Here is a 265861-nt window from a genome sequence, read left to right as displayed (position 1 = left end):
TTAGTTAGCTTGTTCTTGTTGTAATTTTGTTTTGAGTTTTGTCTTGCCTGAGGACGAACAAGAGTTTAAGTGTGGGGGATTTGATGAGAGGAGAATTTATCATATTTTTATCCCCAATTACTCTGTCTTTTATACTGAATTAGCACCTAATTGGATTTATATTTCTGTTCAGGGCATGAAAGAAGGCATCGAGAGCAAAGAAAGACAAATCAGATGATTTTTCACAGTTTCGACATTGTTCAGTGATCTGGGCCTAACTCGCGTCTCCGAACTCCGAATGGGCTGATTCAAGACCCATTGGAAAGATAAGAGAAAACGCCACAACTTTCGTATTTTGGGCTTTCTTTGATTCGGCCTGCATCGAAGTCAAATCCGGGCTAGAAGTTGGGGCAATTTTATAGGAAGGCCCAATCCGCAGCTAAAGCCCAACTCGAAGAAAAGCCTGGCTGAAGCCCAATTCGCAGAGGAGGTCTATTACGAATCCAAGAACAAGAAACTAAGAAGAATCCTTCCAGATCTAAATTCTTGATGTAATCTTAGAGAGATAAAGGGAATGAGTTTATTAGATAAAGAGATAAGATTAGAATTAGGATAGGACTTTCCATTCTTGTAAGATTAACTTCAAGAGGAAGTAGGAGACCACCCCCTCCCCTTCAATCTATATAAAGGAGGGGGCGGACCAGCTAAGGGCATCACTCAATCACTCACTTCCTAATTTGAATCAAGAATCAATGAGCAATCAGTCAAGAAGGGTTCAAGAAAGATTCAAGAATTCAAGAAACTTCAAGAAGAAGGTGGCGGGAAGAAGAGGAGATCTCAGCACCATGGGCGAATTCAAGAGTTCTTTCTTACCCTTTGTTTGCTTTAATTCTTCCATCATGAACTGATTTGTTTTCTTGCTAGGGCTATGGAAAGCCTAACCATGCTACTGAATATATTTTTATCTTCTTGATTTATCCAATATTGTGATTTCCATATAGTCTATGAATTATTGTGCTTATTGCAATTAAGAGTTTGGCCGCCTCTTAATTGATTTGGGTTATGTGAATGAATTGAGAGAGGAATTCACATAATTGACAGAATAATTCATTGTGTGAATTGAATGGTATATAGAGATATATATACATGATTCATCTGAATTTAATGGTTTTCTTGGACTTAATGCACTTCCATCTTGAGAGCTCTACTCGAGAGATCAAAGGGTTACCTGATGGGCATAGGTTTAATATATCTCGAGAGAGAATATTAAATAAATTTGGAAAAATCTCAGCTTATGGGAATGACAATTAGTCTTGGATAATTGGACCCATCAATATTCATTACATTGGTTAGGTGGACCAAAAGTCCTAGCGATTTCATCATTTGCATATTCGATTAGTGATCACCCTTGTTTTTATTTTCTTATGCTAATTTTTATTTTCAATAGTTCTTGCTCAATTCTGATTTTCGGTTGTCCAAATAATTAGGGAAGATTGTGGTTCTAATACTTATTTTGTTAAATCCCCGTGGGAACGATATTTTATACTACTTGATAACTAGTGCACTTGCTAGAGTTATATTTATAGCTATCAAGTAGCGGCGCAAGGGCCTGCGATGCCTTTGGATGCATAGATCTAGAAAAGTTACCTAAAAAAACACCTCAATCGGATCCAAAAGTTTGCATGCATTGAATGTGCAACCCGCGACCTAGCCACTTGGTTGAATGGGTCAATAGTCGAACCGGTCGGATCGAATGATTCTTGACCAAATCTTGGTTTTTTAACCATCTGGCAGGTCTTGGCTGAACCAAACCTGGAATCCTAGCTGGGTGATGGTTTGAACGATTCGATGAATCAAGTCGATGGTCGGTTGAAAACAATGAATTTATTAACTACATTAATTCAATGCATTACATGGGTCCCTACTAAATAAATCCCATGCATCACATAGGTCCTTACTAATATCACAATATATATCAATTTCCTACCTTATCCACACAAATATTATCTAAAACATCAACAAATGGAATGCACTTGCGAAACAACAATGAAAGAAGACAAAAGAAATGAAAATATGCATGCATATCTTCTTGGGAAACCAATATAATACTCATTTATATTTATAAGTATATACAATTCAATAATCATAGTTTTAAAATTTTGACTAACAAGCACTAAGGTTAAGTTTGGTTTGAAGGAAAAGGTAGGGAAAAATATGGAAAGATAGGAAAATGTATACAATGTTTGTAAAGGTTCTCTTACCTTTCCCTTCCTTTTCTTACTTTTTCCTTCAAACCAAACACAACCTAAAATTAATAGAGAAAATGTTTAAAAAAAGCTAAAATTTATAAACATGTATCTATGACAACTAATGAAGCATGGCTTAGTAGTGGAATGCTGGAATTTTTGCCTTTCAACTTAGAAACCCAAGGTTAAATACACTTATAATTTTTATACTAACAAAAATTATGAGCCATAGAGTTTAGGGGGTAAGAAGATGAAAGAATGGTAGGATCCATCTAATGGACGCCATAAAGGTTGCGGAATGGGTGGGGCGAATTTCAAAAATTTCCTACCTTCTCCCAACTGGGAATCATATTCCCTGAATTTAGAATACAATATTCAAGGATCTACTTGAACCCTAATCAAACCAGATCTGTACCAAAAGATAAATGGGAGGATTATACCTGATCCGGAGAAGCAGTATCTCCCAAAGTTGGTGTTCACGCCCAAAGAATGCTCCAAGATCTGTCCCTGCTGAAGATGACACAGCTGTGGATGGAACAGAACCAGCAGGGTGCGTCCTACACACTGGATCCTTCACAAGAATCCCCTGGATGTACTAAACACTGAATTCTTTCAGTCTTTCTTGCAAGACTGATGTCAAGAACTGGTTTCTTGACTTTCTTTTCTGCAAAGATCAAATCTTGCAACAATGCAGATGGCGGCGGCAGGAGGAGATTTCCAGAAACGAAAAAGCTGAACTGTTTTCTTTTCTGGAGAGAATGAGATCTAATCTCAATTCGCAGGAGCCTTTCTTGCTTACCAGAACCTCTTTTTGATCGAAATCTGATTTCCCTCTCTTGGTTCATTCGAAATTCTCCTCTCTTTTCTTCTTGATTAAGAAATCTCCTAATTAGGAGTTATCCCAATCCAAATCAGTGTTTGGATAGGGGATAATCTTAATCCCTTTTCCAGATAGAGTTAGCTTACTCCTGATCTTATCAGGAGGTTACCAGATTCAAATCTGATTTGAATTTGGTCTCTAAGAGTGGATAAGGCTAAGAGCCCAATCCTTTTTGCTAACTTCAATCTCAAATTCGCCCCATTGATGGGTGATCATATCAGCCCACTTCGAAATGGGCTTTTGGCCCATTAAGTATTCAGTGTTTAATTAGTTTCCAATCTGCTGCCCAGTTGGGCTTCTTTGTATGGCGTGGGACCCAAGCATTGATCTACACACCAGCCACATGGGTTCGGCCCAGCCTTTAATGCAAGGCCCAGCCAAATTCACTGAAAATCTCAATGAACCCCTTGAGTCCATCGTATGAACCCTATGGGCCCAACACTTACATTAAGTGGTCCCTGGGCCAAGCCATCTTATAAAAACCCAGGGACTGTGGGCAGGTGCAAGATTAGCCCATCAGGTATTATCCTAAATGGTCTTACACTTAACCTCTCAGCCCTTAATGATCAAGCACTGCCCGACAAGAGAGGACCTCTCCCTCGGCTGCAAGGAACAGTGCCGCACTCTCCTCTCACATGGATCCCGGGAATTAAAACCATTTGCAAACATTTTGAAACCGTACATATATATGTAAATATATTAATTTTGCAAAAACAAAATTCCAACGATTGAAATCAACTGCCGGCAGTTTGGTTTCCATCAGAGAGAGTGCATTCCCGATCATTACCCTTTGTCCGACAAAGTGGCTGATTCTGTCACTATGACCACCCACTCAGATGAATTCTCAAACTGCCCCAACATACCCAGGTTTTGATCCCCACTAAGGATCTCACTGATTGGCATATCAAAGGCAGCCTGATCCAGCACCTAGTGAAGTGTCATAATCGAGTCTAGGGGTCAGGTGTAACTTTCCAGTTTTGCCCATCTATCTCCAAGGTCCAGGGCAAGACTGGAAATCTGGTCCGGTTCAAGGATTCAAGTAATCCCATGCTGTATGTGCCTCGGGTCTTACCCTGATGGCTGAGACAGGCCATCCCAACACTTGGTGGCACACCAGTATCAGCCTTGACAGGATAAATCTCCCCAGACTTATCCAACGGCTGTGAACATTTAAAACTAACATGAGTCTCTACAAATGTCCAGTTTTAGGGTTTTACACAGAATTAAACCAAACAACATGAATCAAACATGCACTTTATTTATTTCCACTAAATAACAAAAGTACATCAAAATGATTGAAGCTAAGGGCATACAAAACTGTCCAACAGCTCCCACTTGCACTTAGGTCCAATCTGGTACAAGCCGGAGTCCCATACTTTCCACGTGTTTCTCAAACACCTTCTGTGTCAGTGGCTTAGTCAATGGGTCTGCCACATTATCCGCTGATGCTACCTTTTGAATTAGGACGTCCCCTCTACCAACGATCTCCCGCAGTACATGGTACTTCCTCTCGATGTGCTTTGACTTCGAGTGGGCCCGAGGCTCTTTAGCCTGGGCGATCGCTCCATTGTTGTCACACAACAACGGGATGGGTGATGTGCTGGATGGAATCGCTCCCAATTCGTGTATGAATTTCTTCATCCACACGGCTTCCTTGGCAGCTTCACTTGCGGCAATGTACTCGGCCTCGGTTGTGGAGTCTGCAGTGGACCCCTGTTTGCTGCTTTTCCAGCAAACAGCACACGATCCTATCGTGAAAACATACCCAGATGTAGACTTTCTATCATCTGGATCCGACTGGAAATCGGCATCGGTATACCCTAGAACTTGCAGTGAACTACCATCGAATACCAGACAAAACTCTTTCGTCCTTCGAAGGTATTTGAGTATGTTCTTCACAGCAGTCCAATGCTCCTGTCCTGGGTTTGCCTGGAATCTGCTTACCACACTCACCGCCTGAGCTATGTCCGGGCGAGTGCACAACATGGCATACATGATGCTCCCCACAGCTGAGGCATAGGGAACGTCTCTCATGCTCTCAATCTCCTCAGAAGTCTTGGGAGACATCTTCTTGGAGAGAGTGACTCCGTGCCTGAAAGGAACGTTTCCTTTCTTGGAGTTTTCCATGCTGTATCTTTTGACAATTTTGTCAATGTAAGCAGCCTGGGATAATCCAATTATTCTCTTCGATCTATCTCTATAGAGTCGAAGACCCAGTATGTATGAAGCTTCTCCAAGATCTTTCATGGAGAACTACTGTGATAGCCATACCTTGACCGAAGTCAACATTCCTACATCATTCCCAATGAGTAGGATATCGTCCACATACAAGACTAAAAAGGTGATCTTATCCCCACTGGATTTCCTGTAAACACAGGGCTCATCCGGATTCTGCTCAAAGTCAAACGTTTTGACTGCAGAATCAAAACGGATGTTCCAACTCCTAGAAGCCTGCTTAAGTCCATATGTGGATCTATTAAGTTTACATACCATGTGTTCCTGACCAGCAGCAATGAAGCCTTGCGGCTGCTGCATGTAGATATCTTCACTAAGATCTCCATTCAGGAACGCTGTTTTGACATCCATTTGCCAAATCTCGTAATCATGGTACGCTGCTACAGCTAGCAGGATCCTAATGGATTTAAGCATGGCCACCGGTGAAAAGGTTTCCTCATAGTCGATGCCTTCTTTCTGAGTATACCCTTTCGCCACCAATCGAGCTTTAAAGGTCTCAATCCTGCCATCGGGGCCCTTCTTCCTCTTGTAGATCCATTTGCAACCAATTGCTTTTACCCCGGAGGGCGGATCCACTAGAGTCCAGACTCCATTGGTCTCCATTGAGTCCATCTCGGCTCTCATGGCCTCCACCCACTTCTGGGAGTCTATGTCTAACATAGCTTCCGCGTAAGACACGGGATCCTCTTCACTAGTCAAGGCTTCCACCAGGTAACTATCCTGGTCATAACCATATCGGACTGGTGGTCTGGATGCCCGGGTGGACCTGCTACGTTAGTCAATACCTGGAACTTGTGGGTCATCTCCCACTGCTCCTGAGCTCTCCTCATCAAGAACTATTTCCTGACGATGGGTGTCCAGGATGTAATCGGATTCTAAGAATCGGGCGTTTCGACTGCAGAACACTTTCTGCTCACTTGGGTCATAGAATAGATAACCCACCGAATCCTTTGGGTAGCCTATAAACAGGCAACGGCTGGTTTTAGATTCCAACTTGTCCGCACTTGTTCTTTTAACGTGTGCAGGACAACCCCAAATCTTCAAGTGTCTCACACTTGGCTTCCTTCCGATCCAAAGCTCATATGGAGTTTTCGGAACTGATTTGGTTGGAACCCTATTCAGCACGTAGATAGCAGTCTCTAATGCGTATCCCCAAAAGGATGTGGGTAATTCTGAGCGTACGAGAAGTGACCGGACCATGTCCAACAAGGTCCTATTTCTCCTCTCTGAAACACCGTTGAGTTGAGGTGTAGCAGGAGGAGCTAGTTGTGACACTATCCCATTGGCCTTTAAGTAGTCCCTGAATTCGTCAGAGAGATACTCGCCACCTCGATCTGATCGAAGGGCCTTAATTTCTCTCCCTAACTGTTTCTCGACTTCCTGTCTGAACTCTTTGAACTTTTCAAATGATTCAGACTTATGTCTCATTAGGTACACGTAACCATATCGTGAAAAATCATCTGTAAAGGTGATGAAGTACACGTGTTGATTCCGTGTCCTAACACTCAGGGGACCACATACATCAGTATGTATTAGGTCAAGTGGGCCTGCACATCTTTCAGGCTTACCGTCAAATGGCCGCTTAGTCATCTTACCTTGGAGGCAAGGTTCACAAGTGGGAAGATTTTCTACGGTTAGAAAATCCAAAGGACCATCCTTTACCAGTCTTGTGATTCGGTCGACACTGATGTGGCCAAGTCGGTAATGCCAGAGGCACGTGAGATTTACTGTATCACGAGTCCTTTTCTTGGGATTTTCGACCGACGTAGTTTCGGTTAAGTTAGTTTCCAAAGAAGGATGCAGAACATAGAGACCGTTCTCTAGCTCCCCGCATGCGATGAATTTATTATTCCGTTTAACAGTAATCATATTACTAAAGTAAACAGTATATCCATCAGCACACAATTTTGAAACAGAAATTAAATTCCTTCTCAAGTTCTGTACATAAAGACAATCTTTAAGTACAAGGACTCCTTCTTTAAAAACTAATTCTACGGTTCCTATTGCCGCAGCTGCAACACTTGCAGTTGTTCCCAAGAACAGTGTCACTTCACCTTCACTCAGCCTTCTGCTAACTTTGAACCCCTGCAGTGAGTTACACGCATGAGTTGAAGCCCCGGAGTCAACACACCAGGACACAGAAGTAACTAACATATTAGTTTCTATGACACAAGTTTCGATATTACCTTTCTTAGATTCCAGGTAGGTAGGACAGTTCCTCTTCCAGTGGCCGGTCTGCTTGCAGAAGTGACAGACATCAGATGCCTTGTTCTTCTTCTGCTTCTTGGGTTTGGTAGTCTTCTTCTGGGGCTTCTTTGCCTTTCTCTTTCTCTTGCCCGATTTGTTAGCTTCAGCAAGCATAACCACAGGCTCATCCTTCTTGAGTAAATCCTCGGCCCTCTGCAACATATTGCTGAGTTCCTGGACGCTGACATTCAGCTTATTCATATTGTAGTTCATAGTGAACGCATTGAAGGAAGAGGGCAAAGAATTTAGGATGGCATCCACTTGCGTGCCAAGATCTAGCCCGGATCCAAGAGCTTCAAGTTCATTGATGTATCCCATCATCCGAAGACAATGGTCATGAACTTTCTGCCCTTTGGTCATCTGCGCGGTCATGAACAATTTTAGGACCTTCTGTCGAGTAGAACGGTTCTGCTCCTCATACATTGTCCTTAGACTGTCCAATATGTCCTTGGCAAGTTCGATCTGATCGAACTGCCTCTGTATTGAGTTGTCTAATGAGGCAATGACAAAGTAGCGGGCTAGGGAGTTCTTATCCTCCCAATCTTGGTAGTCCCTCCTACGGGCCTCAGAAGCCCTATCACCCGGACGTTCCGGGGCAGGATTTTTCACTACCTTGTCTAACTTTTCAGAAGTTAGGACCAGCATAAGATTTCTGTACCAGTCGGCATAGTTTGGGCCCTTAAGCTTGTTATCGTCTAGAAGCTTTGCAAATTGACCGTTTGCCATTTTCTGATAAAACAGCAAAATCATTAGTCCACAACCTTAGTTTGATTCATGTTTACCTACATAGATATGGCTTTTAATCTATGTTCCATTCCCATTTGTTCATCTCTGAGATTTCCCTCCTATCTCAGTGACGGAGACGACGAAATGTCTCTGGAAATGTGGGAAATCACATGGGGTGCGTGAAGCCAACTGTTTCAGCTGCATAACCCCACCACCTTTCTGTGACGGATCATATCCACTCATCAAATGAGTTTCCCTTTGGCCTCTGTCAGACAAGGTTCAGAGCCGTTTTCAGGTAAACCCTTCTGTCAGTGAGTGCACACCCATCATATTCAGGTTACGCCAAGGTACCGTGAGAGAGTTCCCATTTTCTGGTGAAGCCCCTCCCACATCGGTCTATGACGCCCCTATCATCTTATGAAACACTCTAACAGATCCAACAGCAAATGGATAGCCCAATTTTATGGTGCGTTTCCTCATTACTGATGGACCCATCATTGTGCTAATGACGGAAGGCCTTTAGAGAGTCCATCATATGGATCTCCCTATCACTTGCATTCATATTTGCTGGAGGGAACAAAATCACGGCCTAGTTCTAATTTAGGTCAAACCAAAGTGGCTCCCACTGACTTTCATAAAGTCAGATTTCTGGTCGCAGCACATCAAACATCCAAACATCACATGTAAAGGAGGAATTGATCCAATCAATTAATTGCTGTAAAGCCCATTCAACGGCCCATTTAAAAACCAAGTCATTAACGATTAATGTCCACTAGGTGTATGGGCTGAATCGCAGATAGCAGTTCGGCCCATACAGCTTATCTCACAATAATGGGCTTTTGCAGTTTTAACCCTTTAAAACTGGGCTTTACAGGTGGGCCGAATTAATCCCTGTAATTGAACATCAGATTTGGAACGAAAGTGTGAGACAATTGGACTGAGAATAGCCCCTTTCGAAACCCAGATTCGGTCCAAATAGTTTTGGTCCAATCTAGTCCGAAATGGTCCAAAACTGATTTTCAATTCAAGAATTAATTATTGAATGATCTGAAATTAATAGTTTTGATTTCTAGCAAACACAAAACAATTATGGACTGTTCGCACCACCTGCAAAACAGAGGTTAATCACAAGGGTTGCAGTTTCATAAACTGCAAATCGCAGAAAACGATTTCTCCATCTGCAAATCTCCTGCGCCGCCATCTTCTTCCATCTTCTTTAATCAAGAAAAATAACAAAAATCCTATTTCTATTAATTACATTCTTGATCAAATCCTATACATTCAGTCTAAAAATAAAAAAAAATTATTTACAGACCGAATTGAATGAAATAAATAAATAGAAAAGAAAAAGGGTGCGCAGACCATCTGCGCTAAAACTGCACTGCGATCTCCAGGTTTGAACAGTCCATTAAATCAAAATAAATAAAGAACAATTCCAAATAAATTTTGGATTTAATAGAAATTAATTTCAGATCAATCGCCCTTAACAAGAAACAGTTTCTTGAAAAAAAAGAAGACAATCTGCGCAATCTTGAAAGAACACCTTCTATCCATCTGCGCAGGGTCAGATCTGATTTTCTTTTGGTTCAAGATTCGAACCTGTGGCTCTGATACCACTGAAAGAATGGTAGGATCCATCTAATGGACGCTATAAAGGTTGCGGAATGGGTGGGGCGAATTTCAAAAATTTCCTACCTTCTCCCAACTGAGAATCATATTCCCTGAATTTAGAATACAATATTCAAGGATCTACTTGAACCCTAATCAAACCAGATCTGTACCAAAAAGCTGAACTGTTTTCTTTTCTGGAGAGAATGAGATCTAATCTCAATTCGCAGGAACCTTTCTTGCTTACCAGAACCTCTTGGATCGAAATCTGATTTCCCTCTCTTGGTTCATTCGAAATCTCCTCTCTTTTCTTCTTGATTAAGAAATCTCCTAATTAGGAGTTATCCCAATCCAAATCAGTATTTGGATGGGGATAATCTTAATCCCTTTCCCAGATAGAGTTAGCTTACTCCTGATCTTATCAGGAGGTTACCAGATTCAAATCTGATTTGAATTTGGTCTCTAAGAGTGGATAAGGCTAAGAGCCCAATCCTTTTTGCTAACTGCAATCTCAAATTCGCCCCATAGATGGGTGATCATATAAGCCCAGCTCAAAATGGGCTTTTGGCCCATTCAGTGTTCAGTGTTTAACTAGTTTCCAATCTGCTGCCCAGTTGGGCTTCTTTGTATGGCGTGGGACCCAAGCATTGATCTACACACCAGCCACATGGGTTCGGCCCAGCCTTTAATACAAGGCCCAACCAAATTCACCGAAAATCTCAATGAACCCCTTGAGTCCATCGTATGAACCCTATGGGCCCAACACTTACATTAAGTGGTCCCTGGGCCAAGCCATCTTATAAAAAACCCAGGGACTGTGGGCAGGTGCAAGATTAGCCCATCAGGTATTATCCTAAATGGTCTTACACTTAACCTCTCAGCCCTTAATGATCAAGCACTGCCCGACAAGAGAGGACCTCTCCCTCGGCTGCAAGGAACAGTGCCGCACTCTCCTCTCACATGGATCCCGGGAATTAAAACCATTTGCAAACATTTTGAAACCGTACATATATATGTAAATATATTAATTTTGCAAAAACAAAATTCCAACGATTGAAATCAACTGCCAGCAGTTTGGTTTCCATCAGAGAGAGTGCATTCCCGATCATTACCCTTTGTCCGACAAAGTGGCTGATTCTGTCACTATGACCACCCACTCAGATGAATTCTCAAACTGACCCAACATACCCAGGTTTTGATCCCCACTAAGGATCTCACTGATTGGCATATCAAAGGCAGCCTGATCCAGCACCTAGTGAAGTGTCATAATCGAGTCTAGGGGTCAGGTGTAACTTTCCAGTTTTGCCCATCTATCTCCAAGGTCCAGGGCAAGACTGGAAATCTGGTCCGGTTCAAGGATTCAAGTAATCCCATGCTGTATGTGCCTCGGGTCTTACCCTGATGGCTGAGACAAGCCATCCCAACACTTGGTGGCACACCAGTATCAGCCTTGACAGGATAAATCTCCCCAGACTTATCCAACGGCTGTGAACATTTAAAACTAACATGAGTCTCTACAAATGTCCAGTTTTAGGGTTTTACACAGAATTAAACCAAACAACATGAATCAAACATGCACTTTATTTATTTCCACTAAATAACAAAAGTACATCAAAATGATTGAAGCTAAGGGCATACAAAACTGTCTAACAGGTTGTACTTCGGCAATAGCCCGGGCATCAGTTCGTGAAGCTGCCCGAGAAGAGCAGAACCCTCCGAAGAGGCCGAAGATGGAGGAACCAATTTTCTTCACGGAATACGATGCACGAGGGGTCCACTGCCCCCATGATGATGCGCTTGTCATAAAACTAAGGATCAACGACTTCGAAGTCAGGCGCGTGCTTGTTGATTCAGGCAGCTCGGCGGACATTCTCTTCAAGTCGGCATTTGACCAGCTTCTGTTGCGGAGAAGCGAGTTGAAGCCCGCAAACACTCCTCTGGTGGGCTTCAGCGGAGAGGAAGTCAGGCCCCTCAGGAAAGTGACAGTACCTATGGAAGTTAGCACATGGCTCTGTGCGGTCAGACTCAACCACGATTTCCTGGTGGTCGCGACCCCCTCCCCATACAATGCCATAATAGGGCGGCCAGTCACTCATGTCCTACGGGCAGTGGTCTCCACCTACTACTTGGCAATGAAGTTTCCTACAGACTTCAGTGTAGGAGTAGCGCGGGGCGACCAGCTTGAGTCCCGCAAGTGCAATGTTGCTGCCCTGAAGGGAAAAACCAAGGTAGCCGACGACCTCGAACTGGAGCGGCCTATGGAGCAAGGCGAAGAACGAGCTGCGCCCATAGAAGAAACGGTCGCGATCACAACTTCAGCTACAGACCCAGCTCGGACGCTACAGATCGGTGCTTCCATCCAGGAACCTCTACGATTCGAACTGGTAAGTTTCTTACTTCAAAATTTAGATATTTTTGCATGGTCCGCGACCGATATGCCCGGTATTGACCCCAACCTTATAACTCACAAACTTAATACTGATCCTGAAGTTAGGCCCGTTAGACAGAAGAAATGCAACCTAGCCCCGGAGCGATGGAAAGCAGTCGACGAGGAGGTCGCAAAGCTTCTCGCAGCCGACTTCGTAAGAGAAGTCCATTACCTGAGCTGGGTAGCCAACCCCGTTCTAGTAAAGAAGGCCAACGGAAAGTGGCGCATGTGCATCGACTACACTGACCAGAACCAGGCTTGCCCAAAAGACTGCTTCCCACTGCCCAAAATCGACTACTTGATAGACGCGACCTTGGGGCACGAGTTGCTGAGCCTCTTAGACGCCTATTCGGGCTACAACCAAATCAGAATGGATTTGGCCGACGAGGAAAAGACCTTGTTCATCATAGAGTTCGGCCTATACTGTTACAAGGTTATGCCCTTTAGATTAAAAAATGCTGGGGCAACCTTTCAAAGGCTTGTGAATAAGCTGTTTCAACCCTTAATTGGCACAAAGATAGAGTGCTATGTAGATGACATGGTCATCAAGACACAGTTCTCTCATGAATTAATACACGATTTGTGTTATGTATTTCAAATCCTGAGACAATTCAACATGAGACTAAATCCGAACAAATGTATCTTCGATGTCACCTCGGGCAAGTTCCTAGGGCACATCGTTAACTGGCGTGGCATTGAGGCCAACCCAGACAAGATTAAGGCAATCATAGACATGAGACCGCCCCGGAAATTGAATGAGGTCCAAAGGTTAAATGGCCGCATAGCCGCCCTGGGCCGCTTTATGTCCAAGTCAGCAGACTGCTGCTTGCCTTTCTTTAAGGCAATTAAAGGCAAAGGGTTCGAATGGACCCGAGACTGCCAGCTCGCGTTCGATGAGCTAAAGAAATACCTCGCTAGTGTACCAGTCTTAACCAGGCCCGAGGAGGGCGATGTCTTAGAACTGTACCTCTCGGCAAGCGACGAGGTGATCAGTTCAGTACTAATAAAAGAAGTAGATCGGGTCCAACGACTCATCTATTATGTTAGTAAAATTTTGCAGGGAGCAGAGATGAGATACCCGCAGATAGAAAAGTTGGCATACACACTGATAATTGTAGCTCGGAAACTCCGCCCATATTTCCAGGCTCACACCGTCATCGTCTTAACTGAAAAACCTCTGAGGCAAGTCTTAGTCAAGCCCGAGCTTTCCGGTCGGCTGACGAAGTGGGCCATCGAGCTCAGTGAGTACGACCTCCAGTATAAGCCACGAACTGCTATTAAGGCCCAAGCCTTAGCAGATTTCATCATCGAGGGCACGTTCAGCTCCGAAGTCCCCAGGCCAGTTGAGCCCAAGATCCCCAGTTCAGGTGAACCCGAAGCTTCCAGGCCAATAGAGTCTGAACCCCATGAGGTAGCAGCCAGGGTGGCATCTCTCCTAGTTAGGCCAAACGCGAACTGGGATGAGGAGCCCTGGATCCTTCACGTAGATGGCTCCTCGAACCAATAGGGCAGCTGGGCTGGAATAGTCCTGCGTGGCCCGGGTGGCACAAAATTGGAATACGCACTATGCTTTGAGTTCGCGGCATCCAACAACGAGGCGGAGTATGAGGCATTGATAATCGGGCTGGCCCTAGCGCAAGAGGAAAGAGCGAAACACATAGTTATCTGCAGCGATTCCCTGCTTGTGGTCAACCAGGTTACAGGCGAATACAAAGCACGTGAGCTAACTCTGATCGCCGACTTGGCAAAGGTAAAGGAGGCTCTGCTCAACTTCCAATCACACTTCATCAAGCAAATCCCGAAGTCAGAGAACACTGCTGACGCCCTGTCCCGGTTAGCCAGCACCAGTCACAACGCCATGAGAACCGTGTACATAGAGGACTTACCTCGGCCTAGCATTCTCGGGGGGGTAGAGGAGGTCGCTCCCGTCCTTGAAGCAGAGCCAAGCTAGATCGACCCACTCGTGAGCTTCTTGCTAGATGGGACCCTCCCTGCAGATCGCAACGTAGCTAGAAGGCTGCAGCGCCAAGCAACCAAATATGTCATAATAGACGAACGGTTGTATCGATGATTCTACACGCTCCCCTACCTGCGTTGCTTGCGACCTGCCGAAGCCGAGCTCGTACTCCGCGACACTCATGAAGGTCTGTGTGGCGGACACTTGGGGGGCAGGGCCCTCGCCCAAAAGGCACATCGACAAGGGTACTGTTAGACAGTTTTGTATGCCCTTAGCTTCAATCAGAATGATGTACTTTATGAGTTTATTGTAAATGAACAAAGATACATATTTGATTCATGTTCCCTTGGTATGTTTCTGTGTAATACCCTTAAACTGGACACTTAATGAGGCTCGTGTTAGTTTAGAATATTCACAGCCAGTGGGTCGGTCTGGGGAGACCTATCCTGACAAGGCTGACACAGTGGTGCCACCAAGTCGGTTGGGGTGGCTTGTCTCAGCTGCCAGGGTGAGACCCTAGGCACATACAGTGTAGGATTACTTGAATCTTTGAACTGGACTAGTTTTCCAGTATTGCCCTGGACCTTGGAGATTGATGGGCAAAACTGGAAAGTTACACCGACCCTTAGACTCGATTATGATACTGCACTAGGTGTCGGATTGGGCTGTCTTTGATGTACCAATCAGTGAGATCCTTAGCTGGGGTCAAAACCTGGGTATGTTGGGACAGTCCGAGAATTCATCTGAGTGGGTGATCATAGTGACAGGATCAGCCCCTTTGTCGGACAAGGGTAATGATCGGGGATGCACTCTCACTGATGGAAACCAAGACTGCCGGCAGCCGATTTCAACCGTTGAGATTTGTTTTGCAAAGTATATTTTATATGAGATATAAATGTATATATATTTTGGTTTCCAAAATGTTTGCAAAAGGTTTTAATTCCCGGGATCCATAAAAGTGGAGCGTGCAACACTGTTCCTTGCAGCCGAGGGAGAGGTCCTCTCTTGTCGGGCAGTGTATGATCATTATGGGCTGAGAGGTTAAGTGTAAGACCATTGAGGATAATGCCTGATGGGCTAATTTTGCATCTGCCCACAGTCCCTGGGTGTTACAAGGTGGCTTGGCCCAGGGACCACTTAGGGTAAGTGTTGTGCCCATAGAGCCCATTCGATGGGTATCAGGGGATGCACTGTCTTTAACAGTGTATTCGGCCAGGCCTTGTAACAAAGGCTGGGCCGAACCTATGTGGTTGATGTGTAGATCAATGCTTGGGTCCCACGCCATACAAGGAAGCCCAACTGGGCAGTAGTTAGGAAGGTTAAGTGAGCACATAAGCTTAATGGGCCTAAAGCCCATTTCGAATTGGGCTGTTTATTTATTTAATAAAGGGGCGAATTCTGAAGTGGATCAGCTAATAGGATTGGGCTTAGACCCTATCCACTTAGAGAGTCCAAGATCTAAATGAGATTTAGATATGAAAACCTCCTAATCAGATTAGGAGATGGTTGATCTGATCTGCAGATAAGATAAGGATTATCCCTTATCACTTAAAGGGACTTCTAACCCAAATATGATTTGGATTAGCAACTCCTAATCTGATTAGGAGCTGATCCCTTTAAGATTATGAAAGAAGAAGGGGGCGGCATCTTTTTACACAGACAACAGATTTTCTCTAGTACCAAAAATCAAAAAAGAATTATGCTCCCTGCGAATACCCTCTTGCCGCCTCCCTGTTCTTGCTGCCCTGATTGCCAGTTCGATCTCCAGTTGTGGACTTTTCCTCTTTTCCGCTGGATTTTCATTCTTCTGGTTCATCTCTTCTTCGGTCCCGATGAACTGATCGGCGAGCTTGAGGAATTCGGTGATGTCCTTTGGATTGTTGGCCACTACATGCCACTTGAATTCATTGTGGGTAATACCTTTCTTTGCTGTCGTGAGCCTCACAGTTGGGTCTTGATCGGGGATCTATAAGCAGGTGTTGTTGAAGCGTTTAATGTAGCTTCTAATAGACTCCCCTTCTCTTTGGACTACGTTGATGAGGCTTTCTTGGGACCTCGGGCACTTCTTGCTGGTGATGAAGTGCGAGGTGAACATCTCTACGAACTGCGTCCAGCTTTTGATTGTCCCTAGCGCGTGGTTCCTGTACCATGTGCGAGCTACTCCTTTGAATGTTGTGGAGAAGGCCACGCACATGCAGGACTCGTCAGCCCCAGCTAGGTGCATCTGGACTAGAAGGAGTCCACATGATCGTTTGGATCAAAAGATCCATCATATTTGTCCAACAGAGGCATTTTGAAGTCTTTCGGCATCGGGGTCGCTAGGAGCTCGGAGGACAGAGGGGATGACCCAGAGAGGAGAGGAGCGGTCTTTGTGGCTACTGAGCTCACCTCCTCTTTACCTTTTACCTGCTCTGGCTGGCTGGGCCCGGCAAGCTGGCTAAGAATTGTAGTTCGGCGTGCCTTGCGACGCCTTCATTGTTACTTCTTGATCGGCTCCGCATTGGTGCTGCTGACCTCTGTCTGTTCGGGTACCGTTCTGGCGCGGAGTGGCTCTACAAACTGCGTTCAGCTTTTGATTGTCCCTGGCGCGAGGTTCCTGATTCTGCTCCACCTACACTGTGCCATCTTCAGTGGGAGCAGTCTTTGGATCCTTCCTTGGGCGTGAACACCTTCGTTGGGAGATTCTACTTCTCCGTATTAGGTATAATTCTCACCTACTCCTTTTGGTTCAGATCTGATTCAGTTTAAGGTTCAAGAATGATCCTTGAAAATATGATTTTCTAAATAGGGAATGTGATTCCAAGTTGAAGGGAGAGAAAAATTTTTGAAATTCGCCCCTTATTCCACAATCTTTGGGCGTCCATGGGATGGATCTCTCATCCCTTCAGTGGTATCAGAGCCAGGTTCAAATCTTGAACCAGTTTGTTTCAGATCTGAACCTGCGCAAATGGGCAGAAGGTGTTCTACCCGATTTGCGCAGATATGGGTTTTGGGAAATTTGTTCCCAAACTTAATGGGCGAATAATCTGAAATTAATTTTACATAAATCTGATTATTATTTAGAATTGTTCTTTATGATTTTCTTGATTATGGGTTGTTCGTACAAAGGGAGATTGAATTCTTGGTTTGCGCAGGGAACCTGCGATTTTGCAGTTCTTGAATTATTTTTGGTCTGTAAATAATTTTTTTTATTTCCTAGACTCAATGTATAGGTATTCGATCTGATGTAATTATTAATAGAAATAGGATTTCTATTTATTTTATTTTTGATCGAAGATGGCGGTGCAGAAAAGGAGATTTCGCAGAGAAGGAGATTTCGCAGATGGGAGAATCGCTATCTGCGATTTGCAGTTTGTGAAACTGCATTCTGAGATCTAACCTTTGTTTTGTAGGATGGATTGTGCGAACACCCCTGATTGACTGATTCTTGTTTTTGTTTTATCAGTATTTAATTTCAGATTATTTTCTTGAATTAAAGATTTAATTAAAGATCAAACCCTAGACCCATTTGAACCAAGATTGGTTCAAACAGTTTGAACTGAATCTAGGGTTTAATCAAGGCTGAAAGTCAGCCCTAATTTTCCCACCAATGGGCCTAAGGATTGGTGTTTAATTAAAGGGTTAATTCAGCCCAACCTGTAAAGGCCCAGTTTTAAAAGGTTAAAACTGCTAAAAGCCCACTTAACTTTGAAAGCTATATGGGCTGAACCATTCGGCCCATATACCTAGATAATATTAATGGTTAATATTATGGATTTAAAATGGGCTTCAAATGGGCCTTACAGATGATTAATTGATTCGATCAATTTATCCCTGCATGTGATGTATGGATGTGTGATGTGCTACGTACATGGGCCATAAGTACTTGGCCCATGCTCAATCGACAGTGGCTCTTGCGCACACCATGGCTGAATGCACATCATTGCCATGGTGTCCCTTTTGGTCATTGGATGACCTCCCTCAGTGGTGGGCCCCACACCTCATCAAGAGGTCACGTGCGGAACCATAGCTGATTTAGGCCCACCAAAATCTGGCTTTATGAAAGTCTGTGGGAGCCACTTTGGTTTGACCTAAAATAAGAACTAGGGCGTAATTGCCTGTTCCCTCCGGCTAATATGAATGCATGTGATAGGGAGATTCATATGATGAACTCTCTAAAGGCCTTCCATCATTAGCATGTGGATGGGTCATTCAGTAATGAGGAAACGCACTAGAAAATGGGCTATCCATTTGCTGTAGGGCTTGTCTGAGTGTTTCATAAGATGATAGGGGCGTCATAAACCGATGTGGAAGGGACTTCACCAGAAAATGGGAACTCTCTCATGGTACCTTGGCGTTCACGAATATGATGGGTAAGCACTCACTGGACAGAAAGGTTTACCTGAAAACGGCTCTGAACCTTGTCTGACAGAGGCCAAAGGAAAAACTCATATGATGAGTGGATGTGATCCTTCACAGAAAGGTGGTGGGGTTATGCAGCTGAAACAGTTGGCTCCATGCACCCTCTATTCCCACATTTCCAGAGACAACCTGTAGTCTCCGTCACTGAGAAAGGAGGGAAGTCACAGAGACGAATAAATGGAAATGGATCGTAGATTAAAATCCATATCTATGAAATGAACATGAATCAAATTAGGTTGTGGACTGATGTTTGCTCTTTTATCAGAAAATGGCAAACAGATCATTTGCAAAACTGCTTGATGACAACAAGTTGAAGGGCCCAAACTATGCTGACTGGTACAGGAACCTTATGCTGGTCCTAGCTTCTGAAAAGCTGGACAAAGTGGCAAAGAATCCTGCCCCGTAGTGTCCGGGTGATAGGGCTTTTGAGGCCCGAAGGAGAGACTATCAAGAATGGGAGGAGAAAAACTCCCTTGCCCGGTGTTACATCATTGCCTCCCTGGACAACCCGATACAGAGGCAGTTCGATCAGATCGAACTTGCCAAAGACATATTGGACAGTCTCAGGACAATGTATGAAGAGCAGAATCGTTCTACTCGACAAAAGGTCTTGAAACAGTTCATGACCGCACAAATGTCCAAGGGTCAACAAGTTCACGACCATTGTCTTCGGATGATGGGATACATCAACGAACTGGAGGCTCTTGGATCCGGGCTGGACCTTGCCACCCAGATAGATGCTATCCTTAACTCTTTGCCTCCTTCCTTTAATCCGTTCATCATGAACTATAACATGAACAAGCTGAATGTCAGCTTGCAAGAGCTCAGCACTATGTTGCAAAGAGCTGAAGAACTGATTAGAAAGGATGAGCCTGTAGCCATGCTTGTTGAAGGTGGCAAGACAGGCAAGAGAAAGAGGAAGGCAAAGAAGCCTCAGAAGAAAGCCACTAAGAGCAAGAAGCAGAAGAAAGACAAAGCATCGAATGCCTGTCACTTCTGCAAGAAGACCGGCCACTAGAAAAGGAATTGTCCAGCCTACCTGGAATCCAAGAAAGGTAACTTCGAAACTTGTGTTATAGAAACCAATTTGTTGGAAGTTTCTGCGTCCTGGTGTATTGACTCCGGGGCTTCAAATCATGCGTGTAACTCACAGCAGGGGTTCAAGGTAAGCAGAAGGCTGAGTGAAGGAGAAGTCACACTCTACTTGGGGACTACTGCAACTGTTGTAGCCGCGGCCATAGGAACCGTGGAATTATTTTTTAGAGAATGAACTATTGTACTGAAAGATTGTCTTTATGTACAAAATTTAAGGAGAAATTTGATTTCTGTCTCAAAACTGTGTGCGGATGGTTATTCTGTCTTCTTTAGTAATACGATTACTATTAAAAGAAACAACAGATTCATCGCATACGGGGAACTGGAGAATGGTCTCTATGTTCTGCATCCTTCTCTAGAAACTAACATAACCGAAACTGCGTCGGCTGAAATCCCCAAGAAGAGAGCCCGTGATAAAGTTAATCTCACGTGTCTGTGGCATTACCGACTTGGCCACATCGGTGTTGACCGAATCACAAGATTGGTAAAGGATGGTCCTTTGGATTTTCTAACTGTAGAAGATCTTCCCACTTATGAGCCTTGCCTACAAGGCAAGATGACGAAACAGCCATTTAACGGCAAGCCTGAAAGATGTACAAGCACACTTGACCTAATACATACTGATGTATGTGGTCCCCTGAGTGTTAGGACACGAAATCAACACGTGTATTTCATCACCTTCATAGATGATTTTTCACGATATGGTTACGTGTACATAAAGCCCTTCGATCAGATCGAGGTGGCGAGCATCTCTCTGACGAATTTAGGGACTACTTAAAGGACAATGGGATAGTATCACAATTAGCTCCTCCTGCTACACCACAACTTTACGGTGTTTCAGAGAGGAGGAATAGGACCTTATTGGATATGGTCTGGTCGCTTCTCATACACTCAGAGTTACCCACATCCTTTTGGGGTTACGCATTAGAGACTGCGATTTATGTGCTGAATCGGGTTCCAACCAAATCGGTTCCGAATACTCCATATGAACTTTGGACCGGAAAAAAACCAAGTGTTAGACACTTGAAGATTTGGGGTTGTCCAGCACACGTTAAAAGAACGAGGGCAGACAAGTTTGAATCCAAGACCAGCCGGTGCCTATTTGTAGGCTAGCCAAAAGGCTCTGTAGGATATCTATTCTATGACCCAAGTGAGCAAAAAGTGTTCTGCAGTCGAAATGCACAATTATTGGAAACCGATTATATCTTGGATACCCATCGTCAGGAAGTTGTTCTTGATGAGGAGAGCTCAAGAGCAGTGGGAGATGTCAAGTTCCAGGTAATGACCAACCTAGAAGATCCACTCGGGTATCCAGGCCACCAGTCCGTTATGGTTATGACCAGGATAGTTACCTGGTGGAAACCTTGACTAGTGAAGAGGATCCCGTGACTTACACGGAAGCTATGTTGGACATAGATTCCCAGAAGTGCGTGGAGGCCATGAGAGCAGAGATGAACTCAATGGAGACCAATGGAGTCTGGACTCTAGTAGATCTGCCCTCCGGGGTAAAGGCAATCGGTTGCAAATGGATTTACAAGAGGAAGAAGGGCCCCGATGGTAAGGTTGAGACCTTCAAGGCTCGTCGAGTGGCGAAAGGGTACACTCAGAAAGAGGGAATCGATTATGAGAAAACCTTTTCACCTGTGGCCATGCTTAAATCCATTAGGATCCTGCTAGCTGTAGCAGCATACCATGATTATGAGATTTGGCAGATGGATGTCAAAACTGCATTCCTGTCAGGAGATCTTACTGAAGATTTCTATATGCAGCAGCCGCAAGGCTTCATTGCTGTGGGTCAGGAAAACATGGTATGTAAACTTAACAGATCCATTTATGGACTTAAGCAAGCTTCTAGAAGTTGGGACATCCATTTCAACTCTGTTGTCAAATTGTTTGACTTCGAGTAGAATCCGGATGAACCCTGTGTCTACAGGAAGTACAGTGGGGATAAGGTTAACTTCTTGGTTCTGTTTGTATATGACATTCTTCTAATTGGGAATGAGGTAGGAATGTTAACTACTGTGAAAGTATGGCTTTCACAGCAATTCTCCATGAAAGATCTTGGAGAAGCCTCCAATATACTGGGTCTTCGACTCTATAGAGATAGATCAAAGCAGATAGTAGGATTATCCCAATCTGCTTACATTGATAAAATAGTCAAGAGATACAACATGGAAAACTCCAAGAAAGGAAATGTTCCTTTCAGGCACGGAGTCACTCTCTCCAAGAAGATGTCTCCCAAGACTTCTGAGGAGATTGATGGCATGAAAGACGTTCCTTATGCCTCAGCCGTAGGGAGCATCATGTATGCCATGCTATGCACTCGTCCTGACATAGATCAGGCAGTGAGTGTGGTAAGCAGATTTCAGGCCAACCCAGGGCAGGAGCATTGGACTGTTGTGAAAAACATACTTAAGTACCTTCGAAGGACAAAAGACTTTTGTCTAGTATTCGACAGTAGCTCACTACAGATCCAAGGGTATACAGATGCCGATTTCCAGTCAGACCCAGATGATAGAAAGTCTACATCTGGATATGTTTTCATGATAGGATCGTGTGTTGTTTGCTGGAAAAGCAGCAAACAGGGGTCCACTACAGACTCCACGACTGAGGCCGAGTACATTGCCGCAAGTGAGGCTGCCAAAGAGGCCGTGTGGATGAAGAAGTTCGTTCACGAGTTGGGAGTAGTTCCGTCCAGCACATCACCCATCCCATTGTTGTGTGACAACAATGGAGCCATTGCTCAGGCTAAGGAGCCATGAGCCCACTCGAAGTCGAAGCACATCGAGAGGAAGTTCCACGTACTGCAGGACATTGTTGGTAGAGGGGACGTCCTGATTCAGAAGGTAGCGTCAGCGGAAAATGTAGCAGACCCGTTGACAAAGCCACTATCATAGAAAGGGTTTGAGAAACACGTGGAAAGCATGGGACTCCGGCTAGTACCTGATTGGACCTAAGTGCAAGTGGGAGCTGTTAGACAGTTTTGTATGCCCTTAGCTTCAATCAGAATGATGTACTTTATGAGTTTATTGTAAATGAATAAAGATACATATTTGATTCATGTTCCCTTGGAATGTTTCTGTGTAATACCCTGAAACTAGATACTTAATGAGGCTCGTGTTAGTTTAGAATGTTCACAGCCAGTGGGTCGGTCTGGGGAGACCTATCCTGACAAGGCTGACACTGTGGTGCCACCAAGTCGGTTGGGGTGGCTTGTCTCAGCTGCCAGGGTGAGACCCTAGGCACATACAGTGTAGGATTACTTGAATCTTTGAACTGGACCAATTTTCCAGTATTGCCCTGGACCTTGGAGATTGATGGGCAAAACTGGAAAGTTACACCCGACCCCTAGACTCGATTATGATACTGCACTAGGTGTCATCGGACTATCTTTGATGTACCAATCAGTGAGATCCTTGGCAAGGGTCAAAACCTGGGTATGTTGGGACAGTCCGAGAATTCATTTGAGTGGGTGATCATAGTGACAGGATCAGCCCCTTTGTCGGACAAGGGTAATGATTGGGGATGCACTCTCACTGATAGAAACCAAGACTACCGGCAACCGATTTCAACTGTTGAGATTTGTTTTGCAAAGTATATTATATATGAGATATAAATGTATATATATTATGGTTTCCAAAATGTTTGTAAAAGATTTTAATTCCCAGGATCCATAAAAGTGGAGAGTGCAACACTGTTCCTTGCAGCCGAGGGAGAGGTCCTCTCTTGTCGGGCAGTGTATGATCATTATGGGCTGAGAGGTTAAGTGTAAGACCAGAGTAAAAAAGCGGAACTTCCGCGTTGGCGACCTGGTTCTCCGTAAGATCATGGCACCCGAGCCCAGCGTGGGAAAACTTGGACCAAATTGGAGGGCCCTACCAAGTAAAGAGAGCACTAAGGGGTGAAGGGATGAGAGATCCATCCCATGGACGCCCAAAGATTGCGGAATAAGGGGCGAATTTCAAAAAAAATTCTCTCCCTTCAACCTCTCAGCCCATAATGATCATACACTGCCCAACAAGAGAGGACCTCTCCCTCGGCTGCAAGGAACAGTGTTGCACTCTCCACTTCTATGGATCCCGGGAATTAAAACCTTTTGCAAACATTTTAGAAACCATAATATATATACTTTTATATCTCATATAAAATATACTTTGCAAAACAAATCTCAACGTTTGAAATCGGCTGCCGGCAGTCTTGGTTTCCATCAGTGAGAGTGCATCCCCGATCATTACGTTTGTCTGACAAAGGGGTTGATCCTTTCACTATGATCACCCACTCAGATGAATTTTCGGATTGTCCCAACATACCCAGGTTTTGACCCTTGCCAAGGATCTCACTGATTGGTACATCAAAGACTGCCCGATCCGACACCTAGTGCAGTATCATAATCGAGTCTAGGGGTCGGGTGTAACTTTCCAGTTTTGCCCATCAATCTCCAAGGTCCAGGGCAATACTGGAAAACTGGTCCAGTTCAAAGATTCAAGTAATCCTACACTGTATGTGCCTAGGGTCTCACTCTGGCAGCTGAGACAGGCCACCCCAACCGACTTGGTGGCACCATAGTGTCAGCCTTGTCAGGATAGGTCTCCCCAGACCGACCCACTGGCTTTGCACATTCTAAATTAACATGAGTCTCATTAAGTGTCCAGTTTAAGGGTATTACACAAAAACATACCAAGGGAACATGAATCAAATATGTATTTTTATTCATTTACAATAAACTCATAACGTACATCATTTTGATTGAAGCTAAGGAAATACAAAACTGTCTAACAGCTCCCACTTGCACTTAGGTCCAATCAGGTACTAGCCGGAGTCTCATGCTTTCCACGTGTTTCTCAAACACTTTCTGTGATAGTGGCTTTGTCAATGGGTCTGCTACATTTTCAGCTGACGCTACCTTCTGAAACAGGACGTCCCCTCTACCAACAATCTCCCGCAGTACGTGGTACTTCCTCTCGATGTGCTTAGACTTCGAGTGGGCTTGTAGCTCCTTAGCCTAAGCAATGGCTCCATTGTTGTCACATAACAATGGGATGGGTGATGTGTTGGACGGAACTACTCCCAACTCGTAAACGAACTTCTTCATCCATACGGCTTCTTTGGCAGCCTCACTTGCGGCAATGTACTCGGCCTCGGTCGTGGAGTCTGTAGTGGACCCCTGTTTGCTGCTTTTCCAGCAAACAGCACACGATCCTATCCTGAAAACATATCCAGATGTAGACTTTCTATCATCTGGGTCTGACTGGAAATCGGCATCGGTATACCCTTGGATCTGTAGTGAGCTACCGTCGAATACTAGACAAAACTCTTTTGTCCTTCGAAGGTACTTAAGAATGTTTTTCACAGCAGTCCAATGCTCCTGCCCTCGGTTGGCCTGAAATCTGCTTACTACACTCACTGCTTGAGCTATATCAGGATGAGTGCACAACATGGCGTACATGATGCTCCCTACGGCTGAGGCATAAGGAACGTCTTTCATGCCATCAATCTCCTCAAAAGTCTTGGGAGGCATCTTCTTGGAGAGAGTGACTCCGTGCCTAAAAGGAACATTTCCTTTCTTGGAGTTTTCCATGCTGTATCTCTTGACTATTTTATCAATGTAAGCAGATTGGGATAATCCTATTATCCGCTTCGATCTATCTCTATAGAGTCGAAGACACAGAATATAGGAGGCTTCTCCAAGATCTTTCATGGAGAATTGCTATGAAAGCCATACTTTCACCATAGTTAACATTCCTACATCATTCCCAATTAGTAGAATGTCATTTACAAACAGAACCAAGAAGTTAACCTTATCCCCACTGTACTTCCTGTAGACACAAGGTTCATCCGGATTCTACTCGAAGTCAAACATTTTGACAACAGAGTTGAAATGGATGTCCCAACTTCTAGAAGCTTGCTTAAGTCCATAAATGGATCTGTTAAGTTTACATACCATGTTTTCCTGACCCGCAGCAATGAAGCCTTGCGGCTGCTGCATATAGATATCTTTAGTAAGATCTCCTGATAGGAACGCAGTTTTGACATCCATCTGCCAAATCTCATAATCATGGTATGCTGCTACAGCTAGCACGATCCTAATGGATTTAAGCATGGCCACAGGTGAAAAGGTTTTCTCATAATCGATGCCCTCTTTCTGAGTGTACCCTTTCGCCACCCGACGAGCCTTGAAGGTCTCAACTTTACCATCGGGACCCTTCTTCCTCTTGTAAATCCATTTGCAACCGATTGCTTTTACCCCGGAGGGCGGATCTACTAGAGTCCAGACTCCATTGGTCTCCATTGAGTCCATCTCTGCTCTCATGGCCTCCACCCACTTCTGGGAATCTGTGTCCAACATAGCTTCCGTGTAAGTCACGAGATCCTCTTCACTAGTCAAGGTTTCTACCAGGTAACAATCCTGGTCATAACCATAGCGGACCGGTGGCCTGGATACCCAAGTGGATCTTCTAGGTTGGTCATTACCTGGAACTTGTGGGACATCTCCCACTGCTCCTGAGCTCTCCTCATCAATAACAACTTCCTGACAATGGGTGTCCAGGATATAATCGATTTCCAAGAATTGTGCATTTCGACTGCAGAACACTTTCTGCTCACTTGGGTCGTAGAATAGATATCCTACAGAGCCTTTTGGGTAGCCTACAATTAGGCAACGGCTGGTCTTGGATTCCAACTTGTCTGCACTCGTTCTTTTAACGTGTGCTGGACAACCCCAAATCCTCAAGTGTCTGACACTTGGTTTCTTTCCGGTCCAAAGTTTGTATGGAGTATTCAGAACCGATTTGGTTGGAACACGATTCAGCACATAAATCGCAGTCTCTAATGCGTAACCGCAAAAGGATGTGGGTAACTCTGAGTGTATGAGAAGCGACCGGACCATATCCAATAAGGTCCTATTCCTCCTCTCTGAAACACCGTTAAGTTGTGGTGTAGCAGGAGGAACTAATTGTGATACTATCCCATTGTCCTTTAAGTAGTCCCTAAATTCGTCAGAGAGATACTCACCACCTCGATCTGATCAAAGGGCTTTAATTTCTCTCCCTAACTGTTTCTCGACCTCTTGTCTAAACTCTTTGAACTTTTCAAAAGATTCAGACTTGTGTCTCATTAGGTACACGTAACCATATCGTGAAAAATCATCTGTGAAGGTGATGAAATACACGTGTTGATTTCGTGTCCTAACACTCAGGGGACCACATACATCAGTATGTATTAGGTCAAGTGTGTCTGTACATCTTTCAGGCTTACCGTTAAATGGCCGTTTCGTCATCTTGCCTTGTAGGCAAGGCTCACAAGTGGGAAGATCTTCTATAGTTAGAAAATCCAAAGGACCATCCTTTACCAATCTTGAGATTCGGTCAACACCGATGTGGCCAAGTCGGTAATGCCACTGACACATGGGATTAACTGTATCACGGGCTCTCTTCTTGGGGATTTCAGCCGACGTAGTTTCGGTTATGTTAGTTTCTAGAGAAGGATGTAGAACATAGAGACCGTTCTCCAGTTTCCCGTATGCGATGAATCTATTGTTTCTTTTAATAGTAATTGTATTACTAAAGAAGACAGAATAACCATCTGCACACAGTTTTGAGACAGAAATCAAATTTCTCCTTAAATTTTGTACATAAAGACAATCTTTCAGTACAATTATTCCTTCTCTAAAAAATAGTTCCACGGTTCCTATGGCCGCGGCTGCAACAGTTGCAGTAGTCCCCAAGTAGAGTGTGACTTCTCCTTCACTCAGCCTTCTGCTTACCATGAACCCCTGTAGTGAGTTAAATGCATGAGTTGAAGCCCCGGAGTCAATACACCAGGACGCAGAAGCTACCAACAAATTGGTTTCTATAACACAAGTTTCGAAGTTACCTTTCTTGGATTCCAGGTAGGTAGGACAATTCATTTTCCAGTGGCCGGTCTTCTTGCAGAAGTGACAGGCATCCGATGCTTTGTCTTTCTTCTGCTTCTTGCTCTTAGTGGCTTTCTTCTGAGGCTTCTTTGCCTTCCTCTTTCTCTTGCCTGTCTTGCCAGTTTCAACAAGCTTGGCTACAGGCCCATCATTTCTAATCAGTTCTTCAGCTCTTTGCAACATATTGCTGAGCTCTTGCAAGCTGACATTCAGCTTGTTCATGTTATAGTTCATGATGAACGGATTAAAGGAAGGAGGCAAATAGTTAAGGATAGCATCTATCTGGATTGCAAAGTCCAGCCCGGATCCAAGAGCCTCCAGTTCGTTGATGTATCCCATCATCCGAAAACAATGGTCGTGAACTTGTTGACCATTGGACATTTGAGCGGTCATGAACTGTTTCAAGACCTTTTGTCGAGTAGAACGATTATGCTCTTCATACCTTGTCCTAAAACTGTCCAATATGTCCTTGGCAAGTTCGATCTGGTCGAATTGCCTCTGTATCGGGTTGTCCAGGGAGGCAATGATGTAACACCGGGCAAGGGAGTTTTTCTCCTCCCATTCTTGATAGTCTCTCCTTCGGGCCTCAGAAGCCCTATCACCCGGACGCTCCGGGGCAGGATTCTTTGCCACTTTGTCCAGCTTTTCAGAAGCTAGGACCAGCATAAGGTTCATGTACCAGTCAGCATAGTTTGGGCCCTTCAACTTGTTGTCATCAAGCAGTTTTGCAAATGATCTGTTTTCCATTTTCTGATAAAAGAGCAAACATCAGTCCACAACCTAATTTGATTCATGTTCATTTCATAGATATGGATTTTAATGTACGATCCATCTCCATTTATTCGTCTCTGAGATTTCCCTCTTTTCTCAGTGACGGAGACAACGGGTTGTCTCTGGAAATGTGGGAAATCACATAGGGTGCATGGAGCCAACTATTTTAGCTGCATAACCCCACCACCTTTCTGTGAAGGATCATATCCACTCATCATATTAGTTTTCCCTTTGGCCTTTGTCAGACAAGGTTTAGAGCCGTTTTTAGGTAAACCTTTATGTCCAGTGAGTGCTTACCCATCATATTCGTGAACGCCAAAGTACCGTGAGAGAGTTCCCATTTTCTGGTGAAGCCCCTCCCACATCGGTCTATGACGCCCCTATCATCTTATGAAACACTCAGACAAGCCCTACAGCAAATGGATAGCCCATTTTCTGGTGCGTTTCCTCATTACTGAAGGACCCATCCTCATGCTAATGATGGAAGGCCTTTAGAGAGTTCATCATATGAATCTCCCTATCACATGCATTCATATTAGCCGGAGGGAACAGACAATTACGCCCTAAATCTTATTTTAGGTCAAACCAAAGTGGCTCCCACTGACTTTCATAAAGCCAGATTTTGGTGGGCCTGAATCGGCTAGGGTTCCGCGCATAACCTCTTGATGAGGTGTGGGGCCCACCACTGAGGGAGGTCATCCAATGACCAAAAGGGACACCATGGCAATGATGTGCATTCAGCCATGGTGTGCACAAGAGCCACTGTCGATTGAGCATGGGCCAAGTACTTATGGCCCATGTACGCAGCACATCACACATCCATACATCACATGCTGGGATAAATTGATCCAATCAATTAATCATCTGTAAGGCCCATTTGAAGCCCATTTTGAATCCATAATATTAACCATTAATATTATCTAGGTATATGGGTCGAATGGTTCAGCCCATATAGCTTTAAATGTTAAGTGGGCTTTTAGTAGTTTTAACCTTTTAAAACTGGGCCGTTACAGGTTGGGCCAAATTAACCATTCAATTAAACACCAATCCTTAGGCCCATTAGTGGGAAAATTAGGGCTGACTTTCAGCCTTGATTAAACCCTAGATTCGGTTCAAACTGTTTGAACCAATCTTGGTTCGAATGGGTCTAGGGTTTGATCTTTAATCAAATCTTTAATTCAAGAAAATAATCTGAAATTAAATACTGATAAAAGAAAACAAGAATCAATCAATCAGGGCTGTTCGCACAATCCATCCTGCAAAACAGAGGTTAGATCTCAGAATGCAGTTTCATAAACTGCAAATCGCAGATAGCGATTCTCCCATCTGCGAAATCTCCTTCTCTGCGAAATCTCCTTTTCTGCGCCACCATCTTTGATCCAAAATAAAATAAATAGAAATCTTATTTCTATTAATAATTACATCAGATCGAATACCTATACATTGAGTCTAGAAAATAAAAAAAAAATATTTACAGACCAAAAATAATTCAATAACTGCAAAATCGCAGGTTCCCTGTGCAAACCAAGAATTCGATCTCCTCTTGTACGAATAGCCCATAAAACAAGAAAATCATAAGGAACAATTCTAAATAACAATTAGATTTATGTAATATTAATTTCAGATTATTCGCCCATTAAGTTTGGGAACAATTTCCCAAAACCCATATCTGCACAAATCGGGTGGAACACCTTCTGTCCATTTGCGCAGGTTCAAATCTGAAACAAACTGGTTCAAGATTTGAACGTGGCTCTGATACCACTGAAGGGATGAGAGATCCATCCCATGGGCGCCCAAAGATTGCGGAATAAGGGGCGAATTTCAAAAAATTTTCTCTCCCTTCAACTGGGAATGATATTCCCTATTTAGAAAATCATATTTTCAAGGATCATTCTTGAACCTTAAACTGAACCAGATCTGAACCAAAAGGAGCAGGTGAGAATTATATCTGATACGGAGAAGTAGAATCTCCTAATGAAGGTGTTCACGCCCAAGGAAGGATCCAAAGACTGCTCCCACTGAAGATGGCGCAGTGCAGGTGGAGCAGAATCAGTAGTGTTCTTCTCCAAGAACTCTGTCCTTCGCAAGAACCAGCAAGATGGTACGTGAGCACAGCTTCCTTTCAATCCTTTCTCAAAGAACTAATGTCAAGATCCAATCTTGACTTCTCCCACAACTGGAGATCGAACTGGCAAGTAGGGCAGCAAGAACAGGGAGGCGGCAAGAGAGTATTCGTAGGGGGCAGAATTCTCTCTTCTTGATTTCAGCACTAGAGAAAATCTGTTGTGTTGTGTGTATAAATGCTGCTGCCCCTTCTTCTTTTATAATCTTAAAGGGATCAGCTCCTAATCAGATTAGGAGTTCCTAATCCAAATCATATTTGGGTTAGAAGTCCCTTTAAGTGATAAGGGATAATCCTTATCTTATCTGCAGATCAGATCAGCCATCTCCTAATCTAATTAGGAGGTTTCCAGATATAAATCTCATTTAGATCTTGGACTCTCTAAGTGGATAGGGTCTAAGCCCAATCCTATTAGCTGATCCACTTCAGAATTCGCCCCTTTATTAACTAAATAAACAGCCCAGTTCGAAGTGGGCTTTAGGCCCATTAAGCTTATGTGCTCGCTTAACCTTCCTAACTGCTGCCCAGTTGGGCCTCCTTGTATGGCATGGGACCCAAGCATTGATCTACACATCAGCCACATAGGTTCGGCCTAGCCTTTGTTACAAGGCCTGGCCGAATACACTGATAAAGACAGTGCACCCCCTGAAACCCATCGAATGGGCTCTATGGGCCCAACACTTACCCTAAGTGGTCCCTGGGCCAAGCCACCTTGTAACACCCAGGGACTGTGGGCAGATGCAAGATTAGCCCATCAGGTATTATCCTCAATGGTCTTACACTTAACCTCTCAGCCCAAAATGATCATACACTGCCCGACAAGAGAGGACCTCTCCCTTGGCTGCAAGGAATAGTGTTGCACTCTTCACTTCTATGGATCCTGGGAATTAAAACATTTTGCAAACATTTTAGAAACCATAATATATATACTTTTTATATCTCATATAAAATATACTTTGCAAAACAAATCTCAACGGTTGAAATTGGCTACCGGCAGTCTTGGTTTCCATCACTGAGAGTGCATCCCCGATCATTACCTTTGTCCGACAAAGGGGCTGATCCTTTCACTATGATCACCCACTCAGATGAATTTTCGGATTGTCCCAACATACCCAGGTTTTGACCCTTGCCAAGAATCTCACTGATTGGTACATCATAGACAGCCCAATCCGACACCTAATGCAGTATCATAATCGAGTCTAGGGGTCGGGTGCAACTTTCCAGTTTTGCCCATCAATCTCCAAGGTCCAGGGCAATACTGGAAAACTGGTCCAGTTCAAAGATTCAAGTAATCCTACACTGTATGTGCCTAGGGTCTCACCCTGGTAGCTGAGACAGGCCACCCCAACCGACTTGGTGGCACTACAGTGTCAGCCTTGTCAGGATAGGTCTCCCCAGACCGACCCACTGGCTGTGAACATTCTAAACTAACACGAGTCTTATTAAGTGTCCAGTTTATGGGTATTACACAGAAACATACCAAGGGAACATGAATCAAATATGTATCTTTATTCATTTACAATAAACTCATAAAGTACATCATTCTGATTGAAGCTAAGGGCATACAAAACTGTCTAACAGGGGGAGCATACGAGCTCGAAACCTTAAAGGGCAAACAAGTACCCCGAGCGTGGAACGTCGTTAACTTGAGACGATACTAGCTATAAATCACTGAGCGAGGTGGACTAAGTCGCTACCAAGGACCTCGGCGTGGGCAAGCAAAGGCAAAATGCTAGCACCAAGCTGACGAGGCAAAGCGCTAACAGCGAGCTGATAAGGACCTCGGTATCTCATCATCGGGGGCCAAGTGTTGACGCCAAAAGCGGCTGCATGAGTATGGTTCTCGACAGAACAATATAGTCAGTTCGGGCATATAGCCTTATTATGTTAATCCGCCCTAGGCCCTAATTCCAGCAGTCCGACAATATAATCAGTTTGGCAAAGGAGAAGACGATGACACTTAACCAAAAGAACATTTCATTACAAAATACTCTGTTTACATTCCAAAAAAAAAAAACAACAGAAGCGAGCTCACAGGCCCGGAGGTACATCTTCCTCACCCTCGGAAGGCACTTCAATGATACCCGAGGGTCCTGCCTCATCTTCAAAATCCGGTTCACCATTAGCCGCGTTGGCCATCTCCTGAGTAATGCGCGAAGTGGTTATGGCGCCGATGTCGAGCTCGGGGTACGTGTTCCTAATCATCCACCAGCTCAGTTTAAAACCCCTCCTGTACGAGTTCACCATTAGGTCGTCAAAGCACGGCAAGGCGATATAGTCATCGACGACCTTCTTCTTGGCATCCTCGATGCCCTGAGAAAAGATCTCAGTCCTCTCCCTAATATCCTCCTGAAGGTATTCGACCTGATGCTGCAAGTCCAGCCTCAGGTCCGCCATGTGCTTCACCACTACTCTCATGGCCTCGGTGTCTCTCTGAGACCTCGACAGCCTGGCCTGTACAGTGCAAGAAGCCACTTCGGCAGCGCGGGAAGCCTCTTCGGTAGCTCGTGCCTGCCTCGAGCTCCTTTCCGCTTAGGCCGCTAAAGCATGGATGGAGGAGTTCACCTGCCAAAAACAAAAATAACGACAATGTTAAAAGAGTAATAGCGAGAAAGGTAATGACAAGAAGCCCAACAAGAAGTCGCTGACTTATCACCATGGCATAAGAGGCAGCACGCCCGGCTACGTGGTTCGAAGGAAGCTCGGCCCACGCCGTGACCTCCTCAGGGTAAACGGCCTCCTTACTTTTTTGAAGAGCGTGGTTCGGCGACAGCACGCTCCTGAACTCACCTTGGCCTCTCGAGCCTGAAGGCCCAACCCGGGTATAAGCAGCCTCAGCATAAGGAGCCCTCGTATAAGCAGCCTCGGCGTAAGGGGCCCCTACCGCTTCTTGTACTGGAGGGGCCATCTCGGGCTCCCTGGGCAGATCCATTGGCGGAGAGCTTGGTACCTTGGGCTCTGCATCTCGGGGCGGTTCGGCATGAGCCTGTTTGGCAACTCGCTTCCTCCTCTTCATGACATGAAACATGTTCCCACCGCGAGTCTTTTCTGCGTCTATCACACCTACAAAAAGAGCTCGGCATCAGAAAAACGAAAGAATGGAAAACAAAGGCAAGCCTCTGAGCAAGGAACCTACCCAAACTCAGGCCGGCCTGGATGAGCTTGGCCTCCATCAGATAATGGTGGCATTTTAGCCCAAGCCGGGCCCAGTCCCGGAGGCCCTTCGCCGTCTCCCTATCTAGCTTAACACCAGGGTCAGGGGCAGCCAACCCCACCTGGTTTGGAACGGCCACCCCGTTGCACTTCGTACCACGAAGTAGTCCCATTTCCACGCCGGGACCTTGTTGGGAAGATTGTGTGAAAGCTTGAACCCCGGGCGAGGAGACCCGCTTGCTTCTTAAGCATGAGAATAGAAGAGAAGATCTCTAGGTCTAAAGGCAGAATGTGTTCGCAAAAGAGGGAGATAGTCCCAACCAAATTGCGGATTGAGTTCGGGTGGAGCTGACCGACGGTGACACCGAAGTGGTTCATAACCTCGACGATAAAAGGGTGGAAAGGTAGGCGCAGCCCGGTGGCGATCTGCTCCCAGAATATCACGATCTCGTCCGGACCGTGTTCCCAAGGGAAGTCGCCCGAGGGTATAAAGTAAGTATACTCCCCAGGCAGGTTGAACTGGGTGATAAGGGAGTAAAGCCCCTCAGGCGTCATGGTTGAGGACCTGAACTTGTCTAACGTCTGACCTCGACGGGAGGAGGATGCCAAACTACTCGAAGCGACTCGGCCTACGAGTTCGAACTCTTCCTCAAGCTCTCCCTCGAGCTCTACCTCGGGCTCACTAAGGTTGTCGGGGGCTGCAGCTCGGTTCGTGGAACCTGCATCTAACCCCCTCAAGAAGCTGTCTAAGTTGTTCTAGACATCGGGAGGAAAGGAAAACCAAGAAGAAAGTAATGACTCACCCAGAAAAAGCTAACGGACTACGGAAGGTTGACGCGAGCTAAAACTTGGACGCAAGCTCAAGAAGAAAATGCAGGAGAATGGCGATGGAAAGCGACTGGGGATCACCTACTATTTATACCCACAGTGACCGAAAACTGACGACTCTGATCGAGACAAATCCAACGGCTCACGATCAAGCTGACCACATGCCTCCTAAGACCGAGACGTGACTGGCCGCACATCTTTGGAAACCGAAGCGGCGTCGGCGCACGTCTCCCAGCATTGAAGGCAACAGTGGCGTGTTTTTTGAATTTGAAATAACGCCCGCCGTCACGTCTCCCAGCATTTAAAGATGGATTGGCGCGTTTTCTGACTTTTTGGCGCTTGAGGAATCCATAAATCTCCTGACATACGCACACTTCACGCCATCAGTCAACCGGTTTGAAGTAGGAGGAGCTAACTGTGAAACAATCCCATTGTCCTTTAAGTAGTCCCTGAATTCATTGGAGAGATATTCGCCTCATCGATCTGAATGAAGGGCTTTAATCTGTCTCCCCAATTGTTTATTGACCTCTTGCCTGAAATCTTTGAACATTTCAAAGGATTCAAACTTATATCTCATTAGGTACACATAATCATACCGTGAATGATCATTAGTAAATGTTATAAAATAAACGTGCTAGTTATGTGTCCTAACATTCAGGGGACCACATACATTAGTATGTATTAGGTCAAGTGTGCTTGTAGATCTTTTAGGCTTACATGTAAACAACTGTTTCATCATCTTACCCTAAAGGCAAATTTCACAAGTTAAGGTTGGAAGATCTTCTATAGTTAGAAAATCTAAAGGACCATCATTTACCAACCTTGTTATACGATCTATGTTAATGTGGCCAAGTCGGTAATGTCACAGGCACACGTAGGATTAATTGTTTCACGTGTTCTCTTCTTGGGGTTTAGTTCTGACGTTTTGGTTATATTTGTTTCTAGAGAAGGATGGAGAACATAGAAATCATTCTCGAGTTTTCCGTAAGTGAGAAATTTGTTATTCCGTTTGATAATAATCATATTACTAAATAAAATAGAATAACTCTCCAAACACAACTTTGAGACAAAAACCAAATTTCTTCTTAAGTTCGGTACATAAAGACAATCTTTAAGTACAATGGTTCATTCTCTAAAAACTAATTCTATAGTTCCTATGGTTGTAGCAGCAACTATTGCAGAAGTCTCCAAGTAGAGCGTAACTTCTCTATCACTCAATCTTCTACTTGTCTTGAACCCCTGCAATGTTACATGTGATGAGACCAAAAAGAACCCTATTTTTATCCCCTAATATTCACACTTTTACATTTATTTAGCACTTAAATGGACTCATTACTCTTGTATTTCGATTCAAGGCAATAAAGAAGGCAATTGGAAGGAAACAGGCCAATTCGGGTGATTTTGCACAGTTTCGGCAACAGTCAGTGATCTGGGCCTAACTCACAATTCCGGATTCCGAATTGGGAAATTCAAGAAGCATTAGAAAGAAGAAAGAAATACCCACAACTTTTATGTTTTGGGTTTTGACTGATTCGGTCCGCATCGAGTACGAAACTGGGCCCGAAGTCAGAGCAAGTTCGTAGCCAGACCCATTTAACAGCTGAAGCCCAACTCGCAGAAGAACCTGGAAGCAGCCCAAATAGCAGAGAAGCCCAACTCGGATACAAGAGTCTAGAGTCCTAATTCGAATGTAATCTCCCAAGAGGGAAAGATTCTTATTAGATCTAAACTTTGAATGTAATCTTATAAGGATTAGAAGGTTGGGGATTAGATAAGAGATAGGATAGGAATAGTTCAAAGAAGATCAAGACTCCCTAAAGATAAGATGATCTCTTAGAAGGAGTTGGAAAATAGCCCTCTCCTTTGGCTATATAAAGAGGGGGGCGAACCAGCTCTAGCATCACTCACTCCAAGATCCAAGAGATCATCAAGAACACCAAGAAGCTCAAGAAAGCATTTCGGCCATGGAGAAGCAAAGCATGGAGATTGCGCAGATCATGAGTAACTAAGCTTCTTTTCCTGGTTCAAGGGAGGAGGTTCGATGTGTCATTGTGAGGTTCTGTAGTTAATTTATTTTCTTGCTTTTTAATTCAAGTATTCATTGATTCTTGAGCATATTTTTAGTGGATGTTAATGTTAATTAGTTTGACAAACTGAACTAATGTTGATTTTCCTACTGCTATCCTGATTTCGATGATCCGTAATTGTCACGAATAATAGTACAAGTAGCAATTAGGTTGAAATCTTTTTGGGTCAATTGTTCGTGACAGCCTTTGACCAATGTTTTAACATGGTTCAACCTAAAAGGAATCAATGGAACAAGATTCAGTAATTGTAGCTATCTCAATTATTGTTATTTTGGTTTAACTGTTTTCACAAATCTTAATGCTATCCCTGTTTAACATGGAATGCTATCGTACCCAGTTGAGTGGTGATAAGTGTTGATTGAATGTTAGGTTTGGTCAACTGAATTAGGAAAGCACAAGGTTTATTATGGCTATCCTAATAAATCTAAGGTTAAATGCTTAAATTGCGAGAATGCTGAAGTGTACCTAGGATCGATGGCCAATCGATTCAACCCGAACCCTAGAACCAGAATTCGGTAAGACTGATTTTCTCTTGTTTAAGTTGCTATTTATTTTCTTTTCTTTTAATTTCAGTATTTAAATTCTCTCACTCAATCACATTACCCATTCGGCTAAGAGATTATTGATTTGCTCCCTGTGGCATTCGACCTAGAACCACTTTTACTACAAATATTTTATTGTAGGACTAGTATTAATTTTGAGGGCTTCGACAAACCCATCAACATGCATGAGTAGAAGCCCCGGAGTCATTACACCAAGAAGCAGAAGTGACCAACAAATTGGTCTCTATGGCGAAAGATTTGAAATTATCTTGTTTCTTAGTCTCCAGGTACTGAGGACAATTCCTCTTCCAATGGCCGGTCTACTTGCAAAAGTGGCAGGCATCCGATATCTTGTCTTTCTTTTGCCTTTTAGGCTTGCTATCATTTTTCTAAGGCTTTTTCTTTGCCTTCCCCTTCATCTTACCGGACTTGCCACCTTTAACAAGCATGGCTATGGGCTTATCCTTCTTTATTAGTTCTTCGGCTCTCTATGACATATTGTTGAGTTCTTGAATGCTAACATTTAGCTTATTCATGTTATAATTCATGATAAACTGATTGAAGGAGGGAGGCAAGGAGTTTAGGATGGCATTAACTTTGGTGACATGATCAAGCCCTGACCCGAGAGTCTCCAGTTCATTGATGTAGCCCATCATCTTTAGACAATGGTCATGAACCATTTGGCTCTTATCATTTTAGTGGTCATAAACAACTTTAAGACATTTTACCGAGTAGAATGATTATGCTCTTCGTACATTGTCCTTAGACTATCTAGGATATCCTTGGACACTTCGATCTGTTCGAACTCTCTGTATCGGATTGTTAAGGGATGCTATGATGTAGCATCGGGCAAGAGAGTTATTCTCTTCCCATTCTTGATATTCCTTCCTACGGGCCTCAGAAGCCCTATCACCCGAACGATTCAGAGCAGGGTTTTTAGCAACCTTGTCCAATTTCTTAGACGTTATAACCAGCATAAGATTATGGAACCAGTCAACATAGTTTGGGCCCTTAAGCTTATTATCGTCTAACAATTTGGTGAATTGCCTGTTTGCCATTTCTGATAAAGGGCAAAGCAAATTATTAGTCCACAACCTGATTTGATTCATGTTATCTACATATAAATGGATTTTAATCTATGTTCCATTTCCATTTATTCATCTCCAAGATTTTCCTCCCATCTCAGTGACGGAGACTACGGTTATGTCTCAAAAAATGTGGGAAATCACATATAGTGCATGGAGACAATTGTTTCAGTTGCATAACCCACCAATTTCTGTGAATGATCATATCCACTCATCTTATGAGCTTTCCCTTTGGCCTCTATCAAACAAGATTCATTGCCATTTTAGGTTAAACCTTTCTGTCCAATAAGTGTTTACCCATCATATTCATGAACGCCAAGGTACCATGAGAAAGTCTTCAATTTTAGGATGGGCCCCTCCCACATCGGTCTATGACACCCTTATCATCTTATGAAACAATCCAATAGATTCACCAACAAATGAATAACCCAATTTTATGGTGTTTCTCCTCGTTACTGATAACCCATCTTCATGCTAATGATGAAAGGCCTTTAGAGAGTTCATCATATGAATCTCCATATCACATGCACTTATATTTTGTTGGAGAGAACAAGTAATTATGCCCTAGTTCTTATTTAGGTCAAACCAAAGTAGCTTCCACTGACTTTATCAAAGTTAGATTTAGATGGGCCCTAAACAGTTTAGGATTCTGCACGGTTCCTCTTGGGGAGGAAGCTGATGTGGGGCCCATCAAGAAGGGGGATTATCCAATGATCTTAAGGACACCATGGCAATAATGCCCATTCAGCCATTGTGTACGAAAGATCCACTATCGAATGAACATGGGCCAAGTGCTTATATCCCATGTACGAAACACATCACACATCATACATCACATGCATGAAATAATCACACAATTGATTCAATCAATTAAATCAACTGTAAAACCATTAATTAAGTTGAATCAATATCTATCCATTAAAGCCCATAACATTATCATATAACATTATCTAGGTATATAGGCTGAAATGCAAAATTAGGGCTAATGCAGTTTTAACTTAATAAAACTGGGTTTTACAGGGTGGACAGAATTGCATCTTGTAATGGGCCATCAAACCCCTGGCCCAAATCAGAATTTGGGGCTGAGAACCGATCCCTATTGAACAACAGGTTCAGTCCAACCAGTTTGGAGCAATCTTAGGTCAAACCGATCTAGGGTTTGGTGTCCATTACAAGATCCAATTCAATATTGTGATCTGAAATTAATTATAGCTGATTAAAGACAATTAAGAATTATCAAGAAAACATAATAGTGGGTTGTACGTGTGATTTCACACCTATAAAACAAAGGGTTAATTACAGATAGTGAAATCGTTATCTACAAATCGCAGAGCGTAGTTTCTCAAACTACAAAAGGTCTTCTCTTCCTCCATACGTTCTAGCAAGTCTTCAAATGTAATAAAAATAGAAAAACCTAATTTTCTCTTAATTACATCACATCAAATCCTATACATTTTGTCTAAAAATAATAAAAAAATTATTTATAGACCAAAATGAATAGAATGAAAAAATGCAAGGTGCGCAAATCTTGCCACCTTTAAAGAATTCGATTCCCATTACACAACAACCCAATAATCCAAGAAACAATTACAGAACCATTCCATAATCATTAAAGAATAATAAAGAATTAATTTCATATCTAAACACCCATTACTGAGAACTGATTTCTTAGAAAAACAACAAACTTGTGCAAATCGGGTAGAACAATTTGTGCTCATTTGCGCAGGTTCAGATCTGGTCTAGAATTGGTTCAAGACTTGAACCTGGCTCTGATACTATTGAAGGGATGGGAGATCCATCATATGGATGGTTGAACCATGTAGGGTGGCTAGGCAAATTTTCAAAAATTTATTTCTCCCATCCGGGAATCCTATTCCCTGATTTAGAAAAACTGTAGTTTTTAATGTTCGTTCTTAAAACAAAACCGAACCAAATTTGAAACCAAGATTAGAGAAAAGAATACATAATACGGAACCCAAGCAAAAAGCTCCTTCCAACGTAGGTGTTCACACCTAAAGAGGGTACCAAATCTTTCCTCCACTAAAGATGATACAGCTTAGGGTGGGGCAGGATCAACAAGTGGATTCTTCAGCAAGAACCCCAATTCTTCAGCAAGAATTGTGTAGGGGATGTGAGTACAACTTCAAGATTGTTTCTTCCACTAAGAAACAATATCAATATCCAATCTTGAACACTTCAAGAGGTAGAGATCGAACAGGGTAGGGCGGAAAGAACAGAGAGAGAACTGAATGCAGAAAAGTCAGTCAAACTGTGTATTATTCCAGTTCGCCCTCCTCCTTAGACCTTAAAGAGTTAATCTCTTAATCCAATTAGGAGTTTCTTGATCCAAATCTTTATTTGGATTTGGACTCTTTAAGTGATAATGCTTAACCTTTATCTTATCTGCAGATCAGGATCTGGATAAACTTCTACTGATTCATACTCAGATTCGCCCCCTATTTAATTAATCCAATTAACCTAGTTCAAAATGGGCTTTAGGCTTATTAAACTTTCAAGCTCATTTCCTTTTTATGCTACCTAGGTTGGATCTCTTTGTATGGCGTGGGACACTATCATTGATCTCCACATAAGCCACATGGGTTCAGGCTAGCTTCTATTACAAAGCCTAACTGAATTCACTACTGAATACAGTGAACCTCTGAGTCCATCAATATGGGCTTTTAACGGGTCTAACATTTACACTAAATGTTCATTAGGTCCAGCCATCTTATGAAGGCCTAAGGACTATGGATAGATGTGAGATTAGCCCATCAAGTTTATTATCCCTCAATGGTCTTACACTTAACCTCTCAACCCATAATGATCAAATACTGCCCGACAAGAGAGGACCTCTCCCTCGGCTACAAGGTATAGTATTGCACTCTCTACTCACATGGATCTCAAGAATTAAAACATTTTTGCAAACATTTTGTGAAACCATAATATATATGTATATTTCTATATAATTATATTTTGCAAAAACAAATCTTAACAATTTAAAATCAACTGTCGGCAGTTTAGGTTTCCATCAAAGAGAGTGCATTCCCCGATCATTAACTTTATCTGACAAAGGGGTTGATCTTGTCACTATGATCACCTATTCAAGTGAATTTTTGGACTACCTCAACATACCCAAGTTTCGACCCCCTCTAAGAATCACACTGATCGGCATATCAAAGACAGTCCAATCCGACACCTAGTGCAGTACCATAATCGAGTCTAGGAGTTAGGTGTAACATTCTCGTTCTGCCCATCTATTTCCAAGGTCTAGAGCAATATTGGAATTTGGTCAAGTTCAGTGTTTCAAGAAAATCCACACTACAAGTATCTCAGGTCTCACCTGGCAGCTAAAACAAGCCACCCCAACCCACTTGACGGCAAATTAGTGTCAATCTTAGCCTGAAAAACCTCCCCGTGTCTATCTAATGGCTGTGAAAATTCTAAACTAACATGAGTCCCATTAGTGTCCAGTTTAAGGGTAGTACACAGAAACACACCATATAACATGAATCAAATATATGCTTTTATTAATTTATAATAAATTTCATAATATACATCAAGCCAATTGGAACTAAGGACATACACTGTCTAACACATGGTTACAAAGAGCAATCTACTTGCCCATTTGAGTCACTTATGTGATTTTTTTTCTTTAATTTAATTTAATATTTGAATGTGTATAATAAGTAATTTAAAAGATAATATTTACAAAATTTAAATTATAATGATGATCTTTGAACAATTATTATTATTATTATTATTATATTATAAATCTATTTTTCCTTTTTTTTCTCTTTTTCTTTTGAAGGGTGTTAATGTGTGTGTGTGGGGGGGGGGGGGGGTGTTCAAACCTGAAACCATTCCAGGTTCTGCTTTGGTACTGAACTGTACCGACTCATGTTCACCCTGATAGAACTTAAAAGTTTAATGAGAAAATGTGGATTTATTAGATGAATTCATGCGAGAAACCATTTTAAATTTGAATGCCTTAAATCTAAGAGTTGGTGAAAGAAAAATGTCTACAATTAAGGATTGGATACTGTGGATATGGATGGATTGAAATTGAGCTTATGGAATCGAGTTTTAACCATCCCACGTTCCACCCATACCATATATCAATACCCCTAAAACCAATGCTTGAAACCTTAATTTTCTTAGCATCACTGGGTTTGTTAAAATTTATGCATTAAGTACGTGTGTGTAGCTAGAGTAGTTTAGACATTTGCCCTCTTCAAAGAACTTTTATAACTTAGGTAGGGGTAGACTTACAATTGTAGTGGATTTGGAAGATGTGGCATTTAGTACATTTCAATGGTTTTGAAACAGGTCAATGGTTTTGATCGCCTGGGTCAATAGTTTTTGAAACTGTGGCATCCATTTGAACTGGATGGTTGAACTGTTGACCCAAAAACCGATGCTCAACAAATCCGGGCCATCCAAAAAATGTACCAAATAAATACAAGAATTCTGAAGTATCAAAATGTTCTAATAGAAAAGAGAGAAAAAAAAAAAAAGCATTCTTATAATGTTAGCCATCCAAATTCCAAACAACCTTTCATGATTTCGATTTTCCAACTAATTTTAACCATTGGGGTAAAGCACCAAACTTTGTTAAAAAAATCTAAGCCAAATAAAGTTATGTACTGAAGAACACCGAAAATCTAAGCCACGTATCAAGATTTCATCTAACCCATCCATATGAGTACCTGATTAATCAAAAGATCTGGGCCATCACAATTGTCTTATGACAAGTGCACTAATCTACGGCATCTACAAATATACCAAATCAACACACAGAAAAAGGAGAGTTTTGTTATAAGTGTAGCAAATCAACACGATATCCAATTTCAATGCTACTCTCAACAAATCTAGGGCATCTAGAAATGTACCAAATCAACACACAGAAAAACAAAAAAACTTTAGCTATCAAAATGGTCTTCGAAGTGAAAAGAATCAATCTTGGCCATTTAAACAATGTACCGACAATTCAATTAATTTCAGCCATTCAAGTAAAGCAACAAAATTTTTAAAAAATTTAAGCCAAGAAAGTGATGTACCAAACAACTAAAATCTAGACCATCAAAATGACATCCTAAGATCAATTAACTAATTCCAACCAGTATGGCTTGTCCAAGTGATGTATCCTAAGATCTAGGCCATGAAAGTGCTCTTTAGATCATTAAACTAATCCCAATCATGCAAATGATGTACCGAAATTTAAAGTAATCTGGGTCGTCCAAACAATGTATCAAATCAACAAAAGAATCTAAACGACCAAAATGATCTCCTAAGAGTAAAGAATTAATCTTGGCCATCCATTACCAAGAATTCAACTAATCTTGGCCATTCAAGAAAAACATCAACTTTTTTAAAAAAGTCTATGCCCAATGAAAAAAAAAAAGTGTAGTATCCATGATCATCTAAAGTCTAGGCCATGGAAGTGGCATCCCAAGGACAATCAACCAATTCCAACCATGCGAATGGTGTATTAATATTTTGTTTAATCCACTGGTTATAAATTTCTTTAATGGCTTAGATGTTTTGATTTGGTATCTCATTTGGATGGGCTAAATCAGTTGAAATCTCAATCATAGTTTTCAAGGCGCCAAAGGCAAGGCTAGGCAACTAGGGGGCGCCTTGTTGCCTAGTCGCCTAGGCGATGGATTTTTTATGTTAAAAACATAGATACTAGGGTAATTCCCTAGGTACCATAACCATATTTCTTTAATAATTATTCATGATTTTCATAAAAAAAAAGTATAAATTTCATATTAAAGTATAGAAAATCAACATATTCATGAGAGGAAAAAGAAGAAAGAAAATAAAATTTAAAAAATATAGGGGCTGAACCCTTATTTTTGTAATAGGAAAAGAAGAAAATTAAAAGTATTGGTAATAGTAGTAGTAGTAGTAGTAGTAGTAGTAGAAGAAGAAGAAGAAGAAGAAGAAGAAGAAGAATATATGGAAGAGGAAAATGTGCTGATTAGATAAAATTTTAAGTTATTCCTTACTTATTGGTTCAGGTTTTCAAGTCTTTGAGGGTTCAATACAGCATTTAGCAATGTTTGTGTTGATTAAACCCTAATAAATAATAAAATAATAAAAAAATAGTATATAAACACACAAAATGATTATTTTAGTTTAATAATGTCTATTTTATAATTATAATCTCAAAAAAGAATGAATAAAATAGTATTTTATAGTAAGAAGTAGAAAACTGTTAGGCGATTAGGCAAGGCGAGCCTCAAAGGGCACCTTGTCACCTAGGCGTCGCTTCGAGAACTATGATCTCGATACAAATGACAGATTAGTTGACTGATCTTAGGAGGCCATTTTGATAGTTCATATCTTTGGCATGTTTGTACATTACTTTATTTGATATAGATATATTTAGAAAATCTAGGGCTATTACTTGGTGTAATGGTAAAATCTTGGGGCTGGCAAGCATGAGAATGCAGGTTTAGTCTTAGGATAACCACCCTGTGCCAATAAATAAATAAATAAAGCCAAAGTTAGGACTGTACCCAGTCTACCCCTCCCAAGACCTTAGATAGCTGGGGCCAACATTGAGTGATACATTGTTTAGATGGCTAAGATTAACAAATCTAGTCTCCTAAGATCAATGGATATAAATAAAGCCAAAAGGTTAGGACTGTACCCAGTCTACCCCTCCCAATACCTCACATAGCTGGGGAAAAAACATTGGGTAATACATTGTTTAGATGGCTAAGATTAATAAATATGGTCTCCTAAGATCAATGGATTAATCTCTCTCTCTCTCTCTCACTCTCTCTTGTATGTGTGTATGTGTAAGATCAATGGATTAATATCAATTATCTAATTTATACCAAGATTTCAACCAAATAATGTAACAACTCAGCCCAAAAGTCAAGGCCGTTGAAGTGTTCTTTTAGATCAATGGATAAATCTCATCTATCCAAGTGATCTACCCAATCAAACCAAATATGGTTTGTCAAATTAGTATCCGTAAATATATTAATGGATTCGAGCCAGAGTTTTCATATGGTAGAATATATGATCTTTGGCATCAACCAACATTAGATATCACTTATTCTTGATTTTTTTTTCTTTCAAAAGTTGAAAAACAATATATAGGCAACCAGGTAATTTCTCATTCACCACCAAGGCATCAACGCCATTGGGAGATTTTGCGATATATGGAAGTATAGGGGACCAAATGTTGCAAAAATGGTTTTGGAGCAAAGTGCCATACCCCTTAAAGTACAAGGGGTCACTGTAACTTACCCTTTTTTAGTAATCCCTATATATCACACGACCTGCCAGGTGGGAGTTGATTTGGAGTCTCCATTGAATGAGAGAAGAATAGGAGCTGCTGGGTTTTTTCCTGTGTGATCTCTTCCTCCTCGTTTCTTATTCTCTACTTTCTCTACCATATAATCTAAACAAGATTCATGGTAACCAAACAATAGGAGTAGGGCAATTTTTCTCAGTTCTCAGAGGAGGAAAGATTTGAAAAGGCCAACAATCTCAGCACATTGGATGATCACATTTGGTAATCACATGGTGTGGTAGTTTGAAGACCTTCTACTTGAGGTTTTAAAGAGGGCTAGGGTGATAGATATCATTGAAAAATGATGGTTCAGGTTCAAAGCCCCATAGAAAACTGTTTATGGGACCTTTTTTCTCACAGGTTAGGTAACATAACAAGAATTCCCTTGCAGGAAAATACAAAATAAGTTAGAAAAAATGTTACCTCACTTCTCAAATTAGAAAACAGGCACACAAGTGATACTAACAGAATTACAGAAGGTATTGGCCCCTCACATCCCTGATTAGTAGCCTTGACAATCAAAAGTCTGCAACCTGCAAATGCATCAACTAGCATAGATTTAGAAGAAATTAAGTGTTATCTACATCCAAAACCCCTATCCATCTCCATTTAAAAGAATGAAAAAGCAGAAAAAATAATGTGTTATCTACATCCAAAACCCTTCGGCCTCCTATCCAGAACTCCTTTTCAACCAGACGTTGTTGGATTGGGAGAAAAACCCTATTACCCACCATCCCCAAAATACAAGTATTAAACAATGAAAAACAATCAAAGGGTTATAGAATTACCTCCTCTTCTCTTGGTTGAACGAATAAGGATTGGTGCTGGTATGGACATCTCCCAATCGATGGAAAGGAATCTTTCCCTCTCCTAATCAGTTGATTCACGCATGCAAGGAGCCTTCTCAAGTGGTTCATGCAAGGAGCCTTCTCAAGTGATTCTGCATTCTCAGCGTTCTCAGTCAAAGAATGAAGGTTTGATGATGCTTCTAAGTGGAGTTCTGCAACAAAAATACTCTTCTTTATCAAAATGCAATGTTCTCTCCATCAAAGGGTTCCTGTGAGCAAACCCTTTTGCCTTTGTCAAACATGCGAATAGCAGAGAACGCGGGAACTTGGAGAACTTTTGTCTTTTGAGTTTTGTCTAACTTTTTCCCCCTCTCTCTCTCTCTCCCCAGTTCAGAATTAGAACTGCCTTGCTGGTTCCCAAAAACCACTGCTATTTTTATTTATTTTTTCATATTTAGGTTTTGAGGAGGCGGTCCTTTTAAGACCGCCACCCTATCCCTAACTAAGGCAGTGGTCTTTAAGACTGCCAGCTCTAAACTACCGGTTTAGAGTGTCTTTCTTGTACTGTTGTCATTTTCAGAAATGGCAACGTCCCTCCCTGGGTATGAACAGATCCGTCAGTAGCTAGTATATTGCAGTGGCTGGAAAGATCCTAGGTCATTCCCAGGATTGATCATCCTTGTAATCAATTGCTCAGCTTCATTACCTATAGAATGGATGCATTGGGAGAGAGTGGTAAGTGAAAATGATTGTTACTTAGAGAAGAAAATATTTTTATCTAAGGAGATAAGTTTTCAAAGAGAGAAATATAAAATTTTGAAAGAGAGAACTATATGTTCCACCAATTGCAATCAATTCCCTTTCTAGGCAATAGTAATTGCAAACACAAGTGATCACAATAAAAGAGTTGTGATTAGAACACATCCTGCTTTTGATAAAGGGGATACACCCTCAGTGAATAGACCAAAAGTGATGCTTTGAAAAGTCAGGCATCCCTACATATTGCCTTTTCTTCAATGGCTGTGCCCCATTTATCAAGTTAGAAATGTGCCCTAATCAGGGCTCTAATAAAATTCAACAAAGACAAGTTGTATCTGTTATTTTATCTGCTCATCTTTTTAACAAGTTGTCAAGGTGTCTAGGTGATTCTGGGTGATAGTTGGCCACCTAGTTGCTTAGGCGATAAGAATTTTATAAATAAAGAACCACATTTTGGCTAGTTTCCCAGTTTTATATACCATTCGTCATGCATATTAATTGAAAGAATAGCAATTCTCTTTATTAAGAATATTAAATTTCCTCCAAAAACATGGCAAATCATCATATCTAAAAGATAAAAGTATTTTAAATGCATTAATTATAATATTTTGAAAAGTAATAATAACATAATAAATATTTAATAGAGTAATTTCATATCAACTAGCCACTAAAAAGGCCATAATTTTATATGATAAAAATTTAAGATAGATAATAAAAGAGAAAAAGAACAAGGGTGGAACTACCGTTTTATTGAATGTAAGAAAGAGAGAGTGGAAAAAAACAAAAAGAAAAAAATAGAAATATCTTTTGTATGTCTATTCTTTCTTTCTTTTTCTCTTCTCAAAACCCTTCGATCTCTTAAATTTCAATTTTTTAAAACTTCAAAACAAAGTCTACATGGTATATATAGTATATAGAATGTATTATCAGCATATCAATGAGATATAATAATTTGAATGTTATTACAATAAGGTGTTCACCTTGCCACTTTGTTGCCTAGGAGAAGGTCTAGTTACCTATGATCTTTTAAATAATAAAGACCACTATTTATCAAAACAAAAAAATAACAGAGGACATCTCCACACAAAGTCATGATTCACTTTTTTTTCTGATTGGAAACAGTAACTTCATTAATGAGTTTTAAAATACGGAAGTTGAGCCAATAAATAGCATACATTACAGCACTGCCCAGTACAATCTCTCCCTTGTTTTTCTAAGGTATCAGCTAAGCCATTAGCTGATTTTCTTGCCCACTTAAAACAAGCACCTACCTCCCTCGTTATACTAAAAATTTCCCTTATCATGTTAAGGGCCCGCGATAGGATCTCGTCACAGGTCGGTTAACGGGGAAAGCTTCTTGCTTTCCCTTGTCTCTCCCTTTTCTCGAGGAACCTATCTTTAGCGCCTTTATGGTGATTTTGTTAAAGAGATCACCAACTCTCCTCTGCTCTTTCTTGACTGAAATTATTGATAATTTTATTGAATATCATCTGCTCCTTTAAATAGGAAATTACAAGAAGATAAGAGTCCTTCTTTAGGAACACTTCCTAACAACATTTATCTTTAAATAATAATGCTACTGCCTAATTAATAGGAACACTGAATTTAGCTAAGAGATAAGATAGGAACACTGAATCTAGCTAAGAGATAAGATAGGAACACTGAATCTAGCTAAGAGATAAGATAGGAACACTGAAATTAACGCCCATTACTGCTGCTGTCTGCGGCTGTATTCCTTTCCAACAAAAGCATCCACAATATTACTCCCCTCCTGGACTAAGAGCTTGTCCTCAAGCTCGAATTTAGGATAGGTGTCTTGAAACACAATCAAAGGAATCCAGGTAGCTTCAGCCAATGGTAAGTAGGCCTATTCCACCATAACCTCAACAACACCTCGATTAATTCTGGAACGAACAATAGACTGAGGTTGGGGAATGATTTTGCCCTCTTGGATCGGGTTCCAATGAAGAGGGTTCATCTTCATCTTCCTCTTGTTCCACCAGGAGGCAGAAAAGTCTCTTGCACTTGTGCCCTACTGAGTAAAGTTCATCACAATTAAAATACTGTCCCCTCGCCCTGTGTTCCGCCATCTCCGCCTTGGACAAGCACTTAATAGGGGGTGCAACAATGCTGCTTCCCACACTGGATGCCGATCTAGAATTGTTGCTCATCTGTGGTTTCTGTTCTTGGCTGGTTGCTGAAGATGGAGCCATTCCGAGTGGTTTCGGGGCTGCCCATGTTGTTTGAGGCCACCCTATACTGATACTTCCGCGTTTGAGTTGCAATTTGCGTTCAAAAGCGCGAGCCAAATTCATAGCAGTAACCAGATTGGGGGGATTTTGCATCTCCACATCCACCCTCAAAGTTTCCGCTAACCCCGCGATGAACATGTCAACCTGTTGGTCTGGTCGTACCGAAGATGCTCTTGCAAGGAGGGTCTGAAACTGACGCTGATACTCAGCCACAGTTCCAGTCTGTTTGAGGTTGATTAGTTCGCCTAATGGATTGCTTGTTAATGGGGGCCCAAATCTGAGAAGGCAGTAGGATTTGAATTGGGTCCAACTGAGCCCAAGCTCCTCCTGCTCCAATTTATAAAACCAGAGTTGCGCCTCCTCTGTCATGTGGAATGCGGCTAAGCCTACCTTGTCCCTGTCCTCTGTTCGTTGGTTGCGGAAGAATTGCTCACATCTGTACAGCCATCCCAAAGGATCTCCAGTTCCATTATAGGAAGGAAATTCCAGCCTGCTGTATTTGGGAACGATCGTGGTTCCCTGGGCAACGAGCTGCTGCTCGTCGGACGATTCTTCCATGTCTGGTCGGCGGCCGTCTATGGTTGCAGCCCCTTCTGAACTCTTTTCCTTGCTGGAAAAATATAACTCCATCAAGCGCCTCAATTCTCGGACGTTGTCCTTGATCTCGCGCACCTCCCTGCTGTTTTCCACGAGTTTGTGCTTCAGATCATGAACCCTAGTCTTCAATTGCTTTAAGTCACCCATGACGCCCTGCTCTAATACCAAACTGTTAAGGGCCTGCGAATAGGATCTTGTCACAGATCGGTTAACGGGGAAAACTTCTTGTTTTCCCTTGTTTCTCCCTTTTCTCGAGGAATCTATCTTTAGCGCCTTTATGGTGATTTTGTTAAAGAGATTCACCAACTCTCCTCTGCTCTTTCTTGACTGGAATTATCGATAATTTTATTGAATATCATCTGCTCCTTTAAATAGGAAATTACAAGAAGATAAGGGTCCTTCTTTAGGAACACTTCCTAACAACATTTATCTTTAAATAATAATGCTACTGCCTAATTAATAGGAACACTGAATTTAGCTAAGAGATAAGATAGGAACACTGAATCTAGCTAAGAGATAAGATAGGAACACTGAATCTAGCTAAGAGATAAGATAGGAACACTGAATTTAATGCCCATTACTGCTGCTGTCTGCGGCTGTATTCCTTTCCAACAAAAGCATCCACAATACGGAAGTACAGAAGTCAACCCTAGTAGATGAAGTTGAGCCAATAAATAGCATACATTACAGCACTGCCCAGTACAATCTCTCCCTTATTTTTCTAAGGTATTAGCTGATTTTCTTGCCCACTTAAAACAAGCACCTACCTCCCTCGTTATACTAAAAATTTCCCTTATCAACTGTCTATGTTGCCAAATTCCCAGATGGCCTGACTGCATCCACCCAATTACCAATTTGGAATCCCCCTCTATCTCAATCTGCTGAAGCCCCAACTGTTTGGCCAATCTTATTGGTGAGCCACTTTTTCTTTTTCTTACTTAAAGAGAGTCCTAATCCTATTTATGAGTCTTCCAATCACTTTCTATCTGATGAAAGATGTGAATCTATTCACCTACTTGGTGTTTTAAAAGGACAAGGCACAAAAAAAGCACAACGGCAATTTTGTGCCTAAGGTGCAAGGTGCAAGGTAAGGCGCAAAATTAAAAAAAAAAATGCAAATAATGTAAAAAAAATCAAAATAAATTAAGAAAATATTAAAAATAGTATTACTCAAAAAAATCAAACTTCAATTTTAAACAAATGTTTTAAAAAGCCTATTAACTCAAATTAAAATATTCAGGCAAGTCAAACTTTTAATTTCTTTATCTCTAACCAATTGCATTATTTCAAATAGCTAATGTGATGTTAAATGTCTTCTATTCCTAATTTTTCAAACTGCCATTGTACCAAGCCCCTTGAGGCAAGCCCAAACAAGTCCATGTTAGGGTCATAAATTCTTAATCCCTACAAAAAAAATGATTTTATAATTTTAATTTATCTTCTAAAAATACCTTTTCAGGATGAATGAATAAACAACATTAGCTAATGTTCAAGGGGCTTGGTCGAGGGTCCAGGAGATCTGCTCCCAGACCAACTGCTAGACTTAAAAAATAACAAAAAAGTGCACACCTAGGCTGAAGCACAAGGTGCACCAAGTGTGCACCTGTTGAAAGTGCTGCTCCTGGGGCCTAGGTGAGACGCATAACAAAAAAGTGCACACCTAGGCTGAAGCACAAGGTGCACCAAGTGTGCACCTGTTGAAAGTGCTGCTCCTGGGGCCTAGGTGAGACGCATACCTTAAAGTGCACATTGCCTGAGTGCCTAGGCACGCCTTTTAAATCACTGCACCTAGTAGACTTGTAGCTAGAAATCACAAATTCACAGATAAGACAAATAATTTGTGTACCAAAAGAGGTTCTCCTGTATAGAAACAAAATGTTTCTGCACTGAAGGAGGTGCACTCCCTGAAGGCAGCAAGAAATAAATGGATGTAAAGATAAAGATATGGGGCTCAACCTTGTCTGCACGTTTTTGTAAGACAGGAAAAATGTGCAAAAAACAAATAAAAACTAAGAAAATAAAAAAGGGATCAATTAAGATTCATCTTAAGTTCATTTCTGTCAATCTTAAGAAAACACCAATGCAAAGCTCAAACACAATCACATGGAGAAAACAAAATGTCTACTCATACTAGGTCCAAATCAAGCCTTTTCTTTCTTTTTTTTTTGTTTTTTTTTCCTTTTGCAATTTTTCTTCATGTGCTCTATTCAACTGATTATATTATCCACCAGAACCGAATACCCAAACTCCCAATGATGATTCTTGAAGACAGCAAAATCCAAGGATGTTGTTGATGACAAGCAAAACTACTACAGGGAAAGGATGCAAAACCGACTCACAAGCACATCATAGAATACTTGGATATCTCAAAATAGCTACTAAACCCATCCTTCCAAATCCCCAACATTCTTTAAGATTTTACCAGCCACCTTATATGTTAAAAATAGTACCCTGACACTAACACCCTAGGATGCTAGAATCATAGCCAGCAAAGAATAACATAGATTGACAAAGAACACATTAAAGTCCATCACATGACTGACAGGGGGAAAGATAGAAAAAAAAAGAACATCTAGTGGACAATAAGAGATAATAATATCTATCAAATGGGATAGTAACTCACTTTGCTTTACCAATTCAATGAGTTCAGGCAATCATGCCTTGCCCAAAGGAGCACCCCTTTCAAAGATGTTATAGAATCAACACTACAACATGGCACAATAGGTTATCCCGTCTTCAGTACTGACAAAAGGGCTATTATTGGTCCTGGCTATACAGGGATTCTGGAGGGGTAGACTGGATATGGACCTTACATCTAGAATTTTTGCACAAAGCAACTTTCCTAGACTCAAACCGACATTCTCATACTTTTAAGCTTAAGATTTTACTATTGCACTACACCTACTCTTCAGTGTTGACATAGAAATCAACAATTTTTCCAGCTCTGACAAGTAATGCAGGTTCACAAGAGGTATGAATACCTTGCCCTTACTACATTTCCTCTTTGATGATAGGAATACTCTTATACCTCACTAGCCACCTCTCCAGAGCTCTGCCTTCCACCACTATCATAACCTGATAGGCCACATTATTGTTGATAAAAAGCACTTGATAGGAATCTAATTTCAACTTCTTTTCTTGTGGCTAGAAACTTTCTACAAGAAAGTTTCCAATATGTACAAGATTACCTACTTCCTTGACTAGGACCCTGAATAACTCATCCCTATTCATGACTTCTCTAGCCAAAGGAGTCTACTAGAGAATTTGTTGATTTTCAGACCCACCTAAACAAGGTGTTCAACTTGAATGCCAAAGACCTAGTCTCTCTAAAGGCATTAAAGCATCCAAAGACTGGATAGATTGCTCCTCATCCATCCTATTACCATTTAAAAAATATCCTTTAACTTTCAGGTTTGAGAAGTCCTTAAGTGTCAACTGTCAAGCTTGAAGCAAGGACTACAACTCAGCCTGTATTGATGTTCTCTCCCCAACATTGGACAAAAAACCCCTCCTAAAAGATTGAGAAAATCTAAACCATCAAAATATCAAAAGAATCCTAGTCCCTTGGTTGTCTTCTAAAGCTAAGGTCCCAAGAAATATTCAAGGAAGAATTGATAACACAACCAAAGATGTCTTAATTTGAACTTTCTAAGAAAAAATAGATGTATTTGATCTCTTCATTGTTCTAACAAAGTTCTTCAGTGTCCAAGAGTGACTCAAACACAGACATGGAGGCTGGAATCTGATGCATGCCCACAAATCTGAATTAGCAAGATGAGACAATATGAACTCATGGACATGTCTTTGGAAAAGCATATGCTATTAAAGTTCATATTCTTTCTATACCTGCAAAATATGTTGTCTTTTCTACTAAGTAATGTTTGATGTGAAAATTGGCATTTATCTTGTAGCTTAGATGTTCATTTATGTCAAATAAGCTAAGAGATAAAAAATGAAATGTATATAGTAAGTGTCCCCAAGAATCTGTGGAGTGTTAGACTCTGATGCATGTCCATGTGGCATGGGCATGTAATCAATTTATGATACTCCATGAAACACTGGATACATAATTAACTTTTATGTTTGAAATGGTGGCTGGAATATGCAGAGTATTTCTATCATATTTGGACCATGTATTGCATTATGCAATGATGGTCCTAACTATCCAGGGTCTTAAGAACTTTCCTCAGATCCAACAGAAACAGGGAATAAGGACAGAAAAGCAATTTCCAAAACTAATTAAAAACAAAGATGCTCAAGAAGAGAAGCTAAATACAATATTCTTGATCAGGCAATGAACTGATGAGGGCTGAAACAAGAACCTTCTACCCCATTCACAGAGCTGATAAATCTTCATTTTTCTATTTCGGGAAATCTATTAAAAACAGTGAACAGCACAACAGAAAGATCCATAATTTTTTCTTATTTGATTGGTAACTGGATGATTTAAAGCAAATGATATATTATAATGCTATACCAGTGTCTAAATCCACAACGGAAGTATTATTTACAACTTACCACTTGTCAACTTGTGGATAAACTGAACAAGAAAAATAATTGACTTTACTGAACTTAGTTCTCTTTCACCTCTTCATCCTCCTGCCATCTGAAATGATTGATAAAGTAAGAAAAGAGAATAACAAATGAATTGTAAAGGAAAGTGGGGAAGGACAGATGAAGGTAGCCAGTTACCTGCACTTGGGAATGCAATGGTAGATGGTGTGTACAGTCCACATAGTCAACAATCAAACAGCGAAGGTTGGTGGGCAGCTCAGAAAAGTATCTAGCAGGAATATAAGCATGACGACCATCTAGAGATTCCAAGAGTTTGAGTTCCTCAACATTTGGAGAACTTGTGAGATCCAATTGTTTGTAAATTTTGAGTTTCTCAAGATATGATAGGTTTCTCAAAGCCCTGGGTAGGGACTCGGACACACCATAATTAATCTTAAGATGAGTAAGGTTTGGGGGAAGACTCTCATCAAGAAGATGTGTCAATGTATTAGAACAATGAGTAATATTTAAACTTTTGAGAGAAGTGAGGTTGAGTAGTCCCTCTGGTAAGGACATGAGACTAGGACAGAGATAGATCATCAAGAATTTTAGTTTGGAAATCAATCCAAGTGCTGGACTCAGTTCTTTCAGTTTCTTACAATCAAAAATTTTTAGCATTTCAAGGCAAAGGAATTCACCACTCTCTGCTCCCGGCCATTCCTCCAGAAGAGGCATGTGATCCAGAACCATGGATTTTAGTGAAGGCAGCTCACCAAGAGCCGGAAGAGAATGACATTGCAAACAATCAAAGAGACATACAGAAACTAGCTTATTATAACACCCAAATCCATTCAACATCCAATTTGGAAAATTTTCACCATAATATCCATACATGTGGAGAAGCTGGAGATCCATGTGAGGCTGAAGGGCTTCAAGCACCTCAGCATCTATACTACTGTCACTTTGACCATCAAATTCTAATACCAACCAATCAAGTTTTGACATATTCCTCAAAGTATCTTCTGTTGCCTCTATAGCATCAGATACATTATGTAATCCTGAAATGCAAAGAGAACCCTCAAGAAGTTTCAAGTTCTTTAACTCTCTTAGCCCAGCACCATTGCTTGCAGCCACAGGAAAACAAGGCAACAATGTCTTGAGGCAACATAATCTTCCAACTCCTCGTGGCAAGGAGTTTAGACCATAGGGGAGGTTGATGTACTGTAAATATTTCAAATTGCCAATGGAATCGGGAAGTGTTTCAATGAAAGTTTTTCTCAGGTCTAACACGCGCAAGCATCTGAAATTTTCCAATAGATCATTAAGGATGTGATTCATGACACCATATTTCAGGACCATCAAGGTGGATACACTCTTAGAGTCATAGTACTTTACATTTAGTGAGTCTCTTCTGTAGGAGTCAAGTAATGCCACATGACGAGTATTTTTGGAGATAGAATATGATTTGGCACTACTCTCAATTCTACAACAAATCTCCCCTGATATTGACTCTGCTAGATCATGCATAAGCTCATGCATCACAAACTTCTCAGAATGCTGGGGATCTTCTTTGCTTGCACATTGAAAGAAAGACCTTTGCAATAAATCATTAAAATATTGATCACCTGTGTCTTCAAGTGCCTCATTTTCTTTACTGCAGACAAAGCCTTCTGCAATCCACAATTCAACTAAACATTCTTTATCATATACATAGTCTTTAGGAAACAGAGAGGAATAAACAAAACACTGCTTCAAATGCAATGGGAGATAATGATAGCTCAAGCTTAGAGAGTCTGGCAATCCGTTTCCTTTGTCTAAGCCCCAAATGTCGCTTGCCAATATATTTTCCCATTCCTGTAGTTCTAGTTTAGAGCGCAGAAGGCCTCCAAGTGTATTTGCTGCCAGGGGTAAACCTTTACACTTCCTCGCAATTTCTCTGCCAATAGCCATTAGGTCTGATGCAACAGAGTTCTCATCAACAAATGTGCATTTTTTTATCAATGTCCAACAATCATCATCTGACAGAAATTCCAAATTATGAGTATAAATAGTGTCCCTGATGGATGAAACAGTTTTCTTGCTCCGAGTGGTTACAATAATTCTACTCCCTTTTTTTGCATCTCTGAACGGAACTCTTAGTTTCTCCCAATGTTGGTGGTTTTCACTCCAAACATCATCTAATACAAGCAAAAATTTCTTCCCTTTTAGCTTCTTTCTAAGTTCACGTTGAAGAGGATCTAGCTCCTTTAGTTCACATGGTTCCATAAATGCCGATTCTAGGATAGCTTTGGTTATTCTTTCAGCATCAAAGTTGTCAGACACACAAACCCACGCTCGTATCTGAAAATGATTCTGCACATCTCGATGGTTGTAGACAAGCTGAGAAAGCGTTGTCTTCCCAAGTCCCCCCATTCCAACAATGGCAACAACAGAAACCCTCCTTTCATTATTATGTTGGCTAGACAACAACTTGCTTCTTATAGCATCTACATCTTTCTTTCTATCCAAAATATGATCTCGATCAACTAAGGAACTAGTCTTCCATCTAAGGTCTGTTTTCTTAATTGTTTCAACCTGCTTTACTTCTAGACTTCTAAGATAATGAATTTCAAGCTTCTTTTCCATTTCAACTAGTTTCTCATTGATTTGATTTATCAGTGGTGCAATCTCATGTTGACGTAACTTTTGTTCAGAGTTTAAACTAAAGGAGAGAGAGTCACTTACTCTTTTCCTCCTCCTACTCTGACTTGTTTGATTTCTCTCCCTGATAACTTCATAAGCTAACTCATCCAGTATGTTGTCCATGTGGTAAGCTTCACCTCTGAGCTTCATGAGGTAACGCTTTATCACCTTATTCTCCCTTTGAGCGTTCTCCAGTAAATCAAGCATATCATGTATACTCTCAAGCACATCAGAGAGCTCACCCAGCTCATCTTCAACACCCCACGTGATTCCAAATTCTCTCAGCGCAGGAGAGGTTAATTTGTCAAGCAACGCTGCTACTAGAAGGGAAACAAGTACATCTTCCCCATTTCTTCCGGCCATACCTAGTAAGAAAGGCAAGGAAGTTGAACTTTGCTAACAGAAAGATAACGATATATTGGGGATTGGAGAGATTCTCTTTCCATCTCATTTCTATTTTTAGATTCCTTATCTTGACGACCTATGAAGAGTTCACCTTCGTCGAAGGAGCGTAGGAGGTAAGACCATTGGCCGGTGGAAAACACGGAAAAGCGACCCATTTTAGCAGCAATAAATTTGAAATTCTCTCTGGGTGTTCGATGAAATTACCCATACAAAAGTTTTTCCGCCAACCTTCGCATACACCCAGTTCTATCCCCAACGTCAACGTCAGTAACATATCATTAAACCATGGGAGGAAGCACCAAAACACTATTGGAGGAAAGCATGACCATGGTGTATCATTATCATAACATCATGCCTTATCCCAACTATATGGAATCGGCTACGTGAATCCAATCCATCTCGCCAATTCGTTCGACTTAAATAAAATACAATTTTTTCTTTTTTACCATCCATTGCTAAAAGTCGAGCAAGAAATAGAATCCATAAGGTTAATTTATGAGGACGATTGGGTGGAAGATCAGAATTCGAGTGGATAGACGAGCAAAGATCGATTACCAGAGTTTCGCCGATGATCCAGTAGTTGTAATTTGGTTTGGTCAATCGGCATCCGTCCCATGGTGAGGAGCGGGCAAAAGGAAGACGGGATCTATTCCTCAAACATGGGCGCGAGATGTTCTCAATGCATGATAAGATGTGCATGTGATGTCGCTGTGAAGAGCATATCCGAAATCTTCAGATAAGGCGCCTCACACGCACATCCTACCATGCATCGGAAATATCTCCGTACTTGCAAGTTATTTTTTACTATAGATGTTCCCTGTTATGGTCACACCATCCGGCAAGGCAGCACTGCAGCATGCACCGCCGATAGCGCGCAGCACGCATCGCCAGGCAGCAGCGCACACCGCACGCACCGCACGGCAGCACGCACCATGCACACGCCCGGCACCGCACGGCAGCAGCACCATGGCGCGCAGCACGCACCGCCAGGCAGCAGCGCGCACCGCACGCACGCACCGCGCACACACACGGCACCGCACGGCAGCGGCACCATGGCGCAGCATGCACCACCAGGCAGCAGCACGGTAGCAGCACCATGAGGCGCGTGCACGGCAGCGGCACCCTGAGGCGTGCGCACGCACTGCGCGGCAGCAGCACTGCGCGCACGCACCCGGCAGCAGCAGTAGAGCGGGGCCCACACGACAGCTCATGGGGGTGGGCCCACCCTTATCTGGACACATCAAGCCAACTCGCCGCCAACTTACCTTATCCTTATCTTATCCCTTATCCCTTAGCTTTATCTTAATCTCATCTTTATCTTACCTTAAGTAAGAGTGAGTTACCAATAGGAGTAGGTAATTAGGAGTTTGATTTCAAGTTGGAGTTTGAGTTTAATTAGGAATTTCCTTCTGTAAGCTCCTATTTAAGGAGCCACGAATTGAAATAAAGCATTCAGTTTTCCAGCCAAAAAAAGAGTGAGGAGAGTTTGGGTGGTCTCTTGGACAAATCACCCCAAGGGAGAGTTCGGGTGGTCTCTTGGACAAATCACCCACTAGATAGGCAAAATAGGGTCTGTGCGTAAGACCAAAGGCTAGGGAAGATCAGGGGTTCCTATCGTGGAACGACCCGTGACGCGATCCTACGTGGGGGACCATAACATCTTGGTATCAGAGCCAAACGTCATGGGTGATATGGAGAAGTTGTCTTCCAAGGTCCACGAACTGGAACACCAACTTGCAGAAACCAGCATGGAGGTTCGTGAAGTCAGGAAAGACGTCCCGGAGATGCGACGCCTGCTGGAAGCATTCCTCTCCAATAAAGAAATGAGTCCGAAGGGAATCGCCAACACAAACAGACGCCGTCCGGACTGGGCAAAGGCATGCAGCGAACAACAGATCGCTGCCCCTACAGCCGTAGTTAATTCCAAGGATCAGCGCACGGAGGATGAAACTGTAAAGTCTTCTCTTTTGGCCAGGGACGATGACACGAACATTATAGTAGAACCTGCTGAATGCGCTCCTTTGACGAAGGCAGGTGGGCTTGGCAATGTTGCTGGGGCTTTACCGAAGGCCTTGGCTCAGCGTGGACATAAAGTTATGGTTGCGGCACCACCGTATGGTAACTATACAGAAATCCAAGAAACAGGAGTGCGCAAGAGATGTAAGGTGGAGGGGCAGGATATAGAGGTAATTTTCTTCCAAGCTTATATTGATGACATAGATTTTGTGTTCATGGATAGTCCTATGTTTTGTAATATTGAGGAAAGAATATATGGGGAAGGCCGAGAGGATATTTTAAAACGCATGGTCCTCTTCGGTAAGGCCGCTCTAGAGGTCCTCTACTGTAAGCACACCCGGTACAGCATTCTTATGATCCACAATAGAGCACAACGGGGTCATGGTCCAGTACGTGATTTCTGTTATGTGGACCTTCCACAAAACTACTTCAAACTATATGACCCAGGAGGTAGGGAACACTTCAATGTCCTTGCGGCTGGCCTGAGTGCAGCAGAGCGTGTAGTCACTATAAGCCATGGCTATGCCTGGGAGCGGGAAACAAAAGAAGGTGGCTGGGATCGGCACCAAATAATCCAGCGTGACGCACGGAGAGACGGGGCAGTCCCCGTTGTTCAAACTGTTGCTGGACTGAGAAATTGTGTGCAGTCGTTGGATCCATTCGCAAAATCCCAAGCCATGTATCCAGAACACGAGCTTGAGGACAAGCTCGTAGTCCGGGAGGGGTGTAATGTTATGGTCACACCATCCGGCAAGGCACCGCGGCGCAGTCATAGGCAGCAGCCCGCACAACAGGCCGCACAACAGTGGGCACCGCCTGGCAGCACTGCAGCATAAACCGCCGATAGCGCGCAGCATGCATCGCCAGGCAGCAGCGCACACCGCACGCACCACACGGCAGCACGCACCATGCACACGCCCGGCACCGCATGGCAGCAGCACCATGGCGCGCAGCACGCACCGCCAGGCAGCAGTGCACACCGCACGCACTGCACGCCAGCATGCACCGCGCACACACACGGCACTGCACGGCAGCGGCACCATGGCGCAGCACGCACCGCCAGGCAGTAGCACGGTAGCAGCACCATGAGGCGCGTGCACGGCAGCGGCACCCTGAGGCGTGCGCACGCACTGCGCGGCAGCAGCACTGCGCGCACGCACCACGCGACAGTGGCACCATGAGCCGCGCGCACGCACCCGACAGCAGCAGTAGAGCGGGGCCTACACGACAGCTCATGGGGGTGGGCCCACCCTTATCTGGACACATCAAGCCAACTCGCCACCAGCTTACCTTATCCTTATCTTATCCCTTATCCCTTAGCTTTATCTTAATCTCATCTTTATCTTATCTTAAGTAAGAGTGAGTTACCAATAGGAGTAGGTAATTAGGAGTTTGAGTTCAAGTTGGAGTTTGAGTTTAATTAGGAATTTCCTTCTGTAAGCTCCTATTTAAGGAGCCACGAATTGAAATAAAGCATTCAGTTTTCCAGCCAAGAAAAGAGTGAGGAGAGTTTGGGTGGTCTCTTGGACAAATCACCCCAAGGGAGAGTTCGGGTGGTCTCTTGGACAAATCACCCACTAGATAGGCAAAATAAGGTCTGTGCGTAAAACCAAAGGCATGGGAAGATCAGGGGTTCCTGTCGTGGAACGACCCGTGACGCGATCCTACGTGGAGGACCATAACATTCCCAATGGATGGAGACCGAATCTACCACTCACATAGAATGCCTCGTATGCATATCTTACCATGCATTGAGAACATCTCCCGTACTTATAAGCTATTTTTCAAGGGGAGATGTTCTTAATGCACGGTGAATGTCAATGTGAGACGCCAAGTGTAAGAAGCATATCCCGTTCCGTGCATATGAGGCGCCCAAGTGTGACAAGCATATTCCGTTCCGTACATATGAAACGCCCCAAGTGTATGGAACAGATCTCGTTCCTTGTGAAGAGGGTTGGTAAGTACTAAGTGGTAGGTTATATGTCACGAGAATGGCCTTCACTGTATAAACATCAGTGCCCCATGGTACATCCCAACCGTGTACCGGTGCCGATGGAAGTACGAGAGATATTCTCAGTGCACGCTGAAATGTGCATATGAAACGCCTGTGGGGCTGATGTCAAAACCTGCCTATTGGAAACTTCCAATTCCTCCTCTCGGGTTATTTCTTTGGAGAGTTCGGCTTCATTTCAGGCATTGTTCGCGCAGCGGAAAAGCGTGCCACGCATCCTACAAACGTGTGTATGCTTGAGACGTGCGACCTCGACAAGCATATGAGCAGCAACCTCGACCTCCGATCTTGACGAGTCCCTTGCCTTAACTGCTTCATCGAGCTGTCCTGCAACATCCTACCTCTGCTTCAGAAGCTCATTTTAAGTCCCAGAGCCTTTGCTTCAGAAGCTCATCCTCCCTCTGCGAGCTGTCGTGCAATAACCTGGACTGAAGGTGAACTCTTCTGCTGTCTGAAAAAAGAAAAGAGAAACACAACAAAAATCCAAGAGAAATAAAAGGGAAGAAAGAAGACGAAAACAAAAAAGAGAAACCCTAGTTTTGAAAAAAAAGGGAGAAAAAATGGCAACTTTGCAGAGTGGTTGAAGGAAGAGATGAGAAACCATGGCGAATAATGGGTTACAGAGATGGAAACATGGGGTACTTGGGAGGAGCTATTGCTAGAATGCGCTGTTAACCGGCACGGGACCCATAAATGGGACTCCGTTCGCCATGGAAAAACAAAATTGAAGCTCTACCCTTCATCTACTAACCGCTCAGAACTGTAAACAGAAGGTCGATTCACGTTGAAAGATGACAAAAGCAACGAAAAAGAAGACGAATCCGAAACGAATGATAAGAAATTCTGTGGCTCGAAGAGTTGAGAAAACTTAGAGTCGTTGAGATTAGACGTGAGGTTGAACGATAGGATGTTTCGATCGTGAAAACCAGTCGTTCAACGAATCCGACTGTGATGAGCTGGAAAACCAGTCGAAGAAATTCAGAGATAAAAAGAGACAAACGGAGAGAGATGATGAGTCAGAAAACGTCGATGGCGAACCTGTTACCGGCGAAGAATCCGACTGTGAAAACCAATCGTTCAACGAATCAAATTCGACGGATTCGAAGGGTGGCACTCGCGATAACGGAGTTGAAGAGTCAGAGAAGAAACGGGAACCGGTGGAAACTGATGTCTGGCTGCTCCGTGCTGGAGGTGATCTCCAAGTGAAAGATCAGAGAATTCATGGTTGTTAGTCCGGCGAGGTTGCTCCCAGAACCTTAAACCACCGGTGTGGAGCCTTTATATAGTTGAGTCTTCGCGGGTTTTGTGGATTGGTTTCGGGATTTTCATTACGATAGGATCTGTTTCCGCGTTAATTGGAAGATAACGTTACCAATCGATAAGGCTTATCATTTCCGCTAGAATCGGGCGGGGAGATAATGCTAGCTATTACGTGGCATGATCCCGTGAGGTTCAGAATCCGTTGGAGGGATTTTCGGGATCACCACGTAGTGGTATGTCGGTATCCCCGAGCTAATGCCTTTAAGTTCTAAACTGGGTTGAATGCTGAAGTGCCTTGGGATCGAGGTGATCCTGTTAGGATCTGGTACTAAGGTGATCTTGTCTCGAGGTCACTTTATCTCGAGGTGGTTGGGTATTCGAGCTTGATCTGTTGCAGACTGATCACGTCAGGCTGAGTTGTCATCTCTTGGTCAGGTCGTGTCCACGTGTCCCCTCTCAGGCCAAATCACCCTTCATCAATTTCCCCTACTCCCCGAGTTAGGGGTCTTGACCCGGTGCGGGGAGTTCATGACGAGCCAAGTGGATTTGGCCTGAGGTCCAGGCGGCTTGTCGGACAAATCGCTGGTCAGACCTATTCGGCCACCGGCTCAACCAAGAGCAACCCAGGTCGTGTCTAGTCTATGCGCAAATGTCACGCGATCTATAAACTCCGCGGATGTCAAAAAACGCGCTAAACCGATTTCAACCTCGGGGGTCGTGCATCCGGTTTTCCTAGGAGCCGTTGGATTGCTTCAATCTCGACTGTTGATTCTCGGATACAGTGGCTATAGATAGGGGGCCCGAGACTCATTTGCTTTGCCACAAATTCGCTAGTGTTTGATCTGAGGTCGCGTCCAAGTTCCTTAACTCGGTTTCTCTAGTTCGGTGTCTTCTTTCAGTTTGGTTTCTCTTTAGTGAGTCATCCCTAGCTCTCCTTTTTTATTCGGTGTCTTGTCTTTTCCATGTCTAGTTTTAGCTTTGATAGTCGCTTAGATGGGAGCGGTGAATCCTCTGGGCCAAGGTGGGGACCTCGACTCAGGTCGTAGATCGCCACACCGAAGAAGCTACTTCGGGTCGAGAAGCAGTCCGCATTCCTCCTGAGGTGGAATCACCCCGGGAGGCGCGAGAGGCCTCAGGTAGTCTGGCATTCACCTCGCACCGAGGTCGGCAGCCAAATAACTTTGGCCTGTCGACGATGATAGCAAACAGGCTCCAGACCTTAGTAGCTCGGTATAGGCTTCCGAGCAACCTTGTATATAGTCTTTCCTTAGGTAACTTTCCCTGTGAGCACGGTCACGACGAGATCGTGACCTTCGAGGAGCAACTCACAGTTGGCCTTCGTCTCCCACTTCACCCCGTGATTGTAGAAGTCATAAAACTTTTCAACATCACCATAGATCAGTTGCATCTAAATTCCATTCGCAATGTAGTAGGAACCATCTCGCTCTTCCACGACTATAACCCACCCCTTGACCTTGACATTTTCTCTTCCATCCTTTCAAAAAAGAAGAACGCCTCCTGTGTTCTACCCGAGCACAAGCGAACTTATTACCTATCTCCTTGTCCGAGCTATAAGCTTTTACACGAGTTCCTAAACAAGGTCCCAGCCTGGAAAATGGGCTACTTCGTGGTCCGTAACACCGAAGGGTGGCCCTTCCCGACCCATTGGAGGGTGGCCATTCAGGATCTCGGTGTCAGGCTGGACCTGAAGACAAGGGAAGCGCTCCAATCTTGGGCGGAGCTCGGTCTCAAGTTCGCGGACTACGTGACCAAAGACAAGCTTGTGCAAGCCGGTCTAAGTCCTAGTAGTTGTCACTTTTTGTGTTGCCTTTGTTTTATTTCGATGCTGCTTGTAACGATTTTCTTTTGTTATAGCAACCATGAAAATCCCAATGAACGAACTCCTTGGAAGAATGAAGGGGAAGAAGAAGCGAGCTGCCAAAAGACCTCGCGTCCAGTCTCTGCAGGCTACCATTCCTAAGCTCGAGTAGCCCTCCACCGCACAACCTCTAGTGATCGATCTGGTCGAGGAGGAACCAGGTAAGGTCTCCCCGTCCCGCGCGCCCAAGGAGGCAATGTCTTCGGAGCCCACCCCCGTAGCTGCTGCTTCTTCAGGCAGCGATGAAGCAGCTCGGAGCATACTGACTCCGAAGTATAGCCTCCTCAAGAGTCAAAGCGCAGTATACGCCGAGGAGGTCACTAACTGCGCCGAGTTGCCGGTTGCCCAACTCGGAGCACGTGCGGCTACCCACTGTATGGTGGTAAGTTTTCTGTCTTGATGTCTTCGACTTTGTACTTAAACTTTTCTTGTACTAACTGGTTTCTTCTCTTGGCAGGTGAACTCCGCTATACATGCTCTGACATACCAGTCCGAGGTACACCTAAAGCGAGCTCTTGCGGTTGAGTCTTCATCTCGCGAAGCACACGCCGAGCTGAATTTAGCCTGTAGCGAAATCAACCAACTAAAGAAGGATGTGCGAGCTCAAAAGGAGTTGATCACATTGCTCATGCCTGAGAAGGAGGAGCTCGCGAGTCAAAAGGCGGCGTTGAAGAGGGAGGTAGAGAATCTCGAGACCCTCATAAAGGAGCGAACTGAAATACTCCTTCAGGTAGTGGAGGAGGCTAAGACCAAGGCCGTCGAGGAATACAAGACCTCGGAGGAGTTCCGTGGAGAACTGGTCGAGGCGGGGACGGAAGGCTATCGTAAGGGCTTCAATCTCAACAGGTGTCTGACCCGACGTGAGTTCCCTTAGCTCGACTTGAGCGCCATCACTACTTCGAGGGTCACAGATGAAATGGCTATCGAAACTGCCAAAATCCCGGACTCCGAGGCGAAAAGTGACAGTGAGCTGCTTGGCGACATCGAAGAGACCGATGCTGACGAGAGTGTGGACCCTCCTGCTGAGGCTTCGGATAGGGGCGAAGAGCACCAAGATGAATAGACCCTTTATCTTCTATATTGTATACCTCAGGCCTCCGAGCTTGGTCTATAGTTAACTCTTTTTTTTTGTACTGAACTCATACATCAATGAAATACACTTTTTGACTATCTTTTTGTTCAAAAATGTTCCAAGTGCAAATAACTCTCAAACTGGCGATCTAACCAAGTAGGAGTAGATGTGTAGGTTTCCCCGAACTGTTGAGCTACCGAGCTGGACAGCAAGTAAAGATAACCAAAATAAATTTTTCCTAGTATAGGTTACCCCGAACTGCCAAGCTAATGAGCTGGTACTAGGAGTAGGGGTAACCTTTGCATAATGTACGCCAAGGTGAGCGGACATTGTAGGGTATATACCCGACCTGTCTACGCATGGGCTACTCGGTAATGTCGATCGTCCCTTAGCTAGGGTTCAACCTTTTATTATATGCTGAAGTGGGCTAGACATTGTAGGGTTTATACCCGAACTATCTATGCCTTAGGCATGAGGACTGGTTTGCCTATGGCGAAGAGGCGACTAGGACTTGTTTGTCCATGCCGAAGAGGTGATTGGGACTTGTTTGCCCATGTCGAAGAGGCGACTAGGACTTGTTCGTGGTACCGAGGTCTTTTATCAGCTCGGCACTTTAGCCCTTGGGCTTCTGGGAGTGACTCGCAGTCCTCTCTCCTGTTCAGTGATCACAGGTAGTATCTTCGCAGGTTGCCGATGTTCCACGCTCGAGGTACTTGTTTTCCTTCCAAGGTCTCAAGCTCGTACATACCTTCCCCGAATACCCGTCTTACTCGGCATGGACCTTCCCAGTTCGGTCCGAGCTTACCGACACTAGGCTCAGGTACCATAACCTTCCAAAGGACCAAGTCGCCGACACGGAAGTGTCGCTTCTTGACCCGGGCGTTAGAGTACTGAGCCACTCTCTGCTGGTAGGCTGCAATCCGGATGTATGAGAGGTCACGTACTTCTTCCACCAGGTCGAGGTTGGTACGGAGCTCGTCGTCGTTTGTCTCCTCGTTGTAGGCCTCCAAGCGTAGCGTAGGCACCTCGATCTCAGCTAGGATCACCGCTTTCGTGCCGTAGGTGAGGTTGAAGGGGGTTTCACCCGTGGCGGTCTTGACGGTAGTCCGGTAGGCCCATAATACACTAGGTAGTTCGTCTACCCACAATCCTTTGGCTCAGGCTAAGCGAGCCTTCAGTCCACGGAGTATGGCTATGTTCGTGACTTTTGCTTGCCCGTTTGCCTGGGGGTGTGCCACCGAGGTGAAGTTTTGTTGTATTCCCATCTCGGCACACCAATTCTGGAACTTGATGTCCTCGAATTGCTTTCCATTGTCGGAGATTACCCGAGGTAGCTCGAAGCGACATACTATATTCCTCTAGAAGAAATTTTGTGTGTTGCGGGCTGTGATCGTTGTTAGGGGTTCCGCTTCCACCCACTTCGTGAAATAATCCACTACTACCACCAGGAATCTCCTCTGTCCTATTGCTGGTGGGAATGGGCCAAGAATTTTGATCCCCAATGTGCGAAGGGCCACGGGCTGGTGAGGTATTTGAGGTCGGTAGCAGGTTGGTGGTGGATGTTGGCATGCCTCTAACATTTATCGCACTTCTTGACGAGCTCGAGTGCATATGCCTTCATTGTGGGCCAGTAGTACCCCTATCGTAGTGCCTTCTGGGCGAGAGCCCTACCCCCCAAGTGTCCGCTGCACAAGCCTTCATGGGTGTTACGGAGAACGAGTTCAACCTCTGAGGGTCGCAAGCAATGCAAGTAGGGGAGCGTGAAAGATCTTCGGTACAGTTGTCTATGTATAATGATGTACTTAGCCGACTAGTGCTCTACCCTTCTAGTCACATTGCGATCTGCATTGAGGGTTCCATTAAGCAGAAAGCTCGCGAGTGGGTCAATCCAGCTCGGCTCTGCTTGTTCTACATGAGCAACCTCTCTTGCCCCTCCCCCCCCCCCCCCGATAATGCTAGGCTGAGCTAGGTCCTCTATGTACATGGTCCTCATTGTGTTGCTGCTTGTGCTGGCTAACCAGGACAAGGCGTCGGCCTCAGCGTTCTTGGATCTCGGGATCTGCCTGATTAAATAAGATAGGAAGTTGCGTAGAACCTCTCTGACCTTGGCCAAATAAGCAGCCATGGTGGGGTCGCGGACTTCATACTCACTGCTGATCTGGTTGACCATGAGATAGGAGTCGCTGTAGATGATGAGATGTTTAGCCTTTACTTCTTTCGCTAAGGTGAGCTCGGCTACTAACGCCTCATACTTTGCTTCGTTGTTGGACACTACGAACCCTAACCGAAGCGCGTTTTCCAGTTTCACCCCGCTTGGACCGTACAGAATTATGCCCACTCCGCTTCCTTGTTGATTGGATGAGCCATCGACGTGGAGGATCCAAGGCTCTTCGTCACAGGTCGGACTTGCTCGAACCGGGATTGGTGCCGCGCTGGTTGAGGCTTCCTCCGTGTGCTCGAGCTCGGCCAGTTCAGGGGTTGCGGTGCTGAACGTGCATTCTACCACAAAATCGGCTAAGGCTTGGGCTTTAATTGTCGTCTGTGGTTTGTACTGGATGTCGTACTCACTGAGTTCAATGGCCCATTTCGTTAGTCTGCTAGACACCTCGGGCTTGAGCAGGATTTGCCTCAGAGGCTTGTTGGTGAGGACGACGATGGTGTGGGCTTGGAAGTAGGGACGAAGCTTCCGAGCTGCTGTGACTAGCGTGTATGCTAGCTTCTCGATCTCCGGATACCTTGTCTCAGCATCCTGCAAAACCTTGCTAACATAGTAGATGGGTCGTTGGAACCACTTTTATTAGTACCGAGCTAACTACCTCATCACTCGTGAAGAGGTACAACTTTAAAACATCTCCCTCCTTGGTTCGGGTCAGAACCGGGATACTAGCTAGGTATTTTTTCAGTTCGTCAAAGGCGAGCTGACACTCCGCAGTCCATTCAAAGTCCTTGCTTTTCTTTATGGCCTTAAAGAAAGTTAGGCAGCGACCTGCCAACTTAGACATAAAGCGGCTCAGAGTGGCTATACGACCGTTCAGCCTCTGAACCTCTTTCAGTTTGCAAGGTGGTCTCATATCTAAGATGGCCTTTATTTTCTCGGGATTGGCTTCAATGCCACGTCAATTGACTATGTAGCCTAGGAATTTACCCGATGTGACACCGAAGACACACTTGTTGGGATTTAGTTTCATGTTATATTTACGCAAAATTTCAAAGACACTTTGCAAATCATTCAATAAAAATTTTGAAAATTGGGTCTTAACGACCATATCATCTACATAGCATTCAACTTTGTTGCCGATCAACAGCTCAAAAATCCTATTTACAAGTCTTTGAAAGGTCACTCCGACATTTTTTAGTCCGAAGGGTGTAACGTTATAACAATACAGTCCAAGTTCGGTTATGAAGGCCACTTTTTTGTTCATCGGCAGGATCCATCCTAATCTGGTTGTATCCCGAGTACGTGTGTAGAAAGCTCAGTAACTCATGCCCTGAGGTCGCGTCCACTACACTGTTAATCTTGGGCAGCAGGAAACAATCCTTTGGGCAGGCTCGATTCAGGTCGGTATAATCGATGCACATGTGCCATTTACTGTAGGCCTTTTTTACCAAAACTGGGTTAGCTACTCAGCTCGGGTAATGGACCTCCCTGATGAAATCGGCCGCTAAGAGCTTCCTGACCTCCTTGTTGACTATCCTCTAGTGCTTTGGGGCGAGGTTGCATTTTTCTGTTTGACGGGCCTGACTAAGGGATCAATATTTAGCTTGTGAGTTAGGACTTTAGAATCTATGCCAGGCATTTTTGCCGCAGACCATGCAAATACATCTAAGTTTTCAAGTAAAAAACTTACCAGCTGAGAGTGGAGCTGTTCCTCGATCGAAGCGCCAATCTGGAGAGTCTTGGCTAGATCTTACCGGGATGTGAACCATCTCTTCTGTTGGTGTATCTTGCTCCTCAGCATACTCCGTAGGTCGCTCAAGCTCGATGTTAGCTGCTAGCTTGGCTTTCCCCTTGAGGGCGACAACGTAGCATTTGCGAGACTTGAGTTGTTCACCTTGCACAACCCCTACTCCATAGTCTATAGGGAACTTCATCGCCAAGTAGTAGGTGGATACTACCGCACGTAGGGCATGCGTGATGGGCCGACCTACTATGGTGTTGTACGGGGATGGAGTTGCGACTACTAAGAAAGTGTGCTCGAACCTTACAATATTGGGCCACGTATCGACCTCTACGGGTACTGAGACTCGCCCTAGAGGTCTGACCTCCTCGCCACTGAAGCCTACCAAGGGAGTATCTGTCGGGTCGAGATCGCTTTCTTGGAGTTGGAGCTTGTCGAAGACGTCCTTGAACAAAACATCGGCCGAACTACTCGAATCCACTAGGACGCGCTTGACTTCGAAGTCGTTTAACCTCAGCTTTATTACAAGGGCATCATCGTGAGGATACTGGATCCCGTGCGCATCATCTTCTATGAAGTAGATGGGATCTTCGAGCCTGGGTCACTTCGGTGGGTTCTGCTCCTCATTTTCTAGTTCACGAACTGAAGCTCGACCCGCTGCCGAAGTGCAGCCCGCGATGATGGAACCGTCAGTAATCATGTTGATTATTCCGCGGATCAGCCTTTCTTTTGGTAATTGCCTTGGTGGCTGCTCACTCTGTCTATTGCTGGATTCAGGAGCATTTCTTCTTTGCTCCCCTTGCCGGTCTGTTTGGCGATCTGCTTGGTTCCTGTCTTCTTTTTGTATGAAGTTTTTCAGATATCCGCGATGGATGAGCTCCTCGATCTCGTCGCAGAGGTTCCTGCAATTCTCTATACTATGCCCATGGTCTTTGTGGAAGTGACAATAGACATTTCTGTTTCTGGTGGCGGGATCTCCCCTCAACCAAGGTGGCCGCTTCACGTAGGAGGAGTCTTTGATCGGCATCAGGATTTCTCCTCGCTTCGCGTTGAGGGGAGTGTAGTTCGTCCTTTCAACCGGCGGAGTTCTGGAACACCGACCCCTGACTTATGAGATCGCGAAGGAGATCGGCTCCCAGACTTGTTTCCTCCCCTGGTCGAGGACTTGCTCTTTCTTCGTTTATTGCCACCATTACTTGTGTTGTCACCTTCTCTTTTTCTCTTTTCTACTGGATTTTCAGTCTTTTGATTCATCTCTTCCTCGGTCCCGATGAACTGATCGGCGAGCTTGAGGAATTCGGTGATGTCTTTAGGCTTGTTGGCCACTACATGCCACTTGAATTCCCTGTGGGTTATACCTTTCTTCGCTACCATGAGCCTCACAACTAGATCTAGATCAGGGATCTGTAGGCAGGTGTCATTGAAGCGTTTGATAGACTTCCCTTTTCTTTGAACTACGTTGAGGAGGCTTTCTTGGGACCTCGGGCACTTCTTGCTGGTGATGAAGTGTGAGGTGAACAACTCTATGAACTGCGCCCAACTTCTGATTGTTCCTAGCGCGAGGTTCCGGTACCATGTGCGAGCAACTCCTTTGAATGTGGTAGAGAAAACCACACACATGCAGGACTCGTTAGTCCCAGCTAGGTGCATCTGGGACTGGAAGGAGTCTACATGGTCGTTTGGATCAAAAGATCCATTATACTTGTTGAGAGGAGGCATTTTAAAGTCCTTCGTCATCGAGGTCGCTAGGAAATTGGAGGACAGAGGGGATGACCCGGAGAGGAGAGGAGCGGTCTTTGTGGCTGCTGATCTCGCCTCCTCTTTACCCTTTACTTGCTCTGGTTGGCTGGGCCTGGCGAGCTGGCTATTCTAAGCTATGGTTCGACATGCCTTGCGACACCTTTGTTGCTGCTTCTTCATCGGCTCCGCATTAGTACTGCTAACCTCTGTGTGGTTGGGTACTGTTCTAGCGTTGAGTGGCTCTGGATGCTGAGGCTGACTGCCATGGACGGAAGGTCCTCGCCTTGAATTTGCGGCCAAAACCCCAAACTGGTTACCTGCGAGCGAACCTTCTTGATGCGAAGGCCGAGGTAAAATAGCCCGGGTGGGCTGAGTATCACCTAATTTTCTTCCAACGTTGCCCTGTGAAGCGGGCGGAGTGACCTGTCCATCCCTCCTACCGCGGGGTGAGACCTGGCTCACAAGAGGAAGTGGAACCTGGGAAGTCTCGCCTCGGCAGGGAGAGCGAGTGTTCTGCAGACAAGGTTGATTCTGCTGTACTGCTGGGTGCCGGGGTGGAACCGACTGTTGATTTTGCTGCAATGGAGGGATTTGTTGTTGATACTGTTGCTGGTAGAATTGGTGGAGGACTTGCTACTGATAGTGATGGAGCTGTTGGGCCTGTTGCATTTGGACCTGAATGGCCTGCACGCAGTGTACCAGGTTGTCGAACTGGGACTGCCCGACTGCAGGGGGAATCACAGACGGTTTAGCGAAGGTCGCGCCAACTACAGGAGGGAGTGGCGCATTTACCTGTGTAGTAGCTTGGGGCATGGTCACCGTTGGGACCCCAGCCGCAGTAAGCGGTATGGTGAACTGATCGATGCAGACGGACGGGAACTGAGGCTGCCCCCCGGAGACGTTCATTTCAGTGTTTTGTCCGGTGTTACTGGAAGATGCCATGGATTTGAGTTTGTTGTTGATGGTGGAAAAGGCTTTCTGTAACGTTTCCCACATACGGGGCCAAATGATGTAGCACGATCTGGCTACTCCCTGCTGGAGGTGATCTGGCTTCCAGGAGGACGGTGGACTTGAAGGGATGAGAGATCCATCCTATGGACGCCCAAAGATTGTGGAATAAGGGGCGAATTTCAAAAATTTTATCTCTCCCTTCAACTGGGAATCGTATTCCCTATTTAGAAAATCATATTTTCAAGGATCAATCTTGAACCATAAACTGAACCAGATCTGAACCAAAAGGAGTGGGAGAGGATAATACCTGATACAGAGAAATACTATCTCCCAACGGAGGTGTTCACGCCCAAGGAAGGATCCAAAAACTGCTCCCACTGAAGATGGCGCAGTGCAGGGTGGAGCAGAATCAGCAACGTTCTTCAAAAGAACTTGATCCTTCGTAAGGATCAACTGGACGACTTGAGTACAGCTCCAACCAATCTTTTCACAAAAGATTGAAATCAAGATCCAATCTTGATTGCTCCCAAGAACTGAAGATCGAACTGAAGGAATGGCAATGGCAGGAAGGTGGCGGCAGAAGAGAATTCGCAGTATGTAGGAAATCTCTTAATCTCTCTTTCTTGAAGAGAAGAATGCTATTGATGATGTAGTTGTGTAGTAGGCTGCCGCCCCCTTCCCCTTTTATAATCTCAAAAGGGATCAGCTCCTAATCAGATTAGGAGCTGCTAATCCAAATCATATTTGGGTTAGAAGTCCCTTAGTGATAAGGGATAACCCTTATCTTATCTGCAGATAAGATTAGCTGTCTCCTAATCTAATTAGGAGGTTTCCAGATCTAAATCCCATTTAGATCTTGGACTCTCTGAGTGGATAGGGTCTAAGCCCAATCCTTTCAGCTGACCCTCTTTAGAATTCGCCCCCTTTAAATGACTGATCAAATCAGCCCAGTTCAAAATGGGCTTAAGGCCCATTTAAGGTTATGTACTCAAAAGGCTTCCAAATTGCTGCCCAGTTGGGCTTCCTTGTATGGCGTGGGACCCAAGCATTGATCTACACATCAGCCACATGGGTTCGGCCCAACCTTTGCTACAAGGCCTGGCCGAATACACTGTTAATGACAGTGCACCCCTTGAAACCCATCAAATGGGCTCTATGGGCCCAACACTTACACTAAGTGGTCCCTGGGCCAAGCCACCTTGTAACACCCAGGGACTGTGGGCAGATGCAAGATTAGCCCATCAGGCATTATCCTCAATGGTCTTACACTTAACCACTCAGCCCATAATGATCATACACTGCCCGACAAGAGAGGACCTCTCCCTCGGCTGCAAGGAACAGTGTTGCACTCTCCACTTATATGGATCCCGGGAATTAAAACCTTCTTGCAAACAATTTAGAAACCATACATATATACTTTTATATCTTATATAAAATATATTTTGCAAAACAAATCTCAACGGTTGAAATCGGCTGCCGGCAGTCTTGGTTTCCATCAGTGAGAATGCATCCCCGATCATTACCTTTGTCCGACAAAGGGGCTGATCCTGTCACTATGATCACCCACTCAGATGAATTCTCGGACTGTCCCAACATACCCAGGTTTTGACCCCCGCTAAGGATCTCACTGATTGGTACATCAAAGACAGCCCAATCCGACACCTAGTGTAGTATCATAATCGAGTCTAGGGGTCGGGTGTAACTTTCCAGTTTTGCCCATCAATCTCCAAGATCCAGGGCAATACTGGAAATCTGGTCCAGTTCAAAGATTCAATTAATCCTACACTGTATGTGCCTAGGGTCTCACCCTGGCAGCTGAGACAAGCTACCCAACCGACTTGGTGGCACTACAGTGTCAGCCTTGTCAGGATAGGTCTCCCCAGACCGACTCACTGGCTGTGAACATTCTAAACTAACACGAGTCTCATTAAGTGTCCAATTTAAGGGTATTACACAGAAACATACCAAGGGAACATGAATCAAATATGTATCTTTATTCATTTACAATAAACTCATAAAGTACATCATTCTAATTGAAGCTAAGGGCATACAAAACTGTCTAACAGGACTAGGTTGATCTGCAAGAGGAGGACCAGAGAACCCGGGGTTGTTAGCCCGGCGAGGTCGCTCTGATGCTTAAGTTAGTAGACTGTTGCGAGCTGAAATAGCTTAAGAATGTAGAGAGCTAGAGAGCAGAGAAATCACGCGTACCTTGAACCACCGGGGGTGGAGCCTTTATATAGTTGAGTCTTCGTGGGTTTTGCGGATCGGTTCCGGGATCTTCTTCACGATAGGATGCGTTTCTGTGTTAATTGGAAGATAACGTTGCCAACCGATAAGGCTTATCAATTCCGCCCGAATCGGGCGGGGAGATAATGCTAGCTGTTACGCGGCGTGATCCCATGAGGTTTGGAATCTGTTGGAGGGATTTTCGGGACCAGCATGTAGTAGTATGTCGGTATCCCCGAGTTGATGCCTTTAAGTTCCGAATTGGATCGAATGCCGAAGTGCCTTAGGATCGAGGTGATCCTGTTACGATCTGGTACCGAGATGATCTCGTCCCGAGGTGACCTTGTCCCAATGTCACTTTATCCTGGGGTGGTTGGATATCCGAACTCGATCTGTTGTGGACTGGTTACGTCAGGCTGAGTTGTTATCTCTTGGTCAGGTCGTGTCCACGTGTCCCCTCTTTACTAGGTCAGGCCAAATCACCTTTCATTAGAAACCATTACCAGAAGACTGCATCCAATTTCTGGTGACTTAAAGCCTGCCGGTGAGGGGTCTTACCGGTCGGCCGGCTTGGGCGATCAGGATTGGGTGCTCACGCTGCTACACTCGCCGATAAATACACTTGAACAAGAGAATCAAGGGCGAGAAAGGAGCGAGATGGAATGAAACGAGTTAAATTCACCTCGCACGCGCACGTTTTGGAACACGTGGTGCATTATTATGCTACGCGAACGGTGCCCTGATTGAAGCTACCTGGACTGAAGTCGGACTCTTATTTGGAGGGTCATTAATAAGTATTTGAATGTAAAAGACATCATTTTAGACCCTCCCAATTCCCAGTCTTTGTGTGGTCAAAGTCAGGAAACAGTCAACCAGGTGTTCTACGAATGCCCGGTGATTCTTTTTACCGCGAATATCAATCTCACAACGATTTTTCAAGATTTGTGGCTTGATTGTATTCAATAATCTACAGGGTAGTGCTTTATTTTATTTGATTTGTGGCTAGTATCCATACCAATTCTGTTTTCCCCAAATTGTATTCCATCAAAATCCATCTAATCCAGTTGTTATCGAGAATGGGAAATTTTTGTTAAAAGTTAATTGGAATGTGGATTGTATATTATGAGAAGCACATAAACTAAGTGATAGTGGCTCAATTGATACCTTATCTAGTTAGTTGTAAACATAAACTTGGGTTGAGGCAATGGGTTATCTTCTATTGTGTAGTCTTATAAAGTAAAAAAGAAAAAATGTGTTTAGCATGAGATTATTAACTAAGTTAAAAAAAAAACAATTTCAAAATTAAAGATAACAAAAAAACTCAAATTTAGTTCTTCTTACTACATTTTATTATTGAACCAGAACAATCCATTAAACAAATCTACATTAAATTAAATTAATAAAAATAAAGGTGAAAACATGAACCCAAGGAAAGGAGCAAAATAGAGGAAATAACCTGGTAACTCATAGAAACGAGCAATGATTTGTTTAGATTGGTTCACCCTATGTACATTGGTGGGCAAATTTGGGTCCAAGCTAAAGTTAATATTTAGGTTGATCCTTAATCTAATCCAATCCATCTAATTTACACCCTACTTTATTAGAAAGAGCCAAATGTGTACATGTGTGAGAAAGAGAGAGGGAGAGATTTATTAGAGAGTAAATATGGATTTTATTAGATACAATAAACACCCATGAGGTTTTTAATGATTTAGTATAAAAATAAATGTGTACATGTGTGAGAAAGGAGAGGAAGAGATACGTGTAAGCTTTGTGGTGAGAGGACCCTCACCTCCCTTCTTTCTTCTTTATATATATATATATATATTAATTTCTCCTAGCTAATATAGTTCCTTTACTTTTCAAAAAAAATTAAGCTTATACGTACATACATACATATATATATATATAATAATTTTATTTTTATATGTATAGTAATAACTAGTTTTTATAATTTTTATTTTTATAGGATATTTAGCTCACAATCGGCCTTGAGCTAAGTTGAACCTGAACTTATGAGCTTTTAAGTCAAGCTGAGCTTAAACTCAAGCTCAAGCTCAAGAATTCATAATTTTTTAGTGACACATGCTCAAATAGTCAGGTGTTTGGCTCGGCTCAACTTAAATCCACTACTAATGGGATCATAGTCACACCCAAAATGCCTTTTGGCATTGGACCCCACTTTGACTTCAGCTACAACGAAATGAGAGGCAACAATCTTCTATAAATAGGGTTGGCAATGAGTTGAGCCTTTTTTGAGTTATTCAACCTCGGCTCGTGAAAATCTCGATTCAACTTGGTTTAAATCATGCTCAATCCAAATAAAGCTCAGCTCATGACGCTCATGAGCCTAATCGAGCTATTACATATAAAATAATATATATAAATAAAAAATAAAAATGTTATATATATAATATTTTTATTTTATATATATAATAATAACTAGTTTTTATATTCTTAATTTTTTATATATCAAATAAAAAACTAATTTTTAATGTACAATTTTTATTTTTATAAAACGTTTGGCTCATAGTCGTGCTCGAGCTCAAACTTATGAGCTTTTGACTCGAGCTGAATTTGGGCTCAAGCCTCTAGCTCGAATCAAGCTCAACCCTCATAGTGCATTGGCAAGTCAAGTTTGAATAGCTAGATATTCAGCTCAACTCAGCTTGAATCCACACCTATTTGTAATGTCAAGTCTCCATGTTAAAGTAGAGGTGTAATGCGCGTCGGCCTAATTTTGTAGGTTGTTTGTATTGTAGTGGCTTGTCCTGTGTTGACACAAAGAGGCCTTGGCGAGCCATACCTACTTGGGTGAATCCCCTAAGAGAGGTGCTTAGGTCATGTTTGGGAGTGCTTATGTTAACAATAAGTGCTTATTGAATTAGTACTTAAAAACAAGTGTTTATTCGAATAAGCACTTATTTGCATTTGGCACCCAACTTTTCAAGTGCTTGTTTTAAATAAATAAGCATTTATTTCATATTGGGTGTTTGGTAGTTTTTTCTTCAATAAGCACTTAAATAAGCATTTGCAATTATTGTCCTTCAATTTCTTTCAAATTTTATGAAAGCACTTTTATAAAAGTACATTTATGAAAGCACTTGAATAAAAACACATTTATGAAAGTACTTTTATAAAAGCACTTTAATAAAAGCAATTTTATGAAAGCACTTTTATAAAAGCACTTTTACAGAAGTACTTTTATAAAAGTATTTTTACGAAAGTACTTTTATGAAAGTACTTTAATAAAATCATTTTTATGAAGGTATTTTTATAAAAGCACTTTTACAAAATGACTTTTTATAATATTCAACTAGGGATAATTTTATAAGTGGTATTTTAAAATTCAACTAGGGATAATTTTGGAAGAAAAACTTTGAATAAGTGCTTATTGTATAAGTACATAAAAAAGCTGAAAGTTTGAGCTTAAAAAATAAGCACTTATTTTGTGCTTATTTCCCAAACACCAATAAGTGCTTAATGGTGTGGTCCTGGCTCAAATAAGCACTTATTTTTAAGCACTCCCAAACATGACCTTAGTTTGATTGATCTTGCCATTTAGAACTTAGAATAAGCTATGCAACGTGTAACTATTAGCACTCAACTTAAAAATTGTAACATAAATTTCATCCACCCCTTGCTTAAGCACCTTGACTATTAAATTTGATTATAAGAAATACCTTTGTTTAGATCAATTATAAATCAATTACACATACTCATCCATCTTTATGCCATGCTAAACCTTCAAAAGTGATTGGTGTATTTTGGTCTTAAAGATTTTACTTCTAGCAAATATCTTTGATAGTTGCATGATATATCTAACCACAATAAGATGTTCCCTGCAGAAATGTATGATCTACATTAAAAATCCACTAGTAAATGGACTTCATTTTTAGAACCCATAAGGATAAAGCTTGCTAAAGCTGAGTTGATAAGCCAAGAAATGGACCAAAAGTGAGCATTATGTGGAACAAATGGAACTATATTAAACCATACAATAGACAAACTGAAAGAAAACTTAATATTAACCTAAAAGAACCATGCATAGGAGAGCAATCAAAACAAATATTGAGTTGTACTCCTCAAATGAAGTGAAACTAATTCTCTTCACCAATTGGAAGAAAAATCTTTTATTTTATTCCTCAAAACGTCAAAATGGTCTTATCAGAAGATTGTGTGCCTCTTTAGAGTTTAGACAATAGGAATGAATGTTTGGAGGGGTTCAAGTTTCCAACATTTCATTTGACTCCACTAGTCCACTTACTTTGGGAATTCATCTGCATCAACCATATAAATGTTGTCAATTGGGTTGGCACTTAATGGGTATGGGTGCGAAAGTTCAAACAATTTGAATCATTGGGAGTTATTTTATCATATGACCATTTTATTCATTAAAAGACAATAGTCACAAATACAAGTCATTCAATTCAAGCACTTCAGCTCAGACAATCCTTTAGGGGCTTTAGTTCACTCCTATCATGTTTGTTTGTTAGTGCCAAAAACTGTAACCAAAAGTGTTTTAGTGTTGTGGTTCAAGCTTTTTATGTAGCTTTTGGGTTGATTTTGTGTTTATTTTTTTATTCATTGGGAGTGATGAGATGATATTTTTGTCAAGCCTTTTATGTAACTTTGGCTCTTAACCTAACCTAACATAAGCTTAGCACTCTGAACCCTAACCAAATTAGGTTATGCCAGATTGACACAAGTCTGAATTCCTTAACCACAAAGATAGCACAAGTTAAACTACTTTGCTCTTTCTAACAAGTAACCATAATATGTTTCTGTTTTTCAATTTGATTCCGTTCTAACAAATAACCTATTTGAAAACATAAAATAAACACCCTGAAAACCTTATGCATTTTTTACATATCACATTGTTTCCAAGGGAAAATTTTAATTTACAATCATTCCATACCTTTCTAAAGAAACACCAAGAATGGACGCGGATATGCTTAGCATAATGGTTGAACCTATAAATCATATCATATAAAGTTTAAAATTATATTCAAATATTTCAACTATAAAAGATAGACATGGTACATAAAACTTACATGGATTGAATTTTAAGCAATTAGAACACCAACAGCAGTTCCAACTATTCTATAGTGTTCATATGGGTGCACTAGTGGTGCATCACTTATAATTGGTACCATGTCTATCTTTCTTTGTAATGCTCTTAGCCCACATGAGCCTAAACTATAAATGGCCAAACAAAATAAGAAATTGAGTTTCATTATCACACAATCAATAGAAATCCATGGAAATATCTTGTCATTAACAATAAACTCAAAAGAAAAAACGGAGGAAACTCGGTCGCATTCTTTATCTAGATTGAGGAGTCAATTGATTGCTTCCTATCATTGGCTTGTTCCTTTAAACATTGAAGGGCCTCATTATCAACAACAAAACATGTTAGGATTGATCTAACATTTTCATCTATGCTTTTATTGATTCAAACTCATGCTTTACATATTTAATGGTAGCTTCCCTAGAAGGTAATGCTACCATCAAGTCAGATTCCTTTTCCCATAATTGGCGCAATTCTTCTTATAGAATAATGCATTTCTCTTTTGTTTTAGAAATAATGGCAAGGTTTTTCTCATGCTCTTCTTAAGCTAAGGTCAAAGAGGATGATCTAACTTCTAACCTCTTTGCTAATTTAGCATTCTATTGCACACATTCAATCATAAGCATTTTTCCCCTATGGAGTCTTAGGAATTGACTTGGTTGGAACCTTTTTGTTTCTTCTCGATCCAAAATTCATATAGAATGTTAAGAGCTAACTTAGTTGTAATCAATTCAACATGTAAATTGCAGTCTCTAATGAATGTCTCAAAATGGATATGGGTAATTCTAAGAGGACAAGGAGTGATCAAACCACATCTAATAAAGTCTGATTTTTTCTCTTTGATACACTATTTAATTATGGTATAATAGGAGGAGATAGTTGTGATATAATCTCATTATCCTTTAGGTAGTCCCTAAATTCGTCAAAAAAATATTCACCTTCTTGATTTGATCAAAGGGTTTTGATTTATCTTCTTAACTGTTTTTCAACTTTATGTCTAAATTTTCTAAACTTTTCAAATGATTTATACTTATGTCTCATTAGGTACACATAGTCATTAAGAATTTTCATCAATAAATATTATAAAATATGAATATTGTATGCATCCTAACATTCAGGAAACCACATACATTCATATGTATAAAGTGAAGTGTATTTGTACTTCTTTCAGACTTACTTGTAAATGACCTTTTAGTCATTTTGCCTTGAAAGCAAGGCTTATAAGTTAGTAGATCTTCTATTGTGACAAAATCTAATAGATCATCATTCACCAATCTTATGATTCATTATAGGTTTATGTGGCCAAGTCAGTAATGCCATAGGCATATGGGATTAACTATTTCTCGTGTTCTTTTCATGACGATGTGTTCTAAAATTATTTCGGTTATATTTGTTTTTAGAGAAGGGTGGAGTACATAGAGATCATTCTCAAGTTTTCCATAAACAATGAATTTGTTATTTAATTTAATTGTAATTTTATAACTAAATAGAATGGAATAACTATCCTTACATAACTTAGAAACAGAAATCAAATTTTCCCTAAGTTATGGAACATAAAGACATACTTTGAGGATAATAATTCATTCTGTAAAAACTAATTCTACTAATCCTACAACAACAACTACAACTATTGTAGATGTACCCATGTAGAGCATGACCTTGTCATCACTTAGCTTTCTGGTTTCCTTATACCCTTGCACATTGTTATATGTATAAGTAGAAACCCCAAAGTCAATACACCAAGATGCAGAAGTGATCAACATGTTAGTCTTTATAACTCAACTTTTGAAATGATCTTATTTCTTCTTCTTGAGGGATTTTAAATACTGAAGATAGTTTCTCCTCCAATGCCCAATCTACTTGCAGAAGTAACACTCATCTGATGATTTGTCATTTTTCTACTTCTTTAATTTACTAGTCTTTTTTTGAGGCCTCTTCTTGTCCTTATGTTTTTTCTTGCTAGATTTACCTCCTTCAACGAACATGACTATTGATTTGTTCTTTCTAATTAACTCCTTGGCCCTTTGCAACATATTGTCGAGCTCTTACAAGTTATCTTTTAGTTTGTTCATGTTGTAGTTGAAGATAAATTAATTAAAGGACATGAGAAGGGAATTCATGATGGTATCAATTTTTGTATCATCATTTAATTTGGAGCTAAGAGCCTCCTATTCATTTATGAATCCTATCATCTTCATAACATGGCATGAACCGGCTAGTTCTCAAACATCCTAGTGGTCATCAGTTCGAAGACCTTTTGTTATGTAGAATGATTTTACTTTTTATACAAGGCTTTTAAATTATCAAGAATTTTCTTATAAGTTGTTATTTTATCAAATTGTCTCTAGATAGAGTTGTCTAGTGAGGCGATGATGTAACAACAGACAAGGGAGTTCTTTTCTTCCTATTCCTGATATTCCTTCCTTGTAGCCTCAAAGGCTCTTTCACCAAGATGTTCTAGTGCTTTCTAGTTAGCAATCTTGTCTAATTTCTCAGATGAGCATCGAATTAAGGTTAGTTCAGTCTATGTAGTTGAGTCTTTTTGGTTTGTTATCATCTAACAACTTAGCAAATGGCTTGTGTGCCATTTTTGACAAATTGCATGAGTAATTAGTCTATGACCTAATTACTATTTCATGTTATATACATAGAATGAACTTTTATCTACATTCCACTTCCATTTGTTCATCTCTAAGATTTTTCCTCTATCTCAAGGATGGAAACATTATTTATGCCTCTGGAAATATGGGGAATAATATAAGTGCATGAGGCCAAATGTTTCAACTACATAACCACATCACTTTCTGTGAAGGATCATGCATCTAGCCATGCCCCATAATCTTCCCCTTTGGCCTCGATTAGACAAGGTTCATAACCATTTTAAGATAAACATTTCTAATCGGTAAGTATTGACCCATTATATCGGAAGCCCCAATGTACTATGAAAGAACCTTCAATTTTAAGATAGGCCCCTCCTACTGGTCTACAACGCTCCCATTATCCAATGAAACAATTCGACTAATTGACTCAATGAAACAAATAACCTAATTTTATGATGCATCTCTACCCACAAATTCATCTCATTTTCATGCTAATAATAAAATGACTTTAAAGATATTATCTTATGATATTCAATATCATCTAGCATTTATATCATTGATAAGGGAATAATTATATCAATCCCCAAGTCAGTTTAGGTCTTACCATAGTAGCTTCCATAAACTTTCATAAAGTTTGATTTTAATGGTCCCTAAATCGACTAAATTTCTTATCGGTTTCTCTCTTTAGAGAGGAAACAAGAGAATGGTCTATTAAGTGGTTGATCATTCAATAGCCCATAGACATCATGACATTGATGTGCATTTAGCCATGATGGGCATAGAGAGCCACATAAAGTCTTTACATGGGCAAAACACTTATAACCCATGTACGAATTATACTCACATAGTGAAATTATGGTTAATAGATGCAAAATTAATAAATTTAATGAAGTTTTATTTAATAGCTACTTATTGGCATATAGATATCTATGTTATTATGTATAACTTCATATAAACTATTAAAGTATGTATTTTTTATTTTGTATGATTTATTGATCCTATCTAAAATTCATTATGACTTTTTCACATTTCTCTTAGACTCATCATCACTTTTCAAAACCTCCAAAAACCCTCTCTCAATGAGTTTTATTGTCCAAAACTCACCTTCCATCAAATTTCTATCAAGTCACCATTAGTGAGCATTAATAAAAGTCGGCCATGAAAACATAAGTATTTTACATTATCCCTGAAATGGCTAGTCAACCTTATTAAATATTTTATAACAAAATTATCCTTGATTGCTCATATAAAATAATTATGCACATATTTTAAATATATCCAGGTTGGGTCAAGCCTAGTCTGGGCTTGAAATAGTATGGGCCTAGGCCCATGTCAAGGATAATTTTGTTATAAAATATTTAATAAGCTTGATAAGCCATTTAGGGGTAGTTTGGTCATGCAAATTAGAGGTGTAAATCAGGCCGTGCCGCCTATGGCACGATGGTCCACAGGTCGTGCCAGGCCCAACACGATCATGCAAGTCATGCTAGGTTTGGGGCTTTAGGTCCACGGGCCGACACAGCACAACCGGCTACCCGACTGGCACGGCCCAGCCTAGCACAACCCGCATATATTATTTATATAATATAATATAAATTATAATTATATAATAATACATAGTATATAATATATTAATAAAATAAATAATTTTTTAATTTTACTATACTAATTTATTTAATTATTATATATAAGCAATTGTATACACAAAATTCATATAAAATTATAATTTTAAATTTTTTGTTATTTTTTTTAAATAAATAGCTTTGGCCCGATGCACAAGCCCAACCTGGCCCAAGACTCAACCACAGGCCTGCACGACCCATGGCACGACACAACCGGGACAACCCCTAAATTTTTCACCAAAGAGGGCAGCACGACCCATAACGACCCGCGGACCAGCATGACACAGCCTACACTTTGCATGGGCCACCCGCGGACCATGCCGTACCGACCCAACACAACTCTACACCTCTGTGTAAAATACTTAAACGCTTACATGGACAATTTCTATTAATGGTCACTAACAATAGTTTGGTCATGCAAAATACTTAACCGCTTACATGGTCAATTTCTATTAATGATCACTAATGGAAGGTGAGTTTTGGACAATAAAGCTCAGCAACATTGGGCTCTCCCAAGGTTTTGAAAAGTCATGTTGAGTTTAAGAGGAATATGGAAAATGATGATAAGTTTTAGATAATATCCCTATAATTTATATCTTATTTAAAATAACTTTTGCATCAGATTATTTATAATATTTTCGACATTAAAATAAATTTTATCAATATTTGTATGAATTTCCCTGTCATTCCCATGTATTCAAATTACTTTGCATCTTGGCAATATCTAAGAAATTGGAGAAGATCATTGGGAAAGCTGACAGCTCAGTATCAAAAAGCCCAGAAAAATCATAGATAGGATACTGTTCAGTCAGGGTAAGTGAGGTAACAGATCAAATGCTCCTTTGATAGAAACCGTGCAACAAGTTCAGAACGTTTTGCCACCTCAGAGTCCTCAAATTGGAAAGCAGGTGCACAGGTAACCCCAAGTAGGGAGTAATGGCTCTCAGCATCCCTGGTGGGAGCCTTGACCAGTGAATTACCATCTTCGGAAATGACAATGTCCCTCGTGGGGTATGAACCAAACCATACATCAGGGGGTACAGTGTATTGTGGTCGCTGGCCAGATTCTAGGTCGTTTCCAAGGTTCGTCATCTTCACTGTCCCATCATCTTTCAGCTCCACTACCTGTAGAATGAATTTACTGGGGAAGAGCAGTTAGAACTTAGAACAGTTGTGTAATTTGGATATAAATATGTTTCTCTGAATAGAGTGGAGTCGTCTTCTGTTTTTCTTTTCTTTTGAAAGGAAAATGTAAGTTTTTCTAAGAAATAGTATTTCTCACCAAAGTCATAATCAATTTCCCTTGCTAGGAAATTAGCCAATCAAAGTAAAAAGTTCAAATGATCATATTAAAAATAGATAAAAACAGGTTAAGAAATAGTATTTCTTCAAGTGGATCCCAAGATCGGCCAACTTCCTTGCTAATAGTCTAGTTGGAACTGGTATCAACTGTCAAGGAAGTAACTGGGATTTGCCCAGGCCAGAGGTCCATTTGTAATGGATTATATTTATCTGTATCTGCTTTTCTTTGGTGTGTTCAGCTTTTAGCAAGATTGGTTTTCACAGACAGATGGTTTTAACTGGGGAATCAGCTTTCTTTGCATATAATGGGAATAAGGAACTTAATATTCAAAAAAGGAAGTCTTCATTCCACTTACAAGTCCTTCAACCACGGTATCATATGAAAAATGTAAATTAAATTATAAATGGTTCACCCATTTGACATGTAGGTAGAAATTGTAAATTAACTAATAAAACTCATCTACATACCGTTAGAGGTTCCCCCATGTAAAAATGAAAGGTTTCTGCACATGGGATACGGTGGAAACATGCTACACTCCCTGATGGCAGCAAGAAGTAAACGGACGTGCTGACAGGACGCTCAACCTTGTCTACATATAAGCTCTAGTAAGATGGAAGAGTGTAAACAATACAAATACAAGAAATAACACGGAATGGAATAGGCCAAATTTCAAATTGAAGGCTTAGGATCATACTACATCAAACCAAACTTTATAGATGACCATGCTTTGTGCTCACTTTTCAATGAGTATAGCATCTGGTGGAAACAGAATATCCAATTTACAAAAAACAAAATATCCTAGTAATTCTTGAACAGAAGAAAAAAATGGAATAACCAAAGATCTTAAGCATGATAAACCAAATTCATACAAAGAAAGGATGTGCTGAACCAACCCAAAGCACACCACGGAATGCCTACTTGAATAATTTATACAAAAGGGAGCAAAATCTAGAAATCTAAATGCAAACAAGATACATAAAAAAAAAAAAGACAATATATGACCATCTAATAGCCTTCAACAGCCTTGCTTCACCAGCAACCTTGTCTGTTAAAACAGTACCCTAACTGACACAAAGACCTTAAGAGGTTGAATTTATAGCCAGCAGAACATAGGAAAGCTGGAGAAAAAAAGCACACCAACATCCATCAAAGGTCAAGGAGATAATAAAGGAAGTAATAATAAAACCGTCTCTTCATTTTTTTTGAAGATAAATAAAAAATAAACTTTATAGAAGGGCAAAAGAGAATACAACAGGGTGATAAGGAATCACCCAGCAAAAACAGACCCAAATACGATAGACCCACCCTAACAAAATTAACCCTTTAAACATAAAACAAGCCCTACATTAATACAAAACACCTTGAAACAAAACCAGATACAAGTACCCAAAAAAAGAGACGAACAAATATCGCAGAGACCCTTTCCACCAATCACTAGAAGAGACAAAAGCAACCAAAAAACTGCAGATCCCGCACCAACCAACCCTTGCCATAAAACACATAAGAAAAAACACCCTGAGCCTACCCAACCTTCTGACGAAAAACTTAAAACTCAAGCTTTATCCATTTTCTCATCCTGTCCTCTATCTAAAACAGACATCTCACTTCTCGTCTGAGATATTTTCCTTATCTTCTTCCCCTTCTTTAATCCTGCTCCAAATACTCCCAACTTTAACCTGGCAAAAACTTTTGAGGCCTGCACAGTTTCGTTGGTTTTGTCTTCTAAATCTTCTTACTGCATTTGTACTTTTCTCCATCTTTATATCAGCCTCCTTTTTAGCATTGATTCTTTCTAATTCAAAAATTTCATTCTTTTCAAAAAATTGAGCTGCGGTCAGGCCATCCCTCCTAAACTTCCCCTCCTCTACACCTGCAATAATCTTCAAACTTCCACTCCTCAGTTCTCCCAGAACCAGAACCAGCCACCTTAGCATCTGAAATTGGCATCCCCTTGTTCTTCTCTTTTGACTGGAATTTAGCATCTTCTTCCACCTCCCTGAAGGTTTCCTTTGCAAAGTTCCGCCCCCGCCCCTATCTTTCTTCTCTTCTTCTCCTCCTCTGTTCTTTTTCTTTTCTTTTTCTTGAACAGATTTCACACTAAACCTACGACTGCTACAGCAACCTTTTAAGTCATGCCTTATAAAATCTATTAGTATGACAGAGAATTAAAAGACAAGCACAAGCACTCGGCCATAAGTACTTTTTTTTTTATCAATAACAGAAACTTTTATTAATTAAAAGGATATGGACTCAGCCATAAGCACTTACCCAAATTATCTGGTGAACTTAACTATCACATATCAAGTCCAACACTTCACAAAACAATGAAAGCCTAGAGTATACCTAAACAAGTGACAGAACGCAAATCAGACGTTCATTAGCAAGTTATGGATAAGGTCCAGGGGAAACTACAAAATATTACAATAATCCATGTACGAGTTCCAGAGTCTGGATTAATAGGGTCATAGATGACCTATTAGGCTTCAAAATGGAAAATCACGGTAGTTAGCCTGTATGAAATAGGCTTACTCGCTTATCTGTCTTAATCGGACAATCTAAAAATTTGCCCCCCATCAATGTGTTTCAGTTTATTTCTCCATTTCAAGAAAACTAAGAGTCGCAACTGAAATGCATTGACAAAGAACATGCAACAAAATATCAGGAAAACATCAAATCATTTCTCTTATGAGAAACCAGCAAGAAAGCCCAAAGAGCAATTGAAAAGGGAAAACAACAAAATGGCAAACAAGATGAACGCCCAAATACAGAGGAACCCACAATGGTAAACATCAATGCACAGATAACTTGTTAGGTAATTGCATCAAAAGAAGCTGTTTTATAAGATCAATAAAAAAATAAGCGACTTTTGGTACTTGCATCGGGGTGGAAGTTGAGATTTAGGGACAATGACCGAAGAATCTCTTAAGGTTTCCGAGTAGAATCCTCCGTCGGGATGCGGCTTCAGCTTCAATATTGCTGCAACCTCCGTAGCCTTCTTAGTGGTCGAAGCCATATTTGCTGTGCAACTGTCGGAACCGTGAGCCCATTTTGTTGAAATGAGATCTGCGCGAGTGGTAAAAAGTTTTAGTGTAAATTGCGAGAGTAGTAAAAAGTTTAGCCCTTTAGTCCAAAACCATTAATCAACCTTAAATGTCACGCAGGACACAAATACCTTCAAGTTTTAAACAGGGAAGAGAAACATAATTTTGAAATAGCCAAAATATCTAGGCCGGTTAATGATACTTGAAAATCCATGTTCCAATCCGAGATTTGATCTAATTATTTCAATTTTTGATAATTTATGTAATTGGATTTGATTTCGTCTCATTTGATTAAATTCTCAATTCAATTATATTATAATATTTATTGATTTTAATATATAATTTTTATATAAATATATTTAAAATTATGAAAAATATATTTTATATATTAAATTATATATGAATTTGTTTATAATAAATTCAGTATGTTATATTTATATTAATTTATTATATAAAAGTTAAAAAATAATTAACTTTTTATTTTTCAATTTGTATTTTAAAAAATTAAAATAGAGTTAGATTCCTTTTTAAAGTTTGGTAATTGTAATCACCTTTTCTGAACTTTATGACATATTGTAATTAGACTCCTTTTGTTAGATCCCAACTCCTTGTGATTTTTTATGATGTTAATCATTTTGTTTTTATTTTTTATTTTATTTAAAAAAAATTAAAAATAAAATAGTTAAAATTTATAATAATATTAGAAAATCCAAATATATTCAACATATTTTTAAATATATATATATATATATATATATATATATATATATATATATATACATACATACATACATACATATATGCATACATGTAGACATACAAGTAGGGATCCTCATGGGACATGAACTAGGTGGGGCAGGGGCGAAGGAGTACTTTCCCCATTTCCACCAATAGGGATGAAAATTTTTTATCCCCATTTTCACATGAAAAAATCATCCCTATCCCTGCCCCCCCCCCCAATTTGGGGTGGATCCTCACAGAGAAAATTTTGGTTAAAACTCTTCTCATATTTTTATCAAAATAAAAACGGACACTTCACTAACTCTACCATGTAGAAACAAATTTGAGTTGGGAATTGGGATGGTGGAAACAGAAATTAAGATTATCAAATTTTCAAGAAACTATAGAAAGTTTATGACCAAATTTTTTGATGGATAAGTTCATGGAAAATTTGTGATTACTGTTTCTGTCTTATGTATCAAACCAAACGCAGTCTGAAAGGGTGAAGATGAGTAGTATAGTGGGGTTGAAGATTGAAATGGGTCGATACCAAATCAAATGAAGACTTCTAGCCTCGTTTCTTTTCCCTTCTGTCTTCTCTGTTTCTCTGCGCTGCCAAATAAGAGTTTGCGTTGCTTCTGGGTTGGAAGAAAAAAAAAAACAAAGAATGGAAGTCAGCTGTTGAATAATTAATTACTACTTTGCAATGACAAATATAAAGTTGCCCAATTTTTTATCCTAATCCCTGATTAGGTGATAATTAGAATAAACTGCCTTACCATTTTCTGCCCTTTCACTATTGGGCCAAAATTTTCTTTTCAGTCGTCATCGATTAAGGTGAGCCACTCACCATTCTAAGGAGAATTAAAGGTTGTTGAATGCTGGTAGGAGGGCAGCCAATCGATCGACTTTGGTTTGGATTCAATTCTATTCAAATCTTATTAAATCAGATTTTGACGGTCTATTATAATTATTGGACTGGATTAATTCAAAATAAATTGGTTAATATTTTTATTGGTTTAAATTGGATCTAAACCAAATTTAAATTCTTGTTTAATTTTGAAAAATAAATTTACTTAAAATAAAAATAAATAAATAAGATTAAACAAATTTACTTTGATATATATATATATGTAAACTTCACTAGTTCGAAACAAATTTAAGGTGGGAATTGGGATGGTGGAAACAAAAATTAAGATTATCAAAATTTAAAAACACAAAAGTACGTTCATGACAAAATATTTTGATAGACAAGTTCATGGCATATTTTGTGAAATTCCTTAGGATTATTGCTTCTGTCTTATTTAATTTGTATCAAACCAAACGCAGTCTGAAGGGTTGAAGATGAGTAGTAGTGGGGTTGAAAATTGAAATGGGTCGATACCAAATCAAATGAAGGCTTCTGGTCTATCTTGGACCTCGATTCCTCATTACATTTTAGATCAGTGGAGATTTTTTTGGGTGAGGATCAGTGGAGATTGCTTCAAACAAAAGTGATACATAGGAATCTCATTTCATTCCATATCCTTGAGGTAGAAAACTTCGCTGTATAGCATGATTGAGCTTCAAGCTTGTTCATTGGTTTCGGGTTCTTTTCCCTTCTGTGTCTTATCTCACATTTATGACTCGGCGTAGGCAACGAAGAGTATGCGTTGCTTCTTGGATGGAGAAAAAAAACAAAGAGGAGGAATTCTTCGTCTTGGAGAGTGAAAGTCAATCGTTGAATAAGTAGTCACTAATTATGCTGGTAGGACCTTGGCGTCCTTCGTTGGGCTTTCTTCTTACCTACGTCGGAAGGGGGCTTTCTTGGATTTCCATTTTGAAATCAGATGTTTAATAATCCATCCTTCACTTGAGAGTTTCAACTAAAAACCTACATTAGAGGCAGAGATCAAGACGTCTGCAGCTGCTGAAAAACTCTAAAATTAAAGAGAGTCGAGACCCATTAAGGAAGGGGCCACGCATTAAACCAGAGGAGAGGAGGAACCTGAAATCTGAAAAGCCCTCCCTCAACGAGCATCCTTTCATCCTGTTAATTGCAGCTCTCCATCTCTACAAGGTTGTATAAAAATCCTTTCTTCCTGTGCAATTAGCCTTTGTTTTGGTTTCTGTCGCAACTGCTAGTTGCATACTCCAGTCTAACCCATTACTTTGTTTTTCAAACTTTTCCATTTCTTTATTCAAATTTCGTTAAGAATATGCCTCTATTCTCGGGAGAATAAAAGAAAAAGGAATTCTTCTTGGAGAATGGAAGTCAGTTGTTGGAGGAACTGATCACTACTTGTAATGGCAAAAATAATCCCTTCCGCATCTTCTCTGCCAAAGAGCTCGTGAGGGCTACCAATAACTACGATCAACAACATTATCTTCGGCGATCGCCGTGGTACGACTTGTACCAGGGAACTCGTGAAGATCGTCCGATTTTGATCAAGAAGTATCGCAGCGAACCATGGTCTATTAAGATGAACACACACGAAATGGCTGTACTAATCCAGTTGAATCACAGGAACGTGGTGAAGCTGGTGGGTTGTTGCTTGGAGACCGAGATCCCCATCCAGGTTTACGAATTTGTCCTTTCCAACGGACTTCTCTCGGAACGTATACGTATTCATAAATCCATATCTGGTCGTGAGATACTACCGTGGGAGAGTAGGCTAAGGATTGCTTCAGAGATTGCTGATGCAGTAACTTATATCCACACAGCAGCTGCTAGGCCTATCATCCACAGGGATATCGCATCTCATAATATTATATTGGATGAACGATTTGTTCCCAGGCTCTTCGCATTTGAATTATCACTATGGATTCCCTTGGGCGAGACAAGTGTACAAACTGACTGTGTGCGTGGGACAAAAGGAGCCATGGCTCCTGAAACTTGGAGAACTGCAATATATACAGAGAAGGCCGATGTGTATGACTTCGGTATTATCCTGCTAGAGATTCTGGCTGGAATGAGTTACTGTGAGATGTTGAGGACATTGGATGATATTGAGAGACGCCTGGATGAGATGAATTCATCATCTAATTCGGACAATTGTAATTTACAGAGCACTACTCTCTCTGTCGAATCGCGGTACGGAGAAAGGGTGATCCAGATAAACTTGCCAGAGGATTATGCCATTTCCGACGAAGAAGGCCGTCGATTAATTTTGATGGCCAATCTCTTCCTAGAGGGGAGAAGAGAGCAACAGACGGCATGTTTAGAGCTCTCATTTAGATGCACGAAAGATAACCCTGAAGAAAGGCCAATGATGGAGGAAGTAGCAAAAGAGCTTCGGCGGATCAGAAAATTCAAAATTGCCAATGAGGTATGGAGAATTTCTGCACCGAATTTCAAAAATCAATGTTAGAAATAGTGACTACTCTGAATTATGTGATTAAGATGAAGAAACCTATTTTTTAACCACTTGCAAGACTTGAGCAGTGAAACTTCTTCCTGCTCTAGAAAAAGAAACATGATGTAAGGATACTTGGCAGGCCTTAAATCGTGCCACATGGTATCAGGCAAATTAAATCCTAACTGCACATCACCAATTGATTCCAACCATTCTTAAGGCAGGGTTAGTTATAAAAGGGGATGCTCACTTCAAGGTAAAGACACATTCATTGTTGCTTACTATTCTGACCTCTTTTTGAGAACTCAACTAATTTGACCATCGGAGTCTCCGCCCTTGGGATAACACTCAAGGCCTCTAATGTGTATTCTTCTTTTATCTACAAATCAGACCTGTCAGCCTTGAATGCTAAGGAAATTACAATGTTGCCCTCGGCCTCATACCTGATAGCAACAATTGCTGCTATCTGTGGGAACATTTTCAAGACTTCCCTTTAAAAACAATATAATTTAATTCACCTAGTTTTCGACATAACTGACATGCAAGACAATGCCCATAACACTCAGAAGCTAGTTACAATGTACCATTCAAGATGGTCCTGGATAGGCTGGATAACTTAGCCCAGCGGTTGGATGAGGTAGGGCATTCAATAGGAATCTGCGAATAGGGTGGCCACCCCATCGGGAGCCAAGGATAGTATAGTGGACGATTTACCCGTACACCACCGGGCCAACACCTGATTGGCCAAAGGAAGGCCGACTCCTCAAAATCTAACAGTAGCAGCCGACAGGCTGGCAAGCCCCTATCAAAGACCTCTTGGTTCCCTAGCCGGAGAGGTGAGCTCGGGTAGTGGACTTCTCTTATGAAGTCAGCTACGATGAGCTTTTCGACCTCCTCGTCGACCACTTTCCACCGCTTCGGGGCTAGGTTGCATTTCTTCTGTCTAACGAGCCTAACTACAGGATCAGTGTTCAGCTTGTGAGTTATGAGTTCGGGGTCTATACCGGGCATCTCTGCCGCGGACCATGCAAAAATATCTAAATTTTGAAGTAAGAAGCTTACCGGTTCGGACCATAAAGGTTCCTGGACGGAAGCGCCAATTTGAAGCATCTGAGTTGGGTCTGCCGCTGAGGTCGGGACTGCGACAGTTTCTTCTGTGGGCACGGCTCGTTCTTCACCTTGCTCCGTAGGTCGCTCCAATTCGAGGTCGTCGACTACCTTGGTCTTTCCCTTCAAGGCGGCGACATAGCACTTGCGGGACTCGAGTTGGTCGCCCCGCACTACCCCCACACCGAAGTCTGTTGGAAACTTCATAGCCAAATGGTAAGTGGAGACCACCGCCCGTAGGACATGGGTGATCGGTCGACCTATTATGGCATTGTAGGGGGAGGGGGTCGCGACCACCAGAAAGTCGTGCTTGAACCTGACCACGCAAGGTCATGTGTCGACTTCCACAGGTACTGTTGTTTTCCCAAGGGGTCAGACTTCTTCTCCGCTGAAGCCTACCAAAGGAGTGTCTGTAGGTCTCAGGTTGCCTCTCTGCAACTGAAACTGGTCAAACGCGGCTTTGAAGAGGATGTCGGCTGAGCTGCTTGAGTCGACGAGTACGCACCTGATCTCGAAGTCGTTGATTCTTAGCTTTATTACGAGCGCGTCGTCGTGGGGGTAGTGGATTCCTCGCGCATCATCTTCTGTGAAGAAAATTGGCTCTTCTGTCCTCGGCCGCTTTGGGGGGTTCTGCTCCTCCCGGGTGGCCTCACGAACCGACGCCCGAACTGCTGCTGAAGTGCAACCCGCAACGATCGAACCTCCCACTATCATGTGGATGGTCCCCCGAACTAGCCTCTCCTCCGGAGGCTACCTCTGCGGTTGTTCGGCCGGCCTGCTGCTGGACTCGGGAGCATCCTTGTGCGAACTGCGCCCAACTTCTTATCGATCCAGGTGCCAAGTTCCGGTACCATGTACGGGCTGCTCCTCTAAAAGTGGTGGAGAAGGTCACGCACATGCACGACTCGCTAGCTCTCGCCAGGTGCATCTACAACTGAAAAGCATCCACGTGATCGTTTGGGTCGAACGACCCGTCGTACTTGTCAAGAGGGGGGAGCTTGAAGTCTTTAGGCATTGGGACTGTCAGGAGCTTGGGAGATAGGGGAGACTAGACTGAAAGGAGGGGTGCCTTGGCTTTGCCCGAGCTTACCTCTTCTTTGCCCCTGAGTTCGGGCAGGTCGTGGGTGGCAGATCGGCGAGCTCGGTGGCGGTGTCTCTGCTTCTTGGCGGGCTCGGTGTTGGTGCTGCTCACCTCTGTGCTGTTAGGAATGGTGTGTGCTGGAAGTAGCTCAGGCCATTGGTGCTGGCTGTGGACAGAGGGATCCTGCTTGGAGCCTGCGGCCAGGATCTCGAACCGGTTCTCTAGGAACGGGGTATCGGGCTTCGAGGGCCGAGGAGACGTGGACCTGGTGAGCTGGGGTCCTCCCGACCTGACTGCCCGCGGTGAAGCCAGAGTGGTTGTTCTTCCGCGTCTGCTGCGGGAGGAGGCCTGGCTTCTAGGAGGGTTCTGAGGGGCCTCTCTTTGGTGAGAAAGGTGCTCCTCCTGGCGGCAAGACCTGGCTTGCTGCGAGGCCGGGTGTCGAGGAGGGAGCTGCGGCTGCTGATGTTGAGGTTGGGGCAGCTGAGGGAATTGTTGTTGATACTGGTATTGGGAGACCTGGTGTAGCACGTGCTATTGATAGATCTGAAACTGTTGAAACTGCTGCATTTGAGCTTGCATGCACTACACCAAATCTTCCAGCTGGTTCGGGCTGGCCACTGGGGGCACATTCGAGGGTTCAGTGAAGGTTGTTCCGACTGTGGTAGGGAGTGGAGCAACGACGGGTGCCCCTGCAAGAGGCACGTTCAAACTAGGGATCCCGTCCGCTGAGAGGGGAACGGTGAACTGTCTGATGCAGATAGTAGGAAGCTAGGGCTGTTCCCTGGAGTTATTCATCTCCGTGCTTCGTTCGATATTGCTTGAGGACGCCATGAGCGTTGAGTTTTAGGAGAGTAAAAAGATGTGAAAGTTTAGAGAAAGGCTTTTTGAAGCGTTTCCCACAAATGGCGCCAAATGATGTAGCACGATTCGGTCACTCCTAGCTGGTGCTCACGTGGCTCCTGGAAGATACCTGAGGAGAAGAATATTCCCGGAGGGAGTTACCCGGCGGGAACACTCCGATGATTAAGTTAGTACTTGGTAGGAGAAGCAAGGAGGAAGATGAAGACTAGGAGTGGAGATAGCGTGCGTACCGTAGATCAATCCTCCTCCCGCCTTGATGCTAAACTCCTTATAGTAGAAATCTGTTATCTCTCCCCGTCGGCCTCTGACAGGGTGGGTATAACCGTCACTGCCAACCTGCCGCAGCCGTTATTAGCAGGGCTGAGGTGGCACGCGCGGGGCCGTCACCGCTGGGTACGTGTCTGTCAGGTGTAGGACACCTTCTAAAGGTGGTAGGCACGACGCTGCCTAACGAGGGACATGGCTGCTGTCACCAGATTTGTCTAGTACGGCGGTCGGGCAGGGGATCTTCCTGCCTTCCCTCATGCGGCTCGCCGAGCTGCCACAAACTGGGGTGCTTCAGGGCAGATGGGTCCCCGCCTCGAAGCACCGAGGTGCTCCTTCCCAGGTGGGTAAAAGCTTGGCATCCCTTAGAGGAGAGCCCGGGCTCTCCGAGCTAGGCGGGGGACTGACTCGCCGAGGTATTAGCCCTCGGCGAGTTGACTGTCTTTGACTTGGTGTTTCCTCCGTGCCGAGTTGGGATCGTACTGCTAGGCTGGACTGTTCACCAGGCCAGGTCATGCCCACGTGTCCTGGGTTCATGGGGTTGAGCCAAATCGTCCTCCATCAAGTTTAATTAAATCTAATTGTAGTGTGTAAAAGTAACATTCTTTAAATAGGAGAAACTATATTAAACAAAATACAACCCCGAACCCACCCTATTGCCAATGCCATTATGCTAACTTGTTCTAGTCCTGTCAAAGTAAAACAAAATATAACTACTTCCACATTTCAGGGAAATGAAGAGGTGTGTTATGTTTTGGATGATGCATCAGCAACCATGTATCTGCACCTGAAGCTTTAACTGTGGAATTTGAAATGCAACTTCAAGTTTTCCCTTAATCTCTACCCTCAACCAAGCCATTTCTCCTCATCATACGAACCAGAATACCTTTCCTTTCTCTCTTTCCTTTTTGATTCATAATGTGAAAGGGAAAAGAAAACTAAGCAGAGAGGGCACGTCTATGGTAAGAATACTATAGATTCAACATGGCAACAACGTATATAAACAACCAGTTTCCTTTCTATCATGTATATCTAAGGAGATTGTCTTCCATCAGGGTAAACCTGTGCCCATACCGTTCTAACAGCCTTTCTCAACCTTGCATTGGGAATATCTCCCATGAAATAAAACAGAGATATTCTCAATGCAAGGCAGTAAAGGCTGCACGAAAGCCCTGACTGAAGTTGAACTCATATCTATGAAGCATCACACAAAAACAACCAAAACAACAAATAATATATTTAGAAAATTCATTTTAAGTCAAAGAAAAAATTGCAAAGGAAGACAACTGACATTCTCATCAAGTCATCATTAGAAAAAGTGCCATCGCCAGAGGCCACATCTAGTTAAATAATTATCTGTGAATTAGAAATAGATTAACAGATCAATTCTGATGTTTGCTCATCAATTTCCAAGTTGCTAGAAGTCTGGCAATTCTTTTTTGGACTTGACTTTTGAAGGCAACTTTTGCTGGAACTTGGGTGGTTACTTCATTAACCAATGGCATTTCCTTAAGTTGGGCAGCAAGGAGCAAATGGTATTGGAGATCTATTATTCACACTGTCATGTGGGGAGGAGGGGTTTGTGGACTTGCAAAGGAACTGGCCAAAGCTGCTGCAGATTTCCCCTGTTGATCCTCAGCCTATTACCCTCTCTCGTAGACAGGGTAATGATTTCATCCTCCAGTTTGGTGGCAGTTTTAGAATTTTAGCAAAGGTCAGGATACTCCTTCAGTTGCGAGTATTGGGGGTCTGCTCTACAATTGCAGTGGGGATTTAATTTAGGCTTACAGTGGCCTTACTTCAGCAGAAGATGCTTCAGGAGAAAACTTGTGTCCTGTTAGAAGGCCTAAGAATTGGCAAGACCCTTCAGATTAGCTCTCTCTTGATGGAAGGCAACTCTAGAAATACTATTCTGTAGGCTACAGTTCAGGCTTAAGACTCTTGTTAACTATCTCACTTCTCACATGAAATCCATGATATTTCATCACTCTTGAGATGTAGCTTGAGGTGGATTCCTAGAAATCTGAATCAAGTGGCTAATGGTTTAGCAAAGTCTGGTTTGGGAATGGATGCCTTGTATAGTGCAAATATAATGCTACATTAACTGTTTTTTGTTTATAATACAAGTTATCTTTCTTCAAATAAAAAAAAAAAAAAAAAAGATGACAAAAAAGAGAAAGGTGAAAAAGAGTAATAGCAGTTTCTTGACACTAATAGATGGGAAGGTCTTCATGACAAATCTTAGTCAGAGGAATGGTTGAAAGTATTGATACACCTCTGTATATCAGCAGAGATGTATTGGTACTTTAACCAATACCTGCAAACAGGTGTATCGGGGCCCAAAGAATATGACACGATATGCCCCATATCAGGCATATCGTGTTGATACTTTGAACCTTGGTCAGAGGAAGAACAAAGTATAGGCATGAATCTATTATTTCGACTGAACAAAACCAAAAAAGTTAGGAATGGAACCTCACAAAGGTATACCTATAAGCATATGTTAATACTAGATAACTTTTACAAGTGATTTCAAAGCTGACTTTAGTGGTGTCTCCAGCTGTTAGTTGAACTGAAAATGAAAACAACAGTGACAGTCCACTAGTCCTCAAATCAACAAAGATTTTAATTGCTTGCCTTGCTTTAACTCTTATATCACTAACTCAAATTCTGTATCAACTTTTCAGATGTAAAATTGACACAGAAAGGGGTGGGGGGTGGGGGGGGGGGGGGGGAACGAGTATAAAAGTACAGTTCTGTGATGCTGTTTGGTGTAAAAATTAAACCCAAACAGCAGCATACTGGAACTGAATACAAACCAGATCGAGATTCAAACTGCAAACAAAGACGACTAAAATGTTAAGGAGAATCAATAACTACATTAATAGAAACTGAGGGAACTATATATAATATATATACAGACACATTATTTATATCCTATAATTAGTTCAAGAAGAAAGGCATCACGGTATAAAATTCATTGATAACGCTGGTAAAGAGAGTGACAAGAGAAACTGAGGAAAGAGAAGGGCACTATTACAATTTCACTTACAATATTCTGAGTCTCTGATTCTTCCAATGGAGCAATCATTACAAAATGAAGGAAAGTGGGAAATGATGGAGAGGACACGCTTAACAGATCTTTGCAGTGTGTGACCTTTGAACACGAGAAAACCCGAGAAATCTCTTTCTGTCCATGTGACAGCCTGGGCTGTCAACAGGGCTCCTTCTGCATGACACGTTAGTTTTCCCTATAACGCATCTAAAACTGATACCGTTACAAGGAGTCTGTGAACTAACATGGGGATGGTAGGGAGGAGAGCCTTATTGACAGCTCCGTCGACTCTAGATAGCCGAAATTCTTTGCCCAGCTCTCAATCTTTCAAGATCATTTTCTGATCTCCGACATTTGAAGATCTTCCAGGCATAAAATATCAGGCATAGGCCGGCAATCAATTATCCTCAACATCTTGAGAGATGTAAGGACTTGTAGCTTTTCCCTGGGAATAGCCTCCAGCATGCGACATTTTGTTATGGTCAAATGGCGGAGGGAATTTTTGTTGTTCATCAGTAGCCATTCCTGTAAAACTGTAAGGTTTTCACACTCACTTATTTGAAGGGAAGTAAGAGAGGTAAGATTGGCTGCAAATGATCCTTCATTTAATAACCTGGCATTGCAAGATTCAATCCGCAATATCTTGAGAGAAGGAAGCAGACAATTTGGTGTCACTGTAAACATTGGGCACTTCTTGATGATTAACTTCTCAAGGCAAGGGAAAGAGGAAGAGCAGGTAGAAGCTTCCATCCACTGTCTTAACATAGGCATGTCTGTCAGCCACAAGTTTTTCAACGATGGGAACAATGTGTTTGTTGTTGCTTCGTTGTCACCACCACCTACACTACCAGTATTACTGCTGCTGACTCCATGGAATTGGATACGTCTAAATTTCATCTGATGTAGGTCAAGAATCTTAAGCAATTTTAGATGACCAAGTGTGGGAACATTGTCCCATCTCAAGCATCCATGGAGAGATATTCCGACCAAATTGGGAAGAAATGAGTCAATCTCCCTAATCCACCGAGGATATCTACTGCCCCAAAAATTACTAATTTGCAACCCCTTCAAATTTGGGTGTGGTTGGAGCTCTTCCAGTACATCATCATCAGGCACATCATCATTAGTGTTGCTACCGAATGTCCTGCACCATTCCAAATCCAATCGCTGGATATTCTGCTTGTCCTCCAATTTTGCATCCTGGGCTCTCTTTGCACTACTGGTGTTCTCGAGATTTGTAATTGCTAATAGACCTCTAAGGTTTGTTAGGTGTTGCAACTCTTCAATACCTTGTCCAATGTCCCGACCCACTATAAACATGGGTAACGTCTGGAGGCAACGTAATCTCCCCATCTCGATTGGCATCTCCTGCAAGCTAATACATCCAAATAGATCAAGATGTCTCAGGTTAATAAGCTTTCTCATCTCTTTGGGAAGCACTTTAAGCTTCCTGCAATTCCAGAGCCTTAGTGTCTGTAGATTAAAGAGAGTGGTGATTGACTCGGGTAATGTGCGACATTGGTTCTCTGAAAGGTCTAGGTATCTTAATAATCTGAACTCTCCGATTGATGATGGCAACTGAGTGATGCCCACCAAATCTAATACATGCAGGCACTTAAACTTCAAAAGCATTTGAACAGAAAAATCTTCAAGTAAGTCGGAAACTTGCATAAGATCATCAAAACTAAGCCACAAAAGGCATGTTCGCAGCTTGTTCGCCTCATATGATTCTGAGACTTCTAATATTTTTGGTAAATTTGGAGCGTATACAGACAAGTGTCGAACATCAGAAGTAACAGTCAACTCCTCAACCTTTTCGTCCTTAACAGCAGAAGTAGCAGTAACATCCTCAACCTCTCTGTTCTCAACAGAGGTTAAGCATTCGGCCTTGGAAACATGTTGTGCAAGATCATGAACAAGATCATGCATCTTCACTGTTTCTATGTCTCCATACTCGTTTTTCTTTACATTTTGAAAGAACGAATTCCACAGCAAGTGATTGAAAGAGTCATTTTGTAACAATCTTTGAAACATATTTTTTTGGATTTTCTTGATTAACTCAGTATGCACTAATATATGATAGATTTTCTAGTTTAATGATTTCTTGAAAATACTCTTCGATAATACATTAATTCAAACTTTAGTTATAATATTTTTATTGATATCAAGAGAAATTTCTTGAAAAAAGGCAATATGAAGATTCTCGTGACTAAGGGGCAACCTTCTAATACTTGTTGTTTTACTTTTTTTTTCGAAGCCTAATACTTATTGTTTTACTTGCTTCACTCTTTAAGCTTTGCTTGTATAAAGAGTAGTAGTTTTTTTGAAGTACATTATTGTTGAAGATATGTATTCTTTTTTCTTCTATTAAGAGGATTACTAATGAAGCTGAGGGGCAATGACTAAAAGATTACTAATGTCGTTTGGTCACTCCTAGACTCTTAAGGAAATATTTCAAGGGTTGAAGTTATGCAAGGTGATTAGAGATCAGCTGGGCTTGTTGGGGCTATCGATGAAAAGGGTGAAAAGTTGGGTTCAATTTGGATTTTTGAGAAAAAAAGTTGGTTTTGAAATTGGAAAGGATTAATGAGAAGTCTATAGATCTCAAGGATTTTGGGAAGGTTGCTCTTACAGTAAGAAGATTCAAAAGTCAGACTCAAGTTATTAACTTCCACTGATTCCTTTAACTAATGCATTAGATTCAAGTAGATTTCCAAACAGTAATCTCTTTACTACATGGAAATAGCTCTTGAAATTTCATTACTTCTTAAAATTTATTAAAATGTCATTATTTCTTATTCCTTTTGTGAAGATTGAAATTATCACCGGTAGCCACAAGGAAATAATAACAATTATTTAATTTCAATATATTAAAAACTACAACATGAAGAAAGAGTGCTCTAGTTGAGTACCTCCTTGGGGAACAAAGTTTTCCTTAACATTGTCTCAAAACAAAACAATATACAACTATCAAATTATTCATAAAAACGTATCAAATCCTAAGCCTCGTTTCTGGTTTGATCTCAATCCTTGCACTTTTGATTTGTTTAACATTAGGCTTGGGATGAAGTAGGCAAGTTTGTATTGCACAGTTAATTATTAAATTTCCATACATGATTTTATATCTCTAAAAGTGTGATTTTTAACTTATTTTCTATTATTTTCTTATAGGTTGAACATGATAAAGGAGATACTTCACACGTGTAAATGAGACAAATTAAAATTTACATATCAAGTTTCTTTTTTATGCTTTTAGTTTCAAGTATTCAAGAACCTTAAATTTGTAATAGATTTTAAATACATAGATGTATTAAAAGTACCCTTGAGATGTAATTCATTTCTTCATTATATAATTTTTTATTAAAATTTTGTGTTCAAGTTTCATCTTATATTATGAATGAAATAAGTTGTGCTTGTATTCGATAGAGGGAAAATGGATTAAAAAAGTAATGAAAAGAAATTCAAGATCTAATTATCAATCATTATTAACAATTTTATCTACATGTAGTTAAAAGCAATAGCTAGATTCATGGTTTTTTGCTACAGACTGCTTAACCCGTAGCTATAGGCTTTCACTTTTAGCCATGGATAACCTGAATTCGTTGCAACAAATTTATACTTTTTAACTACAGTCAAATTAAACCGTAGCTATAGATTCATATTTGTTTTCAAAAACCATAGTTATAGATGCAAATTTTATAGTTAGACATCTTACAACTGTGGCTATAGAGTAACATTTAACTACGGTTTATTTCACAACCGTAGCTATAAAGTCAATTTTGTAGTTACGAATAACTTAAAAACCGTAGCTAAAAATTTGCATATAATAGGTTTGTTAAGGCTTTAGCCACAGTCGTAGCTATAGGTTAGTTTTAGCTACGGATTTTAGCGTCCGTAGCTATATCCTATAGCCACGGCGACTGTAGCTACTATTTTTTGACCATAGCTAGTCTGTAGCTATAGACCTATAGCTACAAATTTTTGAATTTATAGCTACGGTTTTGTTCGTACCTATAGGTCTATTTTCTTGTAGTGTAGATTCATCATCTGTCTTATCAATTGAACCTTCACGAGAAGTTCGTAATGGTAGAGTAAAGGGGTTTATTAAATCATCTGAATCTTTTAAGAGAATATCGTATGGTTTTAAGAAATGAAGAAACAATTGTGAAATCAGAACTGGACTACTACTTAGAGGATGCAATAGAAGAAGAGAACTCAAGTTTTGATATTTTGATTTGGTGGAAATTGAATAGCCACAAATATTGTCTACTTTCTCAAATAGGAAAAGATTCTTAGATATTCATGTATCAACCATTGATTCAGAGTTTGCCTTTAGTGCAGGAGGTAAAGTGCTTGACCAATTTTGTAGTTCATTAAGACCAAGGATTGTTAAGTCTTTGATCTGTACCCAAGATTGGTTAAAAGGTCCATCAAACCCAATTCAAATTGAGGAAAAATTAGAAGTTCTTGAAAAGATAGAAACATGTACTTCAATTCCTACTTATTTGTTGTATTCTCCTTTTGTTTTATTATTATAAACTTATAATATAAAGTTCATTTTCCTTTCTAATAGCCTTGACAGATGAAATTGGTGCTCCATCCGGCTTGTTCTATTAATGTGTCTAATCTTACTACATAATGAGTGCTTGAGGTGATTAGAATTTTAAACATGTATCGCCAATCCATCTAAATATTGTTACTTCTTTACTAAATTTATGAGTTTATTAATTTGCTTTCAAGAACAAGAAGTTGAATAGATTTTGGAAGATCTTAGGCTGCTAATGAAGTTATTTTTATAGATCTTAAACTCTTTTGTTGTTTTGTGGACTACTTAATTGATTTTAAATTTTAATGGTTAATAGATTTTGAATAAATTTTAATGGTTGCCTTAGGTGCCGCTTCGTACCTAGAGGGCATCAAGGACACCAAGGCGCAGGTGTTGACCTTGCTGCCTTAGTTTGACATTAGCTAGTTGGGGATTCAGCCTGATCCGTTGTTCAAGGGGTCCCTTCCAGCCAATGGAGTGCAGTCGTCCGAGGGTCTACCCGATGGAGAGCAACCTATGCCAATTGATGTGGCCAAGGGGAACGCTAAAGCCTGAAGGGTCGTCCTTTGCTGCCCCTTCCCCTTTTTTCATCTTCTCCAAAATTTTGTAAGGGGCTTGTTCTCCCCCACTCGATGCCACTTTTTGTAAAGTTTCAAAGATGACATCAATGAAATACTCTTTTTGCATAACTTGTGCCTTGTTTATGCTTGTGTTTTTTTTCTTTTCTTTGTGCTTTTGTTTTTTTGGTGTGCTAGGAGCCGATGTTCTCTTCCAAGAGGTCACAGGTAGAGAAAAATATAGTGACTTATTACTTAGACGTTCATTTAGGAAACAAGGTTAAAGAACTTTAGCTAAGGCCAAACTACGCCGCCGAGGGCTTTGAGCCTCTTTCCTTAATAGAAACGAAGGGGGGGGGGGGTGAATGCCTTAGCTTTCCTGGCTTATTCTCCATCCCCATCAAGATAGTTAGGCCAATAGCGAGAAGGAAAGGGAGGCGAATGCCTTAGCTCTCCGAGCCTGTTCTCCATCATCGTCAAGGTAGTTAAGCCAAGGTCGAGTTGTGCCACCGAGGATTCTAGGCAAGGTGCGCACCTTAGCTTACTTGGCCTAGCCTTTCTTCGGGATTTTGGGGTGTAAGCCTATGGGCAGTTGAGGTTGTGGGGACGTGCTTGGCCTAGGTCACGAAGTGCTTCCTGTCTTAGCAAAGTAATTTGCCAAATTTAGTGTGTTTGTTCATTAAATGATACTCTCTCTCTCTCTTTTGGAGAGTGATTGGAAGTCTCTCCTGCAAAATATGAAAATCTCTTTGTCTCTCCCCGAATCATTGTTTCATGAAAATCTCTATAGTGCCTTAGGCCATAAATAGATTATGTTGAATTATGTAAGATTAAAAATCAAAAACAATGATGGATTTGCTCCTCACACATGTTTGAAATGCATAAATAGATTATGTTTGAAATGCACAATCACAATGATGGATTTGCTCCTCACACATGGCGCTTCATACTGACCTTATAGGCACATTCCACCATGCATTAGGAACATCTCCCGCACTTATGTATTATTATTTACAGAAAATGTTCTCAATGCATGGTATGATGTGCCTGTGAGATCGTTGTGAGGTTGCTTGTGTGAGTAGATCCTAATTCCTCCATCACACTATTGAGTATTGACAAGAGTGCATTGGCCAAGTCCGATTTCAGTCACGGCAAAGCCTGTTTGGGCAGCCTTTACCGCTTTGCATTGAGAATATCTCCGTATTTATGTGCTTTATTTCATGGGGAGATATTCCCAATGCAAGGTTAGGAAAGGTTGTTAGAATGGTGTGGATATAGGATTGCCCTGATGGAAGCTGATCGCATATCAACTAGCAATAAACAATGAGTCACTCTTCTAAGCTTCCACCATTTTTATTGACTACTACTTGTATAGTTGTATTGAACATGATCAATAATAACAAAAGAGGAAACACCGCATTCTCGTTGAAGCAACATCCAACATGACACTAGGTGGTTACTCCATCTATGAATGTGGTGGTAAGGTTACATGCAGGGATTACCTTGAAGGACGAAGGAAGGTTGAGGGCAAAGGGTAGGTTAAAGGTTCTAAGTGATAATGATGTCTTCATTATGAGTTAAACCTCTATATATAGGGAGAGATCCCGAGGTCCCGAAAGGACGGAGCTAAAAGCATTTTACTCCTATTAAAAAAAGGAATCTTCGATTCAGTGTCATCTATTAAATAACACTGCTAGGATTTCGCCACATGTCTTATGAGATATTTCAAAAAAAAAAATTCTTATAACATACATATGCTACTTCGTTTTAGTAGCATATGTATGTTACTAAAATGTTTAATTAAAATGTTTTAGTAGAAAATATTTAATTAAAATGTTTAACCAGTGGGGCGTAACAGGTTTGGGATGGGAAAATTTTGAGAAATTGAAAGGAAAAATTAGATAAATTTAAAACGGATTTAAGGTCAGGGATGCATAAGGGGTTTCGCAAACGGGTATCTTGCCCATGATGCTCATTATTTTTGTGAGCCCCGGTTGTGAACTCATCTTTGTACTCGTACACTTCGCTTGAGTGACAAATGTAAGAGTAGAGACAAGTAGCATTGTAGGTGGTTGCTCCGTCTCTGTCAGTGGACCGAATTCACTCCATTATTTTGATATATTTCGTCTACGGCGAGGCTTACGTCACAATAGCACATGGCGGGGCATGACCACTCAGGTTAACAAAGTATTCTTCCTCGCCCACTCAACTACCCATGATTGCAATATTTATTTATTTATTCGTCTTTTATAGACTCGGTTTGGAAGAGTATAAATACATATAAAATGTAAGGTTTTGCATTCTATGGCCTAAGAACATACGATACGAGTACGCTTTATGGGCTTGGTGGGCTAACCCATCAGCCGATTGATTCATCTTGCGAAAAACTATTATTAATCATCCAGAAGTCTCACAGTATTTTTTTTTTTTTTTTATTTCTTTTGAAAGACTTACACAATGAGGTAGACGGATAGGCCATCTCCCAACCTGGGTGAAATTTGATATCAAGTCTTCGCTACGATCAATAGGAAACCTTTCCAACCAGCTGATTGGCATCTTATAAAGTCTCATAACAACGATGTTGTACAAGTAAAATCGATGTAATTAAACAGAGTTTTAAAAATTACAAATTGATAATCTAAAAGTGTGATTAGATGTTAGAGTTTATTGTCAGAAATGAAAATGTGCACCATTTAAAATTATGGAAAACATAAATTTGAATTTGCAATAAAGCTCTTTAGTTTTCTATACTTTTAAACTATTTTGATAAACAAACAATTAAAAATATGGAAAACTGAAAAGCATTATTAAGAATCTATACATATACTATGAGAAGATATTAAGTTCAAAAAACAACCTTAGTAGTGAAAATGTGTAGAGTTGTTGTTAAGTTCCATATAAAGCAATGAAGCCTGAGTGTTCCAACACACACACAAGAGAGAGAGCGAGAAAGAGAGAGAACCTAAGACAACTGCTTTGTCAAAAAAATAACTTAAGAGGTAAGACAACAAGAGTGAAAGGAAAAGATTGGGTGATTAGTTCTTTCCCAAGTTTTTATGAGCTCTCTATGGCCCAATGGTTCTTTTTTTTCTCTGGTAATGTTTGCTTACGTTATTCAGGGTCTTAGGGATTTGGTACAACTCTTGAGGGACAAAGATCATTGACTGGTTTCAGGACACCACATCAATGACTATATACTTTATTTACCATTCCAATTCTATGCCCATGATTAGTTGCGGCTTTTGCACATCACTAGCATTTTCAAGATCAGTTGACTACTTTTGAAGCTACATTTTAATGGCTTAGATCATTGATTTGAAGATCAGAAAAATTTTTAAAAATATATTAATTCATAAGGGCAGAATCGTACCATGAATCAAGAACACAACAATTTGGGTGTATTCCCTCTATTTCTTTGAAAGAATGTTAACCAAGTGATTTAATTTCTGTGATAGTTGGGTGAAATTATGTGGGGTGGGGAATCTCCCAAAACATTTAATTTTGTGAATTAAGTGACAAGACACCCAAAATGTGGAGGAGGGTTATATGGTGTTTAGGTGCAGGCTTTACCAGGCCCGGCCCTGGGCTATGCTCCATTCCCATCATTTAAGTTTGTAGGCCCGAAAGCACAGACTGGACTCGTATAGGACCGGGCCTGGGCTTACATTTCTGGGCTTGGCTATGCCCGAGTTCGGGTTTTGCCTCTTACATAGGTGTTATGCCCGGTTTATTATTATCATCTCTCTTATTATAAGCATTCGTCCTTGTTATGAAAGTCCTAATGATACTCTTTTTACGGTAAAGATAACAAGAACTACACAAGACGGGGTAAATGGAATCTGATGAGGGTAATTTGGCCCGACCTGTTAGTATGCGAACACGTAGAAGCGATATGCTGGTTGGATGACAATTCAATGTTCCTTGCCACCTCAGCAGGACAGGTTAGTTTGGGTACCTTGGACATTTTCGCCAAGAACAAGGTCCGAGCAGCTTGTGATGGCTTGACTGGCGGAGGTAATACGTAGCCAACTTTTGGAAGCTACCTAGCTGTCTCCGACTTTTTCGGGATCACGCCGCACGTCTGCCAGGGTGAGACCCGAGGTACATGTAGGGTTGGTTTTCTTAAAACCCTGAATCGGACCAGAATTCCAGTATTGCCCTGGACCTTGGTGATTAGTAGGCAAAACTAGAATGTTACACCTGACCCCTACACTCAATTATGATACTGCATTGAAGGGATGAGAAGTCCATCCCATGGACACCCAAAAATTGCGGAATAAGAGGTGAATTTCAAAAATTTTTCTCTCCCTTCAACTGGGAATCACATTCCCTATTTAGAAAATCATATTTTCAATGATCATTCTTGAACCTTAAACTGAATCAGATCTGAACCAAAAGGAGTAGGAGAGAATTATACCTGATACGGAGAAGTAGTATCTCCCAATGAAGGTGTTCACGCCCAAGGAGGGATCCAAAAACTGCTCCCACTGAAAATGGCACAGTGCAGGATGGAGCAGAATCAGCAGTGTTCTTCTCAAAAAACTGATGTCAATATCCAACCTTGACTACTCCCACAACTGGAGATCAAACTGGCAAACAGGGCGGCAAGAGCAGGGAGGCGGCAAGAGAGTATTCACAGGGTGCAGAATTCTCTCTTCTTGATTTCAGCACTTAAGAAAATCTAATGTGGTGTGTGTCTCCTCTAAAGGTTGCCGCCCCCTCCTTCTCTTGTTAACCTAAAAGATCAGCTCCTAATCCAATTAGGAGCAGCTTATCCAAATCATATTTGGATAAGACTTCTCTTTAGGTGATAGGGATAAACCCTTATCTTATCTGTAGATTAGATTAGCTTTCTCCTAATCTCATTAAGAGGTTTCTAAATCTGAATCACATTCAGATCTGGACTCTCTGAGTGGATAGGGTCAAGACCCTATCTTATCTGCTAATCCATCTCAGAATTCACCCATTTAATTAACTAAATGAATAGCCCAGTTCGAAATGGGCTTTAGGCCCATTAAGCTTATGTGCTCACTTATCCTTCCTAACTACTGCCTAGTTGGGCTTCCTTGTATGGCATGGGACCCAAGCATTGATCTACACATCAGCCACATGGGTTCGGCCCAGCCTTTGTGTTACAAGGCCTGGCTGAATACACTGTTAAAGACAGTGCACCCCCTGAAACCCATCGAATGGGCTCTATGGGCCCAACACTTACCCTAAGTGGTCCCTGGGCCAAGCCACCTTGTAACACCCAGGGACTGTGGGCAAATGCAAGATTAGCCCATCAGGCATTATCCTCAATGGTCTTACACTTAACCTCTCAGCCCATAATGATCATACACTGCCCGATAAGAGAGAACCTCTCCCTCGGCTGCAAGGAATAGTGTTGCACTCTCTGCTTATATGGATCCCGGGAATTAAAACCTTCTTGCAAACATTTTATAAACCATAATATATATACTTTTATATCTCAAATAAAATATACTTTGCAAAATAAATCTCAACGGTTGAAATCGGCTGCCGACAGTCTTGGTTTCCATCAGTGAGAGTGCAACCCCGATCATTACCTTTGTCCGACAAAGGGGCTGATCCTTTCACTATGATCACCCACTCAGATGAATTCTCGGACTGTCCCAACATACCCAGGTTTTGACCCCCGCTAAAGATCTCACTGATTGGTAATATCAAAGACAGCCCAATCCGACACCTAGTGCAGTATCATAATCGAGTCTAGGGGTCGGGTGTAACTTTCCAGTTTTGCCCATCAATCTCCAAGGTCTAGGGCAATAATGGAAATCTGGTCCAGTTCATAGATTCAATTAATCCTACACTGTATGTGCCTAGGGTCTCACCCTGGCAGCTGAGACAGGCCACTCCAACCGACTTGGTGGCACCACAGTGTCAGCCTTGTCAGGATAGGTCTCCCCAGACCGACCCACTGGCTGTGAACATTCTAAACTAACACAAGTCTCATTAAGTGTCCAATTTAAGGGTATTACACAGAAACATACCAAGGGAACATGAATCAAATATGCACTTTTATTCATTTACAATAAACTCATAAAGTACATCATTCTGATTGAAGCTAAGGGCATACAAAACTGTCTAACAGCTCCCACTTGCACTTAGGTCCGATCAGGTAATAGCCGAAGTCCCATGCTTTCCACGTGTTTCTCAAACACTTTCTGTGATAGTGGCTTTGTCAATGGGTCTGCTACATTTTCCGCTGACGCTACCTTCTGAATCAGAACGTCCCCTCTACCAACAATCTTCCGCAGTACGTGGTACTTTCTCTCGATGTGCTTCGACTTCGAGTGGGCTCGCGGCTCCTTATCCTGAGCAATGGCTCCATTGTTGTCACACAACAATGGGATGAGTGATGTGCTGGACGGAACTACTCCCAACTCATGAACGAACTTCTTCATCCACACAGCTTTTTTGGCAGCCTCACTTGCGGCAATGTACTCGGCCTCGGTCATGGAGTCTGCAGTGGACCCCTGTTTGCTGCTTTTCCAGCAAACAGCACACGATCCTATCGTGAAAACATATCCAGATGTAGACTTTCTATCATCTGGGTCTGACTGAAAATCGGCATCTGTATACCCTTGGATCTGTAGTGACCTACCATCGAATACTAGACAAAACTCTTTTGTCCTTCGAAGGTACTTAAGTATGTTTTTCACAGCAGTCCAATGCTCCTGCCCTGGGTTGGCCTGAAATCTGCTTACTACACTCATTGCTTGAACTATGTCAGGACGAGTGCACAACATGGTATACATGATGCTCCCTACGGCTGAGGCATAAGGAACGTCTTTCATGCCATCAATCTCCTCAGAAGTCTTGGGAGACATCTTCTTGGAGAGAGTGACTCCGTGCCTGAAATGAACATTTCCTTTCTTGGAGTTTTCCATACTGTATCTCTTGACTATTTTGTCAATGTAAGCAGATTGGGATAATCCTATTATCCACTTCGATCTATCTCTATAGAGTCGAAGACCCAGTATATAGGAGGCTTCTCCAAGATCTTTCATGGAGAATTACTGTGATAGCCATACTTTCACCGTAGTTAACATTTCTACATCATTCCCAATGAGTAGAATGTCATCTAGATACAGAACCAAGAAGGTAACCTTATCTCCACTCTACTTCCTATAGACACAGGGTTCATCCGGATTCTGCTCGAAGTCAAACGATTTGATAGCAGAATTAAAACGGATGTTCCAACTTCTAGAAGCTTGCTTAAGTCCATAAATGGATCTGTTAAGTTTACATACCATGTTTTCCTGTCCTGCAGCAATGAAGCCTTGCGGCTGCTGCATATAGATATCTTCAGTAAGATCTCCATTCAGGAATACAGTTTTGACATCCATCTACCAAATCTCATAATCATGGTATGCTGCTACAGCTAGTAGGATCCTAAGCATGGCCATAGGCGAAAAGGTTTCCTCATAATCGATGCCCTCTTTCTGAGTGTACCCTTTCGCCACCAGGCGAGCTTTGAAGGTCTCAACCTTACCATCGAGGCCCTTCTTCCTCTTGTAAATCCTTTTGCAACCGATTGCTTTCACCCCGGAGGGCGGATCTACTAGAGTCCAAACTCCATTGGTCTCCATTGAGTCCATCTCTACTTTCATGGCCTCCACCCACTTCTGGGAGTCTATGTCCAACATAGCTTCCGCGTAAGTCACGAGATTCTCCTCACTAGTCAAGGTTTCCACCAGGTAACTATCCTGGTCATAACCATAACGGACTGGTGGCCTGGATACCCGAGTGGATCTTCTAGGTTGGTCACTACCTGGAACTTGTGGGACATTTCCCACTACTCCTGAGCTCTCCTCATCAAGAACAATTTCCTGATGATGGGTGTCCAGGATATAATCGGTTTCCAAGAATTGCGCATTTCGACTGCAGAACACTTTCTGCTCACTTGGGTCATAGAATAGATAACCTACAGAGCCTTTTGGGTAGCCTACAAATAGGCAACGACTGGTCCTGGATTCCAACTTGTCTGCACTCGTTCTTTTAACGTGTGCTGGACAACCCCAAATCTTCAAGTGTCTGACACTTGGTTTCTTTCCGGTCCAAAGTTCATATGGAGTATTCGGAACCGATTTGGTTGGAACCCGATTCAACACATAAATCACAACCTCTAATGTGTAACCCCAAAAGGATGTGGGTAACTCTGAATGTATGAGAAGTGACCGGACCATATCCAATAAGGTCCTATTCCTCCTCTCTGAAACACCGTTAAGTTGTGGTGTAGCAGGAGGAGCTAATTGTGATATTATCCCATTGTCCTTTAAGTAGTCCCTGAATTCGTCAGAGAGATACTCGCCACCTCGATCTAATCGGAGGGCTTTAATTTCTCTCCCTAACTGTTTCTCGACCTCTTGTCTAAACTCTTTGAACTTTTCAAAGGATTCAGACTTGTGTCTCATTAGGTACACGTAACCATATCATGAAAAAACATCTGTGAAGGTGATGAAATACACGTGTTGATTTCGTGTCCTAACACTCAGGGGACCACATATATCAGAATGTATTAGGTCAAGTGTGCTTGTACATCTTTCAGGCTTCCTATTAAATGGCCGTTTTGTCATCTTGCCTTGTAGGCAAGGCTCACAAGTGGGAAGATCTTCTACAGTTAGAAAATCCAAAGGACCATCCTTTACCAACCTTGTGATTCGGTCAACACTGATGTGGCCAAGTCGGTAATGCCACAAACACGTGGGATTAACTGTATCACGAGCTCTCTTCTTGGGGATTTCAGCCGACGTAGTTTCGGTTATGTTAGTTTCTAGAGAAGGATGTAGAACATAGAGACCGTTCTCCAGTTCCCCGTATGCAATGAATCTGTTGTTTCTTTTAATAGTAATCATATTACTAAAGAAGACAGAATAACCATCTGCACACAGTTTAGAGACAGAAATCAAATTTCTCCTTAAATTTTGTACATAAATACAATCTTTCAGCATAATTATTCATTCTCTAAAAAATAACTCCACGGTTCCTATGGCCGCGGCTGCAATAGTTGCAGTAGTCCCCAAGTAGAGTGTGACTTCTCCTTCACTCAGCCTTCTGCTTACCTTGAACCCCTACAGTGAGTTACACGCATGAGTTGAAGCCCTGGAGTCAATACACCAGGACGCAGAAGCTACCAACAAATTGGTTTCTATAATACAAGTTTCGAAGTTACCTTTCTTGGATTCTAGGTAGGCTGGACAATTCCTTTTCCTGTGGCCGGTCTTCTTGCAGAAGTGACAGGCATTCGATGCTTTGTCTTTCTTCTACTTCTTGCTCTTAGTGGCTTTCTTCTGAGGCTTCTTTGCCTTCCTCTTTCTCTTGCCTGTCTTGCCAGCTTCAACAAGCATGGCTATAGGCTCATCCTTTCTAATCAGTTCTTCAACTCTTTGCAACATATTGCTGAGCTCTTGCAAGCTGACATTCAGCTTGTTCATGTTGTAGTTCATGATGAACGGATTAAAGGAAGGAGGCAAAGAGTTAAGGATAGCATCTATCTGGGTTACAAGGTCCAGCCCGGATCCAAAAGCCTCTAGTTCGTTAATGTATCCCATCATCCGAAGACAATGGTCATGAACTTGTTGACCCTTGAACATTTGTGCGGTCATGAACTGTTTCAAGACCTTTTGTCAAGTAGAACGATTCTGCTCTTCATACATTGTCCTGAGACTGTCCAATATGTCCTTGGCAAGTTCGATCTGATCGAACTGCCTCTGTATCAGGTTGTCCAAGGAGGCAATGATGTAACACCGGGCAAGGGAGTTTTTCTCCTCCCATTCTTGATAGTCTCTCCTTCGAGCCTCAGAAGCCCTATCACCCGGACGCTCCGGGGCAGGATTCTTTGCCACTTTGTCCAGCTTTTCAGAAACTAGGACCAGCATAAGGTTCCTGTACCAGTCAGCATAGTTTGGGCCCTTCAACTTGTTGTCATCAAGCAGTTTTGCAAAAGATCCGTTTGCCATTTTCTAATAAAAGAGCAAACATCAGTCAACAACCTAATTTGATTCATGTTCATTTCATAGATATGGATTTCAATCTACGATCCATTTCCATTTATTCATCTCTGAGATTTCCCTCCTTTCTTAGTGACGGAGACTACGGGTTGTCTCTGGAAATGTGGGAAATCACATAGGGTGCATGGAGCCAACTGTTTCAGCTGCATAACCCCACCACCTTTCTGTGAAGGATCATATCCACTCATCATATGAGTTTTCCTTTTGGCCTCTATCAGACAAGGTTCAGAGCCGTTTTCAGGTAAACCTTGTTGTCCAATGAGTGCTACCCATCATATTCGTGAACGCCAAGGTACCGTGAGAGAGTTCCCATTTTCTGGTGAAGCCCCTCCCATATCGGTCTATGACGCCCCTATCATCTTATGAAATACTCAGACAAGCCCAATAACAAATGGATAGCCCATTTTCTGGTGCGTTTCCTCATTACTGAAGGACCCATCCTCATGCTAATGATGGAAGGCCTTTAGAGAGTTCATCATATGAATCTCCCTATCACATGCACTCATATTAGCTGGAGGGAACAGCTAATTACGCCCTAGTTCTTATTTTAGGTCAAACCAAAGTGGTTCCCACTGACTTTCATAAAACCAGATTTCGGTGAGCCTGAATCAGCTAAGGTTCCGCACGTAACCTCTTGATGAGGTGTGGGGCCCACCACTGAGGGAGGTCATCCAATGACCAAAAGGGACACCATGGCAATGATGTGCATTCAGCCATGGTGTGCACAAGAGCCACTGTCGATTGAGCATGGGCTAAGTACTTATGGCACATGTACGTAGCACATCACACATCCATACATCACATGCAGGGATAAAATTGATCCAATCAATTAATCATCTGTAAGGCCCATTTGAAGCCCATTTTAAATCCATAATATTAACTATTAATATTATCTAGGTATATGGGCCGAATGGTTCACCCCATATAGCTTTAAATGTCAAGTGGGCTTTTAGCAGTTTTAACCTTTTAAAACTGGACCTTTACAGGTTGGGCCGAATTAACCATTTAATTAAACACCAATCCTTAGGCCCATTAGTGGGAAAATTAGGGCAGACTTTCAGCCTTGATTAAACCCTAGATTCGATTCAAACTACTTGAATCAATCTTGGTTCGAATGGGTCTAGGGTTTGATCTTTAATTCAAGAAAATAATCTGAAATTAAATACTGATAAAAGAAAAACAAGAATCAGTAATCAGGGTTGTTTGCACAATCCATCCTGCAAAACAGAGGTTAGATCACAGAATGCAGTTTCAAAAACTGCAAATCGCAGATAGCGATTCTCCCATCTGCGAAATCTCCTTTTCTGCGAAATCTCCTTTTCTACGCCGCCATCTTCGATCCAAAATAAAATAAAAGAAATCCTATTTATATTAATAATTACATCAGATCGAATACCTATACATTGAGTCTAGAAAATAAAAAAAAAAATTATTTACAGACCATAAATAATTCAAGAACTGCAAAATCGCAGGTTCCCTGCGCAAACCAAGAATTCGATCTCCTCTTGTACGAACAACCCATAAAAGCCATGCATTCTATAAAATATATAAGTTTCCTAAATAATTATATTAAAATACTCAAATACCTTATATTTCAACCCATAACCAATCTTTTGCACACATTAATACCTCCAATGTATCCGGATGAAGACTTCTATGATGTGGTGGGCTAACAAATCTTCCGCTAATACTAAAAGCAAATTTTGAAGTGACAGTGGATATAGGAATAAGCCAAGACATTTCTAGCAATCAACTGCAAAATAGGATACCTAATCCTTATTATCTTCCACCACTCCAATGTGTTAAAACCAATCCTTCTAGGTATAATTGATTCTCCAAATAATGATCTAACTCAAACTTGACATATGCAACATTACTCTTTGAAGCCACATACAAGTCATAATTACACGTGATCCAACTCATCAAGACTAGCAATCCCTGACTGAGAAGTTGAAGCCATTGAAGATTCAAACTTAAAGCTACCACCCCTAGACTTTGATTAATACTGAGTAACCAAGCCAAAAAAAAATCTTAGACCTTTTTAATTTCACCTAAATTTGCATCCTGTCCATAGATAAATTTATAATAATACTCCAACAATGTCAACTTGTATCTAAGATCTAAGACAATAGATACATTCAAAATACCATGAATCTCACACTAATACTTGTAAAATGTCCTATGTAGACTCAGTACAATAGCCAAAAGGGAGTAGTTGACTCTAATCCTAAGAGGGTTTGGATAGCACAACAGCCACCTTCCTCAAATGATTCAGTTGTAGAAGGTAGAAATCTCTCAAACTTTCAGAGGTTTCCTTCTTTGGATAAGGCCCACTCTCCAATGGAACCTCTCACTCTGGATGGTCAGTAGAAGGATGGAAGGGACCAGGCTACAAAAAGTGCTTTTCTGAAGCTTATGGATCTGCAGATAAATTAGATATTTCCTTATATCCAAACATTAATGGCTTAGGGTTGATAAATATTGAGAAGATCTCACCTCAGAATCTTGAGGACAGAAAGATAAAGTCTAACACCTCAGCTAAGAAGCAATAACAAGGCCAATTCAGACGGTAAGCCCCAAGAAGTTTCCTATCAAAAGAGTGTTGTTCGAAAATACTGAAATGCAAGCCAACTTGGGAAAAGCTAATAAAGAAAAGCAAAATTAAGATTTGCTCTTTGGAAGCCAACCCAATAGATATTTTCCCAATTGTTGGGAACACACCAAAAAATATCCTGACAACAGATAATGCTAAGATGACACCCAAAAATAAATAGGCAAGTGAACACACAATTTTTAATGTGGAAAACCTCCTCAATGTGAGGAGTAAAAATCACAGGACCTAGTCCAGTAAAATCTCCACTATAAAGATATAATAAGTACAACAAAGTGTCTCCAAACAAAATGATTCACCACAAGCCCCTACTCATAATCAACTAGTGGAAATCACCAAAAACAGTCCAAATAACCCACAATAGGGTACAAACAGCACAACCAAAAGAGACGAAGAAACGAAAATCTGACCGTATAGACTAAAGCTCATGATGTCAAGAACAATATACTGAAAAATCATCAAAAACGGAGCACAAATGATTACCCGTTTTGATGAAGACAGTGAGCAAAAATCTTTTCTCGTTGAAGGTTGAAGACGTGGCTGGCGTCGTTGGCTACTGCCTGTGGCGCCTAGCGGTGACTGTTACTGCTACGGTGACACTGGTGCGGCAATCGGTGAAGGCTGGAATTCAAAGTTCGAACAGACGGACCTGTTTCGTTTGCAGAATAGGAAAGGACGATGTTAGTCCCTTTCCAAAATTTTCTTCTCCCTTTTTGGTGAATTCGGCGGTTTTCGTCGATAGAGAAAAGATAAGAAGGATTTTTTTCTTTTTATATTAAAGGGTTGTGGGCCCCCACTTGAGGAGGACCCACAAAAAACTCCCCCTCCGACTCAAGTGGAGGCAAATGCCAAACCGGCAATCAAACGACAAGCTTCAAACTTTCCTCTCGACAAAGTCTTTGTCAACATGTCTGAACCATTATCATCTGTATGAATCTTTTCAAGTTCTATCAACTTAGAGTCCAGAACATCCTGTATCCAATGATACCGCACATCAATATGTCTAGATCTACCGTGAAAAGTAGGATTCCTGCCAAGATGGATAGCACTCTGACTATCACAATATAAGACATACCTCTGTTGAGTGAAACCAAGTTCATGCACAAACATTTTCATCCACAACTCCTTACGTGCTTCAGTAATAGCGATGAACTCAGCCTCAGTCGTAGACAATGCAACACACTTCTGCAACCTAGACTGCCAAGCCACAGCTCCCCCTGCAAAGGTAATCAAATAGCCAGAAGTAGACTTTCTAGAATCAACATCCCCAGCCATGTATGAATCTGTATAACTGCAAAGAATAGGTTTCCCAATTCCAAAACAGAGTTTTAAACTAGAAGTACCCCAGAGATATCTCAATATCCACTTCACAGCAGTCCAATGTTCTCTACCTGGATTGGATAGAAAACGACTAACAACACCAACTGCACGAGCTATATCAGGCCTTGTGCAAACCATTGCATACATTAAACTCCCTACTGTAGATGCATAAGGAATATGTTGCATGTCTCCTTTTTCTTTATCATTAGAAGGAGCTTGTCTAGTACTAAGCTTAAAGTGTAAAGCAAGAAGTGTACTTATCACTTTAGCTTTATCCATATGAAACCGCTGAAGTATATGTCTTGCTGGTCCCAAGTCTTTCATTGCAAAAGACTTACTAAGCTCCTTTTTCAACCTGTCAATTCTAGAACAATTATGACCAACAATCAACATGTCATCAACATAGAGCAATAAAATGATGAAATCATTATCAGAAAACTTCTGCACAAAAACACAATGGTCTGAGGTTGTCTTCTTGAATCTCTGTTGGATCATAACAGACTCAAACTTCTTGTACCATTGCCTTGGGACTTGTTTCAACCCATATAGACTTTTCTTCAATCTGCAGACATAATCTTCTTTACCCTTCACCACGAAACCTTCTGGTTGCTCCATGTAAATTTCCTCCTCCAAATCACCGTGAAGGAAAGCAGTTTTTACATCCATCTGCTCAACCTCTAAATCAAGACCGGCTGCCAAACCAAGAACAACTCGGATAAAAGACATTTTGACAACATGCGAGAAAATCTCCTCAAAGTCAATTCCCTTTTTCTGACGGTAGCCTTTGACAACTAATATAGCTTTGTATCGTGGATTAGAAGTATTTTCCTCAGTCTTTAACCTGTAAACTCATCGATTTTGCAAAGCTTTCCTATCCTTAGGCAACTTGACCAGCTCAAAAGTATGGTTGTCAACTAAAGATTTCATCTCATCATTCATAGTGGCAACCCATTCTTTCTTGTGCTCAGACTCCATAGCCTCTTTGTAGCATTCAAGTTCTCCCCCATCAGTAAGAAGCATATATTCATTAGACGAATAGCGAGTAAAGGGAATATGCTGTTTAGAAGACCTTTTAAGTGGGGCAACAATTTCACCAATATCACCACTGGCAGAAGCATCAATATCATCAGCAACATCATCATCATTATCTTCAACCAAATCATCATGAATATGATTCTAGCCATCATCATGATTACCAAACTCAGCTACACTGGGCATATGTGTCTCAGGAACTGGATTAAGATCAACCAACCCACCAACACTCGAAGACTTTGATTTCTCTGCCTTATCAATATCTTCAATGATTTGATCCTCCATAAAAATAACATAACGACTTCTGACAAGCTTCTTTTCAACTGGATCGTACAATCTATAGCCAAATTCATCATGACCATAGCCAATGAAGATACATTGTCTTGTCTTGACATCTAACTTTGACCTTTCATCTTTTGGCACATGCACAAATGCTTTACAGTCAAAGACACGTAAGTGGTCATAGGACACATCTTTTCTGTACTACACCCTGTCAGGAACATCATCTTGCAAAGCAACAACAGGAGATAAATTAATAACATGTGCAGCGATATATAAAGCATCACCCCAAAAAGATCCAAACAACTTTGCTTCTGAAAGCAAACATCTAACTCTCTCCATCAACGTCCTATTTATCCTCTCTACCAGGCCATTAAGCTGAGGAGTCTTAGGGGGCGTCTTCTGGTGTCTAATGCCCTGCTACCTACAATACTCATCTAATGGTCCACAATATTTACCACCATTATCAATGCGAATACATTTCAGTTTCTTCCCTGTTTTCCTCTCAACAGAAGTCTAAAACTGCTTAAAGACACCAAGTACCTAGTCTTAAATCTTCAAGACATAAACCCAAAGTTTCCTTGAATGATCATCAATAAAAGTAACAAAATAAAGTACACCACCAAACGTTTTTGTCTTCATCGGACCACAGAGATCTGAATGCACCAACTCAAGCAACTCTGATTTTCTAGAGGGAGGATGGCTCTTGAAAGAGACTCTATTTTGTTTCCCAGCCAAGCAGTGAGCACACTTTTCTAACCTTGCACCTTTGAAACCTGAAAGTAGATTCTTCCTGACCAAACAATCAAGTCCCTTCTCACTGATGTGGCTAAGTCTCTTGTGCCATAACACTGACGGGTTATCACACTCAACTGCATTCACACCATCAATGGAAACTGAAGTCTTGGTGTAATATAGACTAGAACACTTCTTTCCACATGCCACAACCAAAGAACCTTTAGAGAGTTTCCACTGTCCATTACCAAAGGTACTAACATAACTATCATCATCAAGAACACTAGTAGAAATCAGATGCAAACGAATGTCTGGTGCATGTCTAACATTTTTCAAAATCAATTCAGTCCCATTATTTGTTTCTAGACAAATAGTGCCAATGCCAATCACCTTTGACTAGCCATTATTACCCATCTTTAAAACCCCATAATCACTTAGAATATAAGATGTGAAAAAATCATTTCTCGATGTAACATGAAAATAGGCACCACTGTCAACAACCCAACTTGTCTCATCACAAGCAACATTAATCAAATTCTCATCACAGACAATCACAAGATCACCTGCAGTGGTGGTGGAAACATAATCATCATTGTCATTATCTTTATTTTGCTACTTACCTTTGTTACCTTTATTGTCCTTCTTCAGCTGAAAACAAAATCTTTTGATATGTCCCTTTTTACCACAATAGTTGCATTCAAGGTTTTTGTACTTAGACATTGATTTGCTTCTAGCCTTACTTTTACCTTTGCTACCTTGTCCTCGGTCTCTATCATTGCTTCTCCCCCTGTTTTCAATAATCAAAACCTCTGATTGAGAAAAGGATTCTTGTTGAGTTCATCGTCTGACTTCTTCATTCAAAACAGCAGTTTTTACATATTCCAAGGTCACTACACCACTAGGAGTAGAAATGGACAAAGTCACGCGCAAATTTTCCCAAGAGTCAAGTAGAGTATTAAGCAACCAAAGTCCCAAAATTTCACCTTCAAATTTAATACCCATGTCGGACAATTGATTAAAGCACCTTTGAAATTCACTTATGTGATCAGAAATATGAGTACCTTCCTTATACCTCAAATTCATAGCTTGTTTCAACAAAAATGATTTATTGTTCCTAGATTTAGAGGCATACAAAATCCCAAGCTTATCCCACAAGGTTCTGGCATGTGAATCATTAGCAATATGATTCAAAACATTATCATCTACCCATTGTCGAATAAAGCCACAAACCATCTCATGCTCAAAAACCCATTCTTCATCAGATTTATTTTCAGGTTTTTGAGTAGCAAAAACTGGTAAATGTAACTTTTTCACAAATAGTAGAACAATATACTAAAAAATTATCAAAAAGCAGAGCACAAATGATTACCTATTTTGATGAAGATAGTGAGGAGAAATCCTCTCTTGTTGAAGGTTGAAGACACGGCTGGCGTCATTGGCTACTGCCTGTGGTGACTGTTACTGCTACGGTGACACTGGAGCGGCAATCGGTGAATGCTGGAATTCAAAGTTCGAATAGAGAGACCTATTCCGTTCACAGAAAAGGAAAGGACGATGTCAGTCCCTTTCCAAAATTTTCTTCTCCCTTTTTGGTGAATTCGGCGGTTTTCGTCGATGGAGAAAAGATAACAAGGGTTTTTTTTTCTTTTTATATTAAAGGGTTGTGGCCCCCAATTGAGGAGGACCCACAACACCAATTCCATCCAATTAGTCTCTATAACAGCTCTTACAAGATTATAGCTAATTAAGGTGTTAACTAATCAACTAAAAAGGGTGTTGAACTTTATCATAGGACCTAATCATAATGCTTTCATGGCTGGTAGACAAATTTCAGATAATGTCCTCATTTTACATGAGCTTATGTGTCACATGAGATTCTCCAAAAGCAAAAATAAGTTCATGGAAATTAAATTAGACATGGCTAAGGTATACGATTGGGTTGAATGGCCCTTCTTGATGGAGACTATGAGCAAAATGGGATTTGGAGAAAAATGGAGAAACTGGATTCAGCAGTATATCTTCAGTTAGCTATCAAATTCTTGTGAATGGCTTACCTATTAGAGTGATTCACTCCACAAGAGAACTTAGGCAAGGAGACCCCATGTCTCCCTTCCTGTTTTTGTTAATCTTTGAAGTCCTATCTTCAAACCTGGAGTGGTATCAGCAATCCAAAAAAATTCCAGGGATCAATCTCCGACCTTCTTTTCGCTGATGACAGCTAAGTCTTTTCTAGAGCTTTAATTCAAGAAGGGGATGAGATTCTAAGAATCCTCAGATTATATGAATTGGTAGTGGGTCAAAAAGTGAACATGAGTAAGTTGGACGTTTATTTTAGTAAAACGGTTCACCCTCCAATTCAGAGAATTCTCTCCAAAGCCTTACGTTTTAAAAGAGTGGCTACCCCAGGGAAGTATCTTGGGCTTCCTGCTGAAATTGGCAAAATAAAGAAAGAAATTTTTTCTTTCATTAAAGAAAGAATTATGGGGAAAATCCAAGGCTAGAAGGAAGAATATCTCTCTAAGTCTGGTAAGGAAATCTTGATTAAAGCAGTCATCTCCACTATTCTGGTGTCTTGCTTCCTTTTGCCTCAATCTCTATGTGATGAGTTGACCAAATCCATGAGAAAATTCTAGTGGGGGAACAAGAATAATTAGAACAAAATTCATTGGATAAACTGGGAGCTACTATATGTAAACCCAAAAGAGAAGTGGATTTAGGATTCAGAGGCCTGAAATGCTTCAATACTGTTCTCTTTGCAAAGCAAGCTTGGAAAGTGGCAACTGTATTTTGAGCCAAGTTCTCAAAGGGAAATATTTCAGAACCAGCACCTTCCTCCAATCTAGACTTCCCAACAATTTCTCTTGGGGATAGAGGAGTCTTATGAATGGCAAGGAAATCCCCTTAAGGGTATCCTAATGCAAGTTGGTAATGGACAGGAGATAAATTTTTGGAATGACCCATAGTTACCTTACCCAACCATAAAATACCTTGTAATAAACCCCCAAACTGTCCTTTTCGCTGAGTCAGTGAAGTAATTGATCCATCTTCGAAGTCATGGAATGTTAGACTCCTAGCTGATTGGCTCCCCATCAATCTAGTCAATGTTGTTAAGGAAATTTATATTCCTAACTCAAATGTCAATGATGAGCTAATTTGGAAATGTGAGAGAAATGGCATTTTCTCAGTAAGATCTGTGTATCATATAGCCAAAGCAATGAATGATCACAAGGGGCGAGTAGCTGGATCGAGCGGAAACAATCCCAAAGGCCAAGGGTTATAGAAAGAAAAATGGAGCCTGCCAATATGCCTAGAGTTAAACACTTCTTTTGGAGGGCTATTCATGAAAAAATTCCTGTCAATCTGAATTTGTGGTAGCAGGGGGTAATTCCTTCTAACTTATGTTCCCTCTGTCAGTTACACATTGAAATAGTAGAGCATTCCTTGCTATCGTGTGATCTGTCGTCTCGAGCTTGTTGGTTTGGCACATAACTGAGGGTCAGGCTTCCAGAAACCAATGATGGAACCCTCATTAATTGGTTGTTGTCTTTATTCTCAGACCCAAGGATTTCAAAGAAAGAAAAGAGGGAAACTTTAAGATCCATGGCCCTGTTAGATTGGGCTATTTAGAAATCCAAAAATATGATGAAATTTGAATCCATGGTTCAAAGTCAAGTTCTGTATTATCTTATTATCATCGTTTGTGTAGGACATCACTCTCAAACTCCCAAGTCAATGGGAGGACCAAGCTCAGAGTAATCAGAGACAGGCTATTGCCCCAGTTCAACGTCCGACCACCCACGATTGTTTTGTTAGAATTTACGTGGACGGGGCTTTCTCTAAAGGCTGCTTCGCTGGGTTGGGTGTTTTAATTCTGGATATTGATAACAGTTTCATGGCTGTTGCTGCTGTGCCGTCTTTGCCTCGCTCCGTCATGGCTGTTGATAACAGTTTCACTAGGTTGCTCCAGTGTGGTGCTATTTTCGAACTGTAAACTCTTGATTGAAAGTCTTACAAGATCTGCTACTTGGGTTGCCTTACTAGCTGAAAGGTGTTCTATAGGACATACTCGCAATATCTAGTTTTTTGAGTCTTGTTTGTTTAAATTTGTGAACAGAAACTGCAATGCTATAGCTCATAAGCTTACGAGTCATTTGTGTCCTACTAGAGGTGTTTGGAGAGGTTCTCCAGTTCTCCTCCTCCTTTTTTGTCTCTTTGGTGGAATGGTTCCTATGATCATGTAAACAGTAAACTTATCTATTCCTAGTAGTAGTAATGAAGCTTAATATATATATATATATATATATATATATATATATATATATATAATCGGTTCAAATATATATCAAATCAAATAGATGCATATCTGAATTGGATTCCATGATGCGAAATCTTAAATTCGAATTCAGATTTTCGAATAGCATTGATAGGCCTAAATGAAGTTGGTTAAGCCCAAAATGAGAACTCATGTATCTTCAACTATTTGCAGTGTGTTATGGGCCCGGGCGTAGGATCGCATCACGGGTTGGTCCACGGGAGGAACCTCTGATCTTCCATTGCCCTTCCCCTTGTGCACAGACCCTATTTTGATTACCTAGTGGGTGATTTGTCCAAGAGACCACCCGAACTCTCCTTGCTCTCTTCCTTAACTTGGAAAACTGAACATTTGATATCCTCATTCAATAATGGTGTCTCCTTAAATAGGAGATTACAAGAGTCCTAATCTTAGGGAGTCTCCTTGCTGAATAGGGAGACTTCCAATTCTATCATGCCAAAGATAAGCTAATCCTAATCTGATAATAAGATAAACTAATCCTAATCTGATAACAAGATAAACTAATCCTAATCTGATAACAAGATAAACTAATCCTAATCTGATAACTTACTAACAAGATAAGATAAGTGGGATAGAATAAGATAAGAACAAGCAAGATGATTCTAATCTGGCGGTGGGTCAGGTTCCTGTTGCTGCCGGCGGCAATGGTACGTCTTTCCGAGGAATGCATCCATAACATTACTCCCCTCTTGGACTACGAGCTTGTCCTCAAGCTCGAACTCCGGATATGTGGCTTGGAACTCTGTCAATGGGATCCATGTGGCTTCGGCCAATGGTAAGCTACACCATTTCACCCAGACTTCAATAACTCCTTGATTGAAACGAGAGCGGATGACAACTTTAGGTTGGGAAATTAGTTTGCCATCTTGCAGGGGTGGCAGGGAGGGGACTTGGTCTGGAGGAACACCCGTAAATGGCTTTAGCAAGATGTGGAAGACATCATGAATCCGACTGGTCTCTAGCAGTTTCAGCTGGTAGGCCACATTGCCAATCCGCCGTAGAACCTTAAAGGGCCTATAAAACTTAGGGGCCAGTTTCGGGGCAACTATACTGGGACTAGTAATAGCTGCTCGGAGAAGCTGCTGTTGCTGTTGTTGATCATGTTGTTGCTTCTGTTGTTGCCGTTGTTGCTGTTGTTGGTTGTTTGGCTGTTGTGGTTGAGGGTGTTGCTGCTGCTATGGACCAAGAAGAGTCTGTTGCTGCTGTTGAGGCCATGACAGGGGTTGTGGCTGTAACTGATGAACTTGTGAGTTATATTGGTTTCCCTCATAACTCCTTTCGTTGTTGGAGAGGAATGCTTCCAGCAGGCGTTGCAGCTCTCGGACATCTTCCTTGACTTCACGAACCTCCATGCTGGTTTCTGCTAGCCTATGTTCCAGTTTGTGGACCTTGGATGATAGTTGCTCCATATCGCCCACGACGGTAGGCTCTTATACCAAATGTTATGGGCCCGGGCGTAGGATCGCGTCACGGGTCGGTCCACGGGAGGAACCTCTGATCTTCCATTGCCCTTTCCCTTGCACACAGACCCTATTTTGATTACCTAGTGGGTGATTTGTCCAAGAGACCACCCGAACTCTCCTTGCTCTCTTCCTTAACTTGGAAAACTGAACATTATCCTCATTCAATAATGGTGTCTCCTTAAATAGGAGATTACAAGAGTCCTAATCTTAAGGAATCTCCTTGCTGAATAGGGAGACTTCCAATTCTATCCTGCTAAAGATAAGCTAATCCTAATCTGATAATAAGATAAACTAATCTTAATCTGATAACAAGATAAACTAATCCTAATCTGATAATAAGATAAACTAATCCTAATCTGATAACTTACTAACAAGATAAGATAAGAGGCATAGAATAAGATAAGAACAAGCAAGATGATTCTAATATGGCGGTGGGTCAGGTTCCTGTTGCTGCCGGCGGCGATGGTACGTCTTTCCGAGGAATGTATCCATAACACAGTGATAGTGCACATGTTGATAGTGCCATTAAAAATCAATTATAATTTTATAAAGGAACTTGAATGTGATATGAGAAGGGATGGGAAGATGGTTCAGATAAATCAAACAAATTACTATAAGACAAATCTTAAAGAAAAGAAAATACATGGAAAGGCATTCATACATTGCAAACAAGAACCTTGTTTGAAAGGAATTCTTGCCACTATGTTTTGTTTGAGAGGAGACTCTTTAGAGACTATATACCATAGGTCTACGTGTTGGTTGACCGCATGTATGTGCCACCTCTTCACTATTTTATGAAATCTCAAAATTTTGAAAGATAATATAATATTTAATTGAAGCTTCTCATGTTTCATATATTTTCAGGCTTTAGCTTGCTTCGAGCTATGACTTTATAAGCAAATTTTAGCAAACCAAAAGGGATCCTTTTTGAGCTTTAACGCTTTTAGAAGCCTAGTCAAAGCCCCAAATAAACATGGTCTTGGAATTTTTATAGTCTAGAAAAGCCTAAGAACCTTTTCTCACTAACCATTAGTCTATAAGGCTTTGGTAGAACCGAGATAAATCTAAGCTAAGCCAATAGTAGTGCTTCTTGCAAACTAATTACATTAAGGGGGTGTTCTTTTTTTGGATTTTGAGAGGGAGAAAGTTGGTCAATGGGATTTTGGTTTCCATTGACAAAGAATCCCATGTTCTTTTTTCAGGTTTATGTGGGGATCAGGGAAATTTTATTTTACTGGGTACCCATAGACTAGGTGGCTAAATAACTTTCCCACTTAGGGGGAAAGTTGCCAACACTTGAATGGGACAAAAATGCCCCTTCTAATAATGGATTTTTGTGGCTAAAATGGTCATTGCCTTATTTACATGAGAAATAAAAGAATATGGGTAAATGCACTTACCCGGGTAAGTGTTTCCCAAGAAAAACTTATCCAGGTAACTGCATTTACCTGGATAAGTAACTTACCAAAAAACAAACAGGGCCCAAGTCCTAATAGATAAAAACAACTTGAAGACTCTAGAACTTGATATATTTATTTTCTTGTTCATTAGAATAAATTTGCATTGTTTGCATAGACTTCAATCCATCTGAGAGAATAGTTTGAAACAATTGCACAGTTGTATTTTAAATCATTAGTGCTCTCAATGAATTTGTTATCATCAAAACACATAGGGTCAACATAAATTACATAAATAAATTTTTTAAATTAATTATTAAGATCTTTGCAATAAAATTCGTTAGAAAATTTTATGTTAGTTAATAAACTTTAATAAAAAATAAATTTTAAATTAGGAGCCCTATGACATTTTCAAATTATCTGAACCAAACCAATCCAATTCAATTGACATTATTATTATTATTATTATTTTTATTACTACTACTACTACTACTATTATTATTATTATTATTATTATTAGTAGTAGTAGTAGTAGTATTATGGATTTTTGGTTCTAACAAACTTTAAACTTTGTGAAAAAACCATTTTTGACCCTAAATATTCAAAAAATGTCATTTTTGTCCTTAAACTATAGTGAAAATGCCATATTAAATTTAAAACCCAAAGCAACAATGTTAGAGATGACGTTAATGGTTCCATTTCATAAAGAATAAAATAATATGGTATGCTGACATGGCATAGTTCAAGTCAAAAAGTCTATGAAATCACAAGTAGGTCTCATGATCAACTAGCTATGATTGTAATGAAATAAAGGGCCACTTTCACCAAAAAAAAAAAAAAAAAACTTAGCACTATCAATTAGAAAAGGGTAAATTGCTATTTGGTAATTGTAATCACCTCCCCTAAACTTTATAACAAAAGTGCATGCAAACCCCCTCTATTAGGATCCTCCAACAAGAGGAATGGAAATGTCCAAAATACCCATATAGTTACTTTTGATCAAAATGTCTATTATTCAAAGTTTCTCTTCATATCAATTGCTATCCCAAATCCTTCCCGTCTCTTTCCAAAAATTGATTTATTTTCTAAATTTTCCCTTCATATCAATCACTCAAATTAAAGCTACAACTCTGTTTTTTTTTGTTCATAAAGTTTGTATTGTTTTTATGTAGAAACCATCCTCAACAGTAACTACATGGGTATTTTGAACATTTTTGTGTCTGTGGGGGTCTACTTACAACTGTCATTGAAAGTTTAGGGGAAGTGATTATAATTACCAAATTTCAGGGGAGGTTTTAGCAATTTACCTTAAATAAAAAACTCATTAATTATTCATTTAACGTGGCAACCAATTGAGAACACTTGGGTTTCAATGACAATTTAGGATCCTACATGAAATAGGAAGACATGTAAAACATCATTTACTAAAAATAATGAGGATGAAATATTAAATATATTTTGGTTTTTGGGCACTTTCAACTATCATTCATGTTGAGAAATTATAATCATTAGTTTCAGTCTTTAAATAGATTTTATCAAGCACATTATAAAATACTTGTTTTCTCCTTGTTTATATTTCAAATAATGTCAAATATAAAAGTGTACAAGAAATTTAGTTACCAACTTAATATTGAATACACATTAAGCAATTACATTTTTTTATTTTAGTCTTTAAATATGTTTTATTAAACACATGAACAACAATTAAATCCTTTAATTTCAGTCTTTAAATATATTTTATTAAACACATGAAATACTTGTTTTGCCCTTATTTATACTTTAGAAAATATTAAATAAAAGGGTAATTTTTTTCCAACCAAAATTCTAGAAATATTATGACAATGTTCGTACATTTTATAGTGGTATAGATTTTGGGATTTATTTTAAGGCAAGTTTGACTGCAAGGTTAGTTCCACCAAGCCAACCAAGGCCAATGCTTTGAGTTGGTTCAAGGTTAAACCTTAAACCTTGGAATTGGCCTAGGTGGGGGTCAGTTCCAAGAATTTGGTAGGGTTGGTTCAAGGCTAAACCCTACCCCCTATTATAGATCTGGTAGGGTTAGTTCATGGCCGATTCAAGGTTAGTTCCATTCAGTTTTGAGTAGAACCTACCCATTTGCTCACCCCTTGGGTTTCCAACCATAAATTTTCCACATTTAAGTCCATGAATGAGTTTGGGAACACCTAAGAACTAAACCTAATTTTAGCCATTGGATCCTAAGGTTAGTTCATATTTAAGCCCATAAAGTGCATCCAATACAAATTATTATCAAGTCCTAAGAGAAGACACATAATTCAAACTACTAGAACTTGATTCTTTTTTCCTTTGAACTCTTGGTAGAAATTATCTACTTTAAAGAGACACTTAATTGGAACAACTACACACTTAACAGTTAACACCTTAGATGTTACTTGGAACAACTACACACTTAACACCTTTCATTAGTGTTCTCAATGAGTTTCTTATTATTAAAATAATTAAGGTTGACAATATGTCATGGGGCTAATCAGCGAGGCCCCGTGCGGCACTCGAATGGGGCGAGTAAGCCTAAGCAACAAAGAAAACACACACAAAAGGCAACATAATATTACACGAATTAACAAAAGGCTACTTGTATTGCATTAATAGGCAGCAAGCACAAGCACACAGTTTAGTGTCGAGGGGATCTCGTGCTTAACCTTGACACACTTATGAACTCACTCGACTACCTACCTCCCCTCAAAGAGTACGTTAAGCTTTTGGGGGAGTGACATAAAGATTCATAAAAAATATGAAAAGTCATACTAAGATAATTACAAAAATGCCATTGGCAATCCCCCCATACAAGAGTACATGCATAGCCCACCCATGACACACACTTGGACACTGGAGTGGCGGCCTGTGGGCGTGGTGATGGCACTTGAAGGCGCAGCAAAATTGTCCCTTGTGACATTCTCCCCCACTCAACTCCGTCTTTGTCCTCGAAGACCAGCTTCTGCTTGTGGCTTGAACTTCTTGTTGGTGGGAAGGTTCTTTAACTGATCCACAGATAGGGTTTCTTCCAAGGCCCAGATAGGAGGCTGGGTAGATGGCTTGTGGATGTTTTTTTTTATGGTGGGAAAAACCTATGGCTAGTCCCTAAGTTAAGTCCCTGCCTGGCTGCTTCATGGTAGGATTTTGGGTGTTCCCTGATAGTGGTAGGAAAATTGGTGGCCAGGGCTAGGTCAAAATGATATTTTAGATTGTTAAGGTGTTGGTTCCCATGCATTTTTCCCCAAGGGTGACTCATAGGGTTACTATGGGTTTTAGCCTGAGGGATGATGTGAATGTGGTCCCTAAATGGCTTTGGTGGCACTCGCTCTCCCCGGTGGTTGTGGTAGTAGATGTGGACAAAGTTTGACACGGCCTTGGGTCTTCTGTTGGCCCCTTCAATTGTGGGCATGGGCGGCTTCTGCTGCAAAGGTGGCTTCCGCTGCTATTGCTGGAGTTGTGGTGGCATTGGCACTGATGCTAGCGCTGACTTCTTCTTGGGGTTGCTGCGATCACTTCTGGTTGCAATGGTGGTAGTTGTAGATCTCTTTGCCCTCACAGGTCGAGGTTGGTGTTGGAGTTGCAAGGCTGAGACTTGCTTCTTCTTGGTGCTGTCTGTGGCGATCATGTTGACCATGCAAGGTGACTGCTCATCCAAGATCATCAGGGTGTCAAGGTGAGGTGCTGGTGCCGCTTTCGCCTATATCATGAAGTCCATTCCAAGGACAACATCAAAATCATCTATATGGACGATGGAGAAGTCAATCTCTCCATCCTAGGTACCGAGTTGTAGTCTTACTCAGCGAGCCATGCCTTCAATAGGTTTGGCCCCTGTATTAACTACTTTGAGCCAGCCGGGCTCTTTGGAGATGGCCAAATTAAGTCTCTTGGCCTCTACAATGGATATGAAGTTGTGAGTGGCCCCCGTGTCAACTAGGGCCCTGGTTGGCCTCCCGCCAATGGTTACATCAACATACCTTAGTCCTCTCTTAACTGAGGCGGGCTGTTTGGAGGTAGCCCCTTTCTTCATCATGGCATTGAAAAGTTGGAGGGCACCCACTCTTGGCGCATGGGTACTCCGTTCCCCATCACTCTGCTCATCATCACTTAGCTTGGCAATGAGGGCATTCAACTTTGCTCGCTTTGGGCAATTCCTGGTCAAGTGCTCCTCCCCATAAATGTAGCAAGTAGGAGGACGGCTGGGTCTTCCTTGATATCTGTTGTTATAGTAACTTTGACTTCCTTGTGGTTGCTTCCCTTTGTGGTGCTCAACTGGTTTGTGGTTGAAGTGCTGCTTCTCCTTTTGGGGGACTCGGTTGTCTATCTCCCCCACTCGAATGTGTGGTACACGGGCTGGCTGGTTTGCTTCTTTCATCATCCGACAGTCTTCGTTCACTAAGTTGTTCGGTCACGGCCATGGCGAAGGCAAGGTCCTGAACATTGTGTCGTTGGAGCTCAAGCTCGGCCCAAGGCTTTAGGCCATCCATGAAGTTGAACAATAAGTCATTGTTTGACATATCAGTGACTTCTAATGTGAGGGCTGAAAACTCTTTGACATACTCATGGAGGGAGTCGCCGTGCTTGAGAGTCTTCATCTTGCGACGAGCGAGGTACTCCACGTTCTCTGGGTAGAGCTGTCTCTTCAGCTCTCGTTTAAAGTCAACCCAGGTACAGATAACACAAGTACCACGTTCTATGTTGACACACCTTTTGCACCACCACAACATAGCGACATCAGTCAAATGCATAGTAGCAGTACGCACCTGAGTCATTTCATCAGTCACATTGGCGGCGGCAAGGTACTGCTCCATTTGCCACACAAAGTTGTCAAGCTCTCGTGCATTGCGGGTGCCTGAATAGGGAGTTGGCTCCCTAATCTTGATGTGAGAGGGAGTATGTGCAAATGAAGTGCTGGCTAGATTGGCGACGACCCTCTTCAGAATTGCACATTCGGCTCTGAGTTCCTCTAGTTGAGCTTGGGTGTCGGAGGAGGCACATGCGGCTGCCTTCACTGAACGACCATTGATGTGGAGATGGTTCTTCTCCACGTTGCCCACTCTTTCTTCATCTCATCGAGCTGGGCTTGAAAACTATCGAGCCTGTCTTGGACCTACGAGTTGGAGGAGTTTGCTTCTTGTTGGCGTGCAGTGCTGAAAATTTCCTTGAGCGTGCCATTGATTATGTCATGAACCTCGTCCACGACTCCACTCAGGCGACCTCATATCTCGACCAGGGTACTGTCCATGGCTTCCATGTTTTGATGCAGCTCGTCTATCGAGTCTCGCATCTCACCTACGATGGCTTCGCAGCACAACATGCGCAAGTCAATGGCTGCATGCTTGTTGGAAGATTTCTCATGTTTGCTGGGCTTCGGTGCCTTGTCCTTGCCGATGTCGTCGGCGGGCACATCATCGACCTCATGGGCTGTGGAGAGTCCATGCTCGATCTCCTCCATGATGTCCCTGTTGTGCTTCATGCTGTCACTCGCGTCACGGGTTGAATGGCTTATAAGGAGCTCCTGCTTTGATACCAACTGTCACGGGGCTAATTAGCGAGGCCCCGTGCGACACTCGAATGGGGCGAGTAAGCCTAAGCAACAAAGAAAACACACACAAAAGGTAACATAATATTACACGAATTAGCAAAAGGCTACTTGTATTGCATTAATAGGCGGCAAGCACAAGCACACAGTTCAGTGTCGAGGGGATCTCATGCTTAACCTTTACACGCTTATGAACTCACTCACTACCTACCTCCCCTCAAAGTGTACGTTAAGCTTTTGGGGGAGTGACATAAAGATACATAAAAAATATGAAAAGTCATACTAAGATAATTACAGAAATGCCATTGGAAATCCTTCCATACAAGAGTACATGACACACACTTAGACATTGGAGTGGCGGCCTGTGGGCGTGGTGGTGATGGTACTTGAAGGCACAACAAAATTGTCCCTTGTGACAAATAGGCATTATCTTAACATTTGAGTAATTAAAACAAAAATTGAGAATATATATTTTCACTGTGAACATTTTAAGAGAAATAAAAAGAAAATAAAACATTGTTCCCAACACAAAAACGGTTAGGATGTTTTTGTATAAAAAACTAGGGGTTGTAATTTATAAAACACCATGAGAGATCTACTCAAGTGTGTTTCGTTTGTAAAAAATGTTAGAATAAACATAAATAGAAGGGAAGGATTTTATTTGGTTTTTCCCCTTCATATCCCCTTCCATGGTCCAACAACCTGCTCCTAGGCTCCAACCCTAACTTGAAAATAAAATAGATGGTTAGAATTAAAAAAGGGCAATGCTTGTTAGTTATCATATTGGAAAAAATATGATGGTATAAGAGTCACTTCACCTCTCCTTGTTTTAGTTTTAGATTTTAAATAGGTCTTGGGACATGAGTGTCGTTATTCTCATTAAAATAAATAAGTTGAACCCAGCAATTTTATTTGAGTGGGGATAAATAGTGAAAAATTAAAAAATCTCAAAGGTGACAATTGTCCACAATCACATATATAGATCTGCCAAGTTTTGTGACATATTATTATTATTATTATTAATTTAAGTTTCATTTACAATAGTAAAATTAAAAACAATATACAAAAATAAATTTAACTAAATTCAAAGTCCATATAAATTTTATTTTAAAAGCATTAATAAAATTTAGGTAAAAATACTAAAAACCAATGAAATTTAATAAAAAATTGATACAAATTTATACACAAAAACAATGTTTGGGTGAAGGGAAAATCTAAGATACGAAAAAGATATGGTATGAAAAGAGTTTTGACCAATCAAAACCCACCTATGAATTTTGATAAATTACACCTGATTCACTACCAAGTTGATTCTAATTGCAGATGTTTTTTAGATATCATATTTTTTTCATATTCTAATTGCAGATGTGTGAATTCACATCTGCGCCCCATAGAATACGCCCAAAAATGTCCCATAATACATCCGACCGTATATTGAGAATATTTTTCTATCATAAGTATGGAAGATGTTCCGAATGCACGCTGAGATGTAGATGTTGGCGTTTTTACCTTTGCGCTCTGTGGGGCGTAGATGTGAAGTCTGGTTTGGTTGGCCTAAATCCATCTCATCCCAATTCGAAATGACATTAGTCTCCTTCTGCGACTAGTTTCATGCTATTTCCGCGCGTTAACCCGTGAAGGCTCCTTGATCCCCCTAAACAAATACCCCACTAACCTCGATATGCAATTTTCTCTCTCCCCCGGCCTCGACCGTTGCAATAACCTTTGCCTTCGACACTCTCCCTTGTCTCTTATTTTTGCAGAAAATTTGCAAGCACGTTTACAACTGAGATAAGCAAGAAAGGTAGAGGAAGGACATCATTATTGCTCATTGAAATCTGATAGATAAGCTCGTTTTTTTCATTCAATGGGGAGAATTCCCAAGAGGGCAAACGACGTTTACAATGGTGCTATGCTGCTTGCCTCTTCAGAATTCCTAAATCGAGCCTAATCCACTGGCGGATTCTTGTATCTTCTGAGAAATTACAACAAATCTAAGATGCCCAAATGACGAGCAAGGTTGCTATTATATAGGCATTCAGAAAAAAAAAAAGGTTACTATGATATACTTTTCTCTTCCCACAGTTTCTGTATTTTTTAATCTGTGATATTCTATTGATGTGTGTTCTGATATTGTTTATGGTGTATGTGTTTAAATTCGAAGTTGGAATTCTAATTAAATTCTTAGAAATCGGTTTTGAACTAAAAAAAGTGGCGTGTCTCTGTAGTTAAATTCTTAGAATTCCAATTAAATTCTGTGACATACTTTTCCTTTTCCCTTTTTCACGGTGCGCGCTGCCGCCCACCCTTTTTCGTTATCAATGGTTGGTGTTTCTGGCCACTGTCTTAGTCGTCGATTCAGGCAGTACTCTCTCTCTCTCTCTCTCTCCCTCTCTCTCTGGTTCAATGTTTCTGCTAACTATTTATTTCCCCAAAACCCACTTGTGCAATCTTGATGTGAACAGATATCTTCTGACCATGAAATCTGGACGTGCTATGAATGGAATTTGATCAAATCTGACTCTCCTTGAATCGTCTTACCTGCCCACTCTAAGCTGTTGAAGTTTTTATTGTCTAGCATGGAGCGCACCTTGTAAACAAAGGTCTCTATACCCTCTACCTCTTTTCCAAGGACATGGACTTCTTCCACTTCAAGTTTCTTATTCTTTTCACCTTGACAGTAAGTTGCTTTCAAATTTATATATAATCCAAAAATTTGAAGGTCCCAACTTGGTAAGGTGTTTGGCTGGTTGCGGCAAAGGCTTATGTAGCCAAGCTGAAAAGAAAAAGTAAAAATTAAAAGGTGCAACTAATGAATTACCAAAGGGGCTTCGAGGGAGACATATTAGTAATGTTGAATGGCACAATTGACCGGCCAGGTCTTAGAAGCATTTTGCCAGTATTGGTTCTTGGAGCTGGAGTTAGTTTAGACATGGAAGAGAGAAGCAGCTTGACACCGACACAGTAGATCAATTTGAAAATATTGTTATGAATTCATGATTTCAGGAATTAGAATGATAAGGTGAAATCAAGGTCTTTTTCAACTTTCTTGCCATTCATTATCTAGACTATATTTTGCCATTCTAGGAATTTGATTTTTTTTTTCCATTTTCCTTCTAAAAAATTGATCCATGTATTCATAGTTTTCAAAGCACCAAGGTGAGGCTAGACTTTTGTCATCCTAATTTTGTTTTTTTTTTTGTTTTTTTATGGTGCTAATTTGCTAGATTTTTGTTGATGAGAATGCTATTATGTTCTTTGTTCTTCCAGAAGAATTTGTTATTATCAGAAACTGAACAACTGGCCTAATTGCTTCTCATTCTGATGATATGGTCTACCTTAGGCTTTGTGTGGCCAAGTGAACCTGTATAAAAAAAAGAACTGAACCAAGTCAAGGGGCTAGGGGCATTCACAAGAATCAGTAACATCATTGAAAAAAATAATTCCATGCCAACATTTTTAAAACCAATCGTGAGTTAAATGAAGCAATGCGACACATCTGACTCAACAATATACTTATTTTTCTATTTATTTCTTAAGAATCCAAATATTTGTTTAGGAGGGATGACTGGTATAGTTTTTATTAATAATATCCAATAGGACATTAAGAATTAGTAAGTTCTAAAATATGTAACGTATGGTGCACCATTTATGATGGTTATTCCCTGCAACCTGAAACAAAGAAGCTGGCTCAACAATTTCAGGCATATTAGTTACATGACATTACTTGCAGTTTGCTGACGACGTAATTCTTTTCTGTGATGATGTCAGCCCTTTTTCCTTAGGGTACCTCAAAGAACTTCTTAGTTCTTTTGAAAAGGTATCAAGCTTGAAGGTTAACCTAAGAAAAAACTGTGTTGTGGGCTTAAACCTATAAGAGTAGGAAATCTGTAGAATTGCAGGTCTCTTAGGAAATCTGTAGAATTGCAGGTCTCTTAGTTCTTTTGAACCCCCAACCCAGCCATTAGACTCAAAAAAAAGCAAAAAGCGCAAAATTTTAAAAAGGCGCACGCTTGGGTTGAGGCGCAAGGCGCATCAGGCGCACACCTAGGCGCACCAGGTGCATGCCTTTTGAAAGAGGTGCGCCTAGGACCTGGGCGAGGCGCATACCCCAAAATGTGCCTCGCCTATGCACCTAGGTGCGCCTTTTAAATCACTGCACACACTAAAGCCTGAGTGTGGGTATGGAACCCCACACTCGTGGCTAACCAACTATTTCTTGAAGGGTGAAGAGGGAATTGGAGCTCGGCAATCAACTGCTCCTTGAAGATGGTAATTTTGTCATCATCGTGTTCCTAGGGAAACCCTTTCAAGGGTAGGTTATAACCATAGTGGTCGAGGAACTTATATAGGACAGCCAATGCACTAATCTTCTCGGGCATCAGGATAGAAGGACTGAAGCAATCTGGCCCCCGAGAAGGACGAGTGCGACAAGAAGATGACGCCTTTTAATCTGAAGCCTTCTGCTCCTGAACCGAGGTGTCCACCTCGGCTGGATTGGACTTTGAGCTATGGGCCGATGTGACCTTGTCGGTTGGGACAGATTCTAACTCTTGGGCTGAGGTGCCCTCCTCGGATCGATTGGACTCACCACTCATGTCAAAAAGGCTACCTGTACTACCAGACATGCCGAAGTGAAAGACTGAAATAGACAAAGGCAAGAAAAGAAGACTTACTTAAGGGAGTGGACAATCTCGGAGACAAGATAAAAACCACCGACCTGGAAGCTAGTGCGCGACCTCCCGAATGCGAAAATTCAGAATATGACAAGGTGAATGGGACCCCAAGGCCCCTATTTATAGCCACATTAGTCGATCTTGGATGGCTTAGATTAGTTTGATCCGACGACTTGTGAAAACTGATCGCACGACTTTCAAGGTTGAAACCGGTTGAGCACGCGTTTTGACGTCCGCAGAGTTTTTAACCTGAGTGACGTCTGTGCGTCCTCGATATGTGACCTGGCTTTACGATTGAGTCGGTTGGGTCATCACGATCTGACCTCTGGACCGGACCTTGACTAGGACGAAGACCGGGCCAAATTCACCTAAGCTCGTCATGAACTCCCCACACCGGGTCAGGACCCCTGGCACGGTGAGTGGGGGGCAATTAATGAGGGGTGATTTGGCTTGACCTATTCATACACGGACACGTGGAGGCGACCTGCTGATTGGACGATGACTCGACACTTTCGGTCACCTCAGTAGGCCAAGTCACCTCGAGTACCTCGGGCACCTCAGCTAGGACCATGGTCCGTACAGCTCATGACGGCCTGACCTGCCGAAGTGGCACGTAGCCAACTTCTAGAAGCAAGCCAGCTGTCTCCGACCTCTACGGGATCACGCCGCACAACATGTATGTAGGTCTTATCCTCATCCTGCCTGGATCGGACGGACTTGATAAGCCTTATCGGCTAGCACGAAGTCCGCCTCAAGGTGTGAAACGGACTCCTAGTAGAATGGGCTGAAGATCTCGGAAGTGTTTTGTGAGACCCACGGCAGTTCACCTATATAAAGGCACCAACCCCAACAATACAAGGTATGTGCAATTTACTGGTTACTAGCATCCTAGCATTCAAGCATTCAGCTCACTCAAACAAGAGTACTAACTTAAGCATCGGAGTGCCCACACCGGGTAAGCCACTCCAGATTCTCTAAGCCTTTCTCTTCTTGTAGTTCAACCGGCCAGCTAAGCAACCGACATCCGAGCTGCCCTCCAGCTAGGAGCAACCAGATCGCGCACAATCAATGAGTATGAAAAGTTTCTTCAGGCTTCCTCTCAACAGAACACTTCCCTTTCTAACTAGGGCACACTATAACTCCCCAATTTCACTAAGTATAAGAAATCCAAAATTACTAAAAATAGTAATTCATCTTTTACTAGAAATGGTAATGACGAAAATTACTATAAATACTGGTCAACTTGTTGACTAAGACTCTGACGATGGCTTGCAGAACACAAAATCCAACCAACTTAAATTCTCTAGAAGGGACACTTTCACATGCTTGATTGAGCTGAAATTCTACAATATTGGAGTGCCGTAAGTGCACTTTAATGCCACCAAATTTCATAAAATCAAACAGCATTTGACTGGTCAAACAGTCACTTCTTTTCCGGTTGATGATGCACTTTGCAAGGCTACTATTTGACCTCATCTTCCATTTCTTCCTTTGATTCCATATTTGTATCATTTACTCCTCCACACAGTTGGCTGATCTAGGACTGCATGGATCAATTCAAAGAATCTCTAAAGAATGCTCTAATACCAAGTAGAAAAGAACAGAAATAAAAAAAAGATTTAAGAATTAAGAGAAAAGAGGTAGAAGAAGGATTCCTGAGAGAAGAAGAAGGAGAAGATAAGAGAAAGGGAAGAGAAGTTTATACTTAAGAATAAAAAGAGATGCAATATCTAATATACCCTTAATAGGATGACTACTGCTAACACATCAATAAAGAAATTAAAAACAACACTGAACTAATGGGCCTTGGGTCCAATAACAGCAACTAATAACAAATAAATAAATAAATAATAGTAACTACTAAGAGCAAATCCTCAACAATAGCTACCAGTCACACAAGTCTTTCCATCATAGGAGGTATTGGGTTTCCACAAATTTCTTTTAATTCAGTTCTATCCACCTGGTTACGCATTAGAATTTGACTTCACTGTCAATTGACCATTATTACATTCCTTCCGCCATGTAGCATCTATTTTTCTTGGAGAAATTATTTGTTTTTCAAGCTTTTCAAGCAGAAACAAACATTCATCCACGTCTTTCTCCTGCAATGGTTTTCTTAATTTATTTTGGAGAATAGGCAAAGTATAATTGCACTATTGAGGACAATGGGAGAATCTCCTATTCCACAGTATTCAAAAGAAAAAAAGTGTGCCAGTTGCAAAATAGTGAATCTGTAGAAAGATTTGAAGCTTCTGCCCAGGAAAAGATCTTTGTAGTCATATTTCGGATTATTTCATTAGTCTGAGATGATTTATTTTCAAATATTCTTCTGTTTGTCTCCATTCATATGGTCCAAATGACAGCAGCAGGCAACATGAACCAAATGGTCACTCCAGCTACGATCAGGTCCTCACCATGCAAACTCTGTAAGAAATTATGAATCAATTGGTGTTCTGAATTTTGGACTCCAAATAACTTTTAACATTTCTGATTTCAAGGCATTTACTTGTTTTCTTCTAACTTACCTGTAAAGCCTAGGCAACCAATCACGAAGTCTGTCAATTTGCTCCAATCATCTTCCCAAAAATATATCCTGGATTCTCCAACTTCTAATCTAGTCAAGTTTAGGAATGCTTACTGAAAGCATTATAATGCCCTTCAACACTGGAACAACATACATGAAACCGCTGTTTCTATTTTTTTTTATTTTATCTTTTTTGTACTTTCTGTTCAAATCTCTATAATTATATCTGGTTTTTACGTCCTAGGATGAGACTTTTTCCTCAGTAAACCTTTTGTACTTAATGCTCAATTTTTTGTTTTAAGCATGTTGTTTTATTAGTTCTTTTGTATTTAGAGGGGGAGAGGGAGGTTATGATTAACAATATCATCATCCTTGTCCCAACTATATGGGGTTGGCTATATGAATCCTGTTTTGCTGTTCTGTTCTGTTTAATGGCATATCCTTTGTTAAATTATGAGTGCTTAAATCATTTTTTACCACTTCAACCCATGCCCTTTTTGGTCTACCCTTTGCCCCTCTATCCCCTTCTACTTGCAACAGATTACTTCTTACAGGTGTTGTCAATGGTCTTGTATGCATGTGACCAAACCATCTTTGTCACCTATTGGAGATACTTCTAATTTCCTTCAAACGACTTCATTTATGATCTTTCCGACCCTATCCTTTCTTGTTTTTCCACCCATCCATCTCAGTATACACATTTCTGCCACATAAAATTTTTGGACATACTGTCTCTTGATTGCTCAACATTCTGATCCATTCTGCATATGCACATAGATGTTCCTGTGTTGTTATAAAATATGCTCAACCAAACTTTCAGGAATTGTTGGTGATCCATTCTGCATATGCACATAGATGTTCCTGTCTTGTTACAAAATATGCTCAACCAAACTTTCAGGAATTGTTGGACCATTTTTTTTCTTTTGCCATGTGGTCTCAGTCTTTTGGGAAGTCTTATGCTCCTCTATAGACTGCTTTGAAAAGAGATGAACCAAAAAGGTCTGCAAAAAGTTTTTGATGCATTTGTGCACCTGTGGAAGACTTAAATGAGTTTACCAGAGGAATTCTGTTTTTTAATTGGTTTTCTGTTTCAGGAGCTGAACTGTAGATATTGTATAACAAAAGCTTTAAAGCCGTTTTTCACATTTTCATAGTTCATATTTTTTTATTACTTAACCAAAAGCAAGCGGGCAAAGCAAGCAAGCAAGAAAGAATGAATGAAAAAGAGTGGTTTTGAATGATTTCATGATTTTTTTTATCTTTTCTCTCACTTTCTTCTACTCAAAGTCAAAATGAATTAACCGGGAGTTAGCAAATATTATTTGTAATTCTACCCTAGTGCTAATTTTATAATTCCATTAGCATCTTCACTCTAATGATAGTTATATCTAGCAATTGTGAAAAATCTTTATTTTTTCTATTCTGTTGTTTCCCCTGAGTGATTAGCTATCTTTTCTTTGACTTTTACACCTGTTGTTTCAAGGATTCATGCTAAAGATGCTTATTGTTGAACCATGAAGGCATGGCAAGAAGTAGAGACAGAACTGAGGATTTTAAGGACACTGTTCGCTCTATAGCTCTTTCTCTAGGATATAATGAGGTTTGTTACTACTGTGAAAACCATATTTTTTTGGGTGTGTTTCTGTGGTTGGAATGACTTGCAACTTTAAGAGATGCAAATTTGTCAGTTATACTGAATTTATTTATTTTAGATCTATGTACATGGCATTTTCTTTTTTTGTTTTTTTTCAATATTATGCAGATGATACATATTTAGAGATATGCTTTCTCTTGTTTTGTAGAAAAAAGAGTGTTAGAATAGATACAAGGAAATTAGATGGCCTGAAGGCTGTCACTCATCACATAAACTGAGCCACAAAAAAGAGGAAAGAGCTACCTTAATCTGGTAGGGAAGGGCCCCGGTGAGAACTGCTCACCACAGGGGCTTCTTCGAGGGAGCCATGTCCTCCTGAATAAACAGAGAGAGAAAAGAGATAATTTTGAGGGAAACCGACCTACAAGGGGGTGAGTGTTCCCATGTAGCTTCCTCCCATGGCAAGTGGGTCCATTCTACTAGTACCTCCTGGACTAATGTGTTTCCTGCACATACCCAGTGCTGGTTAAGGAGTGCCTTGGGCTGGCCTTCTTCAGTAAATTGATGCTGGGTCTGACTGACAGTAGCTATGGGTGGGAGGGCCTTCTTCAGAAGTGAAATGTGAAAGACAGGGTGCAGGAAGTGTCTGGTAGCTTTAGTTGATTGGCAACTGCCCCTATACACTCAGTGATGCAAAATGGGCCAAAATACTTCAGGGAAAACATCTGCCACATTCTTTTGGCTATGGATAATTGGGGATAGGACTGGAGTTTCGGGTAAACCCAGTCGCCAACCTGGAACTCCAAGTGTCAGTGATGCTTGTCATAATGGGCCTTCATCAGTTGTTGATCAGCTGTTCATTCACTTTAGCCACCACCGTGGATCCCTTCTCATAGGGTAGGATGGGTGGAGGGTTCCACCCATATAAAGCCTGAAATGGAGTCATCCTTGTGGAAACATGATAGGTAGAGTAGTACCATAGATTGGCCCAAGGTAGTGAACATGCCCACTGCCTCAGTTTCTCTCTTGCAAAACATCTTGATATCTCTCCAAGCAACGGTTAACAACCTATGTCTGACCATCAGTTTGTGGGTGATAGGCTGGTGGAATGTAAGAGCTTACTGCCTTGGGCCTTGAAGCATCCAGTCCAAAAGCCACTCATAAAGGTGGGGTCCCCGGTTTGAGAGGATGGACTGGGGAGTGCCATGCAACCGTGTCACCTTCTGTATAAAGTGTCTTGCTACCAGGGCTGCAATAAATGGATGGGATAAAGCCACAAAGTAGCTATATTTGGTAAGTTGGTCTACGATGACCATGATGACAGATTCCCTCGTAGAGATTGGCAGACCAGTGATGAAGTCCAAACTCTCCTCATTCCAAACCTTGTCTGGTATAGGTAAGGGTTGCAATAATCTGGCAGGTTTTTGAGAGTCGTTTGTATTTCTGGCAAATTGTACATTGAGCAACCCAATCCTGGAACATCTTTCTCATACCCAGCCAATAGAAATGGGAAGATAGCCATTTGTAGGTTCTGAGGATACCAGAATGTCCTCCGGTTGCTGATCATGGAAGAGTTGGATGAGCTGATTTAATACTGGTGAGGAGGCAGGTGACACAAATCTACCCTTGTAGAGGGGATTTTGTCACGCCTAGTAGATTAGGAGGGAAAATCCAATATTGAGATTAGGAGGAGTCGGGTTATTGAGGACCAGCAGGAAATAGTTGAAGAAATTTGCAAATTCTATGGGAATCTTTTTAAAGCCATGCCTAGTAGATTTTATCACTTAGGGGAGCTGGATTTTCCGCAACTAGATGGGGAGCTGAAAGCATGGTTAGAAAGAGATTTTGAGGAAGATGAAGTGTTGAATGTGAAAATGAAAGAAGATAGGTGCCTGGACCAGATTGATTCAATATTGCTTTCTATAAGATGTCTTGGAATATCACAAAAAAGGATCTACTTGAGATGTTTAGGGAACTTTGGATGAAGAGGAAAATTGAAATGTTTGCAAATGCTACCTTCATTGCTTTGATTCCAAAGGTTGTAGGTGCAGCCAGGGTGAAGGATTTTAGGTTCTTGAGCTTACCTTCCATCCTCATCATCCTTGACATAGTTAGGTCGGTAAAAGCTTGCAATTATATCTCTGGAGCCTCTTCCTCGTCTTCTGAGTTGATATCGGCTTGTTGTTCGAGATCAGTTGGCTCATCTTCTTCGTCATCCATGTACAAGACAGCTTCTTACATTTATTGGGAGAGAACTTCTCGTCACAGTTGTAGCTGAGCCCACACTTTCTATGGGCCTGCATCTTTAACCAACTTAGCTTCTTTAGGCATTCAATGGAAGTTGGGATCTGGCTTGATTGGCTTTGCGCCCACTCATTTTAGGTATGATTAAGGTGGTGATTTGAGGATGGGTTCATGCTACTGCTAGTCTCTTCAATCAATTAAATCGTTCTTCTTGTAATCGGACCAGGCTTGCAACAGCCATAACCGTGGCCGGTTGCAACGCGCTGATTTCTAACCAAGTGCCCTCCTGGAGCCCTCCAAAACGGCTGATGAGTGCCTTCTCTGACTAGTTGAAAACGTAAGAGGCTAACTTCTCAAACTTGTTTTGATACTCTTTCACCGAACCATGCTACCGTAGCTTCGAGAGTTACTCATTGAAATCCTCATAGTTGGACAGGCCAAATTTAGAACATAGAGCTTCTAAGCAATCTGATGACGACAATTGGGGATGAGTTCGATGATACCATTAGTACCAAAATATCGCCTAATTTGCCTCCCCTTCCATATGGACAGTAGCAACTGCAACTCGTTGGTGGTCAAGGATGTCATTGTATTTGAAGAATCACTTGGCCTTGAAAATTCATGAGACGGGGTTGTCTTTGGAGAAGAGGGGGAAACCCAATTTTGCTTAATAGAAGGGATTCTCATTTGCCTTCGATTAATGCCTTGGGTTGGCCTTTTGTCATTGATGCTCATACTAGTTGGACATTGCTGTAATGGCCTTCTTTATCTCTTGTACCTTTCCAGTAACCTTCTGTAACTCTCCTTCAATCTTTGTTACCCGTTCATCCACTGCTTCTGACATGGTTGTCAAGATGATGCCTAGGCAATAAGGCATTCTTGGAGGGTCGCCTTGCCCAAACACCTACATATTTATATTTAAGGCACCACATAGTATTTTTATATTTTTATTTTATTTTATTAATAGGAGTACAATACATATTATTAGACTAAATTATTCATATTGTGGGTTTGTAGCATTAATATTATTATTCTTATGCTAGTTTTTTTTCTATTATTTTCCTTATTTGTTCGGGTTCAATTGATACAGAGGTCAGTGACATAGTCTTGAACCCTTTAGGACTTTAAAACCTGAATTGATAAGTAAGAAATAACTTGAAGATTTTATATAATTGACACACAAGAACAATCAATAGGACTTCATCATCTTTTGCTTCTTCCTAGGACCAAAACAAGGGCTTAACCCCTATGCTTTGTATGTTTACTTTCCTTTATTATTTTTCTTCTGATAATTATGTTGATTTTCTATCTTTTGATATGGGGTTTATACTTATTTCATGAGGATTATGGTAATTACTAGTTAAAGATTACTGCTTGTTATTATGAAGCCTAGGGAACTATCCTAGGATTTATATTTCTATATATATATATATATATATATTTAATTTTAAAATACTCATCACCTAGGCAACTGGGTGACATGGCGCTGCTGACCTAGTCACTGGCATTGGTGAACACTGATGGCTCTGAAATCAATTTGGTGAGAACTACTCACCACAGGGGCTTCTTTGATGAAACCCTTTCCTCCTGAACAAACAGAGAGAGAGAAGTAAGATAATTGAGGGAATCTGAGCTACCCAATTATTATTGAGGACTTCCTTATATAGGCTGTTGCAACCAGATTTGAAGGGCCCTTGGTATCGTAAGTAACTTGATTGATGTGGCCTAAAGATTTTAACATATTTGATAGGCGGTTTAAGGCCTTGGGCATCATTTGGTCCTGGCTGGTGTGTAGTGGAATAGTGGGCTGGGCCTTTCTGTATGGGCTGAGCCTTATTAGGCCCAAATACAACTAATTCCTGGAAACACTGCTTTCAGGTAAGTAATCCACTATGCTATTAGCAAATCTCCAAATCCTTGGAACTAGATAGTCTTTCTTGCAGCTAATGGCCTGGCTTCCCTGATACAGTGCCAATAAACCCAATGAGTCTCACCTCCCTCTCATCCAACTCATCACTACCTAAGAGTCACTGGGCTTCCATCTACTCTAGGATAACCAAGAGGAGAAGATATTCTTGTTGTTATTCAAGTTAATTGTTGCTTTCATCTTTTCCTTCTCAGAATCTTGGTAATGTGGTTTGAAAGATTTTTGTCGTATATCAAACAGAGTCAACTTACAATCATGAATCATTAAAATGTCTTTGTTCTCTCATATAGCCTGCCATGGCATGTATGCCATTGTGAAACAGACATGTGGGTTTGGACGCTTGGGTCTAAGTAAATTCAATATTCTGAGATATTACTAACAAAAATTGGATTTTATTAAATTAATAAATAGCACTATGTGCACTATTTATTTGTTATCCTTCTTACACATTATATTAGCTTTTCAAATATGACTTTTCTAACCAATGGTGGAGACACTTGATTTCCTATTTTGAACAATTTGGGAAATTTCCAGAATAATTATCAGATTAAACTATTTGTGAAGTAGTGATACAATTATACAAACAGTGTAAAAATGTTTATTGGTTGTCTTCTTTTCCCCTAAAATGCTTACAGTAATTTTCCTATAAATATATTTGGGATAAATAGGTTTGTCTGTTTTGATTTTAATTATTTACTTATTACTTATCCAAGAGGAATTACTAAACCAGTGTTGCCATATTGTGGATTTGACTTTTGACAGTCAAAAACGGCAGCTACATTGGCATCTTTCATTATGCATAAACCTCGCCAAAGATCAACTTTCACCAAAGCTGCACTTAGAACGGTATGTGCATGATTTAAAACTGTTATCTCAACTTGTTTTACATTTCATTGATATTAACTTTACTTTTATAGTTGATGCGTCATACTGGAAATCCTGGTTCAGCTTGCCATTTAAAAAGGTCTATTGTTATTTCTTTTTAAAGAAGGTAAAGTAATTTTATTGCCATTTAGGATAAATTAACAACAACGAACAATCGGTAGGGGCTCCAAGCACACAGTGACAGTATTCCCCCAACTATCAAAATACTTAAACAAAGTTGATTACAAAAAAGCGGGAAAAGATACCCTTTACCCTCTAATGAGACTGATTTTTAAAAATTTCCATGCAGATGAATTCTGGAAATTCTTGTCAACCAAGACCCAGGATCCCACCCTCCCCACCACCTTTCTAACCAGCTCAGAATATCGCTGCTGGAATAGTAGATTACACAACTCTTTCTTTATTAGATAAAGCATTCACTGACCAAGCACCGAGTAAATCTTTATGGAGTAAGGTTGAGTGAGACTAGCTCAGCTTTATGGCTGAGAGGAAATGAATATAGAGTTCCAGACTTTATGGTACGGTGAACGAAAATCTAATCTGTAGTCTCCACTACATTACACAGGCTGTATTTTGGGGGTCTGATTTTCACCCTTCTTCTGATTAATTTATGTTAACAGTTAAAGGAACTCATGGTAGGAATCTGTGTAATACTAATTTTTTTTTTTTGATATGTTAGCTCGAAAGCATCAAAACTTTGGAACAGTTCATCATGAAGCACTGGAAGGATTATGTGGATCCACATCGCGCCACTGAACAAGAAAGGGATAGTATTGAGCATGAAGTATGTTAATATAGTACCTATTCTTCTCATTTGTATCGGACCATATCCATATTGAAATTTCCATTCAAAGGCTGGTTTAATTTATCTTTTACTAATAAGTCATCACTGCTTATTTTTCAAGACAAGATTACATATTTTTTTTTCTTATAAGCACTACATATTTGTTTCTAAATGCTCATTTTCTGTAGGTTAGTGTCTTCATAAAAACATGCAAAGAACAGATAGATATTCTCAAAAATAGGATACATGATGAAGATACAAGTGGGAAGTCAAAGGCATGGCTTAGCATGCGGAGTGATAATTCTCATGTTGATATTGTAGCCCACAAACATGGTGTGGTATGGTTATGGCCTCTCTTGAATGTGCTCTTTTGGCATCTTTTAACTTGTGAATGTTCAATTTATAGAATCTATTACTATCTTGATTAATTTGGTCAACTCGTTTTCCTTCATTTGCAAATGCCTTAGTGGATATGCATTGGTAAGTAGTAGAAATGTAGTGCAAAGATATATGTTCTTCATTGTTATTGGTAATTTTCTTTTTCATTCTTTTATTGAAAACTTTCTTTTTTCAAATTGGTGCATTTCAAATTGATGCCTGCATACAAAAAGAGGGATATAGACACCTGTATGCCCTTTACAAAATGCATAACCATATAAGCTCATTTTTTCTGTGATTTTATGCAAATTAGTTAAAAATGTAATAGGAGGAAGAATAGATTGCCAAAAGACAATGGCACATCAACCTTCTTTGATTGGTTTCATCAATCTTCCCTTCCAGCTGATCCATGGTAATAGGTGCCTTTTTTATTTTATTCTTCTTTATTTCATACCATGTAAACCTGTGGAGAATAAAATAATAATAGTGGAGGGAAAAAATCTTTCATGGAAATAAAAGAGAGAGAAAAGGATTATGTCATGGCTCCATGTCATTCATAGGTCCCACTGTAGCAGTTGGATGCATGAAGTAGTTTCTTTGTGATGCAGTTGTATTAGATCCACTTTGCACCTTTAGCTGTCAAGTTTTGCAGATTCACCACTTCTGGAAATTTGGAAGAATAAAAATATGCCTTTGAGCCATCCTTAGATGATAATCTTAGTCATCATTAAGTTGCCGTTGAGGTTCTTTATTAGTTTATTTTCTTTTTTTGAGTTTATTAACTGGGGATATAATTGCATGGTAGTTGGTATCTAAGGAGTACACATCTTTAAGGAATTCTAGTCAGTTTTAAGAGTTCGAAGATGTAGGTTCTCATTTTAGATATGTATCCTAAACTTTTGAAGGAGGCAAATGAAATATAGATTGATGAGCAATATTTTCTTTGTTGTTTGGTGCAGACTCTAAACATTCTTCAGGATGCCAACTCCCTAACTCCCTCAAGCTATTAGGTGCCAAATCCTTGGTTATCCAATTTCCTTCCTCCTCCCCCCTTTTATTTCTACGGATCTGTTTTATTTATAGTTTGTAAAATTGTCATTATCTGAACACATCAGATATACAGTTCAATATCATGAGCATATTTGTCAAATTTGGATCAGTTGTACAAACCACAGCCCTTGTCAGATCTTTCTTTTTCCTGCTTCCTCTGTTTTTGCTTGTATTTTGGGCTGTTGTTTCTGAAGCTGTTGTAATTTGCTCATTGCTTTGAGCCTTTCTCTTGTATCTCTTGTTTATTTCTCTCTTTAATGAAAGTTTCTATTGATTATCAAAAATAAAAAAATTTTAATCATTCATAAAATCAGGATGCTCAATGGTCACTGGTTTAATCAGTAATTTATTTGTTCACCCCATGAAAGTTGTCTGAAATTTAGGACACAGAAAACCCCCTGGGTCACATGTTTACCAGCTTGACTGTCTTATGTGATTTGAGTTTGATAACACTTTGATTCTTGTCCTACTTCATTGTTCATGTCAATTATTTGTGGTCCAGGGTGGTGGCCATATATTATTTGTTAAATAGAGAAAGTTCTTTCCCAGAGTACCCATTCATGTTCACTTTTGGATTAAGGGGTGCTTAGCTGCTTGCCATATGGTTATTGAAGCAGTAGTGCTCTTATCCTTCAATTCCTTCCCTCAACATGCTCCTTTGAAAAATGTGTCAATTTGGTTTATATTTGCAATATTGCTTACTTAAGTAATTCCATTGTGTGTTACTCATATATGTACCAATAGTCTCTCCAGCACCTGTAAGAAGTGATCTATTGCAAGTTGAAGGGGCTAGAAGGGTTAGGGACAGACCAAAAAGGGCATAGGTTGAAGTAGTAAGAAATGATTAGAGTGCCAATAATTAACAATGGATATAGCTCTAAACAGAATGGAATGGCAAAACAGGATTTGTGTACCCGGCTCCATATAGTTGGGATAAGGCTTAGATGAAGGTGGTGGTGGTAGTGTTGGTGAATTATCTATACATCACGGCTTGCTTTCCTTTAATACATTCACTTTTTAATGAAAAAGAATAAGGATGTTTGATTTGTAACCTTATGTACCTTGGATGAGGTCTTACTGTGGGAAAATAAAAAAAGAAAAGAAACATCACCTAGCACTTGAAACTTACACTGATAAATTTTAATGTCAGTTTCAAGGAAAGCATGTTTGAGTACCTTTTCCTAGTTCATTTGCTGAGTTTTCATTTATACTACATTTTCTCTTGACAGTTAATTTGGTAAACTTCAGGTTTTGATTTTAAGTGAGAAACTTCATTCGGTCACGTCTCAATTTGACCAACTAAGGGCCATACGCTTCCAGGATGCTGTTAATAAAGCAATACCTAGACGAAAAATGCACCAGGTTACCAATTCAAATTCACCAATTATCTCCAAATCTAATCATTCAGAGGTCAAGGAGCCAGATGAGCTCCCATCTGAACATCTAAGAGTTCAGCAGCAATTCTTGGATGATGAAACGCGTGCTCTTCAGGTAATTGTAATATTTGTCTTCTGAGGGTTAAAGTTTTCTTTATTCTGGTCATTCCTTTTATGTAAATTGCTTGCTCTACTTTTGCAGGTGGAGTTGACTAATCTTTTAGATACTGTTCAAGAAACTGAAACTAAAATGGTGGAGATGTCCGCATTGAATCATCTGATGGCCACACATGTTCTTCAACAGGCTCAACAGATAGAGCTTCTGTATGAACAAGTCAGTAGCTGTTTGCTTATTCATAGGATTAACTTATTTGTCTACATTTTCTGCCATAAATTTACTGATTTTCACTGAGGGAAAATCAAAATATACTACCAAATATTTAAAGAAAATATCTTGTATGTAAAACCATTAGTTGTATAAAACAAGCCAAATGAAGTTGGTTTGGAAGAGAAACACTCCATTAAAGGTGCTGAAACAGCTTCAAATTCAAATCTGAATTTTCTATGAATTTTCTTTTGGAAAAATCATAACAAATCACAGAAGTTTTGCATGGCTGTAAAACCTATACCAAAAAATCCCTAAATTCAGGGAGATTTGAACCATATCAGTTCAAGGATGGTTGCCGCCACTCACACTAACTACTGACATCATCTGGCAGTGTTCTGATGACAGTAGGTTGGCTCTAGGGTAACGAACACCAGTAGAAGTCTACCCTGAATCCAGATGTTGCTCCGATACCAAGTCGACTAATGTGAAGCCAAAAGAAAAAGAGAGGGAAAAGAAGAGAAGAAGGGAAAAGAAGAGAAGAAGAAGAGAGTTTGAATGGTGTGTCTCAATTATTGTTTCACACCAAAGACAAATCTTTTATGTTTTGCTGAAAAGTACAAGTTTGCCTTACTTGGGCACCCAAATACAAAAGAAGAAAAAACCAAAAATACCTTACAACATTTGCATATTCTCAACAATTCCAAAGAAATGGCCACAGATGTACGAGGGAACAAGATTGAGGATGGTGTCTGACCCTATTTCATCATAGCCACTCCAAATCTCCTTTGAGAATGAGGGTTTTGGAGGCACTCTTGTTGTACCTCCACCTGCTCAGAACACTGATGCTCTAAGTACTAGTGTGCTCCCTACATTTGATGTTCCTGCTTCTGTTTCTGACCTTGACCTCCCTATAGCCCTATAAAAGGAAAATAAATACATATCATCTTCTTCTACTGCTCATAGTGTGTCCTCTTATATGTCTTATGGTCAGTTATCTCTTGGAAATGTCTCTTTTTTGGCCTCCATTTCATTTGTTCCTATTCCCAAGTCTATAACTGAGGCTATGAAATTACCTAAGTGAAGAGAAGCTATGCAAACTGAGATGAATGCTCTAGTGAAGAATGAGATGTGGGAGGTGCTGAATTACCTAGAGGAAAGGCTTCTGTTGGTTGCAAATAGGTGTTCACAATGAATATAAGTTAGATGGAAGTATTGAAAGGTATAAGGCCTGGTTGGTAGCAAAGGGTTACACAGACTTATGGGCTTGATAATGAAGAAACTTTTTCACTAGTTGCATAGATGCCATCTACATGTGTTCTACTATCATTAGCTGCTCATTTTGATTGGCTATTATGATAGTTTGATGTGAAATATGCCTTTTTGAATGGTGATCTAAATGAGATGTATATGATGGTTACCACTGGGATTTTATCCTGAGAAGCAAGGCTGTAGGGTTTGTAGATTCAGGAAGGCATTGTATCACCTGAAACAGTCACCTTATGCATGGTTTGACAGGTTCAGAAAGGCATTACAGAGAATTGGTTTTGAGCAATCCCTGTCAAATTATACTCTGTTCATGAAGAACGGAGAGCTGATTATTGTATACATTGGTGATATTTTGGTGACAAGTAGTGATATAGGTGGAATTGCATAGCTTAAGTAGTTCATAGCCTCAAAATTTGAAATCAAGGATTTGGGGGAACTGTGGTACTTTCTTGGAATTGAGGTAGCTAGATCTAAACATGACATCTATATCTCTTAAAAGAAGTATGTGCTAGACTTAAGGGCACGGGGAAGTTGGGAGTAAAGCTAGTAGGTACACATATTGAGCCTTGACATAAGACTTGTGCTACGAAGGGGAGCTCCTTGAGGACCATGCCATGTATTGAAGACTTGTAGGGAGACTTCCTATCTTTGTATGACTCATTCAGATATCTTGTATGCAATTAGTGTTGTAAGCCAGTACATGCATACTCCTCGTACATCACATATGGCAGTAGTGGAGAGGGTCTTTGCTTGTCTGAAGGCTAGTCCTGGCAAGGGTATTTTGTATAAGAGGCATGAGTGCATGACCATCTGAAGGTGGGAATTCTACACTAATGTTGACTGGATTGAATCTCTAGATGACAGGAAATCTATTTCAGGATATTGTGCTTTTGTGGGTTGAAATATGGTATCTTAGAAGAGAAAGAAACAAAATGTGGTGGCTGGGTCTAATGCTGAGGGAGGTGGAATACTATGCTATGGCTCATATTTTATCAGAGGTTTTATGGTTGAGGTCTTTATTGGAGGAATTAGGTGTTCCTGTTCAGTTACCATTGTTGTTATATCGTGATAAGAAGGCTGTAATTAATATTGCTCATAACCCTATTCACCAAACGTATAGAAGTTAATCAACACATTATATAGGAGAAGGTTGTGCCTGGTGATGTTTGTATACCTTTTGTGAAATAAAATCTACAGCAATGTTTTAAAATAGCAGAGTCATGATGTGAGGCATTCCACTACCTGGAGACGTGAGCCATAGTTCAGAATGGAAGAGGTGTAAGCTTCCAGAGTACAAGGAGGGGTAAGCCTCCTTAAGAGGAGGGTGATGAGAAGGAAGTGGAGGAGAAAGAAGAGGAAGGAGGATTTTTTATTTACTTTTTAATAAAGATGTTTTATATTAGGGAAAATTCCACTTTAGTACCCTGAACTTTGGGGGTAGTGTCAAGTTAGTACTCAAACTTCAAACGTGTAACTGCAGTACCCAAGCTTTCAAAAAGTGTCAAGTTGATCCAAAACTGTTAACCAACGTTTAGTATCATATAAAAGGACAAAAATGCCCTTCACCTATCATCTAATTTTCACTGTTTGGCCCACCTCTATTCAGAATGGGAAGGAGGGAGGGCAAAAATGAGTGGTTGCCTTTGATTCCCTTTCTGACCCAGGGTGCATAATTTTAGGGCAAAAATGAGTGGTTGTTGAATCCTTGCAAATCTGAATTTTCAAAGGTTACTGTTCATTTTCCTCAAGCTCTTGAAACTCTGAATAGCAGCAACGATCTCCTATCTGGTCTTCCGGGAGCGGCAAGCTTCTTCCCAATCCCCCTCTCTTACTCTCTTTCTCCCATTCGTTTTTCTCTTCCCTCGACATTCTTCATCTCTTCCATTTCGATTTATCGCCGCTGCAACTCCTAGCAGTGGTGGTTTTCTCAGTTTTGGTCATCCCCCTCTCATTTCCTCATTTTTCTGCATCTCTCATCCTCTCATTTTACTCCCTCTAATATTTCTCATCATTTGGTACCTTGACTCCCTCTCTGCACAGTTGATCATCAGTAAAGCTACCATCACCGCAGCAATGTCCATCAATGGTGGTTCATTTATCTTCTTCTCCTCCATCGCTCTGTCTTCAGAATGATGACACCCCAGCTCGCCCTTGATTCCCGCATATGCAGCAAGGCCTAGGTTATCAACAAAAACTCCCCAGTTCGCCCCTGTTTCTTGATTCCTCCACTGGACTGACGCCCTGCTTACCGCTCTCCTCCATCATTCTGTCATCAGAACGATGACGCCCCAGCTCGTCCTTGATTCTGACATACTTAGCAAGGCCTAGGTTATCAACAAAAACGCCCCAGCTTGCCCCTGTTTCTTGATTCCTCCACCGGACTGATGCCCTGCTTACCGTACATTGAACTAGGCTGTATTCTAGATGTTATTTCTTGGGGATTTCTCTTCTCTGAATCAGCACACTAACATCAGCGTCTAAGGCTGTGAACTTCAACCTGAGTTCGCTGGCTCTGGCTCGGAAATCCATTTCCAGTAACTGTTGGTGTGTAAGAATCGATTTCCCAATTCTGAGATCGTTAGTGCCGATGCAGAGAGACTCAGAGAAGATAAAGGCTGTGAACTAGGCTGTATTCTAGATGTTATTTCCTGGGGATTTCTCTTCTCTGAATCAGCACACTAACGTCGGCGTCTAAGGCTGTGAACTTCAACCTGAGTTCGCTGGCTCTGGCTCGAAAATCCATTTCCAGTAACTGTTGGTGTCTAAGAATCGATTTCCCAATTCTGAGATCATTAGTGCCGACGCAGAGAGAAGATAAAGGTGTATGAGAGCTACTGTGAGGCAAGCATCTGAATCGACAGTTGAAATTGCGGATAACTGGTTTAAGTACAACCTCTGTTCTCTCACCAAGTCAATCCAACTGTGGCTCAGTGTTATTATGGTTCAGTCTTAAGGTAGAAGACAATGAACAGTGTTTTATTTTCAAGGGTTGTTTTGACATTTTGAAAAATTTTAAGTTGCACATGTCATCACATGATAAGATAACTGTCGGACTGTTAATGGTAGGGACCAACTTGACATTTACTTTAAGTTTGAGTACTTCAATGACACGTTTGAAAGTTCGGGTACTAACTTGACACTACCCTCAAAATTCAGGATACTAGAGTGGAATTTTTCCTTTAAATTAAGAAGAATGAAGATGCATAACACTAGTTGAACAATGAATATGCCCAAACTTTCATTCCCTTCCCTTCCCTTTCCTTTTCTTTCTTTACTCATATTTTCTTTTCTTTTCCTTTATTTTTCTCTCTTTTTTTGTCTTTTTTATGTGAGGTGCATGAGGTGTACACCTCTAGCACACTCTGTGAAAAGGAGTATGAGGCATACGCCTTAGAGGCATCAATGCATCTGGCATATGCCTTAGGGCATTTTGTGGGGTGCCTCTCTTGGAGGTGTGCCTCCAGGAATATGCTGCCCACACCTTTTAAAACACTAATCAATAACGGGCAGACATTTTCACAAAGGGAGTTCCTAAAGCTTTGATGCAGGTCACACTGAGCAAGCTGGGCATAACTGATATCTATGCTCAACTTGACCCGGGGGAGGGAGTGTAGAAAAGAGTATTGACACACTATTTTGGGGTTTTCTGGGCCTATTATGACTGTTACTCTATTGTTTATGTTTGTCTTTTCTTATTATTGGGATTGGGCCTTATTATTTTTATTTTTTTCTTATAGTTTTAAGTTGTCACAATTCACATGGTGGTTACATGACCACTTTAGTTACAAGTTACAACTGCCCTATGAGGGGCTCTGATGTAATTTGCTTCATATTAGTCCTTGAATATAAAAGTAAATGGGAGACTAACAGTCCCTAACGATCTCTTCTTCTCTTCTTTTCATACTGTTTCCTCATCTAAAAACTCACCACCCAGAAGTCTGGTAGACAAGTATTTCATTTGCTCCTCTAGAAGTAGCATCTTTATTTAAGCTAAGATTTAGTATTTCTTTCTTTATTGATCCCAAAGGCTTCCTATTCCAAATATTGATATTTGATTTCAAGAAGTTTCTTCCAGAACTTGAATCCCTTCCATCTAACAATCATTCCCTTCCTCCCACTAGGATTTCGCAGTATCAAAAAAAAAAAAAAAAACCAATGGGTCTGTTAGCCACATGCCCTCAAATCTAAAGGGAGTTGGTCCACCCAGAATTCTCTCTTGCAATATCAAAATAGGGCAGTGGTCTGATACCAGCCAAGAGAGAGCGTGTCGAAAAAGTGATTTCCTTGATGTTTATCCCAAATTCCCAATCCACAAAAGTGAAACCTATCAAGTTTTGAGCATACAACGTTACTTTGAAAATTAGTCCAACTGGAAATTGATTATAGCAATGGGAGCTCTCTATGAAGAAATTGAATCTTCTTTTTCTAGTCATTGGTTGGGTTTATGTTCTTATTTTAAATCAACCATGGACCTTTCTATAAACCTTACCGCATGGAGTTCCTCCCAAAGTTCAGTTCTCTTCTTTCCTTAGTTGTTGGATCCATATATGTGTTGAGTGGGGCCACTGATTTGTGTTGTTGAGTGGGCCGGTCTGTGTTTAGTTTATTTTCTTTTAAATTAAGAAGTTGTTGGTCCTTGGGCCCATTAGTTTTTATTTTTAAAAGGGTTGTAACTATTTAGTTTGAGTTGCCGCCCTACTAAGGGCATCTTTGTAATATCTCATATTTAAGTTAAATATAAATAGAATGAGGGGTTGGCGGCTAGGGTTATGACACACAATCCTAGTTGACCTTCTCCTTTCTTCCCTTTTCTCTTTCTATTGCTGAAATCTACAACTTTCTCCTCTTTCTTTCACAAGAAGCTTGACCGAATCAGCAGATAGTGGTTTCTACTTGGTATCAGAGCAGGTTGAAGGTTCTGGAAGTGATTCTCTCATGCAGCCCTAAATCGACCGACTGCATGGAGATTTAAGAGGCTGATCGAAGCTCTCAAGTAAGCCCAATTTTTGGATTTTCTTGATGGATCTGTATGCCCTATAGCTGGTCTAGGGTTTCTCATCAGAATCAGGAAAAACTGGAGAAAGGGGAAGAGTCCTGTTTTTGTTGGACTCTTCAATTTTGACCTAGATAGTGGTGCCCTATTTTTCTAGGGTTCCTTGGAGTTTTTTATAAGGGTCGATTCAAGTCCCACGTGGTTTGGAGGCTTCTAGAGAGGGCGGTTGCTTTTTCTCTCTCTTCTCCCATCCCACAGAAAATGAATCTTTCATGGGAAGAAAGTCCAGGACACCGAAGGAGTGTCGTTGGTTTTAGAAGGTGTTTTGTTTGTTCTTGCTGCATTTTTTATTTGTTTTCTATACCCTTTTGAGAAGCATGGAGGGACACAGAGTTGAATATAAGCCCGAGAATGAAATGAGACCTGTGGGAGGAGGTGCTGGAGACCCCTTCGGAGCTGGGACCATTACTACAGTTAGGTTGGATGGTACAAACTACATGGAATGGTCCCAATCTGCAAAGATGGCCATTGGGGCTCATGGAAAATTGGGCTATATTACTAGTGAAGAGGTGAAACCTGAAACTGGCAACTCCCGGTGGGTGCAGGAAAATTATATGGTAATGACATGGTTGTGTAATTCCATGTTGCCACATATAAGTAAAAATTTTTTATGGGCAAATACTGCTAAGGAGATATGGGATGGGGTTGTAGAAACCTATTCACAAAAGGAGAATGTTGCTAGGGCTTATCAACTGAGAAATCAGATTATTGCTACAAGGCAGGGAGATAGATCTGTTGCAGCCTATTTTTCAGTCCTTAAGACCCTGCGGCAGGAGATCAACCATCTAGAGACTTTTGCTTGGGAAACCACCAAGGATGCAACTACCTATCAAAGACACTTAGAGAAGTATAGGGTGTTCGAATTCCTTGCTGGCCTTAACCCTGAGTATGACATTGCACGACAGCATCTTCTTTCCAGGGACAGTGTCACTCTCTCCCAAGCATATGCCTTTGTATCAGGAGAGGAGTGCAGGAAGGATGTAATGATGAAGAATCTCATTTCTGATCAGTCCGCTATGGTAAGTGCTGTGAAATATAAACAGAATGGCAATGAAAACATGAAGGAAAACAAAAGGGACTTAGTCTGTGACTACTGTAAGAAGCCTAAGCATACAAGAGATACTTGTTGGAAGCTTCACCCACATCTTGTGCCGAGATTGAAGAATAAGAAAGGAAATGCGCACATGGCAGTTACTGGTAACACTCCGGCCCCCCCTACTACAGCTGCTTTGGAGTCCGTTGCAGCTGCTGTAGTAAGGGCCGAGCTTGAGAGGTTTGGGTTACTTTTGAATCAGAGGGATACAACAAGGTACAGGTAGCACAGGTGGAGCTCACTCTACCTCCTTTGCCCACACAGGTAGTTCACATGTCACTGCAAAATATGTTTCTGCTTCAGGTAAGGAGAGATCTCCTTGGATTATAGACTTTGGAGCCTCAGAGCACATGACCCATTGCTCCACTATTTTCTCCTCTTACCAGCTCTGTTCTGGCAGAGATAGGGTCTCCACAGCTGATGGATCCCATGTTCCTATTGCTAGGAAGGGATCTGTCAAGATTAATGATTCCATTTGTTTATCCTCTGTCCTCCATGGCAAAGAAATGTGTCTTCCTTGGATATGCAGAGAATCAGAAAGGATACCGTTGCTATGATCCAGTCTCTAGGAACCGGTTTGTTACTATGGACATTACCATTTTTGAATCTATGTTCTTCTCAAGGAATCCTTCTCAGGGGGAGTGTTTTGGGGAAGTAAGTCAGTAGTCTATCCCTCTCCCAGTTCCAGTCCCTGCGTCTACTCTTGTGGTTGACCACCACCCGATGTCACCTACCTTGCCACCTCCTTTGCATTCTGTCTCACAGCATTACTCATGGCAGAGACTTCATAAGGCAGTTGATTCCGCTACAGCAGAACTCACACCACTTCCTGTCGATGATCCCTTGGAGACTCCAGATTCGGCTAATACAGATTCAGGTATTCCTCTTGATCCCACTACTATTTCATTTCCCATTGGTCCTACTAACACTGTTACAGATAACCTTGATCTCCCTATTGCTCTTAGAAAAGGGAAGAGAAAGTGCATTGCTCATTGTATTTCACAGTACTTATCCTACAGTGGACTTTCTCCTTCCTACCGTACTTTTCTCTCTTCTCTTGATTCAGTGTCTATACCCAAGGGTGTTAGTGAGGTTCTCTCCAAACCTGAGTGGAAGACAGCTATGCAGGAAGAGATGGAGGCTTTGATTAAGAATCAGACATGGGAGATTGTGGACCTACCAGAAGGCAAGGAGACAATTGGATGCATATGGGTTTACACAGTAAAGTATAAGGTAGATGGAAGTATAGAGAGGTACAAGGAAAGACTTGTTGCAAAAGGGTACACACAGACCTATGGCATTGATTATCTAGAGACATTTGCGCCAGTTGCAAAGATGACCTCTATTCGGATACTCCTTTCTTTTGCTGCCTCATACTCTTGGCCCTTGTTTCAATTGGATGTGAAGAATGCTTTCCTAAATGCGGATCTGCAAGAAGAGGTGTATATGGATATTCCACCTGGTTTTTATGATAGTGCTGAAAAGGAAAAGGTATGCAAGCTGAAGAAGTCACTATATGGCTTGAAACAATCTCCCGAGCATGGTTTGATAGATTCAGAAAGGCCCTGATTGTTTTTGGCTACACTCAAACTCAATCTGATCACACCTTGTTTGTGAAGCGCAGGGGATCTTTGGTGTTAATCCTAATTGTTTATGTGGATGATATTGTTGTCACTGGGAATGATCTGTGTGAGATTGATAGTCTGAAGAGGAACCTGCATAAGGAATTTGAGATTAAGGATCTTGGAGAACTAAGATACTTCTTAGGCATCGAAGTTGCAAGATCGAAACATGGAATTTTTATCTCTCAAAGGAAGTATGTCTTGGACCTTCTCCAAGAGACGGGGAAGCTTGGAACAAAGGCAGCTAGCACCCCCATTGATCAGAACCATTGAATCAGTGCATCAGAAGGTGAACCAGTAAAGGACCTTGGGAGATACCAAAGACTTGTGGGTCGGCTACTATACTTGTGTATGACAAGACCGGACATCTCCTATGCAGTAAGTGTAGTGAGTCAATACATGCATGCTCCATGAGATCAGCACTGGAAGGCAGTTGACATGATCCTTGCTTATTTGAAGGGACATCTAGGCAGAGGCATATTGTTTACTGATCATGGACAGCTGAAGCTAGAGGCTTATATAGATGCGGATTGGGCAGGATGTCTTGATGACAGAAGATCAACTTCAGGAGTGTGCACCCTAATTGGGGGTAACCTAGTCTCATGGAAGAGTAAAAAACAAACAGTTGTGGCAAGATCAAGTGCAGAAGCCGAATATAGGGCCATGGCACATGGAGTTTCAGAACTTCTTTGGATCCGTTCTCTGTTAGAAGAAATCGGTGTACAGGCAGAAGAACCTATGATGCTATACTGTGATAACCAGGCAGCAATTAATATTGCCTATAATCCAGTTCAGCATGACCGAACTAAGCACATTGAAGTAGATAGACATTTTATCAGAGAAAGGGTAACTTCTGGAGAAGTTTGTCTTCCATACATTTCTTCTGATCTGGAGCTTGCTGATGTTCTCACAAAAGGCGTTGCAAAGAATAAGCTGGAGCATGATCTATGCAAGTTGGGAATGTGTGACATCTACTCCCAACTTGAGGGGGAGTGTTGAGTGGGGCCACCGATTTGTGTTGTTGAGTGGGCCGATCTGTGTTTAGTTTATTTTCTTTTAAATTAAGAAGTTGTTGGGCGTTGGGCCCATTAGTTTTTATTTTTTAAAGGGTTGTAACTATTTAGTTAAATATAAATAGAATGAGGGGCTGGCGGCTAGGGTTATGACACACAATCCTAGTTGACCTTCTCCTTTCTTCCCTTTTCTCTTTCTATTGCTGAAATCTACAACTTTCTCCTCTTTCTTTCACAAGAAGCTTGACCAAATCAGCAGATAGTGATTTCTACTATATGTTTCCAATTACACACTCAAATCCATCTTCAATTCCTCTCACCTTGATTGAGTTCATGATTGCTTTAATTCTTCTGCTCTCTCAAAAACTTCTGAATTCTAGAGAGTGATAGCTCCCCCCGCCCCCTTCCGGGTCCCTGGCCTGATTGTCCCCTATAAGAGGCCTATGACCAATTAATATTCCTTACTACCAGCAAATTCACATTTGATAAATGTGCTTCAGGTAACCCAGACCTGGTGTGAGTGTGGCTTTTAGAGACAAGGTGGTCTTCCTAGGTCCTGTTGGGGAAGGAAACTCCCTAAGGTTATAATTCATTGATCTTTTACAAGGTCTAAAGCTGGCTATATCTTCCGGTCGGAGTGGCCTGGTTGTGGAAGAGGCTGCAAAGTGGTGATTAATTGAACATCTAATGCAGATGAGCCTGCTTTCCCTTACAGATTTCTAGTGTAGTCAAAGGCCTTAGCTTCCACATTGCATACCTTACTTGGGTGGAATCCTAGGTTGGCTAATTCCTTTCTGGCTTAAGGTTATGATTGAGCCGACATCAGTCTGTTTTGGTTAAATTTCAACCTAATATACCCCAGTATGAGTTGCATCCCTAGGAAGAATACTAATTTTTAAGATGTTGACGGCATTCATCTTTTTTTTTTTTCTTATTTTGATTCTTGATGTTATTGGATCTGCTAATGTTTGTGAGACACCAAATTAAATGAAACTTTTTCTCAGGCAGTTGAAGCTACAAATAACGTGGAAATGGGTAACAAAGAGCTCTCTCAAGCCATGCAGCGCAACAGCAGTAGCAGAACTTTTCTTTTGCTTTTCTTATTTGTTCTTACTTTCTCAATCCTGTTTCTGGACTGGTACAATTAAATCTTTCTGCATTTCCATAATATTTTGGTTATTCACATCGTTTTCTTTACCTTTTTACCTTCCCTGTATTTTTTTATTGGAATATAGTTGTCAACGTATCCATGACAAAGGTAAGTGGATTTTCTGATCTCTACACATTGACGTTAAGGAGTTCAAATGCTCTGGTACCTACCTGTGGCAGCTCAAAAGTACCCGTGCTTTTGTCATCACAATTTCACAATCTTTTAAGGTAGTATTAACCTAAACCTATAGATGCAGTGGAATAGAATAAGTCTGTAATTATAGTTCAGTTTGGAAGTACAGATACAAATATGTACAGTGCAAACAAAATAATACAAAATACAATGTTTTGTACTCTATAAATTTGTATTTGTACTCCTTCCAAACTGAGCCTAATGGGTAGTGATTAGAGGTGTAAAACGGGCTGTGCCGGGCTGGCATGGCATGGCCTGTGGGCATCTCGCACAAAGAGTGGACCGTGTCGGGCCGTGCTGCCCTCCCTTGGGATAATTTGGGGGGTCGACTCGGCACAGCCCATGGCCCAGGCCTGTGTGGGACCATGCTGTGCCATGCCGTGTCGTGGGCTGGGTTGGCCCATGGGCCGAGCATTGGGCTAGGTCAGGTTGTGCATTGGGCCAAAGCTACTTATTTAAAAAATTTGACAAAAAACTTAAAATTTTAATTTTATATGAATTTGATGTATACAATTGCTTATATATATACAATAATTAAATAAATTAGTATAATAAAATTTAAAAAATTATTTATTTTATTAATATATTATTATATAATTATAATTTATATAATATTACATGAATATATATGGGCCGTGTCGGGCCATGCCGTGTTGGGCTGCCCGCTCGTTTGTGTCGTGTCGGCCCGGCCCACACGATCGTGTCAGGCTTGGCATGGCCCGCAGACCATCGTGCTGAGTTGTGCCGGGCCGCGGGTGGCACAACCCGGTTTACACCTCTAATAGTGATGCTTGTTCTTTACATTACTTAAAGCTCAGTTTGGAAAGGATTAAATACAAATATGTATAGTACAAATACATCCAAAATAAAACAAAATACAAGGTTTTGTACCCTACATATTTGTATTTGTACTCTTCTCAGTTTGGGAAGAGTACCAATACAAATGTTTCATAGTGCAAAACCTTGTACTTTGTATTGCTAAATCTTGTATTTGCACTATACATATTTGCATTTGTATATTCTTTCAAAATTGAGTCTAAGGCTCATTTTGGAAGGAGTACAAATAGAAACATGTAGAGTGCAAAATCTTGTATTTTGTATTATTTTGTATGTATTTGTATAATACATATTTGTATTTGTATCGTTTGTGTTAGAGTTTGCAATGTTTTAAGTGTTGTGCCTCAACTTAAAATGTCTACATTTACATATCACTTCCCATAATGTGATTGTTTGGAAAGATTTGGATGAGTAGACATGAAGGTTTCAAAAGTTTAGAGGCAAAAATCATTTTGAGTGGTGGAGTATCTGAATTTTGATTTTACGATGTACTTGCACTCACATGGATATTGTTGTTGCGCGATCTAGCTGCTCTTTACTAAAAGTCAGTTTAGATATTGGACTGTTATATGGTTGGGTCAAACCGCAAGACAAGAGGATCAAAGCTCCTAGGGTACTTTATCCAGTGTGGGCATTTCGATGCTTAAGTTAGCGAATGAGATTTTTGAGAAAGTTGATAGCTTAGAATAGGCAAGCTGCCGTGGGCCTCATGATGCATGACCGAGATCATTGGCTCGTCCAATCCGGAGTTAGTTTCGCACTTGAAGATGGATTCCGCGTAAGTTGATTTGGCTTATCAGGTCCGTCTGATTCGGGTAGGGTGATGATAAGACCCAATGATGTGTACCATGATCCCAAGGAGATTGGAGATAGGTGCCTTGCTTCTAGGAGGTTATGTGGCACCTCAGTAGGTCGGTGGGTGTGACGAGCTGCTTGGGCCCTTGTCATAGCCGAGTGACTCGAGGTGCCCGAGTTGATTAGATTGCTGAGAGGTGTCCGAGAATGTTGAAGTGTTACCTTGTTAGTTCGTGGCTCCATGTGTCTCCAAATGATTCGACGGGCCAAATCGACCCTCATTAGATATGGTGGAAAAGTTTATTCAGAATAAAGCTTTAATAATTACAAATACAAAGTATGAAAACATACGAAATGTATATTTCAATTTGAGGTTCAAAATTATTGGTAACTGGAGATGGTTCAGTTGGTAGGGTCTTTGGCGGGTTGTAGCAGACTTTGGGATCAACGGAAAAGTATGGATAGGCTTAATGCAGATTTCTGATTTCCATTGCAGAGCTATAAACATTCAAAATGTCAAAAACTCCACTCTATACACCAATGCCCGCCCATTGACATTAATTCGGAGTTGGCACTCACTGCAACAGTACTTTGGGCCTAAAAATTCTGACCTTGGGCTGAACCGTCATTCACCTGTGGGATCAATACCTCTTGTTACTAGGGCTGGGGGATTATGCATATAGGGGTGGGCCATGGTTCTTAAAACCGGACCGGATTGGACGGTCGGACTGGAAAAATTGGGCATTTTCCCCCAAAACCATTGATTTTGGTCAACAAATCGCTGAACCGGCCGGTTAATTGTTCGAACCGTTCGAATGGTTTTGACCGTTTTCCAATTTTTTAAATTCTTTTTAATTTTTTTTATTTTTTTTCCGAATGGACCGGCCATTCGTGTCGAACGGTCTGACCGTTCGAACCGGTAACCAACTCCCTGACCTGTTCGTTTTTAAAAACCATGGGGTGGGCTATAGGGATCTAGGCAGTCATATTTCAGTCAAACCTGGCCTAGCCCAGAAATTATTATTATTATTATTATATTACTCTTTCTAGTAATAAAGTAGTATGTTATATAGTATAATATTTTACCAAGTATATATCTATAAAGGTAGTACGTACGGTAACGGTATGATATATGGCATATATATAATGACACGTATATAGTGTTATATATTAATATATGCACCAGAGCTTTTTAAATATGAATTTTCTACGAACATAAAGTTAAATTAAAATTTTTATATGGGCCAAGCTAGACATCCGGTCTGGCCTGGGACTGGGCCCAGACATATAATATAAAGCCTAAGGTGCGAGCCAGACCTACTCAGGCCTCAATGCCGTTGATACTTTGTAAAATCCCAGCCCGGGTTTGGCCCATGATAATGGTTGTAGCCTATGATAATCCATAATGGGTACCCCCTGGTTGTAGCCCATGATAATTCATAATGGGTTCCACCCTTGCTTGTGTAACTATGAACCAAAGATCAATATACAAATATTGGTATTACATAACCATGTACCCATAGATATGTATGGCAATAAGCTTTGGATACCGATGTACCCACCCATGGATACATTAATGATAAATGGTGAAAACACATAATAAAACCATGCTTTACTAGATGTATAATAATCAACATTGGTGGATACATTTTTTTTAGTATTTTTGATACATTATTCATTTTATTAATATTAATAAAATACTACTTCTAATGATCATCGTTTTTAATTATTTACTTTGAGCATTCATATATAACATTATTTATTTGGATTACGTGTGCTTTCCTTCTTGAATAAAGTGTATGTTATATTGTTATCTTATTTATATGATAATTCACAATTAATGGCACTCATGCTGGTAATTAAATGGCTTAATTTGAAATTTGAAATCTAAAAAATTCACAATTAGTACGAATGATAGCATAAGTAATGGAGTAATTAATGGACACTTAAAACAGAATTTTAAGAAAAAGAAGGAATAAAACTTGACTTGTGTCAATCACTTGATATCGTCCGATATTTTCTATCCATGAAATCTGAACTTGCTACGTATGCAATTGATCAATCTAACTCTCCTTGAATTGTCTTTCCTGTCCATGAAATACACCTTGTAAAAAATGGTACCTCTACCCTCTACTACTTCATATCTCATCTTTTCAGTTTTATCCCTTTAATCCAACAATTTGAAGGTTGCAAACTGGTTCAGTTGCTAAGGTCTCTGGCTGACTATTGGATTCATGCTGAATGTTGGGTTTTACTGTTTTAGTGGGTCAAGTTCGTATCGTTGTTAATTTTATTTTGTAATATAAAAAATAAAATAAAGAATATGATATTAACATGTGATGATATGGTGTGAATCGGAAATAAAATTAAAAAGAGGTAGCGCTGTGGCCTGTGGGTTATGGAAATCTTCCCGAACCGATCTGGGTTATCAAATTACAAACAATGCCATATCAATATATTAGCAACAGTATCTGAAGCTTTAGTTGTGGAATGCAACTTCTGATTCTCCTTTAATCCCCACCCCCAACCAAGCCATTTCTCCTTATATCGGCCAGAGTATTTTTCCTTTTTGATTCATAATGTAAAAGGGATAAAGAAAATGAAGCAGAGATAGACCACAGCTCCATTAAGAATACTATATATTACAAGAAATAATAAGAAATTAGATGCGGGTCCTAAACCCAATCCATCCCTACCCTTGAATGTGGGGAGGGTTTTGCATTTTCATGTGTGGAGAGGGTTTGAATTCTCAAAATCCAACCAGCAACGGGTTTTGGGGCAAGTACAGGTTAGGAGGTTTAGGGAGGTGGGTAGGGTTTAGAATTTACAAAACCCTCCCTGAATCTGCCCTGATGCCATCCCTACCTAAAATTGACCGATTATTACTGAAAATTGGCCAACGTGGTTTGTACTAGTTTAGATCGGTTTTCTATTTGGATGGTTAGTTCAAAATATTTGAATTTAAAAATTAAATTTAAATTAAAAAATGTAATTGTATTTTAAAAAGTTATAATATAAAAAATTTTAAACTAGAAAATATGAGAAAATTTCCATTTTTCCATATTTTAAAATATTATTATATATCCATGGTCGGATTAGGTCGGTTTTGGTTGGATTACAAACATCCAAAATGAAACCGACTTGACCTTTTGGGTTATCATAATTGTTGAACCAAAACTGACAAAAAATACTAAAAAAATGATCTCACTCTCTTTCTTTAATTTTGCATTTTAAGAACCCACAATATTCTAAATAGGGGTGTTCTCGGGTTAGTTCGATTCAATTTTAGCCTATTTGGCCAATTGAATCGACTTGTATAGGTTGGGGAGTTGGTCACCCGAAACTAACCAATCATTACTGAAAATTGGCCAACATGGGTAGTATAAGTTTGGGTTGGTTGGATTAAAAGATTTAAATTTAGAAAAATGCAACCGCATTATTAAAAAATGAATTTCAAAAAAAATTTACAAAACAAAATATTTTAAACTAAAAAATATGGGAAATTATCCACTTTCCCATATTTTGATTGGTTTACAAACAATCAGATCAAAATGAGCTAAACCAAAACTGACAACAATTACTAAAATACCGATCAACTTGGGTCAGGTTGGGTCAGTTTGATGAACAACCCTAACTTGGGTCAGGTTGGGATGGTTTCATCCATTTGATGAACAGCCCTAACTCGAATTTATATATAACTTCAGCACCATTGTTACACACGATTTCATTATTATTTATTGGGGGTGGTGAGGCTCGGTTGTGCATTTTAGTTTGCCTTTAAGATTTACTGTTTGAACTTTAAATTTGTAGTTATTTTCTATTTTCTGGTAAAAATAAATAAAAAATAAGGTAAAAGACTTAAACTTCCCTTAACTTTTATCCTTAAATACTAGAACATACCCTCCTTTGTCAAATTGGACTATAAGACCTCCCATGCTTTGTGACGTCTTAAGACAAAAGCCTCCCCTATGTTAACATTCCATCCAAATCCGTTAGCATTTGACATTATTTTTCCTAAAACCCACTTTTGTCCATTATTGTTCATTGCTCTGTTCTCAGTGTGCCGCATACCCAAAAACGTGATAGAGGTCTGCATTCCTTGTACCATCCAACCTCTAACATCTGTAATCCACAAACAAATACATCTAACCAGAAACACCACCCCGCGGTATTGCCACTTTCATCTAGGTTGAGCCTTGGATATTGGCCAGACATGGTTGCTTCTGGCTTGTTGATACAATGGCTGCATGCACAACACTATATTGGAGGTTGCCCGTACTGATTTCTTAATCTAAGTGCTTGATTTTGTGGGCAATCCAGAGGATTTCTATGCCATTGGTTGAATCATTTGGTGTATATCAAAGTGTGCAGAAGTTTATGGACAAACGCATTCTAATGACTAGAAAAAATCAGTTTGTTATCAGGTTCATAATAGAGCAAGCTAATATATACAACAATAACAAAGATAATAGCACTTTATCGTTTTTTTTATCAGAGATCAGAAAACGGCATATGGTGAGTATGGATTGCAAAAGATCAAATTTGGTTTGCAAAGAATATGCCTCAGTAGTGAAAACTGGAAAGTGGGTTTTCTTTCTTAGGGTTTAGTTTAAAAATTGGAAAAACAACCTAACATCATTTGTACAGTTCGAGCCGTTTGTAGGTGTTATAGCTGTCCTCATTAATCATCAACTGAGTGGTAGCCAATTGGTACGTTGGCCGGTGGATATGGGGATTGGAGTCCCGCTATTATTACCACATGTCTTCTGTCAGTTATTAATGTATTGTGTTAAATATAAAAAAAAAGGGAAATTGTCAAAAACTCACTATGTCACTAATTTGATGTCAAAGAGATTAACGGTTGTTAATATATTACCATTTTAACTTTTAAAGAAAAATATAATATATATATTTTAATATTTAGATATGAAAAAATGAAAAGTTCAAATAATATTTTCAAATATAAAATACATAAAAACAAAGGAATTGCAAAAAATATAAAAAATTATAAAAATTGCACAAAAAATAAAAAATTATTTTTAAATTATAGAAACTATAGAAATTGAAAAACAAAATCAGAAAATAAAAATTGTAGAAAAAGCACCAAAAATTATAGAAAAACATAGAATTTGCAAATAAATAATGATGCAGCGCGATCCGGTCACTCCTACCTGGCAGGGGCTTTGCTCCTACCTGGCAACAAACAGCACCTAAGAAGGAGAAGAAGGTGAAGGATTCCCGGGGAGCTCGCCTGATGGGAATACTTCGATGCTTAAGTTAAAACTCTGAGAGAGCTATAGAGAATGCAGAAAGAACTAAGAGTGCCGATAGCGCTAGATCAATTCAAGTAAAGTTCGATTCAGATTCAGATTACCTTTACCCCTTGGGAATTGGGGCCTTTAAATATTGGTGTTCTTGCCAAATCGGGCGTAACCGCCTCTGGCCCTCTGTCGCAGTCGTTTATTGCCAGGGCTGCGCAGGTAACCGTTGCAGAGTACTACCCAATCAAATGAGAGACACGACCCAGAGAGGACAGACACGCCCTCCATGTCGATGGAGAGACTCCAGACCTTAGTCTGAGAGGTCTCTCCCCAGCGAGAAGGACGTTCGTTCCGAGGAGGAAGCGACTGTTGAGTCTGAGGCAGCGAAGGAAACTACTGCTGGTAATGGTACTGAGAAACTTGATGCAACACTTGTTGCTGATAGAGCTAGAACTACTGGAACTGTTGCATTTGGGCTTGCATGGCCCGCATGCACTGCACCAGGTCCTCGAGCTGGTTCTGCTTGGTCGCCAGAGGAACAATAGAGGGTTCGGTGAAAGTTGTTCCAACCGAGAAAGGGAGCGGAGCATTCACGGGTGCCATTGTCTGAGGCACATTCAGGATAGGAACTCTGTCCACAGAGAGGGGAATGGTAAACTGTCCAATACACACCACGGGGACATGGAGTTACTCCCCGACGGCGTTCATTTCTGCACTGCGTGCGGCATTACTGGAGGAAGCCATGAGGAACTAAGTCTGTAAGTCTGTAAGTTTGGTGGAAGAAGGCTTTTTGAAGCGTTTCCCACAGATGGCGCCAAATGATGCAGCGCGATCCTATCACTCCTAGCTGGTAGGGGCTTCGCTCCTAGCTGGCAACAAACAACACCTGAGAAGGAGAAGAAGGTGAAGGATTCCCGGGGAGCTCGCCCGGTGGGAATACTCCGATGCTTAAGTTAGAACTCTGAGAGAGCTATAGAGAATGCAGAGAGAACTAAGAGTGTCGATAGCGCTAGATCAATTCAAGTCAAGTTCGATTCAGATTCAGATTACCTTTACCCCTTGGGAATCGGCGCCTTTAAATGCTAGTGTTCTTGCCAAATTGGGCGTAACCGCCTCTGGCCCTCTGTCGCAGCCGTTTATTGCCAGGGCTGCGCAGGTAACCGTTGCAGAGTACTACCCAATCAAATGAGAGACATGACCCGGAGAGGACAGACACGCCGCCACCTGTCGAGAGATGTGGGTACAGTTTGCTGGGCTGGCAGGGACTGCGCTGTCGGTCAGGGGACGTGGTGCAGTCTGACGGATACGGTCTTGTCAGATAAGAAGATTCCTGAAAATGCTTTATCGCTCAATAGCGAGCTGCTTCACAGTGAGCCATCCCATTAGCGAGCTATCCCATTAGCGAGTTGCTTTGTAGCGAGCTCTTGGAGGTATCCCGAGGTGATTCCGCCTGAGGTTGCCCTTAAGGCCATCCTTTTGCCTAAGGATTGGAGCGAGCTGATTACTATAGCTCGCGAGCTGGGATAGACTTAGCTTGGAGTGTTCCCTTTTAATATACCGGGGTACTTGAGATCGCACCGTAGCAAGTTGGTTCCTGGGCGAGCTATTATGTAGCGAGCTGGTTCCTTGGTGGGCTATCATATAGCGAGCTGCCTTGCGACGGGTTTAGCGAGCTCGTTACACCAAGTTCTAGCCAGGCTATCATGTTGAGCTATCACCTATGTCGAGTCAAGTCCACGTGTCGCCTGCTTAGGAGGTCGGGTCAAATCACCCTCCATCAAATAACAAAAAATATAGGAAACTTTATAGGTTGTAGAAAATAGAAAAATACAAAAAACAGAAAAATGTAAAAAAAGGAAATTATAAAAAATTAGAAATTATAACAAAACACTAAAATATAAAAAAAAAGAAAATTGAAAAATGAAAAAGACCCTTTTCCTCTAACTCGCCATTCAAGGGTGATTTGGTCATAAAAATTGTTATTTATGCTGACATGGACACCTCTGTTAAGAAACATTAATGGTGCAACGGAATGTGAGTTTTGAAAAATAAAAACTTACTGATATGGTGAGTTTTAGATATTTTGAAAAGTTATGCTGAGTTTAAGAAAAATGCTAAAAACTCATGGTGAATTTTAGACAATTTCCCAAAAAGATTAAGAATAATGGACTGTCCATAATCTGAATTGCAGCCCCCTCTTAATATACTAATAGCCCTTCCCACCGTATGGGTGAACTGGACTATACAAATCTCAAAAATTATCCTCATTAATCTGACTTTTGCCATTAGAAGTGACGCGGGCCAATCATAAACATATTTATGAGGAAAGAGGAGGAAAGTGGAGCCGAAACAGAGAAACAAATAAAGTTAGAATTGTAAAAAGAGCCTTAGGGCATGTTTTTTCACGTGTTAAGCCATAATGTTATTTGCCAATCAGTTCTATGCTTTGATGGTGAGATATCTAAAAATTATTACAAAGAGCCTGTAAGCAATGATTGCATGTTTGAACGGCGAGCTTGTTTACTGGATGCATGTTTCATTAAAACTTCAATTAGATACTAAACAGAATTTCTCGTAGAAACGTAGACAAATTGTCAAAGATTTTAGTAGAAATTAATTATCATAAAATGTTTGTTGTTGATGCTCAGTTTGTGTACATATTTGTATTTGTATTCCTTCCAAATTGAGCTTGACCATTTGTTTCTACATGAAATGAAACGGGAAATGTCAATGGAATTAAACCGTACTAAAGTAATAATAATTTAAAAAAATGATATAAAAATAAAAATATAAAAAGTTTATGAAAATTTTTGGGTTCATTTCTAATATTATATATTGTAATTTGGCATGACCTAGTAAATAAAAGTCACATGAATGTGATCTGTTTATAGGATGACAATTCAGTAAGAGGAGCCTAGTCAGCGGTATGCGGAGTATGGCATAAAGTCACTTCGACATAAAGTCACTCTGACATAAAGTCACTTCGACATAAGGTCACCTCGGCGTAACACCACCTTGCGGCTAATTGAGTTCGGGGCCCGGGAATTGAAGTGACATGTAATAAATCCCAATAGCTTCCCTGTAGACTTCGAATATTACGGGATCATACTGCATAATGGCAAGCCTTATCTTCTCCCCGTCCGAATTGGGCGGCGATAATGAGGTTTATTGACTGATACGTTACTCCCCGACTAAAGCGGAAACAGATCTCATAACTGTTCCGGGAAACCCGCAATAACTCAGCTATATAAAGGCATCAACCCCTCCATGGTCTAGGTACGCGCGACTACTTGCATCCAAGCTATGTAGCACTCAGATTCTAGCTCGCAATCACAACACAATATTGACTTAAGCATTAAAGCGACCTCGCTGGATTAACCGCCCCAGGTGCTCTAATCCTCTATCTTGCAGCTTAGTCCAGCTCGCTACACGACTAAGATCCAGGTCATCCTCCAGCTAGGAGCTTCCAGATCGCGCATCATCAATTGGCGTTGTCTATGGGAACATGATCGAAAGGTCATCCCAATTTCTTTATAGTCTCAAACACAATCTCAACCTCAATGGCATCTTCCAGCCACAACGGTAAGGGTAACATGAACATCACTAGGGGGCAAGAGTAGTAGATAATCGCTCCCCAAGGACTCTCGGTGACAATCGGCTAGTTCACCATTCCTTTGACCGTATCCAGAGTCTCATCATTGTCCGCTCACCACACTACCCAATAGGTGAGTGTCCCACTCCCCCAGGTGAGCGCCATGTTCTTGGAGTCTTCTGTGATTCCCCTTGGGATTGGACACTCCCAGTTTAGTGACCTCATCCAAAGTGTCCGAACAATGCAGATTCAGATGCAACAGATTCATCAGTTCTAGCAATATTATTTTTATCAACAGTATCAATAGCAGTTCCCACCACTACAACCAAACCAGTCGTGTGAACAACCAGTTCCAGTCCCCACCCTATAGGGAGAGAACTTCATAGGTACTGGCCCCCCATTTGGGGCAAACCCCGCCTTGGGGTGTTGTAGGTGACCAACATACTCCCCCTGCTTCTCGAAGATAATGTCTAAGTAATAGACCCAAACCCAACCAGCTCGAGAGGTGCAGCCGAAAAATTTTCCATGTGGAGCACCGATCCAAGGTCTGAGGTGTGGGCTCCAAGAGAGACCCCTTGGTTCCTTGTAGTAGCCAGCATCGAATGCATGATGAAGAGGAGGCGGCAAGAAGAATCTCTAAACCAACTCGCCCTACTATTCGAAGTAAGATCGAAGTGCCTAACAACATGGAGGCCGATAGTACAAATGTCACTCCACCGAAAAAGCAACAGCGGCGACATTGCAAGACTCGCCGTTCATCAGCAAGAAATGATCTAGCAGCAAAGCCCAACCATCCAGCTGACCGAGGTCGAGAAAGAGAGGAGGTGAGCTCGATGGCCGTAGGAACAATGCCTACTCTTTGAGTCGGCCTTCTCCTTTGACACCTGAACTCCTAGCAGCCCCAACGCTGAAAAATTTCAAGGTCCCACCACTAGACAAGTACGATGGGTCCTTTAATCCCAATGATCATGTGGACACATTCCAGTCCCAAATGCACCTTGCTAGGGCCGATGAAGCTTGTATGTGCATGACTTTCTCCACTACGTTTAAAGGAGTAGTTCGGACCTTGTACAGAAACCTAGCGTTGGGTTCCATTGGAAGTTGGGCGCAGTTCGCAGACATGTTCACAACCCACTTCATCACTAGTAAGAAGTGCCCAAAGTCACAAGAGAGCCTTCTGAACATGGTGCGGAGACCCAATGACTAGGAACCCAAACGTCTATTGTCACTTTCATCGGGACTATGGTCACAACACAAAAAGCTGTAGAAACCTCTACAATGAGAATGAAGAGCTAATCTGTCGTGGGTACTTGAAAAAATACATTTTACACGAAGAAAGGAACAGGGGAACCGATAGGGAGATCATAAAAAAGATGCCCCAGAGAGTAGCAAACAAAACGAACAGCCACCTTGCTCACTACTAGAAGAAAGACTGATCCGCGGAGTGATTAATATGATCACTGGGGGATCTATTGTAGCGGCTGGGAGAGTATCATTCTGAGAACTAAAGCACGAAGCAGAGAACCCACCCAAATGACATTGGATCGAAGAACCGATCTACTTTACTGAGGACGACGCCCGTGGGATCCAGTATCCTCATGACGACACCCTAGTCATGAAGATGGTCATCAATGATTTTGAAGGTAGATCTTGGTGGACTCAGGTAGTTCGGCCGATATCCTCTTCAAGGAAACCTTTGATAAGCTACAGTTACAATAGAGTGACCTAACGCTAGTGAATGCTCCACTAGTAGGGTTCAGCGGAGAAGAAGTTAGGCCTATAGGTCATGTCACAGTACCAGTGGAGGCGGGCACATGGCCAAATATTGTCTGGTTCGACCACACATTCCTGGTGGTCACTACCCCATCCCCATACAACGCAACCATAGGTCGGCCTATTACACATGTTTTATGCATAATAGTGTCGACCTACTACCTTGTGATAAATTTCCTAACGGATTGCAGAGTGGGAGTTGTACGAGGTGACCAACTCGAGTCCCGGAGGTGTTATATAGCTGCTCTCAAAGGAAAAGCAAAGATAGTAGAGGGCCTCGAGCTGGAGCATCTACTGGCATTAGGTCCTCGCTACAGCAAGGAGCGAGCTGCCCCGATGGAAGAGACGGTCCACATACCAGTGTCTGAGATCGAACCGACTAAGACTCTCAAGATCGGAGCACTCATAAGCGAATTGCTTTGAAATCAACTAGTAAGTTTTCTACTTAACAATTTAGACGTTTTTGCCTGGTTTGTAGCAGAAATGCCCGTAATTGACCCTTGTATCATAACTCACAAACTGAATGTGGACCCTTTAGTTAGGCCAGTTCGACAAAGAAAATGCAACCTTGCCCCGAAACAGTGGAGGGTAGTCGATGATGAGGTCAATAAGCTCCTCACTGCAAACTTCATCAGGGAGGTCCATTACCCGAGCTAGGTCACAAACCTAGTGCTCGTGAAGAAAGCCAATGGCAAGCAGTGCATATGCGTCGACTACACCGACTTGAATAGAGCTTGACCAAAGGATTGCTTCCCCTATCCAAAATTGACCGCCTGGTAGATGCGACCATAGGGCACGAGTTGCTGAGTTTCATGGATGCCTACTCCGGCTATAATCAGATTAGGATGGACACAGCTGACCAAGACAAAACTGCCTTTGTAACCGAACTAGGGCTATACTGCTATAAGGTTATGCCCTTTGGTTTGAAAAACACTGGAGCAACCTTCTAGTGACTTGTAAATAAAGTTCTTTAGCCTTTGATTGGCAATAAATTGGAGTATTATGCTGATGACATGGTTGTAAAGACCCAGTTCTCTGAATCTTTAATTAATGATTTGGACATTTTCCAAATTTTAAGAAAATATAATATGAAATTAAATCTGAATAAGTGTATCTTTGGAATCACTTCGAAAAAATTTTTAGGCTACATAGTCAACCAGCGTGGTATCAAAACCAACCCAGAAAAGATGAAGGCAATTATGGACATGAGTCCACCTCGAAAAATAAAAGAAGTTCATAGGCTGACTAGTTGGGTAGTAGCCCTAAGTCGTTTCATGTCCAAGTCGGCATGTTGATGCCTCCCCTTCTTTAAAGCCATTAAAAAGAGTGAGACTTTCGAATGGAACGAGGAATTCCAGCTCGCGTTTGATGAACTCAAAAGGTATCTAAGTACTGCCCTAGTTTTAACTCGACCTGAGGAAGATGATGTTTTGAAGCTGTACCTCTCCGCGAGTGATGAGGTAGTCAGCTCGGTACTAATTAGGGAGGTAACCGGGTTCAACGGCCCATCTACTATGTAAGTAAGTTACTGCAGAACGTAGAGACCAGATACCCTAACATCGAGAAGCTGGCATATGCGCTAGTGGTAGCATCCTACTTAAACCCGAGGTGTCCGGGAGGTTTACGAAGTGGTCCATCGAGCTTAGCGAATACAACCTTTGGTTCGAGACACGACCAGCGATCAAAGCCCAAGTCTTGGTAGACTTCGTAGCAAAATGCATGTTCATCACACCAGCCCCTGAACTAACTGAGCCCGCTCACACGTCAGAGGCATCAACCAATCGGCACCGGTCCTAGTCGCAGCAATACTAACCTGGGGCAAGGAGCCCTGAATCCTCCATGTCGATGGCTTATCTAACCAACGAGGAAGCGAAGTGGGACTGATACTGTACGGCCCGAGCGAGGTGAAGCTGGAGTATGCTCTCCGATTTGGATTCGAGGCATCGAACAATGATGCGGAGTATGAGGCGCTAATTGCTGGGCTCAACTTAGCAAAGGAGATGGGAACGAAGCACCTCATCGTCTGCAGTGACTCTCAAATGGTAGTTAACCAAGTCAATAGTGACTATGAAGCTCATGACTCAACCATGGCAGCCTACTTAGCTAGAGTCAGAGAGATCCTTCCGAGCTTTCGCTCTTGCTTCATCAGACAAATCCCAAGGTTCAAGAATGCCGAGGCCAACACCCTATCATGACTAGCAAGTACAAGCAACAACACTATGCGGACTGTGTACATAGAGGACCTACCTCGGCCCAGCATTCTCAAGGGGGCAAAAGAGGCCGCTCTCGTATTGCAAGTGGAACCGAGTTGGATTGATCCACTCATTGATTATCTGCTCCATGGGACCCTACCTACAGAACACAATGCGGCTTGGAGGGTAGAGTGACAATCGGCCAGGTATGTCCTCATAGACGAACGACTGTACAGGAGATCATTCACGCTCCTCTACCTACGTTGCCTGCGACCCACAGAAATTGAGCTTATACTTCGTGATATCCATGAAAGTCTATGCGGAGGACACCTAGGGGGTAGGGCCCTTGCCTAAAAGGCATTAAGGCAGGGCTACTATTGGCCCACAATGAAAGCAGATTCACTCGAACTTGTCAAGAAATGCGACAGATGTCAGAGGTATGCCAACATCCTCCATCAACCTGCTACCGATTTAAAATATCTTACTAACCCGTAGCCCTTCGTGTAGTAGGGAATAGACATCCTCGTTCCATTTTCGTCAGCAACCAGACAGAGGAAGTTCTTAGTCGTTGCGGTAGACTACTTCACGAAGTGAGTGGAAGCTGAATCGCTAGTAAGCATTACAGCCCGAAATGTGAAAAATTTCTTTTGGAAAAACATCTGTGTCATTTCGATCTCCCAAAAATCTTGATTTCGGATAACGGGGAGCAATTTGAAGATATTAAATTGTAAAATTGGTGTGTTGAGATGGGGATTCAACAAAACTTCACTTTGGTAGCACATCCACAAGAAAATGGGCAGGCCGAAGTAACGAACAGGGCTATCCTCTGTAGACTGAAAGCTTGTCTCGCACGAGCTAAAGGGTTGTGGGTGGACGAGATACCTAGTGTTCTTTGGGCCTACCGGACTACCATCAAGACAGCAATGGGTGAGACCCCCTTTAACCTCACATATGGTATAGAGGCAATGATCCCGACAGAAATTGAAGTGTCCACATTGCTACTTGAGGCTTATGATGAGGAAGCAAATAATGACGAGCTCCGTACCAACCTGGACCTTGTAGAGGAGGTACGAGGCCTGGCCTACATCTAGACTACGACATACCAGTAGAAAGCAACTCAGTACTATAACGCTCGGGTCAAGAAGCGGCAATTTCGTGTCGGCAATCTAGTCCTATGAAAAGTTATGGTAGTCGAGCCCAACATGGGTAAGCTCAGACCGAACTGGGAAGGTCCGTGTTGTATAAGACAGGTGTACGGGGAAGGCATGTACGAGCTCGAGACTTTGGAAGGGAAGTTGGTACCTCGAGCATGGAACATCGACAACTTAAGAAGGTAATATGTATGAGTCCACAACTCCAAGTATAAGTCACTCATGAAATCGCCAAACTGGTCAAATAGACGACGAGTAGGAGAGATGACCATATGTCACTCCCAAAAGCCTAGGGGCTATGGTGCCGAGCTGATAACAGACCTCAACATGATAAAAGTCCTAGTCGCCTCTTCGGCATAGGCATCTTAAAACCCAATCGCTTTGGCATGGGAAAGCAAAGTGACCCAAGCATAGATAGGTCGGGTATCTTCCCTACAATGTCTGTTCACCCTAGCATACAATGATGATTAGATTATAACTACTAGTGTCAAGCTCGCCAGCTCTGGAGTAATTTATACTTAGAAAAAATTTCACTCCCATTTGGTTTAGCTCGCCAGCTCGGGAGTAATCTATACTTAGAAAAAATTTCACTCATATTTGGTTTAGCTCGCCAGCTCGGGAGCAATCTACACCTAGAAAAATTTGCACACAAAGATTAAAAAACACTTGTATTTCATTGACAAAGAACTTCAAGTACAAAAATAAAGAAAAAGAAGAGAAATATTACAATTAATTGAGCTCGAAGGCTCGGAACATTGAGCATTACAAAAGGGGGGTTCCAAGAAAAGAGACTTCAATCTGTTCGGGGCTCTTCATCCTTAGTAGAGACTTCAGCAGGCAGGACTGATATCCTCTCCCTCGTCATCAAGCAGGTCGTCATCACTCTCTACTTCAGAGTCTAGATCCTTGGCAGCTTTAATGGCTATCTCCTTGGTGATCTTCGACGTGGTGATGGCACTAAGATCGAGGTGGGGAAATTCATGCCGGGTCAACCACCTGCTGAGCTTGAACCCCTTGCGGTAGCCCGTTGTCCCTGCCTTGACCGACCTTTCCCGAAGCTCCACCGAGGACTTGTACTCCTCAACTACCTTAACCTTGGCCTCCTCCATCACCTGAAGTAGGAGTTCGGTTCGTTCCTTCATGTGGGCATCGAGGTTCTCAATCTCCCTCTTCAATGTTGTTTCACGCTCTTCGAGCTCCTTCAGTTGGTTGATTTTGTTGCGAGCTAAGTTTAGTTCGACATGGGCATTTCGGGAAGACTCCTCGGCTTCGAGAGCCCACTTTAGGTTCACCTCGGACTGGTAAGCCAAGGCGTGGATGGAAGAGTTCACCTGCCAAGAGATGAAAACGAGTATTAGTATATGAAAAATCTAAGTACAAGACAATTTGAAAGATAAGTTCAAGAACATACCACCATACAATGTGTGGTCGCTTGGGCCTCGAGCTGAGCAACTAGCAAGTCGGCCCAACAAGCGACCTCCTCAATAAACACCGCATATTTGCTCTTGAGAAGGATGAACTTCGGAGTCAAAATGCTCCGAATTGGAGCTTCGCTGCCCGAAGACGTGGCAGCTATTGGAACAGGCTCTAAAGACATAACCTCCTCGGGTATGCGGGGTGGGGTGGCCATACCTGAGTCCTCCTCGACCAGATCAATTACGGGAGGCTGCTTGGCGACAGGTGGGTGATTGGGCTCAGGAGCGGCAGCCTCAGTTGTGGGTGCTTCAGTCTCGACGTGAGCCTTTCTAGAGGCTCTCTTCTTCTTCCCCTTTTTCATGCTCCCGAAGAGCTCATCGGTAGGGATGTCGTCCATGGCAGCCACGATAAGAAATGAGCTAAGTCAGATACAATACTGAGGTAAAACGAATAGAAAAAATATAGCAAATAGCGACCTACCAGGAGGACTTAGGCTGGCATGCATGAGCTTCTCCTCGGTCACGAAGTTTTCGAACTTCAGGCCAAGCTCCACCCAAGATCGGACCTCCTCCCTTGTCTTTAGGTCCAGTCTAACGGTAGGGCCTCGGATGGCAGCCCTCCAGTGAGTCGGGAAGGGCCACCCCTCGGTGTTGCGGACCACAAAGTAACACCTCTTCCAAGTCAGGACCTTATTAGGGAGCTTGTGCAACAGTTTGTATACGGGACGAGGAGTCAAGTAGTAAGTTCACCTGTGCTCGGGTAGAAGGCAGGACAAGTTTTTCTTAATGGAGAGGATCAAAGAGAAGATGTTGAGGTCAAGGGGACGGTTGTAATCATGGAAAAGAGAAATGGTCCCTACAATATTATGAGTAGAGTTCGGGTGTATCTAGTCTATGGTAATGTTAAAGAATTTAATGATCTCGATTATAAGAGGGTGAAGTAGGAGACAAAGACCGGATACAAGCTGCTCCTCGAAGACCATGATCTCATTGTGATCATGATCCAAAGGAAAGTTGCCTAAGGGGATGCTATACACAAGGTCGCTAGGGAATTTGTACCGGGCTACTAAGGCTAGGAGCCTGTTCGCCATCATTATCGACGGACCAAAGTTGTTTGGAAACTGACCTCGGTGGGAGGTGGAAGCCGATTTACCAGAAGCTTCTCGTTCCCGCCGAGGTGAGTCCACCTCGGGCGGATTGAGGACCACATCCTGTCTTGAAGTGACCACCTCAGTAGGACAAGGATCCACGGTCTAAGCCGAGGTACCCACCTCGGCCCCATTAAACTCGCCGCTCCCGTTTAGAAGACTATCTAAGCCAAGGCTAGACATATTAAAGGAAAGGACAATGGAATCAAAAGGAAAAAGAAAATGAAGGTGGACTCACCAAAAGGAAGACTGAAGAAAAGGAGGCGACCTCGGACCCAGAAAATGTTGATACCGAACTGGAAGACTTAAGCGTGACCTCAAAAATTGTGGACTTGTGGCGAGAAAAATGGGCCCTTTGGCCCCTATTTATAGCTAGTATATCCAAGAATCAACGGTCAAGATCAACACGATCTGACGAGTCCTTGGAAAATCGGTTGCATGCCTCCTGAGGTTGAAATCAATTTAGTGCTTGTTTTGATGTCCGTGCATACTGGGTATGCGATCTGGGTCACTTCCTGGTTGAGCCGAACAGTCGAACAGGTCTGACCAACGATTCCCCCTCCACGTCACCTAGATTCTATGTCAAATCCACCTAAGCTCGTCGTGAACTTCTCGCGCCGGGTTAGGACCCCTGTCACGAGGAGTGGGGGGCAATTGATGAGGAGTAATTTGGCATGACCTAGTAAATAAAAGTCACATGGACACGATCTACCTGTAGGATGACAACTCAGCAAGGGGAGCCTAGTCAGCAGTATGCGTTGCTCGGCATAAAGTCACTTCGGCATAAGATCACCTTGGTGGCTAATCGAGTTCGGGGCCCGGGAACCAAAGTGACACGTAATAAATCCCAATAGCTTCCCAACAGACCATATATTATGGGATCATACTGCATAATGGCAAGCCTTATCTTCTCCCCATCCGAATCGGGCAGCGATAATGAGATTCATTGACTGATACATTACTCCCCGACTAAAGCGGAAATGGATCTCGTCCATTCAGGCTGCAGATCTCAGAACTGTTCCAAGAAACCCACAATAACTCATCTATATAAAGGCATCAACCCCTACATGGTCTAAGTACGTGCGATTACTTGCATCCAAGCTCTCTAGCATATTCTAGCTCGCAATCATGACACAGTACTAACTTAAGCATTGGAGTGACCTCACCGGGTTAACCGCCCCGAGTGCTTTAATCCTCTGTCTTGCAGCTTAGTCCAGCTCTTTACACAACTAAGGTCCAGGTCATCCTCCAGCTAAGAGCTTCCAAATCGCACATCATTAATATCAAACTAAGTATATTGTATAATAAATATTTCCATTAATGATAGAAATGAAATACAAAATTTAAAATCAACTTAGAAACAAAATCATTTTCCTATTCAGGTGGTACGTCAATGGTTCAATGTTTTAGGTTAAATGATCAAACTATATGCTGTCATATTTAAATAAAAAGAATTAAAAAGATAGGAACACAAATGTTTTGTAAAGTGCATTCATTGTATTAAACTCTATCTATCTATCTATCTATCTATCTATCTATCTATCTATCTATCTATCTATCTATCTATATATATATATATATATATATCTTTTGATAACTATTTATCTCCCCCAAAAATCACCTTATGCAATCTTGATATCATCGGATATCTTCTAACCATGAAACCTGAACTTGCTACGTATGGAATTGATCAAATCTAGGTCTCCTTGAATTGTCTTTCCTGTCCACTCTTAGCTCTTGAGGTTTTTATTCTCTAGCATGAAACACACCTTGTAAACAATGGTGTCTTACCCTCTTCTATTTCATATCTCATCTTTTCAGTTTTCTCCCTTTACACAGTAAATTGTTTTCAAATTTGTAGATAATCCAACAATTTGAAGGTTGCCAACTGGTTCAGTTGCTATGGTCTCTGGGCGGTTGTTGGATTTGTGCTGAATGTTGGGATTGGGATGATGAGTTTTAGTGGGTCAACTTCATAAGAACGGGATCTGCTCCTCACACATGGCGGCACATCCACTGTGCATTAGAAACATCTCCCATCAATAATAACTTATAAATACGGGAAATATTCCCAATACATGGTAGGATGTGTGTGTAAGATCCGTGTGAGACGCCCTGTGTGAGGAGCAGATCCGGTCTCAATTTCATATCCTTGCTAATTTTATTTTGTAATATAAAAATAAAATAAAGAATATGATATTAGCATGTGATGACATGGTGTGGGAATTTGGAATAAAATTAAAAAGGGGCAGTTATTTGGGTTATGGAAATCTGCCCGAACTGATCTGGGTTTTCAAATTACGAATAATGCCATATCAGTGTTAACATCAGCAACTATATATCTGTACCTGAAGCTTTAGTTGTGGAATGCAACTTCTGATTCTTCTTTAATCTCCACTCCCAACCAAGCCGTTTCTCCTCATATCGGCCAGAGTATTTTTCCTTTCCCTTTATCCTTTTTGATTCATAATGTAAAAGGGAAAAGAAAATGAAGCAGAGATAGGCCACAGCTCCATTAAGAATACCATAGAATCAAAAACTACATAACTAATCAATTTCCTTTCTACCATGTATATCTAAGAAGCATCGCACAGAAACAATCAAAATAACGAATATTGGACATTGGACAACAAAGAGTACATTTAGAAAATTCATTTTAATTCAAAGAAAAGATTGCAAATAAAGGAAGACAGCTGGCCTTCTCATTAATTTGTTGGAAAAAATGCGTTATTTCCAGTTAAATCATCATCTGTGAATTAGAAATAGATCAATTCTAAAGAAAAAAGTAAGAACAATTTCTTGACACTAATCAATGGGAAAGAAGGGTCTTGATGACAAACCTTAATCAGAGGAAGAACAAAGTATGTAGGCATGGATCCACACTATGGACTGAAAAAAGAACCCCAAAAAAAATTAGGAATGGAACTCCTCAAAGGTATACTTGCAAGCATATATTTACACTGATATATAACTTTTGCCGGTGATGTCAAAACCAACTTTAGTGGTGTTTCCGGCTGTTAGATTAACTGAAAATGAAAACAGTGGTAGTCCTCTCAAATCAACAAGATATAATTGTTTGCCCTGCTCTAGCTCTTCTTTCACCAATGCAATTTTATATGAACCTTTCAGAAGTAAAATTTACACAGAAAGGTGGTGCAAAAGGAGTGTAGAAGTACCACTTTGTAATTCTATATGGGGTAAAAACTAAACTCAAGCAGTTACAAATTGGAACTGAGTACAAATGTATCAGATCGAGGTTTGCACCACAAATAAACACAGCCCAAAGATACTAAACTAAGGAGAATCAATAACTAGGCTAACATAAACCGAGGAAACTGGATATATATATACTGCTTTTTTGTAGAAGGTAACTAGATACATATCACATTATTTTGTGGAGAGGCATCACAATATAAGATTTATTGATAGAGTTACAAGAGAAATTAAGGGAAGAAAACAGCGCTATTCCCATATCTCACGTAAAATATTGTGCTTTAAACACCCCCCTTACCCTCCATTGTGAGTCTCTGATTTTTTTTTTCATTTTTGAAAAGATCAATTTATTAGCAACATAGAGACAAGAACAGAGGGGCAAAGTGACCATAACAGCAACCTGACAAGACCAACCAAACCAGGAAGCAACTGACTAAAGACAACCTGACTACAACCACTAGGAGAAAATCCAGACAACCTCCCAAGGAAAGCCCTATTGACAGCTGAATGTCAAAATTCTTCGCATGCCGCATAAAATTCAAGTTCTGGTTCTAGTTCTGGGTCTGGTTCTGTCTCTGACTCTGGTTCTGGTTCTCGGTCTGGTTCTGTCTCTGACTCTGGTTCTGGTTCTGGGTCTGGTTCTGTCTCTGACTCTGGTTCTGGTTCTGGGTCTGGTTCTGTCTCTGACTCTGGTTCTGGTTCTGGTTCTGGTTCTAGTGCGATGGAGAGCACTGACAGTGAGCTATCAACATTAGACAGCCGAATTTCTTCACATGCATTGTCTTTCTCCAATCTCAACATTTGAAGATCATCCAAGCATAAAATATTAGGCATAGACAGGCAATCAGTTATCCTCAATGTCTTCAGAGATGTGAGGACTTGTAGATTTTCCCTGGGAATAGCCTCCAACTTGGGACATTTCATGATACTCAAATGGCGGAGGGAATTTTTATTGTTCTCTAGCAACCATTCCGGCAGAACCTCAAGCTTTTCACAGTTACTTATTTGAAGGGAAGTAAGAGAGGTGAGTTCGGCTGCAAATGATCCTTCACTTAGCAACATGGCATTGCTGGATTCAATCCTTAGTCTCTTGAGAGAAGGAAGCAGACAATCTGGTGTCACTCTCAACTTGGCGCACTTCTTGATGATTAACTTCTCGAGACAAGGGAAAAAGGAAGAAGAAGAGGTAGAAACTTCCATCCACTCCACCAACATAGGCATGTCTGTCAGCCACAAGGTTTTCAATGATGGGAACATTCGTTTTGTTGTTGCTTGCTTGCTACCACCATCATCACTGCTACTGTTTTCTCCATGGAACTGGATACGTCTAAACATCATCCGGCGTAATTCAAGAATCTTAAGCAATGGTAGATGACCAAGCATGGGAAGATTTTCCCATCTCCAGCATCCATCTAGTGCTATTCCGACCAAATTGGGGAGAAATGATTCAATCTCCCTCATCCACCCAGGATATCTACTGCCCCCAAAATTACTAATTTGCAACCCCTTCAAATTTGGGTGAGGTTCCAGACTTTCCAGCACATCATCATAATCCACATCATGATGAATGTTGATATCGCATGGCCTGCACCATTCCAAATCCAATCTCTGGATGTAAAGCTTGTCTTCTAATTTTGCATCCTTGGCTCTTCTTCCATCGTTCACATTCTCTAGATTTGTAATTGCTAATAAACCTCTTAGGTTTATTAGCTTTTGCAACTCTTCAATACCATATCCGTTGTCTCGACCCACTATAAACATGGGTAATGTCTGGAGGCAAAGTAATTTCCCCAGCTCCATTGGCATCTTTTCCAAGCTAATACATCCGAATAGATTAAGATGCCTCAAGTTAATGAGCTTCCGCATCTCTATGGGAAGCACTTTAAGCTTCCTGCAATTCTTGAGCCTTAGCGTCTGTAGATTGTAGAGAGTGGTGATTGACTCCGGTAATTTTTCACATTGATTTTCTGACAGGTCAAGGTATCTTAGTAATTTGAACTTTTGGAATGATGCTGGCAAGTGAGTGATACCCACCAAATCTAATACACGCAGGCACTTAAATTTCGAAAGCCTGTCAACAGAAAAACCTTCAAGTAAGTCGGAAACATTCATAAGATCATCAAAATTAAGCCACAAAAGGCAAGTCCGGAGCTTGTTCGCCTCATACGATACTGAGACATTCAGTAACTTCGGTAATTTTGGAGCATACACAGATAAGTGCCGAACATCAGTAGTAATAGTAATGTCATTAACCTTATCGTCTTCGACAAATGACAAACACTCAGCCTTGGAAACATGTTGTGCAAGATCATGCACAAGATCGTGCATCTTCACTGTTTCGATGTCTCCATACTCATTTTTCTTTACGTCCTGAAAGAAAGAATTCCACAGTAAGTAATTGAACGAGTCATTAGCGATATCCTCCATTTCTTTGTTAGCTGCAGCTTGACTGGATGACCCTTGAAAGTCTATGAATCCGTGTGCTATCCACTGCTGAATAAGCATCATTCTATCGATCTCGTAATCCTTGGGAAACACAGAACAGTACTTAAAGCATTGCTTTATGTTGGATGGCAAATGGTCATAGCTCAACCTCAATTCTGGTAAGATTCCACCTGATTCAGCCTCTGATAAATCCCAAATTTCACTTGTTTGGACAGACACCCACTCTTCCTCTTGCTTGTAGTACATCAGACTTCCAAGAGCCTTTGCTGCTAAAGGTAGGCCTCTGCATTTGTCTACCATCTTTTTTCCTATTTCAATCAGTCTTGGAGTCTCTTGTGCCGCTGATCCTTCAGCAAATGCTCTTTTTCTGAAAATTAACCAGCACTCTTCTTTTGACAATAGTCCCAAGTGATGCGTCGGAAGTGTGCCCATGATTTTCGCAACCTCATCTTTGCGCGTAGTCACAATAATTTTGCTCCCTCTTGCTGCTTGGGTTTTCAACAGGAAACCTCTTAACGTATTCCAATTGCTCCGATTTTCATCCCAGACATCATCCAGTACTAGCAAGAATTTCTTTCCCATCAACTTACTTTGAAGGCTACGGAGCATCACATCCAGATTTGATATGACATTCATTTCTCCAAGGCTTTCTAGGATTTGTTTTAAAATTCTTTCAATGTTGAAATCTACCGAGATACAAACCCACATACGTTCATCAAAATGTGCTACTACCGCGCCATTGTTGAATGCTACTTGAGCGAGGGTGGTCTTCCCGAGTCCAGCCATACCTACGATGGGGAGGATCGAAATAGCTTTATTTCCATCATCTGGGTTAATTAAAAGGCTTAGGATTCTCATTTTGTCACCATCTCTTCCAAAGACTTCTGATTCGTCTACCATGGAATGGGTGGTTCGACTTTCAACAGTCTCATTGTCTGTAGGCACAAGCCGCATGATAGTCGCTTCCTTTCCAAGATTGTCAAAAGATTCATTTATGCTCTTAATTCTGTCGGCAATCTTAAAGAGAGGTGAAACCGTAACGATCGTCTTAACGAAGCTGCGTACCTTGTCTGTCCTGGTCGTCGTCGTTTTGTGTTGCTGAATTAGTATTGTGAACTCGTCCAGCACGTCCTCGGCATCATAAGCTAGATCCTGAACCTTCTTCAACCAATTTCCGACTCTTTGCTCCATTGTTTGTCGATTCTGGGCGTCTTGTAGCACGCCTTGAATCATTTCTAATTTCTTTTTCAGATTATTAAGTTGTTCCCTTGAATCCTTCCTGAGATTAATCCCTTGGATTGCAAGGACGATCACCCTGCTCAGGATTTCTTGAGCAACCATGCTGGTAAGTGGGTCGGCCATTCTATTCTTCTTTCTTCCGTGAGCAAGAGAAGATTTTGCAAGATTGTGAATATTTTGTATTGTGAGAAACCACTTTGTTCCAATCTTTTACTTCAATAAGGTTGGACTAAGCACAAAGATAAGCAGCCATGCATGGGCGTGGATATCACAGACCAATAAGTTTAGGCAACTCAACTTTGAATCACGCGAGAAATGTGAGACATTCATATGATGTGGGATTAATGATTATGTGCCCCTGTATTAATGAATTCTTTTCTTTCGTAATTAGTGGCGAAAAGAACAATGCTTCCAAGTCAGACTGCGTCGAGAATCTACTAGAAGTTATCAGCCATCTGTAAAAAGAAAAAAAAAAAGAAAAAGAAGGATATCATCCCATTACTGCGAACCATTTCATATAGCAACTGGTTTATAATTAAGCAGAAGCATTCCTTATTTTTAAACAAAAAAAGTTCTTTATTTATGCCAATTTTCATTTAGTGATAGTTAATTAATTGGGCCATAGTCTAAGGTAATTCACTGATTCTTCTTTGTTATCCAATCAGAGGATCAGAATAGTGTCTCATTACAAATGGAAAGCTGATCCCTTGGAGTTGGAGCATCGTGAACCCAGCTGTTTCGCAGAAGATTTGATCAAATTGCCGCTCAATTGTTAACAGCTTGGGTTCATAATGGTGCTTTGGACTAACTAATAATTCCTCTAATACTGCATGGTGAAAGGTAAGGTCAGAGTGTTTTTTTCTTTTCCTTTTCTAAGGGTTGTAGTTGTAAATCATATATTGTCGGAGTAGTTACACATGATCCCCCGAACTGAACTTTTTGATTCCAGCACTTTTAGGCTCACTATCAAAACCATTAATCTGTTAATGAGCTTCAAATAGGATTTTCTTGTGGTTGTCGTGTCTGTTAATTTAAACACTTTTTAAAAGTTCAAAATGCCCTTCTATCATTTTATGATACTATTTACGCACAAAATGGATAAAAATGAAGAAAAATAGGAAATTACAGAAAATATTTGGAGTAAATGGATAGGTTTTAGCCAAAAGTGGGTGGAATTGACCTCTAACTGGTCTTGAACTGATCCTATCCAATCTGTTATTGGGTAGGGTCTATTTCCAAAAGTTTGGAATTAAGCCCTCCCACTCACCTAGACCAGTTTCAGGGTCTAGGGGTTTACCTTACATGAACCAATTCAGAGAACTAACCTTGTGGAACTGGCCTAGCTCGAAATCAATTTTTTCTTGAAATAAAATCTAAAATACTTTAATATGATGTTATAAAGATTTAAACCCAAGCATTTGTGGTTACAAAGACCATTGTCCTATCGACCATTGAGTCATTTAACTGATTTGATCATTTCTCTTCAATTTAACATTTGAATGTATATACTAGGTAACATAAAAGATAGGAAAATTACAGCAAACACTAAAAACTGAAAAAAGAAGTAAATATAAAATTGAACAAATACAACAAAAATATAAAAATTAAACTATAAACAGAAAAAAGAGTAAATACAAAAGAATACACAAATTTTATATGGATGTTTTTGTAATTTTGTCTCTACTGTCAAGCCCATTAAAGGGAGGGGACAAAGTGCTAGAATCGGTTGTCACAAGTGAAAGTTCAGGGTCTAAGTGATATTACCCTCAAACAACAGGGTGGTAGTGTATGACTAACCCTTTTTTATGAATTGGCAAGGTCAATTGATCTATGAAACCCAACCCTAAAATACACTGGCCACGCTCCCTTGCAAGTTGCAACCCCTAAAACAATATACTATTCCCTTTTCTATTTTTCCGATAACTTTGGACCAAGTGAGCTACGGTCCAACTAGGGGTGATGATAGTCTGGGCCTATCTTTAAATAGTATTAATTATATACTAGTGAGGACCCGTGCCATGTATAGGTTTCCAAAATTTAAGTAGAAAGAGTTGTATGACATTCCCAATTGTATTTTTATTAATTTAAAATTCCAATAATTTTGGAAATTTAAATTAATGAAATTGTTTTAATACAATGATTAATTATAATATTTAATCATTTATACTATTTTAAAGTGGATACTTGCATTAGTTTTGGTGTTGGTCATAAAAGTTAAATTTCAGAAAATATGACTAACTTATATCTTTACCTTACTTGGACATTTGCATAGCACGTGCCCTCAAACTAGTATTAAATAATTTTGAAAGATTTTATCATTTAATTTTGTAGTTTACAAATTTTAAAATCTAAAATTTAATTAGCTTTTATTAGTTATTTTTAAGCTTTAATAATGTAAAATTATTTTATTTGTTAATTTAGTATAAATTGCAATCTATTTATAATCAATTAACTAATTTCAGTTGCTTTATTAATTAATTATTTAATTTTATAAATTGAGTTATTTAAAATGAATTAAAATTCATTTATTAATTCTAAAAATGAGAATTTATGTACTTTTTTTTTAAATTCCATTTAATTGAATACACTTTTAGTTTGATCAATTCATAATATAATTTTCTTCTTATAATTGATTTTAAGATTTTATCATTTTTAATATAAAAATCTTAAAAAGGAATGATATTTGAATTTGAAAATTTTAAAATTCTTCATTTGTTTAATTTATTTTTAGTATTTAGTTACATTTGGAATTATTTAATTTTAAAATTAATTTATTAGTTAACTTTAAAGTAATTTTAAAATTAATTTGTGTTTTTTGTAATTAATTTCAATTTCTAATTTTTCTAAAATATTATTAAAGTAATCATTTTAATTGGAATTTAAAATAAATAAAAATTAACTTTAATGCTTTAGGATTTTACTAGTTAATCATAAATAATTACTATAATATATTAACTCTATAATTTTTAAGTGGAATTTATTTTCAGTAAATAAAGGGAATTTAAATTAACCAAAGTAATTAATTATAATACAATTCCATTAGTTAACAATGTGTTATTGTTAAAATTAATTTTATTTGTAATTAGGTAATAATGGTTAACTTATTTTTCATTACTAATATTATTATATGAAGGAAATGTTAAAAATCTTTATATACTATGTAATTACTAACATTATAAGTGTTGTTCTAATTTACCATAGTTGATACTAGTTCGGATCCATGTGATGAACAGATGTTTTTAAGCGAAATGAAGCATAAAGACATCGTAAAATTAAAGTACATGTATAGATGAACATAGAAGTAAGTTAATCCTAAGCCACCCAACTGGTGAGTGGCTCAATTGGTACGACAATTGGTTATTTCTAGATTTGAATTAGGATCGAATCCTAGTATCCCACAACCACCAAGGTTTTGGGGTTATGGGAATTAGGGAATGGGCTACCCTTTGTGTAATGAACCAAAGAAATAGATGATCCTAGGTTGGATTTTGATAGCGCATTAATAGTTTTTAAGGTTGATCATACCTGGCCCAACCAACACCCCATGCTCGATAATATTTGTCTACGCCTAGGATAGGGACATGCTTGCCCATGTTAATTACAAAACTATGATTTTTTTTGTGAATTAAAGTCTATTTAATTCTAGTCAATTAATCTCTCTCTCTCTCTCTCTCTCTATATATATATATATAGGAAAATTCCCGATCAGTACCTCGTACTTTGGCTTGAGTGACAATTTGTCCCCAAACTTAAAAATGCGACAATCCAGTACCTGAACTTTCAAAATGTGGCAATCCAATACTCGAACTTTCAAAATGTGACAATTTAGTACTTGTTGTTAACTAGTCCGTTAATCAACCATTAAGTGACACTTGAAAAGTCAAAAATGCCCTTCGAATGCCATCTAATTCTCTTTATCAACCATTCAAACATTGACAAAAAACTGATCAAATCCCAAATCCTAGCCTCTTCTATTCAAAAAGTTGGTGACTATTTAGAAGAATCTAGAATTTGGGACTGTTCATTTTATCGTCAATGTTTGGATAATTGATAAAGAGAATTAGATGCCATTCTTAGGGCAATTTTGACTTTTCAAATGTCACTTAATGGCTGATTAATGGACTGGTTAACAAAAGGTATTGGATTGTTAGATTTTGAAAGTTTGGGTACTAGATTGTCACATTTTGAAAGTTTGGGTACTGAATTATCGTATTTTAAAGTTCGGGAACCAAATTGTCTCTCGAGCCAAAGTACAGAATACTGATCGGTAATTTTTTCATATAAAAATTTATTAATATATTATACCATATATCTATATAAAATTTATTATCTAAATATATATTTACAATATGTTTATATAATTTTTGGGTCAAGCGTAGGGTTTGCTTAGCTTGCGCCTAACCCATATTATGCATGGACTTGGAGTGGACCCAAGCTGGGCCAAGCCTAAAAGAAAATAGTTTGCTTAAGCCCATAAAATTTCAAATTTGTTTGGATTGGTCTAAGTCATAAATGATCACTCTAGGAAAAGAAGCCATGTAACATTTTCAATTAATTCATTATTATTTTTATATGGAACACACATGATTTGCCTTAGCCTATTTGCAAGTTTGATTGGGTTGGTATAAGTCATAAGTGATCATCTTGAAGGGGAACGAGCCTTATGACATTTCTAGATGAGCGTTTATTATTTTTATATGCAATGTAAATGGTTTGTTTTTATTTTTTAATGATTTTACTTTTTATTATTAATTTTAATATTCTATTAATATTATATATTTTTAAATGGAAATCAAATGTATTTTTATTTTTAATTTATGAACTACTAATTTTTATTAATTTCTTAACTTTTAATAATTATTAGATAAAAGCTTTCTAAAGTTTGATACTTTTTATTAACTTTCTTAATTTTAATTATAGGATTTTAAATTATAATTTCATGGCAACTAACCAATTAAATGGAATTTAAATATGAAACAATAAAATGGATACACCCTCCCTTGTTTTACTATGTGTACTAGAGAATGACCCTTCGTACTAAGTATAGGACCAGTATTCTGATTTTTTTTATTCAAGTATTCTGATAATTTTTGTTTGGTGCACAATTTTTATGGTGTAAATTTGTGTTATTTTTTTTTTGATTTATTTGATGTACAAATTTGTTATTTAAATTAAGCAATTGAATCAAGTTTTATTTCTAAATAATAACCCACTTTATGGATCTTACCTTATTTCAAATGAATTTACTTTTTTTAATGGAGATAATTACCACTAACCTTTTTGAGAGTAGAGGTAATTATTGTTTGAAGCTTATACTTTTGTTTGAATGGATAAACATGTCTTAGGAAGGAAGTTTTTGCTTGAGAGTGGGAGTAGTAACTTTTGAGATACTTTTTCTAGCCACTTTTTAGTTTGAGGGCTTTGATATACATAACTACATACATATGTACGTATATATGTATGTGTGTGTAGATTTCTATTTGGGGCGTATGTAATGCATGGGCTTTGTTAAGATTGAAGCAAAAAGAGCCCTTGTATCCAACCCAAACATTTTGTTTAGGTGATTAAACTATTTATAATATGTTTAACAACTAAAATTTATAATTTTATTTGTTTGCAAGCTGGGTTGGGCTGGCACCTGACCTAAAGTATTAGGTCTAGGTCCACCCCTGAAATTTGTGGGCTTGTTGTGAGCTCAAGCCCAACCTAGGCTGAAATGATCACCCCTAAGCAAACGCATTCGGTTTATTATTCATTTTTCAAAAAAAAAAAAAGAAGAAAGAGTCAAATGAATTTTAGGCAAATTAATGGAATAATTGAGAGGAGAGAGAATTAGTAGAGTGAGTTATTGGAGGAGAGAGAATCAAAGGCATGATTAATGAAGAGAGATAATTAAAGAAGTTGATGGAAAAGAGAAGGGAGAGTTGATGTGAGTTAATGAGGAGAGATGAAAGCCTTAAAGAGGATTTAGTACTTAAGTTATTTTATTCAATTTTAAAAATAAAAGAATTCATAAGAGAAAAAAAATCACAAAATAGAGAAGGGGTAGAAAGGACAATCATGCTAACATGTCATGCTTTGTTTTAGTATATACTAGTCGGGACTCTACAATGCATGGGCTTTGTTAAGTAAAATTAAGAAAGGAGTTCTATGACGTTTCTAACTAAGTAGAGCGCTTCCCAAGTCCAATTCAACCATTGTTTTTTGGATTATGTCTAGTTTATCCAATCATAATCCAAATTGCACTTTAGTGAGGATGGTCAATTTCCCATCCTCACGTTTCTAACAATTCAAGCATTGTTTTTATTAAATTTTAAATTTTATTGGTTTATTATTATTTTGCATTATTTTTAGGTAAAATTATAAAAAACCTAGTCTTATAACTATGCTATAAACCTCCCTTGTGTCGTCACCCTAACAAATTCCTTCTTTTTGTTAGCCTTTCAATAACAAAGATGCTGAAGTTACCAAAATAGTTTTATCATTGTTGAGGCATTATTATACATAATTTAAACTTTTCAATTTTATCGTTTACTAATTTATTTTGTTTAACAATTTTCAAAGATTAATTCTCTCTAATTCTTGGACAAAGTAAGATAAAAAACGCAAAAGTGAAGTAAAAGGAAGCAAATCTTTTAATTCCCAACAAAGTGTTTTAGTAAGTTGCATATGAATTAAGTTGGTTAAGGGTAAATTTGATATTTAAAAAAAATAATGCATTACTTCAGCATTCTCTATTTGGAACACGAATAGAAGGAAGGTATTTGCACCATTTTTTTTCAAAACAATAGGGGGTTGTTAAGGTCAAAACATAGGGGAAGCGTATAGAATTGTTAAATAATTTATAAAAATTAATTATAAAACTAATAAGATGGATCTATTTTTTAATTTATTTTATTAATTTTATTAGTTAATTTATTTTTATTATATTAATAACAAATATTATCAATAATAACAATTAATAATTATTTTTATTTTAGTAAAGTAATTTATGAAATTATTATCACTATGGTTAATAATTTTTAATATTTCAAAATAAAATATAAATAGATTAAATTTTTATGATGTTTTATTTAATGTTTTCAACCTACCATTGACCTGAAGCATTCAAACCACCATTTGGCCTTATTTCTAGTTCAAGGATTCCTAAAGCCCACTATTCTGTCAAAAATCATTGACTTGGTCAAAACATTTGACCTACCTTTGTGAACCATAGACTCTAAAATTAACTAACTTTTAAACGAAAGTAGATTATTTAGACTAATAAGATTCCATTGAATATTAAACGGGTTATAAATTATAATTAATAAAATTTAATCTTTATGATGAAATAAATAATTGTTATATTAATTTAATATAACTAAGTTAATTATATTATAAATTGTAATTTGATACAATTTAACTTTTTAATAAAATTTAGTGTAAATATATCTAACATATATAAAAATATAATCAAGTAGAAAAAGATTTAGATAAAGATAGAGGTAATAAATTTTAGGTAATTCAATGGAGTAATTAAGAGGAGAGAGAATTAGTTGCATGGATTATTGGAGGATAAAGAGTTAATAGCATAATTAATGAGGAAAGATAATTAAGAGAGTTAATGAAAAAGAGGGGAGAGAGATAGAGATAGAGAGAGTTAATAGTAAGCTAAGTATGTGTTTGATTCTGTTTATGTTTATTGAATAAACTTTTGTACTTTATTTGATGGTAAAACCAAGAAATGCAATAATTGCAACCGTTTATGACAATTAGGTGCCACTAGGTGCCATTAGGTTCACAAATGGGCACCCCTAGAACTAATAGACTCGTTTAGTTTGTCTTCCACCCCGTTGTCAAAACTGGCCGTATTATATTCTTCTCTAATTTCCTCTACTTCATTAAATCACTTCTGTAAAATATGGACACCTTTAGAACATCCCCACCAAATTAAAAGCATGATAGTATAATTTTTTAGATTGTTTATGACTAAACTAGGATTATAACTAAGCTCCTAGACTATTGAAACAACAGTCTTCTAGAAATAAATACAATTGGTTTTGATATCAGGTTGCACATCCAAAATATCAGATTAAGGGGGTGTTCTACAAGATGGTTTTGTTTTTGAAAACAAAAATAATTGTTCATCAGCAAAAAAACAAAATAATTTTGTTTATGTAATAAATATTTTTGTTTTCTTTTAAAAATAAAATCAACCACGCGTTGTTAAACACCTCCTAAGTATTTACTATTTTCTATAAAAAAGAAAAATGGTCAAGTTTGCTTACCTGCTGTATCAGATCAGAAACGCTATATCTCCTTCCCTCTCAACTCCAAAATGTAGCTAAAAACCTCTTTCCTACTTACGATTCCTTCAACTCCAAAATGTAGCCAAATGGAGAAGAAAATAGTCCGTGGATTAAAAAAAATAACCACAACAGTTTCAAAATGATGTATCTAAGAACTCAATAGGTTGGAAACGGCCACGAAAATGCTTGTACCTGATCAAGTGATGGGTCATCTTGAAAACAGTGGTGCCTTTGCCCATAGAAAACCAAAAAAAATGTTTAGAATGCCATAGAGCATGAAATCCCCACAGCTTGAATACCCAACTTGTGGTTTATCCTTTAGAAGTTTGGAATAGCAAAGGTCTCAAACTCTTGAAAGACAGAGGGCACCTCCTCCTCCTTGTGAATGGTTGTGTCATGCGCGGAAGTTAAAGCTGATTTAGATTTTTTTTTTTTTTTTTGAAGCAAGCTGATTTAGAATTAAAAATAGAACATAGATTATAGATAATATTTCAAATTACTTGATACCTACGTATGTCAGGCTGAGCTGGGCCTAAAGCGTTAGACGCAGGGTTGGCTAAAAAATTTGTTGAATAAATTGCAACTTGCAGTGGAGTTATTAGCCCCACAATACAGTTGGGTTAGTTGTGGTATTTATCATTTTGAATTATATAAAATTGCAGTGTATTTTTTGGTAAAACCATCACCTAAGCCTTAAAGTCTTTTAAGGTTGCAACTTGCAAATTTTTCAATTTTTGATGGATGCAAACTACCAAGTAGACCTTGTTCAGATGCAACTTGCAAATTACTTTATTTTTGTTTTTAGATCCATCAAGAAAAACGTGATTTGATGCTTCGTCGTCTGAAATAACATCAATTATAAGTTGACTTTTTTCATATTAAATATAACATCAATTACAAGTTGACATGGTAATAAATCAGAAACAAAGTTTCATGTCCGTTTTAATCTGTATCACTGTTTTCAAAACCGGATTGGACCAGATGGTTGGATTGGAAAAATCAAGAATTGGTTTTGTTTTCTCTAAAATCGTGTTTTTTTCAAAATCATTGATTTTGGTTAATAAACCGTTGAACTAGCTGGTTAACTGTTCGAACCATTCAAACGGTTTTGACTGTTTTCCAATTTTTTAATTTTTTTAAATTATTTATTTATTTGTTAAAATGGGCCGGCCATTCGGGTCAAACGGTCAAATAGCCAATCCGTTCATTCAAACCGATAACCGATTCAGTCACCAATTCATTTTTAAAAACCATAATCTGTATTGAGCCGTCCTTACTTTTCCTTAAAGCTTTGAGTTACAGTTAATTCACCTTATTTATTTTAAAATTTTCCATTCTTAACGAAAAATAGTACACATAATGCCCCACAGCCCATCTGCCCCGCCACAAGGGGAAGCTCCATAATTATAAGTTGACTTGTAAGAGTTTATATCTGCGCCCTACAAAGGAAAAGCCCCATAATGCCCCACAGAGCTTCCCCTACCTTGTATTAGGAACATCTCTCGATGATGTCTCATCATCTCCAGATATGCTGTGGAGCATTGTGGGGCAGAGCCCCCTTTGGGCACATATGTGAATTCGACTGGTAACAACTCACGAAATAACAAGCAGCTCCATTTTCCTTTTCTGTTTCAGGCCCTTATGTGCTTTTAATGAAAGTTTTCACTAAAGTCTGTTCACTTTTCTATAAGTTGTTTATCTAAGTAAATGCAATTATTTAGGTAATTTTTTTTTAGAAAACTTTTACCCAGGTAAATATATTTATTCATATTCTTTTATTTTCTAAAAAAAAAAGAAAATGATTATTTTAATTAATAAAATCTATTATTAAAAGGGCAATTATTTAGGAGATGATCAAGAAAATAAACTTTCTATGGTCCCCACATTAATATAAAAGAAGAGCATAAGATTCTTGGTCAATGGAAACCAAAATCTCATCGACAAACTTTCTCTCCTCTCAAAATCTAAAAAAGAACGCCCCTTAAATACAATTAATTTACCCGGAAAAATAAAAAGCGTAGATGATACGGTACAACTCCAGTTCGGATTCCCTAATTTAAACACACTGGTCCTTTCTTTATTTTACTTTTACCCACTTCTCTCTCTCCATGTTGGGCCTAGAGATTTGAAATCAGGCTTGGCCCAGAAATTTTCTGACCAGAAATGTTTGAACAAATTGCATCTTGCAAATATTTTATTTTTGATATTTCTTTTTTATTTTTGTATTTTGAGGGAACTTGCAATCTACAAGTAGACCTTCCCTAGATGCAAGTATGCCACTTGCAAAGTTCTATTTCTTTGTTTAAGATTTTTATCGTTTAGGTATGACCGTTCTCTATATCTTAGTGTTAAGAAAACCATATTGATGGGATTAAACGTAAGAAAAAAAAGGATTAAATGCGATGTTTAAGTTGACTATGTAAAAATTAAGGAAACAATTCAGTGGCTCCATTTTCATATTCTGTAATGGGACTGTTCATAAATAAATTCAAACTGACCAACTTGGCTCGACCCGATCCAATTTGATTTGGCCAATTTTTTTCACTGTCAATTGGTTTTGGGTTGAAAAGATGGGTAAATTGATAATTCAGTTCGGCTTCAGTTTTAATACATGAAAATTGAAATTAAACCGAACCAAACCGAACAGAGTTATCTATAAATATATTCTCACTGAAATATTATATATAATATGTATAATTCCAATATATATATATATATATTTAAAGCTGAAATATATATTTCGGAAATGTATATATTTAAACCAAAACTGACCCAAACCGATCCGTCAGTTTCGATTTAATTTTTAGGTAATCTTACCAGATCGGATCTGTTAAAAAAACTAATAAACTGATGTAACCTGCCCTATGAACAACCCTATTCTATAATCTGCATTGAGCCCATCCATACTTTTTCTTAAAACTTTGAGTATTTCATTGTTCAATCCACACCATAAACTGTAATACAATTTTATTTTTCCCTTCATGCGACAACACAACAGGGGTAGCCCATCCCTTTTCCCTTAACCCCCATTAAAACACTGACAAATGAAGGAATGAATCAAAATTTAAGGGTGATAGTGAATTATAAGTGGAAGTGTTGATAAATAAAATTCAAAAAACTAAGACGACGGTGAAAGTTTTAGGAAATTTAGAGTTCAGTCTACGTAATACAATTAATTCACCATGGTCCATGGAAAATCAAATGCGTACAAGACAGTGATGCTAGTGAGGCAGGGTTTAAATCATCCCTAACCCAAACCAAAGTTGTTGAACTTGCAATCCTCATCCAAACACAACCTACTTGTTTCGGGTTAAATTAGGATTGAATTGATAACCAGCTTTGTTTATTTTAGCAAAAATGTTCCTACTTCAGATTGTTATTAGTATTCGTCTGACATGGACTTCAAATTTGTCCAATCTACTGGGTCTCCATCAAGGAATGATTTATTGGCCACGTCAACTGTATACAACCCAGGAAAAAAAAAACTGTATACAACCCAGAAAACCATTGGTTTCTATATAACAAATTCTGTTGCTCTACTCGTGTTTGAATGCTTGATGAAATACCAAAAAAATACTATGCTTGATGGAACATGGCTTTAAGTCAAAAATAGGGTGTTCTATCTTGATCGCTATCAAGCCATCAAGGAATTGTAATTGTTTTAATATTGGTCGCCATCAAGGATGAGTTGAGCAATAAAATTTTTCCTTGATGTCAACCCTATAACAAATTCTGTTAAGATGAGACAGAAAACTAGTGGTTTCAAATAGGTCAAACCAAAAAGGAATTGTGAGATTCCTGACTTATAAACCAAGAAACCAGTATATATTGGTCACCATTATTAGAGAATTTGAATTTGCAATGCAAAATAATAATTTATACCAGCCACTATAATCTTCTATTAAGATATGTTAATGGTGTTTTAATATTGTTTTCGGATTAAAATTAGATCATCCAAATTTGACATTGGAGGCACATCACTGGTGTATAAACAAGAAAAGTCATGTTTAAGATTGGGACTTATCACTTAAAAGTAAAAACAAAACAAAAAAAAAATGGAAAAAGTAAGGGTGCAAGTCCGTTAACCCTACTTGAAAATTTTCACCTACATTAGGGTTGAATTTGGGTTCAAGGCTATTGAAAATTTTACAGATAAGTCAGTCCATTTCAACCCAAATTGCATCGATATATGAAAAAAAGAAAAGAAATCCTTTCCATTTATCAAAATTAAGATGTACCCTAATCGGTACTGAAATTATTATTTTATTCAATAATATTCAGAGAATTGGTCCGCACATAGAATTGGAAAAGGGAAAAGCTAGGGTTTAAGCCTCTTCACTCACATTCTCGAGATGGAAAGCTTGGACCCAAAGAGCCATCCATCCTAACATTTCATAAAAAAGAACCTCCCCTTCCAATTATGGATCGAGGAGAGGACTTCAAGGAACACCTTCTGGTTTGATCAGAAAAAGAAATAGTAATACCCCCTCCGTCGATGCTTCTTCAAAGAAAGAAGGGTGTGGAAAATGGAGAAGGTCATCAGCAAGGTTTTTAAAACTGACCCAAAGACCAAATTGGTTAGGGGTCAAACATTCTGATCGTTCGATTGGACCGTTCCAACAAAAAACTAAAAAAATAAAAACAGTCATGAACGGTTTAACTGTCTGGATTAATGATTTGTTGACTAAATCAATGGTTTCTTTTATAAAAATCTGGTTTTGGGAAAAACGTCTAATCCAGTTTGGTTTTAAAAACCGTGATCATCAGTACTCAGTAGGTCGTGAGTGGTATAAAAACAAAGGCTCAGTTTGGAAGGAGTACAAATACAAATATGTACAGTACAAATATATAATTAAATACAAAATACATAGTTTTGCACTCCACTTTTTCCAAACTGAGACAAAGGAGTCTATACATTGAAAAGAGGACACTAATTGCACAAGTAGTATGTTATGTTCCCTTAACACAACTACTAGCCCTTATCCAAAAGAAGCCTGAGGCCAGCCCTGGGATTATCCTCGTAAGGACAGAGCTTGCCAAGCCGAGTATTTGTTCCCTAATCTTACACATAACCCCCTCAAATAAGGAACAAGGGGTGCCACCAAGACCAATTAGGGCCCGAGCTGGGACCTCTTCAATGTGGTCCTCTAACTTAACCTTGGCTAGGGGGACAAAATCCTCGCCTGCCTCCATATGAACATCTTTCTCAGATTTAACTTTAAGGTTTTGATTGTTTTTCAGTAAGTTATTTATCAGGGTAAATGTAATTATTTGGGTAAGTTTTTCTTGGAAACACTTACCCAAGTAAGCGCATTTACTCATATTCTTTTATTACTCAGGTAAATAGGGTAATGACCATTTTAGTCATGAAAATCCATTATTAAAAAGGGCATTCTTGTCCTATTCAAGTGTCAGTAATTTTCTTTCTAGATGGACAAGTTATTTACCTACTTAGGAGATGGTATATCCAAGAAAATACTTTCCTTGGTCCCCACATTAATCTGAAAAAATGACCATGGGTTTCTTAGTCAATGCGAACCCAAATCCTATTGGCCAACCTTTCCCCCCAATCAAAATCCAACAAAAAAACACCCCTAAGAATGTCTACCTCAACCTTCACCCGGTTGGCATCAATCTCAGAAACTACTATTTCAACCGCATCTCAACGAAATGATACATGGCTCTACTCGCCATTCAAGCTCAAACTACTTTAACCCCAAGAGTAGGAAGATGAAGATGAAGATATGGAAAAGTCAAGATTACTGTAGATGAGGACCCAAGTCGAACTCCGCCGGGTGCTTTCACTCAAATGACGCAGATGACTAATGGCCCAGATGAGTTTAAGATCAATAGTCCAACTGTTCAATTTGGTCTAAAATGAGAACCAAATGATTCTATAACTGAGCATGTGATGTGCTTGTTCTCCTAATGATTGTCGAACACTTTACTCCTTGACTTTGGAATTAAAGTGCAGGTGATTGGGAAAATGACTGCTATTATTGTCGTGAAAGAGAGCAATAGTGCACGCTAGCTGGACCCCAACCTCCCTCACCATTCTCTCCCCTTCTCGTGTGAAGGGTGCAAAAGCAACTCCTAGAACCTTGGTCAAGGGTGATCTTGGGGCATAGCACATATCCCTTAAGGCTCCATTTGGAAGGAGTACAAATACACATATATAGAGTGTAAAACCTTGTGTTTTGTATTATTTTGTATTGTACATATTTGTATTTGTACTCTTTCTAAATTGAGCCAAAAGTGAGAAGCACATGACTCTTCCCTATAGGTATTTGAGGGCAAACCACCACCCAAGGTACATCCCTATCTCTCTCATTCTAGCTCTTCCTTATAGTTTTTCGGTAATGATGATAGTCCAAATCATTGGTTACTAGTTATATGATGACATATAAAAATTGATAAACATAGAAAAATAAGGGCACAAAAACGAGGAGTGGGTTTTCATAGGGTTTCTTTTGTGAGGATGTTTGGTATGGATAGTGATTATCTAATAAATGTTTTGTATAATTTTGTCTTAAAAATCAGGACAAAGTCTGTTTTAAACGTTTTTTTTACATTTCAAATAGCAATAGGCGCCACTAGATGCCATTATGCACTAAGCCAAACAGTAAAAAAAACCATCGATCAATTAACACCATTTTTGGCAACACTTATATGGCACTGACCGCTGAACTAGCATTGGTGCCCTAAAAAACCATCATTGATACTAACACCATGGTTTTCAAAACCTGACTAGATTGGATGGTTGGACCGGAAAAGTTGGGAACCGGTCAGGTGATCGGTTCTATTTTTTTCCAAAATCAGATATTTGCAAAAAAAAAATATTGATTTGGTCAGCAAACCGCTGACTCAGGTAGTTGAATTGTTTGAACCGTTCAACAATTTTGACTGTTTTTTATTTTTTGTTAGAACGGATCAACCATTCGATCAAACCGTTTAACCCAGGAACCGGACTCATGACCGGTTCGTTCTTCGGATAGGTTTTAAAAACCTTGCTAAGCACCATCTAAGTCACTTGTGTCATTACCATGAAGTTACACAACTCTACCACATGTTCAAACTTCACATGATGTTTTAACCCACCATTGCATGATCCGAATGGTCGAACCAACTGAATCGTTACCTTGCTCTTTTTTAGTCCGATTTTAGTGTATTCAATAATTTATGAAAAACTGTTGACTTGATTAAAGGCCAGACCAGTTACTCGGAGCAATTGAACCATTGACACGTTCAAATCAGTCATCAGGTTATACATTACAATGTACACCATTGCTTTGCACTTGATGATTGGGGTGTTATTATTATTTTTTTTTACTTTTAGCAATTTTTGAATCTTGGCTCAATTTGGAAGGAGCACAAATACAAATATGTATACAGTGTCTGTGTTTGTATTTGTACTCCTTCCAAACTGAACCTACATGTTTGAAGGCCTCCTACTTTTGTTAAAAATGCCTTTTTGTCTTGTACTCCAATCGGGAGAATAGAAAAATAAACACCAGTGCCGTAGCTTAAGAACCAGAGGAGAGGACGTTGAAATCTGAATAGCTTTCCTTTATCGAGTACCTTGTGTACCTGTTAATAGCAGTAATCCATCTTCATTAGGTAACGATTAGTTGTATTACACATCATCTGCAATCCATTTTGCTTTATGTTCTGACTCTTTTTTAATCAGGTAAGAGTATGCCTCTCTTGTGGGGAAGAGAAAAGAAACAAACTGTGGAGAAGGAAGAGGAAGAGGAGGAGAAATTCTTTCTGAACCACCGAAGTGAGCCGGAGGAAGAATCGATCACTGATCATAATGCAGAGTACAATCCCATCCGCATATTCTCTGCCAAAGAGCTCGAGAGGACTACCAAAAACTATGACCGGCGTCATCAAATCTGTCGAACAGGTAGTCATGAGTTGTATCGAGGAACCCACGAAGGCCGTCCAGTTTTGGTCAAGAAATTCCATGAGAAAATCTATCGGGAAGCGAGTATAAACGAAGTGACCATACTAACCCAGTTGTATCACGAGAACGTGTTGGAACTGATCGGTTACAGCTCGAAGACCACCGATTTCCCCGTCCACGTATACGAATTTGCCTGCTCCAATGGATTTCTCTCCGATCATATTTACAACGATGACAACGATCCTTCTACGCCTGGTCATGAGCTACTGCCATGGGAAACTAGGCTAAGGATTGTCTCGAAGATTGCTGATGCGGTAACCTATATCCACACAGCAGCTGGTAGGCCTATCATCCACGCGAATATCAAACCTTCTAATATTCTCTTGGATGAAAGATATTTTCCCAGTCTTTTCGGATTCGAATCATCAATATGGATTCCCTTGGGTGAAACAAGTGTCCTACTAACAACAGAAGATGATGCGACGAGACACACAACAACGGCGGTGATGGGTGCTCCGGGATACGTAGATCCTGAACTTATTTTAACTTCAAGGCTAACGGAGAAGAGCGATGTGTATAGCTTTGGTATTGTCCTGCAAGAGATTCTGACCGGAACGATGATCTTTGATATTTACAACGCGGCGGAAAATATTAGAATGCGTTTGAGAGAGAGGAGGAATTCACTGTCTTCGGACAATTATTTAGAGAACAATAATCTCGCTGTTAAATTGAAGAATGGAAAAAGGATGATCGAGATAAGTTTACCGGATGATGATGCGATATCCAACGAAGCAATTCATGAATTGATTTTGATGTCCTATCTCCTGAAAGAGGGGAACAGAAACCAAATGTTGGCATGTGCAGCTCTGTCCTTGAGATGCACCAAACGGAATCCAGAAGAAAGGCCAACGATGGAGGAAGTAGCACAACAACTGGGGCAGATCAGAAAATTCTAAATCGATACCCACAACGAGGTGTAGTACTGGGTTGTTGCTCTTAATTTCAAAATTAATTAATTAGAGAAGTGAGATACATAGCTTTGAATTATTTATTTTCAGTTCTTCTCCCCCATCTCCTCTCGTTCATGAAATACCATGCCAAGTTGCCAACTGTCGCTGGAGCTCCCGAAACAAGAAGTGGGTAGAACTTAATTAGTACAACGCTCTGGTCGCAATTGTCTTCCATGTGAGAAATGATAGAGATTATAAAATTGAAGGGAAAAAGCTCTCTTCTGAACTCTGTTTATTATAAACAAGTGAAGAAGAAAGGTTCTTATTTTTTTAACACTACAGCGTTAATTCAAACTTTCAAGGGTGGTAACTTTCGTCTTTCGGCAGGACTCTCAGGCTTTGGATGGCTGGTTTCGTGTTTCAGTATGTGCATATATATGTCAAAGGGTGTGGATTGAACTCTGATCTAATTTGTTTTAATTTTACCAATAGATGGTGGCTCAGTAGGTAGTATGTGTAGTCCTTCGTAGTCTCTTCCTTTCTATCAAAAAATAAATAAATACTTTGGGATAAAATCCTGTTATCACCAAGGTTGGAGGTTATGGTTATGGCATGGTCTACCCTACTATGACGCCTCGTGAGAAAACAAATGTTTTAATTTTTTTTATTTATTTTAGTATTATATTTCTGAAACAATTTTCATTAACTTTTAGAAATCACTTTACTACAGGTATGTTTAAAATCAAACTGAATTACTATAAGAATTAATGAACCCATTGATTTATAAAACAATTAATTTTTAGATCAAAATATAATTGGGAAGATTTCTTGGTAGAATCAGGAGATTGTACATATACAACGGTTCAGGCCACCGATACAAATGGTCCATAGCTGCTGGTATAATGCTGGGTCTTGGGATTTTGGGCTACTCCAAAATGTCTCAAGGAAAGGAAAATAGTTGTTCAACCTATAGTAAAGAGTAAACTGAGTTTTCTACATGCTTCTATCCATTCATGAATACAGAACAGAGAGTAGCTTTCCAAGCTTTTGTTCATTCATCAGTAGAGAACAGATAGCAGACCAAGGATTTTCTACTATAAGAATAGAGGACGTCCATTGATTTATAAAAGAATTAATTTTTAGATCGAAATATAATTGGGAAGGTTTCTTTGTAGAATCAGGAGATTGTACATATAGCATGCTATTACACATGCACATAATGATGAACAATTGCAACCATATGATATATATCATTATTTTGAATATTCGATGGACCATCCAATGAGTGGTCTCTATAGTCCATTTGGGTCCACAACTTTCAGTAGGAACCAACAGATAATCCAAATTGAGAGAGTGAGAGGAGTGGAGGAGGAAGCGATGTGGATCCAACAAATAAAGGAAAATTTCCGATTTGTATTGCCACTTTGGTCCTTGAATTTTAAAATGCGAAAGTTCAGTACTTAAATTTTTAAAACATAACAATCCAGTGTCGTTAATTAGCTGTTAATTAGTCGTTAAGTGGTATTTGAAAAAGACACAAATAACAGATATTATTTAATTTTCTTTATCAGCCATGTAAATGTTGATAAAAAAGTAAGTGTTCCAAATCCTTATTTTTTCCATTCAAGAAAGTTGGTATCATATTTGAGTGGGCATTCTGGTGATCCCAACTTTCTTGAATAGAAGAGGCAAGGATTTGAGACAATTTTTAGTCAATATTTGGATGGTTGATAAAGAAAATTAAATGACACTTGAAGGGTATTTGTGTCTTTTTCAAATGCAAAGATTTGAGACTGTTAATTTTTAGTCAATGTTTGGATGGTTGATAAAGAAAATTAGATGACACTTGAAGGGCATTTGTGTCTTTTTCAAATGCCACTTTACGACCAATTAACAGCTAGTTAACAGTAGGTATTGGATTTTCATATTTTAAAAGTCCGGGTACTAAATTATCATATTTTAAAGTTCAGGGACCAAAGTAGCACTAGGCCCAAAGTATAGGGTACTAATCGGGAATTCTGCCGACAAATAACCCAAACCCACATTATTACAATGCCATGCCTATACAATGTAAAATGGTTCAAAATTTTCTAAATTAAGTGATAATAATTTACAAATAATTTTTGGAAAACAAAAAATTAGTTATATTGATTATGATTTCTGAATTTTCTAAATTAAGTGATTATTACAATGGAGTTGTTCCTGCTTTTTTTTTTTTTTTTTGAATGGGAGATATGGAAATTTCATGGGATTTTTCAGGTATCAGACCCATCCTGATCCTAATAGGACCCATCTATCCAAACAGTATAGGGTTTGGGACCCATCTACCAAAATATGTGGTATGGTATAATATATATTATAAAATAATTTATAATATATAATATATTAAGAGAAATTAATTAAGCAATACTTTTATGCGAGTTGCTTGTTTATGAAATTTAAATTTTTATTAGTTAATTTTAAAATTTTATTGACATTATTATTATTATTATTAAATTTAAATGGATTGTAAATTAATATAATTAGGATTAAGATTACAAAATACAAATGGTATCTATTTGTCTACTTCTAATTAAGAATCAATTGGTTTGGACAAGTTTAAGTCCAATTCAAGCTGCAATATTTCTAGGTGAAATATTTGTCTATGAATTTTAAATTTTTATCAGTTAATTTAAAATTTATCGTTATAATTATTTCTAAATTCGACTGGACTTTAATTTAGTGTTATTAGGTTTTAGGATTGCAATTTTGAAAATGCTACTACCTATTTGTCTGAATTTAGATTGAGACTCAATTGGTCTGGGTAAATTGAAGTCCAACCCAAGCATTATTTTTAGGTGATATACTTATTAATGATTTTTAAATATTTATAGCTATTTTTAAAATCTTATTGTTGTAATTAAGATTGCAAAATCAAACTCAATTTGAAATGATAATCTTAATTCTTAAGTGCTTTGGATCAAAATCGGCTCTCACAATGGATAGGGTTGGGGGTTATGACCTTATGTATATGGAAAAATGATCATAGGCTACCCTCATCCCAAGCCCCAAAAACACCTTATGATATCAAAATTAAAAAAAGAAAAGAAAAGAAAGCAAACAAGTTCTTTAGAATTTGGTAGGGGTGCTGAGAGTTTGGTTGACCAAACCATAGACAAATTGTTAAAACCCAACTGGTGCTTCAGCTTTTACAATACTGAGAACCAAAACCGAACTAAACTAATTGGTTAACTAATTGATTGGTTCAATTTTTTATTGATTCATTTCTTTGGTTTTTTTATATATTTATAAGCTATATGTATATATACATATACATATATGTATATGTAACATATACATATATGTATATATACATATACATATATATATATATAAATTGGTCTGTCCATGTCAGCATGTCTCTCCTTTGAGAGAAGTTATTTATCTATTTTCTCTATTTTTTGCATTTTTCTTATTTTCTTTTGTTTTAAAAGTATAAAACAGTAATCATTACTTATCTTGATTAGATTAATAAAACTATACACTATTAGAGAGAGACCTTTGGGTTTTTCAAGGCATCCTATTTTAATGCATATAATTATTACATTTAAAAAAGACATTTAAGAGAGAGAATGAGAGAGAGAGACCTTTGGGTTTTCAAAGGCTTCTTATTTTAATGCATGTTATTATTACATTTAAAAGAGAGAGAGAGAGAGAGAGAGAGAGGGAGGGAGAGAGAATAGTAATAATATATATCAAGGTTTATCAAATCGAACCGATCAGAGGTTCGATTCCTGTGTTGAACGATTCGATCGTTCGAACCGAATGGATGGCCCGTTCAACAACCAAAACCATTGGACAGTTCAAACGGTTTAACCACCTGGGTCAGTGGTTTGCTAATCAAATCAACAATTTTTGGCGAAATAATGGTTCTAGGGTAAAACAAAACCAATTACCTGATTAGTTCCCGTTTTTTCGGTTTGGTCTGATTTTGAAAACCATTATATAAATCAAATAATATAAATAGGTTGACGTTAAACAATCAAAAAATTATTAATTTAAAAATCTATTAAACTTTCACTAAAAATAAATATTAACAAAACTTAGTAAATATTAAAAATATGTTTCATTTCCACTTAATAAATGCTGATAAAAATAAGAAATTTAAATATAAAAATATTAATTGGTAGTTTTAATAATATTATTAGATAACTTATGAGTTAAGACCTTAATAAATGTTAATAAAAAAATATTAATTGATGGTTTTAAAATATCAACAATTAACAAAAAAATCCAAAAAATTCTGAAAAAACCTAAACATAATTAAAATACTAAAACTAGTTAAAAATATTGAAAATTAACAATATTTTGTATTAATAAGGGTATTTACTGAAAATAATTAAAAAGTACAATTAATAGTATTTTACTATTAAAAATACAAAAAATATTAAAAAAATACCAACGCTATAAATTATTAAAAAATATTGAAAATTAGTTATACTTTTATCAATTATGGAATTTATTTAGTTATTTAATTTATTTTTACTGAAAGCAAATGCAAAATAATTTTGTAGTGACTAATATGCAAAAAAAATTATTGAAAAATACTCATATGTAAAAATTACCGAATAATAAAGAAAAAACACCAAAAATTAATTACAAACCCAAAAATTCTGAAAACCTAAAGCTTAATTAAAATACTAAAAATAATTAAAATTTTAAATTAATTGTATTTTATTGCAAAAAATATTGAATAATAATGAAAAAATAATGTGTTTTAATTACTAAAAAGTTATAATTTAAGCTATAAATAGTAGAAAATTACATTTAATCACCAAAAAGTTATATTTAATTACCAAAAAATTACATTTAATTAGTTTTAGCCAAGAAATTACCAATATTTCTAAAAATATGATAATTTTCAAAAAATACTATAATTTAAATAAATACAATAATTTAATAATTATAATATTTTAATTATTAACAATATTTTAATAATTAATAATAAAAATTAACAAATTATTTATAACTTAACCTAACTCGATTAGATCTATAAATTTGTAGGCTCAAGCAACTATTTTCTTTTGAGTTAGGTCTAACTGAGATATGCACCATGCCCACACATTATTAAGATAATCAAATCTGAAGACTAATTGGGTATCAAACTTTTAGTCCAATGATGGCTTTAGCGGATAGGGCTTATGCTAAACAACCCCTAATAAGCTCAACTTGGAAGTTATATGCATATATGATAAATATTATTACATAATATTTAAATAACAAATTTTGTATTAATATATATATATAGAAATGTTATATATTTTTTTTATACTAGACTACAATTAAATAAAAATTTTAATTTGTAAAAAATCATAGTTTTGTAATTAACATGGGCCTCTTTATCAACATAAAATGTGCAAGCCCAAACCCAAGCCCAGTCATTATATAAAGTCCAAAGCCCGATTTATATACAAAATGTCTTATTTTCAGTAAAATTTTATATTTATATTTAATTATATATATTTAGTAATAATTTAATAAATTAGTAAACTAAGTTATATTTCCTAATAGTAAATTATTATTTATCAATATATATCTATATATCTATCTATATATATGTATAAATATACATATATATATATTATAATATAAATACTTTTTATATATGTAATAGTATCGAGTCGGACTTAACGAATAATATCTGTAGCATGTGACGAAAAAATCAACTATGATGAATCAACTAATGATTAATATCTGGATCCAGATTACTGAATCACCCAAGGAGTAATATCTGTAGCCTGTGACGAATGACGAAAAAATTAACCAGGATAAACAATAATTATAGGAAAGAAGCTGTAAAGCTAAGAAGGTGAAGAGACTAACCTGCGCCAGGGAGAAACCAGAGGGGCACGTTAGCAGGAGCGTGTATGAGGAAGGATGGACCTCAATCCTCACATGAGCCTCCGATTTCTCCATTTAAAAAAAAAAAGCGCGTTTGTAAAGCGTTGATGAATTGAGATCCGGGTACAACAACACTCAGACAAAAGAGGAAGGGAAGAACTTAAAAGAATACGAAAATGTCTCATGTCATCATATAATTCTATTTTCAAACTCTTTTCAAGAGGACTCTATTAATTAATTCTTTCGTCACATTGTGCAAGAAAATGCCGATGGTTAGGTCTATATTCAATCCACCCCTCCCAAAACCCTAAATAATCAAAACAAACATCAAGTAGTGGCCTAGAACATGAAAGTTCAGGACACATCAACTGATCATAGAAAAATAAATATAACATGTCAAAGATGTTAATGAATGTATTTGATAGCTTATGGACATTACCTACTTCTAAGTTTTGCTTTTGGCAATAGAGTGAAGCACAAGATTACTTTCAATGAGTATACAATTGCTTGCAATAGCCTCTTGTCTCATGACACTGTCTTATAATCTAGATATGTTTCTTTGACCAATAATAACAATAATTTTCTAAGACATATTTATGAAGAAAAGATGTTCATAAAACTATTTTATTCTGGCCTTCCAAGAAAAACAAGGATGCCTTATTGATATTGCACTTAATTGCAAATTGTATGAACTAAAATCTGATGCTAACGAGGATAAGTATGCTGCACATTTATGAATGTGTTTTCGTTGAATAATATTGGTATATGCATGAATTTCTAATTTGATTGCTTATTAAACTAGAATTGAAGAATTCAATTTTTTTTTTTTTGTTAATGCCATCACTTTTTATGACTGATCCCGTAAGCTTCAAAAATTGCTTTTCCTTCAATATGTAATAGCATTAATTTAGTCTCTCTTCTCATATTTTCATGATTCTTATAATTCCTTGGGTCTAATAACCTAAGAGCTAAATGTAAAAACAAAATGACAGCTTGATTTAACTCTTTGGGCAAGAAAAGGTATTTGTATACATGTTAATCTTAAGTTTTGCTTATAGTTAATTTTTTATCTGCTTTTTAATTAAAATATAAGAAAAAAATGTTTTTATGAATTGTTTGAGTCGATCGATGTACATCCGCAGCGCTTATGCACCTTCTCTCTTCTTCTATAAATCCAACGTACTGTGATGCGGAGGAGATTTGAGTCAATCGATGTACATCGGCTGATCGACACCACGCCAATGCACCTTTCTCTCTTCTTCCTTAAATCCAACGTACGGTGATGTAGAGGAGATTTGAGTCAAACGACGTACATCAGCACCGCCTTTGCTATTTATTAATGACTTTGAAGATGAATATTAATATAAGCACCAAAAGAAGTATTCTTATTTATAATAATATTATAAATAGTTCATCATTATTATATCATTTTTCAATAAATATATTATTTTTAATTAATATAGCTTTGTCTGTTTTAAATGTGAATTTAAGTTTTAATTTGTTGAAGAGTGCATCTGACACCAAATTTAGTCTAATCTCTAGCACATGCAACACATCATTTAAATCTTTCTAAAATGAGTTGTTATAATTTTTATTTTTTACTAGTAGAATGCAGAATGAGCTGTGCAAACAGTATAAAAAAATGGCTCTCACAAAATGCTAAAATTTCATTAATGCACTAAATCGATGATGAGATTGCATTTAGGAATATTATATAGAGATATAGCTCATCCCTTGAGGAAAACCGGGCATGAACCCCCACTCCTGGTCCCTAGATCTGTACCACACCATTTTAACAGCTTTTTACAACCTTATATTGGAAATATCTTCTCATAAAATTAAAGTATATAAGTATCAATAGATTCTCAATGCAAGGCACTAAAAGCCTCGTGTAGACCATAAACGTTCCAGTGGTGTAATTTTTATATGTTGTGCAAACAGTATAAAAAAAGACTATTCTTACAAACTGTCAGAATTTGATTAATGCATTAAATCAATGATGAAATTGCATTTAGCAATATTATATAGAAGCACAGTTCATCTCTTGAGGAAAATCTGGTGAACCCTCATTCTTGGTCCCATAGACCTCCCAGTGGTGTAATTTTTTTTATTTTTTACTAATATAAAACTGTGCAAACAGTATAAAAAAAGACTACCCTCACAAAATGCCAAATTTTCATTAATGCACTGGTTAGTGACCATATGGGCAGGGTCTTAGATTTCAAATGCTCCACTCTTGCCACTACTTTAATGACCGTTAGGACTCGAAGATTGTTATTGGCTGTTTAGGAACATCATCTTGGCCTTGTGATCTTGGCTCACTCACAAGGCGATGTCTTCTACTCAATTTGTTTTTTCTTTTAACTCTTGTAATTTTCCTAGGGATCTTTGTTTTATTTGTTTAAGTGACTTTTGGGGTTGTGCTTCCCACCATCTTGTGTAGCACATTTTTCTTTTTCATAAAAAATTCATTAATAAACTAAATCAATGATGAAATTGCATTTAGCAATATTATATAGAGATACAATTCATCCCAATGAAATATAAAATTCACAAAGAATTGGAGATGACACTCTTAACCAATTTCCTTTTTTGTGATTACTTAAAATTTATAAAAATAATTACTATTAATGGTTTAGAAGAAAACCAAGCTATTATGTTAATTTATTCAAGTAACCATTGAATAGTAGAAGTAATTGTCTAAGAAAAAAAGAGTATTATAAGATTGAAAACCTTGAAAATTGAATAAAAGTTGGGCAAATTTTTTAAACTACCCTTATGGTTTAGCTAATTGAATAACTCTACCTACCATTAAGGTATTGTCACAATCTGTCATAATTTGCTCATACGCCACACCACATGATTGTTATAGTTGAAAAATTGACAATAATACCCTTGTCTTCATCCCTGATGTTGGTGCTTGTCATCTGAAACATAAAAGGATCTGGTCCTTGCTGTCTAAACCTTAAGAGCAGGTGCTAATTTCTCTTCAATGCCGAAGTCGGTGTTTGCTGTCTAAAATGTAGGGGGTATGCCAATGATTTAGTTAGTTCAAAACCCCATTCGAACATCTTTATAGCTTTGTATTAAAAATACCTCCTATGAAATAAAACACATAAATATGGAAATATTCTTAATGTAAGGTGATAAAGCCTATTCGAACAGGTCTTGCACTAACTGAATTTGATCTCTATGAAAATAGGTTCAATCTCAAGGCACAAGAAAACCCCATCCTTGCTGTCTAAACCTTAAGAGCAGGTGCTAATTTCTCTTCAATGCCGAAGTCGGTGTTTGCTGTCTAAAACGTAGGGGGTATGCCAATGATTTAGTCAGTTCAAAACCCCATTTGAACATCTTTATAGCTTTTTATTAAGAATACCTCCCATGAAATAAAACACATAAATATGGAAATATTCCTAATGTAAGGTGATAAAGGCTATTCGAACAGGTCTTGCACTAACTGAATTTGATCTCTATGAAAATAGGTTCAATCTCAAGGCACAAGAAAACCCCATCAGTGCAAAATGTGGAGATTGAGTGTAAGACTCTTAATCAATTAAGAACAGTGTGTGCAAAGCACACTAAATAACCGACCTAAGTGAGTGTGAAGTGTGGCTGCTTCCATAAGAACTCCAAGGGTTGACTCTCTAAAACACTCATGATTCCAAGAGGGTACAAAACTGAAATGTTTCAAAATAAAAGAACCACTAAGGAATTGGTGAGTTGAGTTGGTTAGCAAGTTAGTTAGTTATAACGAAAAGAAAAATGTTGAAGGAGTCTAACTCTACTCATACTCTATAACATAATTTGTCACATCGAAGTGTTGATTGAAGTCCAAAAAACATTACCATGAATACTTGTCTCACATCAATGTCAGGTTGTCTAGTTATTCTTGTAATTTTGAATCGTGTGGGGGGATTAGTGTTGGAGAGAGATTAAAAATTTAAAGAATCTCACCTCCCTCCCCATTGCTTTTTGTCTTTTCTCTCTTCTCTTCTCTTGAATGTAGGTGAAGAGCTCTTGTCCCATATTGCTTGAGAAAGAGATGGATTTGAGTATATTAGTAAACTTGCCTCCTCCTTGGGTAAGAGCACATAGGAGTAAAGCACTATATACCACTACATGCATGTGAGGGAGGTTGGGGTGCCTTTTACACACGTGCACGCTCAGCCGAGTTGGGTCAGGGTGTGGGCATGGGCATGGGGGTGGGCACTATACAAATGCAAGGTTGGCACTATATACCACTACATGCATGCCACACCTTAATGAAGTTGAGCTTTATTTCATGGGGGTGATATTCTCAATGCAAGGTTGCAAGAGGCTGTTTGAAGGGTGTGAGGATGGGCTTGCACTAATTGAAGCCCAACTCACTTTAAAGTTTTGACCTTGTGATCTCTTAACCGTCAGTTTGATTGTTTAAATTTATTTTTAATGATAAGCGTTTCGTCTTGATGACTTTTCTCTTCTGTGTCTCTTCGAAACGTACACTATTCTAGAGAGACATCTCTATAAAAGGACACATCTATGTCTATTTGGGTGATTGAGAGCACTATACAAATATAGTATTGGCTGACCTAGTGACATATACCAGAACACACACAACACAATCTCTTCTTTGTTCTCTGTAGTCATATTCCTCTAAGCCTATGGGTTATTTTTATCTTTGCGACCGATTTGCATTCACTCGTCTGGCACCATAGGGGACAAATGCAATTTTGAGGGTGACCAAGTGGCACGACTTAGCCCTCCTATTGACTACAATAGTTAGTTCCCTAGCAACAGTTCCACAACATTGCTGCATTTTGGGTATGGAAAGCGTTGATTGAAAAGTTCCATTCTGCCTTTTGTTTATTAATTTTACAACAAAGTAAAACATTACATAAAAAAAAAAGAAAAGAAAAGAAGGTTGAGAACTTACCTAACACTAAAGCCGTGAAGTGATGGAGCTCCTAATGATAACTTTAAAAAGATGGTGTCTAATGATTAACAGATTAAGGAAAAGAATAAATTGAAAAAGAGAGGCTTAGGACTAGAACTAGAAAGTTAGTTAGGGAAAGGCGCTAAGGAGACGTGATAGAAGAAATAGCGTTAAATGTGCATTACCCACTAAAAACCAAGCAAGTTAGATAATACTTTTATTCTCCAACAATATTGACAAAAAAAGAGATGTTCTCTACATGTATATTCTCCGAAAATTTAAAAAAAATGAAAAATTGAGAAAGGCATTGCATCTACATGTCTATTCTCCAAAAATTTGAAAACTGTTGAAAGGAGATTCAAATTTTCAAGAATCTCTCTCCTCCCTCTTGCTTTTTGTCTTTTTCTCTTCCCACCCTTGAATGCATGGGAATACTCCTTGTCCCACATTGCTTGGGAAAGGAGTGAAGTTGAGTATATTTGTAGCTTTGCTCTCTCTATGGGTAGGGACCCATAGGAGGAGAGCACTATAGATATAGCCAAGCCAAGCTAGGCCGGGCCGGGTCGGGTTGGGTACGGACGATGCACCGAATCATTTTGTTTTAATCGAATTAAACTTTTCAATTTTTAAAATTGTGTCTTTTAAATCAAAACATTTTCGTGTTCTGAATAGGCTCCTATCTAAAAGGACACATCTATGTTCATTCGAGTCTTAAAACACTCTATAAGAAGAGTGTTGGCCAACCCAGTCTAGACACACCATTTTTCAACATTCTTCTCTATCTTCTGTATGAAATCTAAGCATTAATCTTTTATGGTTTGTGGAGGTCTAGTAAGAAGGTGCACACCTACCAGAAGCCTGTGGGCTGTTTTATCTTGGCGACTGATTTGCGATCACCCGGCTGCACCGTAGGGGGCAAATGTGGTTTTAAGGAGAGTGACCAAGTGGCACGACTCAACCCTCCTTATCCTTGCAATTCCCAGTTCCGAGTTTCTGCAACAACATCACAACACTGCAACTTCGGTTTGGAAAGCAATTATCGATAAGTTTCATTCTACCTCTTTATTATTTTACAACAATCTTAAAACCGCATTTATGGAACCTATCACTGTTAACCCCTTCATGTGGAACTGGATACTATCAATACTTCTCAATTTCTCTAAGATTGAACTATTCAATGGAACCAACTACAAGCGTTGGAAACAATGCCTATTGTTTGCCTTTGAACAATTAGGGGTAGCCTTTTCTTTGACCAAACCAAACCCATCAAACATGGAGGAACCAACCCATTTTGTTGTTGCAGAACACTGGACTATAGCTGACCACCTCTACACCAACCATATTCTAAACTGCTTGTCCAATGAACTGTACAATGTTTATTCTTCCTACAATTATGCCTATGAAATACGTAATGCATTGGACACTAAGTATGCTCTAGAAAATGCCGGAAATAAGAAATATGTAATTGCCAACTTCCTGTGCTTTACCATGAAAGAAGACATGGACGTGTCTGCCCAGATAGATGAGTTCCATGTTCTTGTAGGGGAACTAGCAAAGGAAGGCATGGTACTGCCAGATGAATTCATTGCTGCTTCTCTCATAGAGAAACTGCCACATACATGGAATGATTTCAAGACCAGTATGAAGCATAAGAGGAAGGACACTACTTTGGACCAAGTAGTGGTCTGAATTAAGATAAAAGAAAAGAACAAAAATAAAGATAAGGACCAGTTTTCCAAAACCAATCTGGTGGAGGAAAAGACTACAAAATTCAAAAAGAACTTGAATGTAAAAAATGATAAGAAATTCAAGAAGTAACAAAAGAAAGGAAATTTCTATGTATGTGGCAAACCTGGACATTACAAGAAGGACTACCGGTACCGAAAGTACTCTGGGAAACCGAAAGTCAATTTGACTGAGGATGTTATCGCAGTAGTGGTAACTGAGGTAAACTTAGTTGATAAGCCGAAGGATTTAGTACTGGACACTAGTGCTACCAAGCACATATGTGGGAACCGCAATTCCTTCTATGAATATACAACTCAGCCTGAAGGAAAGCAAGTCTTCATGGGAAACTCACAAACTTCAAAAGTCATCGGCAAAGGAAATGTGCTCCTGAAACTGACTTTAAGAAAAATCCTAATGTTGAATGATGTACTACATGTGCCAGAGATCCGACAGAACTTGGTATCAGGAGCACTCCTCAACAAAGTAGGATTGAAACTCACATTTGAAGCAGACAAGGCCATGTTAACTAAAAATTATGTATTTATTGGAAAATGATACAATGCTAGAGGATTGTTTGTACTGAATATTTATTCTGCTTATATTGTTGAGTCTTTTGATATTTGGCATGCTAGACTAGGACATCGTAGTGATCCTTATTTAAAATGATTATGTAAATTAGGAGTTTTGAATGTTCTTATCAATTTTACAAATGAAAAATGTCAAGTATGTGTAGAAGCAAAATTTACTAATTAAGAAACCTCGTAAAAGTATACAAAGAGAAACTGAATTACTACAACTTATTCACAGTGATCTAGGAGACCTTAAATGTCATGAAGCTAGAGGAGGAAAAAGATAATATATAACTTTTACAGATGACTTCTCTAGATTTGCAAAAGTAGTTCTACTTAGATTAAAAGATGAGGCTGATCAAGTTTTCATAATCTACAAAACTGAAGTAGAAAATCAGTTAGGAAAGAAAATAAAAAGACTTAGAACAGATAGAGGAACTGAGTATGATGGACAAACCATTAGAAAATTCTTTGAAGAAAATGGAATCATACATGAAACCACAACTCCCTATCAACCTGAATCTAATGGAGATGCATGAAGACTGAACAAAACATTAAAGGAAATGATGAATGCAATGCTAATTAGTTCAGGTGCACCTCTGAATTTGTGGGGGTAAGCAATCCTAACGGCTTGTCACCTATATAATAGAATACCACCCATGAAGAAAGGGTAAATTCCCTTTGAATTTTGGCATAACAAACAACCTAGTCTGAACTACCTAAAAGTTTGGGGTTGTCTAGCAAGCAAAGGTTGGGATACCTGAACCTAAAAGAAAGAAATTAGGACTGAAAACCTATGACCGTGTGTTCATTGGTTATGCACAAAACAGTGCAGCTTATTGGTTCCTTGTAATTAAAACAATTGATAATGTTGTCAAAAACAACACAATAATAGAGTCCCGAGATGCAGAGTTCTTTGAGCACATCTTTCCTTGGAGAAAATAAAACAATAAATAGGGAACCTTCCCAACACCAAACTAGAAACCAAGAACAGGTGAGTGCTCAAGGAGTCAGTACTTCACTTAGGCAAGAACCAAACTTAAGAAGAAGTAAAAGACAAAGAAGAGAAACAAGCTTGGGTGACGAAATGTTCACATTTCTAGTGGACAAGGACCTAGTAACCTATCAGGAAACCGTAACTTCACCTGATGCAGTATTTTGGAAGGAAACCATAAAAAGTGAAATAGACTCTTTAGTCACTAATCGCACTTGGGAACTTGTAAATCTCCCACCTGGAACTAAGGCACTACATTGCAAGTGGATTTTTAAGAAAAAACTAAAACCAGATGGAACAATAGATAAAATCAAGGCCAGATTAGTTGCTAAGGGGTTCAGACAAAAGAAAGATGTAGACTTCTTTGACACCTACTCCCTGATTGCAAGGTTAACAACAATTAGAATTTTGTTTTCTATAGTATCCATTAACAAACTAGTAGTTCATCAAATGAATGTGAAAATAACTTTCTTAAATGGGGAATTAGAGGAAGAAATTAACATTAGGCCACTTGAAGGCTTCATAATGCCAGGACAAGAGAATAAAGTATGTAAATTAATTGAGTCTTTCTATGGCTTAAAACAAACTCCCCAACAATGGCATGAAAAATTTGACAATGTATTAGTAACTGATGGATATAGCAGAAATGATTATGATAAATGTGTTTATAGAAAATTTGGAAATAATAAAGGAGTCATGATCTGTCTATATGTTGATGATAAGCTAATAATAGAAACTAGTCTAGAGGTAGTAAAAGAAACAAAACAATTTATGATGTCCAAATTTGATACCAAGGACTTAGGTGAGGTTGATGTAATCTTGGGGATTAAAATCTATAAACAACAAGGAAACTTTATTCTCTCCCAATCACATTATGTAGAAAGTATTCTTAGGAGATTTGGACACTATGATTGTAAACCGGTTAAAACACCTCTTGACTATAGTGTTCACTTAAGGAAACATGTAGGAGAACCTATTTCACAAAAGGAGTATGCAAGTATAATTGGATTAGTATCTTACTTAATGAATTGAACAAAACTAGACATAGCTATAGGTATGGGAAAATTAAGTTAGCACACTCATAATCCCGAAAATGAACACTGGGAAGCTTTAGTAAGATTATTAAAATATTTAAAAGGAATCATAAACTTTGGTTTACACTACTCAGGTTTTCCTCCTATTTTAGAATGCTTTATTGATGCGAATTGGATTTCAAATTCAAATGATAGTACTTCCACCAATGGATATGGGTTTACTCTAGGTGGAGGAGTAGTATCGTGGAAATTGGTAAAGTAGTCATGCAATACAAGTTCAACAATGGAGGTCGAGTTCATTGCACTAGAATTGGCAGGGTCTAAGGTAGAGTGGCTAAGGAACTTGTTGGTAGATATACCACTTTGGCCACGGCCGGTTCCGTCCATATCTCTCCATTGTGATAGCCAAGCAACAATAGCCGGAACCATGAACTAGATGTACAACGGTAAAAGAAGGCACATCTGCTTAAGGCATAACCTGGTAAGATAATACCTCAGTGAAGGTACAATTGCTTTGGATTTTGTAAGGTTTGAAAAGAACCTTGCAGATTCGTTAACCAAACCACAGACCTCTAAGGTGGTTTATGAGGCATTGCTAGGAATGGGGCTGAAGCCCGTTACCAAGTAATTCGTGATGGACACCCAACCTATGTAAAAGGAGATCCTTGGAATTAGGTTGAATGGGTAGAAATGAATCACTAGATGACTTAGGAAACTCACTATCATTTGTGTCTCATTTCAGATGCCAGGGTAAGATAGTGCTCATTGCAGTTTGAAGAGATTGAGCATGAGGCTCTTAATCAGTTAGGAATAGTGTGAGTAGTGCAAACTAATAACTGACCTAAGTGAGTGTGAAGTGTGGCCACTTATAAGAGAGATCTAGGGCTGACTTTCTAAAACACTCATGATCCCAAGAAGGGAACAAGGCCAAAATGTTCCAAAACAAAAGAACCACTAAAGAACTGGTGAATTGAGTTGGTTGGCCAATTAGGTAGTTACGACAAAAAGGAAAGGTTGAAGGAGTTTGACTCTACCCGTACTCTGTAACATAGCCTGTCATACCTAAGTGTTGATTGAAGTTCAAAAGACATCACCATGATTACTTTTCTCATTGCGATGCTTAAATTGTTCGATCTTCTTGTAATTTTGAATATTGTGGGGGATTGTTGGAGGGAGATTCAAATTTTCAAGAATCTCTCTCCTCCCTCTTGTTTTTTGTCTTTTCCTCTTCCCACCCTAAAGTGCATGGAAAGACTCCCTGTCCCACATTGCTTGGGAAAGGAGTGAAGTTGAGTATATTTGTAGCTTTGCTCTCTCTATGGGTAGGGACCCATAGGAGGAGAGCACTATAGATATTCCATGCATGTGAGGTGGGGTTGGGGGTGCTTTTCACGTGCAAGCTGAGCCGAGCCGAGCTGGGCCGGGTTGGGTCAGGTTGGGTCGGGGCATGGGCATGGGTGCGGGTGCAGGTACACGCGATGTACCGAATCATTTTGTTTTAACCGAATTAAACTTTTCAATTTTTAAAATTGTGTTTTTTAAATCAAAATGTTTTCGTGTCTCTTCTTCCTCCTTGCGCCTCTTTGAACAGGTGCACTATTCTGAAGAGGCTCCTGTATGAAAGGACACATCTGTGTCCATTCAAGTCTGAGAGCACTCTATAAGAAAAGTGTTGGCTGACCCAGTCTAGACACACCATTTTTCGACATTCTTTTCTATCTTCTCTGTGAAATCTGAGCATTAATCTCCTATGGTTCTTGGAGGTCTAGTAAGTGAGTGCACGCCTACCAGAAGCATGTGGGCTATTTTATGTTGGCGACCGATTTGCAATCACCCGGCTGCACCGTAGGGGGCAAATGCGGTTTTAGGGAGAGTGACCAAGTGCCACGACTCAGCCCTCCTTATCCCTGCAATTCCCAATTCCAAGTTTCTGCATCAACATCACAACACTACAACTTCGGTTTGGAAAGCGATTACCGATAAGTTCCATTCTGCCTCTTTATTATTTTACAACAAAAACAAAAACTAACAAATTTAGAAACTTGTAAGAGACTATAGCTAGCACCGAAAACCCAACGACTGTGTTGACTGGCTCTACATGTCTCATAAGAAAAGTATTCTATTCTCTCACAACTAAATAAGAACCGTGTCTCAATGTGTTTTCTCTCTCTGAAAAAACAAAAAAAAAGCTAAAAAAAATAGAATGTGCAACTGCATTTTACTATCAAATAAATTACTATTTTACAATTTTGATTTGTTGCCTTGTTTGGTAATTTACTAAAATTTAATTACAAAAGGAAAGTTAATAAGTTTAATATTAATTTAATTTTAAATAAAAACTGATATAACTTCTGTTAATTAATTTTCAAAAATTTTTGTAATAAACAATTAAATATAATTATCAATAAATTACAATTAGTTTTCAATAAATATTATTAGTATGGGTAAAACATAAAGACCTCCCCTATGGTTTCTGATAATCATAAAAACCTTCCATGAGGTATCATTTTAACAAAAACCTCCCCTATAGTTTTGACAAAATCTATGGTTACCTCCCTTCCATCCTTGTCTCAGTTCATTACCAAAAATAAACATTATTATCTCAATACCATAGACTTAAAAGTTACAAAGTTGCCCTTACTACTTGTTAGGGCACCTATCAATGTGATCAAAAGGCCAGATCTACCCTTTTAGACTTCACTCAATTATAATGAGTTTATTAAATGAAATTACTTTACTCTTTTTAGTATCACCTAGGATTTTTTTAGTTAAAATATTAAAAGCTTTTTGGAAGTATTTTAGTAAATATCCATCTGAATCGATAGACATAAGGAGAAATGAGTATTTTCAGAAACCTAATGCATTAGACCAATGCTTTTTGGCTAAGACAATGAAAGAAGGGAGGTAAGCTATTGGATTTTTCAAAACTACAAGGGAGTTTTTTTGTTAAAATCAAACTTCAAGTGAGGTTTTTAAATTTTACCCTATTAATAAATTGACTATTTACTAAATAATTAGTATATAATTACTGTAAATATAATCACTTTAAAAATTTTAACAATTATTTAAATATTATAATGAAATTATGTAATAACTTTAAAATATTTAGTGAAAACACAAAAAATAATTATAATATATTTAATAATATTTGATAATACGAATATAAAACATAAATAATTTAAAAAATAATTAAATAATATTGTAAATATATAATTTTTAAATGTTTTAAATTTCAAAAAAAATTAATAACTAAATCATATTTTAAACATTAGTTAAAAACTTAAAATTAATTATAATAGATTTAATAATATTCGATAATAAGAATATAAAATGTAAATAATTGAAACAAATTTAAATATTATTGAAATAAATGAAAATATATTCAATAACTTAGAGGTACTAAAGCTTTTTATTAGTTATTTATTGTATTTTTGCTATAAATTTATTTTCAATAATTGTGTATTTTTGCTATAAATTTTTAACAATTATTGGAGATAAAACTATTGTTATTTGTTAGAGATTATACTACTAATTTAACTGAAATTAGGAGTGTTCACTAGGTTGTAAATTGTTTGGCCAATCAAACTAATCTAGTTGGGTTACGGAGTTGGTCATTCAAAACTCACCGACCATTAGTCAAAACTGGCCAACTTGAGTTTGTGTGTGTGTATGTGTGCAAATACATAATTTATCAATAAATAGTGTATAATTATGCCTTACATCTAAGAAATGTATTTTTTACATTTTATTTATACTTTAAAATTCAGATTTTAATTTTTTATTTATAAAAAATGTCAAAATTTACGATTTGAGGCCAAACAATGTTTCTTTCACAAAAATAGCAGGATAAAGCACCCATGACACCTTGGAATGCATAGATCTGGAAAAGCTATCCAAAATAAGAAAAAAAGATCACCTCAATCAAACATCAAAGAGCAAAGTTATGGCCTCTAAAAGTTTGCTCATACATTAAGTGTGCAAATCGCAACCCCATGATAAGGCTGATTGGGTCAATGGTTGAACCGTCCAGGTTGGGCAGTTTTTGACTGAAGGGTGGGTTTCCATAAAAATGAATCTAGAATCAAGGTCAAGTGGCAGCTCAAATGGTTCAATTGGCTAGGTCAATAGTGGGTTGAAAAACACTAGTATCAGCTTGGGTTGGTTTTCGATTTGGTTGTTGATTCAAAAGATTTAAACTTAAAAAATTAAATTTAAATTTCAAAAAATTACAATGACAATATTAAAAATTAAATTTATAATTTATATTTTATAATATAAAATATTTTAGACTAAGAAATATGGGAATTTTCCCACTTTCCTATATTAAAATTATATTTGAAATATAAAATATAAATAATTATTAATTATTTTAAATCTTAAAATATAACAATTGTCTACTCTGATGATGCGGGGCGCTGTTGCACCACTGTAGCCACGTCAGCAACTCCTAATATTTCGGTTGTAACCACCTGATCTTCCATACAGGCCAGTAGAATTGTATTGAGTGTCTCATCATTGTTGTAACGGTCTGAAACTGCCTATGATTATAAATCATTGAATAATGAGAAGCGGGATATCAGAATTTTCCTCATCATTGGTCATCTATCTAGTCACGCTTCTGGCCATCCCCTTTGAGCGGTGTTCTCACCATAGCTCGGGGAAACTCAAAGCTCTCTCCTCGGTAACGGGAAGAGGTTCTCAACATCTTGGTATCAGAGCTATCGAACCCCTAGGTAACCTAAATACTGGCAATGGAGGATCGCGTAGGGAGCCTGGAAAAATCCCGTGAGGAGATGCACATGAAGTTCTCTGAGATGATGGAGCGTCTAGATTACACCGCTTCTCGATTGGATCAACAAAAAGAATCTCATCACCGGTCATCCACTGGTAGGGGCTTCGGAAAGGAGATGGAGAGTTCGGGACCAGTAGGAAGGTGGAGTTGCCAAAGTTTGGAGGCATCCAATAGTACTTCCACTCGCAAGAAGTACCGAAGGAGAACTAGGTTGCAGTAGCGAGCCCTGGGTTTGAAGGATAAGCAATGGAATGGTATAACTAGTACAAGGATCATCAGCCCGAACCCACATGGCGCCAATTTGTAGCTGCCCTAGATGATCGATTCAATGGGCCCCAGGGGAACAACCATGTGGGGCATTTGGCGAAGCTCTCTCAGACCTCCACCGTTCATGAATATATGGAGGAATTCCAAAGGATTTCTAGTCGAGTGAAGGGGTTGAATGAAGAATCTCTAGTTGGATGCTTCATCTTGGTCTCAAGACAGAGGTTCGGGAAAGGGTGGAAAAGTTTGAGATGGTGACTTTAGCTAGAGTCTTCCACCTGGCGTTGTTAAAGGAGGAAGAGTGGGCAGCCCAAAGACGGACAGTCAGGCCGAAGCAATCACGCTCCCATCCCACACTGACGAGTGACCCTCAGGTGAACAAGTCGTCACCAAGGAGGCTTTCGAAGATTTGTTGACTCACACCAACAGAAATGAAGAAGAGGAGGGAGAAAGGGTCGTGCTACAACTGTGAGGAGTGCTATATCCTTGGCCACTGGTGCAATGTACAAAAGCTGTTGTGGATTAATTGAGAAGCGAAGGAGGAGGAAGGATATGACTCGGGTCAGACCATGGAAGAAGAATAACCAGAGACAACCCCAACATCTCCCTGCATGCTATCTTTGGAGTTGATACCCCACAGACTATGTGCTTACATGGGACGGTAGGGACACTTTCGGTAACCATCCTTGTGGACTCGGGATCCTCACACAACTTCATGGACCCAAGGGTGGCGACAAAGGTGAGGGTGGCACTAAGTTCCGACACCAGGTTAGTAACATTGGCAAACAGAGATCAAGTGGCCAGGCAGGGTCATTGCGATAGAGTCCTTATCTGAACACAAGGGGCCGAGATCACTACAGACTTCTTCCTATTATCGTTGCCAGGATTGGATGCCATTCTTGGAGTCCAATAGCTTCGGACTTTGTGGCCAGTCACATTGGACTTCAACAGCCTTTCCCTAGAATACCAAGACCAAGCTAGTACCCACCTCCTGCATGGCCACCGACCTCCTGAACTGAGAACAGTAGATGAAGACCGAATGGAGAAGCAGAGGAGCATGTCAAGCATCTCTGATTATTCTGGTCTTTCTGGACAACATACTGAGAACAGCCTTTCAAGCGCTCATGCACGAGGTCTTTCGAGAGTTTCTGAAGAAGTTTATTCTGGTCTTTCTGGACAACATACTAGTTTATAGCCGATCAACAAAGGAGCATGTTAAGCATCTCCGATTAGTTCTAGAAACTCTAAAGGCTCACAGATTGCATGCCAAAAGAAGTAAATGTTGCTTCAGGGTTGACAGGTTGAGCTCCCTCATACATATTATCCCATCCAGTGGGATGGAGGTGGATCCCAGCAAAATCGAACGTATGGTGAAATGGCCTAGGCCCAAATCCCCTATAGAACTCAGAGGATTCTTGGGCCTCACAGGGTACTACTGGAAGTTCGTCCAAGATTATGGGAAACTTGCTCGACCACTAACCGGGTTGCTCAAAAAGGGAGCTTGGTATTGGAACCTAGAAGAAGAGGATGCCTTCCAAAAGCTAAAAGAAGCCATGACATCCACTCCCGTGCTGACATTACTGGATTTCAATTCTCCCTTCGTGCTAGAATGTGATGCATCAGGAACTGGCATTGGTGCCATTCTATGCCAACAAGGGAGATCGATAGCCTTCTCTAGTCAGGTGCTAAACCCGACCAATGCAGCCAGATCCACATATGATAAGGAACTATTAGTAGTTGTAACGGCTATCCAACGGTGGCGACAGTAATTCCTGGGACAGCAGTTTGTAGTTAAGAAAGATCATCAGAGCTTGGGGTACTTGCTCAAACAGAGGATCACCACTCCCTACCAACAACGGATCCTCAGCAAAATCATGGGGTTTGATTTCACATTGCAATATAAGAAAGGTCGAGAGAATGCCACTGCTGATGCACTGCCCCACTGTGTTGAAGGGGAACTACAGGCCATCTCAAGCTTGTCACCGAAGTGGGTGGAAGAGTTGCGCCAGGAACAGGAACAAGGCGAATGGGTGAAGGGGCTGGTAGAGAAGATCAAACAAGGACAGCTTTCCAGCATGAAGTATACCTAGAAGAATGGACTAGTGTGGCGAAGGGGACGTGTGGTTCTCGGTCCGGTCTCTGACTATCACTGGAAATTATTTGCAGAAGCCCACTCAAGTCCCCTAGGAGGACATGTCGACTACCACAAAACAATGCAGCAACTAGGGAGGACCTAATTATAGAAGGGGTATTGCCGACAAGTGTGCTAGTGGATCCGCGAGTACGATACGTGCCAGCGGAACAAGAGTGAAAACATCCCCACTCCGGAACTACTGCAGCCTCTGCCGATACCAGAGTATGTTTGGAGAGATCTGCTGATGGATTTCATCGGTGGGTTACTGCTTTCTAACATGAAGTCGACTATCATGGTGGTGGTAGACCGATTAACCAAATATAGCCATTTTGTGGCTCTATCACAATGGCCCAAGAAGTCGCTCACGCGTTCATGGAGCACATCTTCAAACTTCATGGAATGCCAAGAAGTATAGTGAGCAACAAGGGTCTAGTCTTCACTGGAAATTTTTTGAAGGAACTATTCCGTCTACAGGGGACACAGCTACAGATGAGTTTGAACTACCATAGCTAGTCGAATGGGAAAACTGAGGTGGTAAACCGGACCTTGGAGGCATATTTGCATTGTTTTGCTGGACAAATCCCACAAACTTGGACCAAATGGTTGCCCCTGGCAGAATGGTGGTATAACACCTCACACCATTCTGCCATCCACACCACCCCGTTTCAAGCAGTCTACAGGAGTCCCCCTCCCAATCTTCTCACTTACATTCTGGGAACCACCAAAGTACAAGCAATAGATGAAGAGTTGAAAGACAGGGAGACAACATTAATGAAGCTCAAAGAGAACTTGGCTCGAGCACAGGAAAGATCGAATGAAGAAGCAAGGTAGGAGATGAAGTCTTCTTGAGGTAGTCGGCATGGTAAAATAGGGGAACCATGTAGTTATTGAAATTCTGGTGTAGTGGGAAGGAACGAGCTCGACCAGTGCCACTTGAGAAGCTCTCAGCCAGATGCAATGTCATTATCCGTCAACACGCCTCGAGGACAAGGCATTTTTCGAGGAGGAGGGGATGATGTGGGGCGCTACCGTACCACTGTAGCCACGTCAGCTGCTCCAAATATTCCGCTCTAACCACCTGATCTTCTGTACAGGCCATTAGAATTATATTGAGTGTCTCATCATTATTGTAACGGTCTCAGACCACCTATGATTATAAATCATTGAATAATGAGAAGCAGGATATTAGAATTTGCCTCATCATTGGTCTTCTATCTGGTCATGCTTATGGCCATCCCGTTTGAACGGTGCTCTCACCATAGCTTAGGGAAACTCGAAGCTCTCTCCCTGGCAACGGGAAGAGGTTATCAACATCTTATGCATTTCTTTTTTTATTAATCAAGAGAATAAAAGAGGGGCTACACACAACGGGGGGCTGCATGCCCAAAAATCAAAAATAGGAATAACAATTAAAACTTTAGGGATGAAGGTAGAAGAAACAACATTTGAAAGAGCAAAGTTTGCAAGCCAATCTATAGATTAATTGCCTTCCTGATAGATGTGACAATACTCCACTGGACTTTCCATCCTCTCGACCAAAGACGAGAAACCTTCAATAGTAGTTTTCAATCTCCAAGGGGGCTCTACGCTCTTTTTCAAATAGTTGATAACTAGTTTCAAATCTCTCTCTATGATCATTTTCTTGTAGTTGAAGTTGAAGGCAACATTGTGAACTTCCCAAGCGGCCCACGCTTTAGCTAAATTAATGGATGAGGAACCAACTTTGTATGCTTTGCAATCTGAAATCTGACCAGTATGATCTCTAGCTAAACAAGCTATAGTGCATTGACCATTGATGCATGAGGCATCAAAATTGATCTTGATTTGATCCTAGTTCAGACATGTCCATCTAACCAAGGTTTTTAAAATCGACCTGGAGAATGAACCGATCAAGGGTCCGATTCTTGAGTCGAACAGTCCGACCATTTGAACCGAACGGTCAGCCCATTCTGACAAAAAAAATAAAAAAATTAAAAAAATAAAAAATGGTCAAAACTATTGAACGGTTCAAATGGTTCAACCGCCTGGGTCAGCGATTTATTGACCAAATCAATGTTTCCTTGCAAAAATCCGGTTTTGGGAAAAAATGAAACCGATCACCTGACCGGTTCTCAGTTTTTCTAGTATGGTCTAGTTTTGAAAACCATGCATCTAACTAGTAAATATTGTTTCGCATTAACTTCATTCAAATTGATCTTGATATTAGACATTTATTCTAAAAAATCATTCCTACACTGCAAGAAAAATGATTTTTAGCGGCAGTCTTAAAAACTGCCGCTGAATGTTTTACTGGCAATCGGCAAACTGCCGCTAAAACAATTGTCTTTAAAAGTTCTAACGGCAGTTTTCCCGACTGCCGGTAAAACTTAAAATCTGCCACTAGTTATAGTTTTAGCGGCAGTCATGATTGCCAGTATAGAGATGCACCGACTGCCGCTAAAACTATTATATATATGTTTTTTCACACCTACCCAAATAACCTGAAATTCGTTCAAAATAACCTGTAATTATTTTTAATTACTAAACAAGATTTTAATTTGCTTCAAATAACCCATTTTATATTCAATCATCCAAATTGAAATGAAATACAAAAAAAAAATACAAATTCCATTAATTCATTCATTCATTCTTACAAATACAAATTTCGTCCAATTATTCTTAAAAATGGACCCTCTGAAGCAAATTGTTCTCAGTCTCAATGTTTCTATCTTTGTACAAATACAATGTTTCAGATCACAAATACAAATTTCGCTCATTCAAAAAACTTTAACTCCAAGTAGGATTTCAGATCATCGTCAGTTTCAATGTTTCAATCCAGCTTGTAGAACCTCCAGTAGTTTGACATCATGAGAAATCAATAGCCAGACCAAATTACTTAGACCGGTGCCTCCTGAGCTTCCTCCTCTTCCACTGCTTGGGGCTTGATCATGCAACTCTGGGCCTCCTTGCTTTTGCCACACAAGAGAATAGAGACCAATAATCACAAGAACAGATCCCAATACGCTGTCCATTGCAGTTGCAAAAAAACAAGATTAGACTGTGCAATAGAGATAAATATGGAATCAGTAATTTCAATGGAACTGTGGATCCAGGCCTAACCTTCCGAGGTTTAGTTGCTCATGTAGAATAAAGAAATCAATTATGGCTACAATTATCTGAATGAGTGGGCTGAATGCTGAAGTAAAGAGGGGGGGGGGACCTTTTCTTTACACACCATGACATCCCCACAAAGCTTAATCCTGATCCCATTATTCCCTGAGACAGCCAAGGCTTTTCATTCAGATTCATATTCCAATTCAAGTTTAGTGATCAGGAGAAAGTAACAGTGCATTAATAGTTAGTCTATAATTTGAAGCATTCGGGTTGAGCTTGGGCCCAGGCCAGGCTCGGGTTGGTCAATAAACCGCTGCAACCTGCAAGGTGGTTAAATGCTTGAGTTGTGCCTCGTTTAAAAAGGGTCCCTGTTATCACTAGGCCTGATTCAGAAAAATCAGAAATCAGATGATAGACACTACCAGACAGGGGAAGGGTATATATAGCTAGCCCTAGGTTGGTCACTTATTTAGGGCCCCATTGGGAGGGCTGAAGCCTGAAGCCTTTGATAGAACGGCTTTGGACTTTAGAGAAGCCACTCAAAGAAGCTTAAATGCAAAGCCGTTTTCTCAGCTGTAGGACAGCAAAATTGGGTTTCCCGGAATTTTCACCCAACACTGTTTATACTTTATAGGCTGTCCTGGTGGGGCCCTCGCCCTACCTTGTGAAGCCAAAAGCCTCCCTATGATTTCCTAAAAATCTGCAGTTGCCTCCTTTCCATCTTTGTTCAAGTAAAGCAGACTCCAAAGTTAGGAAATTACACTTACAACTTATTAGGATACCTCTCAATATAATTCAAAATATCAGATTTATCCTTTTAAACTTCACCAGACCTAACGTTTTTTTAGAGTAAAATCACTTTATTCTTTGGGAGTTTTGGACTGCCACCTAACTTAGAGATTTTTTTAATTAAAGGTGAAAAAAATCTTTTGGAGGTATTTTAGTAAATATCTATCACACTCAAGATTCTTTTTAATCCATCCATGATAATAAAAAAAAAGGAAAATAACTGGTTTTTTTCAATACTATAGAGGAGATTTTTATGATTGTTAGAAACCTCAAGGGAGGTTTTTACCCATATGGGCCCCTGAACTAGCACAGCCCAGCTAGTGCAGACCGGTCCAACTTTTTGCAGGGCCCAGAAACTTTACCCATATGGGCCCCTGAACTAGCACAGCCCAGCCAAAGTCTGCCCTCAACTGACAAGCCAATACCCGACTAGAGCCCACTTTATGTGGTTTGTCATCTATTGTATTGTTCTATATATGTTCATTTCTTCAAAAAGAGCCTTAAACTGAACTGCATTATTCAGATACTGTAGATGGGGATAGAGGGTACTTCATATAATGTTTCATAGATCATATAACATTTATACACTCCAAAGTTTTTTTTTTTTTTGTTTCAGAAATCATTATTTTAATTGTTTGAAAACATGGATTATTTTCTGCCACAATTATTTTGATCAGAGTCAGCTGGTGAAAGAACCGTGCGAGCACTGATTCCATTGCAAAGTACAATTCCATCTCAATCTTCTCTGCCAAAGAACTTCAGAGTCAGCTGGTGAAAGAACCGTGCGAGCACTGATTCCATTGCAAAATACAGTTCCATCTCAATCTTCTCTGCCAAAGAGCTCCAGAGGGTTACCAACACCGAGATCCTACTCCATGTTTATGAATATGCCGGTTCCAACGGATTTCTCTTGGATCATACCGTCCATATGAACATCAAACCTTCTATTCTCTTATATGAACAATATGTTCCCAGGCTATATTCGAATACTTGATTCCCTCCGTAAGACAAGTGCCGAATGGGCATACCTAGATGCTGAATATTGGCCATGTTTGGTTTATTGGTTTGGGCCTCATTTTGGGCAAAAGTGAATAATTAGAGTGTTTTGTTATAAAATTCTTGTCATAGGCATCAATCTCTTTAGAATAAAAAATCAATCTATAGGACAAAAATTGAGGTATTCTGCAAAGTGAAAAATAATTATATCCCATCTTGCTCATTTTTATTCTTTAAAGATACTGCAGCCATAAATCACTGGCCTAGGTCTACAAAACCATCACCACCATAAATGTTTACTGGCGGACTGCTATAGAAAATTATGCCAACAGGCATGGACCACTGGCTATCCATTGTTAAACATCTATGCTGATGATTTTGGAGACCTAGGCCAATGGTTTTTGACTGTTAGCACAGTTTCTTTCTTTCTTTCTTTATTTTTTTTAAGAATGAAAATGAACAACATAGGGCACTTTCCAGTTTGAAAATGATTCAGTTTTTATGAAAAAAGTGTTTGGTTCATAGCAATATTTCTCATTCTATCCATTCTTGATCATCTTAGAATTTCACTCGGGTAAGAATGAGATTAGAACCAAACATGGCCTATATTTCCAGAAGGTTAATGCAGAAGAGTAATGTGTATAACTTTGGTGTATTCTTGGAATAAGAGGCTCTGTTGTATCCCACACAGCCTTTATTATTAAGACCACTTGAAGAAAAAAGAATTTATCAACTAGATTGTGTTTGGTATCATTGTCACTTTTACTTGCAATGTTTTAGGTTTGTCAATACAAATTTTATAATGATATATTTTTTTTTTACCACAAATGCTTTAAGTTATCAATACAACATTCGGTATCATTGTTTTTTATCAAAAACATATCAAATTTGGTGTTTTACTATAAATGCCAGCACTTGATCCAATGCTTATATTTTTTTAGTGGAAGTGGTTATTTGATGTGATGCGACAAGACAATTTTTCAAAAATTTTATATTAATCAAAACAAAACGTTAATTACAAGTAAAAGTGATAATGGTACCAAATATAACCTTAATTACAATGCCATTTCTGATGAAGCAATTTTTTATTTAATTTTGAAGACCAAATCTCTTAGAAGAGGGGAACAAGAACAAGCAAAGCTTTCATTGAGATGCACCAAACTAAACCTAGAAGAAAGGCCAATGAAGAACGAAGTAGCACCAGAGCTCCAAATGATCAGAAAATTCCGATTTCTTAACAAGGGTATAGAAAGTTTCTGCTCTTAATTTCAAGATTAAATACAGAAGTGAGACAGTTTTTAATCATTTATTTCAAGAAAAATCTAAACGATGAACTTGTTTAATATAATGTTGAACTCGTTCCATCATTCTTTTCTGTTTTTTTTTTATGAGAGAGAAAAGAAAAACAAAGAATCATAAAGGACGAAAAAACAAAAAGAAGCAAGAGAATCCAAGAGCCATGGCACATTAAACGTCCACCATTCTTTTTTTTCTTTTTTGCATAGATCACATCCATCATTCTTGTAAATAAGAACCATACATCTTTTATGACTCCATCTTTTATAAATGGGTCATTTGCTAAAACACCCCCTATAGTTTCAAGGATTTACTTAAATCTATTATAGCTTTCATTTTATTAAAACACCCCTATGATTTGCAACCTATATACTTAATCAATCTTTCACTAAGATTTGTTTCTTTTTCTATCTAAAGGTAGCAACATGATCACCTAAATTGAGTGAAAAGTGTAAAAAAGCACAAACCCATTATTGTTTATTCCAAAAGTACCTCTAACACCTTTTTTCCTATGGAGAACAAAATTGACTAAATAGAGCCAAATAGAGTTATTATTTTATTGGAAGGGTTAGAATCCAAATTATGGATGGCCAAACTAGGTTTTATGGCTAGTTGAATTTCAAAAATTTTCTAATCCAATCCGGGAATCACTTTTTCAAAGATTTTGAAATCTGAAATTTTGGGATCGATCTTGCACTAAACCAAACCAGATTTAAACTAAAATTAAAACTAATTGTACCTGATATGAAGTCCACAAATGCAGTTCCTAGATTGGTAGTTCACACCCAAAATGATTCCCAAAACCGGCCTCCAACTAAAGATGACACAGTGAATGAGAAGCCGATTTAGTAATACTGTTTTTTACAAAACTACAACCCAATTGCCTTGGATTGACTGGGATTTTTGAGTATGATTTTCCCAACATTTTTTTTGCAAAAACACAATGGGAAAGTTGGTAAAAATCAATTCTTTTAGTGCCTAGGTCGAACTAGGGTTTCTGGACGAGAAGAGAGAAGTGGAGAGAGCAAGAGAGAGAAGAGAACAAGTTCTATTCGCCCCCACCCTCATAATCCCTTTTTATGGAGCATTGTCCCAATCTAATTAGGAGATTATCCAAATTTGATTTGGATCTAGACTCTTTTAAGAGTTAAGCATTATCCTCTTAAAAGGATAGGTGCTCCATACTAAAAACCATGTCTAGTTTTGACCCAATTCACATGACAACTTGATAGCTTAACCAATCTCATTAGTAATGGGCCTTTAGCCTATTTTCTTCAAAGGCTCGTGTCTCTAGGTGTTGCATTGCCACTTTAGGCCTGATATTGTATAGCGTAAGACCTTACAAAGGTCTCACATAAGTTCATAAGGGTTTAGCCCCACCTCTAAAACAGGTTACACCAAATTCACTTCTCAGGGCAATGAAACCCTGAGCCAATTAGCATGGGCTTATTTTGGGTCCAACATTTACACCTAAATGATCATTGGATTCATCCACCCTAAGAGACCAAAGGATAATAAACTTATGTGAGATAAAACCCATTAAGTAATCAATCCAGTAATAGTCTCTTATACTTAACTTCTCGGCCCATAATCATCAAAACATTGCCCATAAGGAAAGATCTCTCCCCTGATTGCAAGATACAATGTTACACTCTTTGTTCGGATGAATTCAATAATTAATATATTTTACAAACCTTTTTCATAAAATAGTAATACAATAATATATGAATATATTTTACAAAACCATACTTCAATCACAAATAAAATCCACTATTGACAATTTAGATTTCCATTAGAGAGCCTGATATTCACTTTGTGGGATCTAAAGCCCACAACATAGTGAAATAGGAAAGTTTTGAGTTTGAATCCCCATGACTCAACCTATCCAAGAGAGCATTTTGAGACCCTAAAGCTCTTCTTGGGTTAGAACTTCTAGATATTCTTTATGAAATGTGGTTTCAATTTCCCTCATAAGTTAGAAATTGAAATGGTTTTGAAACTTGGTAATTTTTTTAGAAGGAAAAAGCTGCCAAAGTAGAGACATGACTAAGGTTACGTTTGATTGCAGTAGAATTTTGGTGTAAATGTAGGGGAGTGCAAAAGGGTCGAGTATAATAAATTTTGGTTTACTTTTATTTCATATTTGACTTTGCTTTATTTGTTTGTGAGAAGTAAAATGAAATGACCTCCACATTAAATGAAAGAGAGTGGAGATAGGATTGAGGCCTTGTTTGTTTTTTAATAGACTAAAAGACTTATACCTCCTTTGAGTTTTATGTTAAATACTAAGATCTCCCCTCTATTTTCAAAATGGACTAATACCTCCCCTAATATGTGATGTCATTAGACACAAACCACCCCTTCGGTAAGAATCCGTTAAAATCCAATTGCATGCGACCTCTTATGTGTCTATTTTAAAAGAACCCAACATTATCCTTTTAATTGCCACTAATATGCCTAAAACTTCATTGGACAAATACCTCCCCTCACAAATGTTTTTACCTTTACCATGCTAATACTAGTTATCTGTAAATTAAAGCGACGTCTGTTCTTCTTCAGGGATATTGGCTAATGGGTGCTTGTCATTATCCTAACTGGTTTTCAGTTTTGCAAAGTCTCATCATAAAACTATACTGGCAACCTAATATTTCAGCGTTAATTGGGATTTTAATTAGTTAGTGTGGAAAGATATTCAAGTTCCATTTTTTCTTTTTCTCCTATTGTGATTTCATGTGATCAGGAGCTGAACTAATTCATTCTTCAAAACGTACATAAGTTGCTTCAATGCAGGCTTGCATCTACCCAAACCTCAATTACATAGAGAGGACAACCATTCACACTTTGATGGGAGGACTTATCTCTTAATTTTCTTCTCCACATCTTTGGAACCCCATATGCAAGTGTTGTTCAAGCTAGAATTCAAATATCATCCACTGTCAAGCCATATTAAAGAGGAAAGAAAAGAAATTGTGGGAATTAGTCCAAAAATAAAAATGATGATTTCCTTAAGATACTTTTGTCAGTGAAGTGAGTTTTGTTTTGGATTCTCTACCAGGGGGCTATGGAACTCATTCTCTGTTGATAGCCATGGTACTGAAGTTTCTAGCTCATTCCCCAATTGCATTGGAACAATTAAAGGTAGAGCACCGAAACATAAGAAGCGAAGCACCAAGCAAGGAGACAAGTATTTGAATTGGAAAGATTATAAGAAAATGGAATCTACTCAAAATGTTATTTATGAAATTCTCGGAGATGTTATGAAGCTTTCTTCACAAAGGTGTCGGCCTTCAATTCCAATGTAGGAGATGGGAGACTCCGGGTCCTCAATTTCTTTCTAGGACGAAAGCCAATGTCAACGGAAAATTTTATAATTCTCTTTCTTCAGTTTTCGGTTAAAACCTCGGAGTCTTCTTTCTCTTGTTCTTTTTCTTGAATGGTTTTTCTTCCTGTACTACAAAGAGCCTGAGTAAGAACTTAAGAACTTGGGGTTCATTCTTGATCAAAATGGCTGGGTCTTTAACAGATTCCTAATAATTAGAGGTTATACGACAAGCTGTGGAGAAATTTGGAGATTGGTTTTCTGTGTCTTCTACGGAGATTCTGCTACAGATTGTGGATTTTCAGACATAGTTGTCAGTATTCTAACATCTTCTATTCTTTTAACCTGATAAGTATTAAAAGAAAGGAATGAGAGGGAATATCAAACCAACAGAATGATAAGTATTAAAAGAAATATAAGTTTGTTTATTCAAAGAATTATCTTACATTAATTCTTGAGAACCATGAGAGCGTCAGCCATGGCTATTGTTGGTCATGTTAGACAGAATTTTATTGTTTCTGTAGAGGGCTTAGAGATCCTTCCTTTGAAGGCCAGAATTTTATTTTTCTTGCACGGAGTTCCTTTAATGATGATGGGATGCAGCACTGATGGCGGCAGATAATTTGATTACTATAAGGGTATATTAGATATTTTGACTTATCCGTTAAAACCAACCGTTAATTCTTTTGATAGAAGAGGTTTAGTCCATTTTAAAAATAGTGGGGTGATCATAGTATTTAGTGTAAATTTTAAGGGAGGTTTCAGTCTTTTATCCTTTTTAATAAACAGGGGCAGGTAAGTTGGTCAATGTGAGAGTTGATCAATTCACCGGAATTTGTACTTCTGTATTAGTGAATCTCACAAAAATAACGATTTTTGAGTGACTCAGTTACTTAGATAAGTATTACCCTATGCCCATTTGGATAAATAACTTTTCCATCTACAAGAACAATGTGACAATGTTGTCCTTCACATAATAACACTTACATGTATAAAACAGTCATTGTTTTACTCGTAAAACAAAAGAATATTACTAAGTGCATTTACTTTGTTAAGTGTTTCTCAAAAAATATTTTTCTGGACAAATACATTTATACCCAAATAAATGATTTCCCAAAAAAATGAACTAGGCTTGAGAGTTATATGTCTAGGAGTAAGACAGAACCGTATGACGCAAGATGATGCAGTCCCCACATTATTTGAGAAAGAATTGAGGTAAGGGACAAAATTTGCACTGCCATCGAATATGAAAGAGACAAGTACGAATTTTGTATTACGTAGGAATGTGCATCATAATTACAAACAAATGAAAGTAAAACTGAATTAGGTACAAATATTGCAACTAGTCAAAATTTGCACTACAGCCCAAGTCTCAGAAAGATACAAGTGTTTATTGAAAGAGTGAATCATGCATACTTGATGTCTCCAATGAGACTGGTTCATGGGGCTATTCAATGAAGGTAGGTTGTCCTCATACCCATCCTCCCTCCAAGCTCCAATCCTAGTGAAGGCAGAGATAATTAAATTCCATGTCTCCACTGTAACTAGCAAGAATGTATCAATTGAGTCATTTAAGACCTTCAAATTATATTAAGGCTGATGTTAACAAGGTTGCCCATGGGGGTAGTCAATAATTTTCGAGGCCAACTTGGCTGAAGGTCCTACATACAATAACAAGGTGTGGCGCCAGGGGTAGTGAGTCCAGTAATTAAGTCAACAAAGGTGATTTGAGAGTTGAGGTGTCAAGATCTCGAGGTGAGACCCCATTAATTGTGGTGTCAATTCTCAACACGTTTAGATTTTTCTTTTTTATTGTTTTTATTTTTAATTATTTTGACAAAAATAATAAAATAATAGATAATTATTTTGAATTTATAAAATTCGTCAAATATTGAAATTAAAATCCACAATCCATTCAATTTATGAAATTCGTCAAATAAAATGCTTCTAAAATTTAAAGTCAACTTAATTTGAGGAAATAATCTAGAAGAGATCCAACCAATTTATGCCACGTGAAGGAGTCTATGGTTGATCTAAACCTTCCATCAGAAGGGATCCGCTAAATCTGCCATGTTCATCAATCCTTCAATCCAATGTTGTCTAAATAAAAATACAGATAGGATTCACGTCCATTATTTTTCTTGGCAATGGCGTAGCATTGCAGTTTTACCCATTCAAATCTTCACTCAACCCTGATTAATATATCCCAATTAACAAGGCTCACACCCATATTTCTTTCATTCTTTGGGTCTCCGCTTAACTTTTTTAGAAGTGGCAAATCTGTTGATATGACTATGTTTGGATTGACAGAAAATAAGGTAGATACGAATGGCCATGTTTTGGTTTGCTTGTAAAAGAGAGAAACAGAAAGTTGAAATCCCTTGCCACGTGGCTAATCCAAGATGTAATTTGAATACTAAGATCCCATGCATTTGAGGCCATTAACTTGCCACGTTTCTTGTCAATGTAGGTTAGAGCCAACCAACAGAAGGGTACAAAATAAATTGCATACACCAAAACTTGCATGAACTGTGATTTAGGACCTCGCTTTAATCTTCTGAAAACCCAATTCCCACCAAACCGAGTCCCCTTTGACACAAGGACAGGTAGAGGAACCCGCTAAGAATTCTGCAGCCACGAGGCTACGATATGAGCACCTAACTTCAGACAGAGCACCTAACTGTGGGACCCAAAGCATGGACGACCCAGAAGGCCAGAACCAATTATGCCATTTTAGTGGACTAACTGACAAATGAGATATGCTCGAGAGAGCAGGATAGAGGCTGTCGGAACTAATTGACTGTTAGCCTGGTAGGTCCCTAAGTCCCCCTTTCTGGTTTTCCAAACTCTTAAAGGTAGAATGAGGCCCGGAGAAAGAGTTTCAGAATCTACGCCACGTCTTCTGCGTCTAAAGAGAAAAATAAAAAGGTTTTAAAGAATCAAAGTAGTTTAAGAAATATCAAGACACACGAGGAAAGATATAGAAACTCTGGCTGCTTGGTTTCAATTTATTTATTTCCTTTTTAATTTTTATGGTTCTTCTGTCCTGTTGGCGGGAAATCGGAAGTTCAGGGACGGCTTGTGGGCTTGGAACGAGCAATGGCGACAGCCCACTCGCCCGATGTTTTCAGGGTCTGCAGCGATTCTTCTCTGTCTTCTGCTGAGTTGAGTTTTCGGGAACTGGACGATGTGTTCTTGCAGGTATTCTCTCTCTCTCTCTCTCTCTTTGATATGATACAGAACTGATACCATATAGACTTACAGTGGATGTTCTATGTGATTCTTTTCGGGCTTTCGAGGTCTATGGTGCCAGAGTTCAGAATCATTGTTTTTAATTTAGTATTTGTTTCTGTTCTGCAAGGAAAGAAATAAATGGATCTTTTTTGATCGGTATTAAAGGTATTGATTGGTCTGGGTTGGGAAAATGTGTTCATTGACGACGAGGATGCTTTGGATAGATGAGAAAGGTACTAAAATTATCGAAGTAAAATACCCAACTCTATTGAAGGTTTACGGATTGAGGGAAATGGATGTTTCTTGAAGGTAATTGATTCATCGCAGCTCTGCAGTCAATGTGGTGACACAGTCCTAAGAATTCAATTAGCTGGTACTTGGTCCAAGTTCTTCTAGGAGCCTGCACTGTATAACATAATACTCAATTCAACTCAACTTGACAAAGCTTTATTCCAACCATATGTGGTGATTGTGGTCCGAAATGGGAAGTTCTAAAAATGGAAAGAAATTTAGATTACTTTTAAGGAATCCTATATTTTCACAATCAAGAGATAAACCTTTGGGACATTTCTGTAGAGATAAAATTGATGAAACTCTGTTCCGAAATTAGCATCCATATCATTCTTGTTGGGAGTGGTGCAGCGTGCAGGATAATTTCCATATGCACAAAAGGAAAGAAAACACAAATAAGGGAAAGCCAAAGAAAGAGAGGAAGAAAGAGAACACCAGATTTAAAGTGGTTTGTCCAAATTGCTCATGTCCATGGGCAGTAGTACCTTGGACAGGAGGATGACCTCACTGGAACTTTACCCAGCACCCACCCTTACAGACACACTTAAACTGTACAACCCAATACATTATGTACGAACAGAATGAAGTGAGTACAAACAGGTATAGGGATCCCTATTTATAGTATCACGTGGGGTACAATGGGTATTTTGAAAATTGTTATAATCCGTAGGATAAGCAGCCAATCTACTACCTATTAATGGATGGTGTGGATTAAATGTTGAAAATTAGGCAGTGAAATTGTCTGACTGCCCCACCATCTTTTTACCACCATTATACTGATGGTTTTTATATAGCAGTAATAGAGAAATGGTTTTCACCACATGCTATATCAATTGGTGGGTCATTCAGTGGGTTGGTGGAACCAACATAACCTCAACAAATTTGATCTGTTCAATGATCCTTTCTATAAGTCTGATTAATGATACTTGGGAATTCAAGTTCTAGGACGGTAGAAGAGACAAAAAAAAAAGTATTATGAGCTATTATATATCTACTTTGAAGACTGCATTTTTTCCCCATTTTGTGGGTACTCTAAAGATTGCTTTTAATTTAGCACAGCCTTGCTCCTGAGGGACCTTTATAAGTCAGTTTTGGAAATGAACATTTGAAAATCTATTCTGGTATTCCAAGAGTTCCTTTTTTTTTTTCTATCTTTCTATGAATATTTGCAGGCTCATTGCTGATGATGTTATCTGAGAAGAATCTTATTTCCACTGTGCCAATTGGGTTTTCAGTTTTCCTAGGTGATTGTTGTAATTCCATGGCATATGACCTAGGAGTCTTTTGTGCCAACCTTGTTTTGCCATTTGGACAGTTGCTGCATCTCATTAGTTTGTGTTTGGACTTTTTTTATGAAAAAGGTAAGGTAATTTTATTAAATAGAACACAAGATTACAAAGGACCCTTCTGAAGGGGCTACAGACTGGGCCTAAAGACCCTACAATAGATTACAAGTCAAACAGACTTCTAGACCCCAGCTGGGCTCCAAGCACCCTGACAGCCTGACCTGAAGACCTTTAGCAACTGCTGTCCAAGAAACTAGCTTGTCAAAAGAGGTAGAAATTAGACAATTTACATCCCTGGAACAGTTTTGGAAGATTCTTCTATTTCTTTCCAACCAAATGGTGTAAATTACTGCTGCAGGAAACAGGGCAATGAGTTAGGCATTTAGCCAACTTTAACAGACCCTGGAGCTCCCAACACCAAAGCAGATCCTTCACAGAGTTAGGCATGACCCAGGATAAACCCACAGAGGAGAGTTAATGGTCCCAAATTTCTACGGAAACAGGGCAATGAGTAAATAAAGTGGTTGTTGTCCTCTTCTTCTTGGCCACAAAACACACACATCAAATCTTGTATCTGGATTCCTCGCCTGGTTAGGTTCTTTTTAGAGGGACTTCTATTTAGCACCACAGCCCAAACCAAGGCATTGACAGAGGGAGGAACTGGATTCCAGATTTTCTCAGCAGGAATATTGGCTCTATCTCCATTTACTAGATTCCTAGCAAAGGAGTTAACTGAAAAAAGCCCATCTGTAGTCCAGTTCCAATTCCAAGAGTCTTCTTCCATCTGGTTCAACGACTGATTGGGTAGCAACTGAAATAGCTCAGCCACTTGTTCTATTTTCCAGTCTTGGAATTGTCTTCTGAAACAGGGAATCCAGGTGACACTGTTATCTCCCACTTTATAACAGTCAGCAAGCATTGCATCCTGATTTTCTGCAAGCTGGAATAACTGGGGGAAGGATTCATCTAAATGCCTGTTATTACACCAAGAATCTTTCCAGGTGACCAGATCTCAGTTTAAGGGACAGAGCGCTATTTAGAAGTGGAGCCACCTCCATAATTTTCTTCCATAGGGAACACCCCAAGGAGGAGAGATTTGAAAAAGTTGTCCAATCACCTCTGTCAGTGCCATATTTTTCTGCTATTAAATTCCTTCACCAACTTTCCCTTTCTTTCCTGAATCTCCAAATCCATTTCCCCAATAGGGCCTTGTTGAAGATTTTCAGCTTTCTAATCCCAAGTCCTCCTTTTTCTTTTGGCACACACACTTGATCCCAATTGACCAAGTAGATTTTCTTCTCTTCCCAGGCTCTCCATAAGAAGTCCCTCTGTAGCTTTTCAATTCTTTGAGCCACTTTAGTTGGAATTGGGAAAGGGAAAGAAAGTAAGAGGGTAAATTTGAAAGGGAACTCTTTATGAGAGTGATTCTACCTCCCAAGGACATGTATTTAGATTTCCAAGAGGCCAATTTTCTTTCCAAACATCCACCACAAGGTCCCACACTAGAGAGGAGGTGCACTTGGCTCCCAAAGGAAGCCCTAGATACTTAATCGGCTGACTGGGAGGAATTATGTGCCATTAGGGGATTGCGGGATAGGCCGTGGTTTGTGGGGGGTGGTTTTAATGTCATCAGATATTCAGGGGAATCAAACAACCCGAACCAGGGATTTACTATTAGCACGAGGAAATTCAATAGGCTAAAAAGATCCTTGGAATTAAGAGACCGCCCTTGCTTCAGGTGGATTATACTTGTTCAAACTTTCAATCCCCCCTAACCTGCTCCAAACTAGACAGATTCCTCATATCTCCTGAGTGGGAAGAAATGTGGGGATCCTTGGCAGCAAGAGGCTTACTTAGAGTTACCTCTGACCATTGCCCTATTTGTATCGAGAAAGAAATCCTAGGGGGAGGTCCTTATCCTTTCAAATTTGAGAACATGTGGTTTGAAGACCCTACTTTTAAGATTAGGCTAAAGGAGTGGTGGGAGGCACTCAGACTTTTGGGGAGGTTAAAAATGGTAGGTTTCTCCAGAAAACTGAAGAGGCTAAAAGAAAAAATAAAAGAATGGAATAAAGCCCATTTCGGAAGGGTAGAGGAAATAAAAGATAACTTGGTGAAAAAGATTGAGGAGCTAGATAGGAAAGAGGCTCTCAGAGTCATTTCAGAATCAGAAAGAGGGGAAAGATGGAACCAAAAGCAAAAACTAGAAGGGATAGTACGAAAGGAGGAGATTTGTTGGAGACAGAAGTCAAGGTGTTAGTGGCTTGTAGAGGGGGACAGAAACACAAAGTTTTTTCACTCTCTTGCAATTGGAAGGAGAAAGAAGAAGTTAATCCTGAGCATGGAGGAAGAGGGACAAGTGGTAAGAGAAAGTCAGGGGATTACAAGGATTTTTGCAAATCATTTTAAAGAAATTTTCTCAAGCCCACACGGAGTGTTGCCAGAATTGCCAGAGATGGAAGGGGATGTTCTGTCAGAAGAACAATCTCATTCCCTAGAAAGGAGATTTTCTCTGTAAGAAATCAAGGAAGCTATTTTTTCAATGGACAAATCTGTAATCTGAAGTGCTATACTCGAAGTAGCAAGGAAGAAAAGAGAATGACAGAAAAGAAGAGAATGTCGAACTGTACTAGCCAGTCGACCAGTTCTTTATTTATAGATGAATATAGTACAAGGTACAAGAAATTACTGGGATGCCCCTGATTAGTGATGGGACACCCAGATGACTTAAACATTAAACAGGATTAGGCCCATTAACACAAGCCCAGTTACAAGATAAGTTAAACATAAGAATGGGCTAATAAGAACTCTTATCAGCCGAACATAACTCTAATATTCTAACACTCCCCCTCAAGCTAAGCATAGATATCAATCATGTTTAGCTTGCCAAGTATGTCCCTGAACTTCGTTGATGCCAGCCCTTTAGTTAATACATTTGCAATCTGCATCTCTGATGGAGTATAAGGCACACAGAGTTCTCCTGAAATAATTCTCTCTCTGACAAAGTGTCGATCAATTTCAATATGTTTTGTCTTGTCATGCTGCACAGGATTGTTGGCAATGTTGATAGTAGCTTTATTATCACAATACAGCTTGAGAGGACCCTCTGTCTTGATACCAAGCTCATTAAGGAGAGTCCTAAGCCATAAGAGTTCAGCAACCCCGTGTGCCATAGCTCGGTATTCTGCTTCTGCACTTGATCTAGCCACAACATTCTGCTTCTTACTACGCCATGTGACTAGGTTTCCTCCCAAGAATGTACAGTAACCTGAGGTTGATTTTCTGTCTCCAACAGACCCAGCCCAATCAGCATCAGTGTAGGCTTCAATTTCAAGTCTGCTATTTTTTCTGAATAAAATTCCTTTCCCTGGGCAAGTCTTCAAGTATCTGAGGATTCTTTCCACTGCTCTCATATGAGGGGTCTTTGGTGAGTGCATGAATTGACTGACAACATGCACTGCATAGGCAATGTCTGGCCGAGTAAGGGATAAGTATATCAGTTTTCCTACCAACTTTTGGTACCTTTCCTTATCACAGTATTCCTCACCCATTGATTCTTGTAATCCATGGCTTGGTTCTATTGGAGTATCTGCTGGCCTGCACCCCATCATGCCTGTTTCCTCTAGGAGATCTAGCACATACTTTCTTTGACATATGTAGATTCCTTCTCTTGATCTAGCAACTTCAATTCCAAGAAAGTATCTCAGATTTCCCAGGTCTTTGATCTCAAATTCTGAAGCTAAGAACTCCTTCAGCCTCTTCATCTCTCTCACATCATTTCCAATAATCACCATATCATCCACATACACAATGAGTGCTGTAAGTTTGTCATCCTGTCTCCTTGTAAACAATGTATGATCTGCACTGCTCTGAGTGTACCCTACTTTCTTCATGGCCAAACAAAGTCTCTCAAACCATGCCCGGGGAGATTGCTTCAAACCATATAATGCTTTCCTTAGTTTACATACCTTCTTTCCAACATCATATCCAGGTGGGGTTTCCATGAATACCTCTTCATGAAGATCACCATTTAGGAAGGCATTCTTCACATCCAGCTGATGAAGTTCCCAAGAGAATTTTGCTACTAGTGACAGTAGAACCCTGATTGTGTTGAGCTTTGCTACTGGGGCAAAGGTTTCCTTGTAGTCAATTCCTTCCTTTTGTGTAAACCCCTTTGCCACGAGTCTGGCCTTGTACTTCTCAACTGACCCATCTTCCCTGTGCTTTACTGTGAATACCCACTTGCACCCAACAGTGCCTTTCCCTTCTGGCAGGTCCACCAATTCCCATGTCCTTGCTTTCATTAGGGCTTTCATCTCCTCATTCATGGCTTCTTTCCACCTTGGATCAGATGCTGCCTCTGAATACCTGGAAGGGACACATACAGAGGAAAGAGCAGACACAAAGGAATGATAGGCAGGGGATAAGTGTGAGTAAAAAACATAATCGGCTATGGGATGCCGAGTGGTACAAGAACGAACAGGCTTACGGAGAGCAATAGGAAGATCCAAATCTGAATTGAGTGAATCAGAATTACCTTGGATTGCAGAGACAGATTGATCTGAGTTCAACTGGTTGCAATCATGAGGTTGAGGGGCCTTCTTCCTTCTACTGTATGTAAGTATCTCTTTCTCTTGTTTACTGGAACCTTCAGAAGTATCAGCCGAATCTGGAGAAGCAACTGGCACAGTGGAAGTCTCACTAGGTTGACTCGGAATGTTATAGCTAGTAGTAGTGGAAGGTGCTGAAATGGGAACAAAAAAGAAGGGAGAATGAGAATCCTCTTCCAACCCACTACTCTCCCCCTGAAGAGGATTCTAAGAAGACCCGAAATAGGGTTGAAACGCAAAAAAGACTACATCCCTGGTGACATATTTTTTCTTGGAGACAGGATCATAACACTTATACCCCTTCTTAGGAGAGTACCCCAAAAATATTCCCTTTGTAGCCTTAGGATCCAGCTTGGTCTTCTTTGGATCTTTCACATGTATGAAGCATGTACAACCAAAAACCCGCGGGGGAAGAGGAAATTCTGGAAGAGCGGGACACAAAATAGAGAAAGGGGTCTTCATACCTAGTACCTTAGATGGCATCCGATTTATCAGGTATGATGCAGTGAGAACAGCTTGAGACCAATATTGCTTGGGCACATTGTGCTGGAAAAGAAGGGCTCTAGCTGTCTCCAATAGATGTCTGTTCTTGCGCTCAGCGACCCCATTTTGCTGAGGGGTGTAAGCACACGATGATTGATGTAACATGCCTGCATCTTCCATGAATGAGTTCAGGGATCTTTCAAAGTATTCAGCTGCATTGTCTGAACGGAATTGCTTGATCTTTTTATCAAATTGTGTTTCAACCATCTTGCAAAACATCATAGTTATCCGGGGAACTTCTTCACGTCCTTTCAACAGATAAATCCAAGTGCACCGAGAATAATGGTCAATAAAACTGATGAAGTAACGGAAGCCATCAATGGAAACAATGGGTGAAGGACCCCAAACATCAGAATGAACCAAGTCAAAAGGGGCTTGAATTTCATTACTAGAAATTGGATACATTGATCTACATTGTTTTGACATTTGGCACACATCACAAATTAAACTCTGACTCGAAATACCCTTACATAATTCGGGAAACAACATTGCTAAGGAAGAAAAGGACAAATGACCTAGCCTAGCATGCCACAAGTGCAGCCTAGCTATTGACTCCACACTCTCCAGACTAGTAGTAGAAGCTTGCATGGCTGAGCTGACATCTTCATCAAAGTAGTAGAGGCCCCCATACTCATGACCACTCCCAATCGTTCTCCTCGTCAATCTGTCCTGGAAGACACAATGAGAAGGAAAGAAAGTTATACTGCAGTTCAAGTTTTTTGTAAGCTTTGAAACAGACAACAGATTTGAGGTAAGACTAGGAACATGTAGGACTGATTTAAGAGAGAGATCCTTGCTTAGGTCAACCACCCCCTTTCCAGAGATGGTGGAGAGGGACCCATCAGCTACTCTCATCTTATCCTGGCCAGACAACAAATGATATGTGGAGAATAAGGAGGACATATGTGTCATATGGTCAGTGGCTCCGGAATCAATCACCCAAGATGTAGAATTAATGGAACTAGATGCACTAAATGCAGAGGCTGTACCTGATTTGGCAAGAGAGGTGGAAGCTAAAGAATTGTTCTTCAGACGGGCTAATGCCCGACTGAGAACCTCTACCTCACTAGCTGTGAAGCCCAAAGTACTTGGTCCAGAGGAGTCGGCAGCCTGCCTTGCGGTGGAAGATGACACTGTCTGAATACTCTGTGAGTTGTCACTACTGTTGTTGGTGGCAAGATTCCCACTTGCTGTGTGGCCCTTCTGTTGCCTTTTGTCCTTTCTCAGAGCAGCTGGCTTCAGATGAGGGTACAGGACCCAACATTTCTCCTTTGTGTGTTTCTCACCACCACAATGTGTACACTTGAGGGACTTCTTGTCTGAAAATCTATTCCCCTTAGTGGAGACTAAGGCTGAATGTTCTCCAGGTTGTTCTGTTGACTGTGTCTGGGAGTCAACTTGCATCTCCTTTCTCCTTACTTCTTCATTCCTCACCAGGTAGTAGACATGGTGAAGCTCAGGTAATTCATCTCTCCCTAGAATCTGTGACCTTATACCTTCATATACAGGGTCAAGACCCGCCAGAAACTTGAAGGCTCTGCCCTCCTCAATCTGCTTATCATGCCTCCCCTTATCATTAGCATTTTCCCAATCCAAAATCAAATGGTGGTCAAGCTCTTCCCAAAGGCCTTCCAGTGTTGCAAAGTAGGTTGCCACGGACATGTCTCCTTGCCTTAGGGCTGCAATGACTTGGTTCAGCCTGTAAATTCTAGCATTGTTCTTTTTCTGGCCATATGTCTTAGATACTTTCTCCCAAATTTTAGCAGCTGTGGGGAAGTGATGAACAGTTCTGGCCACCCTAGGAGTCATAGAGGCCAGCAACCAAGACATGACTGTGGCATTTTCCTTACGCCACACGGTGTATTCAGGACTGCCAATTTCTGGTTGTTTCTTGTCTCCATCTAAATAGCCTGTGAGGTCACGAGAGGTAATGAACAGCATTGCTGAGACAGACCACTCTCTGAAGTTATACTCATCTAGCAGCACACTTGTAATCTGCAAGCTGTGCAGATTAGGGTTTTCCAGGTTTGAGGACCTTGTAACAAGTCTGTTATCTCTAGAGGAAACTTCACCGGATAGTGAGGACATCTTGACTTTAGTCCAAGAGTTGTTCACAGTGCTGTAGGTGATTCTGTTTAGGACTGGCCGAAGTGGTCACAGTGTTCACCGTGCTGGTAGAAGTGTTCACAGTTCGGGTACTGTGCAGTGCTGTTTAGGACTGGCCGAAGTAGCAAGTACAGGGCTGTAACTGAACCAGTTCACAGTGCTAGTAACTGAAGTTACTTCAGTTAGGGCTTGTTGTGCAACTTGAAGTAACTGTGCAGTGCAGTAACTGAAGTTCACAAAGTAGGACTGATAACCGACCTGAAGAGAATCTGTAACTGAAGTTACCACAGTTCTGCCCAAGTCTTGCTGGGGCACTAAGCTGCAACTGTAGAGAAGGCTAAGTCTTTACCACTTGTTCTGCGCAAGTCTTGCTGGAGCACCAAGCTGCAACTGTAGAGGAAGCTCTCCCTCTTTCGGCTAGTGCTAGGACTGCTGAAAACAGTCCTCAACTAGGTCTGTCCTATACAGACCTCTCTTAGTAGCCCAATAGCTACTATTTGCTGGAGATAATCTAGTAGGACATCTACTTCTGGGTCTTACTTCTCTTGAGTCCTACAACCAAGAGAAACCCTAGGTTCGAACTTGCTTTACTCTCTTACACTCCTAGGTCTTCACTGCAGCAACCCAGAAAAGGAAAAGAGAAGATGAAAAGACAGCAAGAGAAGAGAGTGCGCCTGCTGAAACCAGGAAGGAGCTAATGCTCTGATACCATGTAATCTGAAGTGCTATACTCGAAGTAGCAAGGAAGAAAAGAGAATGACAGAAAAGAAGAGAATGTCGAACTGTACTAGCCAGTCGACCAGTTCTTTATTTATAGATGAATATAGTACAAGGTACAAGAAATTACTGGGATGCCCCTGATTAGTGATGGGACACCCAGATGACTTAAACATTAAACAGGATTAGGCCCATTAACACAAGCCCAGTTACAAGATAAGTTAAACATAAGAATGGGCTAATAAGAACTCTTATCAGCCGAACATAACTCTAATATTCTAACAAAATCTAAAGCCCCTGGGCCGGATGGCTTCTCCATGGCCTTCTATTAAGAGTGTTGGGATATGGTGAAATCAGACATACTGGAAGTCTTAATGAATTTTTCTCCAAAGCGGAGGTATCACCAAGAGCAAATGTCACATTTATCACTTTGATTCCAAAGAAGAGGGAGGCCAAAACTCCAAAAAACTTTAGAATGAATGTGTAGGGGAAAGAAGGAAGGGTAGAGAAAAGGGGCTGGTTTGTAAGGTAGATCTAGAAAAAGCCTATGACTTGGTTAATTGGGAAGTCCTTCTAAAAGTTTTAGAAAGACTCAGATTCGGAGATAGATGGGGGGCTTGGATCAAAGGATGTTTAAGTTCAGCTCACTACTCAATCCTAATCAGTGGTACATCAAAGGATTTCTTCCTGGCCAGGAGAGGAATTAGGCAAGGTGACCCCCCATACCCATTCTTGTTTACTCTAGTGGCAAAAGTGTTAAGTAGAATGGTGGCAAAAGCTGATGCTCAAGGCACCCATCTCCAATTTGCAGATGACACCATATTTTGTTGTGAAGGAAACAATGAGGAGTTGGTGGAAAATTTGAGGGTGTTGCTGAATAATTATGTGGGAGTAACAAGGCTGAGGATAAGTTGAACCAAAAGTGGAATTGTAGGGGTCAATTTGGAGGAAGGAGAACTAATAAGATTTGCGGAAATTTTGGGGTGTGAGATTAGAAGCTGGCCTATTAGTTACCTAGGTTTACCCTTTGGAGGAAATCCTAGGTCAGCTGGTTTTTGGAAACTAGTGTTAGAAAGGTTTGATAGGAAGTTAGCCCTTTAGAAGAGGAATTAAATTTCTTTGGGTGGAAGAATAACCTTGATTAGAGCCACTCTGGAAAACCTCCCCACCTATTTCCTTTCAACTTTTAGAATCCCTTCTAAGGTAGCAAGGTGCTTAGAGAAGTATATGAGGGATTTCCTATGGGACCCAGCAGAGGAAGGGAAGGATCACTTGATCAAGTGGGAGCAGGTTAGTAAACCCAAGGAACAAGGGGGTTTGGGAATTGGGAACATCCTTTTAAGGAACACAACTCTGCTAGGTAAGTGCCTTTGGAGGTTTCCCTTTGAGGGCGACAGATTGTGGCACAAAGTGATTGAGAGCATTCATGGGGTGGCTGGGAATGGCTGGGATGCAAAAGTTTCCCCTCACAAGTCTTCAGCTTCTCCTCGGAAAGCAATTCATGAAATCTACTCTATTTTCCTCAATCCCATCCGGTTCGATGTGGGATAAGGTAATAGAATTCTGTTTTGGGAAGAACTATGGGTAGGGGAAACCCCACTAAAAGACCAATTCCCTGATCTCTTTGTGCTATCTAACCTTAAGGGGTAAGCAATATCCATGTTGGGATCACCATGTCCAACTAGTGTGAACTGGAATTTGGGCTTTAAAAGGGGACTAAGGGAGAATGAGTGTGAATCCTTAATCCGTTTACTGGACCTCTTAGGTCAAATCCACTAGGACCCTTCGTTGGAAGACTCTATTTCTCAAAGTACTTGCTTCCCCCAACCCTTTAGGTGGGATTTTCCCTGTGAAAGAAATTTGGTGCAAGCCTATTCCCCCGAAGATCCAAGCTTTCTGTTGGGAAGTATTCCTTGGTAAGGTAGAAACTTGTGATATGTTGCAGAAAAGAAGGCCGTATATTTGCCTTTCTCCTCATGTGTGTTGATTGTGTAAGGAAAGTAGTGAGACCCTTTCTCATTTAATGATATCCTGTTCTTTTGTACATCGAATTTGGGAATTCTTTTGTACTCTCTTTGGCTGCAGGTGGGTTCCCCCTCAAGATGTGGCAGGACTCTTCAACCATGATTTCTTGAGACAGAGAAAGAAAAGAGGGATGGCAATGTGGAAAGCAACAAAGGCAGCAATTTGCCGGGTAAAATGGGAAGAGAGGAACAATAGAATCTTCTTGAAGAAAAGTAGAACGATAGAGGAAGTGATTGATAGTACCAAGGTGGAAGTAGCCCATTGGTCCGAAGTAGCACAATCTTCGAGAGTAAGAGATAAAGTAAGGCTGGAGTGGAAAGCACCTGAAGGCAATAAAGTAAAGCTGAATTTTGATGGGTGCTCATATGGAAATCCAGTCATCTTAGGAATAGGAATATTAAGAAACTCTGATAGGAGGATATTGGGTATGTTCTCAGGACCGATTGGCAACGGAAACTTGCTGAAGGCTGAACTATTGGCATTACTACAAGGGCTAAAGCTAGTCAAACGACTAGGATGTAGACATGTTGAAGTGGAAGGGGACTCAAAAGTAGTAATTTCATGGGCAGCAAATAGCAGCACCACCCCATGGACGTTTAAATATGATTAGGGAAGTAGAGAAGATTGCAAAGGAGGTTGAAGCTGAATTTAAATGGGTCCGAAGAAGTGCAAATGGGCTAGCTGATGGATTAACATGGGGCATTGAGACAGCAATTATTTTGGGCTACACTGTAATGAGGGGTGAATAGAGTGATTAAAGGGGATCAACAATCCCATCATCAAGTTGTATAAACTGCTTACAATCTGAATTTTAATAAAATACATATTTACTGATAAAAAAAAAGAGCTTCTAAATTCTCTATCCTTCTGACTAGAATTAAGCTGCTCTTTGACCAATTTACTTTCAGCCCCTACACCACTTCAAACCTTCTAAATTCTCTATCCTTCTGACTGGAATTAAGCTGCTCTTTGACCAATTTACTTTCAACCCCTATGCCACTCCAAACCAACTCAGCACCCCTAGAAGAACTTCCAATTGCTCCACTTTAGCATCAATGAAGCAGAGGGTGTAATCAGCGAACTGAAGCAAATGAACCTGCTCCCCCCTGGAATTGATTCAAAACTTTTCCACAGCCCTTCTTCCCCTACTTGTCTGGTGAAGTTTCTAGAAAAGAATGTAAATCAGAACTTAAATATTTTGCTGTAAATTATGAATATGATTTAGTGATGAAATGCTAGGCTTTGGACTGGGTAAAATCTGAAGAGGAGACTTTCTGGAGGCATGTTTTTCTTTTTCCATTTTACTTTGGGTGGGGGTGGGGTGGGGGGTTGGGGTTGCAGTAGGGGGATTCTAATTTAGTTCCATGACAACTGCTTTGATATCCTATATTGCTGTTTTGGAATGTTTATCCAGCATATTGTGGCTTTATCCAATTAATTCATTCTGCCATAAAACATAATTTAGCTAGTAGCATGAAGATGAGCTTATACCACCTGATGATTATAAAATATTATTATGTATAATATAATGAACTACATTTTTGTTTACTGTACAGACCCAAACAAGAATATGGCTTGGAGAAGTCTTACATACAAGAATGGATGAAGGGACAACAATTGCTGATTTACTTGCTGATGGGGAAATATTGTATGTCCTCAACGTTTTCCCTCTTCTTTGTCTTGGTCCTGTCACATGGGTGATGGACATAAATATGTAGTAGAACTTATGCTTGGACTCATGGACTCGTAGGATAGTTCATTTTCTATTGGGATGACTTTGAGATGATTTTAACAATGAGTATTAGTGTTCTCTTCTTTTTGCAGAGAGAGAAGGGTCATAGAATAAAGTTTTCTAGATTTTTTCGTATTTATTCACAAGAATTTCTTAGCTGTGAGAGCAATGTTTATATCAACAATATTGGTATGACTAGTTTTTATTCTTCGTCCTTCATTCATTCCCAAACCATTTGAAAATGGCCCTTAAAAGTACATCTTGCACTTGCTTCATCAGTGATGCATACTTTAATAATAGAGAATAGCTACATTCTATGCGAATTTGGAGAGTGGAAAAGAAATGCAATTAAGCTAAATTTTACTTTCTTTAGCATGTAAAATTTATATCTGTACAAGCATAAACATAGATTAATTTCCTTTTGACAAGTGGAGTTAAGAAATCATTTAGAAGCAAAAGCCCAAAACCTTAAGATACAGAAGACAGATTGAGCGGTAGTTGTTATCGTCTGCTTTACATTCTCACTCAGGACTGTGAGGAATGAATCCCAATTCGGCCAGAAACAAAGAAAAGATAACTTAATTTTTCAAGGAAATAAATCCCAAAAAGTTATGTTTTCTCACTATGTATGCCGCCACTTCACATGAAGTTTTCAATTGTTAAATGTCTTCCATTTATTTTTTCGTGTCACCAAGAAATAGCTGGACCATTCTTCATAAAATATGATTCTTGTTTGTGAGGGTCTTACTCTGTAATTACCAATCATGAACATTGGGTGATTCATGATGCAATTACACATTAATCTAGCAAAGTCTAATACAAGGAGATGGTCCACTCACTTCATGTCTACTATGCTTAGTATGTTATCTGGAATTCATTTCTCTTATGGAGTGATGAATAGTCAATATCCACACATTCCCTATGAAACTTGCCCTTTTATAAGGGGACCTTAAATTCCAAAGTGCAAACTCTACCTGAAAGGTTTGAGAAGGTGATGCTGGAGGAATAGAGAAATTGCTGAAAATCTTCTCTGGAAATCTTAGTGAAGTTTCTTACCAATATATAAGAGAAAAACACAGGGCTATTGGCTAGGTTTAAAATGAGGTTTTAAGGCTTGATTTGTAACAATGGGCTGCTCTATCCAAGTTGGTCTTGAAGAATAAAATAGTGAATAAATAAAAGGGTTAGGAATGATCTACAGCACCTGTCCGAAGAAGCAACCTGTTGCAAGTTGAAGGGGCTAGAAGGGCTAGGGGCACACCATAAAGGACATGGCCTGAAGTTGTAAGAAATGATTTAAAAGTTCATAATTTAACAATGGATATGACACTACAGAAGAATGGTGAAATGGGATTCATGCAGCTGATCCCATATAGTTGGGGTAAGGCTTAGATGGTGATGAATGATACTATATCTAGCTGGAAAGACATCATCAACCCATCTGTTTGTTTAACTTTGAATATTGTTTAAATTTAACCAGAAAAGGGAGCTGGAAAAAACTAAATATAAAAAAAATGCCAGAAACAATTTCTGTTGTCTTCATCATGTCAAGAGGGTGTTTACAGGAATATTAATAAATGGGCATCATATTTTTTGGATCTATAAGATATCTATTTTCCTAATAAGTGTAATTATATACTTAAACACGAAATTGCTTGCTAAAAGACATTCAAAGTTTAACTAAATCATAAAGATCCCAATTGGTATAAAATCTTTAAGATGCAAACAAATCTTTAATAGATTCAATTGAAAGATTTCATACTCAGTGCATGGGATCCACAGTTTGACAAATTTATATTGTTTGACTTGCTAGAATTGACTTAAGCACGTACATTTTTTTTTCTTTGCTTAATTTTACAACTTATTGGGCTTGGGCTCATTGTTACAACTTTATAGGCTTACAGCATTCAGGCAGGTTAACATGAATTATATCTGAGAAAAGCTTATACTTACTATCCATTCCATCTAGGCTTTGTAGAAATCAATCATCCCTGCTGCTGTAGCAGGGGAAAAAGCGGATGTCTTGAAATATACATTTAAATGGTTGTCATCACACTAAACATGATATTATCTCCTTTCGTATTGTGTGGTCAGCATTTTCAAGAAACTAACTTTATAATTTAGAAATGCATCTACAAAGACATAGTAACTAGTATGAAAATTGCTTGGTCCTTATACTCAGTTTATCTGTATATATTTTGTATTTTTGCTTTACCATAGTGAAGGGCTTGTGTAAGAATAATTCCAAAAAACTGAGGAACGGGATTGAAAACGTAGGGAAGTTTGATCTGACAATACTCTGCATTTAAAGTCTATGAAGACATAATTTATTTATCTTCTAAAGGTTCTGTTGAAAGCAAGCAGGAAAATGATCCGTTTTTGCATGGCGGTCATGAATTTTACCTTATTTTGCTAGTTTCACCCACTTAAAACTATTCTGAATGTTTCTCTCCAAAATATTAGTGTTTGTAATTACACTTTGGATGGACATCATATATAAATAAACGTAGCTTGTAGAGAACTCAGTGATAGTTGCAGTAAGTGAAGATATTGTCCATGTTTGCTTCCTATGTTGCAGGTAAAATTTCAATTGAGGTTGAAGACTCCTTTATGGACATGGAATCAATTTTTGCAATCTTGTAAAAGAATTTAATTGGGAATCCAGAAATTACCTTGACAACCCACTTTGAAATCCTTGATCCCACTTCATTTTCAAGGAGGATGCTTCTCCAGAGAACCCTTTAGTACCATCATGAAATCTACCAATGATGGGTCCCCAAGCCACATTCCAATGTCTTTTAAGTGTTGTATGGACATGGAGACAGAAATTACCTGGCACTTTCCAGAAGTCCGACTTGCCAAGTTAAAATAAAAAAAATCATGGTTTTGCAGATATGGCCAAAGCTGGATTTTTATGTTACCCAATTTATTCTAGTTATTCATGTTAGATGTTCTTTTAAGTCAAATATGCAAAAGAAAAGAAGACCATGTGTAGAAGTGTTCTCAAGACTGTGTCAGATTCCAATGTGTGTAATTAGTAGGAACTTATAAATTTGCTTCTCCAAAGCACCTACGGCACCATATCCTGATCTGAAAAAGGAGAAAATGAAGACTTTCCTGTTTGATAATCCTTTTCTCTATAAATACCTTATGTCTTCAAAGCAGGCATTTCAACATGGTGAATGTCAAGTGGGATCATGAGGACCATCTTTTAGCTGGTTTCTACATAGATGCCCAAATGTGACATGAGACCTGTGATTTTGCATGACAGTCAGAACCCATGTTTTAGATGGTTTAAATGCTTGGGGTGGGTTGTGATGGTCCTATGGACTAGCCTAGATACCTAGCATACCTAGACAAGGGTGATATATTGTATTGGATGTTTTCATTTTTAGTGTAAATTCAATGGTTTTTTTTCCACTCTACCCTTGTCATATCCAGGTAACATAGGTGGTGAGGATGTCTATGTATCTGATATAGAAATATAAAATCCATAATTGTTGGATTACTCCTTTTAGAGACAGGCTAGTAGCAACTGCATGTTGTATGATATTATCATAAATGAGCAAAAACATGGAGCTATTCACCATATTATTATGTGCCAAACATGAATCTAAGTTGAAATACATTGCCACGTCATAAGAGTCTAAATCACTAGCTTTTCAGGTTGAGGCTTGTCCAATGTCAAAGAAGGCCTTGTATGGGCTGAATTTGTGAATGATATGTGAAAGATCATATATATGTCATAGGTCAGAATTGTTCTAAATCTTGAAATTTCTTGTTGGTCATTGGTCAAATCACATTTTCTTATTTTTGACGTTAGGTTTCAAGTTTCTAAGGTGGTCTGGAAATTGCTCTTGACAAAGTGTATTGAGCTAAGATATTCAACGGCATATATATATGAACCAATTGCTTATGGTAAGGGAAGAAGGAGGTATACACATTATTCCAAAGTCGACTCATTTTTGAAGGTGAGGTCCATGTCTTTATGTATATATAATTGATAGATGACAGAAAGATTTTGTTAATGAGTAAAACAATTATGTACAAGATGCCAAGCATCCCAAAGTGTGGAGAGATTCCCCACAACTAGAAGAAAAAGAAGAAAAGGAAGAAAAGAAAAGAAAAGAAATTGACTAAGTTTTCATGTTATTAAATTTACATCTCCCAACTACCCAAAAGAGTCCATTCCTGTCTACCCCTTGTTTTGCCAATGAATCGGAAAGCTTATTTGCTCCTCTATGTACTCATCTCGCTTCTACTACTCTGTCCCTCATTAACAATTTATTCTCCTTCATTATATTCCTGTGTCTGCATATACTTTGAAAGTATCTTTTTTCCCAGATCTTATCATACACAAAGTTGGAAACACAATTCATCCCTTAACACCCACATGCACATTCACCCTTGCATGCACACACATTTGCACATGAGATATCCCATATTTCCACATCGCTGTGAGTTGTCAAATAGATTTTTTAATGTAATATATGCATGATATTGTCAAAATATATTTTCTCTTAGATAGCTGTAAAGAAATTCATCCAGAATTGGGGAGAACTTGTAATTTCTACTGTAGATCATATTTTGTATGTTTTTTTGCAAAGTCATATATGTTCTTAATAAAAAGATACTACCATGGCCAAATATGAAATAAGCAACGTCTTAAATCAACTCAACTAAGCCTTGTCCCAATCATACAGGTTTTGCTAACAAGTAAGCAACATTGAAGAATAAATGAGAGTGATTAATTCATAATATGTTTCCATGAATTTATGTAACACACCAGACCACGTTCTTCATCTATGATTAAGTGTCATTGGCTGTGGATTTTGTGATCTCGCCTGCTTGCACATACACAAAAATTTGTCATAACTGACACACACATGAGCAAGTATTGAAAACATTTTTATTTTCTTTAAAAGGCAAGTTAAAATAGATTGATTCAAAAAAGGGAAGGCAAACCGCCGACCAAAGCATGTACGAAAGGATCTTTACAAGTATACCAAAACCCCCCAGCTATATGCTGCTATACTGTATTAAAAATGATAAAACTTGATCCATTAAAAAAAATCTGGTATAGGTATATTTGCAAACAACTTCAAAAACCCACACTCACCGGACCAGTGTCCATTCTATCTTACAAATCAGTGCTTCAGTAGGAGCAGCCTTATCTTCAAACACTTGACTGTTTCTTTCCTTCCACACCGCTCAGCAAAGGGTGAGTGGAAGGATCTTCAACAGGGTCTTCCCTCTAACTGAAAACCCTGCTACCAGCCAGGATGCTAAGAGTGTTGGAAGATCGGGGGGTGTTGCCTAACTGATATTGAAGAGCCGAAGGAAGTGGGCGCAGATTGAATAAGTGAAAGTGCAATGAATGAATATGTGATTGACAGATTCTGGATTTGTGCTGCATAATCTACAGGAGTTTACAATAGCATGCCTCTGCTCAACAAATGATCCATGGTCAGCATCTTGTCCTTGGCTGCAGTCCACAGAAAGAAAGCCACTTTGCGTGGAGTCTGTGCATTCCAAAACCAAGCCTACTGGACAACCTTGTTTAGATGGGATGAAATCATCCTGTTGCACGAACTTGAGGGGAAGATACCTGACTTATCACCAATCCACACTCTTCTATCTGATGCCTTTTGGGAGATATGATATTCATAAATCCTGGAAAGCAATGAAAAGGGGTCCTCCGCCTCCCAATCGTTCATATTCCTTCTAAATGCAGGGTTCCAGGTGCACGAACTTGAGGGGAAGATACTAGACTTGTCACCAATCCACACTCTTCTATCTGATGCCTTTTGGGGAGATATGATATTCATAAATCCTGGAAAGCAATGAAAAGGGGTCCTCCACCTCCCAATTGTTCATATTCCTTCTAAATGCAGGGTTCCAGGTGCTCCTTGGTGGTGCTAATAGTGGTGATTTGCAATATCCTAACACTGTTGATTATTCCTACTTCAATGGGGTTATGAACCACAACAGTTTTAGTGCTTCTTCCAAACCTGTGCCTTCACATAATGTGTATCCTAATAGAAGTTCAGCTGAGGATCTAAGGCTTAATGATGCAGATTTCATATCTTCTGATGCAATCAATGTGGTATCCATCTCCACCTTAAAGGAACCGGGTGTGGATACAATGAACTTGATCAATTATTTTTCAACAGCTTACTTTCATAATAGTGCGGAAGTCGCATGTAAAGTGTTAAATGCAGAAACAATAGCAGCTAGAGGGAATGAAAAAGGCAGAACTCCTATTCCCCTTGGTGGTGCTAATGGTGGTGATTTGCAACATCGTAACAGTGTTAATTATTTCTACTGCACCTCAGCGTCAAGGACTGTCTTGAATAGCTTCTCCTCAGGTTTGAAAAGAGCAGAAAGTTTCGTGGGTTTTATAACATACTTGAGTTTAGAACCATCTCATTATCCTCAAGTAAATTTACCAAGCATTGTTGATGGAGGAACCGACGTACAAGAAATGCCCAATGCAGATAAGGCATTAATCAGCCATTCACAGCATTGCCACAGAAACCCCTTGTTAGCTGATATTTCAGTTCAATGTCTGGTGATGCTCCAAACAGGTCTTGATGCCTTAGAAGGAAAAAACATCCCATCGAAGTCTGGTGATTCTCCTTTTGAATTTAGTAAGTCGTTCTTCTACCTTCAGACTAAAGAAATTCAAGATAGCAGTGACCAAGATACTTGCAGAGTCAATATCATTGATGTTGGTGTGGGCCGGGCTTGCACATATGGAACATATTGGGTAGGATGACAAGGTTGGGTATGGGCCAATTTGTTGACGAAATGTAAGGACTTGATCAAGTCTTTAGGCCATCCCATTAATTTTATCCAATTGTTGAGACACATGGTTTCAATCTATTCGTGGCTTAGGTTGGAAATAATTTCTCATTCCACAAATTCTGGCCATTAAATTTATTTTATTTTGTTTTAATTTTTTTTATTAAGCACAAACAAGTAAAACACACGACCTAGGGGCTAAACTAAGGTTTCTTAAACTAGTGGTTCAACCAATGTGAATCCCCTTTGGTTTACTTAGAATTACACCACTTCCTTTGGTTAGCCAGGTAAGAGGTGGGGATGTGGAAGACTCCTCTTGTTCTCGCAAGAACTTAATTAAGTAACCACAAAACCCGTTTAGGCTTAGCCGGTTAGCCTCTTTCCTTAAACACTAATCACCGGTAGTAATTACAAGCTTCCCTAAAATTCAGCACACTTTTGAACCAAATGTGTGGGGCTTCTAAAATGATTTTATTATCCAATTTTTAAATTAAGGTTTAGGGTGAACTGCACGTGAAATGGTGGTGGTTTTTGGGCCAAGGGTGATGAAATCCCCACCTTATCTTATTTAAATTGGATTGCTCTTAAATGGATTAATGAAAAAACACAATAAATAAAATAAATGCAATTAATTACAATGCATGAATAGTTATCTCTAATATGCAATTCAACAATAAAATAATAAAACAAATTAATTCAGCAAAGAGAGCAATTAAAAAAAAATGAAAAACCCTAACACATTAACACATTAACAACAAAGAGAGCAATTAATTTGGTCCCGTGCTTCTTCTACCAAATCGAGTTCTACGCAGAGGTCTTCATTGTTCTGCTCTTCATCATAGAACTTAGCTCAAAGAGTTGGTGAGTCCATTTCTACAGGTATCATGGCCTTAGCCCCATAGGTTTGGTTGAAGGGTGTCTCTCCCATGGTTGTTCATGGTGTGGTTCTGTATGCCCAAAGAATGCTCGGCAATTCCTTGACCCACCTTCCCTTAGTTTGGTTAAGCATAGTCTTTAGGCCATACAGTAGGGGTCGGTTAATCACTTCGGTCTGCCCAATGCTTTGGGGTCGGTGGATAGCTGTAGTCCGATGGTCAATCTTAAGGTCGGTGCAGAGCGCTTTGAACTTCCAGTTAGTGAACAACGTGCCATTGTCGGTGATGAGAACCCGTGGGATACCGAAGCGGTAAACAACACCTTGCCAGAAGAAGTTTTAGGCATTATGTGCGGTGATACATGCCAAGGTTCGACGTCCACCCACTTAGTGAAGTAATCTACGATGACCAAAAGGAACCGTTTTTGCCCGATCGTGGCAGGAAAGGGGCCGAGGATGTCCATTCCCCACTGTGCGAAGGGCCATGGGCTGGTGATCGAATTCAGGGGGATCGCTGGCTGATGATGAAGGTTGGAGTGCCTTTGACATCGGTCACATTTTTTGACAAGTTGGACGACATCCTACTTCATGGTTGGCTAGTAGTATCCTTGGCAGAGTGCTTCGTGAGCCAGGGTTCGGGTGTTGGGATGATTTCTGCAGATTCCTTCGTTTATCTCCTTGAGAACGTAATCGGCCTCAGAAGGGGAGAGGCATTTCAGGAAGGGGAGAGTGTAAGACTGGCGATAGAGTTTTTCCTGGATGAGGCAATACTGGGCATCTTGTAAGTACTGTGCTATGGGATCCATTCAAGACGAGCCTTGCTGCATGGAAAGGACATCCTGTAAGTACTGCGCTAAGGGCGGCCACCCGCCCAGTAAGGTGTTGCACTTACTTGTATGTTCGAGGTGATTGCATATCGGGGATGGCTTGGATTTTTCTAGATCGGCTTCGATTCCTCATTGAGTGACCATGAACCATAGAAATTTACCGGAACCGATCCCGAAAGCACACTTGGTCGGATTCAACTTTATTTGATAATTTCTAAGTGTGCCGAAGAATTCCTTGAGGTCAGCCAGGTTGTGGTCGGCCTTCTTGCTCTTCATGAGCATGTCATCGACGTACGCTTCAAAATTGTGGCCAAGCTGGTCCTTGAATACCTCATTTACCAGCCACTGATAAATAACGCCAGCATTCTTAAGGCTAAAGGGCATTGCCTTATAGTAGTATAGTCCACAATCGGTGATGAAAGCGGTCTTCTCCTGGTCATCAGGATGCATTTGAATCTGATTGTATCCTAAGAATGCATCCATAAAGCTTAGGAGTTTGTGCCCCACCGTTGCGTCGACGAACTGGTCTATCCTCAGTAGGGGGAAGCTGTCCTTGGGACAGGCTTGGTTTAGGTCCGTGAAGTCAATGCAGATCCTCCACTTCCCATTCGCTTTCTTCGCCATGATGACATTGGCTAACCAGTTTGGGTACTTTACTTCTTGGATGATGCACGTCGAACAACTTCTGGACTTCCTCGTTGATGATTTGACACCGTTCCACGGTGAAGCTCCTCTTCTCCTATGAGCAGCACTATGATAAGGTCGGATTGTCTTTAAAAACTTTTAAATTTTAAAAATTAAAATTTTGTATTTACATTATATATATAATGAAATTATATAAATATAAAAAATTGAAATTTATCAATTATAATTTTCTTATAATTATATAGAATATCTATCAATAGACAATATTTTATTACCTATATGGTTGTAATAAATTTTAATTGGATTTGAATTTTAACCAAATGGGTTAACATCAAATCTGAAACAATTGGATTGGATACAGATCAGATGAGTCCACTGATTGGATTTTGGAAATGGGCCACTCTCTTGCCCCATGCAACCACAAGAAGAAAGAAAAAAAGATTGCTAATAATATCTTAAGCCATTCGAGAGATTCCAATTTCACAATTAAATACCTAAATTGGGATCATTTAATTTTGTTTTATTTTTTCTCTAAGGTTCAATTTGGTAAGAGTATGGATACAAATATGTATAGTGCAAGCACTACAACAAAACTTGTTTTATAACAGTGGATCCCCAACAGATTGCTTTTTGCCGTTGTATGTCACATAGCTATAGGTTATAGTGGCGGATATAAAACCGTTGTTATATTGTAACAAGTGTTCTTTTCGCCGCGCCATCAAGTGCCAACCACCGTGCCTCCAGCCGCCACTCCAGCGTCCAAGTGTGTGTCATGGGTGGGCTATGCTTGTACTTTTGTATGGGGGATTGCCAATGGCATTATTGTAATACTATAGTATGTTTTTTCACTTTTTTGATGTTTCTTATTGTCACTCCCCCAAAAGCTCAACGTACTCTTTGAGGGGAGGTACGTAGTCGAGTGAGCTCATAAGCGTGTAAAGGTTAAGCACGAGATCCCCTCGACACTATACTGTGTGCTTGTGCTTACTACTGATTAATGCAATACAAACAGCCTTTTGCTAATTTGTGTGCCATCTTGTTGCCTTTTGTGTGTGTTTGCTTTGTTTCGTAGACTTACTCACCCATTTCGAGTGCCGCACGGGCCCCAACGATTACCCCTGTGACAGTTGGTATCAGAGCAGGTTGCTCCTCAACGCTTGTGACCCTTGCATAGCAACACTAGTGGTGGCGCAATGAAGCACAACAAGGAACTCACCGACGAGATTAGGCATGGCCTTGCCCATGCGAGGGAGACTGACGAGTCTCTAGGCGATGAAGCCGCTGCAGAGAAGGCCCCAAGGGGTCGCACATCCAAGACAAGCAAGCATGACAAGTCAGTTGACACGCTTGCTGCGTTCGACACACGCATCCTTCGCTGTGAAGTGACTGTTGGGGAGATGCGTGACCAAGTAGAAGAAATCCACTTGAATGTGGAAACAATTGAGAGCTCCATGGTGGAGCTAGAAGCCCGTTTAAATGGCATTATGAACGAGGTCCAAGACGTCCTGAATAGAACCCTTAAGGAAGTCCTTGGAACAAAATCCCGACAAGAAGGGAGCTCATCTCGATCTGACATCCAAGACCAGGTGGATGAGATGAGAGCTGAATGGGTGACCATGAAAGTAGCCATGGCCTCTCCCTCCAACCTTCAGACTCAATTGGATGATCTAAGAGGAGACATGATGCTCCTCAAGAGATTAGTGGCCAGCACTCCAAGCCCCTCCACAACACCGGCCCCTGCTCGTGTGAAGATTCGGGAGCCCATACCTTATGCCGACTCCCGAGATGCTAGAGAACTTGACAACTTCTTGTGGCAAATGGAACAATATTTCCATGCCGTTGGCATTGATGATGACCTAACGCAAATTCGTACAGTGATTATGTATTTGACTGACATTGCTATGCTATGGTGGCGCAGGCGATGCCAAGACATTGAACGGGGTACGTGCACCATTGATACATGGGCTGATTTCAAGCGAAAACTAAAGCGGCAATTCTACCCAGAGAACGTGGAGTACCTGGCACGGAAGAAGTTGAAAGCACTCAAGCATGGGGACTCACTCCATGATTATGTTAAAGAGTTTTCAGCCCTTACCTTGGAGATCACGGACATGTCCGACAAGGATCTACTGTTCAACTTCATGGACGGACTGAAGCCATGGGCCGAACTAGAACTCCAACACCGCAACGTACAGGACCTCGCCACGGCAATGGCAGTGGCGGAGCAACTCATTGAGACCAGCTTGTCAGATGAAGAAGCCCCTAAGCCAGAAAGCCCACGTTCCCCTAATTTGAGTGGGGGAGCAAGTCGCTCACGCCCTCCGTACGACAACTCCAGCTTCAACAAGCCAGCAAGACAAGACTATGGGAAGAAGCCACAAGGAGAGCAAGGCCCTCATCACCATTACAAGCCCAGAACCGCTGGGTCCCCAATTTCTTGCTTCCTTTGTGGGGGAAATCACTTGGTTCGCAACTGCCCAACCAAGAAGAAGATCAATGCCCTTGTCGCCAAGCTTAGTGATGATGAGCAAAGTGATGAGGAAAAGTCTGTACAGGCGCCAAGAGTGGGCGCCCTTCAACTCTTCAACGCCATGGTGAAGAAAGAGGCCAATCATGGAAGGCCAAAGAAAGCCCAAAGGGGGCTGAAGTATGTAGACATCCTCCTCGGCGGGAAGCTGACTCAAGCCCTTGTTGATACAAGGGCCTCCCACAACTTCATTTCAGTTGCCGAGGCCAAGCGACTCAATCTGAACATTGTGAAAGAGACAGGGTGGATCAAGGCCATGAACTCCGGGGCAAAGGCGATTGAAGGCATGGCTCGTGGGGTTGACCTCCAAATTGGGCCGTGGACAAGTAAGATTAATCTTTTAGTGGTACCCCTGGATGACTTCCGAGTTGTCTTGGGAATGGACTTCATGAGACAAGCAGAAGCAGCACTCCTACCTCACATCAACTCTCTGTGCATCTTGGACGAGCGCTCCCCTTGCATGGTACCAGTTACGACTTCTACTAAGGTTCATGGGAAGCAAGTTTCTGCACTACAACGTTTTCACAAAGAAGCCTTGTTCAACGTCAACATGAAGGAAGCAGAGAAGTTCCCCACTCCACTAGCTGAAGAAGCCGCCCCTCAAGCCAACAACTACAACAGCAGCAGGAAGTAGCAGGCCATCCAGCCGTCTACACCTCTCCAGCAACAGAGTTCGTGCGCGTCGACAACCGTCAAGCAAAGCAGAAGACCCAAGGCCGTATCCAAGTTCGCCCGCACCTACTACCACAACCACAGGGGAAAGCGAGTGCCACCCAAGCCGCCTAGGAACCACTTTCGCACCATCCCTCAGACTGAATCACGTAGTAGCCTTGTGAGTTACTCTTGGGGAAAAATCAATGGGAACCAACACCCTAACAATCCAAAATACCATTTTGACCCATCCTTGGCCACCAACTTTCCTACCACCATCAGGAACAAGTCAAAATCCTACCTTGAAGCAGCCAAGCAGGGACTTAACTTAGGGACAAGCCATAGGTTTTCCCACCATCAAGAACATCCACTAGCAATCTACCAAACCAACTATCTGGGCCTTGGAAGAAACCCGGTTCGTGGAGCAGTCGAAGAACCTTCCTTCACCAACAACAAGTTCAAGCCTCAAGCAGAAGCTAGTCTTCGAGGACGAAGACTGAATTGAGTGGGGGAGACTGTAACAAGTGTTCTCTTCGCCGCGCCATCAAGTGCCAACCACCGTGCCTCCAGCCGCCACTCCAGCGTCCAAGTGTGTGTCATGGGTGGGCTATGCTTGTACTTTTGTATGGGGGATTGCCAATGGCATTATTGTAATACTATAATATGCTTTTTCACCTTTTTGATGTTTCTTATTGTCACTCCCCCAAAAGCTTAACGTACTCTTTGAGGGGAGGTAGGTAGTCAAGTGAGCTCATAAGCGTGTAAAGGTTAAGCACGAGATCCCCTCGACACTGTACTGTGTGTTTGTGCTTACCACTGATTAATGCAATACATACAGCCTTTTGCTAATTCGTGTGCCATCTTGTTGCCTTTTGTGTGTGTTTGCTTTGTTTCGTAGGCTTATTCGCCCATTTCGAGTGCCGCACGGGGCCCCAACGATTACCCCCATGACAATATGTCATCAAAAGCGGCATATAAATTTGTTTTGCAGCATACATATCCGCCACTAAAAGATTGCCTAATTGTCACAAATACTTATATCCACTGCAATAGATATGTATTTTTTCCTATATAGTGGCGGTCGCTAAAAAGAAGTGTAAATAAATTAGCAACAAATATATCTGCCACTATAGATCCACACTTTAATATGTAGCGGTAAACAAGGTTCAAAATATTGATATATCTGATATGCCAGTATGGGCATATCGGCAATATCGATAACCTTTTGATCCATTTTTTTATTTTCTTTTTCAAAAT

At 39.9% G+C, this 265861-nt stretch overlaps 9 protein-coding genes across 24 annotated transcripts; 5 read left to right on the top strand and 4 right to left on the bottom strand.

Moving 5' to 3' along the window:
• Positions 1-45872: 45872 nt before the first annotated feature.
• Positions 45873-59059, bottom strand: LOC104590366 (putative disease resistance protein RGA1). 2 transcript variants are annotated; one of them, XM_010249000.3, is made up of 4 exons: positions 54703-59059; positions 54529-54616; positions 46403-47108; positions 45873-46147 (listed from the first exon to the last, which is right to left on the bottom strand). In XM_010249000.3, exons 1-2 carry the CDS (start codon positions 57547-57549, stop codon positions 54602-54604), a joined length of 2862 nt encoding a protein of 953 aa, XP_010247302.1. In that variant the 5' UTR covers positions 57550-59059; the 3' UTR covers positions 45873-46147; positions 46403-47108; positions 54529-54601. The 2 variants fall into 2 exon arrangements, with proteins under 2 accessions (XP_010247302.1, XP_010247303.1); XM_010249001.3 differs by having other exon boundaries at positions 46403-46614.
• A 25526-nt stretch (positions 59060-84585) lies between these two features.
• Positions 84586-88307, bottom strand: LOC104590368 (uncharacterized). Its single transcript, XM_010249002.3, has 3 exons — positions 88122-88307; positions 85712-85833; positions 84586-85066 (listed from the first exon to the last, which is right to left on the bottom strand). The coding sequence occupies exons 1-3, from the start codon at positions 88255-88257 to the stop codon at positions 84746-84748; spliced, it is 579 nt and encodes a 192-aa protein (XP_010247304.1). The 5' UTR covers positions 88258-88307; the 3' UTR covers positions 84586-84745.
• Positions 88308-90226: 1919 nt separating this feature from the next.
• On the top strand, positions 90227-103911 carry LOC104590369 (wall-associated receptor kinase-like 17). Of its 3 annotated transcripts, XM_088888346.1 has the most exons (3): positions 90227-91064; positions 91201-92313; positions 97168-97764. In XM_088888346.1, the coding sequence occupies exons 2-3, from the start codon at positions 91468-91470 to the stop codon at positions 97360-97362; spliced, it is 1041 nt and encodes a 346-aa protein (XP_088744472.1). In that variant the 5' UTR covers positions 90227-91064; positions 91201-91467; the 3' UTR covers positions 97363-97764. The 3 variants fall into 3 exon arrangements, with proteins under 3 accessions (XP_088744472.1, XP_010247306.1, XP_088744473.1); XM_010249004.3 differs by lacking the exon at positions 97168-97764 and adding an exon at positions 101880-102074 and having other exon boundaries at positions 90241-92313; XM_088888347.1 differs by lacking the exon at positions 97168-97764 and adding an exon at positions 103601-103911 and having other exon boundaries at positions 90252-92313.
• On the bottom strand, positions 98732-101800 carry LOC109114205 (putative disease resistance protein RGA3). Its single transcript, XM_019196510.2, has one exon. It carries the CDS (start codon positions 100740-100742, stop codon positions 99042-99044), a length of 1701 nt encoding a protein of 566 aa, XP_019052055.2. The 5' UTR covers positions 100743-101800; the 3' UTR covers positions 98732-99041.
• A 30263-nt stretch (positions 103912-134174) lies between the features above and the next one.
• Positions 134175-161660, top strand: LOC104590370 (syntaxin-81-like). 11 transcript variants are annotated; one of them, XM_010249011.3, is made up of 9 exons: positions 134175-134620; positions 135032-135169; positions 141287-141366; positions 146294-146377; positions 147096-147200; positions 147389-147538; positions 149877-150119; positions 150207-150338; positions 161384-161660. In XM_010249011.3, the coding sequence occupies exons 3-9, from the start codon at positions 141289-141291 to the stop codon at positions 161525-161527; spliced, it is 936 nt and encodes a 311-aa protein (XP_010247313.1). In that variant the 5' UTR covers positions 134175-134620; positions 135032-135169; positions 141287-141288; the 3' UTR covers positions 161528-161660. The 11 variants fall into 11 exon arrangements, with proteins under 11 accessions (XP_010247313.1, XP_088745103.1, XP_088745102.1 ...); XM_019196512.2 differs by lacking the exons at positions 134175-134620; positions 135032-135169 and adding exons at positions 146449-146495; positions 146706-146995 and having other exon boundaries at positions 141317-141366; XM_088888977.1 differs by lacking the exon at positions 135032-135169 and having other exon boundaries at positions 134175-134617; positions 141286-141366.
• A 21570-nt stretch (positions 161661-183230) lies between these two features.
• LOC104590371 (disease resistance protein RGA2-like) lies at positions 183231-195404 on the bottom strand. The gene is made up of 2 exons (XM_010249013.2): positions 195050-195404; positions 183231-187237 (listed from the first exon to the last, which is right to left on the bottom strand). The coding sequence occupies exon 2, from the start codon at positions 186903-186905 to the stop codon at positions 183609-183611; it is 3297 nt and encodes a 1098-aa protein (XP_010247315.2). The 5' UTR covers positions 186906-187237; positions 195050-195404; the 3' UTR covers positions 183231-183608.
• A 7158-nt stretch (positions 195405-202562) lies between these two features.
• Positions 202563-204297, top strand: LOC148791600 (wall-associated receptor kinase-like 2). Its single transcript, XM_088889113.1, has 2 exons — positions 202563-202687; positions 202758-204297. Exon 2 carries the CDS (start codon positions 202766-202768, stop codon positions 203930-203932), a length of 1167 nt encoding a protein of 388 aa, XP_088745239.1. The 5' UTR covers positions 202563-202687; positions 202758-202765; the 3' UTR covers positions 203933-204297.
• Positions 204298-215996: 11699 nt separating this feature from the next.
• On the top strand, positions 215997-217007 carry LOC104590376 (uncharacterized). The gene is made up of 2 exons (XM_010249022.1): positions 215997-216401; positions 216594-217007. The coding sequence occupies exons 1-2, from the start codon at positions 215997-215999 to the stop codon at positions 217005-217007; spliced, it is 819 nt and encodes a 272-aa protein (XP_010247324.1).
• Positions 217008-238309: 21302 nt separating this feature from the next.
• LOC148791599 (uncharacterized) lies at positions 238310-265428 on the top strand. 3 transcript variants are annotated; one of them, XM_088888742.1, is made up of 4 exons: positions 238310-238933; positions 252101-252192; positions 256100-256247; positions 257702-265428. In XM_088888742.1, exon 4 carries the CDS (start codon positions 262620-262622, stop codon positions 264585-264587), a length of 1968 nt encoding a protein of 655 aa, XP_088744868.1. In that variant the 5' UTR covers positions 238310-238933; positions 252101-252192; positions 256100-256247; positions 257702-262619; the 3' UTR covers positions 264588-265428. The 3 variants fall into 3 exon arrangements, with proteins under 3 accessions (XP_088744868.1, XP_088744867.1, XP_088744866.1); XM_088888741.1 differs by having other exon boundaries at positions 238311-238933; positions 254855-256247; positions 257492-265428; XM_088888740.1 differs by having other exon boundaries at positions 238312-238933; positions 254855-256247.
• The last annotated feature ends 433 nt before the right edge of the window (positions 265429-265861 follow it).

This window comes from Nelumbo nucifera, chromosome 5 (assembly GCF_055504915.1).
Source record: "Nelumbo nucifera cultivar China Antique chromosome 5, China Antique-T2T, whole genome shotgun sequence".
Taxonomy (NCBI): Eukaryota; Viridiplantae; Streptophyta; class Magnoliopsida; order Proteales; family Nelumbonaceae; genus Nelumbo; species Nelumbo nucifera.
The sequence above is the reverse complement of the archived record's forward strand: the minus strand, read 5'-3'. Positions and strand labels throughout refer to the sequence as shown.

Coding starts and splice junctions, on each gene's coding strand:
- LOC104590366 (XM_010249000.3), bottom strand. CDS start 57,549: ATGGCCGGAAGAAATGGGGAAGATGTACTTGTTTCCCTTCTAGTAGCA.
- LOC104590368 (XM_010249002.3), bottom strand. CDS start 88,257: ATGGCTTCGACCACTAAGAAGGCTACGGAGGTTGCAGCAATATTGAAG. Junction 85,834..88,121: donor ATCTCAACTTCCACCCCGAT/GCAAGTACCAAA, acceptor GCTTATATGTAG/ACAAGGTTGAGCGTCCTGTC. Junction 85,067..85,711: donor ACATGGGGGAACCTCTAACG/GTATGTAGATGA, acceptor TTCATTCTACAG/GTAGTGGAGCTGAAAGATGA.
- LOC104590369 (XM_088888346.1), top strand. CDS start 91,468: ATGAACACACACGAAATGGCTGTACTAATCCAGTTGAATCACAGGAAC. Junction 92,314..97,167: donor AATTCAAAATTGCCAATGAG/GTATGGAGAATT, acceptor CATTTCCTTAAG/TTGGGCAGCAAGGAGCAAAT.
- LOC109114205 (XM_019196510.2), bottom strand. CDS start 100,742: ATGTTTCAAAGATTGTTACAAAATGACTCTTTCAATCACTTGCTGTGG.
- LOC104590370 (XM_010249007.3), top strand. CDS start 139,590: ATGGTCCAAATGACAGCAGCAGGCAACATGAACCAAATGGTCACTCCA. Junction 146,378..147,095: donor CCAAAGCTGCACTTAGAACG/GTATGTGCATGA, acceptor TTGATATGTTAG/CTCGAAAGCATCAAAACTTT. Junction 147,201..147,388: donor GGGATAGTATTGAGCATGAA/GTATGTTAATAT, acceptor CATTTTCTGTAG/GTTAGTGTCTTCATAAAAAC.
- LOC104590371 (XM_010249013.2), bottom strand. CDS start 186,905: ATGGCCGACCCACTTACCAGCATGGTTGCTCAAGAAATCCTGAGCAGG.
- LOC148791600 (XM_088889113.1), top strand. CDS start 202,766: ATGCCTCTCTTGTGGGGAAGAGAAAAGAAACAAACTGTGGAGAAGGAA.
- LOC104590376 (XM_010249022.1), top strand. CDS start 215,997: ATGGAGGAACCAACCCATTTTGTTGTTGCAGAACACTGGACTATAGCT. Junction 216,402..216,593: donor AGGACACTACTTTGGACCAA/GTAGTGGTCTGA, acceptor CATTACAAGAAG/GACTACCGGTACCGAAAGTA.
- LOC148791599 (XM_088888742.1), top strand. CDS start 262,620: ATGAAGCACAACAAGGAACTCACCGACGAGATTAGGCATGGCCTTGCC.